The sequence below is a fragment of the Geotrypetes seraphini genome, chromosome 5 (genome assembly GCF_902459505.1).
Source record: "Geotrypetes seraphini chromosome 5, aGeoSer1.1, whole genome shotgun sequence".
NCBI classification, from domain to species: Eukaryota; Metazoa; Chordata; class Amphibia; order Gymnophiona; family Dermophiidae; genus Geotrypetes; species Geotrypetes seraphini.
Window position 1 is genome coordinate 36,205,309 of NC_047088.1, and position 288,358 is coordinate 36,493,666.

A 288,358-nucleotide genomic window follows, 5' to 3' on the forward strand; every position below is an offset into this window, starting at 1 on the left:
AGGTTGAACTTTCTGATTCAGTCGAGAATGTCTGCCTTTTCTTCCCCACTGAACTGGAATGGGACAAACCCTGAAACACATTGTCAATCAATTAACTAATCTGCAAATGACAGCACTAAGAAAATTCTTCAGACTTCCAAGATGCATCCAAAAGTCATCCAATGTGTGTATGAAGGGGCACACAAAAGGAAGGAAACATAGAAACATAGAAAGATGACGGCAGAAAAGGGCTACAGCCCATCAAGTCTGCCCACTCTACTGTCCCACCCCATTAAGTCAGAGTGCTGCTCGACCCACGTAGAGATCTCACGTGGATGTCCCATTTATTCTTAAAGTCGAGCACGCTAGTGGTCTTGATCACCTGCACCGGTAGTTTGTTCCAGTGATCCACCACCCTTTCTGTAAAGAAATACTTCCTGGTGTCACCACCAAATCTCCCTCCTCTGAATTTGAGCGGATGCCCCCTTGTGACTGAAGGTCCCTTAGGAAAGAATATGTCATTTTCCACCTCGACACGACCTGTGACGTTCTTAAATGTCTCAATCATGTCACCCCTCTCCCTGCACTCCTCTAGAGAGTAGAGCTGCAACTTGCCCAGTCTTTCCTCGTATGAGAGACCCTTGAGTCCGGAGACCATCCTAGTGGCCATTCGCTGGACTGACTCAGCTTGAAGTACATCTTTACGGTAATGTGGCCTCCAGAATTGCACACAGTACTCCAGATGAGGTCTCACCATGGTTCTGTACAGTGGCATTATGACTTCAGGTTTACGGCTGACGAAGCTTCTATTGATACATCCCATCATTCGCCTTGCCTTGGATGAGGCTTTCTCTACTTGTTTGGCAGCCTTCATGTCTGCACTGATGATTACTCCCAAGTCCCGTTCTTCTGAGGTCGTAGCTAGTGTTTCTCCATTCAAGGTGTATGTTCTGCATGGATTTCTGCTGCCGAGATGCATCACCTTACACTTCTTTGTGTTGAAGCCCAGCTGCCATGTTGAGGACCAGTTTTCCAACTTGATCAGATCCTGCGCCATACCATCCGTGAGATCGCTTTCACCTACTATATTACACAGTTTGGCGTCGTCGGCAAACAGCGCTACTTTTCCCTGAAGCCCTCGGGTCAAGTCCCTTATGAATATGTTAAAAAGGGATGGTCCCAGGACTGAGCCTTGCGGCACTCCGCTAGTCACCTCCGATGTCTTAGAGAGGGTGCCATTGACCACCACCCTCTGAAGTCTTCCACTCAGCCAATCATTGACCCATGCCGTTAGTTTCTCACCTAACCCCATCGATTTCATCTTGTTTAATAGTCTACGGTGTGGGACACTGTCAAACGCTTTACTGAAATACAAGTACACTGTGTCCAGAGACTCTCCCGAGTCTAGCTTTCCTTTCACCCAGTCAAAGAAGCTGATAAGATTGGATTGGCATGACCTGCCCCTAGTGAATCCATGTTGACAGGGATCCCTCAGATTCCCCTCATCCAATATCGTGTCTAATTTCCCTTTAAGTAGAGTTTCCATGAGTTTACACACTATTGATGTGAGACTTACTGGTCTGTAATTCGCAGCCTCCGCTCTGCAACCCTTTTTGTGCAGAGGAACGTGTAATTCTTGACACCTCAGAATCTAGAGCTGCTTTTAAAGACACTAATGACACCATCCCAAAGTGCCGATCTGCAGAGCTTCCAGATTTGCTGATTCATAGGGCTAGATTCACTAACCTCCTTTCTGTGTCCAATCCGTGCTTGATTGCATGCAGGCCGACAAATTAACTAAAGGACTGCATTCAAATGGGGGCAATCTTTGGCACGCCACCCCCCCTACCCCCCACACACACACCAACCGCACGGATCGCTGGAGAGCGATCCTTGAGCATGCGCAGACCATCTTCATAGACTGTAGATGGTCTGCTCATGCACTGGTGGTCCTTTGTGCCCGTTGTTTTTCTTTTTTTAACCTATTTTTTTAACTTCGTGAGCCCATGTTTTTAACCCGCTTTAAACCCGCAGGTTAAAACCACGAGCTCGCACTGCGGGGAAGGGCAGGCGAGTCGGGGCTGAGCAGGGCTGTAGAGTTGGGGCAGAGAGCTGAGAGCAGGGTGGCCAGAGCAGGAGAATCGGGGCAGAGAGCAGGGTTTTAGCCCAAGCGATTGGTCCTCACCAGTCACCAGTTTTTTGATTGGCCATCCAGTCGGTAAGTTTAGTGAATCGTGTCCTTCCTGCTTTGCATGCCGATTCCCCTCATTTGCATGCACAGATCGTGATCGTTTCGGAGGAAAGGTTAATGAATCGGGTCGGAGGGAAATCGGATCGCAAAGGGCTCGCAAACCGATCGGTACACGATCGGTTTACTTAGTGAATCTAGCCCATAGTGTTGGATGGCAAAAGCACCAGACCGTTAAACATTTATATCCCACATATCCATGTTCTATGCGGGTTACATATTCACATTCATAATTTAGATTAAGCAAACACTTTACAACATACTAAAATCACATAACATACTTCAAACAACCTAAAATGTACATCATACAATTCCTTTAAAAACATTAAAACATAAACTATTAAAAAAATCAACCCCAATAATAGTGCTTAGAGCCGATTCCTGGGCTTAGGGTTACCAGACATCTTCTTTTTAAAGAACTGTCTGGGATCCCAGACGGATTTTCCAAAACCTGGCAGTTTGTCTCGGTTTTAGAAAGCCCCAATGAGCTCTGGCCACATCTGGAGGGCATCTGAGCATGCACAGATGATGCCACACTACCACATCTGTGCATGCTCCAGGCCCTCCAGACGTGGCCTGAGGCAGAACTGGGCAGGGCCATGTGTCTGGAGTTTTGTGGCCTGAAAAATGGTAACCCTATCTAGGCTCAGAGTTGAGTGCTGATATTTATGCCAGCTGAAATTCAATTTAATACCAGCAACCAACTCATGACCTTTTGGCACATTAGTTGCCCCATTTTATAACACTCCATGCAATTCCCAGCATGCACTTGACCTGCTTGTGCCTCTCCCCTGACCAGGCCTCCTCTTGAATTTCATGCTATGAGATTTAGGTGCCCAGGCCCATATTCTACAAATGGTGCCTTAACTTAGCCGCTGGTAGGTGCCCTTCTTGCACTTAAGTGCAAAACGCCATTTAAAAGACCTTTTAAAATAAATTTTGAGGTGCCTATCAGTGTCTAAAACAAACAGCACCAGAATCATGCCTATGTAGGTGCTTTATGGCACCTAATGCCAGTGTAGGCATGGCTAATGCCAGAAGTGGCATTAGGCACCACAAAGCGCCTACATAGGTGCAATTCACATCAAAGCTAAGTGCTGGAAATGTAGGCTTTGAAAACCTCGGAGGCGCGATTCTCTAAACAGCGCCGTTGCATGGTTGGCATGCAATCGGCGGCTGCTTTTAAGGCGGTCACTGACAACGGCGCCGTTTAGAGAGTCCGGGACCCAGTGTTCTCGAATAGCGAGCAAGCAGTTGGGCGTGCAAAACTAAATTAGTGCAAATTAATTTCAATAATTGGCTGTTAAGGTCAGTCAATTGATAGTTAATATCTTGTTAGCCAGTTTGTTTGCGGGCACACACACACCAACATCTTGGCACTGAAATGTAGGCGCCATATATAGAATCAGACGGCAAGAGGCTCCTAGCTGTTTAAATCACCTGGGCTAACCGGACATGTTCAGCAGCACTTAACTGGATAGTCCCCAAGCCTACGGGGGCTTTCCGGAAGCGGAGTTGGCACTTAACTGGTTAAAAGCAATATATCCCAATATAAACGACTGGGTTAGGTCAAAAAAGCCTAGTTCCAAAAAACGGAATCACAAATAAACAGATAGAGGAACCAGTTCAAAAAATACTTTCCACTTTCAACGGTGCTCAGAATCCAAGATGGAATGTAAGAACTCAGAGTGGGGGATTAACCCCTACCAGAACTCTTGTGGTATCTATCATTGCACCATGACTGCTGTGAAAAGTTGTTTTGAAACATTGAATAAAATAAGTGATACTTTGTAACTTGCACACTTTCAAATTGCTTATAATGTATGAATGATTCAAAGGTTAAGTAACTTAGCTGAAGATTGCTGCTAGCGTTAGTTTGGCTGGGTCCTGACGCGTTTCGCCTTACTGGCTTCCTCAGAGAACCCGCATACAATCTTGCATATTGTTATTTATCCTGGTTTGAAATCAGTGAAATTTTCTTTTCCTGTGACATCACTGATTTCAAACCAGGATAAATAACAATATGCAAGATTGTATGCGGGTTCTCTGAGGAAGCCAGTAAGGCGAAACGCGTCAGGACCCAGCCAAACTAACGCTAGCAGCAATCTTCAGCTAAGTTACTTAACCTTTGAATCATTCATACATTATAAGCAATTTGAAAGTGTGCAAGTTACAAAGTATCACTTATTTTATTCAATGTTTCAAAACAACTTTTCACAGCAGTCATGGTGCAATGATAGATACCACAAGAGTTCTGGTAGGGGTTAATCCCCCACTCTGAGTTCTTACATTCCATCTTGGATTCTGAGCACCGTTGAAAGTGGAAAGTATTTTTTGAACTGGTTCCTCTATCTGTTTATTTGTAAAAGCAATATATAGCATGTAATTGGTTAAACCTAGCTACATAAATATGACCACATAAAAGTCAATCTTATCCTTATGCAGTTCTTTATAGCTGGTCAAGTGCCAAACTGCACTTAACTGGCTATATTTTATATACCTGAAAAGTTTCAAGTTTAAGTTTCAAGTTTATTATAAAATTTGATTAATCGCCTATTCCGAATTCTAAGCGATGTTCAGATTGATAAAAGTTTAAGGAAGACAAACATAACTGACATGTGTTAAATCTACAAAACATATTAATAGTCAAATTGCACTAGAGAATGACACGGTGACAAAATTCATCACCGTTCCCGTCCCCGCGTGTCTATTTCCACCTCAGTCCTTCTACGCCAGCATTCTTCAAAGCAAAGCTTGCGGGTCAGTGGTTGTGGCCATTCATACTCTGATTCTTATGTGAGCCAAGGATAATGAAGCCATTGTGACATCACTGATGTGATTGGCTCTTAGGCAGTGGTGGAATGAGGCATTATGACATCACAATATCTGCTCTGGATACCAGAGACTGTCATTCTGTAGTGTCTGTTTCAACCTCAGTCCTTCTACACCAGCATTCTTCAGCGCAAAGCTTGAGGGTTGTGGCCATTCATATTCTGATTCTTCCCTCTCTCCTTAAAGAATGACATGAAGATGGTTTACCACGGTTATCCGCGGGGACGGAAACGGTGATGAATTTTGTCACCGTGTCATTCTCTAAATTGCACATACAAACAAAAACACAGGGAAAACTAGGAATGAAATACAATCCGGTTATAAAGAAAACCAATTAGGGTTAAAAACAATAGGGAAGGGAAATGAAAACTATCAAAATAGTTAAAAATGGATTAAGAGCCATAAGCAATTCATCATTGAATGCATCTTTAAAAAGAAGACTCTTGAGTTTGCTCTTAAATTTTTCGAAATTCTTTTCCTCTCCTAGATAAATTGGAAGGGCATTCCAGGATTGAGGAGCCGTGACTGAAAAAATAGACTGCCGGAGCCCAGACATGGCCTGGCATTGAATGTCAAGATATAGAGCCGATGGCAGTCAGCAAAATGCTTATTGCTTCCAGCTGAATATTGTGCCCTTAGGGATCAATATTCAGCAAGAGTTAACAAGGAAATGGGAAATGACACGGACTACACATTCCAATTAGAGAATGGTTGATATATTTGCAGTTGGTATGAACGCACATAGTCATTTCGTAAAACGAATTGGTAAGTACAACCCTGCTGTTAATACACTTATGGGGGTCGTTATTAAGGTGCAATATAGCCATAATGTATGTTATTTGTCCCTTAATATGTGTCAAAGGACAATAATGTGTGTTATATTTCTGCTACGTATGGCAATTTAAAGATACCTTCAGGCTATATAGGGTTGAGATAACAAATAAGGAAATACATGTCAAACATTTTTATACTGTTTGAATTGGATATTGTAATATTGTGTGAACCATTATACCACTATTTCCAAATAATGCTGTAAACGGTAAACCGTACTATGCAAATTAAATAACTAACTATGCTACTATTTTTTTCTTATTGAACCCCGTAGTCCTTTTGTTTTTTTCCCATATATGTTCTCTTTTCTGTATTTATTGTAGTTCTCCCCCTTATCCTTTTTGTTCTTATTACATTTACTTTGTGTCTTGTTCGTCTGAGTATATTTCATCTGTTTAATACTGTTGTTTTTAATTCTGTTCTTACCCCTATTATATTGCTGTAATACGTTTAGTATTTTGATAAGCGTTTGATCAAATTTACAATAAACTTGGAAACTTAGAATACAGCTTGCGGTAAACACTGCAAGCCACATTATTCCTGGAAAACTAATGCTAGCAAAAAAACTGGTGTTATTTTTCCTGGCTGGGAGCACCGGGCTGCAAAACCATGGTCTGATGCTCCCAGGGGCCACCTAGGAGGCAAGGAAAATCTTCCAGGTCGATACCAGCATATCATAGCCCCCCTCTCCAGAGGAGGGCGACGAAAATGATAGGAGGCTTGCGCCAGAAGACATATGAGGAGAGACTGGAAGCCCTGAATATGTATACCCTAGAGGAAAGGAGAGACAGGGGAGATATGATTCAGACGTTCAAATACTTGAAGGGTATTAACGTAGAACAAAATCTTTTCCAGAGAAAGGAAAATGGTAAAACCAGAGGACATAATTTGAGATTGAGGGGTGGTAGATTCAGGGGCAATGTTAGGAAATTCTACTTTACGGAGAGGGTGGTGGATGCCTGGAATGCGCTCCCGAGAGAGGTGGTGGAGAGTAAAACTGTGACTGAGTTCAAAGAAGCGTGGGATGAACACAGAAGATTTAGAATCAGAAAATAATATTAAAGATTGAACTAGGCCAGTTACTGGGCAGACTTGTACGGTCTGTGTCTGTGCATGGCCGTTTGGAGGAGGATGGGCAGGGGAGGGCTTCAATGGCTGGGAGGGTGTAGATGGGCTGGAGTAAGTCTTAACAGAGATTTCGGCAGTTGGAACCCAAGCACAGTACCGGGTAAAGCTTTGGATTCTCGCCCAGAAATAGCTAAGAAGAAAAAAAATAAAAAATAAAAATAATTTAAATTGAATCAGATTGGGCAGACTGGATGGACCATTCGGGTCTTTATCTGCCGTCATCTACTATGTTACTATGTTACTCTCTCCCCCAACAAGACTCACCATCAAATTCTCCTCTGGTACTCAACAATAACTAACCTTTTACCTGTCCCAGACCCCATCATCAAAATCCATAGTATCATAGTAACAGACAGCAGATAACATAGAGCTCCTTTTATTAAGCTGCGATAGCGTTTTTAGCGCGAGCAGAATATTAGCACACGCAAACCCCCACGCTACGCGGAAAAACTAATGGCAGCTCAATGCTGGTGTTAGCGTCTAGCGCGTGCGGCAATTCTGCGTGTGCTATACACGCGCTAAAACCGCTATCACAGCTTAGTAAAAGGAGCCTATAGTAACATAATAAATGACGGCAGATAAAGACCTGAATGGTCCATCCAGTCTGCCCATAAGTTATACCCATTAAAAAATACATGATTAGGTTAACTTGTCTCTTCTTTGATATTTCTGGGCCATAGACTGTAAAGTCTGGTGCTATCCTAGGTTCCAAATGCTGAAGTTGCCGTCCAAGCTCACTCCAGCCTATCCAACCATCTCGTTGTTTGCAGGATATGTACCGTAAAGTCTGGCCAGTAACATCCTCATGTTCCATATTAGTGGAGCTCACATTGATGCCTACCCCAGCCTATCCTACATCGAATCACCATATATGGAACACAAAACATGCAGGTCTGTCCAATACCGGCCTTAGTTCTTTGGTTTACATCCTTTGTTTTTTAAATTAGAGATCCTCTATTTTTATCCCACGCTTTTTTGAATTCCATCACCATTTTCCTCTCCACCACTTCCCTCGGAAGGGCATTCCAGGCATCTACTAACTAACTAAACTAAACTAAACTAAATCTTAGGTTTGTATACCGCGCCATCTCCGCAAGCGCAGAGCTCGGCACGGTTTACAGAAGTTAAGAGGAAAGGAACTACAATGAAGGGATAAAGGAGAGGGACTAAGAAGATAGAGAGGGACCGGATGCTAGAGAACGGGAGGTAATTAGATTTTTGAAAAGAGCCAAGTTTTCAAGTGTTTGCGGAAGGGTTGGAAGGAGCTTGAATTTCTGAGCGGGGGTGAGAGGTTGTTCCAGAGTTCTGTGGTTCTAAAGGGGAGGGATGTTCCAAGTTTCCTGCGCGGGATAAACCTTTTATAGATGGGGAAGACAGTATCAGTTTTTGTGAGGGTCTAGTGGGGTGTGGGTTTGAGGAGTTCCAAAAGAGTGGGATAACGGGAGGAAGGACGCCATGTAGGATCTTGAAGGCTAAGCAGGCACATTTGTAGATGACTCTGAAGTATACTGGGAGCCACCCTCTCAGTGAAGAAGAATTTCTTAACATTGCTCCTAAGTCTTCCTCTCTGTAACCTCAAATTATGCCCTCTAGTTTTACCAATTTTTTCTTCTCTGGAAAAGATTTGGTTCTATATTAATGCAAAGTGGTTAGAGTCATACCTGTCATTCTCTGCAGAACACATATATTAAGGACATAAACATTGCCATACTGGGTCAGATCAAAGGTCCATCTAGCTCAGAATGCTGCTTTCAACAGTAGCCAATTCAGGTCACAAGTACCTGGCAGAATTCTACGAAATAGCAAGATTCCATGCTAAGGATCCCAGAGATAAACAGTGGCTTTCCCTAGATCTACCTTAATAACAGCTTATGAACCTTACCTTCAGGAACTTATCTGAACATTTCTTAAAAGCAGGTATAAGAACATAAAAATTGCCACTGCTGGGTCAGACCAGTGGTCCATCATGCCCATCAATCCGCTCACACGGCAGCCCTTAGGTCAAAGAACATTTGAGTCTAGCCTTACCTGCGTACATTCTGGTTCAGCAGGAACTTGTCTAACTAACCTTGTCTTGAATCCCTGGAGGGTTTTTTCCCCTATAACAGCCTCCAGAAGAGCGTTCCAGATTTCTACCACTCTCTGGGTAAAGAAGAACTTTCCTTACATTTGTATGGAATCTATCCCCTTCCTTTTGGTATGCGGCATTTCGTTTAGAAAACAAGGTCAGAGACTCGCCAGCAATACGCCAGTCACGCCGCCATCTTGGATCACCCCCCCCCCCCGGACGTGTTTATTTTAAAAGTGATTCAAAAAGATAGATGCACCGAGCACAAACACATTCATTTGTGTGTGTGTGTGTGTGTTTGTGTTGAAACAAAGCAAACAAGATAGACATTTTACCGATTTGAAAATGGGCATGCTTGGTACTGGATTTTTGTGCATGTTTCGCAAAACGTGTAAACCTGGGTTTAGTTATCCTATCAAAAATGCCCCTCTGCTTCTTTGAGATGTGGTGATCAGAACTGCACAAAATATTCATGGTGAGGTTGCACACTGATGTAATAGAGTTATCGGGTTACCATCTCTATGCTTTTGCTTAGGTTTGGCTCTGCCTCTCCATTGTCTCTTTCCTCCTCCTGATGCCCCCTCCCCCCATCACATTTCCCCTATCTCAAAGGCTATGTTAGTTTGTTGGAAGATTCTTTGATAGTTTCTTCACTTGGTTCACTTTTGTCCTTTTGGTTCAGCTACCCCGTAGCATGGTTTAAGAACCAGCTGTGATGCTAACACCTCCGACGCTATGAGCTTTGGAGCTGTTACTGTTGCAGCCGGCGCTAAAAACCATACTACGGTTTTGTAAAAGGGGGAATAAGTTCTTCATCATTTATTATTTAAATGATTTTGACTGTAGAACAGTGGATGAAGGAATTTAAATTGAAGCTTAATCCAGAAAAAAAAAGATGTTTTTTTCTTTGCTACACCAACAAAATATAATGGAAAGAATTTGACAATAAATGGAATTGTTTATCCTATTATTCCTATAATTAAAATCTTAGGGGTGTATCTGGATTAGAACTTGACAATGAGTGCCTAGATCAATGCAGTGGTCCGGAAAGGTTTCTTTAAGCTTTGTAAACTGTGATCAACTAGATCCTGTTTTGACATTATTCCATTCAAACTACGTGTGCAATACTTGGTTTTGAATAATTTGGATTAATTGTCTATTTTGCAGGTCAGCAAAAAATCTTCTATAAACTGCGCTGTTCGATTGATTTTTAATTTGAAAAAGACAGACCATGTGACACCTTATTATCGAAGGTTACATTGGTTTCCTATTGAGGCAAGAACAAATTCTGATTTTTACATACCATATACTGGGTACTCAAATATAAGTCGATCTGAATATAAGTCGAGACCCACATTTTTGCCCTTAAAAAGGAGGAAAAATGGTTGATTCGAATATAAGACCCCCAGGGGGCTTAATATTCAAGTGCCATGCCCTGCCAGGATCTACATCCAATGTCCCCTCCCTCACACCCTCCCCTGCCAGGCTCTGCACTCAACTCCCTCCCTGCCAAGTTCTGCATCCATCCCCCTTCCCTCCCTGCCCTGCAAGGCTCTGAACTCAGCCCTCTTCCCTACCAGGTTCTGTACCCAGCCCTCTTCCCTCCCTGCCCTACCAGGCTCTGTACCCAGTCCCCTTCCCTCCTTGCCCTACCAAGCTCTGAACTCAGCCCCCTTCCCTGCCAGGCTCTGAACCCTGCCCCCCTCACTTCCTTCCAGGCTCTGCACCCTTTCCCCCCTTCCTGCCAAGCTCTGCACCCTGTCCAATCTTCTTTCCCTGTACTCTGTTCACCCTTTAGTTGTCTAGTGGTAGGCCAGGACAGGAGGGATCCCTCACATCTCCCATCCCGGCCGATACTAACAATTTTTTACACTCCCCCCCCCCCCCACCCAGCGTACCTTTTCTCTGGTGGTCCAGTGGTGTATGGGCAAGAGCGAGCTTTCCACGCTCCTGCCTCACGCTGAGCCCCTCCTTCCGATCTCGTGGCCAGCAGCCAGTGGCAAATCTGGGCTGGCACACAGGAGCGAGATTTTCGAGGTCCCGCCTGGCCCTGCACCACTCCCTGAATGGCTGCCGCCAGTTCTCGCAAGTCCCACAAGAACTGGCGGCAGCCATTCAGGGAGCAGCACAGGGCCGGGAGGGAGCTCGGAAAGCTTGCTCTTGCGTGCCAGCCTGGGTGCGCCACTTTTTGAGTGACAAATGATTTTTAGTCTTAGTGTGCTGCCTCCCATGTTGCACTATTTCTTCCTGGTTGGCAATGGGGCTCGTTTTCAAAGCACTTAAGCACACAAAGTACCATAAGTTTCTATGGTATTTTGTGTTTCTAAATATTTTGAAAATGAGTCCCAAATGTATCTGTTAATTAGACTCATTTTCAAAAGAGAATTTTTTTTTTTTAAAGACAAAAGTGGCATTTGGATGTTTTATATTCTAAGATGTCCAAATTGCCATTTTTAAAACACAGTCGTGGTCCCTGCATACACATTCCTACTCTCTTCTGATTCCCCTGTCCTATTCCATGACTCATAATCACAGGCCTCCAAGCCTACCAACCTTCTGATTACAATAATCAGCATTAAGAACCCTCCTTCTCTGGATGTCTCGATCTGTCCTCCTTTTTCTGGAGCCATTTAGTAACCCTAGGTGGGAACAGTCCCTCTCTACTTCCATTCTTCATTCTCTAGTACACAAAATAGCTGGTTTGACCTCCTTATATAGGAATTTGACCCTCAGTTGTTGTAACTCAGAACACTAGGGGCTCATGGAAGCCATTTTCTGCACTGGAGATGGATGGGCAACAGCAGCAGTAAGGGACCACTCTTACCTGACGCATGGTACCACTAAAGTTCATCTCCGGGTAAAATTGGGTGTGATGGAATAATTAAGAAGGCCAGATAGGGTGGAGTAAGGTTTCTGAACATTGCATGTAGGCAAGGTTTTAGGTCAGGGGTGAGGCCATTTGAGTCATGATATTTGGTGGAAGAGGATGTTAGGAGAATCAGAGGGATGTGCAAAAAGAGTTGGCGGGAGGGAGCATGGTGGAGGGGGAGGGGAGCAGGAACATAAGAATTGCCGCTGCTGGGTCAGACCAGTGGTCCATCGTGCCCAGCAGTCTGCTCCCACGGCGGCCCTTAGGTCAAAGTACCCTAATTGAATCTAGCCTTACCTGCGTACGTTCTGGTTCAGCAGGAACTTGTCTAACCTTGTCTTGAATCCCTGGACGGGTGTTTTCCCCTATAATAGCCTCCGGAAGAGTGTTCCAGATTTCCACCACTCTCTGGGTGAAGAAGAACTTCCTTACGTTTGTACGGTATGTATTCCCTTTCAACTTTAACGAGTGTCAAGATAGAAGATATAGTGAGCCGCATCGACAGGATCATCGACAGCGCAGAAGGGGAACATTACATTAGTGACTTATATTCCGCCATTACCACGCAGTTCTAAGCGGATTACAGTGTAAGACAGCTGGACATATCCAGGAAGTTACAATTCAGGGGAAGTATACAGATCAGGCGTAGAATAGAGGGGGATAGCTGGGGTTTTCTAGGAAGTTATAATTGGATGATGCTTACATAATAGATGCTGGAAATTACAATTTAGGAGAAGGGTTTAGGCTTGGTTGCTTGTTAGGTTCGGTTGGGAGGTTGTATATTTTTTTGAAAAGTAGGGTTTTGATTTCCTTTCGGAATGATTTAAAGTCGATAGTTGTTGACAGCAAATTGGAGATAAAGGGGTCCAGTTTCGCTGCATGCGTTGCTAGGAGGCCGTCATCCTCATGGCGATCTGCACGGGGCAGGAGTGTAGGAAGATCGCTCCTGCCCCGAAAGCCCTATAGACCACCAGGTAAGGCTGGGAAGGCAGCAGGGAGGTGGGGGTGGGTCAGAGCCGGATAATCGCGGATTTTTGCCATTCGTGGTCCTGCTCTGCCCGTACCCCCCGCGAATAACGAGGGAGAAGTATACAATCTTAGACATGCAACACAATTGGGTAAAAAGGTAGAGGAGGAGGGGAGGAACTGCAACATCTTGATAGGAAAGTGGGGGAAAATTACAGGAAGAAAGAAGGTAGAGGAGGTTTATAAACAGATCTTTGAAATAATGTTAGGAATAGATCCCTAATAATGCTGTTGTTAAGTACATTTATTATTGAATTTCATAATGCATTAATTGGTAGGCATCATTGAATAAAAAAAAGTTTTTAAGGTTAGGACTTAGGGCTCCTTTTACTAAGCTGTGCTAGCGGTTTTAGTGCGGGCTTTGCGCGCGCTACATTGCCAGGCGCGCTAGATGCTAACGCCTCCATTGAGCTGGCATTAGTTTTTCCACGCAGCGCGGGGGTTAGCGCGCGCAAAAAACACTACCGCAGCTTAGTAAAAGGAGCCCTTAAATTTAATTAAGAAGGATGCCTGACAGAGGTAAGATGGAAGAGCGTTCCAAAGAGTGGGAGCAGTGACGGAGAAAATGGACTTACGTGTGGTGTCATATGTTATACGTCTTGAAGATGGAATAGTAAGTTTTGTTGAGTTGAACAAAGTGACCTTGTTGGAGTATAAGGGATAAGCAGTCGGTCTATGAATCCTAGAGTATTGTTTTGTCTAACTTTAAATGTAAGAAGTAACATTTTAAAAGCCATTCTGTGTTTTATGGGTAACCAATACATATTAAAAATGAATGGAGTGACGTGATCATACTTTTTGGCTTTAAAAAAAAAACAGATTGACTGCAATATTTTGCACTGTAAACTGGTTAATCTATTAACTTAGGGGGTCTTTTACTAAGACGTGCTAGCCGATTTAGCACGTGCAAAATGCTAACACGCCCATTATATTCTATGGATGCGTTAGCATTTAACGTGAGCTAAATCGGCTAGCGCACCTTAGTAAAAGACCTCTTTTCTGTGTTCTACTGCCGTTAAAAATTGATCTGCCACTGAATGTCACCCTTTTGCAATAAGCAACAGGGAGGGAGAGAAAAAGTGATCGTTACAAAAGTCTGCAGTTTTTGCTAACAAAATTTTCCAAATAACTGGGGACTATAGAGTGACACGTTTGTTTCCTGTATTGTGCGTGTGCAAATTAAAAGCAATAGCTTAAAATGTTGTTTTCTTGTGCCTCCTGCTCTGTTAGAGTAAAACAGTTCTTGTTCTTAGGAAAGATCTGTCACGTTCAAGAACACTTGTCATGGTGCTGGTGTCAAAAGTATTTTGCAACATAGAAACATAGAAAAATGAAGGCAGATAAAGACCACCAAAACCAGCAATAGAACACTTCTGAAGCTCAAGCATGACTAACCTTCACAGAAACACCCTAACTCTGTACTAAAGCTCATATATCATAGCTTAGGTATTATAACACCATTACCGAAGCTCGAGTATTGTAACACCATTATAAAAAACTCGTAAATTGTAGCTCATATATTGTAACACCATTAAAGGAGCTCATAAATTAGAACTCATGTATAGTAACACCATTGCTGTAGTTCTAGTATTGAAACAGAGTGGACACCCTGGAGGGAATGGAAAACATGAAAAAGGATCTGCACAAGTTATAAGAATAGTCTAACATCTAGCAACTAAAATTCAATGTGAAGAAGTACAGAGTGATGCATGGGGGGGAGGGGCGGGGCGGTAGAAATCTGAAGGAACCGTATGTGATGGGAGGAGAGAAGATGATAAGCACAGATGGAGAGAGGGACCTTGGGGTGATCGTGTCTGAGGACCTAAAGGCATCTAAACAGTGTGATAAAGTGGTGGCTGTAGCCAAAAGGATGCTAGGCCATATAGAAAGAGGAATAACCAACAGAAAAAGGGAGATGTTGATGCCCCTATATAGGTCACTGGTGAGGCCACACTTGGAGTATTGTGTTCAGTTTTGGAGGTCATATCTGGCAAAGGATATAAAAAGACTTGAAGCAGTCCAGAGGAAGGCGACAAAAATGGTAAGGGGTTTGAACTAAAAGAAGTACCATCTTGTCGGCTCTCCCCTCTGTCTTGCTGCAGTGTTTGTGCGGCCCCAGAAACATTTTTTTCGGCCAATGCGGCCCAGGGAAGCCAAAAGGTTGGACACCCCTGCCTTAAGCCTTATGACAAAGACCACCGACCATTTTAGTAGCCTTCCTTTGGACTGACACCACCCTGTTTATATCTTTATGAAGGTGCAGTCTCCAGAATTGTACATGAGGTCTCACCAGAGTCTTATACAAGAGCATCAATACCACCTTTTTCCTACAGGCCATACCTCTCCCGAAGGCACTCTAGCATCCTTCTAGCTTTTGCCATTGCCTGTTCAACCTGTTTGGACAAATTAAGATCATCACATACTATTACATCTAAGTCCTGCTCTTCTTTGCGCACAAAATTTCTTCACCTCCTAAACTGTACCGTTCTCTTGGGTTTCTGCAGCCCAAATGCATGACCTTGTATTTTTTAGCATTAAATCTTAGCTGCCAAATTTCAGACCATTCTTCAAGCTTCGTTAGGTCCTTCCTCATGTTATTCACACCATCAGGGGGTCCACTCTATTGTAGATTTTGGTATCTTCCACAAAAAAAGGTAAAACTTACCTGACAGCCCGTCAGCAATATCACTTACAAAACTGTTAAAAAGAGCAGGCCCATGAACCGAATCTTGAGCACCCCACTGCCAGCATCCCTTTCCTCAGAGCAATCTCCAGAGTCTCTTATATAGGTAACTTTGACAACTGAAATCTCTAAATGATCAAATTTATGAGTATTAAAAAGGGGCATGACTAAGAGTAGACCATGATCAGGTTTAAAGGTTTAGTGGTGAAATTCACCCAATGAATGAATACTTTGGGCTCATTTTCAAGTATACAAGCAAGCAGGTTAACACATACATATTTAAAGACCCCAGAAGAAGCCGATTAGAAGGCGAAACGGGGCCCGTAGGGTTAACAGCTGCAAAAAACAACGTGGACCAGTAACGGTACAAGAGCTGAAATTAAAAGATAAGTGCCGGTTACTGTTATTTAAGTTTTTAACAAGTTGCACATCTATAGCACTTTATAATTTGGCACAGAATATTTGTACTTTATAAAAAAAATTTACATTTATAGCTCGCAGCTCAATGAAAGATACCTTGTTCCTGCTATCAACTGATTTAAAAACCTTGAATAATCAGTGCAGGCATCTGAGAGCTTAGGAGCATTCTCTATAGGAATTGAATGGGCTTTGGTGAATTTGCCGCACTGGAATCACTACCAGTATAAAAGGATTTGTAAAAGGAGCCCTTTATGTGTTTATGTGCACTATAAATAACAGGTATAATTTAAAATGGATAAAATATCCACTCGGGCCCTCTTGTACAAAGGCGCGCTAAGCGTTTTAGCATGGATTTAGCGTGCGTTAAATCAACGCATGCGCATGCGCTAACCACTAACGCATCCATAGGATAACATGCATGCATTAGCGCGCCTTTTGTAAAAGAGGGGGGTTAAAGTTTTACATGGATTTCCAGCAGTCACTAATACAGCCACATTTATAACTTAAGCCCTCCTTTACAAAGCGGCGCTAGCGATTTTAGCGCCGGCCATGCGGTAAGAACTGCAGCGCTCATAGGATTTCTATGAGCATCGGAGCTCTTGCCACCATAGCCGGTGCTAAAACCGCTAGTGCGGCTTTGTAAAGGAGGGGGTTAACGAGGTATGGAGTAGGTTTTAACAGAGATTTCGGCAGTTGGAACCCAAGCACAGTACTGGGTAGAGCTTTAGATTCTTGCCCAGAAATAGCTAAGAAAAAAATTAAAAAATTTAAATTGAATTAGGTTGGGCAGACTGGATGGACCATTCGGGTCTTTATCTGCCGTCATCTACTATCTTACTATGTATTTGTGGGAGAGGAAAGAAAGGAGGAACAAGCCTACAAGGCCTGTGAATCTCATTCCTTTCTGACACTTCTGGGGTTCCAACGAGCAAAAAAATAAAGGGGGGGGGGGGGGACCAATCCTCCATGAAAGCAAAGTAAAAAGTCCAAGAAATGGAGGAAAAATAAGAACCAACCAGGGATGAATATCTCTTCTGATAAATCTTTATATGTAAAAAACTGTATGACCAGACATGCTCTGTGTTTCAGCTCAATGACTCTGCATCAGGGGTCAATGAGTCAATATCTATTATTAAAAAAATGTATACATTGCCAAAACAAAAGTAAAAATAATAAAATTGAAAAACATATACATAAAATTGTTGAAGGATAATAATGCAAAAACAACACTTTTTATGCTGATTGAACAATGGATTATTATGTAAATGAACAATGAAAAATATATTAAAAATCACGCTCATATCACCACACTCAACGGCGTTTCTTTTTAAAGCATATGCACTATTCTGTGCAATGCATAGGGCTCCTTTTACTAAGGTGCGCTAGTGTTTTTAGCGCACGCACAAGATTAGCATGCGCTATAGCGCGCACTAGCCGAAAAATTACCGCCTGCTTAAAAGGAGGTGGTAGCGGCTAGTGTGCGCGGCAATGTAGCGCACGCTATTCCGCGCGTTAAGGCCCTAACGCACCTTTGTAAAAGGAGCCCATAGATTAGAGATTTCCACATATCACACACACTTTTTCTCCCCTTTCTCTTTTTTGAATAATTGACAGGGTTTTTTTGTTAATGTTTGTTCATCGTAACAGCATAAATTCATTGTATTCCTGACACTTCATCATTTCATCCTCACATAATTGAGCACAATGCCCACTACACCCTACCTATCATTGAATTATTCATGGGTTCTCATACAAAAGATGTTACACATTAGATGTTTGTTCACTTAATCATGTTCACCTTTTCTGACACATTCACACTTCAGTTTATTAGGGAGTAATCACATAAAAGTTTATTTTCTCTCACATTCGCTTCATACTCTGATGTCCCTTTCTAACATACAAATTTATGTTCCTGCAATGTTGATTTTCAATGATATATTTATTGAACTCTAGTTATTACATTTTCTGCAGTTCACTTTAACTACTGATATATATAATAATAATAATAGTATATAAATTTAATTGGGGGAGGGACACAGTTCATGTTGGCAAACATGCACACATTTTCCAACTCAATGCATAGGCATTTTGCGTACAGATTGACGCAGAGTATTTAATCCACTCTCTACCTTCGTGTGGTTCACTTTTCCTGTGGCTTTGCAACCTTAGGTATGTGCATCTCCAAATTTTTTTGTTATTTTTTTGCTAACTTAATATTTGCATCCACCAGGATTCACTATGTACAATAAAAACGCACACTTTTTCTTTGTAATAACAGTTTATCTCTACTGTTCAAAGCATAAGGGGGAGGTTTTTCAGGATCAATGAATGAAATGTGGAACCTTATCAGACTTGGTTGTCACCAAGCAGGTTTCTGAGATCCTTTTCCTCCCCTTTTTTACACCTTATGCTTTGAACAGTGGGATCTTTTTGTTATTTTGGAGATGTATTGGTGGGTCTCACTTATTATCTTTATTATGTATATCAGTGTGTTACTGTACCCCAAGGATCTCCACTTTCACCATCAGTGTTCAACCTTCTAATGAAATCATTGGGAGCCAATCTAGATCTTGTGCAAATAAAACATTTCACTTATGTAGATGACATAACAATCATTCTACCTGTAACTGCTGCATTGACCAACACCCTCATCCCTGTCAAAAAATGTGTCCACATCATCGAAAACTGGACCTCAACCCACTGCCTCAAACTAAATAAGAACCAAATTGAATTCCTTTAGTTAGTACCCTCAAGTCACCCATGCTACACTCCAAGGATTACAATAGATGACACATACTTTCCATTAGAACTACAATCCCAAATCTTAGTAGTAGAAATTGATAACCATCTATCCATTAAGAGCCATGTACAATCAATAATAAAACAATCTTTCCTTCTGATGAGAAAGTTAAGATCCATCAAACATAGTAACATAGTAACATAGTAGATGATGGCAGATAAAGACCCGAATGGTCCATCCAGTCTGCCCAACCTGATTCAATGTAAATTTTTTTTAATTTTTTCTTCTTAGCTATTTCTGGGCAAGAATCCAAAGCTTTACCCGGTACTGTGCTTGGGTTCCAACTGCCGAAATCTCTGTTAAGACTTACTCCAGCCCATCTACACCCTCCCAGCCATTGAAGCCCTCCCCAGCCCATCTTCCACCAAACGGCCATATACAGACACAGACCGTGCAAGTCTGCCCAGTACTGGCCCTAGTTCAATATTTAATATTATTTTCTGATTCTAAATCTTCTGTGTTCATCCCACGCTTCTTTGAACTCAGTCACAGTTTTACTCTCCACCACCTCTCTTGGGAGTGCATTCCAGGCATCCACTACCCTCTCCGTAAAGTAGAATTTCCTAATATTGCCCCTGAATCTACCTCCCCTCAACCTCAAATTATGTCCTCTGGTTTTACCATTTTCCTTTCTCTGGAAAAGATTTTGTTCTACGTTAATACCCTTCAAGTATTTGAACGTCTGAATCATATCTCCCCTGTCTCTCCTTTCCTCTAGCGTGCTAAACCCACGCTATACAAAAAATGCTAATGCAAGCTCTATGGAGGCGTTAGTGTGTAGCACGCGCTAAGCGCGCACTAAAACCGCTAGCGCACCTTAGTAAAAGGAGCCCTTAGAGACAGAGGCTTTCTGAATTTTAAAGCAACGCCTAACCCTATCTCAACTAGACTACTGTAATGTAACACTAGTTCTTTGCTCTAAAACATTGTTATTGTGTGTACAATTAGTTCACAATGGAGCACAAAGACGCATATATGGACATTGGAAATCGGAACATTTACAGCCCTACTATATGAAACTACATTGGCTGCCCATAACTGCAAGGATCAAGTTTAAATTAAGTATCACTGCCTTTATCGTTATCTTTATTGGAAGCTTCTATGCTTCTACTAGTGACTGTGGAGTCAATTCAGAGCAGTTTTCAAGAACATCTGTAATGGATTTTAAAATACAGCTTCAGGCGGATTCCACTGTGATTGTCATCGGCATCCTAGCTGCTTGGCTAGGGTACCATATGAATTCTAGTGGTTATTAATGCATTTGCATTATTACACTATTTTATATGTATACAATGTTTACACACATCCTAAATAATTCTAGCAAATAATGCATGATGTTCAAGTTTACAGTTTAACCATTCTAAGTATAATATATTTGCACACATCCTGAATAGCTCTAGCAATGTATAATATAATCACCCTATTTACTCTCATCCCAGATAATTCTAAACTAAACTAAACTAAACCTTAAGTTTGTATACCGCATCATCTCCACAGAAGTAGAGCTCGGCACGGTTTACAGGAATTGGTATAGAAAGGAACTACAAAGAAAGTAGAAGGACTTAGAAAGAGAAATTTAGAGGAAATTAGTATATCGATGAGGGAGGGGTCATTGCATTTTAGAGAAGAGCCAAGTTTTCAAATGTTTTCGGAAGAGTTGGAGGGAGGTCAGGCTCCGAATCGGGGTAGTAAAGCTGTTCCAGAGTTCGGTGATCCTGAAGAAGAGGGAAGTTCCTAATTTTCCTGCATATTCTAGTTACACTCATCCTAATTTATTATAGTTTCATTTACTACTGTATATTCAAGTTATCTTAAACAATTCTGGATCTACTATGTGCATTCATGCCATGTTCTCCTATCATATTCCTTGTAGGAGGGGAGGGGGTGCCTGCTATTTTCCTCTATGTGCTTCCTCCCTCTGTCAGCTTCATCGTCTCCGCTGAAATAGTCTGAGAATAGGATAGTCTTTATCCCTTTCTTGAATTTTCCGGTGTCATTTTCTAGTTTTAAAACTAGGTATGGCATTCCACCACATTGGAACCATTGCAGAGAACATTCTTGCCCTGGTGCTTTTGTATTTGATGTCTTTAAAGAAGGGTTTTTGTAGTAGGGAGTCATGGCTCGAGTGCAGGGCGTGTGGTGGTATATGGTTATATAGTCTGGCTACAAGATATTGTGTTTCTGAGAGGTGAACGGTTTTGTGTGGCAGCAATAAGATCTTTGAATTTTACCCTGATTTCAATCAGGAGCCAGTGTAACGCTTTCGGCAGTGAGGTGGCACTTGCCTGTCTTGATTTTCCCAGCAAAAACCTTGCCGCAGCATTTTGTAATGTTTGGATCTGTCTGATCATGTGTTTTGGTAAACCCAGCAAGGCTGCATTGCAGTAGTCAAAGATTTTATACTTTCCTGCCACATTTTCAATGATGTAGGATTATTAGCACTCTCTTTTTCTGTTACAGGTGGTAACTATCTTTGCAAATGTGCCATTATTCAGAAAGTGTTGTTTTGCTTGGCAGAACCTACGTGACACTAGGGTTTTCAATAAAAATCCTCAGAGACTGTGAGTGTGAGGCATATGCCCTCTAATTTAATAAAGACGTCTATAGATGCTACTGAGAATGCAGAGGCCAGAGCATTGAGACTATTTGTAATGGTTGAGGTTATTGACTTTCCTATTTTTTTTTTTTTTCCATTAGGTTTGAGAGTAACTATTGCTCTAGCCTGTAGCAGGTGGTTAGGGAGATGAAATGTCAGTGAGAAGCAGTGCAGAAAAGTGTGACAAATTGCAATAAGTTTCTTTTTATAACTTTTGATGTGATACAGTGAAATAAAATGAACCTGACTCAGATAATGTTAGATGGACTAAACTGTGTTTTACAAACAAATACTCTTGCTGAACTCCAGAGAGACATGCTACCGCGAGGTGACCACTAGAACTGAATAGAAACATCCGAGTGTCCTTTGACTACTAGAAATTCTGAAGTGTTTTCTTTAGCGTTGGAATATTTGACAAGAACATTCAGGTAAAAGATCCACTAAACTTATTTTCTTGGCTTAAGATTTGTTCCAGCTTCATGTCAGAATTTAATATGTAACGTTATTTATCTGTTATCAGTGCATTGAATATTCCCTTTAACCACAAAAATGAAAACTGGCTATTTTATGGACGGTCCGGAGGCAGAGTTGCCTCTATGCTTTACAAAGATTCTGGCGAGGGCTGAACTGTGGCTTCTGCAACAGTTCGGGTCGCCTCCCTCCGCTCACCCCACCCCGTGCCTAGATCCCTGATCTTGATTGGTCCCTGACCCTGATTGCCCCCTCTTCCTGGCCCTATTTCTCTCTACCCCGATTTCCCCTCCCTCCCCCTCTCTACCTCCCTTTCCTTCCCCCCTTAGGCAACGGCCTCGGCCATTTTGTCGCTGTTGCCCCCTATACGGTGGGGCGCTTGTCCTGAGTTGCCTCTATGCTTTACAAAAATTCTTATATTCCGCAGATACCCTTGAGTTTTGTGCAGATCACAAAGTCAAACAAAAGCAGGCAAATTCTGTGATCTGACAATTTAGGTAAACAGGAATAATGTGCGACCAACAAACTCTCCTGCCAAAATTGTCAATGAATCATTACAGTCCAGACATGTTCCACTTAAATGGAAACTCTCAGTCATCAGGCCCATCCTGAAGAGTAAAGGAAAAACAACAACCTAAAAGATCCCTCTAACTACAGACCAGTATCCAACCAACCGTGGATATCTAAACTAACAGACAAACTAGCCTGCCAACAAATATCAGACTTCCTAGAAAACTCATTGAAGCTAGACCAGGCCCAATCAGATTTCAGAAGACACCAGAGCACAGAAACCATGTTAGTAACTGTACAGGACTCAGACCTCAAACACCATGCAAAAGGAGAAGGTGCACTGCTGAGGTTCCTGGACCTCTTAGCAGCCTACAACCTAGTCCAACACGCACTGCTAAAATCAAGATGCATAGAATTGGGCCTCAAAGGAAAAGTCATGGCATGGATACAGTCCTTTCTATCCAAAAACCTAACGAGGGTAGAATGGCAGGGGAACACAAGCAACTGGAAAGAAACAGATGTAGAGGTACCGAAGGAATCCATTATGTCACCCATATCTTCCTCCAACCACTGGGGAAATTCATCAGAAAACTGGGATGAGAATGCTACATCTACAGATCAGTTTTTCCTTGAAGGAAAGGATTCATTGTCAAGAGCAATCTACATTAATTGAAGTCCATTTTGGTCCTATCTAATCACCCTTGTCATTTTGTCCTTTTCACACTCTTCACTTCCTATTTAGGAGGCACCAAGGCCCTCTTCTACTAAGGTGCGCTAATTGATTAGCATGCGCTAAATGATTTAGCGCATGCTAAACGCTAACTTGTGCATGTTACCCCCCTCTTCTGCAAAACCACGCTAGCGGTTTCTAGCACGGGGAGCTACACTGAATGGCCCGCGCTACTCCCGACGCTCATAGGAACTCAATGAGCGTCGGGAGCAGCACAGCTCTCTGCACTAAAAAACACTGGTGCGATTTCGTAGAAGAGGGGGTTAGTCTATGGACACGTTGGCGTTTAGCGCGCACTAATCAGTTAGTGCACCTTAGTAAAAGAGAGGGGTAAGTTAACTCTGCATTAAGCACTTAGCATGTGCCAGTGTGAAAGCACTAGCAGGTTAACACTCCCACACCCATTCTCTATCTATGACGACACGCCCCTTGCAAATATACAGTGGTACCTCGGTTTACGAGTGCACCGGTTTGCAAGACGAGCAAAACATTCGCAAGATTGGTGCCTCGCAAACCGAGCATGCCTCGATGTACGAGCAACTCCCTCCGCGATCCGGCCACCCCCCCGCGATCCGCCCCCCCCTCATGATCCAGCACCCCCCCAAGCCGCGATCCGGCACCCCCCATCCACCCGAACACTTTGCTTACCCTCCATCTGGCACCCAGCACCGACAGCAATGCACAGGACATGCTGGTGCCCGAAGATCTGCAGTCCTTTTTTGCTGGCCCTTGAGCATCTGCTCATGCTCAAGGCCTTCGAGAATCTCGGAGAGACCGGGAACTCGAAGGCCTTGAGCATGCGCAGATGCTCAAGGCCCAGTAAAAAGGACTGCAGATCTTCGGGCATCGGCACCGGCATGTTCTGTGCATTGCTGCTGGTGCCGGGTGCCAGATGGAGGGTAAGCAAAGTGTTCGGGTGGGTGGGGGGTGCCGGATCGCGGTGTGCGGGGGTGCCGGATCGCGTGGGGGATGCCGGATTGTGGCGGGGGAGATTCCGGATCACGCGGTGGGGGGGCCTTCTTGAGCGGGGGGAGCAATGTTGGTTCTCGGGGGGGCTAGAGCAGTGCTGCTGGCCTCGGGGGGTGGGAACGAATCAAGCGAGTTTCCCTTACTTTCTATGGGGAAACTCGCTTTGATATACGAGCAATTTGGTTTGCGAGCATGCTTCTGGGACGAATTATGCTCGTAAACCAAGGTTCCACTGTATATATATTTTTAATACTTTACATGGAGTTAATGTGTACTGACAGGCAAACTACTGTTATATACTTTAATGTGTTTTGTGCGATGTCTTTTCTCCCCATGTTACCTGCACATTAGCATTTGACATGGTTTAGTAAAAGCCATAGGAGCCAACTTTTCAAGATGATTGGGGGTGCTAAACCCAATGGAAATCATCCATCCCTGGACACAGTCAATAAGTTTGTTCACTATTAGGAGTGCTCAAGCACCTACAGCACCCAAAGAGCTGGCTCCAGGGGAGAGTGTGGTGCAGTGGTTAAAAGCTACAGCCGCAGCACCTTGAGGTTGTGGGTTTAAACCCACACGGTTCATAGACAAAATCGCGCGAGACAACGGCGCGCAGACAACTGAGCGCAAGGTTGACGCCGCGCCGAAGAAAAGCACTATTTAAAGGGTTCCGACGGGGGGTGTTGGTGGGGAACCCCCCTATTTTACTTAACAGACATCGCGCTGGCGTTGTGGGGAGTTTGGGGGGGTTGTAACCCCCCTCATTATACTTGAAACCGAACTTTTTGCCTGTTTTTTAGGGAAAAAGTTCAGTTTTAAGTATAATGTGGGGGGTTACAACCACCCAAGCCCCCCACAACGCCAGCACAATGTCTGTTAAGTAAAGTGGGGGGGGGTTCCCCCCACACCTCCCGTCGGAGCCCTTTAAAATTGTGCTTTTCTTCGGCGCGCCGTCAATCTTGCGCTCAGTTATCTGCACTCAGTTGTCGGCGCGCCGTTGTCTCGCGCGTCACCAACCCACACTGCTCCTTGTGATCCTGGGCAAGTCACTTAATCCACCCATTGCCCCAGAAACATTAGACAACTTGTGAGCCCACCAGGACAGACAGGGAAAAATGCTTGACCATTCTTAAACCATTCTGAGCTCCCTTGGGAGAACAGTATAGAAAACTGAATGAATGAATGAATAAATAAATAGTGCCAAAAGTTTCAGTCTCTGATAACCAGAGCTGATATTGTGACATCATAATGCCTCATTCCAACAATACCCAAGAGCTAACCTCATCAGTGATGTCACAATGACTTGATTGTCCTATACTTGGGCACAGAACAGAGTGTGGTGCAGTGGTTGAAGCTACAGCCTCAGCACCCTGAGGTTGTTTGTTCAAACCCACACTGCTGCTTGTGATTCTGGGCAAGTCACTTAATCCACCCATTACCCCAGAAACATTAGATAACTTGTGAGCCCACCAGGACAGACAGGGAAAATGCTTGAGTACCTGAATAAATTCATGTAAACTCTTTTGAACTCCGTTGGGAGACCAGTATAGAAAACTGAATAAATAAAACAGAGCTTACATAGTAACATAGTAGATGACGGCAGATAAAGACCCAAATGGTCCATCCAGTCTGCCCAACCTGATTCAATTTAAATTTTTTTTAATTTTTTCTTCTTAGCTATTTCTGGGCAAGAATCCAAAGCTTTACCCAGTACTGTGCTTGGGTTCCAACTGCCAAAATCTCTGTTAAGACTTACTCCAGCCCATCTACACCCTCCCAGCCATTGAAGCCCTCCCCTGCCCATCCTCCACCAAACGGCTATACACAGACACAGACCGAGCTGCCTATTCCCTAGTGCTACATTATTTGTCACAAAAGGCATAGTTGGTCTACCTTTCTGTGGAGCTCGATCTTCAGCATAAATGAAGCTGTTTAGGCTGTGATTAATCAACACAATCATATATTTGTCTTTGCAATTAAAAACAAATGCACTCAGCCTGTTGAATTTATTATGACATTTAACATATGAACCCCTGACATTAATGAAGTACATTGTGCTAATCAAGCTATAGACCAGCAAGCCACTGAATAGTTACCAAAAACAGTTTAATTTATATTTACAGTTAAAAAAAAAAAAAATCAATCTGTTATCTCTAATTCTTGACAAGCTCAATTTAACACTCTTTAAGAATTCAATAAATGGTGCTATAGAAAAAGTTCTTAATCTGGAATCAAATACATGTGTAGAACGTTTGTATTTATGTAAATGACTGATAATCGATTGTATTGCAATTAAACAATATAAATAAGATGAAGCATTTTTGGCCCCTTTTTACAAAGTCCTGGCCGCAGTTTCCATGCAACAGATGTGATGCAGCCCGTTCAATTCTTACGGACTTTTGCATTTGCTGCATGGGCATCAAGTTTCAAGTTTATTAAAAGATTTTTTTAACCGCTTAATCAGGTTTCTAAGCGGTGTATAATATAAAATTACATAAAAACATATTAAAACATAAAAACATATAAAAACAAGGGATACTGGATAAAATAAAGACCAACACACCGGCATTTATAGATAGGCTTCTGATTCCACATAGTTCATCAAGAGTTCTTAGATCATCCTCACAGTTCACCCTTAATGTTCCCTCCTTGAAAATTATCGGAACACGCCGTGCTTCTATTTTTTCTGTCCACAACAACACACTCCTAATTTGCCAAACAATCCTAAACTAGAAAAAACAAGGAAGGCAACCAAGTCACATCAGGGTCTGTGAGGGGGAAGCTCAAAGTGTCTAACTTGGCTCACAACTTACAAACCAAATATAATGTAATATGTCAAAGAACATGTCACATTATATGATGCTATAGGGCGCTCTCAGTGTGAACCCTCAGTGAAAAGAGCTCAGCTCCGACACTTCACTTCTGGGTCAAGGCCATAAGCCTCCACCCGCACACCATCATCGAGCGCCCTGTGTGTGCAGAAATCAAACCAATCAACAATCAAAGTGAGTAAATGAAACTCAACACAAACAACCTGAGCGACCCCCACACAAACCCTGCCAGCCAAACCCCCTCAAAAAACTCACACAAAATCACAAACAAAGTCAAAAACCATACCAAAAAGTGAAAATCATATCCAAAAGAAACAATACTTATCCAAAACTGTCACACAACGGAAAAACCACGCCAGGAGGAAAGGTTCAACCGCGCTGGTTTCGGGAGGAGCCCTTCTTCAGGAACCTGACCTCCAACAGAACACAAGCAGAGAGGAAGGCTGGAGGGCGGGGTCTATTTTTTCTGTAACAGCTCCAATGACTTGGAATTCTCTTCCTTTATACATAAGACTTGAACAAGATTTGCAGAAATTTAAGAGTAGCTTAAAGTGCCTTCTTTTTAAAGAAGCCTTTAACTGAAAAAATAAAGTTCATTCAAGAGGTAATACTTTATGATTTCTACCATCCCCAAAACAAGATTTCTAATAGCTCTCTCTTTCGATCCCACTTCTGCCACTAATCCTCTTCCTCCTACCCTCCTAATGTACTTCCCTTTTATGTACTTTTTCTTCAAAAATTGTATTTCCTCCCCTCTTTCCTATTGTTTCCCGTGGTTTTAAAAGCAATTACCCTTGTAGGTCTGATTAATATATTATGAATAAGTGATTTCTTTAAAATCATATTTTTATCTTTTGTACAATGCTTTGTAATTTGGAAAAGCGTTCAATCAAATAATATGAATAAACTTGAAACTTGAAAATCCAAGTGTCATAATGAAGCACAGATAAAACGTTTGGACCTACTTCAAACAATAGGAAAGTGGGGAAGAACTACAATCGTTATAGAAAAGTGCAACATAAAAGGAAAGTACAATAGGTTTGGGTAAAAAGTAACAGTTTACTTTAATTTTGTCCTTAAAAGGACAGTTATCCAAAGGTGTCCTGGAACAAGAATGTTTTTAGCTTTACTTTAAATTGTTTTAAATCGGATTCACCACGCAAGTGGTTAGGCGGCGAATTCCAGAGAGTAGGGGCATTGACGGCAAAATTATTGGAGCGCAACGCATTCATAAAATTTTAAAGAAGGTATAACGAGAAGATTCTGAGACGTTGAACGAAGAGATTTGTACGAGGGGCCGTTGAAAAGTTCTCAGTCCAGCCAACAAAGCTGGGGCAGTCTCCATCGAGGGCTACACACTGAGGCCCTCTTTTTTCTAAGGTGCGCTAAACGCTAACGCATGTTTGTTAGTCTATGGATGCTTTAGCGTTTAGTGCGCGCTAATTTGATTAGCGCACCTTAGTAAAAGAGGGGGTTAGTCCAGCAATTTTCCACTTTATTCACTGAGTCTGAAAACTAAGGAATGAAAAAAAGTGGTAAATCATTGGGAAAAGTGTATAGCCCTTGACAGAGATTGCTTCAACTTTGCTGGTTGGGCTGAGAACTTTTCAGCAGCCCTTCATAGTTTGTTTTTTTAAAATTAGTTTATAACCCGCTTTTTCCAGAGCAGTTCACAATAAAACATGCACAATTAAAACACATAAACACATCTGATACACGTTTACACACCAGCTTATCTAGAACTAGCGATATAAGTATTATATAGTATGAGCAAGGTTCAAATTTTTGGCATAGCAAGCCCATGTCAGCCGACAAGCTGATAAGTATGTGTTATACAGTAATGCCAGATAAATTTGATTGCGTGCACTGTAAGAAGTCATGAAAACCAAGAGGCTTAGGAAAAGCAATTCACCAGCAATGCATAAACTAGCCTGTTCAAGGACACGTTGCAGTGAGAAACAGTTGGTGACTGCGATTCTGAAATGGCATCTTGTGGGCAGTAATTTCATAATGTGAGGCTTCTGTGCTGTGTTCATGACATTGACCACTTAAATAGCTTGTGAGACAAATGGTTGAAAATAGAAAAACCCTCAGTGAGAATTATTTGGACTGATTTAACTTTGAAACATTGAATATAGTCACCACGGGCTCCTTTTACAAAGGTGCGTTAGGGCTTTAACGCGCGGAATAGCACGCGCTAGACCTTAACTCCAGCATTGAGCTGGCGTTAGTTCTAAAAGCGTAGCACGGGTTTAGCGCACGGTAATTTCGTGCGTGCGCTAATTTCTTTAGCGCCTCTTAGTAAAAGGAACCCCATGTGTTATAATAACGCATTTCTGAGAACCCCTAAATCGATAAAGATGTATTCTGCTGGACAAACACTAAATTGGAAACTGCAATCTTGGATTCTGCCGAAATGACCTTACTGCATATATGTCTTATACGGTGGGAAAATGTTGAAGAAGAGCAAGACTTTGAGAATAAAAGAGAAATGAAACTTCCCCATGCTATCAAAAACAAATCAAGAGTACACTTCTCCCTCCGTATTCGCGATTTCCGTATCTGCGGATTCGCTTATTCGCGATTTTTTCAGATGCTGACTCCACCCCCCCAAAAAAATTACATGATCGCTAAAGTTCTTTTTCCTTTTACTGTACCGCTAAAAAAGTTTATCGCTTACCATTCACTCTGAAAATCGCTGCTTCCATGCTTTCTCACACCAATTCACTGCTTCCATGCTTTCCAGTGTGCACTGAGAAAAATACTGCTTCCCAGCATCCATAGAGAGAAAGGCTTCTTCCCAGCATGCTTGCCTAATCCAAGCCAGAAATCGCTGCTTGCCTAATCCAAGTCCAGAAAGTTATTTGCGCTTTCAATAATAAAAACGAAGGCTTTTTCTAAAAACCACGAATAAAATTAAAAAGTTATTTGCGTTTTTTCCATATTTGCATCTATGATCCGCCCGCATCCCCCGCGAATACGGAGGGAGAAGTGTACTTCCATAATCGGTACACTGACAAATGAGTGCAGGACAATTGCACCCCGTCAAATGCGCACACCGATAAGTGAGCACAGGACAATGGCGCCCCGTCAATTGCGCTAGTGTTAGGGTAAGGTTTAGATGAGGATAATCCTCATCTAAACCTTACCCTAGCACTAGATACCAAGTGAATATTTTAAGTGTAGTGGGGCGGGGTTTCCCCTCCACTCCACCCCCCTCAACAAAGAGGGTTACTTGGTAACCTCAAAAAGACAAAATAGTGTCCGCTGTATGGAGCCCAATTGATGGGGCGCCATTGTCCTGCGTGCATTAGTCGGGCCACGTCCATAATCAATATTTGCATATAGTAATATCACATTGAGAAACTAAAATATCACATGAATGTGCTGGAATGATGCACTGTAGGAAAGATAATTCTAGATATAATAATTCTAGAAAGGTAATTCTATCTGTGCATAATTTTAGCCTAATTTATAAAGATGCATAGGTGCCTAAGGAGCCCCTTTGCTAAAGTACAGTAAGGTGGTGGAAGAGTCTGTGGGGACCTTTACACCAGCAGAGAGAGATCTGGCCGGAGGACCCAGTAAAGCCTGTAGTTGAGGAAGTGGCTCAGGTTTGTTGACTAGTGGGGTGGGAACTGGTAAAGAAAGATCTAGGTGGTGCGGACCCAGAAGGCCAGGGACTGGTGGTGGCCCCACAAGAGGCAGCTGGAATAGCTGGCAGAGTCCAAAGCTGAGGGGATCAGGAGGCTGTTCAGTTTCACTGGTGATGGCACCAAGATCCATTGGAGAGAACCACGGGTGAAGCAGCCTGAGAGACCCTGTGAGCATTGGCCAAGATCTAAGGAGCGTCCTGTGGAGAGACTGGCTGGGACGGTGGCAACCAGTGGAATGACCAGTGAATGCCACCATAAGCTGTCAAAGATCTGGAAGGCCAATACAGGGATGGAGGAAGGACTCAGGAGAGACCTGGAGGAACAGAGTCCAGGGAGGACCCAGGAGAATGAGGAGTCTAGGGAGGACCTTGGGATGACCAGGAAGTTGGGAAGATCTGGTCACATGTTTTAAGAACTGTCTGTAACTCTGTATTTGTTTTTTTAATAGAGAACAGGGTGCCTGGAGGGTGGATATGTGATGGGTATTCCGCTCGGACCAGTCACATAATCACATATATGTAAAATAATTGCTTAAAAAGCCAAGTAGCAGTATATATTAGCATTATTTGCAATTTAAGTGGATTTGTCCATGCTTCTGTCCTTGTTTGATTGTATGTGCTTAAAATGTTTCACGCGTGGCCATGGGAAGGACCTGGACATCAGGGGTGATCCCATAATTTAGGTGTGAAATTATGGAATTCTGGTACTATATGCCCCACTTCTGTGCCAGGATTTACACCAGGTTTCACTTGGTGTAAGTTTGTGTTTCCAAAGTTAGTCATAGAAATCAGAGCTAAGCGTTATTTTCTAAAGAGAGATTGGCGTAGAGTGCCTTTTATAAAATGCAATTTCACCGCAGCTCTTTCCAGTGCCTAACGTTTGGTGCCATTTACTGAATCCAATCTAATGCAGGAATTAAAGGCTATTAACAGCATGAGCCTGATCTAACAATCATTGTGGTGGCTTTATTCTTAGCGCATGCTAATTCCTGTATTAAGTGCATAGTATAGAATAGGGCAGGGAGTGGGCTTTGCCTAGCAGTTATTTCCTGGTAGCTTATTGTATGATGTTACTGCAGTAGATAATACAAATAGCTTAGGCTCAAATTATATAAATGACACCTAAAACATAGGCGCCGAAGTGTGCAGTATAAAGTGTGTGTCAATCATAAGTTAGTTGCCATTTATATAATTTTGCCTAGAAGTGCCTAAAGTGGGCTTAGGTGTATCTTAAGGTAATGCCAGGGTTTTCTTGGCCTAAAAGACTGATCTGAGTTTCATCACAGACAATATGTTGAAGCCTTCCTTCCAATGTGTGGTGGCGGCCAAGAAGGCAAACAAGATGCTAGGAATTATTAGACAAGGGATGGTTAACAAGACTAAGAATGTTATAATACCTCTGTATCGCTCAATGGTTTCGATCTCACCTTGAGTATTGTGTTCAGTTCTGGTCTCCTTATCTCAAAAAAGATATAATAGCGGCACTAGAAAAGGTTCAAAGAAGAGCAACCAAGATGATAAAGGGGATGGAACTCTTCTCGTATGAAGAAAGACTAGAAAGATTAGGGCTCTTCAGCTTGGAAAAGAGACGACTGAGGGGAGGTATGATTGAAATCTACAAAATCATGAGTGGTGTAGAATGGGTACAAGTGGATCGATTTTGTACCGCATCAAGATTTACAAAGACTAGGGGACACTCAATGACATTATAGAGTAATACTTTTAAAACCAATAGGAAGAAATATTTTTTTCACTCAGAGAATAGTTAAGCTCTGGAATGTGTTGCCAGAGGATGTGGTAAGAGCAGTTAATGTAGCTGGTTTAAAAAAATATTTGGACAATTTCCTGGAGGAAAAGTCCATAGTCTGTTATTGGGACAGACATAGGGGAAGCCACTGCTTACCCTGGATCGGCATGGACTGCTGCTACTATTTGGGTGTTTTCCAGGTACTTGTTACTTGGATTGGCCTCCGCAAAGACGGAATGCTGAGCTAGATGGACCTTTGGTCTAACCCACTGAGGCTATTCTTATGTTCTTAAATGAGTGCACCTAAGTTGCTAAGTCCAAAATAGGCGCCTACATCTAAAACACATATTAGATGTACTTATCCTCAGTGTGTCTGCCTTTTTGAATCATTAAAAAATATCCAAAAGAAAACCACATAGAACAAACCATTTGGGATGCAGGAGGGGGGGGGCAGCACTTTTAGTAGACTGGCCACCCAGACAACCCAGCAAAGTAGTAAGTTACCCTAGGATCAGGGCAGTGAACTCATATAAAAATGCCCAGATATACATTTTAACATAGTCCCTTTATAGCATATGGTGAGCCCTCTGAAACCCACCAGACCCAACTGTATACCACAAAAATTCCCGTTATGCCTGTAGGTGTCACCTATTGTATATGTAGACAAAATGGTGTTTAGGTGGGTTTTGGAAGACTCACATAAGCCACCATAAGTATATTAGTTAGAGTGGGATATGGGCCTAGGTCCCCACCTCTATAGTCCACTACATCACCCACTAGGCTACTCCAGGAACCTGCTTGCTGATTTACTCGGACTGCACAGAACATCTGAATCTATCATAGAGGCAGGTATGTACTGTTTAATTCACATCTTGGGGGGATGGGAGGGGAGGTCAGAGGGTCATTGGGGTCAAGTCTCTATGTGCATGAATCGAATCTCTTTCATTTATGTGCATGAGTCGAATTTCTTTCATGAGGGCTTAGGATGAAGTTAAGAGGTGATAGACTCAGGAGTAATCTAAGGAAATACTTTTTAACAGAAAGGGTGGTAGATGTATGGAACAGGTTTCCGGTAGAGGTGGTGGAGACGGAGACTGTGTCTGAATTCAAGAAAGCCTGGGATAGTCACGTGGGATCACTTAGAGAGAGGAAGAGATTATGGTTACTGTGAATGGGCAGACTGGATGGGCCATTTGGCCTTTATCTGCCATCATGTTTCTCTGTTTCTAATAGGGGAGTGTGGTGTGGGGCCATGACTTCATCCCTCTAGTGGTCATGTGGTCAGCTTGGGCACCTTTATGGCAAGTATTCATTTGTAAAACAGGTCTAGTCCCCAACATCCAAACTGTGTCCTGGACGTTTTCTAAAATGTTTGACTATGGCAGAAATATTTGACCAGCAAAAACAACACCCACAAAGGTGAAACTTCCTCCAGAGCTAGAATAAAACCTGTATTTTATTGTTTAAAATTGACAAGATGTACGGCCTTCAATAAATATTTCTGAACCGTGAGCCTGCCCTAGTCCCACTCAAAATATGTTTCTAACACCCTTCAGATTTAGATGCACTGCAGACAACCACCATAGAAATCCATTAACAAAGTTGAAAATAGTGAAGTGGAAAGTTTGTCAAGATAAATGTCTATCTGCCACTTTATGTCACTTTTTGGACATTATTTTTTTTCAAAAATGAGCCCCATAGCTATGTGATTTTACCCATATTTTTAATAAATACTGTACATTTCATGCAGTCTTTTATTTGTCATGTCCTTGAGTCTTGACCAGATTATAGGCGGACTCTGTATTATACAGTAGGTATCGGAGTACTGTAGTGTTACCTAGGTGTAGTAATATTATTGAAATAAAATGTGGTTGTAGTAGTTGTATCGTGACTCCTCCTGTCACCACCCATTCAGAAAACTATTCTTCCCTCTCTCCTCCTCCTTCTTCTCCCCTCCCTCTTTCCTCTCCTCTCAAATTGTATGTCGCCTTGAACCTGCTTAGGCATAGAGTGACTTACAAATTGTGTAATAGATTAGTTGCAATAATAGCAGACTGAAAAGACTGTAAACTGCAAATTTACTGCATTAACGAAAGACATTAAAAACTGCTTTCTGTTTTATTGATTCTGTACTGAAGTTTATGTCCAAGGGTGAGGTTACAGCGGGTGAAGAACAGAAGACTATGGCCTGGTATATTAGTATTTTTTGTCAGTGGAGAAAAGGCCTAATAAACTAGGCCTTGACTCACAACTGGGATTCAGCTATATCCATAGCCCCTCCGTCTCTCTCGATTCCGCAGCTGTGGAAAGGAGGATATTAACAACTCATTGCAAAATGAACAAGGCACGGCAAATATATTTTCTAGCTGATTCAGTGCCATGGAATCAATTCAGCTGCCTGCTGGTGATTTGCTAAAAACAGCTGCTCTCTTTCAGTTGCAGTGCCAACTGCAATGCTACTGGCTGATTGGCCTTCTCTCCCTAATCAAGTTGGACTAGTGGGGAAGAAAGCCAATCATCGTAGCTGGTGAGACAGGTTCAAAGAAGGGGAAGAACAACTTAAGATGAGAATAATCTTTGACTCTGACTACACTGCCAGTAATTCCGTTGCTATTTAGTTGCCTGAATGGAGAACTGTAAGCTTTCACTGATGCTGCTTAGGATAATTTAAGAACATAAGAATAGCCTAACTGGGTCAGACCAATGGTCCATCAATCCCAGTAGCCCATTCTCACGGTGGCCAAAACCCAAGGTGTAGCAATATTCCATGCTACCGATACAGGGCAAGCAGTGGCTTCCCCGTGTCTACAGAGCAGAGAAGGGGGTATATTACTTTTTGCTTCCACTGTGTTTTTAATATAGGTATATGTTTAACCTTATTTTTATCTACCCTCTCTTCCGAAAGCAACCCCAGAATGGTAGAAACGTTTGATGGGAGAAAATTATCATCCTTTGTGATGCACTGTAAATATTTAAATAATATGGTAAGATAATAAGATAAGATAACTGCCAGCGCCACAAAAAGTGGAGAAAAAGAAACCTCAGAATAAATACACCTACATATTTCAGCAGAACAATGGCTCTCTTTTACTAAGGTGTGCTAAGCATTTTAGCGTGCGTTAGCGTGCACTAAATCAACATGTGCTCTAACGCATCCATAGCGTTTAGCGCGTGTTTAGCACGTGCTAATATTTAGCGTGCGCTAAAAAGCATAGCACACCTTAGTAAAAGAGGGGGAAAGTCACGCAAAAGTGGAGCTACGCACAATCATTGGTCTCCCAAAAAAACTCCTCAAAATACAGCTGTTCATAATATCCATCAAAAGTGAAGTATAATCTTAAACACAAGAGTACTTCAGGACTAAAATAATCCACTATAATTGAAGTTTGCTCAGATAACAGGAGAAAAGCATTCATTCAAACTTTCATCAGCAGACTCGACGGCAGCCCTATTTTCCACAAAGCTATCTCAAGAGTACTGGCAAAAAAAAAACCTTCATTTTTTTTTTAAATTTTTAATTTTCAAAACATCCAACTCACAAAATCTTAAACAAAAATTAAAAAGAAAAGGAAAATTTGTTCTGCACAGGCTCATCAGCGATTTGCCATTTTCATATGCTAATTTCCCCATTATCACGTGGCCATTAGTACATGACCATTTAACGACACCTATTTTCTAGATGTAAGGGGCAAATTCTATAAACGGCCCGATTTTAGGCAGCAGTAGGCATCCTTCTACTGTCTAACCAGCCAATCGGGATGCACGTTTTTGAAAGAAAAAAACAACTACCCGAGGCAGGCGGCCTACACTATAGGCGTTTTTGTGGGTCTAGGGAGACGTGTAGGCTGGTAGTGTGCCAGAAGTGGCTTGGGTGAGTTTAAGCAGCCCTAGGCATCTCCCTAGAGCCGCGACAGATGTCTGAAATGTAGGCCATTAAAATGTTGGCCTACATTTCAAATGGATGCAGCTACTGAGCTGATTGCTGCTGTGATCAGCTGAGCGGCTGTGGCAGGGAACCCCTGAACCCCACCATAAGTCAACCGGCAGGAGGAATGCCCACTCCCTTCCATCACCCTTGAAATCACCCCCGACACTGTCCATGGCAGGAGGGATGCCCAATTCCTGTGTGTGGATCAAGTGTATTCTATCAGGCAGAAACACAGAGCAGACCAATGATATCAAGCCAAACCAGACGTAGCCATGTTTCAACCTCAGGCTGTGTCAGGGGAAAATTGCTAGAAGCCACCTCTTCTCTTTTAGTCCGTGCAGTAAGAGAAAAAAAGTGCCTCCTTAGCCTTTTGAATCTGCTTGATTTTGTGAATGTGAGGTTTTGGTTTTTTTAAAAGAAGAGGTGCCTCCTCAGATTTTTAATCCTGCTTGTTTTTATATAGGTGAATGTGAGAGAGGGATTTGCCTCAAAATAAGTGTGTGTGGGGGGAGGGGAGCGATTTTTTTTTTTCCCCTCCTAGCAATTTTCCCCTGATGCAGCCTGAGGGCAAAATGTGGCCGCGTCAGGTTTAGCTTATCTAATAAATTGCAGTTTCCTTGATAACATTAGTCAGCTCTGTGTTTCTGCCTATGGGAATATTTGCCGATCATCGCCTCTTCGTGTTGTCAAGTGTATTCTATAACAGTGCAGATTACTTTTAAGAATGCCCATGATTTGCCCATGCTGCTCTCTTGGCCAGGCTCCCTTTTCAGATTCATGCACTAGAACTGACGCGCAGCACTTTATAGACTGCACCTACCAAACTGTGCAAAAAACAAAAAGAATTGACCCCCAAATATCCACAAAGAAAATCCAGAGAAAACCAAAAAAACTCTGTGGAGTGATGATGTTCCTAAATGGACTTTATTTGAAAGTGTCAAAGTTCCAAAGGTACACTGAAATCATCCACATAAAATAATTTCATCCACATAAAAATAAATCATCCACATAAGAGCCTTAAAGGACCTAGTCCGCTAGGGATACAGGACCCAACACGGTCCGCGTTTCGAAAAAAAATTCTTCAGGAGTCCCTGGGGATCCTATAAAGGTGAATACGTGGGAAACAATTATGTGATGAGCTGGAAATGAGACACTGCTTGCAAGGCTTTTATGTGGATGATTTATTTTTATGTGGATGAAATTATTTTATGTGGATGATTTCAGTGTACCTTTGGAACTTTGACATTTTCAAATAAAGTCCATTTAGGAACATCGTCACTCCACAGAGTTTTTTTTGGTTTTCCCTACCAAACTGTGCGCCTAGCTTCAATTAATTGCCAATTAGGCTTGTCAGACTATTAAGCTGTGCATGCAAACTGGCCATGCACACCAATTTGCGCATATAGCTTAAGGTGCCATATATCAAATTTGGAGATAAGGCTTTAATGTCCTTTAGTAAAAGGGCCCCTAAATAAATAATTCTATACCACTCAGAAGCTCCCTAATGGGCAAAATCCTGATTAAACTTAGAAACTTGAAACTGACCACTTCCAATGCACTCTCAATCATAGCATGCTATAATTAAACACTTGGGATCGCATATTTCCTTTTCGCAGGGTTTCCCAAGAAGTTCATATTACTGTGCTAATGAATATGGCAAAGGCCAATGTTTTGTGTGTGTTTTATCTGTTACATTTGGAAGTTCTGTTTTAGTTCAGACCTTATCTTTTCTGAAAATACTTGGCATTTTCTTATTAACTTGGACCTGCAGTGATTTTTTTCTACAGGAAGTCCCAAGGGAGGAGCCCGAGGTGCCTCAGCCAATCAGGGCCTTAGGTCCCGCCCCATGCATCACATGATGCACCGGGGCGTGGCCTAAGGCATATACTGCATGGCAGCTCGGAGAGCAGCAGGAGCAGGAGGACTTTGTGCTTCCTCCTGCTCACGAAGAATCATGGAGGGAGCCCTAAGGAGCAGGAGGGACCAGGCACCCCTCCTGCTTCCAACTATTTTAAAGGTACGGGGAGGGAGGTGGGTGGGTGCAAGCAGGCCGGCCCGACCCAACCCGACCAGGGGTGAGCCGGTCGAGGATGTAGTTGGCTGGTTTATGGGGTGGGAGTGGGACCCTTGCTCCGGGTAATTTTTGGTTCGGAGAGGGAGAGGGGAAGGGGCACATGTCAGGATATGGAGGGGGGTTTAATTTTTTTTAAATCGGGTTGATATTTTGCGTGTGAAAACATGCAAAATATCAGCCCGATTTTTAAAAAAATGTAAAAAGCCGGCAGAGCCCTGACAGGGCTCAATCCGATCCGTGCAATCAGTTGGAGGCATGCCTCCGATCGCCCCCATTTTGATGCAGATGGTTGGCGAGTCGGTCAGCCTGCCTCCAATCGCACACGGATCGGAGGTTTATTAGGTTTTTTTTTTTTTTAAATTTATTTTTAAATTTTTTATTTTTTATATACCGCCTATCAAGGTTATCTAAGCGTTTTTTACAATCAGGTACTCAAGCATTTTCCCTCTCTGTCCCGGTGGGCTCACAATCTATCTAACGTACCTGGGGCTATGGAGGATTAAGTGACTTGCCCAGGGTCACAAGGAGCAGCGCTGGATTTGAACCCACAACCCCAGGGTGCTGAGGCTGTAGCTCCAACCACTGCGCCACTGCCTACCAAGTTGTGCACATAACTTCTAATTATTGCATTTAGCATCAATTAATAGGCATTAATTTTCCAATTATCAGTAATGATTGGTTTTGTTAAACAATTAAGGCTCATTTTCAAAGCACTTAGGGCTCCTTTTACTAAGGTGTGCTAACTTTTTTAGCGCGCACTGCATTGCCGTATGCGCTAACCCCCCACTACGTGCCAAGAACTAACACCAGCTCAATGCTGGCGTTAGCATCTAGCGTGTGCGGCAATGCAGCGCGCGCTAAGTGCATGCTAAAACCGCTAGCGCAGCTTAGTAAAAGGAGCCCTTAGACACCCAAAGTACCATAGGTTTCTATGGTACTTTGTGTATCTACAGTAAGTGCTGTGATAATGAGCTTACAAAGTTGTGCATATGAATCGGCTGTGCTCGCTGATTTTCGCACACAACTTATTGTGCTATATAGAGAATTTGGGGGTCAATGTATAAAGGCAGTGAAAAAATCCCAATAAATAAATGTTATCTCCTACTTTATAGAATTCCTCTTAATGTGCAGTGAGAATATATATATATTTTTTCCATATGGGAAGCTGATAGACATTCTCCAGCAGTTCCTATACAGGCTTTGTAGTTACTGTGCAATAATTTTTACAACTAATGTCCAGATAACATTTAGAGCAGCTGAGCAAAATGGGGAAGAGTGTCTAAATCTTGTGTAAATTCAGTCCTGAGACAAAGAAAAAAAATGTGTATATGCAAATGACTCAGTAGTGCTAACAGCTGAGCCCTGGGAGAAGATACTACAATTCCCCCTCCCCATTCGCGGTTTCTGCACTCGCAATTTCACATAATCGCGATTTTTTTTTCTGGGGAGGGGGACAATTAAAAAAACCATATTTTTTACCCCCCTGCCGCCTTCCCGGCCTTACCTGGTGGTCTAGCGGGCTTTCGGGGCAGGAGCGATCTTCCTACGTTCCTGCCCCGTGCAGATCGCCACGAGGAAATGGCTGTAGGGAGTTCCCGTCGTAGTCTCGATAGACTACGGGAACTCACAGCAGCCATTTCTTCATGGCGATCTGCATGGGGCAGGAGCATAGGAAGATCGCTCCTGCCCAGAAAGCCCTTTAGACCATCAGGTAAGGCCGGGAAGGCGGCAGGGAGGTGGGGGTGGGTCAGAGCTGGATAATCGCGATTTTTCGCCATTCACGGTCCGGCTCTGCCTGTATCCCCCGCGAATAACGAGGGAGAAGTGTAGTGGCATCAACTTCAGGCAGATAAAAAAGCATTAAAATATCAAAAACCTGGAGCTATTCAGTGACAAACTAGCTCCTCTCACAAAATTTATCTCATTTCCCCAATCCCCCTTCTCCCTCCCCCCCCCCCGGCAAGACTCATGGTGTTGCGGAGTCCTGTGTCACCCATGGCGGTGCCGCACATGAGCAGATGAAAAACCAAATCTTTTCCACAGCCTCACTGATCCAAAAATTACCCCAAAACATAAAATTTCCACCAACAAAACTGTGACCAAGCCCACCCCATCCCACCACCCATACCCAATACCCCAATCCCGCACCAGTTAGCAGAAAGTAAGGGAAGAGCGGGAACACTTTTCTTTCACAACACATACACCCTCCTGCACTCCCTCCCACTACAAAATGCCTCAAGCCGCCAATTTCACCTCACTAATCCACCAATATCCAACCCCTTCCTCAGCCAATCCTAACCCACTTCCTATCAATCCACCTATCCACTCATTCTTTCAACTCATCCCCTCATCCCCCTTTTCCTTTACCTTACCAACAATCCTGACCAATCAATACCTACCAGCCAACAATCTTTTTAACCCTTCCTTTTCACACACCTCCTTCCAACCTTCAGGTGGCTCACCCAGTTGTATCTGCCTACAATATTAAACTGTAAGCAACCATATGGAAGTGGCTGCAGGAACTCTTGCTTGAATCTCCTTCTCTGCACACTGATGGAGGCTGTTTGTTTCTTCTTGATGCTGAATTCTGAAATATGTTCTAAAGCAGTATCTCTCAAACTTTTTTTTAGCTCTGGCAAACTGCACGGAGCAAATGTTTTTCACGGTACATTATAATTGAAATTATAAAATTGCAAAACCAACAAAAAATTACACTTGAGAGCTATTTATTTAAAGTTCTGTAAGCTATGTATGGGTAATTGTAACAAAAGTGAAACTAAAGTAGATAGAATAGAACATAAGAACTGCCATCTCCGGATCAGACCTTTAGTCCATCAAGTCTGGCAATCCGCACACGCGGAGGCCCAGCCAGGTGTACATCTGGTGTAATTTTAGACACCCATATCCCCCTATGCCTCACGTAAGGAGATATGCATCTAGTTTGCTTTTAAATCCTAGAACGGTGGACTCCGCAATAACCTCCTCTGGGAGAGCATTCCAGGTGTCCACCACTCGTTGCGTGAAGCAGGACTTCCTGATATTTGTCCTGGACTTGTCCCCCCTTAGCTTCAGTCCATGTCCTCTTGTCCTCGTCACATTGGACATTGTAAATAATTTTTTTTCCTGCTCTATTTTGTCGATTCTTTTCAGTATTTTGAAAGTCTCGATCATATCCCCTCGCAGTCTCCTTTTCTCAAGGGAGAACAATCCCAGTCTCTGCTAATCAATGCGATGGATATGCTTGTTTTTGAGAGCAAATTAACTTAAAACATGGCTCGATAGTTGATAAGCAAACACGCATTTTATCATCCACCATCTGCAGTCATTCTCATTTTTTTTTTCTGATTTAATTTCTGTCAGGGCTGAAAATCCAAGTTCACTAAGATAAGATCCAAACGGTAACAAAGTCTTGATTGCTTTGTTGCTCAAGTTAGGATAACTAGTCCATAAAAAATAAAACTAAAATTACTTTTCATTAGTTTTCAAGGACCAATCACGTCAAAGAATGATGCTTGTCTGGGCGTTTGTATCCTTGCGCACGAAAAACGCTCATAACACTGATAGACTTTTGCGTATGCGACATGCATGTCATCTATTCTAGTGTATACTTATGAAGGGAATTTTTTAAAATAAAGTAAAATTCTGGAATCTCTCGTGGCACACCCGGAATCTCTTTGGGGCACACAACTGTGCCATGGCACACAGTTTGAGAGACACTGTTCTAAAGGGTTGTTCCATTTATGGCTAACTGCATTGCATTTTTTCTGCTCATGTTTGCAATCTACCCTCAAGCATTCAGTCAGGGAAGTATTGTATCGCTCAGTTACTGATACCCAGATATATATGTCAGATGTTCCTTTATTGCTGAATGTGCAGCTAATAAACCCATTCTGCATTTAGGAGAGTTGTATAAAATGAATATATAACTGGAATAATCAAACATTTGCAAATAGGGGCAGATGTTGTCACATGTTCCAAACGCACACATGCGCAAAATAAAGCAAAGCAACCCAAAATCATCACCTTAATTATTTCATTTCATGTTTGAGCCCAAAGCCAGAACCAGGGATGAATTTTTGAAATTAAAAAAAAGTTAAATTCTATGTGTAGTGTCATTGTTAAAGCAGGTCACCCCGTCCTTCACGGAGTCATTCTATCTAGAAGACTAGAGAAACATTCTTGATCATAAATCTGAGAGGCATGACATTGAGATGTAATTGCTGTTGTCAAAGCTGGCTGCAACTGAAAAGCTACAGAATCCTTTTTCCTGTAGAAGGAACAGCTAGGGAAAAAAAAAAAAAATATATATATATATACACGATTTAGATAGAGATGGAAGAAAGGGAATGAGGCAAATCAGGCTCTCCTGACACAGCACTTCTTTTTGGCAGTGAGGGCGACACGGAAGATGCTGCAGCTAAGAGAACAGCTGGTAATGATACCTAGGACAAAACCTATGCAACTGGCAGCAAATGGAATGCCTGTAATGATTGGAGAAGAACAGAGCGGGAAGAAAAAAAGTGTTTCTCTAACAACTAGAGACATTTGTAGCCTTGGTGTAGATTCTTCCATCAATTGCTCAATCATTCCCCTCACCCCCCCCATCATCAATTATATATATATATATATATATATATATATATACTAGTCTTATAGCCCGTTACATTAACGGGTGCTAGAATAAATGTGTGTGTCTGTGTTTATTTCTCTCTCTGTCCTTAGCTGCTTTCTGTATTTCTGTCTTTCTTTCTGTCTTTCTTTTTCCTCGGCTGTCCATCCATTCTCCCTTCCTTTTACCTTCCCTGTGTCCACCACCACCCCTTCACTGCTCCCATTATCCAGCAGTAGCCCTTCTCCCTTTTTTTTAATCTCCCCCCCTGTCCATCAGCACCTCTTTCATGTCCCCCTGTCCAGCAGTAGGCCTCCCTTACTTTTTCTCCCCCCCCCCCCCGTCTCTTCCCCTGTCCATCAGCACCAGTCACATTTCAATCATGCTATGACACTATTTGCAGAATCGTGGCTACTGTCAAAGGTTGGCACTGGAAATGTAGGCCAGGATTTTTAAGGCCTACATTGGCACCTGTCTTTGATATGAATCTCATCTACAGAGGCACCTAATGATGCCATAGGTCATTTCTGGCACAAACCATGTCTACTTTGACATTAGGCGGTGCAAGGTACCTCTGTAGATGCAATGCTGGCACCATTTTTGTAAGTGCTTCAGGGCGCCTACATTTTATAAAAATGAGTTTTAAATTGGTTTTTAATTTGCACAGTCAATTACTGCAACCATTGAACCAATTAGAACAATTGAGTTAGGTGGCGGTGGGGTGCTTACTACCGCCTAACTTACAGCATCATTTAGAGAATATAGGCCAGGGGTCCCCAAAGTCCCTCCTTGAGGGCCGAATCCAGTCGGGTTTTCAGGATTTCCCCAATGAATATGCATTGAAAGCAGTGCATGCACATAGATCTCATGCATATTCATTGGGGAAATCCTGAAAACCCGACTGGATTCGGCCCTCAAAGAGGAACTTTGGGGACCCCTGATATAGGCTGTAGTACAGTAGAACCATAGTAATGATGACTGAAGAAAAGAGCAATTTGATATGATGCTGTTGTTCCCATACTATGCATTCTTCCTGTGGTCTTAAAACTATTACTCATGATGAGGAGATAACGTTTTCCAGCTCTGATCATTTCTATAATTGTGTTGCAGGTTTCCAGGTCTCGCAGCGTCTTATCAGGTAGAAACCAATGTTTCGGCCCTCATGTTGTGGTTTTCTTCAGGGTATGCTGTGAGGTCTGCAGTTTGTAAATAGTGAGTCTACTGACCTGATTGGGAACAGGGCTGTCCTTTGGTCACTGATTTTAATTTTGGTGGAAAAGTCAGCTGGTCACAAATTTGAATTTTGTCGGGAAAATCAGTTGGTCTCTTTTTTTCCCCCCATAGAATGGAAAAGTCTCTGGTGAATTTAAAGATGTTCTCCCCTTGAAGCTGGGTTATATGTTCTCTCAGGGTTTCTGCAGCTGGCATTGTGCTTGTTACAGATTTCCAGGGACAACAAAATATTTGGGCTCTTGTTTTGTTCAGCCATAGATGGTAGTATTCAATGTGTCACACACATGAACGCTCAAGTGAGTCACGACAAAAGAACAAATGTAAGAACATGAGAATAGGCATACTGGGACAGACCGATGATCCATCTAGCTCAGAATCTTGCTTCCAGCAGTGGCCAATCCAGATTACAAATACCTGGCAGAATCCAAAATAGTAACAACATTACATCCCAACAATCCCAGTGATATGTAGAGGTTTTCTCTATGTCTATTCCTTTTTTTCCCCAAATATTTTAATTAATTTTACCAAGTAAATACATCCAATACAAATAATACAAGCAACATAAATTAATTACATACAATAATACAATATTATATTGAAAACAACAGAATACAGGAAATAACCTATAACAAATTAGACAAATTAAACATAAAATAAAACAAAATGCATAAGAGTTGCGGATAATCTTTTCAGAAATAGAGGAGTCAAGTGAGATTACAGAGTGTTTCTACAGAAATTGTCTAGCGGGGCCCATTTCTTATTGAAGCTAGCAATAATGTTATATTTGAAAGCAATTATTTCTTCAAATTTTCTAATTGTACACAAATGATTCCGCCATTCGTGAAAATTGAGATTAGAATTGTCTTTCCAATTGCAGGCACTGTGATGGATAGCCAGAGCTATCATAGTGTCAAATATTTTAAAGAACTTTGATGGAATCGAGATATCTGGGTTTGAGGAAGGGAGTGTGTGGCGCAGTGGTTAAAGCTACAGCCTCAGCACCCTGAGGTTGTGGGTTAAAATCCACGCTGCTCCTTGTGACCCTGGGCAAGTCACTTAATCCCTCCATTGCTCCAGGTACATTAGATAGATTGTGAGCCCACCGGAACAGACAGGGAAAATGCTTGAGTACCTGAATAAATGTATGTGTTTAGCTCCCCTGGGAGAACGGCATAGAAAATTGAATAAATAAAAAAAAATAAAAAAATGATGGCCTTATAAGAGATAGGCAAACCAATGTCTAATTGAGTTATAGAAAAAAATTCTAGGCCATATACTTGACCAGAACAAATTTACGTTAGGACATTTATAAAGGAGATGTATAAGAGTGCCAGGCTGGGTATGGCAAGATCTCTATGTCTCTATGTCTATTCTAATAACAAATTAGGGATTTTTCCTCCAGGAATTTGTCCAAACCTTTTTTTTTTTTTACCCAGATATGCTAACTGTTGTTACGATATCCTCCAGCAATAAGTTCCAGAGCTTAACTATTTGTTGAGTGAAATACATATTTTCTTCTATTTGTTTTAAAAGTATTATCATGCCAGCTGGAGAAACCCTGAGAGAACATATTATCATGCACTTCATGGAGTGTCCTATAATCTTTGTACTTTGTGAAAGAATTAAAAAAAAAAAAAAAAATCATTTACCTGTTCTACTCTACTCAGTATTCTGCAGAATTCCCCTCAGTTGTCTCTTCTCACTGATAAAGATATATAGCAAAACATATAAAGATGGAGATGAATATAGACAGATATAGGCCCAGTAGTCAAAGGAGCTAGCCAACATACAAAGTTGTGTCAATGTTCAATTTTGATTATATATTCAGTGATATTAGCCCTTCAACTAAAATGTGTGCCTAGTCATTGTGATATGCAATACTTGCCAATATCCTGAATGATATCTCAGCCCAATGCATATAATATGCTGTTGTTTGTCAAGTTGTCTTTTGTTGCATCTCAATGGTCAGTGTGCATACACAGCTCATATGTAGCACAGAATCTAGAAGCACAGATATGTAGTATCAACATGGGCAGATGGTTTGGCCCTGAGAGACATCAGTGAGGTGCAAGAGAAGTAAGCAAGGTGGAGAGAGACAGGGGAGATATGATTCAGACGTTCAAATACTTAAAGGGTATTAACGTAGAACAAAATCTTTTCCAGAGAAAGGAAAATGGTAAAACCAGAGGACATAATTTGAGGTTGAGGGGTGGTAGATTCAGGGGCAATGTTAGGAAATTCTACTTTACGGAGAGGGTGGTGGATGCCTGGAATGCACTCCCGAGAGAGGTGGTGGAGAGTAAAACTGTGACTGAGTTCAAAGAAGCGTGGGATGAACACAGAAGATTTAGAATCAGAAAATAATATTAAATATTGAACTAGGCCAGTTACTGGGCAGACTTGTACGGTCTGTGTCTGTGCATGACCGTTTGGAGGAGGATGGGCAGGGGAGGGCTTCAATGGCTGGGAGGGTGTAGATGGGCTGGAGTAAGTCTTAACAGAGATTTCGGCAGTTGGAACCCAAGCACAGTACCGGGTAAAGCTTTGGATTCTCGCCCAGAAATAGCTAAGAAGAAAAAAAAAAAAAAATTTAAATTGAATCAGGTTGGGCAGACTGGATGGACCATTCGGGTCTTTATCTGCCGTCATCTACTATGTTACTATGTTACTATGTTACTATGTTAGGTGGCTTGCCTGGTAAAGGCTGTGTCTGTTCATCATTTAGGATTTCTTTTACTAAGGGCTCCTTTTACAAAGCCGTGTTAGCGGCTTCAGTGCACGTGACTTTTAATCACGCGCTAACCCCCGTGCTAGCCAAAAAACTACCGCCTGCTCAAGAGGAGGCGGTAGCGGCTAGTATGGCCGGCGATTTAGCGTGCGCTATTACGTGCATTAAACCGCTAACACGGCTTCGTAAAAGGAGCCCTAAGGTGCACTAGTGGTTTTAGCACGCTCGCTACACGCTAATGCCTCCATAGAGCGTGAGTTAGTATTTTTCATTTAGCGCGTGGTTTGCGCGTGCTAAAAACGCTAGCACACCTTAGTAAAAGGAGCCCTTGATGATGGGTTCTTTTGATAGTACATTACAAAATGCCTGATTTTAATGCAGCTTCAAAGTTTATTATTACCTAAATTATTAGATTAACGATTACCCTGTATAGTGGGAAATCAATTATTAATGTTTTATGAGTAGCCAACTCTCCTAACAAGAATATATGTATTTCATTAAATTATTTTGATTCATGCTTTTTCCTCTTTGACTTTAGATGTAAATTAAGGCCCATGCATATTGGTTTTATACTGATCTGTCTTAATCTAATAGTCTAGGAAAGGCAATTCAACATTTTAGCTTCAAAATTCAAGTCTCCAAACCTAATTCATTATGAAATATATTAGAAAGCATAATTTCCAAGCCAAAAATATGTTAGTTACTAATCTGAAGATGGGCTCCCATCACAATAAAATAAATTAAGATTTTCCAAAATAGCAATTGGCAAAAATAAACAATGTGCTATAACTGAAATCCAAATTTAATTACGCCTAACTGGTATCTTCAGACTATTAGGGGTTCAAATCTAGAAAGTCAGTGGAAAATAATGCTTAACAAAATGTTTCTAAATGTATCTTCTAGATTTAAAAGGATGCAAAACAAGGAAGATGGGAAAAATACTGCAGAACCAGTGAGGTAGTATATGTGATCCAGTGCTTCTCCATGGGTCTAGCGCCTCTGTTCCCAGCAGCTCTCCACCTTCCTATGCTTCCATCACCCTTCCTGCAGGTCTGGCAGCTCTCTCCCTTCTCTCCGGCTCCAGCCCCCACTCCCACAGGTCTTCTCCTTCTTCCCTCCGGGTTCCAACACTCCCTCCCTCATGGGCCCCAGTACCTTTCTCCATTCAAATCCAGCACTCTCCTTCCCAAGGCCACCACCCCACCCCCCGTGTATACAGCACCTTTTCTCTCACCTTTCACCAGGCAATCTACCTTATGCAGTCAATCCTACATGCCTATGCATGGCCTTTTCTCTGCCAGGTCTCTCCTTGTGATACAACTTCCTGTTTTCATGATAACAGGAAGTTGCATCAGAAGGAGAGACCCAGCAGTGAGAAGGTCATGGGCAGGCCTGTGGAATCATCCTCGTAAGGTATGCAGCAATGACAGCAGCGGCAGCTAGGCAAGTGGGAAGGCAGGCAGAGAGGATTGTAGGAGCATAACCACAATTTTTTTTTTTTTTTAAATTATGGGAGCAAGGCTCCTTCACTTGCTAATGTTTAAGAACCAGGGTATTTCTTTCACTAGTTCTACAGATGGAAATGTCAAGCACTAGCTACATTTCCTAGCAACAGACTTCACATTCATTCTTGTACTAAGTGCACTGGAATACAGCATACTTTAGTGTCAAAGTGAATCATTTGGAAATCTTTTCTATTTAAAAAAGAAAATCATTGCTTGGAATATTTAACAAGACACATTTTCTATATATAATATAAACTAAAATTATCTCACTATAGCAGTTAGATGAATCATACTTAAACGTTACTATACTTAATTGTTCTTAATTAAATTAATTGTAGATATTTATACTGTGTCTGAATTGATTTCTCTGCTTAAATATCAGTTTTACTAAGTAGAGACTAATTTTCTTGCTAAACGGTGTTACCACAAACACAATCTTGTCAAGATTTCCATTTTATTGCCATTGATGCAATATTGTTGTCTCACAACTTTGCCAAAATATTTTGGACTATCACATATTTTTTACTTGCAAACTATAAATAAGTTACAAATGTAGCTTAGCCTATACTGATTACAGCATATCAAATAGTGATATTCCACATTAGAAAGTTTAAAGGGGGTCAGTATTCAGTGGAGAGACATATTTAGAATTAATTAGATACCTTAACCAGTTAACTCTAAATGAATTTTCAGTAGACATAATGCTACTCAACCTTCAGTGCTATGTATTATGTCCTCAGGAAAGGATCAGGAAATACTCTACTAAACTTTATTACTAAACAATCTAGAGTGAAATGATGTGGTGGCCGTGTTAGTCCACGTTCCAAGGTAATATAAAAAAAATACAGCAAAAAACAAAGAAAATAAGGTGATATATTTTTTTATTGGACTAACCCATTTATTGCATTTTATGATGAGCTTTTGAAGGTAACCCTTCTTCAGATCAGAAAAAAAAAACTAAACGTTGACAAATACCAGTATACTGTATATAAGGAAAACATGAAAGCATTTTGGGTATAGAAAGAGGGAGAGGTGGGTGGATGGGCAAGAGACAGAAAGGTGGCTAAGCAGTTTTAAATGTCTTTATAGTGGGAAAGAAAGCCCAGATCTCTGTTAGCTCCTGTCTGGTAGGTGTCAAAATACCTTAACATTTTGATTTCAAAGGTTTTACATTTTTGGATTGTTTTAAAGTTCCCTTTTAGTATTCTCATCATAAGATACATTTGGCTCGGCAACTTAGTAAAAGAACCCCCCCCCAAAAAAAAAAAAAATAGGTGTTCTTTTACTAAGTTGCAGTAAGCACTAATGCACACTTACTACAGAAAAAAATGCCTTATCACGGAACATGATTTGGTTTCCCAAGGTAAATTTTACATGTGCACATGCTACCTATGCACTAAAAATTAAAATTTACTTCTTAACACTGAGGGTAGTCTGAGGGCAGATAGTAGGCTTGTTCTATGATAAACTGTCGCACACTAACCGATTAGTAGATTCTATACACGGTGCCCTAATTGAGGCCACCTATCAATGCCTAACTAAAATCCACGCCTAACCTAAATTAGTTCAATTAGTTCAAATCATAGGGGCCATGGCCTCCCCAAAAATTGCCGATGCTTCAGTTCCTCCTCTTCCTTTCTTCCTCCCTCCCCCCATCAGGCCCCTGCGGCACTCTCAGTTCCGGACTTCCCCACACCTGCCTTCCTGCCCCCACCCCGGATCGCCATTATTTTAAATGTTCCGGCAGCCGTGGCACAGTATTCACCAGATGAGATTTCTGCCATCGGCCTGCCCTGGAACTCTTCATGCTGTAAAGTAAAGGGAATGAGATACTTGAAGGGAAAACGGAAAGAGAAAGGCAGAGATGGTGGACCTGGGGGTGGTGTAGAGGGAGATGTATAGAATAGGAGGATAGTTGGAAAAGGAGAGATATGGCATGAGAGAGCAGGTGGGAAGGCAGGGAAGAACAGATGTTACTCAGGCTGGGAGGGGGTTGGGAAGGACAGATGCTACACAGGCTGGGGGGAGACAGGGAAGGACAGAGGTTGCACAGGCTGGGAGGAGGTTGGGAAGGACAGATGATGCTGGGAAGTGAGAGAAAGAGAGATGCTGCCAGTGGGGGAGGGAAGAGAAAAAGAAAAATGTGCATAGGTGAATGGAGTGGGAGGGAAAGAGATGGGGAGGGATCTCAAAGAAGTGAGAGATGTCAGAATCTGGAAAAGGAGAGAGAGAGTTGTCAGACTCAGTGGCGTACCAGTGGCATCAACACCCCCCCTGCCCCACAATAGCACTCAAGTTCGGCCTCCTTCTCCCGGCATCAGCAGAACTTCAGATCGGCAACAGGTGCTCAGTCAAAAGCTTCTGCTGACTCAGCTTTCTGTTTCCGCCCAGGCAGTTCAGTCAGGGGAAGCTTTTGACTGAGCACCTGTTGCCAATCTGAAGTTCTGCTGATGCCGGGAGAAGGAGGCCGATCTTGAGTGATGTCGCGGGGCAGGGAGGTGCCGATGCCGCTGAGTGCCGTTGCGGGGGGGGGGGCGCCGATGCCACTGAGTGCTGTCGCGGGCACAGGGGGGGGCTTGCCGATATTGTTGCCAAAATCAGAAAGGTGAGGGAGAAAGATGGGCTTGTGGTGGATAGAGAGACTGAGAGAAGGGGACAGATGATGGAAGTGAGGGAAAGAGAGAGAAGGGGCAGATGATGGAAGTGGAGAGAAGGGGCAGATGATGGAAATGGGGGAAAGAGAGAGAAGGAGCAGATGATGGAAGTGGGGAGAGAGAAGAGGGCAGATGATGGAAGGAGGGGGAAAGAGAGAGAAGGGGCAGATGATGGAAGTGGACAGAAGGGTGAGAAAGAAGAGGGCAGATGATGGAAGTGGGGGGAAAGAGAGAGAAGGGGCAGATGATGGAAGTGGAGAGAAGGGGAAGAGAGAAGAGGGCAGATGAAGGAGAGGAGAGAGATGCCAAACCAATGGGGGTGAAAGGAGAGATGGAAGGGGGAGGCATACAGTTTCTGGAAGGGGCATAGAAGGAGAGAAGATGCCATATAGGGGCAGAGAGATGGTAGACTGTGGATGGAAGGAAGAGAGTAACAAGAAGATGAGGGAAGCAGAAACCAGAGAAGACAAAAGTAGAACAAAAATTTTCTATTTATTTATTGCTTTAGGAGACATGTTTCACTGTTTCTGTGGTGTTGCATTGTATGCAGAGTCCAGCTTCTTGCTGGTTCAATTTAACCTTTGTCTGTGTATTTCTATTTTATCCCCCCTTTTACAACTGTGGAGCATTTTTTAGCGCCAGCTGTGGTGGTAGTAGCTCTGATGCTCAGAATTCTATGAGCGTCAGAGCTGTTACCACCGTGGCTAAAATCCACACTACAGTTATGTAAAAGGGGGAGGAGTTAGTTTGTGATGACATATTCCATACTAGGCAAAGGTATTTTCTGTGTTCTGTGTGTTCAAAAGACATGGTTTTCTGTTAGGATTGACGGTGTAGGATTGATCTGTACTAATCTGGCTTGTTTAGTTTTACAATGGGTGTATTGATGTTGTACTGCTCACTGCATATGTAAGATGCTGCCTTTTCCTAGGTACTCATGTGTGATGTGTGGCTTGTTACTAAAAATCATGTTTTTCGTACAGATGGGGGTGGTGCCAAAATATGATGGGCCCCGGGTGTCACTTACACTAGGTACGCCACTGGTCAGACTACTGGAAGGGGAAAGAGAGATGCCAGACCAGATAAAGGAAGGAGAGAAGAAAGAGATACAAGACTGCGGAAAGGAGAGGAGAGAGATGTTAGACCATGGGAAGAGGGAAGGAAGGAGAGAGATGCCAGACCACATAATGGTGTAAGGGGGAAGACTGATGTCAGACCACTTGAGAGAGAGGGAGAAGATGGTGCACAGGAATGGAGGGGAAGAAAGAGAGGGAAGAGATGGTGCACAGCAATGGGTGTAACAGGGAAGAGAGATAGAATAAATGCTTCTTATGGAATAGATGGGAATAGGGGAAAAGAAAGAGAGAGAAGATGATACACATGGATAGATGGGAAGGGAAGACACAGAAAACTAGATTTTGAGAAGAAAACAGAAAAATGTAAGAAAGTTGAATGTTAAAAGTTAATGGCAAAGATAAATGTAGGGCAGAAAGTGAAGAAGGAGAGAAAAGCAGCAAATAGATAATAAGGCCATGGAAACACAAGAACACAGACAGAAAGCAATGCAACCAGAGACTGAGAAAAGATGATTAGATCACCAAACAAAGGTAGGGAATATGATTTTATTTTCAATTTACTGATTGAAATGTGTCAGTTTTGAGAATTTATATCTGCTGTCTATATTTTGTACTGTTCAGGAATAAATTAATTTATTTCTATTTCTCAGGTGTTATAATGCATGTACAGTCTGGCATCTTAGGGCTTTGTTTGTGTATATTAGTACTTTTAGTTTGTGGTCTTGTGTTTGCATAGAGGTTATTATCTGTGTTCTGCATGTGTGACTGAGGCCAGGTGTTCTGGTAGGAATGAATGTGGAGAGGCCTACAGTGTGCTTTGTGTAGTTTAATTTTGTGTTTAACCATTATGTTAATAAGATTATATATATGAAAAAATGAATGGAAAAAATGGTATTACAATTAATACTATCATTATGGGGTGGGGTCAAAGGCGGGGCATGGGTGGGGTCAGGGGCGGGGCTTGGGTAGTATCTAGATGGAAATTTTGGCCCCTCCAAACAAAAAAGCGTTCCACTGCCTATGGTTCAAATGATGTGGTAACTAACCAGACCATTGAAGTTAATAATTATAAAAATAAAATACAATAAAGTTAGGCATGAAATTTCATATGGCATCTAGCAACATCTATGTGGAGATGCCCCCTGATGCCCAACAATGCCTATCTGAAAAGTAGGTGTAGTTTAAGGTGAAGAATAGGCATGGTTGACTTAGGCTAGGCATCCGAGTTAGATGCCAGTAAATTAGGCTGGTAGAACTTGGCTTAATATACAGGCGCCTACCTCTAGATAGGGCTACCAGATTTTCCGTAACGAAATCCAGGCCCATAGCCCCTCCCCCAGGCCCACCCAGTTCCGCCCGGCCCCGTTCCACCCAAGTCACACCCCAATTCCACCCCCTGCCCTGGCCCAGCCCCACCCCTCAACCTGTTCGCTTGTCGGGAGGGCATCTGCGAATGCGCTGGTGTGATGCAATGATGTCACATGCATGCGAGTATTCACATGACATCACCACGTTGCATCCACACATGCGCAGATGCCATCCTGACGGCGCTGCTAGCTGGAAGCTTTTCAAAACCCGAACTAAGTTCGGGGTTTTGAAAAGCCATCTGGATCCCCGGACATGTCCTTGAAAAGGATGACATGTCCGGGGAAATTTGAGCATCTGGTAAGCCTAACTCTAGGATGCCTAGCAATGCCTAAGCATGTCTAGGTGTCACTAGGTGGGATTATATAAAAGGCACCTAGAGGTTGAGTGATCATCGTGCTCAGTGGTGCCTACAATGTAGCTGTGCTTAGGCGTCTTTTATAGAAGGAAAGTTGAAAGCTGGTTGCAAACGTTTGGCCAGTGACTTAGAATCAGCTCCGATCCCATAGGGAGCGAAAGCCGTTGCCATATAAGGTAGAAGGGGGGCAACCAGGAGGGGGGTAGATAAGCGAGGAGTGGGATGGAGATCGCCCTTTTCGGTGAAGGCAAGAGCTGGAGACGGAAGCGGCATACCCACCTCCAGAGAGCTCCACCGCCACCCTCCTGCTTCATTTGCAAGCCACTACAAAAGAAAATAAAATAATAAATAAGGAATCCACAGATTCGCCAGGTGAGAGCACCTACATCGGCCACACGGCAGCACAGCGGCCGCGGTCCACTGCCAGCGGCGGCCACGCGGCACCGGGCCTTAGGCTCCTCCGCAATCCACGCTGCAGCCAGCCATGGGTGCCGATTCAGGCCCGATGGTAGTCTGCAGCCCTGGCCGCCACGTGCCGCCCCACTCTGCCTTATGCGCCCATCCAGATCCATGCGGCGGCCGGCCACGTTCGCCGACTCAGGCGGCACCGTCCCACGCCCCCACCCGGGGCCTGCGCTCGAGTCCTTCCGTCCGACTGCCGCTGAGGGAGGGAGGGGGCAGGCCGCCCCCCCAGGCCGTGGTCCGCCGCCCTGGGCGCATCGTGCCTTCCCATCCGCTCCGCTTCCTGGCGTTTGCAGTGCCGCCCGCACGCGGATGGAACGCCTCTAGGTTGAGTGATCATCGTGCTCAGTGGTGCCTACAATGTAGCTGTGCTTAGGCGTCTTTTATAGAAGGAAAGTTGAAAGCTGGTTGTAAACGTTTGGCCAGTGACTTGCAGTTACTAATAACTCAGGTTATCTGTAAAATAACCTGTCTTAATGGTAGCCTACTTTGATAACTTCCCCTCATAGGACTAAATTCTATATATGGCACCTGAAAAATTGGCACACAAAAAAAATAATACTCAGAACTATTCTATAAACAGTGCTTAAAGTTAGGCGTGGTTTATAGAATAGCACATTCGCCTGGGACCCATGATTAACTTTAGGCTCTTCCGGAGGCTGTCATAGGGGGAAACACCCTCTAGGGATTCAAGTCAAAGTTAGACAAGTTCCTGCTAAACCAGAACGTACGCAGGTAAGGCTAGATTTAGTTAGGGCACTGTTTTTTGACTAAGGGCTGCCGCGGGAGTGGACCACTGGTCTGACCCAGCTGCGGCAATTATTATGTTCTCTAACTGAAGCGCGCTTAGATTGGGGTTTTTTTCTTTTTTTCCCTTCTCCATTTTACCTATTTCATGGTATGATTTACTTTCATAATCTATTATAAATTGTTAGTGATAACAGCAAAGAATTAGACTTCAAACTTTTTATTACGGTAAACTAACATTCAAGTTTCAAGTTTTATTTTAATTTGATGAGTCGCTTAATTTAATTTTTACTAAGCGAATTACAACATAGAAAGAGAGAAAATAAAAAAATAACATTTATTTTAACATAATGCTTAAAAATTTTTAAAACAATAGTTAAGACCAACAGACATACAGACCAACCGAGACACTAGGTATAAAAAAAGGGCAGAACTACAATTCAATATTTTTAGGGTACAGAAATAACATTAGGAGGGGGAAGGTAAAAACCTGGAAGGTAATGTAAAAATTTTTGAACATAATTTATAGATTAAAGGCGCCTTTAAAAAGAAAGTGTTTTAAATTACTTTTAAAATGACTCAAATTATTTTCTTCTCTCAATTGCTGAGGTAAAGTGTTCCAAAGTTGTGGAGCCATCACCGAGAACATATCTTGTCGTCGAGTTCCAATAATTTTCAGGGAGGAAACCACTAAGAGTTTTTGGTTAGTAGACCGAAGGGAACGCGATGTACTATAAGGAATAAGTGCTTTATTGATAAATTGGGGTTCGTTAGTATCAAAGGTTTTGAATACTAATAAAAGTGATGCGGTGATTAATGGGAAGCCAGTGAGATTTGATCAGAAAAAGAGTAATGTGATCATATTTTTTACCATTATGAATAAGTTTAACGGCGGTGTTCTGGATGATTTGTGATCGTTTCTTTTCCTTTTGTGTAATATTTATTAATAATGAGTTGCAATAATCAAGCGTGGCAATAATTAAAGAATAAATTAGTATATTTAAAGATTTTGGCTCTAGGAATTTAGAGATTGACCGGATCATTCGTAATCTGTAAAAGCAAGATTTTACGATGTTACTTATATGCTCATGGTAAGAAAATTTGTTATCAATGATGACACCAAGTATTTTTAAGGATGATACAAGCTCCAGGTGAGTGTTATCAAGGGTAAAGGGGGCACTCAAGTTTATTCCCTGTTTCCATGGAAACATTAGAGTTTTAGTTTTTTGTATGTTTAGGGCTAACATGTGGGAACTAAGCCATTGTTTAACCTTCTCTAATTTTGAATTGATCTCTAGTATTTCCTCTTTATTTTCTGGACTTGTTTCCCATGTGTACCTTGGTGTGTAAGGTTTAGCTTTCTGTAGAATATGTCTGCATAGAGAGTCCTGGACTAAGGCGACACGCTATATCAGACAGAATAGTAAAAAGACTAAAAATTAAAGGAGATATAAATAATTTCATCCTGCATAGAGTGCATCTGAAAGGACAGCCTTCTGCAGTCTGCTTCAACAGTGGAAAAAATAATAAAATGGTAAAACTTCTTTGTGTCAAGCACTGCATGCTTCCAAAGTGCTCTCTACAGTCTGTTTAAGTCAGAAAGAGGCTATTCAGACCAGAATATAGAGTGTAAGATGCAGGACTATGGATAATAGTTTGGTTTTGTGATTTCTTCAGTTAAAAGGCTTCCCATATCATATTTTTTTATCCCATCATTTCTTAAGCTTTTATCATTTAAACCAAAAATTACCAAATGACGCATTCTAATTTCGATACGATATTCACATGACATGAAGTGCTAAAGAGGAAAGCTGAACTACATTTCTCATAGAAGAAATGTTTAGAATTAATATAATTAAAGGTAAACCACTATATAAAGATTTAAGAACAGTAAAAATGTAGAAAGTCTCAGACAAAAAGCAGAATTCATTATCCCCCCCCCTCTTTTTATGAAGCCGCGTTAGGCTTTTTTATCGCCAGCCGAGGCGGTAAAAACTGATGCTCATAGAAATTCTATGAGCGACGGAGCTTTTACTGCGATGGCTGGCGATAAAAAAAGCCTAACGCGGCTTCATAAAAGGGGGCCTATATAAGAAATTTCCCATAAGACTATTTTATTTTTAAAGTACTCTCTAACACAGTGTTTTTCAACCGCTGTTCCGCGGCACACTAGTGTGCCGCGAGATGTTGCCTGGTGTGCCGCAGGGCCGCCGGGCCCGGAGCTGACAGGGGGCCCGAGGCAGGGGCGCCAGTAGCTCGCCAAGGCAAAGTGAGTCGATCACCCAGGACTCACTTTGTCTTGGCGATCTAATCTATCGAGCCGATAAGTCTTCTTCTCCCCGACGTTAATTCTGCAGTCGGAGAGGAAGTTCGGGCCAGCCAATCACTGCCTGGCTGGGCGGAACTTCCTCTCCGATTGCAGAATTGACGTCAGGGAGAGCATGCGTCGGAGTCGGCTTTGGGGCCTGTTATCCATTGGTGGGTCCTGTTCCCCGATGGCAGCGGCAGTGGCAGTGGCTTGGGGAACGGCAGGGAGAAAGAAAGAAAGGGGGCAGGCAGGGAAACAGAAGGAAAGAAGAGAAACAGAAAAAAAGAAAGAAAGATCAGGGAGAGAGGAAGAAAAAGTTGGGGGAGGGAATGAGGTGTGGAGGAGAGAAAGCATACTGGCTGATAGAAGGGAAGAAAGATTGGATGCACAGTCAGAAGAAGAAAGTGCAACCAGAAATCACCAGACAAGGTAGGAAAAATGATTTTATTTTAAATTTAGCAAAGTGGAGGCAGTATTACCACAGTTTTCAAAGGAATTTGCCCAAATAACTTAATAGTTAACTGGGTAAATTCCCAGAGATGAAAACTTCCCTTCACTTACTATGCACAGTTCTGAATTTATATCTGCTGTCTATATTTTACAATATGGTCACCTTTTACTAAACCGCAATAGTGGTTTTTTGCGCAGGGAGCCTATGAGCGTCAAGAGCAGCGCTGGGCATTCAGCGCAGCTCCCTGCGCTAAAAACTGCTATTGTGGTTTAATAAAAAGGATGGAGGGTATATTTGTCTATTTTTGTATGCTATAAAAACCAAATACAGAGAGAGACTGAGAGCTGTTGACGAAGAGCTACGTGTGTGTCTTTCTTCGATTCCAGCCAGAATATCAGCTTTGTGTTCAGCCAAACAGGCCCAGGTTTCGCACTGAATAAAGTATTTTATAATTTTTATAATTTTTATTTTGTAATAAAGTAATTATAAAATACTTTCTTTGTGTTTATTTGATTCCTATTCAAGAGAATTACTTTATATATAGTCAATATAGGCAGAGAGTTAAATTTTTTAACATTTTCTAATGGTGGTGTGCCTCGTGATTTTTTTCATGAAACAAGTGTGCCTTTGCCCAAAAAAGGTTGAAAAACACTGCTCTAACAGACTTGTAGCAAGCTCAGGCATTACAATAAGTGGGAGTGTCCTAAATGTGATCTCATGTTCCCTTTCATTTTATTAACAGAAACTTACCATTGTTGCTTATTTGTATTTAATTCACAATGACTTCAGACAATTGTATTTTACCAAAGGGACAGATATTACAAAAAGCAACCAATTTAAAACTATTTTTAGCAGGTTCTAATGAACCTTAGAATATATTATCAGACGAGGATGCCATGCACAAAACTCCCTTTTCACACCAGGGAAAGAATTGCAGAATGCTTCTATATAATTACAAACTTGGGTTGCTTGGATACCTGGATTGTATCATTTCATACTGACATTTTTTTTGCTCACACTAGATTAAAATACTGATAATCACCAGTCATGATTCTTATATTAATTTATTTATTGCATGCTTAATAGGCCATGCACCCAAAGGAATACCTTTATGGCAGCCAAATATGAGTAATAAACAGCAAGTCTTCTGCCTAATAAAAAAAAAAAAATAGCCTCAAAATCCAAAGGATAACATTCCACCATGAGCTAAAAGCTCAGGTTTAGAGTATTTCTCATATCATAGGCCATATGGAAAAAGGCATGAAGTAAAAAACTCACCTAAGGTCACAAAGGAGAGAAAAACCTTTCATGCCAAAAAACATATTTTGAATCACAAATCCAAGGAGTTTATCTAGCACAAGGCTTAATCAGACAAAGGGTTGCAAAAAAATATATAATTGCAAAAAAAAAAAATATATATATATAGGCCTCCTTTGTAGTTTCTAGCGTGGGGAGCTGCACTGAATGGCCCACACTGCTCCCGACGCTCACTGATTTCCTTTGAGCATCGGGAGCAGCACGGGCCATTTAGCACGGCTCCCCGCGCTAGAAACTGCTATTGTAGTTTTGTAAAAGAGGGGGTTAGCGTTACTTAGCTGGTCAGCTGAACAATCCAGGCTTGATGACTCAATATTAGCAGCACTTATCCATTCATAAAAGTCACCAAGTCTTCAGATCAATCAATGAGTGTAATCCTTCGTGAAAACAAGACTGGACTCCAACTTTGAGCGGTCTTTCTAATTTCAGAGAAGGTTGTCTCCTGACACAGCGACCCCGCGAAACAAGGTCCTGCAGGATCTCTTGTTGAGATTATCTTTTGATTGCTTAGCTCGTCCTTGAAATCTTTCAAGTTGGAGTCCAGATTTGCATACAGTGGAGGTGGCAGGCATAGTCATTGGGGAAATCCTGAAAACCTGACAGGACAGGTTTTAAGAACCACTGAAATAGCACACAGAAGATGTATGCACAAAATCTAATTACTGCCAAGTAACTGCAATACTAGCAGTCGATTGTTGTCATCAATTTATTGCTAGTTAGTGGCTGTTAGTCAATTAATTGGCATGCACATCTTTGATCTGTGTGAAAATTTAGGTGTCAAAATTTGGGTGCCATATATAGAATCTAGGGGATTAAGCATGATAATAATTCAACACAAATAGGAACTGAAGTTAAACTGATATCTAACGCATATAAACTCAGAAAGGATAATTCTATAATTGTTCACCCATTCCTATGTATGCTCTGCATGCTTAGATGTAGAGCTAATTGGAACTTACATTCATAAGCCCCACTAAGTGCTATCCAACAAAGGCATGCATATGTGATTTAGTGCATAAGCACACTACCCGGACCCTTGTCCAAGTTAGAGAGTTGCGCGGGGACAGAAATCCCACCCGTCCCCACCCGTCCCCGCCAAAGTCCCACCCGTCCCCACCCGTCCCCGTGAAGACTCCCACCCGTCCCCACCCGTCCCCGCGAGGAATCCCCTCCGTCCCCGCCCGTCCCTGCAAGGAATCCCCTACGTCCCCGCCTGTCCCTATAAACTACAGAAATAGTTATTTCATTTAATTATGCTACTGAATTAAAGGCTCTGGTAGAAACCCATTTAAAAATAAGCAAAAAGACTTTATTAATTTGGAAATATTAATTGGGAAGAATACATACTTTGTAAACGGGTTTCTACCAGAGCCTCTAATGTTTATAAATTTTTATCAACACAACTAATATACTACTTTATCCTTAAGCAAAAAAAAAAAAAAAAAAGAATTTTTTTCCTACCTTTATTGCCTGGTTTCTGCTTTCTTCATGTTCTCATTCAATTCCTTCCATCCACTGCCTCTCTTCTCTCTGTGTCTTCCATTTGCTCTGTTACTGTGCCTCTCCCTTTCTCCCCTCTCCCAAATTGGTCTGGCACCCGTCTTTTTCCCTCCGCTCCCCCTATAGTCTGGCACCTCTGTCTTCTTCCCTGCCAGCGTCTTCTTCCCATTCCCTCTTCCCCATTTCCTTTCAGTGTCCTTCTCCCCCACCATCTTCCCCATGTCCTGTCTCCCCCCTCTGCCTTCCCCATGTCCTTTCAGCGTCCTTCTCCCCCCTCTGTCTTCCCCATGTCCTTTCAGCGGCCTTCTCCCCCCTCTGTCTTCCCCATGTCCTTTCAGCGGCCTTCTCCACCCCTGTTTTCCCCATGTCCTTTCAGTGGCATTCTCCACCCCTTTGTCTTCCCCAGTGCTTTCAGGGTCCTTCCCCCCCCCTCCTCCCGTTTACCCCATGTCCTTTCAGCGTTCTTTTCCACCCCTTTGTCTTCCCCAGTGCTTTCAGCGGCCTTCTCCCCCCTTAAGCATCTTTTCTTCTCCACTCCACCTTTCCTCCCTCCCTGCCTCCATCTTTGTGGCGCTTTTGCACCGGACCGACAACAGAACAGGCCCGGTCGGACAAATCTCTCTGTCCTGTAGCCGCGAATCTAAATTACCTTCTTACAGCAGCTGGAGTAGTGAAGCTGCTGTAAGAGGTAATTTAGATTCGCGGCTACAGGGCAGGGAGGTTTGTCGGTCGGGCCTGTTGTCGGTCGATCGGGGGACCTGACCAGCTGTGCACATTCTTCGGGGCGGACCGCCCCCTCCCCACTCTTTCGTTCGCCATTGCCTTCTCCCTACCTGCCCTGCCGCACACAACCGACCGGAAGTCTTCCTGATGTCAGCACTGACGTCGGAGGAAGGGAGGGCTTTGCTTAAGCCCTCCCTCCGACGTCAGCGCTGACATCGGGAAGATTTCTGTTCGGCTGTGTGCTGCGACAGGGCAGGTAAGGAGAAGGAGACTACCCTCGCGGCTCAAGTGCACTGCGATCCAACCCCGCAGGAACCCCGCGACCCTCGGAGGCGTCCCCACGGGATCCCCGCGACCCTAGGGGGCGTCCCCACGGGATCCCCGTGACCCAAAGGGGGAACCCGCGGGATCCCCGCGGGTCCCGCGGGATTCCCGTCATCCCCGTTCCCGTGCAGCTCTCTAGTCCAAGTTCTCTTAACCTCACGCTTAGATTACTGCAATCTACTCCTAACTGGTATCCCTCAGTGTCGCCTCTCCCCCTTGCAATCTGTGCAAAACTCTGCTGCGTGACTCATCTTCTACCAACCTCGCTACGCTCATGTCACCCCTCTCCTTAAGTCACTTCACTGGCTCCCTATCTGCCATTGTATACAGTTCAAGATCTTATTGCTGACCTACAAGTGTGTTCATTCTGCTGCCCCTCAATATCTCTCCTCGCCTCTCTCTCCTTATACACCTCCCAGAGAACTCTGTTCCTCAGATAAGTCTCTCTTAGCGTTATCCTTCTCCGCCACTGCCAATTCCAGACTTCGTTCCTTTCATCTAGCTGCCCCCTATGCCTGGAATAAATTACCTGAGTTTGTCCGTCAAGCCCCTTCCCTTGTTTAAAAGCAGACTGAAAACCCACTTTTTTGATATAGCTTTCAATCCTTAACCCTACTCCTCTGCCCTCCAACCCAGCCCGCTGATTAATTGTTCCCCTTAACTGTACCCATGACATCCTGCTTGTCTTTGGGAAGCAGAGCTGAGATTGTGATGTCATAATGCCTCCTTCCACCAATAAGAGACAACCTCATCAGTGATGTCACAATGGCTTGATTGTCCTGTACTCCCCTCTGCCCTCCAATCCAGCCCACTGATTAACCATTCCCCTTAACTGTATCCATGACATCCTATTTGTCTGTCTTGTCTGTTTAGATTATAAGCTCTTTCGAGCAGACTGTTTTCTTACTCTTTGTGACTCTGTGCAGCGCTGTGTGCGTCTGGCAGTGCTATAGAAATAATTAATAGTAGTAGTATATGTGGGCTGGCATGGATTTGGCATGTGTGTGTTTCCCACATATGCACGCAACTTATAGACTAGTTAGTTGTACAGGTTGCTTACTGTACTTAGGTGATCCCATTTACACTTGCATTCTATAACAGAATCTGTGCACTTAAATGCTGTTATAGACCGCATTGAGGTGCCTATGTCTAGATTCCCCTTTATAGAATTGCCACCAGAAAGCAGGAACAACAAAAATGTCATGGAGCATAATAAACAGAACACAACAGACCAATAGCAGAGTGAAATGTTTTTATGCGAGATCTATGCGATCAGATAATTGAAAGTAGGAGAGAGCTGAGGAGATAGTTGATGCGCTGCCGTTATTGTTATGAAGGATGTATGTGGTAAAGAACGTAAGAATTGCCGCTGCTGGGTCAGACCAGTGATCCATTGCGCCCAACAGTCCGCTAACGTGGCGGCCCCCAGGTCAAAGACCAGTGCCCTAACTGAGCCCAACCTCACCTGCGTACATTCTGGTTCAGCAGAAACTTGTCTAGCCTTGTCTTGAATCCCTGGAGGGTGTTTTCCCCTTTAACAGACTCCGGAAGAGCGTTCCAGTTCTCCACCTCTCTCTGGGTGAAGAAGACCTTCCTTACGCTTGTACGGAATCTATCCCCTTTTAACTTTAGAGAGTGCCCCTCGATCTCTCCACCTTGGAGAGGGTGAACAACATGTAATTATATACTGAGAGAGGCATAATCGAAAGGAACGTCCAAGTCGTCCAAAGTAAAAATCAGCCTAGGACACATTTTCGAAAAATACGTCCAAAATTTTTTTTGTTTCGAAAATCATCTAACTATACGTCCTGCTGATTTGATCGTCCAAGCCGCTAAATCGCCTATCTTTATACCACATTTTCGTCCAACTTTTTGTCCATCAAAAATGCCTATAACAAGCCCTGTTGGACGTGGAAGGGGTCTGCAAAGTGATAGACTGAACACCCAGACATGACACCTAAATTGTGGGGTACTGCTGTGAACGTCACAAAAAGAGTGCCATGTCTTCTCCTCACTACAGCTCCCTTATAGGTCATGGTGAGCCCCCCAAACCACCTCCAGAATCCCCTAGACCCACTTATCTACCACCCTAATAGCCCTTATGGCTGCAGAAGCCACTTATATGCCAGTAAAAAAGGGTTTTGGGGTATATAGAGGAGTGCACATGTTTAAGTATCAATGCAGTGATTACAGGGGCTTATGGGCATGGGTCCTCCTCTCCATGAGTCCCTAACCCACCCCCAAGGTGGCTTAAGCCGCCTATGTGCTGGACAACTAGGCTTTCCTATGCCAGGCTGCCAGGTGATGATGTTCTGGAGGCACAATTTTCAAGGTGTGATTAATATTTTTATGGGAGTTGGGGTGGATCGGTGATCACTGGGGTAGTGTGTGTGTGGGGGGTCTGTTTTATGTGTTTGCAATGCTTATTTGGTAGCTTTAGGTGGGTTTTTGTGACTTAGACCATGTTTTAAATGGTCTAAGTCACAACGTCCAAGTTCCATCTAGGCTCTGTTGTAAAAATTTCGGTTATACATGCTGTACGACTAAGTCTAAGCCTGCCCATGTCCCACCCAAATCCTACCCTCGACATTCCTCCTGAATCACCCCGTTTAGCTATGGTCGTTCAGTGGCACTATGAAGGCCTAGGTCATTTAGAAATATGTCCAAAACCCAGTTTGATTATCGGCGCTTGAACGTCTTTCGTTTATGATCATCAAGTGCCGACTTAGGCCGGTTTTTGGACTTTTTTCTCTTTCTATTATGAGCCCCTTAGTCTATTCCCTTCATTATCTTGAATGTCTCAATCATGTCCCCTCTCAATCTCCTCTTTTCAAGGGAGAAGAGGCCCAGTTTCTCTAATCTTTCATTGTACGGTAGTTTATGTCTGTACTTCCTGTAATCCGCTTAGGCTTTAAGCAGAATATAAATTTTAAAATAAATAATTATAGAAGGCAGTCATAGCGAGAACAGAATATTAGCACAATCATTAAATAACAATTGGTCAGTTCTTGAATTCCAATCAATCTCTTTGAGACTGAAATCATTATTGTTCTGTTTTCCTTTTCAAAGGAAATAAAACATGACTGTTTTTTGAGGGTAGATAAGGAGGAAGGATGATAGATTAGAAGAAAGATCTTTGAGAGCTAGATACTTTCATCTATATCCAAACACTGCATTAATGGGGTAAAAGAAAGAAGGGACAAGCTATAATGAATATAATAATTTGCTATATGATTAATGAGTAGGGGCTTTTATGGGTGCATAGTGCCACAGAAAGACTGCCTGTGGATTATAATAATATCATGTTCAAGCCAAATGTTTTGCTAATGGTAATTTTTCTCATTCAAAAATCACAGAAGAAAAGTTGGCACAAGGACTGAGAAATTCAGCTCAAAATGTTCAACTTTTGCCCTAGTACATAATTTTATCCAGATATTAGTAGTCGATGCCAGTCAGGGAACAAAGAGTGAGCCAGATTTTAAGGTCTCCATAAAAATGATAATTCTATAACAAGGTAACAGTTATATTCCCACACTTACACCCCACTCTGTTTCTCGTAATTCACCCCTTTATTACCAGTGTAATCCCGCTTTGCACCTACATACAGTAGACCCCCCCCACCCTGCAAATTTGTGGCTCGCGATTCATGGACTCAGTCATTCACGGTATTTTCTGATCGCCTCTTCCGGTCAGAAAATACAGCGAATGATCAGCCTTCTGCACAATCAGCCTTTCTATGTAAGTTAGTGTCCCCTTCCTCCCTCCCTGCCACGCCGAAGCCTGCCTACCCACTGTCGATTCCTCCTCCTCTCCCCCTGGTAAGCCTTCTGCACAGCTAATATCACCTCCTGCCAGCCTAAATATTAATTTTTAGCACCCGCCGTTGCCCCTGCAGCCCTCTCCCGCCTCCGATACGTTTCTAAACTGCATTTCCAGTTTTTCCAAATTTGTGGGTGCTCCTGGAACAGAACCTCCGCAAATTTCAGGGCAGTCCTGTATTTCATGCACCCACTCAATGTAGCAAATGATGACAGATAGAAACCAAAATATCCCATTAAGTCTGCCCAGTTGATATTCATCCACTTTGGCTACATGAGTGCTAAAATTCCCACAAACAATCGAGCATCTCTCTCTCCCATGTCTTCTTTTTTTTTTTTTAATTCTTTATTGATTTTTAATCTAAAACAGTGTCATACAAATGAACAAACAGTAGGTATTACATACATTACACTAATATCTATACAGGTAACATATATATCATTCAAGATTTTCAGTTATCCTACATATAATAACATAATATAACATAATACATAGTATAAAGGATAAAGTTACCCAAATGTCCCCATCAATATTTATTCCCCTCCCTCCAACCCCCCACCCCCCATGGATGTTTAAAGGTAAATGAACAAAAGGAAAGATAAGATAAATATACATTATTATAATTTTACAAATTTAGTCAATGGGCTCCAAACTATTAAATACACCACTAAATCCCCTACACTCTGCATTAATTCTTTCATATCTGTATGTGGTGCACACAATCACCCACCAAAAAGTATAACTTATTCTGTCATGGTTTTTCCAGTTACTCGTTATCAATTGAATGTCTTTTTTAAAACTTCCCTCATTTATTAACCTTCTTCCTACCACTGACTTCCATATTTATCCCACCCAACCCCAACATTTGTTATAGTGATGACCTCTACCATCTCTGCTCTTTGGACATTTGAAACTGTGCAGCGTTTTTTCACTTATACAATATAAGATCTTACTTAAACCAACATACAGGCTATTTTTTAACCCTCTCTCCCCCCCCCCTACCTTTTTACAAAACCGCACAAAAGTTTTTTAGCACCGACCAGCAAACTGAATGCTCTTTGCTGCTTCGATGGTCAGAACAGCACAGAAAATTCAGTGCGCCAGCTAGTGCTAAAAACCTCTTGCAGTTTTGTAAACGGGGGTGGGGGAGGTAAATGAATTGTCAAGTTCTATAATAATCCTTATAGCTTCCAACATTAGTGAGACTATTATGAAAAAAAAAAAAAATCAACTTTTGTATGCTCATTGAAGTTCAGATTTCACTATGGTACCTCCGTTGAGATCATCCCAGAATTATGATTGTCATTCTGTGCAGATTACCTCAATGTAATAATTCTGCTACTATTTAGGTTATAACAATTGCTCCACTGAAATTATCCCAATTCTCTGCTGGAAGCATAATATACTGTGCTTATAGGTATGTTTGTATTTGGTGAACTGTCCTATCTGACATGTAGGTCAAGGTGGTGTAAAATCCCTTAAAAATACGGAATCCCCAAAAAGCAGAAAATTGCTGGACTAAAGCTGGATTCCCTAATCGATGCTGATTTTTTAGGCTCTGGTAGGTGCTCAAACTCAGTAAAAAATGCAGTTTAAAATATGGCCCTCTTTCACTAAGGTGCGCTAAGCGTTTTAGCGTGCATTTAGTGTGCGCTAAATCAACCCGTGCGCTAACTGCTAATGTGTCCATAGGATAATATGCATGCGTTAGCGTTTAGTGCGTGTTTAGCATGCGCTAATATTTATCGTGCGCTAAAAAGCATAGCGCACCTTAGTAAATGAGGGGGTATTTTCTAACTAAAGGCTCCTTTTACTAAGGTGCGCTAGCGCTTATAGCGCATGCACAAGATTAGCGCGTGCTATATCGCGCGCTAGCTGAAAAATTACCGCCTGCTTAAAAGGAGGCAGTAGCGGCTAGTGCATGGCGCTAAAACCGCTAGCGCGCCTTTGTCAAAGGAGCCCTAAGTTTCAAGGCGCCTACAGGTGCCTAAAAAATTAGAGCCAGGATTGTGCCTCCATAGGTGTTTAAGGCCACCTAACGCCACTATGGGCATAGCTAATGCTAGAAGTGGCATTAGGCGGCCTAAAGCGTAGGTGCGATTCATGACAAACATAGATACTGGAAATGTAGGCCTGGAAAACCCTGGTCTTTCCAGTGCCTATCTTTCCCATAGGCGCAATTCTGTATACAGCACCATCGCGTGATTGACACACAATTGGCCGCTGCTTTTTGGACGTTCACTGATCTTGGCACTGTCTAAAGAATTTGAGCCTAACCCCCTCTTTTACAAAGGTGCACTAAACACGTGTTAAACGCTAACATGTGCATGTTATCCTATGGATGCATTAATAATAATAATAATAATAATAATAATAATAATAATAATAACAGTTTATATACCGCAATACCGTTAAGTTCTATGCAGTTTACAGAAGATTAGTGGAGTACAAGTTGAGTTGACGTACAAGTTGAGTTAACTTAAGGGATGTGGGAACAATGGGGAGAAAGGGCAAGAGAGGGGAAGGAGGGAAGTGGGTCAGCTGTCTAGGTATTTCAGGAATAGGTGAGTTTTGAGGCGTTTCCTGAATACCTCATAAGTGGTGGGCAATAGGAGTTGTTCTAGGTCTTTACTCCATAGAGCAGCCTGATGTGAGAGAAGATGCTCATGGTGTTTTTTTTAGTTTGCATCCTCTAACCGGGGGAGAAACGAAGTGCGAGTGGGAGCTTCTCTTGTGTTTGTTGGCTGAGAAGGAGAAGAGGTCAGTGATGTATTTAGGGGTTAGACCGTAGAAAACGTTAAAACAGAGGCAGGCGAACTTAAACTTTACATTAGCGGTTAGTGAATGCTAAAACGTTAGCACGCCTTTGTAAAAGAGGGATTAAATATCTAGCCCCGATGGAGACTGTCTTAACTTTGTTGTCTGGGCTGAGAACTTTTTTGTAATGAACTAAATGAAAATAACTTGCTCTCAGACGGATACCTTGACGTTAGGACTGGAATTTTTTTTTTCTTTTGTTGCTGTTGACTACCTAATAAAGTTTCTCAAGAGCATGCAGTACAGTAGGTACAGACTACTCATTCTTGGTAGTTATTAAAAAAAATGTATTGCGCTGGAGAGCAGGTGTTCAACATGCTTCCTCATTTTAAAATCCCATTTCAACTGGAGAAAAAAAGTATGTTTCTCATCAGAACTTCTTCTTATCTATTGTGCATGGACAACTGTTGTAAACAGCCTCTCTGGCTTTGCAAAGTGAATATTAAGCTTAAGAAGAGCAAGAAAGGAAGAGCGATGGAAAGAGAATTAGAAAAACTATTGTTTCTCTTCTAAGCCTCTACATTCTGGTGCTGCTCATAACTTTCTGAATAAAATTCTTAAAATTGCCCTTTTCTTTTGGAAAATAATATGTAGAACTTCTATACATAAAGAAAATAAAATGAACGCAAGGGGAAATAAGCTTGCTATTAGATTACATTCTGACTTTATGGCCCTCTTTTACAAAGGCGCGCTAAGCAATTTTGCATGGATTTAGTGCACGCTAAATCAACCCGTGCGCTAACCGCTAACGCATCCAAAGGATAACATGCATGCATTGGTGTTTACTGCATGTTTAGCGCACCTTTGTAAAAGAGGGGTATACATTTGTTCTTCCACTGCAATGGTTTGTCCATCAGCATTGGAATCCAATATTCAGGTCAGCAAATATCAAAATACGGCCATTAAACTAATATATAACGCTAAAAAGTACGACCACGTTTCTCCACTATTAAAAGACGCCCACTGGCTGCCCATCAGCCATAGGATTACCTTTAAAATTGTATTACTTATCTTTAAAACACTAGCGTCCAACGAACCACTTTTTATTTCCCGATCTCTAATCCCACACAACTCTCAACGTTCCCTTCGATCATCCGGCCAAAACATGCTTTCAGTACCCTCTTTGAAAATCATAGGTACAAGGAGATCAGACATGTTCACAGTGATGGGACCACAATGGTGGGACGCCCTCCCTCAATACATTCGAACTGAAAAAGACATTGTAACTTTTAAAAAACTTTTAAAATCTTATTTATTTATCGATGCTTTTAATAACTTTTACAAGCTTCTAAGATGCTTTGAACTGTGCTTTGGATTTTAGCCCCATACCTTTTGGTCTTTACCTTTTTCTACCAAATTTAGATTGTAAACTTTAATCCTTCCCTACCCCATCATGTCTGTATTTTATGTATTTATACTGTTAATTGATAGTTTCGTTGTATTACTTTCTACATGGATTTTGTACATCGCCTAGCAATTTTAATAGGCGATTCATCAAATGAATAAATAAACTTGAAACTTGAAACTAGCCTTTGGAAATCTCTAACAATAGCTATAATTCAGTATAGGAAACAGGAAGTACCACAGTCATCTTTCCATTTAAGATCCCTTTCTTGCCTTTGGAAATTTAGGTGGGCTTTTTCAAAGCTGCGCTGCCAAGCAGCGCACGCTAAATATCGAGCCGCCCATAGGAACAGAACAGACCGCTCAGCATTTAGCTCATTCTGTTCGGCAGCACAGTTTTGTAAAAGGACCTTTTTGGAGGGAATTTGCCGAAGGTTTCTAAGGCCCGGATTCTGTAAACGGTACAGTTATTGGCGGTCGCCTAAAAAACAACCACCGATCACACATCAAAACATAGAAACATAGAAGATGATGGCAGAAAAGGGCTACAGCCCATCAAGTCTGCCCACTCTGCTTACCCACCCCCTGTCTATGCCCTAATGACCCAATTTCCTTATCTTGACCCTCGTAGGGATCCCACATGGGTATCCCATTTATTCTTAAAGTCTGGCACACTGTCTGCCTCAATCACCTGTACTGGAAGCTTGTTCCAATGATCAACCACTCTCTCTGTGAATAAATACTTTCTGGTGTCGCTATGAAATTTTCCGCCCCTGAGTTTGAGCGGGTGCCCTCTTGTGGCCGAGGGTCCCTTGAGAAAGAAAATATCATCTTCCACTTCGACACGTCCCGTGAGGTACTTAAATGTTTTGATCATGTCTCCCCTCTCCCTACGTTCCTCGAGAGTGTAGAGCTGCAATTTGTTCAGTCTCTCTTCGTACGAGAGACCCTTGAGCCCCGAGATCATCCTGGTGGCAGTCCGCTGAACCGATTCAATTCTGCGCACATCTTTACTGTAATGTGGCCTCCAGAATTGCACACAGTACTCCAGATGAGGTCAAGTATCAAGTATGCAATGGCGTCGTTTGCAGAATCACGACTACGTGAAAGGTAGATGCTAGAAATGTAGGCCAGGGTTTTAAAGGCCTACATTTTTGGTGCCTTCCTTTTGTGAGAATTACGCCTATGAGGGCGCCTTACGATGCCTAACACCACTTCCGGCGTTAACCGCGCTTCAAGTGCTGTTAGGCATCATAAGGCGCCTCCATAGATGAGATAATGGTGGCCTTTTTGGAGGCACTTTTTAAAATTGAGTTAAAATTGTTTTTAATTGACACAGCCAATTAATGTGCCAATTAAACCAATTAAGTTAGGTGGTAGTAGGGTGCTTACCACTGCCTAACTTGAGGTGCTGTTTTTAGAAACGGGACCTGTGTTAGCACGTTGTAATAATTAGCATTTGCTAAATGCTAACCCCCTGTTTTGCTAAGGTGCGCTAAGCGTTTTAGTGCATGTTTAGCACGTGCTAAATTTACACGCACGCTAACGCGTTCATAGACTAACATGCACGTGTTAGCGTTTAGAGTGTAGTTAGCACACGCTAAAAAAGCATAGCGCACCTTAGTAAAAGGAGCCCTAAGATGCCCTTAGGAAAGCAATGGGCATCTCAATGTTAGCGCATGCTAACACTGCATACTAAATTGGTTAGCACCTCTTGATGAATTCCCCTCTTATGGCCTTTTTGGTAAAATGTGGTAAGAAATGGGCTTAGCAAGTTTTAAAATGTGACTTTCCTGCTCGCTAACCCAATTTTTAATCTGGTCTTAAATTTTTATTTTTTTTTTTTAATTTTTCCAGCTCCCATGCTAATGTTTCTATTAGCACAAGAGACCAGGAAAAATAATAACGCATGTGCACTTTGGACCAGATTTTACAAACAGCACCTAAGCGTGCCTACATTGCAAGTGCCTCTAGGTGCATTTGTCAATCAACCGCTAGGCGTTGTTAATAGAATCACAACTAGCAGCACCTAGGCATGCTTAGGCATCACTAGGCATTCTAGAGGTAGGTGCATGTGTATTAGGCCAGGTTTTACTGGGCCTGATTTACCGATGCTTAACTTAGACGCCTATTCTCCGCCAATAAGCACGCATACTTTTCAGGTAGGCATCGTTAGGCATCCAAGGGCACCTCCACTTAGGCGTCGCTTGTCATCCTATGAGTTTGGTGCCAAACTCTTAATTGGTAATATACTTTTTTTTTATTTAATTGGCTGAAAACTGGTACGGTCAATTACCATGCCCATTAAGGCCCTCTTTTACTAAGGCGCACTAAGCGTTTTAGCACGCGTTTAGCGCGCGCTAAATCAACACGGGTGCTAACCGCTAATGCGTCCATAGGATAACCTGCACGTGTTAGCATTTAGCGCATGCTAATATTTACCGCGCGCTAAAAATCATAGCGCACCTTAGTAAAAGAGGGGGTAAGTCAATTTTTTAAAAAGCTGCGCACAGATATCAAAGTTAGGCGTCACTAGGCAGCCGCGATTAAGGTGCCTAAAGCAGGTGCCATTTATAGGATCTGGCCCTCACGGCCTCTTATGTAGGAGGTGAGAAGGTAAGTGATCTCATGTTCTCTGCTTTAGCCAGTTAGCATGCACTAATGTGAATGCACTACTTGGATAATTCCCCATCCGTAACACACCCCTTAAAAAAAAAAAAAGACTTTTTCTTAAAGAAAGGAAACAAGATTAGTTATTAGCTTCCCTTAGTGGGGGGGGTTTATATAATAGCATCCTAAGAGGTATATAGGTTATTGAAGGGGGGGTAAGTTTGTTTTTTCTTCCTCCCTCTATACCTATTTTTGTTTTCCTGTTAAGTTTATATGAACAATGAGATGTCTTCCTTCATTTGTGGGCTAGATGGATATTTGCCTGAGGGCGTAAAAATTTGGTTTTTGGATAGTGTATAATTTCTTTATAATCCATATCTTATTATGTTTGAATGGATGTAATAATGTTGAAAATACTTAAATTAAAAAAAATAATAATAAAGTGTTGGGCGTGATTAGTGCTGCCTAGCAAATTACTGCAAACTGCTTTAATGTATTTTTCGGTAAGCCTTTCCTCACACAAAGATGGGCCCTGTTGCTAATATTCCTAAATGAATATTCAGTGGTACTGTCTGGTTAGTGCCTCTGAACATTCTTCTGGCCTGCACTCATCCGATTAGCAACACCTGCTGACTGGATAAGTGCCTTTAAATGATAGCCGGAATATATCTTCAGATTTAATATCATTTTCCTTGATAACCTTGTATGCAGCCATTTATCTTAAATAATGTTGCTGGAAGATTTAATTTCAAAGCAACAACATTATGATCTAAAGTACATGACAACTGTCTTGTTTATTAAGGGAGATTATCCTAATTTCCAAAGTGCAGGAAATTGTCTACAGGGTACATAGTAGCTGCATACTTCTTACCTGCTATGCTCGAGTACAAAGGAAGAGAGGCTAAACCTCAAGCATATGTACATTTGAAAATCCATATCAGCATGCAATATTTGCTCCTCTAGCTTAAACATGTCCCCTGAGAATACCTTTTTTAATGTGTTTATGAATGTTACAAAAGCTTCCGTAGAGGCACTGTGAAGGGAAATTATCAGCCAATGAAATGTAGCTAGAATGTATTTATATATTTATTTAAAGTTTTTCTATACCACTTAAGAACTAAGACCCTCTTTTACAAAGGCGCGCTAAGTGTTTTAGTGCATGTTTAGGATGCGCTAAATTAATGCATGTGCTGACCGCTAACGCGTCCATAGGATAACACGTGTTTAGTGCGTGATAATATTTATTGTGTGCTAAAAAGCATAACGCACCTTTGTAAAAGAGGGGGGGTAAATGGTTCACGTGAGTTAAAACAAATATAATTATGAGAATCTAAAATCTTAAAATCAACAGGGGAGAACTATTTTTTCTTTTCCAAAGGACTGTTAAGTCATAAGAATGCGGTGACAAACGATTGGGTTTCTAGCTGTTTCTTGATTTGAAACCGATCAATACTTTGCTGCAACTGACCCAACAAAGCATTCCACATCTTAACGCCAGCTATGTAGAATGTCATTGCTCTTGTGTCTGCATAGTAACCTTGCTTTCCTTGAGGTCAATAAATCTTTATTTTCATATCGTAAAGATATGCTTGGTTTATAGTTTCCAATGACTTGTTGAAAATACTACGGTGTTTGATAATAAAACAGTTTGATGGATCACAGAAATAACCTTGTGCTGACCTCAAAATAAAACTGATAACCAGTGTAATTTCTTCAAAACTGGTATCATTTATGTCATACTATCTACACCCAAAATGAATCTGGATGCAGCATTTTGTATCAATTGTAACGCTCTTCCTCTTGTCTTGGAAATTCCAAGGTAGAGTGCATTGCAGTAGTCCAACCTTGACAAAACCATCCCTTGTACAACAGTTCTAAAACCATAGTTTGAGATCAATGATTTAATGTGTAAAAGTATAAAATGAAAGACTATAACCTACAAGTGCTCAGTGCAAGCCGAAATATAAGCAGACCGCACATCAAAAGAAAATAGGCAGTCATCAGTGTCAGATGTGGCCATATTTCACCCTGAAGGCTTCGTCAAGGGCAAAAAATTGTCAAGCAAAAAACAAAATAAAACAATTTAACACTCCCTTTTACTAAGCCATGGTAGAGGTTTCTACCGTGGTCTAGAATGCTAAATTTATTTATTCAGTTTTCTATACCATTCTCCCAGGAGAGCTCAGAAAGGTTTACATGAATTTATTCAGGTACTCAAGCATTTTTCCCTGTCTATCCCGGTGGGCTCATAATCTATCTAATGTACCTGGGGCAATGGGGGGATTAAGTGACTTTCCCAGGGTCACAAGGAGCAGCGTGGGTTTGAATCCACAACCCCAGGATGCTGAGGCTGTAACTTTAACAACTGCGCCACACCTGCCCCTAAATGTCACTGTTACAATTCTCAGCTGTTTTACCCATGTGATAAAAATGGTCTTAGCACTCAGAGATAATCCACATGAGCACACACTAACCCCCTCTTTTACTAAGGTGTGCTATGCTTTTTAGCTCACGATAAATATTATTACGTGCTAAATGCTATTGCATGCATGTTATCCTATGGATGCATTAGCGGAAGCACACACATTGATTTAGCGCGCGCTAAACATGCATTAAAACACTTAGCGCACCTTTGTAAAAGGAACCCTAAGGGCACTTTTTACCACAGTTTGGTAAAAAGGCCCCTATGTTACTACTGAAAATATATGAGCTACATGCAATTCCTTTCCTCCTTCCCTTTGGCCTCACCTAAGTTAGGGACCCCTTTACAAAGCCACAGTAGCAATGCTGGCCACAGTAAATGCACTGAAGCCCATAGCCTTACCGTGGCTTCGTAAAAGGGTACCTTAGGCATCAGCACTGACTACTTAAGTCAGGGGTATCAAAGTCCCTCCTCGAGGGCCGCAATACAGTCGGATTTTCAGGATTTCCCCAATGAATATGCATGAGATCTATTTGCATGCACTGCTTTCATTGTATGCTAATAGATCTCATGCATATCTTGAAAACCTGACTGGATTGCGGCTCTCGAGAAGGGACTTTGACACCCCTGACAAGTCTTCCAATCTGGTCCTGCATTAGGCCTTACCTATTTTAATACAACTAAATCTAGGAGTCTTTTGATTGAAAAGTAGCTGAATTTATGCAGGCCGAAAAATACATACATGAATTGCTACTTGGATGTCCTATTAAAAATGTACTCAAGATAGATCAATTTTGTCGTGATGTACAAAGATAACCAAGATTTTTGACTAATTGTTAAAGTAATGTATATTGACCTTTTCTTTTCACAGTTAAATTTAAAGAAATCAGTAGAGTTGCCTCCATGCCTCTCTCTCTATCTTTATTAAGGGGTCCTTTTATTAAGATGCGCTAACTGATTTAGTGCACGCTAAAGATTAGTGCATGCTAAATGCTAAGGCATCCAAAGAATATAATGGATGCCTTAGCGTGCAGCATACACGGAATCGGTTAGTGTGCCTTAATGAAAGGACCCCTAAATTTTAAACTCTAAAACTGCAGCTCTCATTGAATGTTCTTGGAAATATGCATTCATGTCTGCACACACTTATAATACTGCGTTCTGCAGTCTTTTGTAAAATGCAGGTAAAACTGAGCATGCTCCAACCTGGAAACTTCAATTTTCTCTTCCACATCCTATCCTCTACATAGGAGTTGTTTGGGGGTATATGAAAAATATAAAGCAGAGCTCACTGGGTGATCTACTGCTGGTGGCAGAAATTTTAATTAAATATCAGTGAATCGAGTTATTGGAAGCAGAAATCTGACAGACTGAACAACATGATGATCTCAAAAGGCCAGTTTCTCTCAGGAAAACTAAAGTAAAATCACTGTTCTCCCCAAAGTATTAATATATTAGGAAATAAGAGGGAAAGAAAGAGAGAGATTGGCATCAAGTAAAAGGAAACCGTAGCATAAATAGTCTAAAGCAGTGGTATTCAACCCAGTCCTCAGGAACCACCTGGCCAGTCCATGTTTTCAGGATATCCTCATTCATATTCATTGTGGATATCCTGAAAACCCGACTGGCCAGGTGGTCCCTGAGGACTGGGTTGAATACCACTGGTCTAAAGGTAATGCTACTAATTTAAATAAATTTAACTGTCCTTTTTGGTCTTCCTTCTGTCAAATCAAAATGTTACAAACCACGATTTTATATGAATTTCTTTCCAAATTCCGCACATATTGGTTTGTCGCTGGGACTATTTACTATTCGCGCCAGCACAACATCATATCATATCAGTGAGAACAGTGGCAGTTCTCAAATTATATTTTAGAAGAAAAATGTTTCATACTATTGATTCAGATCTTGACAAATGAGGCAAGCAGATCTTTTTTTTTTTTTTTTTTTAGGCTTATGTCTGCTTTTTGTCATAAAAAAAGACCCCTCATACGTAGAGGCACATTTTATATACAATGTGGAAATCGGAATTGAGATGTCTACCCTGGGATATGCTCTATTCCAATGGGAATGTAGAAAAGAATATGCCAACACAGAGCTTTTTCTAAAGTGCCTACAGGAAGCACATGCAATGGAACAGTCATTTTACAAAGACATACGAGGAGAGACTTGATGACCTGAATATGTACACCCTGGAGGAAAGAAAGGGGTGAAATGATACAGACATTCAAATATTTCAGAGGTATAATTTACAATCAAACCTTTTCCAGAGGAAGGAAAGTGGTAGAACTAGAGGACATGAATTTAGATTGCGAGGGGTGGGGGGGCAACTCAGAAATAACACCAGGAAATACTTTTTCATAGAGAGGGTAGTGGTGGACGTGGAGAAGAGAGAAACAGAGACAGAGTTTTAAAATATTCATGAGATAGATATCTAAATAGAGGATAGTTTCCAAACATAAACTGACAGATCAGCAGCTATAATTTCATTTATGATTTGTAGAAGTGGTGCTTAAATGGTAGCTCCAGCGGTGGGGAAGTGAAGATGATATTGTACGGACCTCTGCGGTCTGTGTCCCAGATCAGGATGGGCTGGAGTTAGCTTTGATGGCAACTCCAACAGCAGGGCAATGCAACCCATGCTGTATGCACTTCTATGGTCTGAAAACAGATCAAGAGAAGCTAGAGTAGGGTTTGACGACACCTCAGTAGCTGGGGAAGTAGGGTCAGTGCAGGGTAGACCTTTTTTTAATGGACTGAGCCCTGAAAATGGCAAGGATGGATCAGTAGCAAGGATCGTCTGAGTACAGGTTAGGTGGGGAATAATAATAAAGCTTTATTTATATCCCATCATACCTTTAAAGTTCAAGACGGTATACAGTAGTGGAAAGGTACAAAGTGGATAAGAACATTTTCGGTTCTAGGCAATGTACAATAGTGGAAACAGAAGTGGATAGTTACAATGTGGGATTGTGGGGACAGTTATCAATACAAGTAAGGGGGTAGGGGGAAGAGGGAAAGAGAGGGGGAGATGGGAGTAGAGGGGGAATGGGGAGAGAAGCGGGAAGAGAGGGGCGGAAGGGCTTTTAGAATGGGTTAGGGGCTTCGAGGATCAGTCGGACTTGTCAAATAAATGGGTTTTCAGTGCTCCTCTGAGAGCTTGGTACGTTGGGGGAGTTCAAGAGGAGGTTCGCTTAGAGTGTTGTTCCAGATGCCTGCTTGGAAGGAAAGTGTTCTATCAAGGACTCTTGAGAGTAGGGAATGAGAATATCAATGTTTTGCGGAAGGGGCGGGGTTTGTCCTGTAGGACAAAGTGATTCAGGAGGTAGGTAGGTGAGGTGCCGAATAGTGTCTTGTAGCAAAGGCAACCAAACTTAAAGATGATTCTGAAGATATCTTATAATGGAACTTAGCAAATAAAATGTAATAATATACTGGAATGTTGGTTTAACATTGCCTGTGATTGCTGAACAGACTGGATGGACAACACAGGTCTTTATCTGTGATCTTTAACTATGTTATATGGGGGTCCTTTTACTAAGGTGTGCTAACCAATTTAGCGTGTGCTAGATGCTAAGGCGCACGTAGAATTTGATTAGTCACCTTAGTAAAAGGATCCCCAATGTTACGTATTGAAAACATGGTCATCACAGACCTGGCAGCTTCTGTATAGAGCAGGGGTCTCAAAGTCCCTCCTTGAGGGCCGCAATCCAGTCGGGTTTTCAGGATTCTCCAATGAATATGCATGAGATCTATGTGCATGCACTGCTTTCAATGCATATTCATTGGGGGAATCCTGAAAACCCGACTGGATTGTGGCCCTCAAGGAGGGACTTTGAGATCCCTGGTATAGAGGAACCAGCACTTACGTGTTGAAGTAGCAATTTTGTAAATTCCATATGTATGTGCTGTCATTACAAGTAGCTGACCCATGAAATAGTGAGCTATTATAAACAAGCAAAAAAACTTTGAAAATATATTGCTCTCAATGCATATAATTATGTCAAATGCAGTATACAAGCCTTTTAGTTAGATCTTCAGAAGTCCTTCTTATGGATTTTGTTTTGCTTTGCTTTCCACAAGCTATACTTTGTCATGCGATCTTAGGCATTTTTTTTAATATATCATATTCAATCTCCTCTTAATTACTCCAATAATTTCATGAAATTAACGTATAACTTAGCTCATATCAGTGGCGGGTGGGGGACTGGTGCTTCCGACCTCTTTCGCCTCGCGGCTTTATCAAAGAATTCCCCCCAAATTGCTACGCCTTTCCATCCCGATTCATTTTGTCTATCATAATTTTAACCTGGTTTCTTTATGGAGGTAGACATAGGGCTCCTTTTACTAAGGTGCACTAAGCATTTTAGCGCATGCTGAACACAACACGTGCATGTTAGTCTATGGACGCATTAGCGTTTAGCGTGCATGATTTAGCACGCGCTAAACATGCGCTAAAACACTTAGTGCATCTTAGTAAGACAGTGGGATAAACTTATGTCAGAAGAATGTTTGGGCGTACAAAAGGATGCCAATGCAATAATAAGGAGAAGGGGAGGAGAATGTGTGTGGGGAGAGCCAGCATGACAATAACTTATTTATTTCATTTGGGGCTGCACCATGTTATCTGCAGTGCTTGATAGCACAAGCTATCTAGCATTGCATGTAACATGGGGTCATACAGTTATGGGTCTGTCCTGTGTGTTAAATGCAGGGCATGTCCGCATTTATCACACAGCTTATGCACTTAGGTCCAGATTCTCTAACCTTAAAAGTGGCTGCCGATCACATGTAATGTAATGTAATGTAATTTATTTCTTATATACCGCTAATCCGTTAGGTTCTAAGCGGTTTACAGAAAATATACTTTAGGGTGCATTAAAATTATAAGTAAGATAGGTACTTAGAAATTCCCTTACTGTCCCGAAGGCTCACAATCTAACTAAAGTACCTGGATAATAATAAAGAAGTGAAAAATAGAGATAGAGGAAAAGATAAGAAAATAAACATTCTGACAAGACTACATTGATCTAAAGGACTTTGGAAGGTTGAAGAGAGGAGAGATAAGAATGGATGCAGAAGGGAGGAACATGTCAATCACACAATGGAGGCGGACACAGAATCATGCCTCCGGACAGGGTTTTCCAGGCCTACATCTCTGGTGCCTACCTTTTTGCTTCCATAGGCACTTTATGTCGCCCAATACTGCTCCCAGCATTAGCCACGCCCACAGTGGCATTAGGCACCATAACGTGCCTATGGAAGCGTGATTCTGGCGCTAAGTTTTTAAGTATTTGTAGGCACCTTGAAATCAGTGAAAACTGGCATTTAAATTGTATTTTTCACTGAGCCTAGGTGCCTACCGGCACTGAAAAAACAACGCTGTTTACAGAATCCGAGCTTTACCGCATATTAATTTTTGTCTTTAACATGCAGTACATGAAAAACCTTACTGCACTTCAGTAAAAGTACCCCTTAGGCACTTCTATTGTATTTATAAAATAGCCTTGGAATAGGTGCCTGTTTGGACTTCTCATTTAGACTCCTGACAAAATTACCTTCTCTGATATTAATTACATGTCATATTCATTTAGGATTCGATTCATCCCAAATACCTATATATGGAGTGCAAATATCTCAAATATAGCACCTGACATCAAAGCAGATATTGAGGAAATAATCAGCGAAACATGTTTATTTGGGACATCTTGAAAATAGATCTCCAGAGCCCTCAGGAAGAAGAACCAGCCCACATCATCTACATTCTCTACTCTGATAGCTACGGCAAGAAACACCCATTCACTATAATGCATATGCACCTTTAATTTGGAATATTGGTGCCGAAGGGCTCCAGAATTGAATATATTTACTACTGCTAGAGTTTAGCATATCTCAGGGCTGAAGTGCTTCAGTGCTAATTCAGCTCTTATTATTTTCTATAACAATGATGTTGACATGTTTAATTCTTTTTTTTTTTTTTTACACTTCAGGGAAAATAAGAAAGCTACTTGTGGCAAAAAAAGCATCTTTTTTTCCTTATCTGAATATAATCATCAACATGTTTAAACAAGCTTGCTAAATTTTCCCATGTAAAATGGGATTTGGCCTCCCTTGTCATCTATGTAACTCTATAGAATGCATAACTTATTTTCCTACTGTGAGCTTATGGAATAAAACTATTAGATCACACTCTTTTATTCTTCTGGAAAAAATGGTATATACTCTTTCTTATTATTCTGAAATACTACACACAAAGCTACAAGAATCGATTCTGCAACATTCCTCTTTCTGTCTTTTGTTCAATAAGCTCTAGCTTGCTGGCTAATTGATTTTACATTTCTATGGTGAATTGTAAGTATGATTAAGCTAGTTTTTTTTTAAAAAAAAGCTTTAATCACAATAACGTGGTGTTTCAAATTTTAAAATTGTAATTAATATCATAATTATAAATTCTATGGGGAACATTGTGTTGAAATTATTTCAGAACAAAGCTTTTATTAACTACTTATGTATAAAAGTCTTAAACGGCATGCCTTTTAGTGATTGCTATAATTAATATAAAGCATGGAAAACCAGTTAACTGTATAATATTTCAAAGGAAGTCGTGAATATAAAATGTTAAACTGTGTACTGAGTGACCCTAAGAACTCGTGCTTTGCCTTCTTGTTCTTTCTGAAGGAGAAAAACTCTGTTAATTAGTAAAGGCCCATCTGTTTCAAGGATTAATGGCATTTGTACTTAGCAGGGTAGAAACTATATGGTAACTTAGCATTATAAAACGGCAAGTGTCAAAGTCAATTGACATAACTTTTAGATTTCTCTTGCATGCTTAATTAGGCTTCCTACAATGAAGGCTACATGATCCATGCCCAATTTTTGACCTTATGTTATACGTAAGCCCTCAGCCCATTTGGAACCTCCATCAAGCCTACTCATTGTCATGCAAAAATGGAAGTGGAAGCAAGGGTAGGCTGGAGAAAGATGGTCTGCAATAGTCCCATGCTGGACAGACTAATGCGTACAAGTCAGCGTCACTCTTCCATCTGGCATAGCGATCGACCTGTATAAACACTGTATACTATCAGAGAAAAGACATCAGCAGTAAGAATTGTATTAATGACAGGATCAAATCATGTATTATATTTACAAGGTTATCAGCTACTTTGAAGAACTTGGGTGCTGAGAAATGTCATATTAGTCAATTGGATTAACTGGTTTGGGTTTCTGTTAAATAAAAAAATGCTTTTCTTTAAAATAAAGGTATAGAAAAGCATTTAGGGGCATAGAACCTAGAAAAAATTGGCCCGTAGGGTGATTCTACAAGGTGTACATACTTTTGTATAGAATCGTGCTATAACCAGGCCTAAATACCTGCACCTAAGTTGTGTACAAATCGGGCATATTCTATAACAAATGTGCATAGCGTTTAGGAATACCCCTCCCCCCCATTCTGCCCCATTATGGAATATAATTATTATGAAATAATATTTTATGCCCCCTTTTCAAATTCATGAACTGCAACGTATGCATACTTTTTATGGATGTGTGCATAACTTTTAATTAGACCCAATTAACACCAATTATTAGGTCAATTAATCAAGTTGTGTGAGTACTTCGGCTAGGTGCGCACAATTGTAGGCGCAATTTATAGGAAGGGGGAAAGGGAATGAGACATTCAAAGCAGTTTATATATATACAGGTACTTATTTTATACCTGGTGCAATGGAGGATTAAGTGACTTGCCCAAGGTTACAAGTTGCTGCGCTGGGATTTGATCCTACAACCTCAGGGTGGTGAGGTAGCAGCTCTACACTAGGCTACTCCTCACCTCCAAATTTGGGGAAGTGCATTAAGATTAATACAGTATTAACAAATATTGAAAATACATTAACCTTTTCCTATCGTGTGTCCCGGATGACGGGACATTCCAAAAAATGTCGTTGCCATCGTATGTCCCATGGCATGGGACATACAGTACACCTTCTACCTATCATTTGTCCCATCTATTGGGCCATTGTGTTTACAATAGCCGTAAATGATAACGGTGAATAATACAAAACTTTGCTAAAATAATTATGATTGGAACCAGTGTAACGTAAAATTTATTACGATAGGAAAAGGTTAATCTTAGCGTTCATTTTCATTAGGCCATATCAATCTCATGTACTTTTCTCACATAACGTGTTAATGAGACATGTCACAAACATAGAAATGTAAAACAGCTCATTCATTGTTCAAATAAATGCAAAGAGATTAACGGTAATTATGTTAAGCGATGTGTTTTAGCAGGTAGTACAACTTATCTACACCACCCTATGGGCTAGATTCACTAATCTGTTTTTTCCTGGGCGATCTGTGGCCGATCCCAGTAGGCCCGACAAATTCACAAATGTAAAAAATTCAAATGAGGGCGATCGGAGTAACGCCCTCATCTGGCCAACATTAATCGCTAGTATGCAATCCTGCGAATGAGCAGACCATCTGTAGGTGGTCTGCACATGTGTCAAGACCCTTCTGACCTGTAATTTTTTTTTTTTACTTTTTAAAACTTTTTTTGTAGCCCAGCAAGCCCGTGGTTTTAACCCACTTTAAACCCGCAGGTTTAAACCACGGACTCGCAGTGCGGGGAAGAGCAGGAGAGATTTGGGGGACAATCTGGGGACAAGCAGGGTGGCAATTTGGGGCAGAGCAGGCAGGAGAGATTGGGGAAGAGCAGGGTGGCGATTCAGGGCAGAGCAGGCAGGAGAGATCCAGGGAAGAGCATCTGGGTGGCAGGCAAGAGAGATTCGGGGCACCAGAGAGCAGGGCTTCAATGGAGCTGGAGAGTCGGAAAGACGTTTTTGAGTGATCCCCAGCAGTTGTTTCTTGGGTTGACCTGCCAGCCCAGTCAGTTAAAAAAATTTCTTTGGTGAATCGCATCCCTGTCTACTTTGCATGTATTTCCCCTCATTTGCATGCAAGGATTGGAAGCGGATCGCAGGAGAGGTTAGTGAATCAGGCCAGAGGGAAATCTGGTCGCAATGGGGTCACAAACTGATCGGTACACGATCAGTTTGCTTAGTGAATCTAGCCCTATGTTAGTTCCCTAGTATCAATTCAAGGTCTGCTATGGATTATGATGTATCCCGCTCCCTCTAATAGTATAGGATAATCCATCGCCTCACTTCAATAGTTGACAGGCAGCCAAGTTGTATGGGGACGGGGGTTGTGTACTATGCTAATATGACATGGTAGATATTGGGAGGGACAGACCTGGATGACGCTTACTCTGCTATTGGGTACCAGGGGAGATTGAATAGCCTGGAGAGGAGCTTTACAGTACACAGTTGGTCTTCTGATAACTGGTAGACTGTAATGTTGATGCCTTACTGGTAATTCACCAGTGTTATATTTGGCAAAACACAAGATTTAATGTCCAAAAGTGGAGCAGACATTTCCAAGTTAAGGGCTGCAGTTACCATAGCAATTGCCAAAATAATCTTGTGTTAATAGCAAAATATTCCCTTGTGTTGAGAAAGCTAAGATCTATCAGAAAATGCCTCGAAAAAGAGACCTTCCTAATTGTAGTACAATCCCTAATCCTATTCCAAATAGACTACTGTAATATAGTACTAGTTCTTTGCTCTAAAATATTGCTTTTGTATCTAAACTAGCTCAAAATGCAGCAGTAAGACTCATATATGGGCTATGAAATTGGAACACCTACAACCTTACCATAACTGCAAGGATCAAGTTTAAATTAGGCATTATTGCCTTTAAGATCCTGAGAGAGAATACCTCCGAATACCTAACATAGATAGCCATCCTACTCCAGGTTACCTCCAACAGATATTCCACCAGGAATATATTCCACTTAAAATTCCCAGCATGCAATAATAAAAAGTCTACTAGGCAAATTGCCTTATCCATCCAATATCAATTAGCAAAATTGTCTGCTGCGAGGATGGTGCAAGGAGATGAACTTCGGGTTTCTGCACCATGGAGAAGCATTGCAAGGACTACAGGGACACGACGGGCTACACCTAACCAGAAGAGGGAAGAATGTCCTTGGACACCGCCTAGCCCGCCTACTCCACAGGGCTTTAAACTAGGTAAGTCGGGGGAGGGTACAGGCACAAACAACATACCAGGCGAACTAAAATGCCAATACATTTATGAGGCTGAGGAAAGTAGACACCGAAATTCTGGGTCAGGGGTGAGTGCACACACTTTTGAGTCGGGAGTAGGGTCACATCATATTTATGGGTCACATTGTAATTCCGGGTCTAGGGGGAGTACACACTGTAGTTCTGGGTATATGGGGAGTACACATTGTGGTTCTGAGCCTCAGGAAAGCACAAATAACACAAACAATGCTAAAGGTGTTCAAATAGCTCAAACAGGAATATCCCCATTGAGACATAACAAAAATATAACATGGAGGGCTATGTACGTCAACGCACACAGTTTAGGAAACAAGATCCTGGAATTGGAAACAGAAATAAGGAATGCCGACCTGGATGTGGTGGTGATATCCGAAACCTGGCTCACAGACTCCCACGGGTGGGACATGGTCATACCGGGTTACAACTTGCTTCGCCGGGACAGAGAGGGTAGGAAGGGAGGGGGTGTAGCATTATATACTAAAGATGACATTAAGGTCACGAGAATCTCAGATGTCCAGTATACTGGGGAATCCCTTTGGGTTAATTTGGCCAGAGGGAAGGACAAATGCTTGTATCTTGGCGTAATTTACAGACCCCCAAGACAACAGGATGACCTGGATATGGAAATAATAGAAGATATAGAAAATATCACTTTGCGTGGGGACACAGTATTGCTAGGTGACTTCAACATGCCTGATGTGGATTGGGTTACACTTACCTCTGCTTCCGGCAGCAGCAGGAGGCTATTAAACTCTATGAAAGGAGCAAGCCTCAGGCAACTGGTGTTGGAACCGACAAGGGATCAGGCAATACTGGACCTGATACTTACCAATGGAGAAAGTGTCACAGAGGTCTCGGTGGGCGACACATTGGCCTCCAGTGACCACAACATGGTATGGTTCAATATCAGGAAAGGTTTCACTAAATCTACTACACTAACCAAAGTCCTCAAATTCAAGGACACAAATTTCAAAGAAATGGGAGACTTCGTTCACCAGGCGCTACAAAGCCAAGAAGAAACCGATAACGTGGAAGACATGTGGTCGACTTTGAAAGCAACCATACAAGAAGCAACAAACCGCTATGTAAAATCAGTAAGTAAATGGCGAAGGAACAATAAGCCACAGTGGTTTACTGCGGAGATCTCAGACCTGATCAAGGAGAAGAAAAAAGCATTCATCTCTTACAAACAATCAGGGAAGCAGGACTCTAGAGCAGACTGCCTGGCCAAATCAAAAGCCGTCAAAACAGCAGTCAGGGAGGCTAAATTCCTCATGGAGGAGTCTCTAGCAAAGAACATCCAGAAGGGAGATAAATCCTTCTTCAGGTATATCAGTGATAGAAGAAAAAACTCAGGCGGGATTGTACGTCTTAGGAAACCAGACGGAGACTATGTGGAAAAGGATTCGGAAAAAGCCCAACTATTAAATGAATACTTCTGCTCAGTCTTCACCCGAGAAGCGCCAGGGCTCGGCCCTCAGCTACAGACAAGGGTTGGCTCAGTTGACCCGTTTAGTAACTTTGAGTTTACGCCCAGCAGTGTCTACGGTGAGCTGTCAAGGCTCAAGGTTAGCAAGGCAATGGGGCCGGACAACCTGCACCCCAGGGTGCTTAGGGAGCTGAGTGATGTCTTGGCGGAGCCACTGTCCGCGCTCTTCAACCTCTCCCTTAGTACAGGCAGCGTCCCGTTGGACTGGAGGACGGCTAACGTCATTCCACTCCACAAGAAAGGCTCAAAGATGGAGACAGCAAACTACAGACCAGTGAGTCTAACATCGATAGTGAGCAAACTAATGGAAACTCTAATCAAACACCAATTAGATAAGATCCTGGATGAGGAGAATCTACGGGATCCCCGACAACATGGATTTACTAAGGGGAGATCCTGCCAATCCAACCTGATCAGCTTCTTTGACTGGGTAACGGGGAAGCTGGATATTGGGGAGTCCCTGGACATCGTGTACCTGGACTTTAGCAAAGCATTCGATAGCGTACCACACCGCAGGTTACTGAGCAAGATGAGTTCTATAGGATTAGGTGACACATTGACGAAATGGGTTGGGAGCTGGCTTGGAGGTAGGCTCCAAAGGGTGGTGGTGAACGGCACCCCCTCCGAAATGACGGAGGTGATTAGTGGAGTACCACAGGGCTCAGTCTTGGGCCCAATCCTATTCAACATCTTTATAAGAGGCTTGGCAGAAGGGCTTCGAGGTAAAATAACATTATTCACCAATGACGCCAAACTGAGTAATGTAGTGGGCAAATGCACAACAGACGAAGATTCAGTGCCCGACAACATGATGCACGACCTACTCCTACTGGAGCGATGGTCTAGGACATGGCAACTCAACTTCAATGCCAAAAAATGCAAAGTTATGCACCTGGGCAGCCAGAATCCATGCAAGTCTTATACCCTTAATGGCGAGATCCTAGCAAAAACGGTAGCAGAACGAGACTTGGGGGTAATCGTCAGTGAGGACATGAAGTCTGCCAATCAAGTGAAGCAGGCTTCGTCCAAGGCAAGACAAATCATGGGCTGCATACGAAGGGGTTTCGTCAGTCGTAAGGCGGAAGTCATTATGCCATTGTATAGATCCATGGTGAGGCCCCACCTGGAATACTGTGTGCAATTCTGGAGGCCGCATTATCGCAAGGATATGCTGAGACTGGAGTCGGTGCAAAGAATGGCCACCCGGATGGTCTCGGGACTCAAGGATCTACCATACGAAAAACGGCTTGATAAATTACAGCTATACTCGCTCGAGGAGCGCAGAGAGAGGGGGGACATGATCGAGACGTTCAAGTATCTTACGGGCCGCATCGAGGTGGAGGAAGATATCTTCTTTTTCAAGGGTCCCACGACAACAAGAGGGCATCCGTTGAAAATCAGGGGCGGGAAACTACGAGGTGACACCAGGAAATTCTTTTTCACTGAAAGAGTGGTTGATCGCTGGAATAGTCTTCCACTACAGGTGATTGAGGCCAGCAGCGTGCCTGTTTTAAGGCCAAATGGGATCGGCACATGGGATCTATTCACAGGGCAAAGGTAGGGGAGGGACATTAAGGTGGGCAGACTAGATGGGCCTGTGGGCCCTTATCTGCCGTCTATTTCTATGTTTCTATGTTTCTATGTAAAATGCTGGAACCAACTACCACTTACTTACAATACAATACAATACGATATGCCCCTGATTCACTTATGCCCCTCCCAGGTCAACTCTCCCCCCTTGAAGTTGTACATTCTGGAATTTGAGCATGCAACAAATAGCATAGGGACAAAGGGCAGTTAAATATGTGACTGCTAATTGGTGCCAATTAGCCCCAATTAAGACCAATAATTGGCTATTAACTTCAATTAAGTAGTCCTTTTACTAACCCCCCTGTTTTACTAAGGTGCGCTATGGGGCTCATAATCGAAAGAGAAAAACGTCCAAAAACCAGCCTAAGTCGGCACTTGGACGAACATTTCTCAAAAACATCCAAGCGCCGATAATAAAACCGAGTTTTGGACATATTTCAAAATGACCTAGGCCTTCATAGTGCCGCGCAACGTCCAAAGCTAAACTGGGCATTTCGAGAGGCGTGTCGAGGGCGGGAGTTGGGTGGGACGTGGGCTGGCTTAGACTTAGTCGTACAGCATGTATAACCGAAAGTTATACAGGCCAGGATCGACGGAACTTGGACGTTGTGACTTAGACCATGTAAAACATGGTCTAATTCACAAAACCCCACCTAAACTCACCAGATAAGCACTGCAAACACATATCACAGATCCCCACACACTACCCCAGTGATCACCAACCTCCCCCCCATAAAAATTTTATTCACAACTTTAAATTTCAGCCTCCAGACCATCATCACCTGGCCGCCTGGCATAGGAAATTCTAGTTGTCCAGCCCAGAAGCAGTTTAAGTCGTCTTGGGGGTGGGTTAGGGACCCATAGAGAGGAGGACCCATGCCCATAAGCCCCTGTAATCACTGCATTGATACTGAAACATATGCACTGCCCTATACACCCCCAAAAACCTTTTTTACTGGCGTGGATTTCCTAGCGTGTCAACTCACAAACCCAACACTAAAAAACTCACTAAACTGCTTACTCTGCTACATAACACCAGGAAACTGGACCACAGTGAGACCTGAATTTGAAAACTTCATCTACCAAAACTCACTAACAGCAGAATATAACCTCATCCTAGGAGACCTAAACCTACACCTAGAAGACACAACCTCCACACCAGCAAATAACTGTCTATCCTTCCTCAATGCCTTATCCTTCCAGATCCTAAACCCACAAACCACCCATGAAAAAGGTCATCAACTGGACATTGCTGCATTCATGTCTCACCAACCATCCAATCCAGCAATCCAAACTCCTAACGGAACATGGTCCCCATCCCTATGGTCAGACCACTACACATACAACTTCAACATCAATTGGACCAAGACCAAACACACACCTCAATCAAAAAAAAAAACCACATATACCACACGCAAACACATCGACCCAACCATTTTTTGGTCAAATGTAGACGAAACTATCCAAGACTGCGACCCAAAAAACTTCATCTCCCACTGGAAAAATGTATCCACCAACATCCTTGATGATCTGGCCCCCCTACAAACCAAAACCAGAACCAGCAGGAAATCAGACCAATGGTTTGATAATGAATTACTCCAACTCAAAAGACAATGTAGAAGATTAGAAAGAAAATGGAGAAAAAAGAACCAAGATCAAACAAAAACCGACTGGAAAAAAATCAACAAACAATACAAAAATCTACTAAGAGATAAGAGGAAAAGCTACTATACTAATCTCATAGGCACGGAAACCCAAGATTCCAAAAAAATATTCCAAATCCTGAAAGAATTAACAGACACCAAACCATACACTACCACCACGAACACCCCTCCACCATCACCCACCCTCTTAGCAGAACACTTCAAGAACAAAATTACCAACACCAGAGCCACTCTCATCCTTAACCCATCCCATCAAAACCCAATCACAATCCACCCTACAGGAAAAGAGGCAACCGCAGCAGACAGAATTTGGACTCAATTCCCTAACATACAATGGTCAGAATTCAACAAATTCTACAAAAAATACAGCCATGCCTCCTGTGACCTCAACCATTGCCCCTCATATCTCCTTACCACCTCTAGTGTAAAATTCCGCACCATAACTCTACAATGGATTCAATTCACACTCACAGAAGGCACATTCCCTGCTGACCTCAGCGAAATCGTCATCACCCCAATCCAAAAAGACCCAAAAGCACCACAAAACCTCCCATCTAACTTTAGACCTATAGCCTCAATTCCGCTATATGTCAAAATTATAGAAGGCCTAGTAGCCAAACTCCTCACCGATTACATAGATGACCACAACCTACTCCACCCCATGCAATCAGGCTTCAGAACAAACTTCAGTACAGAGACACTACTAGGCTCCCTTATGGATACCGTCAGACAACAACTTAGTACAGGGAAAAAAATGCTTCTCATACAACTGGACCTAACGGCGGCATTCGACTTAGTAGACCACAACATCCTTCTACAGATCTTAGATGCAATAGGCATCTCAGATAAAGTATACTCTTGGTTTGAAGGATTCCTAAAACTCAGAACCTACAGTGTAAAATCAAACAAAGAAAAGTCAGAATCCTGGTCAAACCCCTGCGGCGTACCACAAGGATCTCCACTATCCCCTACCCTCTTCAATCTCTACACTGCCTCTCTAGGAACGCATCTGGACAATCTGGGCATAACCACCTATAGTTATGCGGATGACATCACCATCCTCATCCCATACGATCATTCTAAACCTACCATGACAGACAAACTTCACCAAACACTTGAAACAGTCACAACCTGGATGAAAAATCACAAACTTAAACTCAACCAAGACAAAACCAAATTCATCCTCCTCGAAAATGACAAGATCCAAACCACAACCAACCTAGATATAAACGCAATCAAATATCCCATCCAAACCACCATAAAACTACTTGGCATGACCATAGACAGATGCTGCACTATGCAACCGCAAATAAATAAAACAATTCAGAAATCATTCGCAGTCATGAGAAATCTGAGACAAGTCTGAAAATTCTTTGAAAGAACACAATTCCAACTTATAGTACAATCCCTAATACTAGGTATATTGGACTACTGTAACATCCTCTTCCTTCCTTGCCCTGCAACTACGATAAGACAACTCCAAACAATCCAAAATACAGCTTTGAGACTCATCTACTCATTGAAAAAACATGACCACATCACTGAAGCCTTCATCAACTCACATTGGCTCCCAATCCAAGAAAGAATCCAATTCAAATTCTACTGCATATTATTTAAAACCCTACACGGAGACAGCCCATCATACCTGAACAATCGCCTCATCCAAGCACCCACTACCAGACACAGAAAAACGCACTCCCCATTCATACCCCCCCCAATCAAGGAAGTAAAAAGAACAAAACCACACGACGGCCTCCTAGCCACTCAAGCCGCAAGGCTGGACAACCAGATCTCCAACCTTCTGATGACCACCCCAGACTATAGGACGTTCAGAAAAGAAATAAAAACCACACTTTTCAAGAAATTCCTGAAGCAGCAATAACACCACGACCTCTTAGTAACTCTAAAACTGACATTTGATCTACCCATTACTGCACTAATAATAACAAAAGAATCTCCACTATGACCACCTATTAACTCTCTTACAAACCACCCCACCCTCAACAACCCGCTAAATGTTCATAAGATCTACAACTTACCTCTCTAGCTAATCATTGTAACTCTGTTTTTTAAATTAACCTTTTGTAATCCGCCTTGAACCGCAAGGTAATGGCGGAATAGAAATCCCTAATGTAATGTAATGTAATGTAATATAAGTGGCTCCTGCAGCCATACAGGCTATTGGGGTGGTAGATAAGTGAGTCTAGGGGATTCTGGAGGTGGTTTGGGGGGCTCACTGTCACCTATAAGGGAGCTGTAGTGAGGAGAAGCCATGGCATCCTTTTTGTGAAGTTCACAGCGGTGCCCTGTAAGGTACCCCACTATTTAGGTGGCATGTCGGGGTGTACAGTCCATCACTTTGCAGACCCCTCCCACGTCCAACAGGGCTTGTTCTAGGCGTTTCGGACTTGGACGGAATGTTGGACGGAAATGTGGTAGAAAGATGGACGATTTAGTGGCTAGGACGATCAGATCGGCAGGACGTATAATTGGACGATTTTCGAAAGTAAAAAAAAGTTGGACGTATCTTTCGAAAATGTGTCTTAGGCTCTTTTTAACTTTGGACGACTTGCGATATGGTCGTAAACGGACTTAGTCATCCCTTTCGATTATGCCTCTCCACGCGTTTTAGTGCACACTAAATATACACGCATGCTAATCGCTAATGCGTCCACAGACTAACATGCACGTGCTAGCATTTAGTGTGTGGTTAGTGCATGCTAATATTTAGCTCATGCTAAAACGCTTAGCGTACCTTTTACTAAGCTGCGCTGGCGGTTTTAGCGCGTGCTTAGCATGGGCTGAATTGCCACGTGCACTAGACCTCAATGCCAGCATTGAGCTGGCGTTAGTTCTAGCCACGTAGCGAGGGTTTAGTGCATGCTAAAATCCTGCATGTACTAAAAACGCTATCGCAGCTTAGTAAAAGGAGCCCTAAGTTGCAATGGCCGATTTAGCATGCGCTAAAAATGAGTGTGCGCTAAACGCTAATGCATGCAAATGGGTCCATTATATCCTATGGTCCTGTTAGCGTGCATTAGCATTTAGCAAATGCTAATTTTTAATGCACGCTAAAACGGCTAGTAATAAAAGCGCCTTAGTAAAAGGACACCTAACCTCCTGTTTTACTAAGGTGCGCTATGCATTTTAGCACACGCGCTAACTGCTGTGTCCATAGACTAACATGCACACGCTTGCATTGTGTGCTTGGTTAGTGCACGCTAAAACGCTTAGCGCACCTTTGTAAAAGAAGCCCTAAGTTTCGAGTTTATTATATATTTGAAATCCTACTTATCATTACGTTTTAGGCGATTTACAATTTAAAAAAACAGGGTTAAAACTGAAGGGGGAAAAAATAAAAACAATATATAATACTGAAATGTTCCATTATAAGAACATAAAGACAGGAGACATAAAGGAGGGGTAGGGAAAAAATATTAAAATCAATAAAATCTTTGAACTGAAAAAACAACAACAACAAAATCCCTAACTCCCCCACTTCCCATAACCTGATGGAGTTAATGATTGAAGTTTATAGGCTCAACTTGTATAAAGGTCTTTCTCATGTCTCATAAATCACACAGACTATATTACAGTATTACAAATTTTTTTTTTTTTTTTTTAATTATCTCAGAGAAAAAAAAAGAAGCTACCCGTAATAAATTTATAAGTAAATCAATTTAAAGAGGAATTGCAAATTTTTTAAAAAACTAGGAGCTCCTTTTACTAAGGTGTGCTAGCATTTTTAGCGCATGCAAAAGATTAGCACACACTAGCTGAAAAATTACCGCCTGCTTAAAAGGAGGCGGTAGCGGCTAGCATGCGCGGCATTTTAGCGTGCCCTAAGTGCGCGCTAAAACCACTAGCACGCCTTTGTAAAAGGAGCCCTAGATATATTTTTAAATGCCATAATCTATTTGCAATTAAGTTATTGTTAGATTTAAAGGCAAAGATAGAATTATGGGTTTTCAGTCAGCTATGATGTATGAAAACGAATGTAATATACAGGTAGGAAGAGGATGTGATCCAATCCATCTAAATTTAGACAATAATAGTTGTTCTGCTTATGTAAATTTTGTCATGCTTGAAAGATAACAAAGGCTTGATTGTCTTGAATGGTTAGTAAGTTTTGTAAAGTACATGACTATGTATTCAATGAGATAAAGCTGCAGCTATTACCATTCAAATGCAGCTTTGCCAGCTTAAACCGTTTTCTGAATTACAGGAATCATTAGTGGCGAGTAAGAAAACAAGCAGAAAGCGGTATGATTTATGCTCTGAAAGCCTATAACTATAGTGATTTTAAAATGCCACAGAACTGAAACGCCTCTATGATGTACTGATATAAATTGAAAGGAACTAACATTTCAGGACAAATTTTTCTTCAAAAGTTTGACCGAATGAAACAATAGCTTTATGCTCACTTTAATACTTATATTTTTGTATGTACGGTGCATGGTATCTGGGTAAAAAAAACAAGACCCTTTACTTAGGCCCTGAGGTCGTAGCCAGCTGCTCAGGCCTACGCCTAAGAAGAGACTTTACACTCAATATACTGGTGCTAATCAATAAGTAATTTTATTAACAAATCAGTAACAGCTTACAAGAACAAATCTTTCAGTATATGGAGTAACAGAGCGTGATCATCAGGCCTGAGGATCTCTGGGTGTCTGTTCTGCCTACTTCCTCTAAAAGGCCTGTTTTTATACATTTCTAGGTGGCCAGCACCACGTTGGTCTAAATCACATGATTAGTTTTTATTGGTTATTTCTTTCACATCACTACACTTGTTAATTCACTAATTGGTTTATAATATTCGTGTCATGTTATACGTGCGTCCTGTTTACCAGAAAATCTATCTTTTCCCGCATATCATGTCAGCAATCTCAAGCCATCGGCCAGTAAAGCCTGTTTGTCACATGGCATTCTTGCAAAATAATGTACTTTTCTATTCTTGATCAGGATGTGTCTTAATCCTTTTATGATATCATAGCAGATGTAGTGCTTTGTTTATCATGTAAAGGGGGTGAGTTTCGCTTGTTTTGCTTATCATGAGATTCGCTTATCTCAGCAGGTTATTTCCTAAATGCTGTGTAACATCTGACCATATAGTCAGAATGTTTTGTGAATTATTTCCAGGCCTTTAATACAATGGTTTATTATAGCAGAGGTTGGGTCAGGGTGGTCTTCCATTTTCTTCACCTTTAGCTCTATCTAAAGGGCTTATTTCGCTTCACCTGAATCAATACAAGGACTTACTGTTTTTTCCCCTTCCTCTCATCCCTCTTTTACTAAGGTGCGCTAACCGATTAGTGTGCGCTAATCGAATTAGCATGCGCTAAACGCTAACGCATCCATAGACTAACATGCACACATTAGTGTTTCACGCAGGTTAATCGGTTAGTGCACCTTAGTAAAAGAGAGGGTTAGTCTCAAAATACTTTGCAATTGTTTAAATATTTAGCATGACCTTTGAAAATGTATTAGTACAGAAGATTCTTAGTTAATCGGCACCCATGGGGATTGATAGATGCCGGATAAATGTAGCTTCTGGTTGCTTGAGAGTTCCTATTACAAATAGGCCTAACTATCCCAAACTATGCCATTCCATAAACTGTTCCAGACAAACTACCGGACATGTGGTAGGCAAAGCATGTGCATACTCAGGCGTGCCAAGTTTACACTTAAATTTATGCCAGAAATTGATTTTATTTTCATTTTTATTTAAAGTATAAAGTACTTTAGTTAAAGTATTTTCCGGTTGCTTGAGAGTTTTATGTGTGAGTTCCGGTTAACAGAGAGTCTACTGTGCAATTATTTTGTTTCTCTTACTTAATTCATAATAGTGTTTAAAATGTCTTACTTCGACTATGATTCATTCACTGGGGGGAAAAATTCCACAAAAGGTGCCTTATGTTAGGTGCTTTCTTAATCAGTAAATTGGCGTCAATAATGAGCTTTAACAAAAAAAATTGGAAGATAGGTGCCTACCACCAAAGTAGATATGATTAGGGGTGAAGAAAGACAGGCGCTGCTAGACATGATTCTCTAAAGAACTTAGGTGCTATAAAGTAGGCCTTTAAAACCCTGACCTACATTAAGTTAGGCATCGCTAAGCGTGATTCTGTAATAGATGCCTAAGGCCCTCTTTAAGGGGCGCTAAGTGTTTTCATGCGCGCTTAACGTGTGCTAAATCAACGCACGCACTAAACACTATAACGTTCATAGGATAACATGCACGCGCTAGCATTTAGCACGTGTTTAGCGCGCTCTAAAAATCATAGCGCGCCTTAGTAAAAGAGGGGGTAAGTGTGACTGACATGCAATAGCGCCTAACTTTTGACTCGCATCTTTTTTATTTACCAACTACAGAATCTGGCCCTAAGTCTTTGACGCCACTGCACTACTGACTAGATCATGGGTAGGCAATTCCGGTCCTCGAGAGCCGAAGCCAGGTCAGGTTTTCAGGATATCCGCAATAAATATGCGTGAGATAGATTTGCATCTCAAGGAGGCAGTGCATGCAAATCCATCTCGTACATATTCACTGTGGATATCCTGAAAACCTGACCTGGCTCCGGCTCTCGAGGACCGGAATTGCCTACCCCTGGACTAAACGAATGCTGGGGTTTCATTAGTTAAAGAGTTCAATTGTTTTGTGAGCTCAATGTGCTGGAGCTCTCCATCCTGCTGAAAAATAAAGCACTCAGAAATGTCTTTCAGGCGGAAGTTTCTGCTGCAGTAGGACATTTTGGGCTAATATGAGATATGTTGGGGGTTCCTTTTTTTCCACACATACTGTGGGACCCAATTCCATATCATCTGCCTAGCATGGCGCTAAGCGTGATCCTACAATAGTTAGACGCTCTTTATAGAATCACGCTTAGAGCTGCCTAAGTGGCCTTAGGTGTTGCTAGACATCCTTAACCCTAGGGGCTCCTTTTACTAAGCCGCATTAGGGCATTAACACGCGGAATAGCGTGCGCTAAAGTGCCGCGCACGCTAGACGCTAATGCCAGCATTGAGCTGGCGTTATTTCTAGCCGTGTAGCGTGGGTTTAGCTAACGCAGCTTAATAAAAGGAGCCCTAGGTGTACCCAATTTATGCCAGGGTTTTCTTTACCTAAATGCCTTCAAAACTTTTTTATTCACAGATGCATTTGAATATTCAATTCTCCTCTTTCATTTTCAGTGATTTATTCTAAACTTTCCCTTAGTCTAATCTAATCTAATCCTTAGGTTTGTATACCGCATCATCTCCACGTTCGTAGAGCTCGACGCGGTTTACAGTAGGAGAAATAGGAAGGAACTACAACAGAGGGTTAGAGGTAGAAGTGTGAAGAAAATTTAGAGGACTTGGGATGCCAAGATATAAGAGTTTCCTTGATTCCTAAGTTGGAGGGAGACTTACATTTTTTGAGAAAAGCCAGGTTTTCAGATGTTTGCGGAAAACTTGGAGAGAGCTCAAGTTCCAAAGAGGGGAGGTAAGGTTGTTCCAGAGCTCAGTGATTTTGAAGTGGAGGGAGGTCCCTAGCTTTCCTGTGTGGGAAATGCCTTTTAGCGAGGGGAAGGATAGTTTTAATTTGTGGGAGGATCTGGTGGTATTAGGGTTTGAGGAATTCCAAGAAAGAGGGATAAAGGGAGGGAGGAAACCATATAGGATTTTGAAAGTTAAACAGGCGCATTTATAGTGGACCCTGGCGATTATTGGAAGCCAGTGGAGCTTGGCCAGGAGTGGGGAGACATGGTCAAATTTACTTTTAGCGAAGATGAGCTTGGCCGCGGCATTCTGAATCCGTTGGAGTCTGTGGAGGTTTTTCTTAGTTCCCATTGAATTTTTTCCATTTACGTTCTACCTACTCTCCTTTTGTTTCATGTAAGTATGTATCATTGTTATATGTCCAGGTATACGTTATTAACATTATTTGGTTTTATACTTAACAGGTTCTGCTTTGATTAATTTTACCCTTTTTTATTGTTGTAAAACGCTTACCCCCTCTTTTACTAAGGTGCGCTATGCTTTGTAGCACACGCTAAACGCTAATGCATGCAAGTAATCCTATGGATGCATTAATGTTTAGCATGCGATAAATGCACACTAAAACGTTTAGCGCACTTTAATAAAAGAGGGCCTTAGTATTTGATAGGCGTTTAATCAAATCTTTAAATAAACTTGGAAACATGCCTGTAATCTACCCCCAACCACAAACTAGGCATCTGTGTTTTATAGAATCATGATTTTCAAATTAGACATCTATCTTTCAATAAAACCAATTAAAGCCAGTTGTGAGGCATTAAGAGCCAATTATCGTCACAGATTAAGCCTATTAATCGATTAAGGGGTCCTTTTACTAAGACGTGTTAGTCATTTTAGCGCATGCTAAATGCTAATGCATCCATTATATTCTACGGACGCGTCAGCGTTTAGCGCTTGCTAATATGTAGCATGTGATAAAACAGCTAACACACCTTAGTAAAAGGACTCTTAAATTAGGCAGGCCGATGCAGGTACCTGACTTTAGGTGGAATTTCAACAATTTGCCAGTGTACATCTATATTCTACAGGCTTAAGTTTCCCATGAAATTGTGTAAACCATTTATGAAATGACTAGTATTTTAGCCCGTTACATTAACGGGTGCTAGAATATATGTCTGTGTGTCTTTATTTCTGTCTCTCTCTCCCTCCCGCTGTCTGTCTCTCTCCCTGGCCCCCTTTGTCTGTCTGTCTTTCTGTGTCTCTCCCTGCCCCTGTGTCTTTCTTCTTTTCTTTCTATCTATCTGTCTCTCTCCCTGCCTCCTATGCAGCAGCATTTCTCTCCCATCACTTCCCTGTGCAGCAGCCACAGCAGGATTCTCTCCCCCTCCATTTCCCTCCCCCCACACCACTTCCCTGTGCAGCAGCAGCGTTTCCCCTACCCCCCTTTCCGTTCCCGTGGTCTGGCCGGCTCCCTTAGTCCCTTACCACCCCCCTTTCCCTTCCCGCAGTCCCGACTAACCTTCCGATTCCAGCAGCGTCTGCAGCACTTTACACACTACAGTGTGTACAGTGTGTAGAGTGCTGCAGACGCTGCTTGAATCGGAAGGTTTCAGGACTCGCAGCCCTTGCCGGATCCGAAGCGAGCTCTGGGTTGTTTTTTTCTTTTTTTAAAGCGGACCCAGCCAGAGCAGGAGGAGAAGCCTGGGAGGCAGAAATTAAAGTCTGTTCTGCCCCCGCTGACATCGCCCTGGCCAGTTCACATCCTTAAGTTCAGACTGCAAGAGCCGTCGCGTCCGACAGGCTCCGCGCCGCCGCGCGCATGCACACTTCTACCTGCGGGTCCCTACAGCTCACGGAAAATGGGAGCACGCAGGAGGGAGTGCGCATGCGCACTTAGGGATTTATTATATTAGATGATTACAGAGCTACATATGCAAGAGTTAATGACTAGCACAATCCGGCCAAAAATATAAGTGCCATCTCACTTATATTTTTGGCAGCGGCATGCTAAGTATCAAAGCTTTTAAGCTTCTAAGATTAGTGTTGAAAGTGATGAACTTAATGTGTAAAACAATAAACTCTAAAAATGCCGCTCCACCTACTGTTTAAATTGTTATTTTTATACACTGATTTTATCTTTATACCTACACTAACAGAATCATATTCCTTAAGAATGGTATCACAATTCTATGACAAATAATAGTAAACTTCAAAATGAGCAATCTAGGTGTGGGGCCCAACTTAGCCAAACTAGCAAACATTAGCAGATAGAACGTTTTTTCTGGTATTTTGTGCAGTATGTCTTAATTAGTAGCTAGGCTAGAGAGGCTAAAGTGTGGGCAGGGCTAGGATGAGGCAGAAAGGAGCAAATTACCGTATTTTCACGCATATAACGCGTGCGTTATACACGATTTATACAAACCGTGCATAACCTTGCGCGTTATACGCGTGAGCGCGTTTTACAACTTTTTTTTTTTTTCAATCCGAGAGCACAAGACCAGAAGGCTTTGAGCATGTGCAAATGCTCAAAGCCTAGTCCAGCCCGGCGCAGGAAGAAGGAGGATCTCTCTAACACCGCACCGCCCAGCCCAGCCCAGCCCAACCCAATGAGGGAGGATCTTCGGGCACTGGCACTGGCACATCCTGTGCATTGGTGCTGGTGCCGGTGCCCAATCGGGGTAAGAGATGTTTTGCGGTGCTGGGGGGGATGTAGGATCGCGGGGGAGGGGGGATGACGCGAGTGGGGGAGAGGATGCCGGTTCGCAGGGGGGATGCTGGATTCAAATTTTTTAAAAAATGCTCTCTCGGGTAAGCGAGCGGGGGGGGAGGATGCCGGTTCAGAGTAGGCGGGAGGAGGTTTTAGCATGTGCGGTATACGCGTGTGCGCGCTATATTAAAATTTTTTTACATAAATTTGTGTTTCCCGCGCGCTATACCCGTGTGCGCGTTTTACACGGGTGCGTGGTATATGGGTGAAAATACGGTATTATCCATGGGGTCGGTGGGAGGTGACAGCTACAGAATGTCAGCAGTAAAGGGGTCGTGACTGTGAGAGCTAGTAGTATGTGCAGGAATATGGTCTCACATCACTATATAAATGCACCTCCAGTGTAATTTACTAAGAAACATGGCACTGAATCATGGTTCTAAATAAGAGTGACTATCACGAGGAAAAAAACCTCAGAAGCTACGAAGAAAATGTTACTTCTGTAGCTGTGAAGGACAAAGTTGTACAAACTAGCTCTTCTTCACACTTCTATCATAGAGAAAAAAAGACAACAAAAACAACCTTCTGTTTACTTGCACTCTAGCCATAACATTGTAATACATACAAAAACGGGTCTTACCTGTATTGTGCCAATTCCTTGTAGTTTGTAGTTCAATAGAGCAGCCGGGGATCATTGAAGGCTTTCGCAGTTCCCGGGAACAGTTCCATGCTTCAGAAGCTCACATGCCCGCCGACAATGGTCAATGTTTCAAGACCAAGCAGTCGCTTCTTCAGGGCTCTAGGACTGTGAGAAAAATTACGTGAATATAAAGAGCAAAGAGGAACTTTAAACCTCTTATAGGAAAACAATTCACAAGTGGCTGCAGCTGCCGCATAACTCATATGGCTGAAGAAACCAGGCAGAAAACGATGCCTCAGCATCCATTCTTAAAGCAATGTGATGAGACACTGCAGGGTCAAACCTGAAAACCACCAACTAAAGCAAAAAAAATGAAAAATGAAATCTTCTAGCAGCAATACTTTCCTAGTTTGAGCTTTATTATATATGTTTGGGGATGCTTTACTTCACAAATTATCTTCACTGGTTCTAATTCCTCCTCAGTTCTTTTATCTTGAGCATCACAATGCTCTAATGGAGCAAAAGGATTCTTTAGGAGCACCAATTGTGAAGGTGGTAGTTTCTGTGACATATCTCACAGTCTACCTGAGCCTACTGTGATTCATTTATTCCTGGGTTGTTTTATTCTTTGGGGGAGTGGTGGTAAATTGGTATATTTGTGTGGGGTGATTGTAGCTGCTTTAATTGCCTCCAATTCCTGCTTAAGTTTACAGAGCTCGTCTTTGATACTAGTAAGTTGAAGACAGATGGGGGCAAGCCTTGAGTCTGAAGATGGTGTGCCTTGTAACTAAAGCACCACAATAATTGCACTGAATGAAATTCATCTTGATTGGTTGGAATTGGGATTGACTGAGACTTCTTGATTATTGGGCTGTCTATATATGAGTTGCAGAACCTGGGCTGGAGGGGTGTGGGAAGGGTGGGAGGGACTAAAGCAGTTCTATAGGAGGGCCTATCAATTGAGACACTGATACAAATTCTGCTGGAATCTAACTTTTCTCCCTTTTTAAAAAAATTCTAACTATTCCCAATAAATCTAGCTAGCAGCTTCTGTGCTATAATCTCCAACTACAGATTAAACCTTAAAGCTGCTATCTGGTCTGACTGATATGTAAATCAAATCAAAGAAGCCTTGCCTGCAGTATGAAAGACAAGTTCTTATCTGCATCTCCAAATGCCCGTTACTTGGCACTGTCGCTCTCGTTCAACATCGAGTAACATAAAGCAGTCGTTTTCACCATCTGCCAATTGAAGGGCTGCTAAATAACAATAAATAAATAGTCTGCCCGATATTCAGTGGTACTCAGCCAGGCATGTGTCTCTTCCAACATATACCCCTCCCTTTTACTAAGGTGTGCTAAGCATTTTAGTGCTCATTTAGTGTGTGCTAAATCAACGTGTGCGTTAACCGCTAACGCGTCCATAGGATAACATGCACACGTTAGAGTTTAGCACGCGATTAGCACGCGCTAATATTTATCGTGCGCTAAAAAGCAGAGCGCACATTAGTAAAAGAGGGGGTGAGCTACAATAGAGGTTTGTACCATGGCCCAGAGTGCAAAATTTTCTGATGCTCATAGAGTTACTATCCCCCTCTTTTACTAAGGTGCGCTAATCAAATTAGAGTGTGCTAAATGCTAATGCGTCCATAGACTAACATGCACGCGTTAACGTTTAGCACATGCTAAATCGATTAGCGCGTGCTAATCGGTTAGCGCACCTTAGTAAAAGGGGGCCTATGAGTGTAGGAGCAACGTTGGAGCATTTAGCACTCCAGGACATAGTAACATAGTAACATACATAGTAACATAGTAGATGACAGCAGATAAAGACCCGAATGGTCCATCCAATCTGCCCAACCTGATTCAATTTAAATTTTTTAATTTTTTTCTTAGCTATTTCTGGGCAAGAATCCAAAGCTCTACCTGGTAATGTGCTTGGATTTTTACTACCGAAATCTCCTTTAAAACCTACTCCATCCCATCTACACCCTCCCAGCCACTGAAGCCCTCCCCAGCCCATCCCCCCACCAAACGGCCATATACAGGCACAGACCGTGCAAGTCTGCCCAGTACTGGCCTTAGTTCAATTTTTAATATTATTTTCTGATTCTAGATCCTCTGTGTTCATCCCACACTTCTTTGAACTCAGTCACAGTTTTACTCTCTACCTCCTCTTTCAGGAGCGCATTCCAGATATCCACCACCCTCTCCGAAAAGTAGAATTTCCTAACATTGCCCCTGAATCTACCACCCCTCAACCTCAAATTATGTCCTCTGGTTTTACCATTTTCCTTTCTCTGGAAAAGATTTTGTTCTACGTTAATACCCTTCAAGTATTTGAACGTCTGAATCATATCTCCCCTGTCTCTCCTTTCCTCTAGGGTATACATATTCAGGGCTTCCAGTCTCTCCTCATACGTCTTCTGGCGCAAGCCTCCTATCATTTTCATGGCAAAAACCTCTACTGCAACTTAGTAAAGGGGGTGAGGGGGGGGGGAGGGTACTGTTTCTAAACTACCGGCACACATTATATGGCCTCATTTTCATGCACTCATCTCACCCGATTCAGCATACATAAAATTACCTACCGAAGCCTTCTTTTACAAAGGCGTGCTAAGCGTTTTATCACAGATTTAGCATGCGCTAAATCAACTTGTGCGCTAACCGCTAATGCGTCCATAGGATAACATGCACACATTAGCGTTTAGCGTGTGTTTAGTGCACGTTAATATTTAGCGTGATAAAAAGCTTATTGCACCTTTGTAAAAGAGGGGGTTAGTTTCCCTCTTCAAAAGTCAAAGGACTTATACCAATAGTTTCCAACGTGTGATCCCCGGGTTGCATACAGCCCCTAAGGTTCTCCACTGCAGCCCTCAGACTGCTTTTCAAATCCGGTAAATATGTTACATTTCAATCTTGCCCACCTGATATAATAGCTGCAAACAATCTCTCAAGTGTGTTACTCAGTAGTATCTTTTATGGAATTTGCTACTGTTGACAATCCCAAATAAAGTGAGTTTTAAAAATATAGCCTTGAAGTGCTACAGAATCAATATTAGCATTCAAGGCATTTTACTAAATTAATAGCATGTGTATACTTTAAAAGCTTTTTCACATTCACACTGTGGCTCTTTACATGGAAAAAGTTGGTGACCACTGACCTATACACTCCCTAAAATTGAAAGGGGATAGATTCCGTACGAACTTAAGGAAGTTCTTCTTCACCCAGAGAGTGGTGGAGAGCTGGAACGTTCTTCCGGAGTCTGTCATAGGGGGAAACAGCCTCCAATTCTACGTTGGATTGGCAGCCAATGAAAATTTGTCAATACTGGCATTATATTCCATGCTACCTCCCTAATTATTCTTGCCGCTGCATTTTGCTCAACCTTGAGTGCTTTGAATTTATATTTTTGCGATGCCTATCAGTAAGGAATTACAAAAATCCAACCTAGACAACACCATGCTCTGCACCACAATTTGGAAATCTAACCTAGACATCATATTTCTCACTCTTGACAACAATCGTAATTGAAAGAATGTTCCTTTAACGACATTCATGATTTGTCTGCATAGAAAGTTGCACACGCACAAGCACACCTAATATCCTAATGTGTGATGCTGTAGTGAAAATCACATCTCATATTTTCAGTTCTCCCAACCCTAACAGGGTTTCTACTATCGAGCTGACACAGTTTCTATAGAGTGCTGAAGTTATGATAATTCTCTTTTCTAAAACCTGCAGGCATCAGTGATGTATAATTGTTGCCATGGTGCACATTTATAGAACAAAGGAGCTTACAAAGTACAATGGTTCTGAGTTCCGAAAGTGACAGTTCTATTTTTTGTTTCCCTACAGGATGCATGGTATCGGTGATTATTCAGAGCTGTCAGCTGATATAGCATATGCCAGAGGCCTAACACTATTTTTATTTATTATATTGTTGATGATAAAGAGTTGCCCGCTAAGAGCTACTTATTTTTTAGAAATCATTTTGAAAGATACTTGGGTTAGAAGTCAGTATTGTATACGAGTATAAGGGGAACTAAGATGGCATCCTACGATGGGAATAGCTCTTCTGGTGTTGATTCTGCATTTTGTACCTTTAGGATCATGGACAAAAGGAAGGAGAGGATATAGACACAACCCCATGCTTTGTTGGAGGCCTCTTAACTGAGGTTGCATTCTATTCTAGAGCTACGTCAATAATTATGTGATGCGCTGTTTATTAAAATTTGCTGAATCACTTTTTTAATGCTTAAATCAAAGTGATATACAGTATAACTAAAATAAAAATAAAACTTAGAACAGCAAAGCCAAAAACTTATAGGAAAGCCAACAGACATACTACAGAACATTTGCACTATTGTACACTGAGATGCATTGATCGCCAGCCTCTCCCAGGGACTATATATACACTTAATAACATGCCTTCGTTTTAAAAAAAATGGGTCTTCAGAATAGCCTTACATTTTTTAAGTGATGGTTCCGATCCAATACTCAATGGAATGTATTCCAAAGAAAAGGAACCATACAATAAAAGTTACTCTTTTGCATTAACTCCCAATAAGCCTTTCTTAGACTATGCAAAACAAGTCTATAATTGTTTATAGACAGTAAACATCAAACAGGATTGCAAGGAATAGTTAATTTGGGGGTCCTTTTACTAAGGCGCGCTAATCGATTTAGCATGTGCTAACCTATTTAGCACGCACTAAAGATTAGCGCGTGCTAAATGCTAAGGTGCCCATTATATTCTATGGGTGCCTTAGCATTTAGTGCGTGCTAATCTTTAGCGCACTAAATTGGTTAGCACATGCTAGATTGGTTAAAGCGTGTGCCTTAGTAAAAAGACCCCTAGGTCAGGTACTTTGGGAGACTAGTGTGAATTGCTTTATTAGTCAAAGTAAAGATTTTAAACTGAATTCTTTAATGTATTGGGAGCCAAAGCAATTTTTAGAGTAGTGGACTAACATGATTCCCTCACCTTGCATAATATATCATACACTAGTATTTTAGCCCGTTACATTAATGGGTGCTAGAATATATGTCTGTGTGTCTTTATTTCTGTCTTTCTCTCCCTCCCGCTTTCTGTCTCTCTCCCTGGCCCTCTTTGTCTGTCTGTCTTTCTGTGTCTCTCCCTGCCCCTGTGTCTTTCTTCTTTTCTTTCTATCTGTCTCTCTCCCTGCCTCCTATGCAGCAGCATTTCTCTCCCACCACTTCCCTGTGCAGCAGCCACAGCAGGATTCCTCCCCCTCCATTTCCCTCCCCCCACATCACTTCCCTGTGCAGCAGCAGCGTTTTCCCTACCCCCCTTTCCTTTCCCGCGGTCTGGCCGGCTCTCTTAGTCCCTTACCGCCCCCCCCCCCTTCCCTTCCCACGGTCCCGATTAACCTTCCGATTCCAGCAGCGTCTGCAGCACTCTACGCATGCTGCTTCGGGGCCTTCTACTGAAGCATGTGTAGCATGTGTAGAGTGCTGCAGACGCTGCTTGAATCGGAAGGTTTCAGGACCCGCAGCCCTTTCTGGACCTGAAGCGAGCTCTGGGGTTTTTGGGGGTTTTTTTGCGGGCCCAGCCGGAGCAGGAGGAGGAGCTTGGGAGGCAGCAATTAAATTCCGTTCCGGTCCCCGCTAACGTCGCCCTGGCCAGTTCACATCCTTCAGACTGCAAGAGCCGCCGCGTCCGACAGGCTCTGCGCCGCCGCGTGCATGCGCACACCTACCTGCGGGTCCCTAGAGCTCACGGAAAACGGGAGCACGCAGGTGGGAGTGCGCATGTGCGCTTAGGGATTTATTATATTAGACGTCTGAAGTCTTTTTTTTTTATTTCTGAATTGGGAATACCAGCATAGATGACATTGCAATAATCTAATTGTGAACCGAGGAAAACAAGGTATGCAACAAACTAAAATCAGGTACGCTCCAAACTAATTTCAGTTATCAAAAGGCAAAAAAATAAAAAAAAAAAGAAACAATAAGCTTCAAAACTAAAGATATGATTTGAATAACTTAGTGCCTCTTTTACAAAGACGCGCTAAGCGTTTTAGCGTGGATTTAGCGCACACACTGAATCAACGTGTGCGCTAACCACTAATGCGTCCATAGGATAACATGCACGCGTTAGCATTTAGTGCGTGTTTAGTGGGCGATAATATTTACCGCGTGCTAAAAAGCATAGCGCATCTTTGTAAAAGAGGGGGTTAATATAGAATCAAAAGTAACAGCTAAATATTTAAATTGCTGAACAGGCTGCATTGGGGTGCAAAATAAAACAGGTACTGTAGAAGGGATGGGTGAATGGTCAAGAATCCAGCAGGTCATTCTTTTTTTTGAATTTAAGACCAAGTAATATTCTTTAAGGTAGGCTAAAGCATTATCTAAAAATTTCAAAGTGGGAGCAAGATCAAGATTGGATTTAGCGGTACAACAGTAACATACCCCCTATTTTACTAAGGTGCGCTAACCGATTAGCGTGCGCTAATTAGCACGCGCTAAATGCTAACACGTCCATAGACTAACATGCAGGCGTTAGCATTTAATTCACGCTAATCGATTAGCGTACCTTAGTAAAACAGGGTCATAGTAAATGTGTGGTCTATCCAGTCTCCCTAACAGTCACATTCATTCTCAAGGCAACAAGCTAGTAATTATTCAGTCTACTTGCTAAGTTTCAGTAAAATATGTCTTCCCCACCCCTGAGATCGGTAAGACCTATACCAAGACAATTTGAATTTGGTATAAAATACATATAATTGCTCTTGATCTTTCCTATCGCATATAGGATGGAGACCGTAGAAGTCTGTCCAGCATCAGCTATGCTGCCCCACACTGCCCTGCTGCTGGAGTCAACATCAAAGCTAACTCCAACCCAACCCCCCATTCCGTCATGCCATATACTGGACATAGACAGTATAAGTTCATCCGGCATCATCTTCACTTCTCCTTTGCTGGACTTCCATTTAAGCACCATTCTTGTGCGTCATAAATGGAAGTTCTAGTTTTTGATCTGTCAAGTTTTGTGTCAATACTATCCTCTTTCGATTTAGGGATCATTTGTGTTTATCCCACTCATTTTTGAATTCCGTCACTGATTTTGCTGCCATCCCGTAGAAAAAGGCCATCTGCATATAAATAAGTGTTCATACCAGATGCTTGAATCAACACGGCAAGTGGACTCAAATAGAGGCTAAAAAGGACCAATTTGAGCCCTGTGTCACTCCACGGGACCATGCATAAATGTTTGATTGCTGCCTGTTTTTTAGAAGCAGTGGGACAGCTGAATGGAAAGACATCTTTAAGCCTCAACATCAGAACCATTCCTCCCACCATAGTATCCATGGCAGAGATGCTGAATAATTGATATCATTAAGCATGCTAATATTGTCCTTATCACCAGTGCTGTAACAGAGAGATGGACAAATAAAGATGGCTTCTCCAGAAGATCAGGATGGCTCTGCTTCCAAGGTAGGTTTTGTCTATTTCTCTGATATCAGATTTACAATAGTAATTTTTTTTTTTTTTTTGTAACAAGAAAAACAGGGTGAGGAGGAAGTGACATCATAAAGAAATATGGCTACTTAATTTCTGAGCTCCGTTGGGGCTCGAGCTATTTCGATTTATAAACACTTTCTACTGTGAGGTGCGAGCCCATCTCTGGTTCGTTGAGTGTATGGCGAGCAAGAAAAAGTTAAAAAATTTCAGTTCCCGGGCGCCGCGATTGTGAAAACCCAATTGCAGGTTCATAGCTCCCCGTCGGCTCTGCACAAGATGGCGCAACAGCCTGCAATCTCGCATGCTGGCTCCTTACAGACCAATTCTTTGTCGGGTGAGCGGCTGGTGGAGGGGAACCTTGAACGATTGTTCCGGGAAATGAAAGATGAAATGGTGGGGCTACGGTCAGATGTTAAGACGGCTCTAGCAGAGATAAGGGCGGAGGTGAGCGATTTGGGCAGCAGCGTTTCGGCCTCTGAGGGACGGTTTGATCACGTGGAAACTTCTCTGCAGGAGACTTCTACTGCGATAGACATGGCAGTGATGCAGCTTGATGAATTAAAGCGGCAAATTGAGGACTTGGAGAACCACTCGAGACACAATAATTTACATTTTAAGGATATTCCTGAAACCGACCGATATAAAGATGCACGGGAAGTGGTGCAGTTGCTTTCGGAGGAGGAGCGGGTGGATCGGTGTCCTATTGCCCTATAGCGGGCTCATAGAAGTTTGGGACAAGCTCGTGGGGCTGAGAACAGAGATATAGTCACCTGTTTTGGAGATTTTTTGGTGAAAGAGCGGATTCTCCAAGCAGCCCGGCGCCATCCCAACTTTATCTGGCAAGGGATAGCAGTCGGGGTGTATCAGGACCTGGCTACTGCGACCCTGCAAAAACGGCGCTCTTTTCGTGAAGTTACTCAACTGCTTCGAGCTGAAGGAAACTGTTACAGATGGCTATTTCTGTTTGGATTGTTATTCACTGTTAATGGGAAACATTGTAAAGTGGACACTCTGACGGATGCCTGGATGGCCTTGAAAGAACTGGGCTGTCGAATGCCAGTAGACCAGCAAGAGCGGAGCTCCCCTGGCGCTACTGCTGAGTCAGTTGGCAGGGGTTTGGGAGTTCCGACTGAGCTTAACCAGCCTTCAACATCGACACCTGAACTGTTTCATCTTTATTTGCTTATGTCTTTTCTTGATAACTGCCCATATTGGGGAATATCTTATTCATTTCCATGCAGCTGTGTTTTAGAATGTTTATACTGTTATACTTACTGTTGTGGTTTTTCCATGGTTTATAGTTATATGCTTTGTAGAGGTTTCAGTACTTCACCTCAGTGTGCAATAATGACTATCTTAGTGCTTTGGTGCTTTGCTTTGCTGTGTTTTTATGTCTGGTGAGGTGAGTGTACAGGATGGATGTCTGGGGGGAATGGATGGATTGAAGGATTGCAGAGAAAGAAAATGGGAAGCATATGAGCCTCTTCGAAATGACTCATTTTTCTCAACCTGGCTGATTCAAAGTCCGCAGGATCAGCTACTTGGAGAGGAGTGGGGGGGAGGGTGGGTAGCGGTGGGGTGGGATCTGGCAGACAATGAGAGGTGGGCAGGGGGAAATGTGACAGGGAGGACCCAGAGGTTGTCATAGGGTCCTGGAATGTAAATGGACTGAATAGTCCTGGCAAGAGGAGCATGGTTTTTCGAGATTTAAAACATATGAACTGGGATATTTGCTTGTTACAAGAAACCCATTTGAGACCCAGAGATGTCGGTCTTCATCAAAGACCACAATTTGACTTGACATGGTCACATAAAAGAGAAGGAGCTACTAAAAGAGCGGGAGGGTTGGCCATTTTGGTGCGCAAAGGCTTGGGGCTGCAGGTGGAAAAGATTTATAGAGATAAAGCAGGAAGATTCTGGCCTTGAAGAGTATATTGCAGGGTCGTCCACTGACTATTATCAATATTTATGGACCTAATTCTGCCCAGACTGCCTTCTTTAGGGGTCTTCAGTTGGAATTGGGCAATTTTGTACATGGAGCAGTATACCTAAGAGGAGATTTCAATGTCCCACCGGATCCCGTTTTAGATCACTCGGGGGAAGGGCGTAGATTATTACAGAGCCCTGCTAAAGCGCTTCGAACAATGATGTTCTCGCTAGGTTTAGTGGACAGTTGGCGCTTGCTTCATGGCTCACAGAGGACGTTCACCTTCTACTCCCATGCCCAGAATACATATACTAGATTGGATGGGTTATGGATTCATAGGAATCAGATGGGAGGGTTACAACAGGCAGAAATAGAGATGATGCATATCTCAGATCATGCTCCTGTCTGGGTGGCCTGTATGTTGGACCAGGGGGGTTGCAGGTATTGGAGACTTAATGAGTCTCTGTTGAATTCCCCACCGATAGAAAGAACTATGAGGGAATATTTGGATATGAATGATAATGGGGAGGTTTCTGATGCTACATTGTGGGATGCACTAAAAGGGGTGGTTCGAGGGGAACTTATTAAATGGGGGGCTAGATACAAGTGCCAGCGAACCCCAAATTTCCTCCAGTTACGTGAATATTTGCTCCAACTGGAAACGGTTCACCAGGTTCAGAGGGATGCTCAGACACTGGCCCAATTGCAGCAGGTGAGAGATGAACTTTATCAGCTTCAAGTGGCAGAAACGGATCAAATGCGTGAACGTTTCCAAATTAACATCTATAAACACAGTAATAAGGCTAGTGCACAATTTTCTAGGTACATTCAGATCAAACAGACTCAGGCCACTATAGTTCAGATACGGGGTGCAGCAGGAGGAGAGGTTACAGACTTGGCGATTCAGCAGGAGTTCTTGAAATTTTATTCCCAGCTCTATGGTCCTCCTGGGCAGATGCATGAGGAGGCTCAAACTAGATTCCTTGACTCACTACCACTCCCTGGGCTGTCGATCTCGGATCAAGAGTTCCTGCTGGAACCTATTAAGTTGTCCGAGGTTCTGGGGGTGATCAGGGCATTGAAAATGGCAAATCCCCGGGGTTGGATGGGTATACTAGTCGATATTATAAACAATTTCGGAACAATTGGGGCCCCTATTGGTCCGGGTGGCTAATGGAATCCCACAAGGGGGTAATTACCGAAAATGATGGAAGAAGTTGGAGTGGCAATACTTTTGAAACCAGGGAGGGACCCCTTATCTTGTGGGTCCTATCGTCCTATTTCGTTGCTAAATTTGGATGCTAAGATTCTGGCTAAGGTTCTAGCCATGCGGTTGGGAAAGGGCTCCTTTTACGAAGGAGCGTTAGGGCCTTAACGCACAGAATAGCGCACACTAAAATGCCATGTGTGCTAGCCGCTACCGCCTCCCATTGAGCAGGCGGTAGTTTTTTGGCTAGCGTGCACTATAGCGCGCGCTAATCCAGTGTGTACACTAAAAACGCTAGCGCACCTTCTTAAAAGGAGCCCTAAATATTTGGGCCTAATTGACACAGCAGTGGCCACCAGGGCTTATGTGGACCCCAGTTTATGTTCAGCTTGGAGCTACATAAGACAGTTAAGCAGGCCTCAGTGAATACCATCCAGCTCCTGCATAACAAAAATGGCCTTAAGCCCCATTTGCAAAATAAGTACCTGTATATAACATATATAAAATATAAGCTGCTTTGTATATAATGTACTGTATATAATATATAAGTTGCTTTGATTTTAACTACAGAAAGGCAGCCCATCAATCCCACCCCCTTTGCTTTTCATTTAGTTATTTATTTAAGAAACTTATATCCCACCTAATATCCTAAGTGGGTTACAAGGATCTCCCGTATGAGGAACGACTGGGTAAGTTGCAGCTGTACTCACTCGAGGAACCAGATAGAGGGGAGACATGATCGAGACGTTCAAATATGTTACAGGCTGTATCGAGGTGGAAGAGGATCTCTTTTTCCTTAAAGGACCCACGGCAAGAAGAGGGCATCCGTTGAAAATCAGGGGTGGGAAATTTCATAGCGACACCAGAAAATATTTCTTCACTGAAAGGGTGGTTGATCGCTGGAATAATCTTCCACATCAGGTAATTGAGGCCAGCAGCATGCCAGATTTTAAGAAAAGATGGGATTGGCATGTGGGATCTCTTTATGGAGGTAGTTAGGGGGTGGGCCATTAGTGTGGGCAGACTAGATGGGCCGTGGCCCTTTTCTGCCGTCATGTTCTATGTTTCTATGTAAGAGGCATACATAAAATCCAAGTAAACATAAACGCTAGGGTTTACTAAATGGTGCTAGAGGTTTTTAGCACTGACTGGCAAGGTAAATGCTCCGACGCTCATAGGAATTCTATTTTAAAAAAAAGCTTCTACAAATAGGGTTGTCTTTAAGAGCTTTTTAAAATGCTGGATGTTATCCATCATCCTCAATTGTACAATCGTGTTTTTCCACAATTTCAGCCCAGCTACTGAAATGGCCTTGGTCCAAGTATCTGCATATTTCACCCCCTTTCCCCCTCCCCCTTTTTTTTTTTTTCAAAGTTAACACTAAAAACACATTTTGAAATGTTGAATTCTGTTGAGATTATGATGTTATTATGTATGAGTTAGAAATTTATGCACACTGTTTCATATTTCATAGCTGCATTAAAGACTTCAAACTAACATATTTATTGAAATAGACATTATTATGAAAATCTTTCAGATTTCCTGTGTTCTGTTTCCCTTGAATACTCTACAGAAAAACCATTGAATTGCAATAATGATCCTTAATAACTTGCTTCTTATCATAACCGTGCCAGGAATTTTAGGCTTTGGAAAATCTCAGTGAAGGTCTATTTACAGCTTTGAATTCGCATTCAAGTTTTGTTCATATTTTGTTCAAAAATCCATAAAGTATTGTCTATCTGTAAGAGCAGGGACCCTTGTGTATGACTGGATACAGCATGAGGGGCCATTACATAACAAATTTGTTGGTTTGAGACCAGTGCCAGAAATGCAGTATATTTTGAACCAATCACATCTCCATAAAAAGTGAACTCCAGTTCCTTGTCACAAGTGACTGCAGCTGCTTACGCTCTGTGCTGTGACTGATACAGTGGGAATGGAAAACTTTGCACCCATTCCTGTAAGGTGAAATAGAGCACAGTTGTGTATTTCCAGCTGGACAGGGGAGACATGATTGAGACATTTAAGTACATCACTGGCCGCATAGAGGTGGAAGACAACATTTTCTTTCTCAAGGGTCCCTTGACCACAAGAGGACATCCGCTAAGAATCAGGGGCGGGAAATTTCATGGGGATACCAGGAAGTACTTCTTCACAGAAAGAGTGGTAGACCATTGGAACGAACTCCCGGAGAAAGTGATCATGGCCAGCAGCATACAAGATTTTAAGAAAAAATGGGATGCCCGCGTCGGATCTCTACGAGGGCAGTGTAGAGGGGATGCCACCTGTGAGTGACCCCTTGGGGGGTAGTTTGGGGAGGGTTAATAGAGTGGGCAGACTTGAAGGGCTATGGCCCCTTTCTGCCGTCATCTTCCATGTTTCTATGTTTCACCTATCATCTGCGAAGGTGCAAATTGTGGAACCAATAAATAACTAAGGCCCTCTTTTACTAAGGTGCGCTAACTGATTAGCGCGTGCTAATCGAATTACCGCACGCTAAACACTAATGCATGCTTATTAGTCTATGGCCATGTTAGCGTTTAGCGGGCGCTAATTCAATTAGCGCACGCTAATTGGTTAGTGCACCTTAGTAAAAGAGGGGGTAAGTGCTTTTTCTACACTCAATACTTATTTTAGAGATTAAGAATATCACAGCATTTATATTTCAAATTTACACAAGCTAAAAAATGTGGCAGACTATGCCATGATTGGGTGGTGAGGTGGTTGAGCCCCTCCAGGTCTCTGAGCACAATCCTACCATATGTATAGCTTTTGACTTGAAAACTACATAGTTAATATTTCTGGGAAGTGTTTTTTTGATGAGATTATTGGCAGAGCACAAAAATGAAATTGCAGATCCACGATGAGGGTATTCAATTGGGTTAAGATAGCTCTTCAAATTTGTTGTAGTAGCAAAGAGGTACCCCATCAATTCATGAATTTTGAAAATCTCGTAGGATCAGTGACAGAAGTACACCAGTGTTGATTAGGGTTATATATCTACCGTAGTTTCTTTTTGTTGTTCTTTGAGATAGTTGATATACAAACTGTATAGATATCAGAGTTTTTACTTCTCCAGACAAGACTACTTTTAGCAACACAGAGATACTTAAAAGCAGAGTCATGAGTCGTCAACAGATAAGCATGGTCGCCGTACCTTAAGAAGGACATGGCGTTACTCGAGAGGGTACAGAGGAGAGCGACGCGTCTGATAAAGGGGATGGAAAACCTTTCATACGCTGAGAGATTGGAGAAACTGGGTCTCTTTTCCCTGGAGAAGAGGAGACTTAGAGGGGATATGATAGAAACTTATAAGATCATGAAGGGCATAGAGAGAGTAGAGAGGGACAAAAAGAGAGATAGAAAGAAAGAGAGAGAAACAGAAAGAGAGATAGAAAGAAAGAGAGAGAAACAGAAAGAGAGAGAGAAAGAGAGATAGAAAGAAAGAGAGATTAACAGAAAGAGAGAGAGACAGAGACAGAAAGAAAGAGAGAAAAGGGAGAGAAACAGAAAGAGAGAGAGAGAGAGATAGAAAGAAAGAGATAGAGAGAGATAGAAAGAGAAAGAGAAAGATTGGAGAAACTGGGTCTCTTTTCCCTGGAGAAGAGGAGACTTAGAGGGGATATGAGAACATATCCTCTTGTATAATGAACCTACAATCCTGGGCCCACACTGTGCAAATGAAATTGAATGAGTTCAAAACAAGACTTCTTTGGCTCGGTCCAAAACTAGATCTCCTACCCACCTCCATCCCACTACCCTCTGGCTCCTCTCTGCAGCTTGAGTTCTCGAGCAAGGTCTTGGGCATCATCATTGATTCCACATTGTCCTTCAATGACCACCTCCAATCCTTGGTAAAAAAATGCTTTTTCAGCCTTCACATGCTGAGGAAAGTTAGATCCTGCTTCCATCAAAAACATTTTACCCTCCTTGTCCAATCCATCATCCTCTCCAGATTGGACTATTGCAACTCTATCTACTTAAGCCTAACTAAGAAAAACCTCCACAGACTCCAACAGATTCAGAATGCCACGGCCAAGCTCATCTTCTCTAAAAGTAAATTTGACCATGTCTCCCCGCTCCTGGCCAAGCTCCACTGGCTTCCGATAATCGCCAGGGTCCACTATAAATGCGCCTGTTTAACTTTCAAAATCCTATATGGTATCCTCCCTCCCTTTATCCCTCTTTCTTGGAATTCCTCAAACCCTAATACCACCAGATCCTCCCACAAATTAAAACTATCCTTCCCCTCGCTAAAAGGCATTTCCCACACAGGAAAGCTAGGGACCTCCCTCCACTTCAAAATCACTGAGCTCTGGAACAACCTTACCTCCCCTCTTCGGAACTTGAGCTCTCTCCAAGTTTTCCGCAAACATCTGAAAACCTGGCTTTTCTCAAAAAATGTAAGTCTCCCTCCAACTTAGGAATCAAGGAAACTCTTATATCTTGGCATCCCAAGTCCTCTAAATTTTCTTCACACTTCTACCTCTAACCCTCTGTTGTAGTTCCTTCCTATTTCTCCTACTGTAAACCGCGTCAAGCTCTACGAACGTGGAGATGATGCAGTATACAAACCTAAGGATTAGATTAGATTAGATTAGATATGATAGAGACTTACAAGATCATGAAGGGCATAGAGAGAGTAGAGAGGGACAGATTCTTCAAACTTTCAAAAAATAAAAGAACAAGAGGGCATTCGGAAAAATTGAAAGGGGACAGATTCAAAACGAATGCTAGGAAGTTCTTCTTTACCCAACGTGTGGTGGACACCTGGAATGCGCTTCCAGAGGGCGTAATAGGGCAGAGTACGGTACTGGGGTTCAAGAAAGGACTGGACCATTTCCTGCTGGAAAAGGGGATAGAGGGGTATAGATAGAGGATTATTGCACAGGTCCTGGACCTGTTGGGCCACCGCGTGAGCGGACTGCTGGGCACGATGTACCTCAGGTCTAACCCAGAGGAGGCATTGCTTATGTTCTTATGATAGCTCACAAAGTGACTGAAGGTGTTATGGATGCATTCTGATACAATTTGGATACTAACTTTAACTGTTTCTGTATGCGGTGCGTTCATGAAATATAAAAAAAAAACCCAAGAAGAGGAGAGCAGAAAGGACTACAGGGTGAAACTGAAAGAAGCCAAGAGAGAGATACGTTTGGCGAAGGCACAGGCAGAAGAACAAATGGCTAAAAATGTAAAAAACGGAGATAAAAATTTTTTCAGATATATTAGTGAAAGGAGGAAGATAAAAAATGGAATTGCTAGGCTAAAAGATGCTGGAAACAAATATGTGGAGAGTGATGAGGAGAAAGCAAATGTGCTAAACAAATACTTCTGTTCTGTGTTCACAGAAGAAAATCCTGGAGAAGGACAGAGATTGTCTGGCAAAGTTACACGAAAAAATGGAGTAGATTCTGCGCCGTTCATGGAGGAGGGTGTTTATGAGCAACTTGAAAAACTAAAAGTGGACAAAACGATGGGACCAGACGGGATCCATCCCAGGATACTAAGGGAGCTCAGAGAGGTTCTGGCGAGTCCTATTAAAGACTTGTTCAACAAATCTCTGGAGACGGGAGTGATTCCTGGGGATTGGAGGAGAGCGGATGTGGTCCCTATTCATAAAAGTGGTCACAGGGATGAAGCAGGAAACTACAGGCCGGTTAGCCTCACTTCAGTTGTTGGAAAAATAATGGAAGTGTTGCTGAAAGAAAGGATAGTGTACTTCCTTGAATCTAATGGGTTACAGGATCCGAGGCAACATGGTTTTACAAAAGGTAAATCGTGCCAAACGAACCTGATTGAATTTTTTGATTGGGTGACCAGAGAGCTGGATCGAGGACATATGCTAGATGTAATTTATTTGGATTTCAGCAAAGCCTTTGATACAGTTCCTCATAGGAGGCTGTTGAACAAACTTGAAGGGCTGAAGTTAGGACCCAAAGTGGTGAACTGGGTCAGAAACTGGCTGTCTGACAGACGCCAGAGGGTGATGGTTAATGGAAGTCGCTCGAAGGAAGGAAAGATGACTAGTGGAATCCTTCAGGGTTCGGTGCTGGGGCCAATCCTGTTCAATATGTTTGTGAGTGACATTGCTGAAGGGTTAGAAGGAAAAGTTAGCCTTTTTGCAGATGATACCAAAATTTGTAACAGAGTAGACACCAAAGAGGGAGTGGAAAATATGAAAAAGGATCTGCAAAAGTTAGAGGAATGGTCTAATGCCTGGCAACTAAAATTCAATGCAAAGAAATGCAGAGTAATGCATTTGGGGATTAATAATAGGAAGGAACCGTATTTGCTGGGAGGAGAGAAGCTGATATGCACGGACGGGGAGAGGGACCTTGGGGTTATAGTGTCCGAAGATCTAAAGGCGAAAAAACAGTGTGACAAGGCAGTGGCTGCTGCCAGAAGGATGCTGTGCTGTATAAAGAGAGGCGTAGTCAGTAGAAGGAAGAAGGTGTTGATGCCCCTGTACAGGTCCTTGGTGAGGCCCCACTTGGAGTATTGTGTTCAATTTTGGAGATCGTATCTGGAGAAAGACGTAAGAAGACTTGAGGCGGTCCAGAGGAGGGCGACGAAAATGACAGGAGGCTTACGCCAGAAGACGTATGAGGAGAGACTGGAAGCCCTGAATATGTATACCCTAGAGCAGTGGTTCCCAACCCTGTCCTGGAGGAACATCAGGCCAATTGGGTTTTCAGGCTAGCCCTAATGAATATGCATGAAGCAAATTTGCATGCCTATCACTTCCATCATATGCAAATCTCTCTCATGCATATTCATTAGGGCTAGCCTGAAAACCCAATTGGCCTGGTGTTCCTCCAGGACAGGGTTGGGAATCACTGCCCTAGAGCAGGGGTGTCCAATGTCGGTCCTCGAGGGCCACAGTCCAGTCGGATTTTCAGGATTTCCCCAATGAATATACATGAGGTCTATTTGCATGCACTGCTTTCATTGTATGCTAATAGATCTCATGCATATTCATTGGGGAAATCCTGAAAACCCGACTGGATTGCGGCCCTCGAGGACCGACATTGGACACCCCTGCCCTAGAGGAAAGTAGAGAAAGGGGAGATATAATTCAGATGTTCAAATACTTGAAGGGTATTAACATAGAACAAAATCTTTTCCAGAGAAAGTAAAATGGTAAAACCAGAAGACATAATTTGAGGTTGAGGGGTGGTAGATTCAGGGGCAATGTTAGGAAATTCTACTTTACGGAGAGAGTGGTGGTTGCCTGGAATGTGCTCCCGAGAGAGGTGGTGGAGAGTAAAACTGTGGCTGAGTTCAAAGAAGCGTGGGATGAACACAGAAGATTTAGAATCAGAAAATAATATTAAATATTGAACTAGGCCAGTTACTGGGTAGACTTGCACGGTCTAATGTATGTAAGGCCGTTTGGTGGTAGATGGGCAGGGGAGGGCTTCAATGGCTGAGAGGGTGTAGATGGGCTGGAGTAAGTCTTAACAGAGATTTCGGCAGTTGGAACGCAAGCACAGTACCGGGTAAAGCTTTGGATTCTTGCCCAGAAATAGCTAAGAAGAAAAAATAAAAATTTAAATTGAATCAGGTTGGGCAGACTGGATGGACCATTCGGGTCTTTATCTGCCGTCATCTACTATGTTACTATGTTACAAACCGATTAGCGCGTGCTAAACACTAATGCATCCATAGACTAACATGCACACATTGGCATATAGCGCACGCTAAATCGATTAGCGTGCGCTAATCGGTTAGCACACCTTGGTAAAAGAGGGCCCAAGTTTTAAAAGGACTCAAGGTGATTTGGGAAAATAGACTAGTGAGCCTGACATCACTATAGGGCAAAATGGTAGAAACTATTATAATAAACACGATGGCTGCATGCATAAATAAACATAGCAAAGGTAAGTTTATAATCGGGCACCCGAACCTATGCACACCTAGCACGCAAAGGCATTATGTGTGTAAATAAGTAAGATTTAGTATGAACATAGTACATGATATTAGTATTATATGTGTAAACTGTACACATAGGATGATTGATTATGGTATCAATGTGTCTGTATTGAAAACCATCTCAGAAAACGCCAGCTCTTTATTGTAACACCTTTACAGAAGCTCATATAAACTGCTCTGAATTGACTCCCCAGTCATTAGTAATGGTACAGAAGCTTTCAATAAACATAAACAAAACATAGTTGCAAAGGAAATTAGCATTTACACATGTAAATAACGTAAGCACTATTCTATAAGGGCACATATACAGTAAGGGGGAAATTCTGTATAGGATGCTGGTTTCTGCAGCCGCCTAAGATGTGGCTGAAAATCGCACACCGGTGTCCTATACAGAATCGTGCCTGCCTTAAGGGACAGATATCCAATCCCACCCAACTGGCACAGTGCCCATGTCACAGGTGCCAGTTAGAGAATTGTGCTTCCCTTCCCATCAGCTGATCGTGGTAAGGGAATCCTCCTGCCACGATAAGCTGAGCGGCAGTGGCACGGAACCCTGAACCCCCCCCTAAACTTGGCCGGCAGAAGGGATGCCCAGCTCCTCCTGCCAACACCTCCGAACCCCCATCCGATACTGTCCACAGCAGGAAGGATGCCCACTGAGAAAACCATAGTCTTAGGCATCCTTCACATTGCATTCTGGGACTCCAGTTGGCTAGATACCAAAGGCCACTCCCAGTACATCCCAGAATTAACTGGGAAGGAGGCCTTAGGCATCTGAGCCAATCGGAGCCTTAGGCCCTTCCCTGGTGCATGCCAGGATGCACCAGGAAGGGGAAGGCCCACCATTTTGGAAGAGGTCTTGCTGGCAAAGGTGCAAGGGTGTTTGGGAGGTGTCAGTGGGGATGTTGAGATGTGAGGGAGTGTCACGGGGGGTGTCAGGGTGTATTGGGGAATGTCAGGTGAATATCTTGGAGTGTTGGATGGGTGTTGGGAAGTTTCAGGTGGGTGTTGGGAAGTGTCGTAGGTTTGGGGAATCGATGAGGCTGGTGATAGGAGGGAGTGGGCATCCCTCCTGCCAATTGGATGTGGAGGTGGTTTCGGGAGTGTCCGAGGGTTTGGGGATTCAACAGGGTTGGTGGCAGGGGTGAGTGGGCATCCCTCCTGCTATGGACAGTATTGGGGATTCAGGTGTAGTGCAGGAGGGAATGGGCATCTCTCCTACCGGCTGACTTGCAGGGGGGGGGGGGGTGTTGGAGGTTACCTGTCACAGTCTCTCAGTTGATTGTGGCAGGGAGATTTCCTTTCTCCAATCAGCTCAGCGGTTGCATCTATTTGAAATGTAGACCAGCTTTGTTGTTGGCCTATATTTCAGGTGCCTATCATGGCCCTAGTGAGATGCTTAGGGCCGCTTAAGCTCGCCCAAGGCCACTTCTGGGTGAAACCACACCCAAGCCCAGATTTGGGTGAGTTTAAATATCCCTAGGTGCCTACCTGTACCCGTGACTGATGACTATATGTAGGTGGCCTGCCTTGGGGGCTTTTTTTTTAGAAAAATGCACATCCCGATTGGCTGTTTAGACATAAGTAGGATGCCTACCGCTGCCTACAATCAGGATGCCATTTATATAATTTGCCTCTAAGTGCTATAATGCACAATTGAAAGGGCTTAATTCGGTGTCAGGTCAAAAGCGCGCCGGGACAAAGGCGCGCGCAGACAACTGAGCACAACGCGGAGGTGCGCGCTGAAGAAAATAGCTGTTTTAAAGGGCTCCGACAGGGGGGGGGTGAACCCCCCCACTTTACTTTATACAGATCGCGCCGCGTTGTGGGGGCGTTGTGGGGGGTTGTAACCCCCACATTTTACTGAAAACTTCACTTTTTCCCTAAAAAACAGGGAAACAGTGAAGTTTCCAGTATAATGAGGGCGGTTACAAACCCCCCACAACGCCGCCGCAATCTGTATTAAGTAAAGTGGGGGGGTTCCCCAACAAAACCTCCCATCGGATCCCCTAAAAACACTCTATTTCTTTGGCGCATGCTTCCGTGTTGCGCTCAGTTGTCGGCTCACGCCTTTGTCTTCGGCGGTTTTGTCTTTGAAAATAATCCCTTCAATTGCAAGGGGAATGTACCTGTGGGTAGAGCAAGTTTCTAGCATACAGCAAGCCCAAAACTAATGCTGCACTAAGAAGGGGTGCTCCCATTAATTTTTATTACACATTAATGTCTCCATTAGTGCATGGCATTTGCAGAAATTTTAACACAGTATTACTTACTGCTTCCTAATTAAGAGACATTACATACTCCCATATTAACTCTGCATTTGCTAATTAAAGTCTACTAAGGGCTAGATTCACTAAGCAAACCAATCTTATACCAATCGGTTTGCGAGCCCTTTGTGACCCGATTTCCCTCCGATCCGATTCACTAATCATTGTCCCGATCATCCTCCGATCCGCGCATGCAAATGAGGGGGAATGGCATTCAAATGCAGACAGGAAGCAATTCACAAAAATAAAAAAAGCAACACCGACTAGACTGGCCAATCCAAAAAAAGCAACTGCTGAGGACCAGTTGCTGAGGTCCTATCCGATTGCCCTGCCTTCTGCCACCCTGCTTCTCTGCCCCAATCTGCTGTCTGCCCCGTCTCAGCCCTGATCTCCTGCCCTTCCCCGCACTGTGAGCCCGTGGTTTTAACCTGCTGGTTTAAAGCGGGTTAAACCACTTGCTCGCTGGTCTGGGCATGCTCGCTGGATTGTTCTCTAGCAATCTGTGTGGTGGATGGGTGGTGGGCGTGTCAACGATCATCCCCATTTGCATGCGGGCATAGATCGGACGCGGAATCGGGGGTTAGTGAATCTAGCCCTAAATGTAACATGCTAAACTGACTAACAATTCCACACCTACTTTCTGACTATGTCACACATGGTTTAATGTTGTGATCAGTCAGGCTGCATGCCTGCCAAAGTCCCTGTGCATATAGGAAGAAAACAGGGCAATAAACCTCAAAAAGGGGGTGTCCAGGGCCCAGCCCCATCACTGTTTAGATCTTCCTGAGTATGCTAGTGACTTGGACTGTAAAGCCAGACCTGAAAATAGGGAGAATGGCTATTATCAAGGTGACCACCAGGGGAGCCAAAGAAAAGATCAGCAGAGAGCAGGCTCAGGCAGATCAGGGCGTGGCTTTCCCCTTGAAAAAACAGTAGATCTGAACAAGCTGTTAGGCAGGTTAGGGAGAAAGTTCAGGGTTCTCCCTAAAGAAGAGCTTTCTGCCTCAAGCAGGGGTAATGCCTGTGGAAGTGGAAGAAGCTGGAGCCACTTCAGAATTTGTGACCTCAGACCCGGTGGAGCCGATGGAACTTCAGTCTGATCTAGCCCCTGAAGATTTGTATGCAGACCCTGAACTTATGGAAGTGTGTTTAGCTGCCATTTTGAAAAACACTGGAGAACTGTGAGTTTTTCTTTTCTTTTGCTGTTTTGGCTGGAATGGTTTTTTTTCTCCCCTTTGTGAGTTTTTGCATGAACTGCCAGAACACATTAGCGTTTAGCGTGTGCATTGATTCAGCACATGCTAAAAACACACATTAAAACGCTTAGCGCACCTTAGTAAAAGAGGGCCATCATTTTCACTGTTTTGATATACTGGCTTCCTAGTTGGTTTATTTTTGTCTTTTTTTTTAAATAACCATATTGCAATGTATGCAATGAATATGTTAATGCACCACATCCCATCCTCTGCACCCCCAAATGACACAGTCAAACCACCCATAAGCACATGATAAAGTGACCATTTCAAGATATTTATCTTCTGTCTTTTTTATTCTACATACTCAGTAACATCTTTCTTTCGAAAAAAAAAAAAAAAAAGTTTTTAAATCTAAAGTTTAGTTGACTTGAATCCTTAAAGCATAGTGTATTAACCTTGAAATATAATTAATGTAATGGAAGTTTCATGCCACTTACTATTATGCATGGAAATAATGAACCACATTGCCATTCAATTGTTCCAATATTTGGAGAAACAGATGTGACTTTGGAAGCTCATATTATCAACCAGATGAATAATTATCTCTATAGGGTAAAGCAAGAAACACTTATCATGTCCTGGAGTAATATGCTTCATTCACAGCCTAATACTGAGCTTCTGTTAAAAGAATCTTCAAGCCATTCACCTTATGAGATTCTGAAGGTGGAAACTAAAGGGCTTATTTTCAGTAAAGAAAAATGTTCAAAAGACAGCCTCAGCCATCACTTGGATGTTTTAATCACCAAAATGTCTAGGTGTTGATTATTTTTGAAACTTAGGCCCTTTTTTACTAAGGTGCGCTAACCGATTAGCGCACGCTAAACGCTAACATGTGCATGTTAGTGCGTTAGTGTTTAGCATGCACTAATTCAATTAGCGCGCGCTAATCAGTTAGCACACCTTAGTAAAAGATGGGGTTACTTTTTTAGATGTCTGGCAGGTCATTTTCCCTCCAGTCGGCATAGAGAGAGACATGTTACGCTTGTTTAAATGTCCAAAGAAAATGACCCTCCACATCTTCAAGGAAAAAAAACTAATTTTATCTTACATAATACAAGTTCTAGAATTTTTACAGTTCCACACAGAAAAGAGCAAAACTATTACAGTTAATATATTGAATATTAACATTCAGATCCATAGAATAATTTCAAAATGCAAATTAAGAGAGTAATAAGAGAGAAAATATGCAGGAGAAACCAATTCATTTACATTTTATTTAATCATTTAAAATGCATAGTTGAAAGGATGCCATACAATTACAGGACTTTTGGGACAGAATATTGTACCTTTGCAACTGAATATCAAGTCCAGTGTGGTAGCATAGTCTGCAGCTCACTGCAGGACCTCATAGAAATGTGGTGGGCTCACGCACAGGTTGCAGGTACAAGTAAGAAATTACTTAGGGGCCCTTTAACGAAGGCGTGTTAGGGCCTTAACGCGCAGAATAGCGCATGCTAAAATACCCCGCGCGCTAGCCCTAGTTTTTTGGCTAGCGCGCACTATAGCAAGCGCTAATCCGGTACGTGCGCTAAAAGCACTAGCGCATCTTCGTAAAAGGAGCCCTTAATTTAGGTACACAAAAGAAGTTGTAGTCAGCTCTGTTATTTCACAGGCTTAGGCCCTCTTTTGCAAAGGTGCGCTAAGCATTTTAGCGTGAATTTAGTGCGCGCTAAATTAACACGTGCGCTAACCGCTAACGCGTCCATAGGATAACATGCACGTGTTAGCATTTAGCACGTGTTAGAATTTAGTGTGTGTTTAGCGCACCTTTGTAAAAGAAGGGGCTAGTCTTTTTAAGTGGAATCTGTCTCTCTCACTCTCTCTCTCCAGTCCCAGTCAGTGCTCTTCATGGGGCTAGCTCCTAGCCAAGCCCAAACACTCTGGCAACTAATGCCAACTCAGGTACCTTATGGACACACATCAAATTTATATGCTTTAGGAATACTCCACAAGGTTCTCTCCTAAGTTGTCCAAGTATAATCAACTCCTGGAGGCTGACCTCAGTCCTGGGAAACAGTTCTGGTTAATTATTTTCCCTGGAACTCCCCTCAAGTACCATTCCACTAGGGCATCTTCTTGGGACTTCCATGAACTTCATTTAACACCCCCCCCTTCCTGCCTGAGCCCCACCCCTCTGACTCCGTAGGTTAGCGCCACCTGCCATAAGGTGGGTCAACTTCAGTCTCAATGAAGGAGTGATTCTGTGGAAATCCAGCTATGTACCACCCACTCCCTCATACCTAGTTAGAACATACTCTGGCTTTGCTCTCTTTTTTTGATAAAGAATGTTAGGCTATGGTGCTTCCTCACAATTAGACTCCTAATCTTCTTCCATTATTTCATTCATTGGACAAGACTGGTTTTCCAAGGGATACCAATGAATCTATAGACAATAGAACTATATATACCTGTCTACACTTCTGGCGCCCCTTAGCTATCTTTTTCTATTTTGCAGTCTCCTTTTCCTTCCATAATTTCACCTTCTTTGATACATGAAATGTCCTGTCTCTTCACAGACTTTGAGTAACATATCAAACACTTTCCTCTTCAATCAACCTCATCAGCCCCTTCTAATATTTTATTCCAAATCCCAGCATACCATACTTCTTTAAAGAGATTGTTATAAGGTGTGTGCAAAGGGACATTATTTCTTTCTCCATGCATAACCTGGAATTATGAATTAAAGGCTTGGCATAGTAGCTGATGATGTCCTGAATTGAGCAGAAGGGCTGATCACCGCTCTTCCCTGGAGTTTTCCTGTAGCCTTCATTCAGGCTCCCTTGCAATAAGCAGTTTCAATTGCTGCAGTAGTCTGAGGTAGCCACAGTGTCCACAGGTAATCTTGTGAGAAGTGACACTAACCTGGAGCCTACCTGGGATTTTGGGCTGATCACCAGTACCCCACAGGAGCATCACATCTCCTTCGGACTCGCTTGAGATAAGCAATCTCTCATTTGTTGTGGTATACCTATACTAAGATGGCGACAGGAGATATATTTTCCATTATGGCAAGAATGAAACTTAGGGAAATCTCTCTAGATATAAAAATCTTGAGATATCTCAATTTTCCTAGCTATGACTATATCTGTGATTTAAAAAAAAAAAATACTTTGTAGAAGACTTCAAATTTCCTCCAGAATCCATTCCCATATCTGTAGGATATATTATCTTCTTATTCTTAGGTGGTAGGTTAACCAATTAGAAAGTGGCAAGAATGCAATGTTAATATCAGATAGTGTAAAATAGATGTCTTTGATTTGTTAGAAATGCCCCTAATAGAGGATGTATCCTTTTTGAATTCTTAAAAATAAGACTAGGAATAGGTATAGGAACATCTTTTTTCGATAAAATATTTATGATGTTCTCTACTCAAAAGAAAAAGAAGGCCTTTTGAGGGATACTTCAACATGCATCTGGATTTGGAGCTAAATTATTCCCCCCCCCAAAAAAAATAAAATAAATAAAATAGAGAGAGAGAGAGAATTGAGAAGTCTCAGGGCAAATGTTTGATTTTTAGCATGTAATTATTTGAACTATCTTCTAAAAGCTAAACATTATGGATATCTCTATATCTAGTGGTCATAAAGAACGTATCCCACATTTTAATGCATTTTCAATTAGAGGAATTATATTCTGAATTTCATAGGGTAAATACTCTAGCCAGTTTAATAGTTTATCTAGGCCTTGACTTTAGAACAGGGGCAGGGAACTCTGGTCCTCGAGAGCTGTATTCCAGTCGGGTTTTCAGGATTTCTCCAATGAATATGCATTGAAAGCAGTGCATGCAAATAGATCTCATGCATATTCATTGGGGAAATCCTGAAAACCTGACTGGAATACGGCTCTCGAGGACCGTAGTTCCCTACCCCTGCTTTAGAAGCTTTGTTTGGGTTTTGTGTGTCTGAAAACTGGCATTTAGACATTTAGGCCCTCTTTTACAAAGGCGCACTAAACGTTTTAGCAAGGATTTAGCGTACACTAAATCAACGTGTGCGCTAATCGCTAACGTGTCCATAGGATAACATGCATGCATTGGCATTTAGCGCGCTAAAAAGCTTAGCGCACTTTTGTAAAAGAGGGGGTTAGATTGCATCTTTTATTATTTAAAAAGATTTATTTTTCTGTTTATTTGTCCCCTTTAAATTGTGGACTACATAATGATTACGAAATTTTCTTAAGATTGTTGTGTCAATCTTTAGATTTTCTTGATATTTTAAAATCTATATTCAAGTTGTAGCATGTGGTGCTTGTTTTGTTTGTTAAAATGCATAAATAAAAAAGAAGAAGAAAAACCTCCAGTGCATCTTTATGGCAAGGTGTCATGGTCTGGTCATATTTTGGGTGAAACGAGGGAGCGTGCAACATATGGAATCCAACTCTGATTTCAGAAGGGAAGGGACATTTGTATCCAAAAAGAGGGACATTGTTATTTAGACATAGTACTCAGAATATCCAATTTACAGAACGTTGTTCTGATTGTGTAGCTGTCTCCCATCCTCCCCTGAAGGTGAAACTGGTAAGGGATACTGGGCTCTAAGACAACTTCAGGAACTATGAACATTCATGTACTAAAATCTTTTAAAAATTAACTTCTTAATAAGAACATAAGAATAGCCTTACTCAGTACATAATTATCACACAATACTTGTTAGATAAATGAGATAAACTAATTCTTACACTCTAAATAATTCCTTATAATAATAATTCCTGATTAGCAGTAAACTAAATATATCGCTTATCACTGCAGGTGCTTTACAAATCCTTATCCTAAAGACAATAGGATTCTCTCTCTCTAACCCAGCTGAAAAGACATATAATTCCTTATCCTCACCATCCAATTAGGCCGTAGCACAGAATCAGGTGAAATGGAACACGTCTTCCCTCAGCTTTGCTGATATAGAAATTCTTCTGTTTAGGAACAGTCTATAAGCAACTGGAGAAGCTGTAACTTAGGTTGGCAGCAAAGGTTTCCTTGATGTGATGGAATCCAGAGGTATAAAAGTCCGGTTCTCTCTCTCAGGCAGAGAGTCACAAGAGGTAACTTTTCAGATCTTAATTATTATAAGATGTGCTGGAAACACCTATGATAAGATGTGAGCTTCCTCACATTCTGGCATAGACTAAATTATAATTAGCACGTTTTCACTTAGATCTCGTCAGATGACCTCCCCGGACCAATCCAGAAATGTAACTTAGATGAATAGCCTTCCTGTATAGAGTCTCGTACAGGCTGAGACAGAGGTGCCTTCGTTAGATAAGACCAGCACAGGAGCATTTCCTCGCCCAAGATTCACACAGGCTGAGCATGGAGGCATAGCTGGATGTCCTTGACTAGAATACAGTTCTGCTACATACCCAGAATGCATCAGGCAGAAACAGCAAAGATGCGTTCTTCTTTCACTTCTGGCTAGGTTTAGGCTGGAATGATTTCTTGCAACAATGGTTCAGGCTTGATAATGTCAGAGAGGCCTAACCTTCAGGTGCAAATAAGGAAACACCCCTACAGAGCGGCTTCAGGGTTCTGACAGGAGGAACTGGGTCTTTGCGGGGGGGGGGAAGGGGCATGGGTTCTCTGCCACGGTCGCTAATCTAATCGCAGCCGTGTCTATCTGAAATGTACATAACATAAGAACATAAGAAGCGGTCCATCAAGTCCAGCAATCCGCACATGTGGAGGCCCAGCCAGGTGTACACCTGGTGTAATTTTAGTTACCCAGATCCCTCTATGCCTCTCGTAAGGAGATGTGCATCTAGTTTGCTTTTAAATCCTAGGACGGTGGATTCCGCAATAACCTCCTCCGGGAGAGCATTCCAGGTGTCCACCACTCGTTGCGTGAAGCAGAACTTCCTGATATTTGACCCCTTTAGCTTCAGTCCATGTCCTCTTGTCCGTGTCACATTGGACATTATAAATAATTTTTTTTCCTGCTCTATTTTGTCGATTTCTTTCAGTATTTTGAAAGTCTCGATCATATCCCCTCACAGTCTCCTCTTCCCAAGGGAGAACAATCCCAGTCTCTTAAGTCGTTCCTCGTATTTTAAGTTCTCCATACCCTTTATTAGCTTCGTTGCTCGTCTCTGCACCCTCTCCAGCATTTTTATATCCTTCTTTAGCATTATGCTGGCCTACATTTCAGGTACCTATTGCGGCCCTAGGGATATGTCTAGGGCTGCCTAAGCTCACCTAAGGCCACTTCCAGGTGAAACCATGCCAACGCCTAGCCTTAAGTGAGCTTAGGCGGCCCTATATGTCTCCCTAGGCTCGTAAAAATGTTTACAATGTAGGGGACCCTCCTCAGAGCTTTTTTTTTTTTTTAAATGTGCATCCCGATTGGCTGGCTAGAAAGTGGTAGGTTGCCTACCGCCGCCCACAAATTATAGAATTTGCCCAATACTGGTCTTAGTTCTTTAATTTATATCATTTTGTTTTCTAGTTAGAGATCCTGTGTGTTTATCCCACGCTTTTGTGAATTCCATCACCATTTTCCTCTCCATCACCTCTCTTGGGAGGTCATTCCAGTCATCTACCTCTCTCTCCGTGAAAAAGAATTTCCTAACATCACTCTAATGACCCTTCTGATTGGTCCTGAAGAATGTATAAATGTATTTCGTGTAGGATTTAGTAGTATTAGTTGATGTTCCTGCATTAATGAAATCACTTGACCATATCATTATGCTATAGTGAAACTGAATATTCAGCACCAATGGGTATCTGTGTACTGACACTGAATATCCAATTACTTTTTAATCGTGATGGCAAACACACATACTTAAAGTTGAATATTGGCCTTTTAATTTCTATTTCCTTTACAATTTCTTATCTTTGCAAGTATTTGCTCCTCGTTCGAGAAACTGATATGACTTCCATGGGAAATATTATATTTCATCAATGTTCATTTTATACCTGTAATAATAAAACACAAAAGTGTTTGCTATTCTTAATCCATTGTTTATTTAACAAGGAAGTTTGGACAACTATTAACCCAATTAAATCCTTAATTGAAATAATGAAACCATTCATCAGGGTCTAAACATGTCTAACCATAATTTTTCATCCAGTTTTCAAAACATGCTCATCTCCTTCATGACATAATAGCTCTAACAGTGGATTACAGTATTTATCCCTGTATCTATGTAATCAGAATCTGCTCATTCTGTTAAACTGTCCCTTGCATAATTCAACACATTGCAATCTTAAATACTAACACAGTGCTATCATATTGGTTTTAATCTCCCTTTTTTAGCCTTCCACAGCTTATCTGATAAAGATTTGCATGTGGCCAGTCTGTGCATTTTATTATTATTATTTTTTTAACTTTATTAATTTTCAGATATTAACAGTGCAATACAATGAATTCAAACTAAGCACACTTTAAATACATAAATGATTTAAATAAAAACAAATAATTTTCTCCCCCCCCCCTTCCCATAACTAATGAAAGTAGAATAACATTTAATTTCAATAATATAGATAAATTAAGTATAGCAAACAATAATACATTCCCCTTCCCCCACCCACCCACCCTGGATGTATAAGGAAGTCAGATAAAAGGAAAGGTACATGACAGTTATTGTGACTCAATAAATGCAGTCAATGGGCTCCACACCATTTTAAATACGTTACTATATCCCAAACATTCCGCGTTCATGCTTTCATACTTGTAACTGGAACATAAGTTTGCCCACTAGAAATTGTAATTAAGTCGATCATAACTCTTCCAGTTACGTGTAACCATCTGGATGGCTATTCCTGTCATTATTAAGAAAAGCCGGCTTTTATGCCGATCCAAAGAAGGTTTGATATGTAATAGAGTACCACAAATTATGGTTTCATAAGTCAATGGTATCGATGACCCAAGTACAACATTAATTTGGCCCCAAATCGATTTCCAAAACTCAAGTTTCAAAGGACACTAAAACAACAGATGATCCAAAGTCCCTTATCAAGATGAGAATGCCAGAATCTATTAGATTTAGAACTGTCTAACGTTTGCAAACGAACTGGGGTCCAAAAAATCCTATGCAACAAGAAAAAACAAGTTTGTCTCATAGATGCTGACCCTGTACATTTCAACCTCCAATTATGTGCATTTTAAACTAACATTGCCTGAGGAAGAGAAGGAAAGAGAGGTGCTATTTTACAAAATCTGTTTTCATTAAAGCCCTTATTCTCTTTCATGCTATGCGTAGGTACAGATAGGAGTTTATTCAGTATACAGTTCACATTCAATTGTATGCATGGCAATTGTAACGAACTAGAACTGAATTTCATGTGAATTATAAGATTATTATTGTTTTTTTAATTTGGCTTTTACTTTTTCATATGTAATCAAAGGTTGGGCAGGGAAGTTAGATTCAATAATATCGGAACACAACTTGCTCAACTACAAACGGAGACAAGTGTGATGAAATCAGATTATCTGATACCACTTGTGAATGAGATAGTGAACGTCAAACACCCAAACACCTTCCACCTTCCAGTGCTTTCACTGGGGTATCGATATCATCACTAGTTCACATCGAACCCGCCACAGGCTGTTTTAAAATAATGCTGATTCAATTCTACTTAGGGATCCTTTTACGAAGGTGTATTAGATCCTTAACGCGCGGAATAGCGCGCTAAAATGCCGCCTCTTCTTGAGCAGGTGGTAGTTTTTCAGCTAGTGTGCGCTAATCATGTGCGTGCGCTAAAAATGCTAGCACACCTTCGTAAAAGGAGCCCCTAGAACGTAATGTAGCATCAATCCTTAGGGCTCCATTTATTAAGCTGCGCTAGCGGTTTTAGTGCGCACTGCATTGCCGCGTGCGCTAGACGCTAACGCCAGCATTCAGCTGGTGTTAGTTCTTGGCGTGTAGCGTGGGGTTAGCTCACGCGTCAATGCAGCGCGCGCTAAAAACGCTAGCGCTCCTTAGTAAAAGGAGCCCTTAGCTTTCACCCAACAGGAGCCCAGCCGTTTCACTATTGCTTGCTTCGTCAGGGGTTAAAGATCTTTACAGTCCATTGTGTCTTTTTTGTGAGTGTCTTTTTTTATCATTATAAAGTATTACTGCAGTTAGTTCATCAATTTATTTAGTCCATTTTGTTTTTAATATATTACTGCTGCTATTAGTTTTTTTCTACTATTGTTGTTGGATTTTACCAGCAATTACTAATTTTATTCTATTATTTGTTATTACTAGGCTATTAATTTATCATGGATGTTAGTTCTTTTTAATTATTCACAGTCTATCAACTTTTATGAATTACTGCTAAAGGTAGATTAGCAGGTGGCATTAATTCTTTCATTTAGGGCTCCTTTTACAAAGGTGCGCTAGGGCCTTAACAAGCGCAATAGCGTGCGTTAAATTCCCGAGCGCACTAGCCACTACCACCTCCTTTTTATCTATATAGGGTTTTTTGCGCACGCACAAGATTACTGCGCGCTATAGCGCGCGGTAGCTGAAAATCTACCACCTCCTAGCGCACCTTTGTAAAAGGAGCCCTTAGCTTATTAATTTTTAAAACTATTAATTACTACTCGAAAGGGTCCAGAGAAGAGCGACTAAGATGGTTAAGGGGTTGGAGGAGCTGCCGTACAGCGAAAGATTAGAGAAACTGGGCCTCTTCTCCCTCGAACAGAGGAGATTGAGAGGGGACATGATCGAAACATTCAAGGTACTGAAGGGGATAGACTTAGTAGATAAGGACAGGTTGTTCACCCTCTCCAAGGTAGAGAGAACGAGAGGATATTCTCTAAAGTTGAAAGGAGATAGATTCCGTACGAATGTAAAGAAGTTCTTCTTCACCCAGAGAGTGGTAGAAAACTGGAATGCTCTTCCAGAGTCTGTTATAAGGGAAAAAAACCCTCTAGGGATTCAAGACAAAGTTGGACAAGTTCCTACTGAATAGGAACATGCTAGTAGGGCTAGTCTCAGTTAGGGTGCTGGTCTTCAACCAGAGGGCCGCCACGTGAGCAGACTGCTGGGCATGATGGTCTGACCCAGCAGCAGCACTTCTTATGTTCTTAATGTTTATTGCTATTTACTATTTCATATAATTCCTCTTAATCTTATGCAAAGGTTTTGTGCACCGCACTATGGCACTTTTTAAAAATAATTTGATTTTACTGTTATTCTTTTATTTAATTAGTTTTAGGAGCTGGTCAGTAGTTATGTCTTATTCTTCTATCCCCCATGCATTACTAGGATTCAATGGAAAAGTAGTAATTTTATAGTATAATTTTATAGAGGTTGATCCATTGAGAAATATATAGGGCTCCTTTTACAAAGCTGCGTTGGTGCTTTAACGTACGGAATAGCGTGCAATGAATTGTCGCACACGCTGGACCTTAATGCCAGCATTGAGCTGGCGTTAATTCTAACCGCCTAGCACGCAATGTGGTATGTAGTAATAACCTGCATGTGCTAAAAACGCTAGCGCACCTTAGTAAAAGGAGCCCATAGTGTTGTCTTTTTTTAATCAGCCTCAATCGCCCAAACCTAACATTTGACTGCCGTACTTTTTCAAGACTGCTGTCATTGTTAGTAAAGAATGACATGGGGACAAATTTTTCCCTGTCCCCGCAGGAACTCATTTTCCCATCCCGTTCCGTCGAGTTCTTTCCCCGTCCTTGCCCCATTTCTGCAAGCTCAATCCTCTTCTGCACAAGCTTCAAACACTTTAGAAACCATAAGTGTTCATGGCTTATGTGGTTAAAGCAGAGCTTGCAGGAATGGGGCAGGGACGAGGACAGCAACAAAACTCGTGGGGACGGGATGGGGAAATTGAGTACCTGCGGGGATGGGGAAACATTTGTCCCAATGTCATTCTCTAATTGTTAGCTTACAACTAGTGGTGATATTCATGTCCCAGTAGAAGCATCGTAAGGTGGAGGGTGTTTGGGTGTTTGAAGTTCACTGTCTCACTCACAAGTGATATCAGATAATCTGGTTTCATCACACTTGTCTCAGTTTGTTTGCACGAGGGAAGTTAGATTACATTAGCTATTCATATGATTTTGTTTTTTCAATTTATTTGGCGTTTACTTTTCTATATGTAATCAAAGGTTTTGCAAGGAAGTTAGATTGCATATTCTTTGGTCCAACCATTGAAGAATTTATTCAACTCAATGCTGAATACCTGATTGATACTGTCAAATCCTTAACTCAAAAATGGTCTCCATTAACTCTCTCATGGTGGGGCAGACTTGAGACAATTTGCATGGTAGTTGCTCCTAAAATAATCTATGTCCTGAGTATGCTTCCATTTCTCCTCCCTAAACAAATATATAAACAAATTGACACCCTGCTCTCTCAATTCTTATGGAACAAGAAACAACCTCGGATTGCCTTATCAAAACTGAAGGCCATTAGAACAAGGGGCGGAGTAAACTTTCCATGTTTCCTTCAGTATCATCATGCTTTCATCATCCAACATTACCGATTCATTCTCAAGTCTCTGTCCCCGCATGGATAAAGCTGGACTGGGCTACTTATGGCCAGATCAAGCTCCAATGTATTGCCTGTCTCACCTTGTCCAAGAATGAGCAGAAAAACCCCATTCTGGCCTCACTGAAAACTGTTTTGAACACAATCGATAGTGTTCTTCCAATACCATGGTCTGCCTCCAATCTGATTCCCATTTGGAACAACACTCAACTTAAAATTCAAGATGAAACGATATCCTGGCCGAAGTGGCAAAGTAGTGGAATCTGGTATCTTCAAGACTTACTGGTACACAATAGGTGGCTTTCTTTCTCAGAACTGGCTGATAAATTTAAACTACCCTCAAATCAATATTTTCCCTGGTTGCAGCTACGACACTGTATAATGAGCTCATTCCCTAATATACTCTCTCTGAATTCTGCTCCTAGTCTTATTTCACACAACAACACACTGTCTGTACTAGGTGGCACAGCCTTGCTATGGTACAAATTGCTTCAAAAGATTTCTTCTGACGCTCCACTTCTCACAGAGACCAAATAGACCCAAGAACTGAACCTACCTTCTGATGCAATAGATTGGTCCAAAGTGTGGGTATAACTTTTTAAATCTATTAGATCAGCGTCCTTACTACAACCAATGTTTTTTCTACTTCACAAAGCCACATGGACTCCTCTTTTATCTCATAAAGTTGACTCATCTATATCACCTAATTGCTGGTCTTGTCAATCACAAATTGGTACCTTATCACATCTTCTATATTCCTGTACCCTCCTCACAGATTACTGGTCTAAGGTCTGGTCCACCATATGCATTATCCTGGGCATAGAGGAACCTTTGTCATTTTCCATAATAATTTGCATGTCACAGGGTTTACAAACTCCGTTGGATATCCACTCAGCTAAATTGTTCACTACTTTACTGGCATTGGCTATCCAAAATATTCTTTATAATTGGAAAGATTTTTCCAAGGTTGATTTAAACACCTGGTGGAACTCTATTTGTTTGACCGGAAAATATGAAAAGTATTAGCTGAAAAGAACAATCGAACACAGATGTTTGACCACATATGGTCCCCCCTTACCCGATATTGTGAATCCTCAAGCTAGCTTGTTCCCCCTTTAGCTTTGTTCTCTGATTATTCATCGTTCACTTGCCTAACTGTCTTTGTATAATATAATTTAACTCGTTCCTTCCCATGTATATGCTGTATTATGCAATTGCTATATACACAGTGATATTCTATTTGTTACTTCTGTTCTATATATTTGTATTCTTCTCTTAAAACCAATAAACCTTTTTGAACAAAAAAAAAGGAAGTTAGATTGCAACATTAGGTATTCACTGAGATTTTTAAGTTGAAAGAAATCAATATTCATTTTCATTTTATACATCTTTCTCCAAATGCTCTAAAAAGTGCTAAAAATTATGCACACAATTTTGGTCACATACCCAAACTGCACCAATAATTTGCTTCTTAACCAGTAATTATTGCTGATAATTAAAATCAATTATATGTTGCATGCCTAAATTTTACATGCAAAGTCACACAAGCGGGCTTATAAATTGGTGTGTCAGGGGCGTTACTTTCAGTCTGTTTGCTTGTTTGTTTTTAATATATTTTATTGTCAGTGGTTATTTTTTTAAATATATTTTATTGTCTGAGACACATCACACATTGAACAGAGAAATATATAACAACCCAAACTGCTTTTACAAAAAATAGTGCTCTACAGTTTTGTAAAAGGGGGGATAAAATATAAATATGTAGACAAAGGTTAAATTGAACCACCAAGAAGCTGGACTCTGCATACAATGCAACACCACAGAAAGAGTGACATGTCTCCTAAAGAAAAAAAGAAAGCACCCCCAAAACGTACTATACCCACCTGTCTACAACCCCAATAGCCCTTAGGGCTGCAGGAGCCACTTATATGGCAGTACAAAAGGGTTTGGGGGTTTTTGGGGGGAGTGCACATGTTTCATCATGAATGCAGTGATTACAGTGACTTATAGGCCTGGGTCTTCCTCTCCATGGGTCCCTAACCCACCCCCAAGATTATTTAAGTCGCCTCTGTGCAGCTCTACTAAGCTTTCCTATGGCAGGCTGCCAGGTGATGATGTTCTGGAGGCACAATTTTCAAGTTGTGATTAATATTTTTATGGGGGGGGTCTGGGGTAGTTGGGTAGTGTGTGGGGGTCTGTACTCTGTTTTTGCAGTGCTTATCTGGTCACTTTATATAGGTTTTTGTGACTTAGACCACTGTTCTTCAACCACCGGTCCGCGGACCGGTGCCGGTCCACTGGAAATTTCTGGGCTGGCAAGATTTCAGACCTCCTGTCCCGAAGCTGTACTCGGGGACAACGGGACAGGCGATCATTTCCTGTCCCTATCTGTCGCACGCAAAAAAAAAAAAAGCCTCCCTCCTTCCTTTCCCCGGGTCGGCTGCTATCTTACCACCCTGCTGCTGCTGCTAGAGCCGACAGGAAGTCTTCTTTCTGACGTCAATTCTGATGTCGGAGAGGACATTTTGGGCCAGCCAATCGCTGCCTGGCTGGCCCAGAATGTCCTATCCGACATCAGAATTGATGTCGGAAAGAAGAATTTGTGTTGGCTTTAGCAGTAGCAGCAGCAGGGCAGTAAGATAGCAGCTGACCTGGGGAAAGGAAGGAGGGAGGCTTTTTTTGTGCTGCAGGGAGGGAAGGAGGTAGGCAGGCAGGCAAGCAGGCTGGCTTTGGCCAGGCAGAGAGGGAGAGAGGTAGACAGGCAGGCAGGCTGGTTTTGGGGGTGGGGGTGGGACAAAGTATGGAAGGCAGTGAGAGGGACATAGGAAGGAGGCGCTGGGGGCACTAAAGACATAGGAAGGGGCACTAAGGACTTGGGAAGGAGGCACTGGGGCACTAAAGACATGGGAAGGATGCACTGGGGGCACTAAAGACAGGAAGGGGCACTAAGGACATGGGAAGGAGGCGCTGGGGGAACTAAAGACATGGGAAGGAGGCACTGGGGGCACTAAAGACATGGGAAGGAGGCACTGGGGGCACTAAGGACTTGGGAAGGAGGCACTGGGGGCACTAAAGACATGGGAAGGAGGCACTGGGGGCACAAAAGATATGGGAAGGAGGCACTGGGGGCACTAAAGACATAGGAAGGGACACTAAGGACTTGGGAAGGAGGCACTGGGGGCACTAAAGATATGGGAAGGAAGCACTGGAGACACTAAAGACAGGAAGGGGTACTAAGGACATGGGAAGGAGGCACTGGGGGAACTAAAGACATAGGAAGGAGGCACTGGGGGCACTAAAGACAAGGGAAGGAGGCACTGGGGGCACTAAAGAAATGGGAAGAAAGCACTGTCTAAAGACAGGAAGGGGCACTAAGGACATGGGAAGGAGGCACTGGGGGCACTAAAGACATGGGAAGTAGGCATCGGGGGCACTAAGGACATAGGAAGGAAAGATGGAGGGAATAGAAAGGGACAATTCTTGGGCCTGAGTGCAGAAAGAAAGAAATGAAAGAAAGGATACACAGACAGAAGGAAACGCAACCAGAGACTCATGAAATCACCAGACAGCAAAGGTAGGAAAAATGATTCTATTTTCAATTTAGTGATCAAAATGTGTCAGTTTTGAGAATTTATATCTGCTGTCTATATTTTGCACTATATTTGTCTATTTTTCTGTAGTTACTGAGGTGATCGAGCTCGCGGAGATGGGGCGGAAACGGGGTTTTTAAATTATAGTCCTAGTAGTTTGCCGGTCCACAAAATAATTCTTTTATTTCTGCCAGGCCACAGGTGTAAAAAGGTTGAAAACCACTGATTTAGACCATGTTTTAAATGGCCTAAGTCACAACGTCCGAGTTCCATCTAGGCTGTGTTGTAAAACTAGCACGGCTCACACCCTGCCAAAATCCCACCCTTGACACTCCTCCTGAAACGTCCCATTTAGCTCTGGTCGTTCAGCGGCACTGGGAAGGCCTAGGTTGTTTGTAAGCACGTCCAAAACCCGTTTCGATTATCGGCACTTGGATGTCTTTCATTTATGATCGTCCAAGTGCCAACTTAGGTCGGTTTTTGGACGTTTTTGCTCTTTCAATTATGAACCCCTCATTTACCAGCTTGAAAATATAGGGCTCCTTTTACAAAGGTGTGCTAGCGTTTTTAGTGCACGCACCAGATTAGCGCGCACTACCCGAAAAACTACTGCCTGCTCAAGAGGAGGCGGTAGTGGCTAGCGTGTGCGGCATTTTAGCGTACGCTATTCCACGCGTTAAGGCCCTAATGCACCTTTGTAAAGGAGCCCATAGAGTTCTTTCAAGAAATTTTGTATACAAACATCCTTTTAAGGATGGAATAGAGAAAATAGAGCAACCACGTGTACGGTGGTCATTGCCTGAAAATCTGAACAGATCTAATTAGTGTCCCGGGTATTTGAAGCCCATTGAATCTATGTAAGGAGGCTATATTATATCAGTGTGCTCTCTATGGTTGGACATTTTTGAGTAAACAATAGATCTCTTACAGCCTCTTTTACGAAGGCGTACTATGCGTTTTAGTGCGGATTTAGTGCACGCTGAATCAACGCGTGCACTAACTGCTAACGCATCCATAGGATAACATGCACGCGTTAGCATTTAGCACGTGGTAATATTTAGCGTGCGCTAAAAAGCATAGCGCACCTTTGTAAAGAGGGGGGGGGGGTTGTGTTGCGTGGATTGTGCATTTATATATATCCACAAGGGCATCAGCAAAATGACAGACCCAGTTTTGATAAGGTAGATGCCCTTCCACTGGCCCAGCTCATGGCGAGGCCGCAGCATTGCCTGTGGTCTTCTCAGGGTCAGAGGAATGCCTTAGTGGGGGTCAGCTCTGAGCCTGGATAGAGCTGCTCTAGCATTTAACAGTTTCATACTTCAGGGAAGTAAAAATGAAGCCTTAGAGAAGTGAGTGTGTAGAAAATAATTGGAAGCATAAGGCAATGCAGTTCAGGGTACGTAGCTGCGCTACTGAAACCTTGATGAAACCATTGTCCTGCAGAGATGCCAGACTAGCGGGTGGGAACATTTTGCCAAGATCACGGCAGTTCATTTTTTTTTTTAGCTGCTACTTCAGGCCCTTCCATAATTGTCCTGATTGTTTTACATATTTTTTTCCTGCTTGCTGGGCAGTCATTCTGTTTCTCTGCTGTGCTCACTGGGATCCGCATATAAAAGCAGCCTGGATCTGGATGTTTCAGTATTGGTTGATAGTATTTTAACTACACTAATGCTGTTCCCCGACTTTCCCGAACAGTTGCTCTCAGTTTTGCCCAAACGTTTTATTTTGGTGTCGCTCATTACTCTTCTCATCTACTCTCTACAGCTTTCTGCTGATATTTCTAATTTGCTTTTGAAATATGTGAATGTAAGATGTTTTGTTAATGCAACCTGTTTTAGGCTGAGCTTTTGAATTGTTCTCATTAGTTTCAGCACCATTGATCCTTCAAGGTACTTGTACATCAGAGATACTTTCCGTGTCTATCCATTTTTTTTCTGAGGAGGAATTGTTATTGTTGCCTTTTTCTTCTCTCTCTAATCATACAAATTGCCATACTGGATCATGCCCAGTATCCTGTTTCTAACAGTGGTCAATCAAGGTCACAGTTACCTGGCAATACCTCCCAAAATAGCAAATTTCAATGCTGCTTACTCCCAGGGATACTTTAATGGATCCACCCCCTCCCCCACCGTCTCTAGGCATCGCATCGAATTCTGCATCTTTTAATTAATTTAAAAAAATCAATTAAGTTCAATGGTGTGGGCAATTATCATGCCATTTAAGCTTATTGATTTAATTTAGGTTAGGCGGGGAAAGTGGCTTAGTGAGGATAGGAGGCACCTTGAGGCAGTGATACACCCCTGCCCTCTTCTCCACCCCCACCCCCCTACACACACAAACTCCTTACCTGCTCCCCTGCCATGCAGGCACCTTCCCGTATCCCGTATATCCTTTATCTTTGCTGGCGCAAGCAGTATCTCCAGCCTGTTGCTCGAGTCAGATTTGGCTCTCCCTCTGATGTTACTTCCTGTTTCCGTGACCAGGAAATGACTTCAGAGGGAAAGCCGAGGCCTGTGTGAGCAACAAGTTGGATATGCTGCTTTCGCTAGTGAAGAGTTAAAGGTATAGTGTGGAAGGGAAGGTGTGTTCTTGGTGGGGGAAGGGCGGGGGCGGGCAGAAAGTTGCCAGCATTCCACCCTTACCATGTCACTGTGTGTGTATTTTAGTTAGATGTCACTAGACAGCCTCAAAGTGCCTAGCAGCGCCTAACTAAGGAACCATTTGTAGAATCTGGCCCTTAGTGTTTTGCTAATGCCAGTGTTCAACTCAGGAATTCCGGGCACCAGTTTGGGATTTCTGGGTTTCCAGAGCTGGCTAATACTTAGCCATTTAATTGCAATATTCAGCACTTAATCTTCCATGAGTTACTGCATAAAGACAGGACTGACTTTTATGCAGTCCGGTTGATGCATGCCCTTAGCCAGTTAACTGATGAATATCGACACTTAGCTGATGAAGTGCCTACTCCTCCCCCCAAATCCCCTCCCCAAATAGCCGTTTTTCAGTCCAGTGCTAACTGGTTATTTTCAGCAGCACTAATCAGTTAAGTGCCACTGAGAACTAACAGAGAGCCCTGAACAGTTGATTTAACCAGCCAGGAGACATTTCTGGCCCATTAAATCATTTTTAATATTGATTTCATAGTTGCTTTTTTAAAATCTCATTTATTTTTCATTGTTTTTGCACATAATTGCAGATAGATAAGACATGATTAAAAATAAGGCAGATTTGGTTTAGATGACTTAATGTGGTACCCTATTACTAAAATATAGTAAGCACTAATGCATGCTTCCTGTGGATTAAAAGGGTGCACTCAAACTTCCTGAAGTGGTTTTGGGATTGGCCTACATTACCCATACACTAAAATATGTCACGTATTTGTTAGTGCTGGGGACATGTAATGGGGCAGAGAATAGGGTCAATATTCTAAAAGCTGCACCTGAGTTTAGAAGCCTAAATCGGCACTCCTGGCCAATCTAGATACCTAACTTACCCCCTCTTTTACGAACGCATAATGCGGGTTTTAGCTCCGGCAGCGGAAGTAACTGCTCCGACGCTCGTAGGAATTCTATGAGCACCAGAGTAGTTACCGCCACTGCCGGCGCACCCGCGCTATGCGTTCGTTAATTTTGTAATTAGCTAAATTGGCACCATTAATGAGAAATAATGAGCTCATAATTGGCAAAATTTAAAATTAATTGGGTTGTAGGTGCTTAACTTGGTAGGCAACTACTGCTTTTGAGTAGGTGGCTAGCCTGAGGTGCCTACCAAAAAGTGGATGTGATTAGCGGTGGATCGTGGGGCGGATCTTGTCTGTGTTTTGCATCTAGGCACCTAAATTGGACTTAGGCACCTAACTTAGACACCAATTTTTAGGCCAAGAGAACTCTGTCATAAATAGGGAGTGCTTAAGATTTTGACGCCTACTGGCACTTAAGCCCAATTTAGGCGCCGCTGGGTGCGATTCTATAAATGGCGCCTAACCAAAGATTGAAAACAACTATGCACCGTGTTTCTTGGTGGCTATATGTTAGGCACATAAGAAAAGCCTTACTGGGCCAGACCAATGGTCCATCAAGCACCATTTATAGAATCAGGGCCTAGATGTGTACTGCACTATTTGGTTAGTGTAGCTATATTGCTGCACGCTAACTAATAAGCATGTGGTTAGCACGTGAGTCCTTACCACCTAGAAAATAGGTATCAGAAAATGCTTGTGCATTAATGGCCACATTCTAATAGGGAAATCAGCACATGGCCATTAATAGGAATAAAAAAGTGGCATCAGATCACAGGAACGACCTGCTCTGGCCACTGTTTAGCACAGTTTCATAAAAAGGTCCATTATATTTAGCACTGAAATTAGCCCCTCCCCCTCCTTTTACTGAGCCGTGGTAGAGGTTTCTACCACAGATCGAAACATTAAATATCCCGATGCTGCTCCGATGCTCATAGAATTCCTATGAGCATCAAAAGAGCATGCATTTATATATGCTAGAGTGAAGCATAGCCTTAACGTGTTAAATTATTCCCATATTGGAATTAACACATGCAAAATGTATTATTATTCTTAATTAACATGGTATAGAAATGGAACAGTAGTCCAGATGTGCATGCCAGATTCTCCATTAATCTTTTCTAGGCTTAATGAAAATTGGAGCATAATTGCTGTCATAGCAAGTTGTTTTATTGATATAATTGCATATTATTATAAATTTAAATGTGTTTAATAAGACTTAAATAGATGTCCTTTGCTTTATCTTTTCTGTTTTGAAATACTCGATGAAGGCAAGTTATATTACAAATAGGCCCGACTGGTTAAATTGACCCTGGACCGCCACCTCACTCTAAATGCTCACACAGATTTATTGGTTAAAAAATGCTTCTTGGTACTATGGAAACTCAGAACCAGAAAATACTTTGATGCAGCATCCTTCCGCTTACTGGTTCAATCTTCCATCTTAAGCTGCTCGATTATTGCAACATCGTTTACTTGGGATCCTTCAAAAAACCATTCTAAGACTCAGAGTCATTCAAAATTTGGCAGTTCAACTGATTTTTGGGCTGAAGATATGGGAACACATTAGCCCCTACTATCAAAAACTCCATTGGCTACCCCTGGAGGCGCAAATCCTGTTTAAGTTCTCTTGTCTGTGTTATAAATCAATATTTGGTCTGGCCACCACTTACCTAGTTTTCCAATTTAATCTGGCAAGTTCTATTACCGTATTTTCACGCAAATAACGCGCACCCGTATAAAACGCGCACACGGGTATAGCGCGCAGAAATCACGCTGATATGCACAAAAACTTTGGTATACTGCGCTCACGGGTATACCGCGCATGCTGCCCGACGCTCCTTTCGCCCGCCCTGACTTTCCGTGCGCTGTCCCGACTCTCCGTTCACCCCCCCTGACTTCCGTGCACTGTCCCCCCTTGAAGGTCTGTCCCCATCCTGAAAGCCTGATGCCCCCCCCCGACGTCCGATACATCCCTCCCCCCGAAGGACCGCCGATTCCTCAACAATATCGGGCCAGGAGGGAGCCCAAACCCTCCTGGCCACGGCGACCCCCTAACCCCACCCCGCACTACATTACGGGCAGGAGGGATCCCAGGCCCTCCTGCCCTCGACGCAAACCCCCCTCCCCCCAACGACCGCCCCCCCAGCCGACCCGCGACCACCCTGGCGACCCCCACGACCCCCCCACCCCCTTCCCCGTACCTTTGGTAGTTGGGCCAGAAGGGAGCCCAAACCCTCCTGGCCACGGCGACCCCCTAACCCCACCCCGCACTACATTACGGGCAGGAGGGATCCCAGGCCCTCCTGCCCTCGACGCAAACCCCCCCCCCCCCCAACCACCGCCCCCCCCCCACGAACCTCCGACCGCCCCCCCAGCCGACCCGCGACTCCCCTGGCGCCCCCCCCACCCCCCTTCCCCGTACCTTTGGTAGTTGGCCGGACAGACGGGAGCCAAACCCGCCTGTCCGGCAGGCAGCCAACGAAGGAATGAGGCCGGATTGGCCCATCCATCCTAAAGCTCCGCCTACTGGTGGGGCCTAAGGCGCGTGGGCCAATCAGAATAGGCCCTGGAGCCTTAGGTCCCACCTGGGGGCGCGGCCTGAGGCACATGGTTCGGGTTGGGCCCATGTGCCTCAGGCCGCGCCCCCAGGTGGGACCTAAGGCTCCAGGGCCTATTCTGATTGGCCCACGCGCCTTAGGCCCCACCAGTAGGCGGAGCTTTAGGATGGATGGGCCAATCCGGCCTCATTCCTTCGTTGGCTGCCTGCCGGACAGGCGGGTTTGGCTCCCGTCTGTCCGGCCAACTACCAAAGGTACGGGGAAGGGGGGTGGGGGGGTCGTGGGGGTCGCCAGGGGGATCGCGGGTCGGCTGGGGGGCGGTCGGAGGTTCTTGGGGGGGGACGGTCGTTGGGGGGGAGGGGGGTTTGCGTCGAGGGCAGGAGGACCTGGGATCCCTCCTGCCCGTAATGTAGTGCGGGGTGGGGTTAGGGGGTCGCCGTGGCCAGGAGGGTTTGGGCTCCCTTCTGGCCCGATATTGTCGGGAAGTCGGCGGTCCTTCGGGGTGGGGGTGCGAGTGGTCCTGCCGGGGGGGGGGATGTATCGGAGGTCGGGGAGTCGGCCGGGCAAGAGGGCTTGGGCTCCCTCTTGCTCCGATCGTGGATGCGGGTGCGGGTGGGAGCGCGTGCGAGCGGTCGTTCGGGGTGGGGGTGCGAGTGGTCCTGCCGGGGGGGGGGATGTATCGGACGTCGGGGAGTCGGCCGGGCAAGAGGGCTTGGGCTCCCTCTTGCTCCGATCGTGGATGCGGGTGCGGGTGGGAGCGCGTGCGAGTGGTCGTTCGGGGTGGGGGTGCGAGTGGTCCTGCTGGGGGGGTGAATCGGGCGGGGTGGGAACTATGTTTTAAAACTTTTGTATACCGCGCTCACACATATAACGCGCGAGGGGTATGCGCGGTAGGTAAAAACGCGTATAACGCGCGCGTTATATGCGTGAAAATACGGTAGGCCCTCACGAAGAATACATCTGTTTACCTATCTGACAATAAAGACCTGCCACTACAAAAGATTCTTGGACAGAACTCTTACCTTCCTGACAGGCAAATGGAATGATTGGCTTAGTAACATTATCACGCTCTCCTCAACCTACTTCAATTTTAGAAAATTGGTAAAAACGAATTTGTTCAATTGATTTGTAAACTAAGAATCTATACAGCTCTGCTAATTCAACCAGTAACCTTATGAACTATATAGCTTTCCACTTCTTTCATTGTGTAAGATTGTATTGATGACTTTGATTGTGACCTCTTCACTGATTGTCCAGCGCTTCTTGTTGTAAACCACCTCAAACTTCCATGGCTTTGGCGGTATATAAGAATAAAATTATTATTATTATTATTAGTTGGGGCTAGCCGCTAATATTCAGCAACGCTTAATTGACTAACTGCAGCTAAATATCACGGTTAGTACTCAACACAAAGTCAGCTGTGTTGTGGGCAGTCGGTGGGGAGGCGGAGTCAAAACTTGGCCACAAACGGGCTAATATGCAGCCAAGTTTACCACATAAATGGAACTGCATAAAAGTCTTTTCTATTTCTATGTGGTAACTTATGGCCACTTACGTGATGAATAATGACTTAAAGGGGCAGGTGTTAGCTAGTTTTAAAATAGCCAGATATTCAAAGCCAAAGCCCACATAGGTCCTGACTTTAAATAACTTAGAATAACACCGTTGGCTGATTATTGATCCCAAATTGTCTACCTGAAATGTGCCAACAGGAGGATGAAAGGAAGGAAGCTGATTTTGGATGTAGTTCATATCTTTTTCCAATCCCTGAAGGCTTACAACCTAAGAGGCTCATAATCAAAATATGTAGACATTCAAAATCCACTATAAGTTGACACTTGGGCTTCCTACTTGCTGGGACATCCAAGTGTTAATTTTTGAAGTTATTTTTCTGGACGTCTAGCCTGGCGTTTTGACTGTTGTGCATCCAGAGTTCCAGAAGGCATGTTGGGAGGCATGTTATGGGTAGACTTTGGGAAGGCTTAACTTAGATATCTTGTGGTGATACCAGAACCTTTCCCAGGACATCCAGAACAGAACTTAAATGTTCTGAGCGAAACCTGTTTTCGAAGAGCCTAAGTGCTACAAAGGGACCCAGATGACTATGGGATACATAAAGGTATGTTCCTCCCCCCCCACACACACACATATTGACCCCCTTCCCACCCCCCAAAAATCTGAATGAAATAGTACATGCCTATCTCTAGAACAGCAGCACTTGATATGGGAGAGCCTAGTAGAGCAGCACACAGGTATCTTAAGTAACCTGGTGGGTGGGCTAGTTGACCATAGAGAGGTGGACCCAGGCCCTTAAGCCACTCTAATCACTACATTTATGGTGGATAGTGTGAGGTCAGCTACTGCTACCTTGTTTCCCTGAAAATAAGACAGTGTCATATTAATTTTGGGCCCAAAAAACACACTAGGTCTTATTTTCGGGGTATGTACATGATCATCTCCCTTCCTCTCCTTCACCCAAATTTTTCCTCTTTCCTTTTTCTCCCCCACATATACAGCATCTTTCCTCCCCTCTCACCCATCTCCTTGTGCCTTCCCTCATCAGCATCTTTCTATCCCTCCATCCCTCCCAACACCCTGTGCAGCAGAATTCTTGCCCAGCTTCTATCCTTCCCTCCCTCTCTCATGTAACAGAACCCTTGCCCAGCTTCCATCTTTTCCTCCCTCCCATCCCTTATGCAGCAGAACCCTTACCCACCTTCTATTCTTCCCTCCCTCCCATCCCTTGTGCATCAGAACGCTGCCGCCTCCCCCCCCACCCACCGCTGCCATGAAGTCATCCTTCCCTCCCATTCGAACTGCCGAATACGAGCCCTACATACTGGTACCTCTCTCCAAATCAGCGTCAGGCCGGCAGCACTCTAAACAGGCTGCTTCGACCTTGTCCACCAGTGAATTCTCTCTGCCACGTCACTGTACTGTTGCAGAATTTTTTTAAAGTTCCAGTGTGAACTTTACTACCTGTAAACTTTACAGGTATAAACAGCACATTGTAAACAGATATAGGAATTTCTAATTGAAATTTTAGCAGGTTACTTAGGACTTCCTGCTTTGCTTCCTAAGTAAAAATACCCTAATGGGTACCATTTACCTATAAGAATATAAGCATTGCCGTATGGGGCCAAATAAACTGTTTACTAGAAAATCCTGTGGCTTTATCATATAATACTATATTATTTGGAATGTCAATGAGGAAAAAAAGTCAAATTTCTTCAAATAATAATGTTATTACTTATTATGACAGGAGTAGCCATTCAACAAATTACATTTAATTGGAAAAATTGGAGCAGACTTAATTACAGTTTCTGGTGGAACTCTCTGTATCATATATTTAAAATGGAAAGAACTTTAGCCACACAAAAAGGAAATTTTAATATATTACAGGAGGTTTGGGGTCCATTAATGGAATTTTGTGATGAGTAAATATCATTTTCCCCATATTGGTACAATTGTAAAGTGAGGGGGGGAGGGATTTTGGATCTGTTATTAAACGTTTAGGCAAACAGAAAAGATTATATAATATGTTATATATGTAATCACATTTGAAATAGTGGGGCTTGGGGGGGTTTAAATATTATAACTTTAGTTGTATATGAAAGTTAATCAAGTGATATTGTATAAGTTTAAATGATATTGTCTGATACACTTGTTGTAAGATGTAAAATGAATAAAGAATTTATTTAAAAAAAAAAAAAAGAAGAAATACATTTTAACATATTACTTAGGACTTCCTGCTTTGCTTCCTAAGTAAAAGTACCCTAATGGGTACCATTACCTATAAGAATATAAGCATTGCCATACTGGGTCAGACCAAAGGTTCATCAAAAGTAGCCAATCCAGGCAAGATCCAAACAGAGTAAAAACAGATTTTTATGTTGCTTATCCCAGAAATAAGCAATGGATTTTCCCAAGTCCATCTTAATAATGGCTTATGGACTTTTTTTGTAGGAACATGTCCAACCCTGCTAAGCTAACTGCTTTTACCATATTATCTAGAACCAAATTGCAAAATTTAATTACATGTTGAGTGGAGAAATATTTTCTATGATTTAAATTCATTATTCAATACCTTCATTGTGTGCCCTCTAGTCTTTGTATTTTTGAAAAGTTTAAACAAGTGATTCATGTCTACCCCGTCTGTTCCACTCAGCATTTTATAGACCTCTGCCAGATCTCCCTTCAGCTGTCTTTTCTCCAAGCTTAGTCTTTCTTCATAGGAAAGTCAACCCATCCCCTTTACTAGTACACTTTCCCCTCTGAATCCGCAGTTTCAGCATCTGCGGATTCGGTTATTCGCGATTTTAAACCAAAACACCCATTTTAATTTTGGGGGCTATTTTAAGCCCTGTAAGCCGCCCCTTAAGCCTAGCGGGTTTTCAGGGAAGGAGCAATCATCCCACGCTCCTGCCCCGTGCAGATCGCTCATAGGAAATGGCTCGAGAGACTACGGGAGCTCAAGGCAGCCATTTCCTGTGAGCGATCTGCACGGGGCAGGAGCGTGGGAAGATTGCTCCTATCCCAAAAACCTGCTAGACCACCAGGTAAGGCTTAAGGGGGGAGGGGGCTTACAGGGCTTTCAATAGCTGAAGGGAAGCAGGGGGTAGGGGAAGAACCGGCCTGAATATTATTTGCGGTTTTTTAATATTCACGGGCCGGCTCTGTATTATTTTCATTACCTTTGTCTGTACATTTTCTAATTCTGCTATATCATTTTTAAGATGTGTTGACCAAAACTACACACAGTATCTGAGGTGTGGCTACCCCATGGGTTGATTCAAAGACATTATAATATTCTCAGTTTTGTTCTTAATTCCTTTCCTAATAATTCCTAACATTGCATTTACTTTTTTAGCTGCAGCTGAACACTCTAGATGTTGTGAGCTGAGGGCGGGAGGAGAATCAGAGGGGCTAAAGGGCTATCCTGAGAGTTATGCAGGTGCCAGGTCTTATTAGGAGCCAGCATCTGCCAAATTTAGGACAATTTGTCCATTTAGCTATGTGAGTGCCAGCACCTGCATAACTGCCAACTCCTCCTTAGCCCTGTCCTGCCACTTCGGACATGGTTGGCCAGAGTCAATATTCAGCAGCACTGCCTGGTTAAGTGCCACGGAATATTGGTGGCTGGGTAGTCCCAGTCACTTTGAATATTAGCAGATAGACTTCTATATATCTATATAAAATAGGTTTAACATAGGCACTTGCTAGACCTCTCTCCTTATGTGACCTGTTAAAAAATTACCGTACTCTCTTTTTGACTAGTTTTCATGAGCTAAAATCTCTTTCCATAAATTTTGACAGCTGAGTAATAGATAACAATCTAGAGTATTTATTATTTTAGATTTATTAACTGCTTTTTCTTTTTTTTCTTTTTTTTTTAATCTTTATTCATTTTCAAACTTACAATAAGTGTGTCATTAAGTTAAAACAGATTAACAATAAATATATCACTTAATAATCATCAATGATAGAAATGATATGCTCTTATCTCCCACCCTTCCCACCCTTTCCTATCATATAATCAAATACCTTGTACAATATGTAATAATAAAATTATTCCCCCTCTCCCCCTCATAATTGAACCTGTAAATTTAAGGGAAAAAATGTCATCTAATCAGTACAATATTTTGCTAATGGCTCCCACACATCTTGAATTTTCCTGAAACATCCTCGCTATATTGCAATAAATCTTTCCATTTTATAAATATGACATAAGGAATTCCATAATCTACTTCAGTTTTTCCAATTATAAGTAATTTGCTGAATGCCAACCCCAGTCATTATAAGTAATAATTTGCTATTATTTGAAGAAATCTGACTTTTTGCTCTCATTGCCATACCAAACAGCACAGTATCATATGATAATGCCACTGGATTGTCTAATAAACAATTAATTTGGTCCCAAATTGATTTCCAAAAAGTCATAACAAATGGAGAATAGAATAATAAATGATCTAAAGACCCTGCTTCGAGATGACAGTGCCAACATCTATTAGACTTAGAGCTATCCAATTTTTGTAACCAAACAGGGATCCATAATGCTCTATGTAATAGAAAAAAACAGGTTTGTACCTTAGATGCCGACACTATACATCTCATCCTCCAAGTCCAAATTTGTGGCCATTGAGACACAAAAATTTGATGCTTGATCTCAATGCTCCAAATGTCTCTCAGACCAGTGTTTGATTTCTTTTTAATAAATCCAGTCAGCAATTTATACCACTGGGCAGCCTGGTGACACAGGAAGTCCACCTGAAAGCATAAGAACTCCATACTGCTTTTTCATGAAGAGTGTTAAGTGACTTGCTTAGAGTCAAATGGAGAAGGCTTGGATTAAACTTGCAACTGGTGGGGGGGGGGGGGGGTACTGAGGCAGCAGCTCTAACCACTAGGCCACCTTCTCTACTCCAGGTGAGTTATTAAAACCATTCTAATGGTAGTCTGAAGGGGAAAATGCAAATGGAGAGGAGGATGAGATGGATGAATGATCAGAAGATTAACAGTGCAACTATGGTTTATAATGTGACAGGAAACCCTTATTATTAGTACGTCCTTTCTTCTCAGTTTCAAAGTATCTGAATATTGAGTTCAAAAGACTTTGCATTCCTGGATTGTTTGAAGTTTCCTTTTTGCATTACTGATGGAGTACTCTGGACCTGAAAAAGTATTCACATAGGTAGAGGTTCTGAATATGGGGCAAATTTATAAAGGTTTTTTAATGAGCATGTACAGTATACAACTATATCCCTCCCCTCCCCCCCCCCACTGTGAATATTCAGTGTGAGATAACTGGTTATCTCTGCTGAATATTTGCAGTCAAATTATATATATTAAAGCCCAATAACACTTTCGGGATATTATTCAAACTTTAACATTTAAACATGCATATCCTTATTACTTCAGTATGCGCTCTGTGACAGGACCAGGGTTAAGCCTAGCGCTGGCAACCCGGCTCCTGCCATAGGCGTAAGTACTAGCGTTCTTTGGAGGACTACTCTGGAATCAGCACAGCAGAGAAAAAGAAAAAAAAAACAAAAACCTTCCACCAATAATTGCCACTTCCAAGTTATATTATCTAGTTTACCTTGCACTGGTTCTAATACAGCCACATTGGCTGGTGATGCTTGGAAGGAAATTTATCACAAACAAAACTTCTCTTTTACAGCAAGTCCTTGCTTCAATCAGGAAAGAAAAACCCCCAAAACATTTCCCTTTAAACAGGGTTTCTTTCTCACAGTTCTGCTGCCATGCTTTGCACAGTTCTGAGCAGCATTCTGGTTTCAAGAACTTATATACAAGCATTTAGCTCCACTCTTTTTAGGCTTGGCACAATTATTGCATTGAGCCCACTGTGTTTCTTCAGGAAGTTCTCTCCACCTGACTTCCTGAAGTATGAATATCCCCATTGACCCTTCTTATTTCTGGGCAGTGGACTGGGAACCATCCACACTTGTTTTAATGGTCTAAGATTCCCCTCCCAAAATTTCCCACTATCAGGGATGTCAAATGTCAGGTCACTGAATCCACTCCAGGCTTTATTTCTCCTTCTAAGGTTAGTTAGCATTACCCATCCCCCACTCACTATGCTTTGCTTGTATACAGGGATGCTAGTTTAATTTCTGCTATTAGGCAATCCTCACATCAAATTCTCATTCATTATACAGTCCCACATAAGGACAGAAATGTTTCTTTAAAGTACTTTAGACCATTGTTATATAACAAACTTTCATTCCCTTCCCCCACACAGTACCTTACTGACTCTTGCTGAATTCGGACATATAGTCTAGGGCTTCTGGGCTGCAGTCCATTTCATCCCCCTCAGAGACATATGTCTGTACTTCCATAAGAGACTCCTCACTCTCTGAAGCTGGGTACAAACTATCCTCTGGAACAGCATATGGCCAGCACTGCTCATGGAACTTTTCCCTTCCAATTTGCCTCTGCTTGGAAAGCAAAGTTTTGTAGACATGGCAGTGCTGTGGGACAGGAGGGGTTTTTTTTAGAAGAAGGCAGTAAGACAGAGCTTCTAGCCTTCAGTTCCCTGTTCTGTGAGGAACATCCTTTTCTCCAGGTTCCTGATTACCTGTGTGTGTTCTCAGCTGGCCTTGATTTACCCTACTGGGGAACTTTCACTGGTGCTCTAAGCACATTCTGCCTGTCAGCTCTAGCTCTTTCCTTAACCCTTGCTGTGTCACATTGCCTGACCAGAGGTTTAACCGGAGAATTAACAGATGGTTTATAAAAGGGATTATAGTGGCTTGGACCTGCCATCCCTTCTCTGTTCTGCCCTGCCTGTCTGATCTTAGCACTGGGAACAGAGTTAATGGGTAGCTTCCTTGGCTTAGGAATAGGCACATTTGCTTTAGTGGCAGGGTTTAAAGCAGATTTTGAACCTGTGACAGATGCTTCCCTGTCACAAAACTTATTATCCCAACTTATAAAGAACCTCAGCAACACCACTCAAAGCTCAGGATCTTGATTACTTTAAGCTTTACGCGTCCTTTCGTCATCAGTTCTCATTTTTCTCACTTTTAGGTATAATTTCAAATAATTCTTCAATCTATATTTTAATTAGTACTTAATTTGTACTCAGTTTGTGGTTTCATACGTAGGGGGTGTATGTAGCCAACATGTTTTGCCCGATGCTTTATCAAGGCTTCCCCTATAAATTCAATGAAAAAATACATTAAATAAACCCAGGTTTGATTCCATTTAACCTCTTCTAGATATAAAAGAATAATTTATGTTTTTTTTCCATAAATTCAAAATGCAACTAAAGTATAAACTATTATACCACCTTCCCTTATGTTATCCTTTTTTGGCTCTGAGATGGCAGAGGCGTTCATCTCATTATTCTTATACTCCCACCATCAGCTCCAGCTGAATATTTGTGGTCAGCATCGAAAAGTTAACCAGCTATATCACATGATAACCGGTAATATTCAGTGCTGACTGGCCAAGTTTAGTGGTCAAGTTTGGCAGCATAAAGAGCAGGTCTATATTTGCTTGCTATTAACCAGCCAACATTGAATAGTGACTTAGCTGGTTAAGTTAGTGCTTGCCAAAAAACCCTAGCTATTCAATGTTAATCATTGGAAATGGCTCAGCATTGAATATCCCAAGTCAATGCCAACTACAGGTCTTATGTGGGCTGCCTCTGCAAACTGTATATTGGCTTCTGTGTGTGTAAATTGCCACTTATAAAATTACCCCCTAGTAAAGTGTGCTTGGTGATAAAAATTCACATACTTTTACTGCAGATGGGTAGACTAGATGGGCCATTTGGCCTTTATCTGCCATCATGTTTCTATGTTTCTACATGATTGTGGTGTGGGCAGATCCCTAATTTCAGAGCAGGTGTAAAAGCCAGCGGAAAAATTTCCGATTGTAAAATGGGAAACATGTACGTATTATATTTTGACCTGACATGACCTCTTCAGATCTCTACATCTTGGCCATCTACATATGAAAATAACAGCTTTATGAAATTACTTTCACCTGAAGGTGCTTCTAAAATTTCTGGGTCTGCAGATATTGATGAAGAGAATCTGTCTGAAAAACACTTGATTTCCATGTAGAGAATAATACATTGTCATCATCATTGTCATTGTCATCTATATTAGAAGCAGTGTGGTCTAAATCACTTACATCTTCATCTTCTTTATCATTATCATGCTGGCCAAATACAGAGTAGGCTTTCATAAAACTGGAATCATTGTCTGTTCTAAAACATTTTCATTTGATGGCAAACTGTTTGAATACCTTAAAAATCGGATGCAAACACGCAAATGTGTGGTAACCCTTCAGTCTTGGGCCAAACAGGCATTTCTACTAAAGACTATCAATCCAGTGAAGAATCAGCTCAATGTAAAAATTTCCAAACAGTCTGTTGTGATAGAGACATATATCTGTCCAACAAACAAATGATCAAAATTCTTAATGGGAAACACTCTTATAGTAAGGTGATAGCATGCAGTATATAACTTCAACAAATAATCACCCTTTCAAATAAACTCCTATAAATAATTTGCTTATTAGTGTTTTTATGAAAAGCTCAGACCCACAACCAAAATGCCAAGCGATATAACATGGCGTCGGTTGCCCATGAGATCATCATAGCCTTCATTGCCTCTTACCACCAGCTTTCAGTCAATGCACTTTTTAAACAATTAATAAACATGTGATAATGACATAACAGAAGCTTCTTGGTGGTGATGGCATATCCAGGCAACTGCACCAGAACAACTTAATTCATAGTGATAATATGCTATCTCAGTATCCTCGATCCCTCAACTCGAGTTCCGCAGAATGGTGCTTCTTCAGGAGGGGACACTAAAAGAACAAATATACAATAATGCTTTACTCAAAAGTGTGCCCACTCTCTCACAAAACACTCATCCAATACTCTCATAACTAAAAACTCTCATCAAACCTATCTATTTAATCATACTAGGCTAACCCGTTCACAGGCCTTCTCAACCTGAACTAACAGACAGCTATGACGACAAAAGACTCCCAGGTCCACATTTCCGGCTATAACTATTCAACATTGTTGATGTAAAAACTGGGTGGAGCTACAGGAAAGGACACAAAACTGAACCAATAACTCCCATTCACAACTGGAACCATTCAGTTTCTCCATTTAATCCTACTGGAGCCAAAGTGTGCCAAGCAAATATAAATCTATGCTCATGACTTAACAAAAACTGTGTCACATCCCCAGTTATATTGTGAGCTCTCAGTAAAATGTGACCAGCTTCGAGCCAATGATTAACCAGGAGGGAAACATTGAAATTTACTCTTATTATTAGCTGAAAAGCAGTATGAGTTCAGGTTAGGATTTATTATGTTAAGTATATTTATAGAAGGTTATCAGTTTGTGTTTTGTTCACCCTAATTTTCTTTTAATTTACATGTTTTAGAATATCACAGTGGCATCATCTCCTGACTAAGCACATATTAGCAAAACTCAAATAGAGGGGCACTTTTGATGGGATTGGTCACTTTTAGGTGGTCACATGACAGATAGCAAAGAGATTTGAATGAGGATTCAGCCAACTGGAAATATCTTCTCAGATAAGTATATATATATATATTTTCATTGAAGTTTACATGGTTAGAGACTGTTGGGCGGTACAGGGACTGTGAAGTTGCAATGATGTTCTTGAAGCAACCTTTGCCAATTCTGTAGCTGTTTGGTTGTGGGTCTAAACATATCACATTATAATTTATTATAACTTATGTTGAGATTTATGATATTTATTGTATTTTACAGTGATCCCCCACGAATTCGCAGTTGGCGATTCGCAGTGTTTTCCGACTACGAATGACCGGGCAGGAGAGATCAGCTTTGACTTGCAGCTCCTGATTGGTAAGGCCCGACTTTAGTACAGGAAGAGGTGGTCGGAGCATATAGCGAATGATTTCCTTCACTCGCCAGAGCTCCGGCTGCCCTCTCCTGTCTCCCTTGCCTAAAAACCGTATTCGCGGTTTTTCAAAATTCACATGGGTTCCTGGAACAGAACCCCACAAATTTCAGGGGAGTACTATATCCTGTGTTGAAATTTGATAGAAGGTTGTAAATAAACAGGTATTAATTGATTGAACTCCTGATAATTTGACATCTGAAATTTTAGTAAAATCATGTTTCTTTATCAGTGGACTCAGTCTAGACATTGCCAGGATTACTGATACTGACATAGCCAGCTACTTAATTCCCCCGTTTACAAGGCCATGCTAGCTTCCACTTCAGTAACTGCCCCGAAGCCCATAGAGATTTAATGGGCTTCAGGGCTTTTGCCATGCGGCAGTCACTAGTATGGCTTTATAAAAGAGGGGAGGGGGTAAGTTAGGAAATCAGTAGTATCCATTTAAACCTTTAATGTTTCTAGATCATACCTTTTCAGAGGTCTTTCAGGACAAATCCAGCTTCATGTTAGAACATGAATGTTGATTAGACTGGGGACTCTATAGCAGTGCTGTGTATTGTGTTTGAATGAGAATGTGGTTGTTGGATTCAGCATTAATGGTCATTGTAGAGGAAGAAGATATGGTGAGATTCAGTAGCTGTGTTAAGGTAGGGCTACCAGACATCCAGATTTCCCCAGACGGCTTTAAAAATCTCCTGCACTTTTTGCCAGAAGCTCTTGGCCATTTACCTAAAGGAAATAGGGCGTTGTGCAGGAAAATGAGTCTCTTGGCTAGAAAATGTATATTACAATATTGGACGATCCCTGATCCTCCGAGGTTTTGGCATTGGCGGAACCAATTACATCAGTTGGCCATTTGGGAAGCTAGAGATGCTGGAATTATAAGAAAGTGAAAGATGTTATTTATACAAATTTGGGATTCATATTTGCAAGATTTGCATCCTAAGGGCCGTAATGTGATTTTAAGTTGGATCTCTTAATTGGGCTTTTTATTTAGTCAAATAAAGAGAGTATCATTGGGTAGAGAGTACTATTGGGTGGGAAGGGGTGGGTGTGGAGAGGGACGGTAAAGGTTCAAACTCATATAGATAAGTGGGGGTTTATTGATATTGGAATTTGTCTTTTATTTGTATATTAATAATTGATGCATTATTGATGTCCTTTGATGCTGTATTTATTGTATTTGATGATATTTGCATCAATAAAAACCGTTTGAATCTAAAAACTCCTGCACTTTGTCTGGGTTTTGAAAAGCTTCCTGACAAAATCACATCAGGAAGGGATATCCGCGCATGCGCAGACACAATGGGGTGACGTCATGCACACGCGTGCGTGGACATGACATCATTGTGTTACATCTGTGCATGCACAGATGCTGTCTGGGGGCGGGGACGGCGGTCAGGACAGGGCATGACAGAGGCGGAACTGGGCGGTCCTGGGGGTGTGGCCGTTGGTCCGGATTTTCCCAAAGGAAAATCTGGTAACCCTATGTTAAGGACCTATGAAAGCTGAGTTCTGGAAGAAGTAATGCCGCACAACCCCCCTTGTGCAGGTCTATTGCTATGCTCATTACACTTCTTCATAGAAGGGGGAAATATACCGTATTTTCACGCATATAACGCGCGCGTTATACACGATTTTACAAACCGTGTATAACCATGTGCGTTATCTGCGTGAGCGCGTTATCCCCTTTTTTTTTACATAGTTCCCCCCCGACGTCCGATTCACCCCCCCCCCCCCCGCAGGACCGCTCGCACCTGCACCCTGAAGGACCGCTCGCGCTGGGCGGGACCGCTGGAAGAGGAAGCAGGGTAGACGCAGGGCTAAGAGAAGGGGCAGAGGAAGCAGCAGGATGACGGTAGGAAACTTGTACATGATGGGGGGTGGGGAGGCTGTGGGGGTGCGAGTGGTCCTTCGGGGTGGGGGTGCGAGCGTTCCTGCGGGGGGGTGAATCAGACGTCAGGGGGGGCATCAGGCTTTCAGGGTGGGGACAGGACTTCAAGGGGGAGAGGAGAGTCGGGGCGGGGGAGAGGAGAGTCGGGGCGGGCTAAAGGAGAGTGGACTGGCCAGAGGAGAGTCGGGGTGGGCTAAAGGAGAGTCGGGCTGGCCAGAGGAGAGTCGGGGCGGGCTAAAGGAGAGTCGGGCTGGCCAGAGGAGAGTCGGGGCGGGCGAAAGGAGAGTCGGGCAGCGACGGGAGAGTCGGGGTGGCATGCGCGGTATACAGGTGTGCGCTGTATATAAAAATGTATTTACATAAATTACAGTTCCCCGCGCGCTATACCCGTGTGCGCGTTTTACACGGGTGCGCGGTATATGAGTGAAAATAAGGTATATATATAAACTCAAGGATTTGCAAAACATGCTCATTCAATTGACCTGGAGCTCCATAGGAGCAGGAGAAAACTGCTGAATCAAAAATACATAATTAAAATAAAAATATGAACACTGGGTGCTTCCATTACTTTTGTTGCACAGCTCATAACATTAAATACATAAATACACTTGATGAAAATATCAGATGTCAGTCTAGTAGTACATAATACTTTATTCTTGTTTCTTCTTTTGCCAAGTAGCTCTTTTCAAAGGATTTTCATAAAATATTTTAGAGAGGCAATTTTACACAGCTTTGAACAGTTGTATAGTATTCTTCTGGGAAGCCATCCAGTCCAGTGGATGTTTAATTGCTTTGCTGAGCACCGTTAAATTAAGAGCAATATCGAAGTCAAGGTTTTGTTGATCATTAATATTAGGAAAGGGACATTTTCAGCAGGTCATCTGTATCCAGAGGGTTACATGTAGGTTCTCAGTTGAAGATGAAAAAGGATTTGAAATATCCATTAAAGTCTTAATGACTTCTAACTAGTTCATTATTTGTACTCTGTAAAGAGTTAGTAATGTTCATATTCTCAAGCGTCTTACTCTTCCTGCAGGAGGTCTCGTGTTTTCCCCAAGACATTAGAATTTTTAGTTAAGTCGCCATTAACACAATTTCTTTTCTGACATGAAAAGGGTTGTATTGCGATTTTTTTGTGCTCTGATTTATCTTTTGGGCAAGATTTGTGCTCTGTTTCTGAAATAGTTCTTTTTAAATTTTTAATCCCACCCACCCCCCACCCCCCTCCAATTCACCTTTCATCTGAAGCAACACTAATAAACACATGTTTGACTCTAGGGCTATAAGATTATGAGGACTAGTAAGTTTTGCACTTTAAGGGCCATATTTTATATATATGGTATTGACTAGAAGAACACCACACTTAGCTCGATTACATGTCATAACTTTTAAGCACACCTATTTAGGCCAAGGAAAAACCAGGCCTAAATTTAGGCCAAGGAGAAACCTGGCCTAAATACCTGCACCTAAGTTGTGCGTGGATCAGACATATTCTATATCAGTTTGTGTAACTTTAAGAAATGACCACAATCTCCCCATGCTACTGTCCTGACCATGCCCCTTTTTCAGATTCTCGTACTAGAACCAACATGCAGCTCTTTATAAAATGTGCCTATCAAATTGTATGTGTAACATCTAATTAGCATCAATTATGAGGTGTTAATTGCCAATTATTGGCATAATTGGTCTTGTTAAACAACTAATTGTGCACAAAAATTAGCTGTGCAAGCCAATATGCATGCACAACTTATGGCTCTATATATAGAATTTGGAGGTAACAGCACAACAAAGATTAATGTATGGTAAGTATGTGTGTGTGTGTGTGTGGGGGGGGGGGGATCATAACTGTTAGGTGATATGGTTCAGACCCAGCAAATAAAAATGGGCCATTGACACCTTGACACTATTCCTCTTGCACATCCAGTCCTTTTCCTGATATCCTGACAGATCACCTAACAGTTATGATCCCCCCCCCCCCCACACACACACACCAAGCAGCCACAACACATCACCCTGAAATCTCATATCCTTCCAGGTCACAAACCTTCCTATCTCTGTGCAAAATCTGCCTTTGAAAGCTCAACCATCCTTCCACTCTAGGACCTAGCAGGAGTCCAATAGTGCCCAGGTGGCTGCAAGCCTCCTCTACTGTGGCCCAGGATTATGTTTAAATCCAAAATGGCAGCCATAATCCCTAGCAGGCATCTCATAATACTGCAATATTACCACAATATGACTGCTTAGGGACATGGTGGCCATTTTGGATTCCAGTAGCATCCCAGACAGCAGAAAGGCTCAACCAGTATCACTGAACCACCATTGACACCTCCAAGTAGTCATGTAAGGAATCGGGGGAAGGATTAAGTTGTAAGGGCCAGGATTTTGGATGATGGTCTCAGAAGGAGTTATGACTATTGAGGGGAGGATCTGAGATAATGGGATTATGTTTTGCTATTTGTGGAGAGGGTGTCAGAATTATTGGGGTGATGAGTTAGGAAGAGAAATCAGAACCATGGGGAGATATGCTGTGGTGTTGGGAGGGGATTGGAACTGTTAAGTGATGGGGTATCAAGACTGGCATATATTCTGTGGTGTGGAGGAGTGCCACCACAGCACCAAGTTTGCAGTGGATCCTGCCCACTTCCATGTTAGGCAGCTGATATAGGATTTTTACTATAATGGCTGACTTTTCAGCACAGGAACCATTACTGTGGGCCCACACTAATGTCTACTTTGTGCTAAATTTGCCATTATATTTTTAATGCAGCTTGGTATGAAGGGTGCTGAAATGTTCTCATCTCAACCAAGAAGGGAATGATGTGGAGCCATGAAACTTACAAGTAATTCCACTTATTCACCCCTAACTAGGTTCAATATACTTGTGTGATACAAATGTGAAACGAATGGTATGAAAGAATTATTAATATTGAATGACACTGCCTTGGATCCGGGGCAGACGTTAAAAGAACAGGTACTATGAAAACAAGTCGTAATCACGAGGCAGGCTAGGAGTTTCTAAACATTCTCTACAAGAAGGGGATGGGTAGTCAGCTCACAAGGCAGGCTAGGAGTTTCTAACACATACTGATTGGTAAACATCCCCCCGGCATTCAGTTAGCTCAATCCATAAGGAGGGGATGTGTAGTCAGATTGGTAAACATCCTCCACAAGGAGGGGATGGGAAATCAGCTCACGAGGCAGGCTAGGAGTTTCTAACACATACTGATTGGTAAACATCACCCCGGCATTCAGTTAGCTCAATCCACAAGGAGAGGAGGATAAATAGTGCTTCCCCTAGAATAAGGCAGGGACTTTTCCACTGCTGACGAGCTGTGTGATGACATTTTTTGAGTAAGCCTCCTGATCGTGGTCCCCCGACGGAGTGATGATGCAATAACTGGTAACGTATTGATTCAAACTCTGTACTTAATTAATGATTATGGCTAGAAATATTGTATTTATGTAATAAAACTTAATTTGTATACTATTTTGATCTCCTGGTATTCTTCCCAGTGAGGACAGTGACCGAAGGCCTTTTATTGCCTTTTTAAATAGTAATACAACTTGGCACATCAAGTCTGAAGTTTCTGTAACCCATCCAATAAATACTCTGATTTCTGGTCATTGAAACACTGCTCTGCTGCTGCAATCACCTCAAAATCACTTGAAAATTGTTGCCCTTTCAAATTCTTTTTAAGGTTTAGAAACAGAAAATAGTCAGAAGGAGCAAGATCTAGTGAGTAGGATGGATGGTCTATGCACTGAAACCCCAACTGCGTCAAAACATCCATTATTTTGCCAGCCATGAGAGTAAGTACATGTTGTTGCAAAAAGAGAACTCCTTTCCGCAACTTCCCTCCTTTTTTTTCTTTCAATGACTCCTTTAATAGGCACAGAAAGTTACAGTAGTATTCTGCATGAACTATTTGGCTCCTTAGAAGACAATCAGTCATTATAACATCTTCCTGATCACAAAACATTGTGGCCATGACCTTTCATGCTGATTTTTGGGTTTTGAATTTCCTTGACCTTAGAAAACCTGAGTGTTGCCATTGCATGGACTGTTGTTTTGTCTCAGGCTCATATTGGTGTAACCATATTTCATCAACAGTAAATAGTCGTTCCAAAATGTTGGTACCAGCTCACTGAAAATGCTGCAAAATCAACTTGGAAGGGTCTACTCAATGTTGTTTCTCATCAGCATTCAAATATTTGGGCCCGCTTGACGGACAGCTTCAGCATACCCAGCTGCTCATGGATTGTAAACCTAACACATTGCATAGATATCTGTAATGTTGCAGCAGTTGTTTTAGCCAATATTCGTCAATCTGACAAAATCAGGTCATGGACATGGTCAATTAAGGCCTTCCAGATCTTGTTGCATCTTTAGTCTCAAAATCTCCATGCTGAAAGTATGCACACCACTTCTTCACTGTGGTGTATTTGTCACTCAATGTTTACACCATACATTCATTAATTTCCTTTGAAGTTTTCTTCTACAGAAATATGAGTGGGTGCTGAAAGGTTCTCAGCCCAACCAACCAACTTCCTAAATTCTGAGTGTTATTTTGCCACTGTAGTTGAAAAGAGTGTCATCTTATTTCATTAAATGCCAATTTGCAGAAACAAAATTCTGTTTTTTGACATTGTTTCAGATCATTGATCATATCCATGTCATTCTCTTCTTGGTTGAGCTGAGAACTTTTTAGCACCCGCTCGTAGGAACTTCATGATGGCTTAGAGTTCCACACTTGAAAATTTCACTCTTTTCGTTGACATGGTTCAATCAATGATCTGAAACAATGTCAAAACACAGCATTACGATTCTGCAAACTGGCACTTTGCAAAATAAAATAACACTCTTTTCAGCTACAATGGCAAAATAATGCTCATAATTTAGGAAGTTGATTGGCTGAGAACTTTTTAGCACCCCCCTAAAGAGCTGTTATGTGAGCGTTGTATTTTCATTTGATTAAATCAATACTATATAATTTGACTGTTTTCTGCAGGAATGTAATTATCTACTAAAGTGCAATTCTCAATATTAATAAATGACAGATGCAGAAAAAATGATGTCAGCTTATCTGTAGAAGTTTCCTAGTGCTGGGTTTATGTTGAAGCAGAAAAAAATCGCCAAAGCGAAGCAAATGCTTAATGCTGTGGAGTGGTTATGCCATAACTGCTACTTTCTCCTCACTGTTCATTTCGCTATACACTTCTTCAGGGAAATGCTAGGAAAAGTCAAAAAACAAAACAAATTATTACCAATTCTACTTTATAAAGTCCAAGATCACAAAAAAAGAGCATCCAAAAAGCATAGCTCACAGCATTCCTACCGGTATAAATATACAAACGTCACCGCGTACCATCACAGTGATGTCATCACATTTAAATGGCACATACAGTGGTACCTTGGATTACGAGCATAATCATTTCCAAGAGCATACTTGTAATCCAAAATGCTCGTTTATCAAAGCGAGTTTCCCCATAAGAAATAATGGAAACTCGCTTTGATGCGTTCCCCCCCCACACGAGAACCGGCATTGCTCTCCCCGAAGGCCCCCCTGTGATCTGGCACACACCCCCCCCCCGTGATTCGGCACCCCCTCCCGCCACGATCCGGCACCCTCCGACGCGATTGGGCACCCCCCCCCGCCGCTTCTTACCCTCATCTGGGCACCGGCACCCGCATGTCCTGAGCTTGGTGCCGGTGCCCAAAAATCAGCCTCCTCTTTGTGGGTGGGGTTTAAGCCGCCTGGGCCAACCGGCCCCATTCCGGAGCCGGCTGGCTTGCCAGACAGGCGGGCTTGGCACCCATCCATCCGGCCAACATTTAACAGGTATGGGGGATGGGATTGGGGGTGGGAGGGGTCGTGAGGTCGGCAGGGGGGTCTCAGGTTGGCGGGGGGCTGATCTGGGGTTCGGGGGGGCGGTCATTGGGGGGGTTGTGTCGAGGGCAGGAGGGCCTGGGATCCTTCCTGCCCGTATTGTAGTGGGGGGTGGTGGGTAGAGGGTCTGCCTGGGCAGGCGGGTTTGGGCTCCCTCCTGCCCGATCTTGTAGGGGGTGGGGGTCGCGTAGCCAGGAGGGCTTGGGCTCCCTCCTGCCCCATCGGACTTGGCGGGGGATTAGAGATCGTGGGGCAGGAGGGCTTGGACTTCCTCTTGCCCCAATGTCGTCAGGGAGGTCGGGGGTGCCGCGGGGCAAGAGAGCTTGTTTTCTTGCCCCGATGTCGTGGGGGGGGGGGTGATTCTGTAACCGGTGTTGTTTTTGACAGACACCGGTTACAGAATCCAGCTTTTAGGCGAAGGACTGGCTCTTCCTTCGCCTAAAAGCCCTTGTGTTGGACGTTTGGGGCTTAGGTGTTTTTTTGGTTCATTATGGGGTCTGGGCGTTTAAACAGCTGAACGTAGAGGCAGGCCATTATCAAAAAACCTCCTTTTGGACATTTTTTTTTTTTTATTACGGACATTTTCCCTGCTTCTACTTTCAACGTTTAAGGCCTTAGGCCAAAAGGGGACTTAGACGTGTTTTTTTTTAAAATTATGCCCCTCCACATATTTCCAGATGTGGCAAGAGTAACCCAACTTAGACGAAAAGCTTTTTTAGCTTTGAAATCTAAGGTAGTGGAATCCGGTGCCACATTTTTTCTGAAATTTCCGTGTAAGTGTTTGATAACTTTTCAGGATAAGGATTACAAATTTTTTGATCCTATTCAATTAGAGTATTTTCTTGAACATTCTTAGTAACCCCCCTTTTTGTAAGTTGGGGTAGAATTTTCCTTTCTTGGTTATGATAATTTCAATGAAAATAGGAGTTTAAATAGTTAAATGCCTCTATAAAATTAAGGGTGTTATTCCTTATTGATTACTAAATTTTATGTTATTATGTAATATAATTATTTCTCCTCAATGATGTGGGCTTGATGGGATTTCTGCTTTTCTATGACTGATTTAAGTTGTATTAAGAAATAATATTTCTATATTTTTTGTGTAAATTCCCATATCCTGTATACTTGTTTGGATACATTAATAAATTTCAATAAAAAAGTATCCCACATTGATAACCTCCACTCTTAAGGGTCTATGTATTAGAAGAATGTTACTAAATGCACATATTGACCATTAGCTCACATATTAATGTGCTTTTACCATGTTTCTACTGGGAGGCAAAACACGCATGATTTTATACTCATGCATGTGCAAATCAGTCAGAGCTAGACCTGGAAGAAGGTATTAAAAGATCCTTTTGCTTGCATGAAGTAAGTGGCGAGGGGGAGAGGTTACAGAGAAAGACTGGCAAGGTATGATATTTGAACCAAGGCATTGAATGTGAGAGCAAGGTCAGGAGAGTCAGAACTGGAAAGGACATGTAGTGCTGGAGAATGGAATTGGGTGATAGGTTTGAGTGGATCAGATTCAGTGAGAGAAATGAGTCAGGGTAAATGGAGATATGGAAGCAGATATGTGGATTTTGAACTCAGGTCAAGAGGAAATTAAATCTGAGTCTGGGGATAAATGAGGGTTGGAACAAGACAAGCTATAGGGTAGTTGCAGGTTATTGAGTGAAGGCCCAAGAGATGGCCTCCCTATATTTTTTAATTGGGACCATGCCAACTTGACACATTAGCTGTATACTTCTGCCTTAGACATAAATATGCTGAGACAATGAAATGAAGAACATGGATGAGCTTTGCATATCATGACTTTAGTTTGTGAAATAATATTTCAGATTTTAACAGGTGAGCAAAGAAATGCATGCTAACATTTCAGTATATAGGGCCCTCTGAGAGCACCAAAACAACACTAATTTATTTATAAACTCCATAAAACCTGGGTTTTGGCTGTTGGAGAGATGTGAAGGAAACAGAGACTAGATCATCTAAAGGATTCTGACCATTATTAATAAAGCTTTGGAACACAAACATAGGACTCTAGTTTTCTATTGTAATGTGCATTAATATGTTAGCACAACTTAAGACACATTAACTTTCCGTAATAAGATTCAACACACATTATTTAATATAGAGCCCATTATTCTCAATAGGGTCTACTTACTAGCTAAGTGAATAATTCACATTAACACACTAATGTGCATTATGCATGTTAGCACATTAATGCATATGAGGAAATGAGACCCTTAATTTGGCCTGATTAGTTTTGATGCTTTGGTTAGCACTTAGAAAAAGTAATACCAGACTTCCATATTCCTACTCTCAAGATAACATAACAACGCTAATTAAGTGTATAGAAATACAAGTGATATGAATGTTAAGTTCCAGCTGAAATGCAGTAAAATAGTAAAGTTTGAATACTATATATTCTGGATTGCATAAGCCTCAGATCAAGTATTTCTGAAGACATACAGCTTCAACAAGCATCATCTGTTTTTTTTCTGACAGAATTACAAACTCTCTGTCTCTCTCTCTGTACCCATTTCAAGATCATTTATAAATTTGTTTAAAAAAGCACCAGTTCCAGTATAGATCTTCTGGATGCTTCCACTATTTAATGCTACTCTCTATTATCATTTTAACAGTCCCCAATTCATAGTAGTTCATTGTCTCCTATCTCTTATATGGAGGCTTGATCCCTAGTGATAGTACCACTAGGGAATTGCTGGTCCAAAATAAGTCCAACCAACTAGCAAGAAAACAAAAGTCCAAAATAAATATATAAATGAATTCATGCAAAAAAGATGACCCATTTATATATTTATTTTGGACTTTTGTTTTCTTGCTAGTTGGTTGGACTTATTTTGGACTTTTGTTCTTTTTCACCATCTCAAGATAACATCTGACATTCAGATAAGTAATATCTTTATTTATAACATGAATGTTTCCCTTTATGCTGGCATACGGGTTATTGATAGTTATGTTTTGGATGATATTAGTGTCTTCTCAAGACTGTACAATCAAGATTATATTCTACTAGCATTTGTTAGCTTATGGGAGGTGTTCTATAAGGACAGAATGCTGCCTTGATGGTCCTTATACTCATTGGTCTTTATTTCTAGTGACCAGTTTGTGGAGTGTTGAGCATGTTCACTTACACACACACACACACATATATTTATTTTTATTTACATGTGTTGGTTTTTTTTTTGTAATTTAATCTTTATTGAGTTTCAATTTTTATGATAATAACAATCATAGTGAAATTAAACAGTTCCCAGCATATATCCAAGAGCATATAAGGTATAATATAACAAGGAAAAAAACAACCGTTAGTTAGTCCACAATCATTGGAGGAGGAGTATCAATAAAATCAAAGATTACTTTACTCCATCTACTGTTTAAAGGAAAAAAAAATCAGGCAACCTGAAGTGGACCCAAGTTATTAACCACGAGCACTATTCCTGGCTATTGATAGGGGTACTTGCAGTAGTCACCTCCTTTTCCAAAATAAATCTCGATAACTGTGAGTAATCAAAAAATATATATCTAGCTCACTTGAAATTCACCAAACACTTACATGGGAATCTTAATACAAAGGCAGCACCCATTTTTAAAATCTGAGGTCTCGAAAGTAAAAATTGTTTCCTCTTTTTTTGTGTTACCCTGGACACATCTAGAAACATTCTTATTTTTTTATTCAGAAAAAGAACATATTTATATTTGAAAAACAAATTTAGAAGCCACTCTCTAACTGAATCTAAGGCTAATTGTACAAAAAGTGTAGCAAAAGTTAACAGCTCTGAATCTGACTTCTCTAATATATTCGTCAAATTTAACACATCTATTGCTATTGCTAATTCCTGGTGATTCCTCCGGAGGTTTCTTCTTTCCCAAGGAAATATAGTAAATTTTAGAGATAGGAGGAAAAGAGTTATGTGGGACTTTCAGAACCTCTGAGAGATATCTTTTAAACATATCCAATGCTGAGGTAGTAATTGATTTTAAAAAAATTGATCAATCTCAAATTTTGTCTCCGTGATAAATTTTCCAACACTTCCATTTTTAAAGTTAATACTCCCACTGTCTTTTATAAGGAGCTGATTTTGTGCTCTTAGAATTTCCAGTTGTTTTTTTCTTGGTCCACTGATTTTTTTTCTCCAATTTGCCCACTTTTTGTTCTAAAGTTATGGTCTCAGATATTATTCCAGCACAATGTGTAGATAAAGTTTGTATTTGAGTTCCCAGGGAAATTTGTAAAGATGAAATAGCATCCCAAATGGAATTCAAATCAACTACGGGAGGCTTTTCCAGGGGAGCTAGTGAATGATTGAATTTTAAATCCTTAAGTTTCACAGTACCTGCTTGTATACTCGACAATGGTAACTCTTTGCCATTCCCCAACCGATTCCAGGACTCCACGCGGCGGCAGCTGTGGTAAAGAAGCAGCAGAAACCCTCTAGACTGCCAGATCTTCATCATCCTTTTCTTTGCCGCTCTCAGAATGATATCTCCCCTCGCTCCCTGTGTTCTGCAACACTGGTCGGGGGAGTGGCTGTGCCGGTGTGTTGTGCTCTTATGGCGAAAGAGTACCGTATTTTCTCGCATATAACGCGCGCATTATACGTGGGTTTTACGTACCGCGCACACCCTTGTGCGTTATACGCGTGAGCGCGTTGTACAAAAATTTTTTTACATAGTTTTCCCCCCAACGTCCGATTCACCCCCCCCGCAGGACCGCTCGCACCCCCACCCTGAAGAACCGCTCGCACCCCCACAGCCTCCCGACCACCCCCAATCATGTAGAAGCTCCTACCGGTGTCCTGCTGCTTCATCTTGGCGGTCCCAACACCCGACACGATCGGGGAAAGAGGGAGCTCAAGCCCTCTTGCCCCACCCAACCGCGGCACCCCTGACATGATCGGGGCAAGAGGGAGCTCAAGCCCTCTTGCCCCCCCCCCCGACTCCCCGACACGATCGGGGCAAAAGGGAGCATAAGCCCTCTTGCCCCGCCGACTCCCCAACTCCCCGACAATATCGGGCCAGGAGGGAGCCCAAGTCCTCCTGGCCCTGGCGACCCCCCCCCCGCTAGTTGTTCGGGCAAGGAGGGAGCCCAAACCCTCCTGGCCACGGTGACCCCCTACCCCCACCCCGCACTACATTACGGGCAGGAGGGATCCCAGGCCCTCCTGCCCTCGACGCAAACCCCCCTCCCCCCAACGACCGCCCCCCCAAGAACCTCCGACTGCCCCCCCCCAGCCAACTCGTGACCCCCCTGGCCGACCCCCACGACCCCCCCACCCCCCTTCCCCGTACCTTTGTGTAGTTGGCCGGATAGACGGGAGTCAAACTCGCCTGTCCGGCAGGCAGCCAATGACGGAATGAGGCCGGATTGGCCCATCCGTCCCAATGCTCCGCCTACTGGTGGGGCCTAAGGCACCCGGGCCAATCAGAATAGGCCCGGGAGCCTTAGGTCCCACCTGGGGGCGGGGCCTGAGACACATGGGCCCAGTCCGACCATGTGCCCAAGGCCCCGCCCCCAGGAGGGACCTAAGGCTCCCGGGCCTATTCTGATTGGCCCAGGCGCCTTAGGCCCCACCAGTAGGCGGAGCTTTGGGACGGATGGGCCAATCCGGCCTCATTCCGTTGTTGGCTGCCTGCGGTTTGGCTCCCGTCTGTCCGGCCAACTACACAAAGGTACGGGGAAGGGGGGTGGGGGTGTCGTGGGGGGCGGCCAGGGGGGTCGCGGGTCGGCTGGGGGGGGCGGTTGTTGGGGGGAGGGGGGTTTGCGTCGAGGGCAGGAGGGCCTGGGATCCCTCCTGCCCGTAATGTAGTGCGGGGTGGGGGGAGGGGGTCGCCGTGGCCAGGAGGGTTTGGGCTCCCTCCTGGCCCGAACAACTAGCGGGGGGGGTCACCAGGGCCAGGAGGACTTGGGCTCCCTCCTGGCCCGATATTGTCGGGGAGTTGGGGGAGTCGGCGGGGTAAGAGGGCTTGGGCTCCCTTTTGCCCGATGTGTCGGGGAGTCAGGGGGGGCAAGAGGGCTTGAGCTCCCTCTTGCCCCGATCGTGTTGGGGGTGCTGTGGTTGGCTGGGGCAAGAGGGCTTGAGCTCCCTCTTGCCCCGATCGTGTCGGGGAGTCGGGACCGCCATGAGGAAGCAGCAGGACACCGGTAGGCGCTTCTACATGATGGGGTGGGGGTCGGGAGGCTGTGGCGATGTGAGCGGTCTTTCAGGGTGGGGGTGCGGGGGCGGGTGGGAGTGCGTGCGAGCGGTCCTTCGGGGTGGGGGTGCGGGTGCGTGAGAGCGGTCCTTTGGGGTGGGGGTGCGAGCGGTCCTGCGAGGGGGGGTGGTGAATCGGATGTCGGGGGGGGGCATCAGGTTTTCAGGGTGGGGACAGGACTTCAAGGGGGAGAGGAGAGTCAGGGCGGGCGAAAGGAGAGTCGGGGTGGCCAGAGGAGAGTCGGGGCGGGTGAAAGGAGAGTCGGGCAGCGACGGGAGAGTTGGGCAGCATGCGCGGTATACGGGTGTGCGCGGTATATAAAAATTTCTGTACATAAATTTGTGTTTTTCGCGCGCTATACCCGTGTGCGCGTTTTACACGGGAGCGCGTTATCTATGTGAAAATACGGTAGTCCCCTCAAATGTGGTGACCGGGATCTCCGATACAATCCCACCTCGCGCCGAGGACTTTCCATCTGGTTCTCCTTGGGGCCCACGTTGGATAAATACATCCATCGGCCCAGGCAATTGCTGTGTCCCGGGTTCCAAAGGGTAAACCCAGGCCTTGGATTTATGCTTCACCATTAAAATGGTAAGTAGTAGAAGGCTCGACAGCATTTGGCATCCAGCCCAGCACCTTCAGGTTGCCATCTTGATTAGGCACCTCCCCAATCATCTTCTTTACATGTTTTTATGAGTACATTTTATGATTGTATTTGTTAATATTTTTTTGAGTTATAGCATTTTTGAATTAAGTATATATCATGTGATAGCCACCAATTTTAAGTGCTAACTGGCCAAGTTTAGCAGTCAAATCAGGTCACACAAAAAGCAAGTCTATCTTTGGATACTATAACACTTAAAGGGGTCCTTTTACTAAGGTGCGCTAACCGATTTAGCACGCTAATTGATTTAGCACATGCTAAAGATTAGCGTGTGCTAAATGCTAAGGCAGCCATAATATTCTATGGGTGCCTTAGCATTTAGCACGCTAAATCGGTTAGCGCATGCTAAATCGGTTAGCTCGCCTTAATAAAAGGACCCCAAAATTAACTTAGCTGGCTAAGTTTGAGCCAGCCAAAGATAGAATGAATATTCATTGCTGGTCACCAGAAATGACCTGGCATTGAATATCGCTGTAGGACGTCCAGGTCTAAGCTCACCCGATGCTCGCCATAACACACCTCCCAACAAGCCCCTTTGAGCTCTGGATGCACGGCAGCTTAGAAGTCTTGCTGGACATCAAGAAAGTTGGTTTTGAAAATCGGCACTAGGACGTCCCAGCTATTAGGATGTCCAAGTGCCAACTTAGGCAGGATTTTGGACGTCTGGATGTTTTGATTATGAGTCCCATACTGTATATACCTTGAACCACTGGTGCCAATCTGTGTGTGAGGGTGTGGGTGGAGGAGGAATTGTGTTAAACTAGTTAGTTTTAACCAGCTGTACTTCTGAAATTAGATAGTTAAATCTTTTGAAATCCATCTCAAAGCTACTGTACTTTATTTAAAGGCCTTGCAAGGTGCCTTGTGTTTAATACATGCTTTATTCTGAATACCATGGCAACTGCTGCCACCAACTGTGTACTGTTGTGAAAGACACTTGTAAACTCAGCAAGATTAAAATTCTGTAAATGAAATGAATAATGAATGTGAGAATAAGTAGGAACAGTTATGGGTCTGCCTTGTTAAAATCGGAAGACTAGATTAAATGATTCAGGTGGAAATTATTCTAAAGGCATGATAAGCATGCCATGCAATAGCTTAGAAACTACAAATTTCCAAGGTAGATATCCCACAGTTTATATTTTGCTATCACCTACGTTTGTAAAAAAAAATCTGAAATAAGTAGCATAATTAAATCATTATAACAATGCATTAAAAGTCATCATAACAAGTCATTAAAATAAAGTAGCTCCAGGTAAAAAAATAAAAAAATCTATCTGCTTAAGTGAAAAATCTATGACTTCGTGGAGAAAAATGTATATATTTTGGCCTCAATTTCATTGCTTGCTTCTGAAAAGATAACATGGACAGCTTTCTCTCAGTAAAATAGCATTTTAATAACGACACTTGGAACACTATGGCTCACTTTTACTAAGCTGATTACCATAGTGGCTCGTGATAATCACATCAAAGCCTTGTGGGAATGAATGGGTTTTAGTGCTATTGCTGTGTGGCATTGTAAAAAAAAAGAAAAAAAGAGGGGGAGAGGGTTATAATATAATAGGTAAATGTGGGTTACAGAATGTCATGATATCTGATTCACAAAATAAGCAGTGGAATTGTCCTAATGAGATTGGTGAATGCAAACTATTAGGAAAATGTCCTTTTGTTCATCCAATGGTTCAAATGACTTTATTCATCCAATAACTCAATGACTCGACATGTACATGTTTCGACCAAACCGGCCTGCTTCAGGAGTCTAGAGAGTCTTCTGGGTAATACCAGATGATAATTTGAATAATATGTGGACATTCAACTCAGTGCTACAACAGTGCTTGCAGCCAAAAGGCCTGGGCGTTCTGAAGTTTGTGAAGGCGAGGATGTTTCAGGTAGGGTTGGATGTTACATACGTGTAGTGATTCTTTGGACTTGAGATGCATAAAATAAAATTGAATGTTGAGAAGACAGAGGTACTTGTTGTTGGAAGAGATACTTCTCCGTGGAATGCTGTGGTACCTGAGGTTGCTGGTGAAAAAAATTGTTGCTTACTCCGGAGGTGAGGCATCTGGATGTTTGGATTGATTTGAGTTTGTCAGTGGGGAACTTTCATTTTTAATCTTTCTCGTTTTCCTTTTATTGATATTTATAAATGTAGATTGTTAGTTTAACTATTCTATCTTGTCTTATAATGTAACTATAATACTTTTTTTTTCTTGGATATTGAGGGAGTTCTTTTTTTATTTGCCTTCAATGTTCTTTACTTTCCATGAGGTACTTTCTTTTCCTCCTTCTTATTATACAGTACATCTCTGTAATGTTAGTGATGTCTATTCTTGTTTGCTTAATTAGATTGTGAGCCCCTTTAGGACAAAGACAGTAGCTCTGTAGATAGTCTGCACATGCGCTTGCTCTCCGTGGCATAAACTTTGCTTTTTGACTTTTTTTGCAATTTTTTTACTTTTAGTCGTGAGCCCGTGGTTTTAACCCATGGCTTTAAAGCGGGGCCGCACTGCGGCGTGTTCTGGAACAGAACACACTGTAGTGGAGCCCTGCTTTAAAACCGCAGGTTAAAACCACAGGGCTCGCACTGCAGGAAAGGGCGGCAGAGAGCAGGTGAGTCGGGGGCGGCAGAGAGCAGGGCGGTCTTACTTTGGGGGAAGTATGGTTGGGATTTCAGGGCTGCAGGGCAGAGAGGCAGAGAGCAGGGTAGCTTTATTTTGGGGGGAAATACGGTTTTACTTTGGATTTCAGGGTGGCAAAGAGCAGGATGGTCGGCAAGGACGAGAGCAACTGGTCCTTGGCAGCCGTTTATTTTTGGATCGGCCAGCCCAATCGGTGTTCCTGCTTCTTTGTAGTGAATCCTGCTTTGTATGCCATGTCCCCTCATTTGCATGTGTGGATCGGATCGGGTGCAGATCGGATCGGGCAGGAGGTTTGGTGCTGAGATCAGTAAATTGGAGAGGTGGCTGTCTAGTTTTGCTGCTTACGTGGCGAGTCCTGCATTTTCTTTCGTTGTATGCCTTTACTTGGGGGGGGGGGGAGGGTGAGTGAAGGGTGTCTGGGTTCTCCTTGGTCTGGATGAGTGGATGATTTGTTCTGAATTAGGTGATTGTTCAAGTAGGCTGGTCCGTTGCCATTTAGGACTTTGAAAAGCATGCAGTAGAATTTGAAAAGTATTTGTGCTTGTACTGGGAGCCAGTGTGTGTCTAGGTAGGTGGCTGTGATGTAGTCATACCTCTTCAGTGAGTAGATCAGTCTGAGGGCTGTGTTTTGCACTGTTTGTAGTTTTATTGTGGTGATGGGGCAGGGTAGGTATAGGATATTGCAGGATGTGGATAATAATTCAAATGAGTTTAGATTTCGAGTATTAGCTGATATATGCATGAAATTTGAATTCGCTGCCTCCTTGGTATGCAAATTGCTCTCATGCATATTTATTGTGGATATTCTGAAAACCTGGCCTCCCTTTGAACCTGGGAGACCAGTATTGAGTAGACCTGTCCTAAGGGCTGAATTTATCCCTTTCAGCAGGCTCTGTCACCTCATGTACTGCCTCGAGCCAGGGAAAAATCACTCCCAGTGCAGGGGATTTCACTCTGTCCCCCTCTTTTACTAAGGTGCGCTAACCGATCAGCGCGCGCTAATCGAATTGGTGAGCGCTAAACGCTAACATGTCCATAGACTAACATGCATGCGTTAGCGATTAGCGTTCACTAATCGGTTAGCGCACCTGAATAAAAGAGGACCTAGACTTCTCCTCCCACCTTGAGCTCTAAAAAAACTCCTTTTGTAGCTCCTTACCTTAAGCTGAAGAGAAAAGAACAGATACAGGGGCTGTGACTTAATCACCACAGAATTTACCCCCATACTTTTTCTACAGGTAAAATGCTGTTTTAACCTCAATATATATATTTTTTCAATTATTAGATATCAGGTATATGGGTAAAAGCAAGTTCATTGTGGAACAACATTACTTCTAACTGTGTAGATCAGGAGATATTCCAAAGATAGGCTTAGATCTAAGTTAGGCTTAGGTATTCTTTTGTTTATGTATTTAAAATTTGCCTCATTACTGTAGATGCATGTCTGAAACTGATTTAACTGTGTAGAAAAAAAAATTCAAAAATGAATGCACAACTATGTTTTGATTTATCAGGACAAATCATGAAGGTAAAGACTACCCACTGGGTTTATCTTATCATGGATAGTTTATTTCCTCCAAAATCAAAAATCTGTTTCCTTGCCTTTTTTTATGTAGGTGAAAATCCATATAGGATTCAAATTCCTTAGGCTATACTCAGACTGTCTAGTATTAAGGGCTTCTGGAAAAATTTACTCCCTCTCTACAATCTGTGATACCTTCTTGAATGAGTAAACATCATTCGAGTAATGCATCATTTATCATTAACATCTGGCTTGCGACCACGAAGGGTTTTTATTGCACATGTCCTTCTTGAATGTCAGAACCAAGAGGCAACGTTGCAGTATGTAGTTTTGACGGTCAAAGCACTCCTATGAGACTGCAGTCCCAAAGAGTTTAATCATGCCTCGTTAATGCATTATTGATTATGATCTAAATTAAAATCTGCAAACTATTTCTATGTGCAGAGTAACCAGTGCCTCAGTGTATATAAAATGCATATTTTATTTATCTCAGAACAGAATATACTACAGTAGAACAACACATCCTTTAAAACTAGGCAATAGGAGTTCTGGGGAGAGACAGATAACATGTCTACAGTGAGACCTGAAACTCCAACATTAGCTGCAAAGGTGGTGGAACCGCAAGAATTTAAAGGGCCAGGAATTCATTCAGCTGCATCCTGAGAACCCTGTATGAATCTGTGACACAGTACCTGGCAGAAATCATTGCAGCCGTGAACATAGATTTATTAGCATGTGGGACACTTATAGGGCTTATCGTTTGCCATGCTACTGTGCTCAGTACCCAAAACATATACATAGGAATTTCTACTACCGCTCTTCATACTTTAATCTGTTATTCTGTTTATCTGCTGAATATGAAGTGTATGTAAACTTGGAACTCATACTGGGCTCATCTGGGAGAACGGGCTAGAAATTTGACGAAATAAATAAATAAAATCTCCAACCTCACCAGACATGACAGTTTCTTTCCTACACACCAACAGTATGCCTTTTGAATGGATATTCTCAATGGCAGGGTGCATCGTGAGTCTTCAATGTTCACAACTAGCACCGGACTTGGTGAAAAAGCTGGTGATCACAAAGAAAAACCTCCTCCCTGCATGGCTTCCCTCACTTTCTGTGCAAATTGGAGGAAATCTAAAGGGCCCTTTTACTACACCACAGTAAAATTTGCAATTATTATGGTTTAATGCAGGACTTTATAATGTAGTAGCTGCAAAGATAATCCAGCAACTATGGTGATGTTCTTAGTGTTGCTGTTATGGGTATGGTGTTAATTTTGTGGTTATTGTGCAGTATTTTGCTTGGAGTTAGCGTGGAAGAATAGGAGCCAGCTTTTCAAAATGATTAGGGATGCTAAATCGAATGGAAGTTATCCCACCCCTGGACACAATCAACGAGTTTGCTCAATACTGGAGGTGCTCAAGCACCCACCGAACTGGCTGTTATACATGAAAGCACTTAGAAGCTTCTGATTAGGTGGGGGTAAATGGTCTTGCAATAACTGCAAAAGGGTCAGTTAGCATGCAGTATTTGCAGTGCGCTATCTCCAAAATGCCTTCCATACCCATTTTCTACCCCTGACATACTCCTTAACACAAAAAAAGCACTTTGGGCCCGATTCTATATAATAGGGTGTCTAAAAAAAGCTACACTTTATAGAATAACACTTAGGGCTCCTTTTATGAAGCCGCGTTAGTGGTTTAACACTGTAATAGCACGCGATAATTTGCCGGCCGCGCTAGCTGCTGCTGCCTCCTCTTGAGCAGGCGTTAGTTTTTCAGCTAACACGGGGGTTAGCACGCTAAAAGGTTGCGTGCGATAAAGCCGCTAACGCGGCTTCGTAAAAAGAGCCCTTAGAGGGAAATTCTATAAAAGGCACCTAAAGGTAGGTGCCAAATAAAAATAAATATAAATTAATTGGGTGAGAGGCACCTATCTTCTTAGGCTTGATTCTACATAAGATAGGTGCCTCTCTTATGGCGCCTAACTCCAAAGTAGGCAAAGAAGGACTTATGAACCATTAAGTGTGATTTTCTAAAGTACATAGAACATAAGAACATAAGAATTGCCACTGCTGGGTCAGACCAGTGGTCCATCATGCCCAGCAGTCCGCTCACGCGGCGGCCCTCTGGTCTAAGATCAGCACCCTAACTGAGACTAGCCCTACCAGTGCACGTTCTTGTTCAGCAGAAACTTGTCTAACTTTGTCTTGAATCCTTGGAGGGTGTTTTCCCCTATAACAGCCTCTGGAAGAGCATTCCAGCTCTCTACCACTCTCTGGGTTTGTACGGAATCTATCCTCTTTCAACTTTAGAGAGTGCCCTCTCATTCTCCCTTCCTTGGAGAGGGTGAACAACCTATCTTTATCTACTGTCTATCCCCTTCAGTACCTTGAATGTTTCGATCATGTCCCCTCTCAATCTCTTCTGTTCGAGAGAGAAGAGGCCCAGTTTCTCTAATCTTTCGCTGTACGGCAGCTCTTCCAGCCCCTTAACCATCTTTGTCGCTCTTCTCTGGACCCTTTCGAATAGTACCGTGTCCTTCTTCATGTACGGCGACCAGTGCTGGATGCAGTACTCCAGGTGAGGGCGTACCATGGCCCGGTACAGCGGCATGATAACTTTCTCTGATCTGTTCATGATCCCCTTCTTTATCATTCCTAGCATTCTGTTTGCCCTTTTTGCTGCCGCCGCACATTGTGTGGAGGGCTTCATCGACTTGTCGATCAGAACTCCCAAGTCCCTTTCCTGGGAGGTCTTTCCAAGTACCGCCCCGGACATCCTGTATTTGTGCATGAGATTTTTGTTACCGACATGCATAACTTTACACTTATCCACGTTGACCCTCATCTGCCATGTCGGTGCCCATTCCTCGAGCTTGAGTATGTCACGTTGCAGATCTTCGCAATCCACCTGCGTCTTTACTACTCTGAATAACTTCGTATCATCCGCAAATTTAATCACCTCGCTCGTCGTACCTATGTCCAGGTACCTATAATGTTTTATAGAATCACACTAAGGCACAGATTCTAGAAACGGCACTGTAACTTAGGCGGTGCTAGGCGCCCTACAGCCGCCTAACTTAATCGCTTGAATTGCTTTTCATCAGTGCAGTAATTCGTCACACTGTTAAAAACTGATTAAAAGAGTGTTAAAAAAAGTAGGCCCCATGAGGCACCTATGAAGGTACAATTGGTGCAGAAATTTCATCTAAGCATGGCGCCTAAGGGCAATGTAGTTGTGGTTAGGGGTGGAGATGACCTGATGCAATTGGCCCTGATTCTCCATCAAACCAAGGCACTGGGAATGTAGGCCTTTAAAATTCTGGCCTATATTACCAGCGCCTAAGTTTTTCTGTAGCCACAATTCTGTTAATGATGCCTATGCATGATTGACATTTGAATGGTACTGTTTTTGTAGCCGGTGCCTGATAAGAACATAAGAATAACCTAGGTCAGACCAATGGTCCATCAAGCCCAGTAGCCAATTCTCATGGTGGCCAATCCAGGTCACTAGTACCTGGCCAAAGCCCAAAGAGTAGCAAAATTCCATTCAGAATCCTAAAGAATGACGTCTTGTTTTTGAATATCTTGTTACCCGCTTAACCGGGAGAGACACAACCCAAGAACTGACGGGGTCGGATCCAAGATGGCCGCGGTTGTGGAGCGCTGAGCAACCGCCCGCAAATCTTCATTAAAGGAAACTTTTCTTTGGCGGTTAACATCGCAGAATATTTACCATGCCGAAAAGGAGGGGAAAGGGAGCCTCTTCGGCCCCGCGGCGTCCCGGTTCAGCCTCCTCAGGCAATATAGAAGATCTGCTGAGACGGATGCAGGGCGTCATGGGAACGTCGGTGGTGCACCCGGCTGGGACGCTCCTTGGTAACGGACTCGAGGCGTCTCTTCGGGCTCATGAGATCTCTTTGAGCCCCGACACGAGAATCCCTCCTCCCAATCCTCGAGCCACCAGTTCCCCGGGAGTGGGGAGCCAGCCGGAAGTCGGCGTGAGCTCTCCCCCAGAGGCTGCAGGGAACGGTGAGATGAACATCGACTCAGGCTCACAAGGATTGCAGCAGAGCCTGAGTGTATTTGAGGATACAACAACGCTGGGATTAACTCCAATACAGGAGGGACGGAGAGGAGAGGTTCCTGTAGCTGGTGAGCCTAATATACAACTATTAAACTTGCAAACTAATGACCTTGTAAAGCCCCAAGAAGTCACAATGGGAGCTTTGTGGGATTTGATTGCCAATCTGACTAGAACAGTAAATAGTAACCATCTTCAAATAGAGGGGAAAATAAAAACTCAAGAGAAAGAAGTTCTTCAGATAAAACAAGACTTGGGAGAATCAAAATTAGATATCCAGTGCATTAAAGATCAACTTAAATCTTCCAAGATTCTTCAGGACACCTTAATTAAGGATAATATAAATTTAAGAAGGAAGATTGAGACATTTGAAAATTTCTCCAGGAATAATAACTTAAGATTGATTAATTTTCCACGAATTTCAACAGTGACTCCAAGAGAAATGTTAAAAAGGTATTTGCTGGAGATATTGGAAGTATCGGAAGATTCATTGCCTCCTTTCACCCAGGTCTATTATTTGCCTAGTAAAAATAAGGATCTTCAAGAAAAAACGCAGGGACCAATTGATGTATCTGCTTTACTTGAACTATCTGATAAAGAAATAGCAATACCTGCTACATTGATTGTTACCCTGGCTATTACGCTAGATAAGAATTGGCTTTTGAGATTATTCTTTAAAAATAAAGAGAAAAAGTTTCTTGATTTAAAGATTCAGATGTTCCCAGATTTGGCAAGAGATACACAAAGACGTAGAAAAGAGTTTTTATTATTAAAACCTGGTGTTTTGGCTCTTGGGGGAACTTTCTATCTTCGACATCCTTGCAAGTGTATAGTTCAATATAACTCTCAAAAATATGTTTTCTTTGAACCAAATCAGTTAACAGCCCTTCTCTCCATGTCTCGCCTGGAAAAGGGGAAAGAATGAGGGCTTGAGATATAAGGCGCCTGGAATTTCAGTTAACCACGTACCACTTATCTTTTATAATATGGTTCTTTGTTAAAATTCCGTTTGATTCACATCATGGATCAAATGGTGGACTTGAGAGATTATACAAATATTTGATTTCTATATAATTCATTATGTTTTTATTTGTTCTTTTGTTGTAATCACTTTCTGTACAAGATGTATCTTGATTTGTTAATTTGAAAATTATAAATAAAAAAAAAAATAAAAAAAAAATAAATAAATAAAAAAGAATCCTAAAGAATAGCAAGATTCTGGAACCTCAATGAAAGCAACATTCCAGAGCTGAGATTGTGATGTCATAATGCCTCATTCCACAGTGCCTCAGAGCCAACCTCATCAGTGATGTTACAATGGCTTGATTGTCCTGTACAGCACTTAGCACATGTAAGAGCATGAGAACAGCCATACTGGGTCATACCAATGGTCCGTCTAGCCCAGTAGTCTGTTCTCACGGTGGCCAAATCCAGGTCACTAGTACCTGATGTAGGTGCCATTTGCAGAATCTGGCTATAAGCGCCAGTGTGCATCATAACATTTAGGTGCACACATTTAGGGCTCCTTTTACTAAGCCACGTTGGGGCCATAATGCACAGAATAGCGCATGCTAAATTGCCGTGCGCGCTAGACCTTAACGCCATCATTGAGATAGCGTTATTCTAGAAACGTAGCGCGCGATGTAGCACATGGTAATTTTGTGCGTGCGCTAAAAACGCCAGCACACCTTAGTAAAAGGAGCCCTTAGACCAAGGAAAACCAGACTTAAATGCTCAACTTGTGTGCATATTCGATGTATTCTATAAAAGTGCACCTAACTTTTAGAAACATCCACAATCTGCCCATGCTCCTTCCCTAGCTATGCCCTTTTTTTCAGATTCATGCACTACAACTTTTATGGAATTGCGTTTTCCAAGTTGTGTACATAATTTCTAATTAGTGCCAATTAGCATCAATTATGATGTGTTATTTGCCAATCATCAGCAACAACTAGGCTTATTAAACAATTAAGTTCTGCATGCAAATCAGTTGCACGCACTGATTTGGCAAAGAACGTAAGGCACCATATACAGAATTTGGGGGCGGGCATGTCTTTTTTTTTTTTTTTTTTTTTAAACCTGTTCTCTTATGTTCACTTCTGGGGTAAAGTGAGAGAACCGGAGTATACAGTTTTTTTTTGTGGGGGGTTAACTCTTAAAAAGGAAGAAAACTGATATCAATTACCAGAAAAAGAATATTTACAAGCTGCAGGTTGTACATGCCTATGGTGACAGATGTGTGCAAAAAAGGGACCTTAGTTCAGTGAGAAAGCATTCATCACACCTAAGGAGAAAATTATTCAAAAGGTCCTACTAGTTACTGGAAGTTCTTAAATATTTTTAAAATTGACAGTGGAATTCCATTTAGTTTTAAAATGAGTCTTGAATAGGAGATAGTATGTGCAGCTGACAGAGAAAGTCACACTATGACTAAAATAGAAATTTATCTTGGAGCAGCTGAGAATGACACTAAAAGTAATGATTGTGATACTATCAGCTATTGAAAGCTGAAAAAAAAAATATTTTAGAGAAACTGAATACATCTGACACTTTTGCTGAAAGGAAAATTATTTAGGAGATTGTGTAGCTAGTGCAGGGGTGGGCAACTCCGCTCCTCGAGGGACGAAATCCAATCGGGTTTTCAGGATTTCCCCAATGAATATGCATTGAAAGCAGTGCATGCAAATAGATCTCGTGCATATTCATTGGGGAAATCCTGGAAACCCGATTGGATTCCAGCCCTCGAGGACCGGAGTTGCCCATGTCTGAGCTAGTGAGCAGCACAGAGTGCATTTATTAGTGTACATTTGGTTTGTTAGTGCACCTAAAAAAGTTTATTAAATCAATTAGGCTCAGATTCTATAAATGGTTCCTGAATTTAGGCACCTAGATTGGCACACCTAGCCATTCTAGGTGCCAAACTTACCCTTCCCCCCTTTTGCAAAGCCGTGCGGGTAGTTGCCGCTGCTGTAACTGCCCTGAAGCCCAGATTTAAAAGGCTTCAGAACTTTTGCCACGTAGCTTTATAAAAAAAAAGGGGGGGGGGTAATTTTTTATTAGCTTAATTGGTGCCATTAATGAGTAATGAGTTCATAAGTGGCAAAAATAAAAATTATTTTTAAAATCTTTATTCATTTTCAAACATACAATAAGTGTATCAATATGTTAAAACAAATATATGATGGTTCAATCCATTCAATTCGCATTCAAAGGCCTTTAATGATTCCTCTGAACCTTTCCAAATCATAGGTTCAGAGGAATCATTAAAGGCCTTTGAACGTGAATTGAATGGATTGAACCATCATATACAATTCACTTTAGAATATAACATTGGAAGAGTGGACTTCTTGGACTTGACGATTAAATATGAACAGGGTAGATTCAAGACTACTTTATATCGTAAACCAGTATCTAGAAACACGTTATTGAAGTTTCACAGTCACCACCCGTATAAGCTGAAATATAATTTACCAGTTGGACAATTCCTTAGGTTGAGACGGCTATGCTCAGAGGAAGAGTATTTTATTTATCAATCAAAACAACTTGAATCTAGAATTCTAGCAAGGGGATACCCAAATAGAGCGGTCCGAAAAGCCTTCCTAAGAGCAAAATTTGCCAACCGTGAATTATTGCTAAATCCGCCATCTGCTACTCAAGAAGAAAGTAGTTATTCAAATGAAAATCAAAACAACTCTAGAATAGTATGTGTTCTTCCTTTTTATACGGGATCTAATTACATTGTTAATAGTATGAAAAAAATACTGGCATGTCTTGCAGTCAGTTCCAGATATCTTTGATGACTTTCCCATAATAGCATATAATCGAGGGAATAATATAGGTGAATGCCTAGCTCGATACAGGTACAACGTAACCTCTAATGAAGATCAGGGGACCATGGGACATCAAAAATGTTTAAATTGCCAATGGTGTGACAGTACGATAGAAGGGAGGGAATGGCAACCTCCAAATAGGGAGGTTATGATAACAGCCAGGACTTCCACTACCTGTAAATCCCATAATGTTATATATGTCATTGCATGCCCATGTGGCCTTTTATATGTGGGCAGGACAAGTCGTCAGGTAAACATCAGGCTCAATGAACACAAGTCTAGAATTGTCAATAGAGTAGCTGAAGCCCCCTTAACCCAGCATTGGGAGACTCATGGTCATATGATCGGAGATATAAAGTGGCGGATTATAGCACAAGTGAAAGAAGGTTGGGAGGGCGGTGATTACAAACAAAAATTAAATCGGCTTGAGCAAAAGTGGATCTATATGCTGGATACAGTTGAGCCTAGGGGTTTAAACCAAGAAATTGAATGGGGCTTTTTAGTGTAGGTTCTTGATTTGCTGAAATCATTGATAACGTCAGATAGTGGGAGGTACTTATAAGAGTGAAAAAGACGCCGCGGCCATCTTATCTTAGGAGAAACAATGCAGATCAGGATGGTGCAGATAAGTTTGTAAAGGGTAAGTGTTTGATACTATCTGCATTAGATGGTTTACCCTTAAATAGATATTAATTGAAATTGCAATTACAAGAAGCGGGTGGGTGTAATATTGCTTTTTCCTGTTTTTATAGGGGACTTTTTCTTGAAGCAGCCTAACGGCGAAACATGTCGATGTGACAGGTCCCTTTCCCGACGTGATAAGAGAGAGAGAAATGAGCAACGCAAATATTTATGATAAGGTTTTAGACACGAAGATTAAGTTATTGATATTTATACTACTACTAAGCACTTTAAAGTATAAGAAAAATTATTATAAAAAATAAAATACATGAAACTTAACACAGTGAGAGGGCAAATGAAGAAGCCATAGCCATTAAGAAACATTGGGTTACCAGTAAAACATGAGGTGACCAAATGGCATGTCTGAAGCCCTGATAGATTATTCAAAAAAATCCAAGAATGTGTGGGACATTGATCTTGGGAATGTTCCTATGGTCAATGCCATATGATCAACTGAGACATTTACTTGTGGAGTGATTATCACCCATAGCATGCCGCTACCATGCCTGTCAGTGCCTGAGCCAATCAGCGCTCAGGCACTGATCAGAAAGTAAGACTGACAGCTCAGATCTGTTGGCAAATTTTGGTTGTAAATGTGGCACAACGAGGTTAGGGAATCACTCAGCAATTATAGAGAATCGCTTGGAGTGCTCATTTTAATATTAATGACCTCGTTATAGTACATTTATATGGCAGTATCAGAGACTGCTATAAAACTTGGACTAGACCACGGTAAGCCATTTTGATAATCCTCCACTAAAACACATGAATGCTAAACCAGCTGGAACCGGTTTAGCGAGCACGTTAAAGGCACATTTTAGTCTGAGAATCTTCCCCTTAGTGGGCTGAAATTAGGACTCAAAGTGGTGGCCTGGATTAGAAATTGGTTGACAGACAGACGACAGAGAGTAGTAGCGAATGGAATTTGCTTAGAGCAGGGGTGTCAAAGTCCCTCCTCGAGGGCCACAATCCAATTGGATTTTCAGGATTTCCCCAATGAATATGCATGAGATCTATTAGCATACAATGACAGCAAGTGCATACAAATAGATCTGGCTTATAGGAAAGAAAGGTGTGTAGTGGTGTGCCTCAGAGATCAGTATTGTGGCCCGTTGTGGTCAATATATTTGTGACTGATATTTCTGAAGGATTAGAAGAAAAATAATGTCTTTTTCCAGATGATAAAAAGATTTGCAACAGAGTAGACATGCAGGAGGGGATCAAAAATATGAGATTTGTGAATGTTGAAAGAATTGTCTGATGCCTGGCAGTTAAAAATTAAGGTGCATATGTGCAGAGTGATGCATTTGGGGAGCAAAAATCCAAAGGGATGATTGGGGAGTGAGAAACTGATATGCAACGACATGGAGAGGAGCCGTGTCTGAGGATCTCAAGGCTGCGAAAGAATGTGACAAACATGGTGGTCATAGCCAGAGGGATGCTGGACTGCATAGAGAGGGGAATTGCCAGAAAAAATAAGAGACGTGTTGATGCCCCTGTGCATGTTGTCGGTGAGGCCTCACTTGGAATATTGTGCTCATTCTGGAGGCCATAACTTGCTAAGGATGTAAGAAGATTTGAATCGGTCCAGAGGAAGGTGAAAAAAATGATATTGGAATTGCACTGAGAGATGTAGGAGGCTTGAACACTTGAATATGTATACTTTGTAGGAAGGAAAGGATAGAGGAGATATAATAGATTTAAATACTTGAAGGGTATTAATCTACAAACAAATCTATTTCAGAGATGTAGAAGAGGTAAAACTAGAGGACATAATTTAAGGTTGCAGGGTGGTAGACGTAGGGGTAACGTCAGGAAATTCTTCTTCATGAAGAGGGTGATGGATGCCTAGAATGCCTTCCCTGTAGAGGTGGTGGAGGCAAAAACAGTGATGGAGTTCAAAAATGTGCGGGATAGATGCAAAGGATCCCGAAAGAGAAAGAGGATAGTATTGACACAAAACTCAACAGATCAAAAACTATAACTTAATCTACGACGCACAGGAGCAGTGCTTAAGTGGAAGCCCAGCAGCGGGAACGTGAAGATTATGCCAGATGAACTTTTATGGAATGTGTCCCGTATATAGCATGATGAATCAGGAGGAGATGGAGTTGGCGATTCAAGCATTGAGGTAGTATGGAATGGTGCAGTGAATGCCGGACAGACTTCTACTGTCTCCGTGCCATATGCGACAAAAAGAATCAGGAGCAATTATGCATATTTTATAGCACATTCAAATTATCAGAGTATAAGTCTTACCGATCTCTGCGGGAGGGGGAGACATCTTATACTGGAAGTTAGCAAGTAAAACAAAATAATGACTGGTCCGTTGCTTCAACATTGCCTTAAGAATGAATGTGACTGTTGGGCAGACTGGATGGACCGCACAAGTCTTTACCTGTTGTCATTTACTATCCTCCTCTTTTAACAAGGCTCACTAGCTGATTTAGTGCGCGCTAAATGCTAACGCATCCATGAAATATAATGGAAGCGTTAGCATTTAGCGTGCGCTAATATATAGGCCCTCTTTTACTAAGGTGCGCTAATCAATTTAGCATGCGCTAAATGCTAACACGTGCATGTTAGTCTATGGACGCATTAGCATTTAGCAAACGCTAATTCGATTAGCACGCGCTAATCGGTTAGCGCACCTTAGTAAAAGAGGGGATTAGCACGCGAAATCGTCTAGCGCACCTTACTAAAAGGACCCCAATGTTACTAGTTATATATAAAGAAAAAAAATCCTCTGTATTATTAACAGAAACAGTTAACAAGAAACATTTCACCTAAGTGGTTCTAAATTGTGCAGTATACTTCTCCATATTCGCGGGGGTTAGGGGCAGATCTGGCCGATGAAAAGGGAAAATTTGCAAATAACTTTTGGGCCGGCTCTGACCCACCCCCGGACCTTACCTGGTGGTCTAGCGGTGACGCGGGGCAGGAGCGATCTTCCTACACTCCTGCCCCGTGCAGAGCCGTGCTGTGAGCCGTGCTGTGAGTTCCCGCTGTACCGGGCTATGGTACGCCCTCACCTGGAATACTGCGTCCAGCACTGGTCACCGTACATGAAGAAAGGGTCCAGAGAAGAGTAACTAAGATGGTTAAGGGGTTGGAGAAGCTGCCGTACAGTGAAAGATTAGATAAACTGGGCCTCTTCTCCCTTGAACAGAGGAGATTGAGAGGGGACATGGTCGAACCATTCAAGATAATGAAGGGAATAGTCTTAGTAGATAAAGACAGATTGTTCACCCTCTCCAAGGAAGAGAGAACGAGAGGGCACTCTCTAAAGTTAAAAAGGGGATAGATTCCGTTCAAACGTAAGGAAGCTCTTCTTCACCCAGAGAGTGGTAGAGAACTGGAACGCTCTTCCGGAGGCTGTTATAGGGGAAAACACTCTCCAGGGATTCAAGACAAGGTTGGACAAGTTCCTGCTGAACCAGAACGAACCCAGGTAGGGCTGGTCTCAGTTAGGGCACTGGTCTTTGACCTGGGGGCCGCCGCATGACCCAGCAGCAACAATTCTTATGTTCTTATGAGACTACAACAGGAACTCCCTGTTGTAGTCTCGTGAGACCACAGGAACTCACAGCACGGCTCTGCATGGGGCAGGAGTGTAGGAAGATCGCTCCTGCCCCGCATCACCGCTAGACCACCAGGTAGGTTCCATGCTCCTGGGGTGGCTGCTCGCCTCCTCTGTCTCCGATTGCCCCCCTTTGCCTCCGATCGTCCTTTCCTCCTCCTCCGTTCGCCTCCCTCCTCGCCCCGATCCAAGTCCCGGGGCCGTTTTTTTTTTTAAAGAGGGCTACCAACGAGAGATTCGCAGGGGAGGCTTTGGAACACCCCCCCCCCCCCGCGAATAATTGAAACCGCAAATGTCGAAACCGCGAATAGGGAGGGGGAATTGTATTCTTGTCAGTGTTAGGGGTCATATTGATTATGTATCTTAATGCTAGATCCATTAGGAATTAAAAAAAAAAATTGTACTTGTAGTTTTGTCAGATATTTGCTGCATAACTGAGTCATGGCATGCTGTGTCAGATTTATTTATATTAAATCAATTATGCCGCTGTGATTACTGTACTGTAAATCAGCCATGAGATCTGACAAGTACTCTCCTATGAAATGAATTCCAAACCTGGGTCTGCACCTCTAAATCCTGTGCAGTTAACACAGAACCGTATTCAATCCATTCTTCTTTAAATCTTTCAAAACCTGCATCAATTTTCACATGCATAGTTTTGACATAAAATAAACAGGTGAATCAGATTCCAACTTCATTGATGCATGAAAATTAATAATTAAGACCACGAGACTGTAACATTTAACAATGCTGAAGAGAAATGACCTATGCCATTAATATATATATATATATTTTGTCCAATAAGGAGGGAATTCATTAACGGGTGCGCACCCCGTTAGTGAGTGCTAACAATTAGTGCATGCTAAATGCTAAAGACACCCATTATATTCCTGTGGGCATCTTTAGCTTTTAGGGCAAACTAAACACGTTAGCACGTGCTAACACAGTTAGTGTCAGCTGATGGATTTCCCTCCCATAAATGTGCCACCTGAAGAGATGGATTCATAACAATGGGTTTAAAGCCCCAAGCAGACTTTTTTAACTAAAAAGATAACATGTTGTGCAGATCGGTCTTCTAAATGTTAATTAAAAGGTGCAAATAATAATTAAAGACTCAAATCTAACTGCAACAGCAGAAATTAATTCAGTAATTTGAAAGGAATCAATTAATGTATCACCAGGAGGCAGGTAAAAGCAAAATAAACTGCGGCCATTGAAGCGATCGTTCATCTCATCGGAGAAAACTGATACTCTTTGAATGAATTTAATAAGCCGTTTCACTTCACCGCTCCATTTTCCAATCCTGAACTGATGTTCGCTACGTTAACCATGAAGACATATAAATCTGCCATGGTGTACCATATAAAAGATGAGTTTGGTTCCTAACGGGTCAGGCATTAAGATTCTCCATGAACTGGGTTTTTATGCAATAGAACCCTTGATTCATGGTGGGCAACTTGAATAATGAATATGTGCCTCACTTTTCTCAGATAACTGAGAATAGCAAGGACTACACTCGGTAAATGGTGCCCAAATTTGGGTTGAAAGACCATTGTTCACAGCAGACAATCAAAAGATAACCAAATCCAAAGTGCAAAAGGAAACCCCATAATAAAATATCCAATGATGAAAAATGGAACCGAACAACAGGCTTCCAACAAGAGCTAGGAGAGTAGCCAGGTGGCAAATTTATTGTATATATCCACAAGAACAAACATATCTCAAAGATTGACCCGTCACTGTGTTTCGTCAAAAAGAACGCCTGCCTCAGGGGTCAAAACACACTCTATTGGGATTCATAGATGATAACACAAAATCCCCTCTTTTACAAAGCCGCGGTAGTGGCTTCCTTGCAGCAAACGCTCCAACACCCATTTATAGGCCTCGGAGCAGTAGCCGTTATAGACGTCGGAGCAGCAGCCATTATTACAGGTTTATAAAAGGAGCCCAAAGTTTGGTAGACAAAGAGGGGTATAATCAAAAGGGACGTCTAAGTCCGTTTACGTCCATCTCGCAAGTCGTCCAAAATTAAAAAGAGCCTAAGACACATTTTTGAAAGAGACGTCCAACTTTTTTTTTACTTTCGAAAATCGTCTAATTATACGTCCTGCCGATCTGATCGTCCAAGCCGCTAAATTGTCCATCTTTATACCATATTTCCATCTAACTTTCCGTCCAAGTCCAAAACGCCTAGAACAAGCCCTGTTGGATGTGGGAGGGGTCTACAAAGTGATGGACTGCACACCCAGACATGCCACCTAAATAGTGGGGTACCTTACAGGGCACTGCTGTGAGCTTCACAAAAAGAATGCCAAGGCTTCTCCTCACTACAGCTCCCTTATAGGTGATGGTGAGCCCCCCAAACCACCTCCAGAATCCCCTAGACCCACTTATCTACCACCCCAATAGCCCTTATGGCTGCAGGAGCCACTTATATGCCAGTAAAAAAGGGTTTGGGGGGTGTACAGGGCAGTGCACATGTTTCAGTATCAATGCAGTCATTACAGGGGCTTATGGGCATGGGTCCTCCTCTCTATTGGTCCCTAACCCACCCCCAAGATGACTTAAGCTGCCTCTGGGCTGGACGACTAGGCTTTCCTATGCCAGGCGGCCAGGTGATGAGGCTGAAATATAAAGTTGTTGTTTTTTTTTATTATGCTTTTGAATACTTTACAATATCCAATATTTCCAAAGGAAAAATCACACAAAGCAATACATAATCAAATCATACGTACATAATTCCTTTTAAGCCCACATCAATGGGGAGAACATGTTACAATTTCTAATCAAAATAAATTTAAGAAAACTAAAGGAAAATAATTCTCGGTTGTACTAGCCTTCCTTAAATCATTCCTTACTATGGGATATTAAATTAATTATTCCTCTTATTCTCAGCTAGGTGAAACAAAACTCATTTCTATTCTCTCGCAACTAGAAATTGTTGTAGTTGTATAGGATCCCAAAAAGCATACTCAACATCTTGTAACTTAATTAAACATTTACAGGGAAATTTCAGGTAAAAAGATGCCTCTTGAGCCAAAACTCTATCCTTCAATTTCAGAAATTATTTCCTTCTTAATTGAGTGGTTTTGGAGACATCCGGAAAAATCCTAACAAAATCCCTACAAAATTTCATTAACCTGTTCTTAAAATAAAGTTTCATAATTAACGTCTTATCCATCTCACTCATGCATGTTATCACCAGGGTGGACCGACTCTGGATCACATCCTGTGTGTCTTCCAAAAATTCAGTCAAATTTATCTCTGGTGTGGCCAGATGGTCCACCTCCTGGGCAGATTCTATTTTTTTTGGAGGAATATAATAATAATTATTTATTGGAAATTTCTCCGCATTGGCCATTCCCAGTGCTTCTTTAACCCTTTCAGGACCATAAGGATCGTAGGCCAATTCTCTCCTTATTTGCTTAGGTAAATCATTCCAAATAACAATGGCAGCATATATAAAAGAAGAGTTAATTTGACATGAATGTTGAAAATATTTTTATATGATAGCTTGTAAAATTAGTATTTTTAGCTAAAGAATGTGAGGATATCTTTTTATCCAATGAATTATATTTTCCCATATAATTATTATGGCTTCATTTTGATGTACATCACCTTGAACTAAATGATATTAGAGTGATTCAGAAATCTTGTATTAGATTAGATTTGATCAGCACTGTTCCCTCTAAATCAGTGGTTTCCAAACCTGTCCTGGGGGACCCCCAGCCAGTCAGGTTTTCCAGATATCCCTAATGAATATGAATGAGAGAGATTTGCATATAATGGAAGTGACAGGTATGCAAATCTCTCTCATGCATATTCATTAGGGATATCTGGAAAACCTGACTGGCTGGGGGTCCCCCAGGACAGGTTTGGGAACCACTGCTCTAAATTAATCAGGAGCCCTCGAATTGTGCTGCTGCCACTAGGGGGCGCTGCATCAATATTTTGTTTTCAATTGCTAGGGACAGGCAGGTTCTCTGAATTCCTGCAGAGCTTGGCAGTGCCTTGCTATTAAAAATATGATAGTGAAAGAGCATCCCCCACTAGCAGGACTGAAGGTGGAAAACTCCTGCTCAACTTAGAGGGAATAGTGTTCATCAGTTCACTGGTTTGTATACATTGTAATTATTTATGCCTTTTCATACTAGTGCAAAGTACCAGATCAGAATAAACCTGGTGTAAAACAAAGAAACAAGATACTAGTACAGAGGTGGGCAACTCCGGTCCTTGAGGGCCGGAATCCAGTCGGGTTTTCAAGATTTCCCCAATGAATATGCATGAGATCTATTTGCATGCACTGCTTTCAATGCATATTCAGTGGGGAAAATCTGAAAACCCGACTGGATCCTGGCCCTTGAGGACCGGAGTTGCCCATCCCTGTACTAGTGTCTTGTTTATTTGTTTTAAACCAGGTTTATTCTGATCTGGTCCTTTGCACTACCTTTCTGAATTCTTACTTAGCTGGCATGACTCTGTGGAAAGTGTCTGCAGTTATACTGTCAGACATAAAGGTATTAGTTACCTCAAGATAGTAGAAATAAAGAGCCCCAAAGCAGTCCTGTGGCATGAAACAGTCATCATTGGCACTGATATTCATGTTTAATGTAAGTTAAAAACTACCCTCCCATTTTACAAAATCAAAACATGTTTTTAGCACCGGCCACGGTAGTAACAGCTCTGGCACTCATAGGGATTCTATGAAAATTGGAGCTGTTATGGCCATGGCCGGCGCTAAAAACTGTGCTACAGTTTTGTAAAAGTGTATGGGCTCCTTTTACTAAGGTGCGTTAGGGCCTTAACGCGCGCTAAATTGCATTGCATGCTAGACCTTAATGGCAGCGTTGAGCTGGCGTTATTCTAGAAGCATACCGCGCGGTGTAGCGTGCGGTAATTTAGTGCATGCGCTAAAAACGCTAGAGCACCTTAGTAAAAGGAGCCCTATGTCCGTGTGAGGGGGGGGTAAAATGTTTTTTAAAAATTATAAATTTTAAAGTTAAAAAGATTAGAAGGAGTTTTTTTGGGTTGTTGTTTTTTCTGATCATTGTTGTAATGATACAGTCCAAAGAAATATATTTTCAAATTTTAGTTTACTGTACGCTGAGGTCTTGTCCTCCTTTCATAGTTTATGCTTTTAATTGGGGTTTTTTTTTTATTCCTTTTCACCTCTATCTAACCATGTTTTAGAATGTAGAAATATCATTACACCAGTGGGGGGGGGGGGGGGCACTGATAAGGAACAGATGTGTTCTACTGGAGCTCCTGCTGGGCCTAACTGATATTCAGTAATTATTAATACACAGAGATTAGCTTCTTCAGCAATTTTACAATTAATCAGCAGTCTTCCACCTTCTGCAATGACTTTGAGTAAAATAGCCAAAGCTGAGGCTGCCTTTGCAGCGTCTACAGTGAGTAAGAGACACAAACCAGATCCATTGTCTCCCACCAAGATGGCAGCTGATAAAGAAGAACAACCAGAAACAGATGTGGCACAATCCCTAGTTCTGATTCTGAAGGAACTTAAATGAATCAAAGATCTTCTCCAAACTAATCACACAGCCATAACGGACATACGCTCTGAATTAGAAATTCAACGTCTGTAAATCACTACATTTCAGCAGCAGGTTCTACAGCTTGACCAATGCACGGTTGCACTGGATCAGGGATCTCAAAGTCCCTCCTTGAGGGCCACAATCCAGTCGGGTTTTCAGGATTTGCCCAGTGAATATGCATTGAAAGCAGTGCATGCACATAGATCTCATGCATATTCATTGGGGAAATCCTGAAAACCCGACTGGATCGCGGCCCTCAAGGAGGAACTTTCAGATCCCTGCACTGGATAATAGAACAGCATTCATTAACTGTCATACCTTAGAACAGGGGTAGGCAATTCCGGTCCTCGAGAGCCACAGGCAGGTCAGGTTTTCAGGATATCCACAATGAATATGCACGAGATAGATTTACATCTCAAGGAAGCAGTGCATGCAAATCCATCTCATACATATTAATTGTGGATATCCTGAAAACCTGACTTGCCTGTGGCTTTCGAGGACCAAAATTGCCTACCCCTAGAACAACACAATGCCTCAAACTGGCCTTCCCTTCCCCCCCAGGAGGTTCATTGAAAAAAAACCAAACAAACCTATTTGAGTCTACCCTCGAATTTCAGGGACCCAAAGTCTGGAATAATTTACCTTTATGTTTGTGTCACCTCCCCACCTATTACAATTTCAGGAAAATTCTAAAAACGTATCTCTTCTCTTTGTAATCCATATTTACAATCCAAGCAATCACACGGCAACTTCAATCAATTGTCTGTGTAGTTATATTGTAAACCCCAATGTATCCTAGAAGAAATTTGTGAGATATAAGAAACTGTATATTATGTTATGGTATACCAACTCACTAAAATGATTAACCCTTTCAGGACCAAGGGACATATTTGTCCCATAACTTTAAAATCCTATCAATTTTGATTGGGATAGTCTACAGTTCTAAATTTGATATGTACGGATTCCATAGGATACTGCCTTTATGTAAACAAACTGGTTCCGACATTCATTCATTAGCGTCGTTGCCAGATTGACGAGAAGATTCACTTGCCACACTGTCCATAAGCCAGAAGTGTGATTTTTTTTTTAAAAAAATAATGATATTTCACAAAAAAAAATCAATTTTTTGGCATCCGCAAGCCCTTTTTACCATAAAAATGTCGTCAGAACCACAAAAATTGGCCTACGATCCTTATGGTCCTGAAAGGGTTAAGAGCTGAACTTGAAGATCTTAACAATTGCACTAGAAGAAAGTAACTATGTTCTGGAATTCTTTACCAACAGCTGTTAAATTAGAGATAAATTATATGAGGTTTAGATTAGAAGAAATCTTAAAACTCACATGTTTAACAAATACCTTAATAATTGTAGAGTATTTTGTAGTTTTCCAGGTTTTTATTTATTTTTTTTAATCTTGTCAATCTATTTGTAATCCACATTGAACCTCTTGCGGAATATAAGCGTGGTATTGTATTATAAAATGCTTTAAAAAACTGGATTATAAATTTTAAAGTTAAATAGTTTGGAAGGATGTTTTTCTGACCACTGATGCATTGATACAGTCCAAAAATTATATTTTCAATTTTGGTTGACTGTACACTGAGGTCTTTTCCTCCTTTCATATTTTGTTCCTTGTGTTATACAGATTCACTGGGTTAGGAGTTCATTTGAAGGATTACCACCCTAGACTATCGGCCTAGGGTACATACAGGTGGGTGAATGAACTTTAGGAGGAAGTGAAGCATGGTGGGGATCTGGAAGAGGCTTTTTTTGGGGGGGGATGAGGGCTAGAAGGGACCAATATTTAGGGGGAGGTTCATAAATAGAGACCTAGGATTGAATCAGAATGACATGATGGGGAACAGAGTAGGAAGAACTAGAAAGGGGGGATTTATGGGGACCCGACAGATCCTTTTAAGTGGGACCTTGCTGATAGTAAGCCAGGAATATTGACCAGGGTCTTCATAAGTTCTAGAGCCCAAGATATATCTAGATATTCAATACCCAGTGTCTATAAATGGTGTGGCACTGAATATTCAGATATAATTTAGCTGGTGATGGTCAGTTCTTGGAAAACTTTTGCCCATTGTCAGATGAATATCTGAGGCCTAATTACCATACTAAAGATGAATCCTGAACAAGAGAGAAAGTAAGATAATACCTTAGTCAGCAGATTTTCCTTGCTGAAATAACATGCAGGCACTGTATTACAGCCCCATGTTGATTATTATTATTATTCATTGTATCTCAAAGTACCTGGGCTACTCTTATTCAGGTAATAAGAAAAAACTTATTCCACATAGTTTAAGAACTGAAGCATTAATATGTCTTTCTGATCTATTTCAAAATGTAGGGGATGCATAGGAATAGCTGTCACTGAACAGCAATAAATATAATGAGTATATTGTTCCTAAAGAGATTATACATTTCCTATTATTAAATTTGCAGAAGAATATTCTGTTGAGTATAATAAAAAAGCCGCCTGGCAACTCTATCAAAATGCAACTTATTTTGGAAACAAAAATTCCTTAAGTAAATTATCTGATACAACTCGACTGAAATCCACAGTGCATCGGAAACCTAACAACTTATAACAGGACAACTAATTTAATAACCAAAGGAAGCAATCTCTGCAGCAGATTTATGAAATGAAAATAATTGAAAAGTAGAATTGAGGGATAAATTATCAAAACTACTGAATTCCTAATGAATGTGGAAAAGACCTTGGTGTCTTTCAAGCACAAAGCAATTAGAATGAGTGGAGGGATACATTTGCTTCATTTATCACTGCGAGTATTCTATTGGCTTGAGATAACATGAAGAAAAAACTAGTGAGGATACAGTAACATGCAGCAAATTTGCAAGCGAAAATAACCAAAGCAAATTAAGAAAAAAAAAAAAACCAAACACATGAAGAGGCAGTCCTTTTTTTTTTTTTTATTATAGTTTTGAATACTTACAATATCCAATAATTCAAAAGAAAAAAAGGAAATCTCTCAAACAAAACATAATCATTCATACATTGTGACAGGGATCTGGAGAAAGTCCCTGTAAGCCCCAGTAAAAACCCAGTGTCCAGGTCTAGGAAACATCCTGAGCGAGGGGAAAATCCTGTGAACAGCTTTAGGAAGGTGCCTGCCCCTTTAAGAGCATCCAAAGCTCAGGCTGTTACTGAAAGGACGGGGCCCTTTAAGAATTTGGCTAACCCTGCTAGGAGGGGGCGTGGCTTGTTGCAGAGGCTCCCATTTACAGAGCTTTCCTCGTCAGATAGAGAGGAGAGGCAGCTGGGACAGGAAGCTGAAGTTAAGCTGGGAAGGAAGCCAGCCCTGGCAGCTAACCCATGGCCAGCACAAGAAGGTTCTCCTAAGGATTGGGAAATGGAGGAACCTGAAGAAGTCCAGCCCAAGGTTTGTGACATGGAATGGCTGGAGGACTATGTTTTACCCCAAGGGGAAGAGCACCCCATGGAATGTGAGTAGGCTGATAAGCCTGGGGTTTTCTTTTTTCATTTGAAGAGTTGTTGTTTTTTTTTTTTTTAAATCTATGTTTTGAGAGCAGTTTGTGCACTGCTCAGACTTGTGCTGGAAGCTGCAGAAGTTACACAAAAGCCTGTCTGTTGGGAGGGCAGCAACACCTGTGGTGAATAGGCTTCTCTTCTCCCAACCTGTTGGGGTTTTGGCTCCACCCAACAGGGACACAGTCAGAGCCAAAGCCAGAGAGAACCTTTTACAAGAAAGTGGTGCTTAGTGCTTGGACTGTTTTGTTAAGCCATGAGTTTGGCCAGAAAACTAAATTAAGGATTTTTGTATTGATAGCCAGGACTAACTCTGAAAGCACGGTTTGTGCTGGAGCAGGACTTATTTGCTTCCTTAAGAAGAGTGAAGGAAATTCTTGAAAGTTTGTTTTTCCACTCGTGCCAAAATCCTGACCTATTTTTGTTGTTTGAAACTTTTGGATATTTCATTAAAGTGGTTTTGTTTGAACAACCTGGATCTTTTGTGTACAATTTCTGGGATACAATAAGAAACCTGTGTTCCACTATCCTTATTTTAAACTCAGGACTAGGATTCAGCGAAGCCATTTGGCCTAGCCAGGATCCTTGTCCCACAACATACATAATTCCTTTTCAAATCCACATTATGAGGAGATTTGTTACAAATTTTCAAGAAAAGATAAAGGACAATAATTCTCAGTTCATCCCGAACCTTGAATCATTCCTTACTTAATTGGGATACTAGTTTTCTCCTCTTTTTTCTCAAGTAATGAAACAAATCATTTTTGTTCTCTCATAACTAAAAATTGTTGTAATTGAATGGGGTCCCAAAAAACATACTCAATATCCTGCAACTTTACCAAACATTTACAAGGAAATTTCAGGTAAAAAGATGCCTCTAGAGCCAAAACTCTAACCTTTAACTTCAGAAACTCTTTCCTTCTTAATTGAGTGGCTCTAGAGACATCTGGAAAAATCCTAACCAGATCTCCACAAAATTTAATTAACCTGTTTTTAAAATAAAGTTTCATTATTAATATCTTATCTATCTCACTCATGCATGTTATCACCAGGGTGGAGTGGAGGAAAATCCACTACTAGCAGTCCTTTATTATAACAATTTTATCTTTAGGTATTCCCTTGAGTTCTTATTAAATTTGGAGAAGTAGCACAACGTAGAAATGATGGTCTTATCTATTATTTTAAACTTACAGTTGTAATGTAATGCCTTGGTATATGGTGCACAATGCTTTAGGGAAGCACCAAAGGGTAAAGGGTATTGGGTGTCATAAATTTGATCTTGTATATGAAAGAAGCAGACAATAAAATAGAGGATATGAGCCCAATTTTATACAGGATGTTCTGTAGGGATAGGAATTAAGATATCTACAGTAGGTTGGGATATGGAAGAGTCCCACTTTGTTTCACAAAGGATCTCTCCAATTTGGCACCTCTTGTAAATCATGTGTATAGATCAGTGTATCGCAAACTGTGAGCCGCAAAAGATTCTAGGTGTGCCACAAGACACCAAGGAGGAGGAGAGGAGCAAGCGCTAGCTGACTGCCTATAGGACGTGCCTCTTGTGGTGAGAGGCACATCCTTTAGGCAGTCACCATCGCATCTCCTTCTCCCTGACACCTCTCTGTGCCTCTTCCCTTCTAGCACTCCCCCTTTGCGCATTTCTGGATGTTGTTCATTTACAGACATACAGTAACATAGTAAATGACAGCAGATAAAGATCTGAACAGTCCACACATTATTTATTCTCATTAAAAATACATGATTAAATTAACTTGTCTCTTCTTTGATATTTCTCGTCCATATAACGTCCACCTGGTATTGTCCTAGGTTCCAGCTGCTGAAGTTGCCATCTAAGCTCACTCCAGCCTATCCAACCATCTCGTTGTTTGTAGGATATCTACTGTAAAGTCTGGCCAGTAATGTCCTCATGTTCCAAGTTGGTGGAGTTCTTATCGATGCCCTCCCCAGCCCATCCTACACTGAATCACCATGTACGAGACACAAACCGTACAAGTCTGTCCAATTCCTGCCTTAATTCTTTAACTTATACCATTTGTTTTCTAGTTAGCGATCCTCTGTGTTTATTCCATGTTTTTTGAATTCCATCACTGTTTTCCTCTCCACCACCTCCCTTGGGAGGGCATTCCAGGCATCCATCACCCTCTCCGTGAAAAATAATTTCCTAACATTACTCCTAAGACTTCATTTTAGAGTAAATCACTGTACTATAGTTCTATTTGTCATTGATTTGGTATTCTTATTTAGGTAGCCTCATCACATATAACAGATTTTGAATGAATACACATCCTGAGCAAAAACAAACATGTTGCAGAGCTCTGGAAGAGCAAAAGCTGATCGGAAAATCTCTAGAACACTGCATGGATTCATATTGTAAAAACATATATCATTTTTTGACTCATCCAAACCCCACCCAAAATAAGTTCCCTTTAAATTTATGCATTCTAAACAATTTCCACATGTAAACAGAGGCATTCTGAAATCATCATTCAGATGTGCATCAAATATGCACATGTAAATCCCAATATTTAAATGTTGATAAGCCATGCATGGATTCTAAAATGACCTCCATAATTAATGTGCTTGAATATGCTTTATTCTATGAGCTGTAACCTATGTTGTGCTACTTCTCTCAATAATAGTGTGAATTTTACCAAGCAAGTAAGAATGAAAGGTCATGTATTGTAACAACGAATATAAACTAAACTAAACTAAACCTTAAGTTTATATACCGCATCCTCTCCATGGAAGTGGAGCTCGGCATGGTTTACATGAACTTAAAATATAAAAAGAGAAAGGAAAAGGTTTACATGAGCTTATATATAGAATGGAAGAGTAAGGGGGAAAATAGAATGACATGTTAGAGAAGAGCCAAGTTTTCAGTTGCTTGCGGAATAGTTGGAGAGAGCCTACATTCCGCAACGGGATAGTAAGGTCGTTCCAGTGACCTGTGATTTTGAAGAGAAGAGATTTTCCCAGTGTACCTGCAAAGAGAATACCGCTTAAAGAGCATGATATAAGAGCATGAGCTCAAGTAAGTTTCAATTTTAGGAGTGGTCACTTGAGTAGCAACAAGACCTATCAATATTTCCTTTTAAATATAGGAACTTGTAGATAAATTTTCAATAACATGATTCTATCTGTAATTATCCTATTGACACAATAAACATTCATGTTGTGAAAAGAAAACAGAAAAGTCTGCTTATTACAAAATTTTAACAATAGAGATATACAGGGGTGGTGTGGGGGAGCGGAGCAGGAGGAATACATTTTCTTTAGTTTCCTGAATTGTTTGCTATGTTTCTAAATAGTATTTCATTTGGCCAATTGTGTAACTGTGGCTGTTGCCCCCTCCCCTCCCCCCAAAAATTCTCTTGCAAACCACTCCAATTCAAATACTCAAAACCCCCTCATTCCCTGAGGGTATCAACAAACCCACCTCCTATCCCTTCTAGTACCAGCATTAGGCAATATATCACCATCTATCCTCAATATTACTGAGGGCATCATTGGTGGTTCAGTGTTGGGGCAGAAGTGATCCTCTTTTGCACCCAGCTCCATTGCACTAAAACAAAGATAACTGTAGGCCCTGGCCTGGAATAGGAGTCTTAGGAGCAGCAGACTTTGGAACACCTGTGAGCCTACCCAACTCCAGTAAGTCGTCATACGTATGTGCTATGATGTTTGATAGCATCTCTAGTCTCACCTGTCCTCTGTGGATCTGTGACTTTTGCACTGCATGCATTCCAGTGTCACTGTGTGAGCACTGGTGGTGTGTGTGGGTTTCTTTCTCAAGGGACCTTCGGCCACAAGAGGGCACCCGCTCAAACTCAGGGGCAGAAAATTTCATGGCGACACCAGAAAGTATTTCTTCACAGAGAGAATGGTTGATCATTGGAACAAGCTTCCAGTGCAGGTGATCGAGGCAGACAGCATGCCAGACTTTAAGAATAAATGGGATACCCGTGTGGGATCCATACGAGGGTCAAGATAAGGAAATTGGGTCATTAGGGCATAGACAGGGGGTGGGTAAGCAGAGTGGGCAGACTTGATGGGCTGTAGCCCTTTTCTGCCGTCATCTTCTATGTTTCTATGAATACTGGTAGTGTGTGTATATAATTTTGTGTTGGCTGTGTGTCAGAGCATGAGTGCTGGTGGTGGGATTAGAGTGTGCTGGTGGGAGGATACCTTGGCAGCTGAGATAATTTAGGTGTTGGTAGTTGGAGCATTTTGGCATTGGGAATGGGATTATTCTGGTGTTGAGAGCAGTGGAATACTGAGGTGATGCTGGAAGATAACTGTGGTGCTGGAAGTGGGATTCCTGATGTACTAATAGAGAGATACCTGAATTGTTGATGGTGGCATAATCATGGTGCTGATGCTGGAATTATGGTGTTCCTATTGTTGGACTAATCGACATGTGGGTGGAAGGATACTTAGTGAGCTGGTGGAGGGATACTGGTGGAGAGATGCTTGGTGTTACTAGAAGTACAGGTGGGAATACTTGGTTTGGGGGTAGTGGGATACTAGAGGTACAGGAGGGAGACAATGGGGGTGCTGGTGCTGGTGATGAAATATTAAGGGAACTAGTGTGGGAGACAGGAATCACGTCACACTTGAATGATTGGACACATAGGGAGCAGAGGAGAGGCTCACCAGATATTGCTTTTATAAGGCTCCTATCCATCTTCTCAGCTGGTGCTTTAGTCTCTCTCTACTTCTCCATATTCAGCAGAAACTGATTCATGTTTACCTAAAGATTACCTCAGCTTTTTTAGCCACTGGAACTTTCCAGTCTGTACTGGCTGTTACAGTGGGCCTCAAGACAGCCATCGCATGGGGCATCACCTAATCGCTCATAGCCCTTTTCACACAGTTCTCAGACTATATAGCTTTTTCCCACACTGTGCGGCAGAAGCAGCAAACTATAATCCAGTTCTATGAGCTATTGTGAATTGAGATTATTTGAGCACAGGGTTCCACTTTGTGTAATGAGACCCTGTTCCAAAATGACGTGACCTGTGGTAAAAATAATCTGTCTTAACAGTAGCCCACGTTGCTAATGTCCTTCCTAAACATTTGTGTGTTGTTCCACAGTGAGCTATTTTACACTGAGAGGAGGCCTTCCATAATGTTTTTTTTTTCAGTTAAGGGAAGAAAAAGTACTTGAGTGATTCATATTTTCAAATTTTCCTGTATAATTTTATAGAACGCTTTTGCATGCAGAAAAAGTAGAAACAAGTAACCATTTTGTTATTTTTTCATTTATATATATATATATATATATATATATATATATATATATATATATATATATATATATATATATATATATATATTTTAATCTTTATTGATTTTCAAACTTTGACAGTGCTATAATAATAATAACTTTATTTTTTTATACCGCAATACCACAAAACAGTTCAGAGCGGTTTACAGGATAAGAGACTGTACATTTACAGCGAAGTTACAGCTTAGGTATAGCGAAGTTACATCGAGGTTACAGCATATCGAAAAACAGTTCAGAGCGATTTATACAATGTAGGTGCAGAGAATTAGTTAACAATTATATGGTATAAACCAGTGACAATTACAAAATGATCCAATAATTGTTGCATGGGGGGAGGGGAAGGATAGGGAGGGAGGCAAGGGATTATTAGTTTGGTCGGGGGGACGGGGGGTTAGAGGAATTTATCAAAGAGGTATGTTTTTAGAGATTTCCTGAAGGATTGATAAGTTGGGGCAAGAGAGATGAGAGTGGACAGGCAGTCATTCCATTTGCCAGCTTGGAAAGAGAGGGTTTTGTCGAAGAATCTTTTGTGGATGCATCCTTTTGGGGAGGGGTAGGCAAACAGGTGTGCATTGCGTGTACGGTTAGAGCCTGGGAAGGTGAAGTGGCGTGAAAGGTATATCGGGGCTGAGCCAGTTAGGGTTTTGAAGCAGAGGCAGGCGAATTTGAAGATGATCCTTGCTTCGAACGGTAGCCAGTGAAGTTTCCTGTAGAAAGGGCTGATGTGGTCTGATTTTTTGAGCCCGTAGATGAGGCGGACTGCGGTATTCTGAATAAGTCGTAGTCGTTTAATTGTTTTCTTGTAGGAGCCCAGATATATGATATTGCAGTAATCCAGGGAGTTTAGAATTAGGGATTGGACCAGCAATCTGAAGGTGGGAAAATCAAAGTAATGTTTGATGGAGCGGAGTTTCCACAGGGTGGAAAAACATTTTTTGACCTGGGTGTTAGTGTGTTCTTCTAAAGTGAGGCATCTGTCCAAGATGACTCCGAGGATTTTTATAGTAGAGTTGATTGGATATGTTAAGCCATTAAGATGCAGGGTGGTGGATGTTAGTTTGTGGTTGGGACTTGCAAGGAAGAACTTGGTTTTTTCTGGGTTTAGTTTCAGTTTGAAGCGAGTGGTCCAGTTTTCTACCATGGTGAGGACAGTTGAGATGAATTGTTCTGTCTCATGTGACAGTGAGGTGATGGGTATGATGATTGTAATGTCATCCGCGTAGATATAGGATTTCAGGTTACGGTTCGATAACATGTGTCCCAGTGATGCCATGTAGATATTGAATAGTGACGGGGATAGGGGGGAGCCCTGGGGGACTCCGCAGGGGTTGCTCCATGTGTGGGAGAAGGTTCCGTCATTATGGACTTGGTAGGTTCGGTTTTTTAGGAAGCCTGTGAGCCAGGTTAGTACTTGTCCGGCGATGCCTATGGAGTCGAGGCAGTTAATCAGAATGTCATGGTCTACTAGGTCGAAGGCACTGCTGAGGTCGAACTGTAGTAGCAGTGCGCTGTTTCCCAGTGAGAATAGTTGGAGGAGGTGATTGGTTAGTGAGGCTAGAACGGTTTCCGTACTGTAATTGGTGCGGAATCCAGACTGGGATTCGTGGAGGATGTTAAATTTCTCTAGGTATGATGTGAGGTAGTGATTGACCAGTCCTTCCATGATTTTTTGGAAGAGAGGAATATTGGCGATGGGTCTGTAGTTGGAGATTACAGAGGGAGATTCTTTGGGGTTTTTAATTATTGGAGATACGAGGATGTGTCCAAGTTCCAGTGGGAAGTGGCCGGTTGTCATGCACAAGGTTATCCAGTTGAAGAGTTCCGCTTTGAAGGGGAGGGGGGCAGTTTTCATGATGGTTGGAGGGCAGTTATCTAGTAGGCAGTTGGATTTGGAATATTTTGAGTATAGCTTGAGAAATAGGTTCCAGTCTGGGTTATTGAAGTGAGACCAGGTCATGTCTGCTGGTGAGCCATCCTTTTCTGGAGAGGGTGGTTGGATATATGGGTAAGTGCTAGTTGTTGTGAGCGATGTTTTCAAGTTGAGAATTTTGTTGGCGAAGTAGTCAGCTAGGTTTGTTGGGGAGGGTGGTAGATCAGTGGGGGAGCTTTTATGTGTGACGGTGTCAAATAAGGAGTTAACTATTCTGAAGAGTTTATTAGTGTTTAGGGATGGGGTGTTGATAAGTTGGGAGTAGTGCTTGTGTCGTTTTTCTTTAATCATTTTTTTGTATTCTGTGACTTTAATTCGCCATGAGTGTCTATCTGTGTTTGTGCCTGTTTTGCACCAGGTTCTTTCCAGTTTGCGTACTTCACGTTTGAGGGCAAGAAGATCTGCATCGAACCATTTAGCGGAGGAGCGGTGTTTTTTCTTGTAAAGTTTCAGTGGAGCAATGTCGTTTAGGGTCTTATTGCTGAAATTGTTCCAGTCTGAGATGAAGTTAGGGTCAGGATCTGGGATGGATGTTGGGTTGTAGTGGGACCAGAATTCTTCTGGGTTAAGTTGGCCTCTAGACCATTTTGTTTTTTCTTTGTGGGTGGTTTTTGGTTGTTTTTTGGTTTGTTTTATTAGCCAGTGTAATTTGAAATTGCAACGGAGGTGATCAGACCAGGGGGTGGTGGACCAGTTTTCTTCTTTAAGGTTGATGCTGGGGGTTGAAGTGGTATTGGGGAGGAAGGAGATCAGATCTAGGTGATGGCCTTTGTCATGGGTTTTTGTAGGGGGTGGTTTAGAGAAACCTAGGGATGTTAGGAAGGAGAGGAGATCGGCCACGTTGGAATTCTCTTCCTGTTCAAGGTGTAGATTGACGTCCCCTGCAAGAAGATTGTGGGTGCCCGCGACGGAATTTGTGAGGAGGTATTCATAGAAATCTTCTTTGGCTTGGTTCCATTTGCTGGGGGGGGAGTAAAATAGTGTAATAGTTAGATTGTCTTTGCAGTCAGCTTTGGAGATTTTGCAGGAGAGGATTTCCAGAGCGTTGGTCAGTTTAGAATCGAGGATTTGGAACTGGAAGTGGTCGCGGAGGATTATTGCTAGGCCGCCACCTCTTCTAAAGTTTCTTGATAATGGAATGATTTTGTAGTTTGGAGGGAGTAGGTCTCTGATGATGGGGTCATGGTCGGAAATTAGCCATGTTTCGGTGAGGAGTAGGATATCGAGGTGGGTTTCTTCTAGCCAATCTTTGATCAGTTGGGCTTTGTTTCTAGCTGAGCGAATGTTCAGATAGGCACCCAAAATTGTTTGGTGTTCCGAGGGAGTGATGGGCTGAGTACTTGGTAGATTTTTTAGGAGTCTGTTTCTTTTTTGTGTTGGTCTGGAGGAGTGTCGGGTGGAGTTGATTACGGTGATCGGGAATGGGCCTGATTCTTTGTAGTCATGGAGGATATTGGAGGGGGGAAGTAGTCTAATTGGTTTGATGGCTCTGTTCCAAGTAAGGTAGGTGGGGATGGGTTCAAATGCTAAGGTTCTGGTGATCCAATTTCTTGTGCTGAGTAGATAGAGGAGGAGGAGAGTAAGCAGTTTTCCTGTGAAATTAGGCATGTTGGGCCTTGCAGAAGTTTGATAGAGAGTGATGAAGGGTTGAGTAAGGGTTGGAGGGAGAGATTGATGGGGCTGGGGTGAATTGAGGTAGATGTAAAGGTGATTCTGCAGTAGTTGGTAGGAGAGTATCAGAGGTTGGTGGGTCTAGCTGGTGGAGTATGCAGTTGGGGTATGCGGTTGGGAAACTGAAGTCATGCAGGGGGGAAGAGTGATTGTTCGAGTGTGCAGATAGGTGAGGAAGTAGTCATGCAAATACTTAGCTGCTAGGCCAGTCTGGAATATCCCGGTCAGGTTGGACAATTTGGAGGCAGTCGTCGGCACGAGGCTGGCTGATCCGGTTTTGAAGAGTCAGATCTGGAGAGCTGGGAGAGGTTGGTGTAGGGTGGAGAGGTAGATTTGGGCTCCACTTAGTCGCTTCGCCGGCGCGCCGAACGGCCGCACGCCGTTAAGAGGCAGTCTTTTTAGATGTCCCGGCAAGTTTGTTTGGGGGGCGGAGCAAGCTCAGACGCCCAGCCCAGCAGTAAGATAATTGAATTCGGGAGAGGCAGGAGGAGACGATGTCGGCGGGCCCTACTCAGGAGCAGGGCAGGCGGTCTCGGCGGGTGCGAGGTAGTGCAGCAGCCGCTGCAAAGAATGGCTCCACGCGCCGTTTAGAGGCAGTCTTTTTAGATGTCCCGGCAAGTTTGTTTAGGGGGCGGAGCAAGCTCAGACGCCCAGCCCAGCAGTAAGATAATTGAATTCGGGAGAGGCAGGAGGAGACGATGTCGGCGGGCCCTACTCAGGAGCAGGGCAGGCGGTCTCGGCGGGTGCGAGGTAGTGCAGCAGCCGCTGCAAAGAATGGCTCCACGCGCCGTTTAGAGGCAGTCTAATTAATTGAACATAAAATACTGCATAAAACGCACTATTAACTACACAAGTAATACATACAATCATTTTCTCCCATCCTCCTCCCAATTATTAATACAATAAGACATATGATGTGATTAAAAATATTATAATTAAGTAATTAAAATCCTCAAAATATATTTCCTTCCCCCCAGCTACCCATCCTGGATATGTAAGGAAATCTAAGAAAAGGAAAGATGCATGACCCTTATTTCTAAAAGGTGGATAATGAAACATGATAACTAATAAGCTAAAAGAGATATCAAAATGTATAACATATCACAAAAACAACAAATTCAAATATTAATTAACATTATCTAGAATTAGGTATACACTTTTTCACTGATAATTCATTCAAAATACAAAATTAAAAAACATGTTTTTTTAACCGCCCTGATACCCCCATTTTACTTTTTACAGTGAAGAATGTGTTTTTGTCCATCCCTGTCCCTGACAAGAAATAAATGAGTATCATCCCCCTTTCCAATTCTCTCTCACATTCTTGACATTGAAACAAATTAATTCTGACCCTATCAATCCCTGTCCACCTCTAGCACTATAGAAATTGACTTCTCCTCTCTCAGCACTTAAATATATAGGTTCAGGTCCTTCGTTCCATCACATTCATCCAGAATTCCTATTTAGGATCTAAACATTTTCACTCGGAGGTTAAGGCAGAATCTTTCAATCAGCATTGCTGCTGTTCACAAAATTGCGCCCTCTAGTGTTTTTCCCAGTGTATCATGACATATCCAGAGTATACAATGCTTGGTTCAACACTGGATAGGATTTAAGGAGATAACGGTCGACAAATCACATTTGTACAGTGTCGGAGGAGAGGTAAGGGAAAGTTGTGATAGATTGGTTAAATGAGGGATGAAGATTAGTTTTCAGGGTGGGTGGGATGGGGGAAATGATAACTAGATCCCATTTGTTCCAGATTCAGCTGTATTAGAGAATGGGGCACTGCATCCCATTTGTTTCAATACTAGGATAAGGTAAGAGTGGAATGAGATAAATCAGGATCCATTTCTTTTAGTACTGGAGAGGAAAGGCAGCCACCCATTTGTTGCAGTATTGGGGATATAAAAAGGATGGATGGTGCCTGAAGTCCTTTTGTTTTAATGCTAGGGGTGAGTGGCAGAATCTCTGGTGGGGCCCTCTTTTAAGCGTTTTAGCACGCTTTTAGCACGTGCTAAATCAACGCGTGCGCTGACCGCTAACGCATCATAGGATAACATGCACGCATTAGTATTTAGCGCATGATGAGCGCGCGCTAAAAAGCATAGCGCACCTTAGTATAAGAGGGAGTAGGTTTTAAGGCACCCAGAAACATGAATGGAGACAGAATTGCAACTGGGATGTGCAGTTGTTTGATATATCTCTGTCACTCCTAGTAGCAAGACATCTTGGTGCAGGGGTGTCCAACCTGCGGCCCAAGTGCCGCATGCGGCCCCGTGAAGTATTTTGTGCGGCCTCAGTAGAAGGCGATGCAGTGTTTTCCTCTGCTGCCTCTGGATGTTTACCGTCTTGCCTGCTCCCTCCTCTGTCTTGCTGCAGCATTTACGTGTTTGTGCGGCCCCTGAAACATTTTTTTTGGACAATGCGGCCCAGGGAAGCCAAAAGGTTGGACACCCCTGCCTTAGTGCATTTAGGGGTCCTTTTACTAAGGCGCACTAGCTGTTTTAGCATGCACTAAATATACGCGCGTATTAAACGCTAATGCACCCATTATAAGTCTTTGGACACGTTTTCATTTAGCATGCACTAAGATGGCTAATGTGCCTTAGTGAAAGGACCTCTTAGTCTTTCTTCATTACTTCTTCTGGAGTTGTCACTATTCACTTTTATACAATTAAAGGAGGACATTATCAACATGGACTACTGTTATCTCAGTTATAGTATTTAGGTCTCATTGAATAAAACAGAACCTGTGCTAAAATAGCCACGTTGAAGTTAAAATAATACATCTTAACAGTAGCCCATATTGATAAATATGCCCTCCTATAAAGGTGAGATTGTTTGCATTTTTATTATGATTCTTTTGATGTTTCGATTGTTTATTTGTACAAATTTTAGGTAACAGTCATGCTTATGTATGTACATTTACATGTGAAAAGCATCCCAAATATAGTAGATTCAACAATTACTATGGGCGGGTTTAGCGCACGCTACAATGCCATGCGTGCTAGACCCTAATGCCTCCATAGCGCTTGCAGTTAGTATTTTCCGTGTAGCGCGGGGTATGCGCTTGCTAAAAATACTAGCGCACCTTAGTAAAAGGAGCCCTATATGAACTTAACCCAAAGCTGGAATGGAGAAAAATACCTCAGATGCCTGTTAATTTGTAGCTTGACATTCCCATTAAAAAGCTGTCACTTAAACAAACTTTCATTCAGAGGCCCAAAACTTCCAAAACAATTAATTTAAAATATATTCAAGTACAAACATTTCTAATTAATAATGTGAGAGACAAAATTAGCACTAATCTTAAATGATCTCAATGTAGTAGCACTGCATTTTAACAGCAGATATCCTCTTTTTGACCAACTCATCCAAATGTTATGCTGAAAAGTAGCGGTAGGGGGTGGATAAGTGCACTGAGAGAGCAGATGCTAAACATGGGGGGAGGATAGCGACAGGGACACAATTGAAGATTCTGGAGATAGGGACATAGAGGGGAATATGCTGGAAAAGGGATACCTTGGCGGTTGAGATCATTTAGGATGGGTACATAGAAGGGTGATGCTGGAAAAGAAGTGAAATGGTAATACTGATGGACACAGAAGGGAAATACTGGACAGGACATATAGGGATGCAGAGGAAGATAGATAGAGGTCATGGACAGAGACCCAGCAAAACAGGAAAAAAAACAGACCCCCTCTTTTACTAAGGTGCGCTAGCTGATTTAGCACATTCTAAATGCTAACAAGTCCATAGAATATAATGCTGCAAGAGAAGAGGACCCGGAGGCAGCCGCATCCAGCGAGGGAGGGCACCAGAATTTTAAAAAGGTACCAGGTTGGGGGGGGGAAGCTGGGGCCTGCCTGCCCTGATGAATTAAAAAAGGTACAGGGGGGAGGCTTGCCTGCTAGCCAGTCTGCCTGCCTGCCACTAGACCTGCCCTGTGTCATGCACCCTATCCCGGCATACCACTAGACCACAAGAGGGGGGTACAGGGTACAGGGCATGTTGCAGGTCTAGTGGCAGGGTACACCATTTGGTTCAGAATTTTTTTTTTCTTGGATTTTCCTCCTCTATATGTAGGTGCGTCTTATGGTCAGGTGTGTCTTATAGAGCGAAGAATATGGTATGTTGTTGTTATTGAAGCTGCAACCAAGGTTTCTCCAACTTGCATGAATCAGAATTATGAATTAATTTGGGTTGAGTAGGCAGAGTTTGATTTGTTTTGCTTTTTATGGGGGGGGGGAGATTAATAGAAAATGTGACTGCCAATGTTATAACAGTTTCTAATGCATTATTTGCATTCCTCTATGCTTTAAGAAACATTTCAAAATGAACAGTTTCTAATCGTTTGCACATTATTTTTAATTTACTTCATAATGTACAAATTGCAATAATATTTATCTATATTTTACAATGTATTAATATGAATCTATTTGTCAACAAAATGTGTTTTTGTAATATTTGCAAACAAAGAAACTCCATTTATTTAAACAAACTGTGGTCTTGCATTTTCCCACTAGATAGAGCTATTGTAATGCTAACTTTATTTGTAACCCATCTTTATATATGATTCTGAAATCCACTCTGCACCTTGCTTTGAATGGATTATTCAGAAATATTGAAGATAATAGAAAATGAAGAGGGCCATTTTCAATATGATGTCCAAATCCGAAGTTAGACGTCATCTGGAAGATATCCAAAATCTACCAGTGATAATCATAAAACACCTATGATGTATTTAGAAAATCACTAAGATAAACATCTGGGAAATCATCATTTACAGATGGTTTTGTGGTTCATCCATAAATGTCACCATGGAAAATGTTGTGTTTTCATGTATGGAGTACATTAGTGGTAGTCAAACAATGTTCCTGTGACATACTGAATGTCTATATTTATTTATTTTATTTTAAAAATGTCTATACCGCCAAAATCTCAGTGGTTGCCAAAGTTACATATATTAAAACATAAAATTACACATACACTAAAGCATTGCTATTCAAAATCATTACACATCTGATTAATAATATAAGAAAATACCTTTTGCAATTCTTTTAACAGATACCCATCAACTGTAATTAAGGGAAAGCAAAACAGTTTCAGAGGAATAATTATCATATCATAAGTAAGCATCCACAAACAACTTGGTCTTAAGCAGTTTTTTAAAAATGGAGTGTTCCACACATAATCTGATTTGACCAGTCAAGTTATTCCACAAAAACATCCCAGCAGCCATAAACATTTTTGTTTTTGTAGGCATATATTTTATTTTCATAGGTGACTGACATATTAACGTCATACTACCAACTGATTGCAGGGCTTTACCAAACCTATACATCGCCCAGAGACACTGAAACCAATATTGCACCGTTCGATACAAAGATTTTAATACTTTAAAGTAAATCCTCTGTTCAACTGGTAACTAGCGCAGACTTTTAAATACAGGGGTAATATGAGATGTTCTAGCTACCCCACTAATCAATCTGGCTGCAGAATTCATCATAACTTGTAGAGCTCTCAGCTTTGTTTTGGCACTAGACGCAAACATAGATTTCTTTGAGGGAGTTAAGAGTTAATTGGCCTCAGATATTGAGGAGAGAGAAAAGAGAGAGTGTTTAGTTGAGTGGAGAAGCAGTTTGACTCTCAAGCAGAAGGGGCAAGAAAATATAACACTCAAAAAATGAACTACTAGAGAAGTTATTGTGTGCAAGATTATTCCTATTGGAAGAATCTGTATGGAAGAAGATCCAAGAAAGGCAAGATTGTGTTTTATTCAGAAGGGATAGATTTGTCCCAAAGGATTGGTCATTATTGAAAAGGGTCATAAACACAGATAAAAGGAGAAAGTGTTTTATAGTATTTATTCAATATTATACATTGAGTCCCAGGATGTGATTCTGTTGATGGACCACTCTGCAACCATGACAATGGTCCTTTACACTCACAGTCCCCATCTGGTATATATATTGTCCTCATGGAAGATCTATAGATATTACTAATATATTATTTGGACATGGTAGAGAAGAAGTAATGATAAGGATGATAAATACTGCTGCAGCCTCCAGGAAGTCCAGTGTCACTTTGATATAACACTTTCAGTAACCTAAACATTGATGTGATTATCTTTCTGACTATGGTTGGAGGACATCTATGATAGTGGCATATATTGTGTAAATATATGAAACTATATGCGTACCTGATGTAGTGCTCTGTCTTATTTTTGGAAGTAAGAGCTCATATATAAGCAAATTGGGACTGTTAGGTGCCCTTGATGTGGACCTCATTGGATCAACCAATATGTTTCCTCAAAGTTTATGTAGGGTAGCGTTAACCATTCCTTCACAATTGTCAAAACACTTGGCTATAATGTCAGGATCCCTAAAGTCTACACCTTGCGAGATGTTTTTGGGTATCTTTGTCTGAAGGAGCAGGGTCTTAAGATCTGTGGGCACAGCATTCTGATCAGTAAACCATGAAATAGAAAAAAAAACTGCTTTGCAAAATCCACTTAACCCCAAATACACTAAAGTCAGCGATCGTCGCTAAACCTGTTTTCATAGCTTGAGCAATGATCGCTTTTACCAACCCGATTCACAAATAGCTCACCGAGTATTTTTCTCTTTGATTACACATTTACCGATCTGGCCATGCAAATTAGCTAAAACCTCATGCAAAGTAGCACTAACATCACTTGGCTATGAAAAAAACAACAACACAGGGGTTTTAGCTGTCGGGGAAAAAAACAACAGGTAAGCCTCTTTTTTTTCTCCAATGGCACAGATATTTTATGTGTGTTACACACGCAAAAATCGCTAAATATTTGTCTCATAAAAAAAAAACCCCACCAATAACGGCTCTCCCTCCCTGATGAAACAGCATCGTGAAATGCCCCTCCCCACACACACACCAGCAAATATGGCAGGAGGAATGCCCACTTCCTCCTGCCATGTTGAACCCACCCTGAAAGAAAATTGACAGGAGGGATGCCCACTCCCTCCTGCCACTGACAGCCCACTTCCGTGCCAGGTGTCCCCCAAACATTCTCTACCCTCCCCCTTTCCTCTCCCCGTAAAAAAGGCAGGAGGGATGCATACTCTCTCTTGCCACAGGAGGTCCCCCACCATACCTGCCACTCCCAATTCCTTCTCAGAGATATTAGTGCAGGATAGAAGTTCAGTCTGTTCTTATCTTAGGCTCCAGAATGGCAGGGCTTTCCCTCCCTGGTGCATTATTTTCTCAGATGCCTAAAGCCCCTCCCTTGGGCCTGATTGGCTTAGACTCCACCCCCATGTATCCCAGGATATAGAGGGAGGAGCCTAAGGCCCTGATTGGCTCAGACGCTAAGGTCATTCCCTTAACCCTATATTGTCTCTGTTACATCATTAGATAATAAGCCTTCTTGGGAGAAAGAAATACCTACTATAGCTGAAACTGAATCCAACTTTAATTACTACTAAAAAGGTATGAACTAGGGCAGGGGTAGGTAACTCCGGTCCGCGAGAGCCGTATTCCAGTCAGGTTTTCAGGATTTCCCCAGTGAATATGCATGAGTTCTATTTGCATGCACTGCTTTCAATGCATATTCATTGGGGAAATCCTGAAAACCCGACTGGACTACGGCTCTCGAGGACCGGAGTTCCCTACCCCTGATCTAGGGGGTCCTTTTACTAAAGCACGCAAGACATTTTAGCACGCGCTAAATTCTAATGTGTCTATTATATTCTATAGACGCGTTAGTGTTTAGCGTTCACTAAAACGGCTAGTACGTCTTAGTGAAAGAGGGGGTAAATCTAACTCACCCCCCATAAAAAAACAAAAACAAATAGGAATTCCATATCTATTGGCTTTATTGTATATTATGTTTTTGTAATTTTCTTTTAATATGTAGTTATTTGTTGCAAATATCTCATGTAGATGCACTAAAGATACCAACTCGATCGCTGTTGGCCTATGAGCATCAGAGCAGCGTCAGAGCATTTAGCGCTCCAGGCCATGGTAGAAACCTCTACCACGGTTTGGCAAAAGGGGGAGGAGGGGTTTATTTGTCATAAAAGTTTATGATTATCTTCTTTGGGGTTTATGTATATACAGTAAATGCAACATGTATTGATTATTTTTAAGGATTGTGTTTAAACTTTGAAATAAATATTAATATTTTATGTTTGAATTACATTGATTATACTGTTTACTTTCCAAAAATACATTTGCAATAAAGAGGGAAGAGAATAATATCAAATGAATATGCAGAAGGACAATTAACTACATGAAAGCTCATTTCAATCTTTTAAGTTATTTGCTTGTGAGAGGAGCAAATGATTTCTACGCATCACAGTCTTCTTCCAAATAATCCCAGAGCACATCACTCAGTAAAAGTCACCTTGCAGAAGTTTGTCTTCTGAAATACCAATATTTTTGAGAGATCCTTCTCTCAATCCTCTATTCCACCCTTTTCCTTATCTTTTCTCTTCTTCAACTGATTCGTTTCAACTTATTTAGCTTTAATTAAAGCGATCCTACCCAATATGTTTTTCCCTACCCTCACTATTTCCCTCTCTTCTCCAGAATATGTAACTTCCCCCCCCCCTTCCCCTCATATCCTCACTTTCATGTTAGTCAAATTATGTCTTTAATGTTCACCCACTACATTTTATATTTTAAATTTTTTTTTTTTTTCCTTTGTATAAATTGTATTGTGAACCGGCCAGATACTTGGTGATGGTCGGTATATTAAAAAGTTAATAAACTTGAAACTTGAAACTTGAATATTTAAATATCATGGTCAGCTGTTTTTTAAAGGCCAGCAATGGCCTTTAAATCACAGAAACAGAAAAAATGAAGGCAGATAAAGGGATGATTAAGAAGACTAAGAGCTCCTTTTATCAAGCCGCGCTAGCGGTTTAACGCGTGTAATAGCGTGCGCTAAACCGCCGGCCGCACTAGCCGCTACCGCCTCCTCTTGAGCAGGCGGTAGTTTTTCGCCAGGGCAGGGGTTAACGCTTGATGAAAAGTCACGGGCGTTAACCCCGCTAGTGCGGCTTGATAAAAGGAGCCCTAAGAATGTCATAATGCCCCTGTATTGCTCCCATGGTGTGACCTCACCTGGAGTATTGCGTTCAGTTCTGGTCTCTTTATTTCAAGAAAGATATGTCCCCCTCTTCTACGAAACTGCGCTATCGGTTTTTAGCACAGAGAGCCGCGCTGAATGGCCCGCGCTGCTCCCAACGTTCATTGAGTTCCTATGAGCGTTGGGAGCAGTGCGGCTCTCTGCGCTAAAAAACGCTAGAGCGGTTTCGTAGAAGAGGGGGATACTGGCACTGGAAAAGGTTCAAAGAAGAGCGACCAAGATGGTAAAGGGGATGGAACTCCTCTCTTATGAGGAAAGACTAAAAAGGTTAAGGCTCTTCAGCTTGAAAAAGAGACGCTGAGGAGAAATATGATTGAAGTCTACAAAATCCTGAGTGGAGTAGAATGGGTAGAAGTGGATCGATTTTTCACTCCATCAAAAATTACAAAGACCAGAGGACACTCGATGAAGTTACAGGAAAATACTTTTAAAATCAATTGGAGGAATTTTTTTTTCTCTCTCAGAGAATAGTTAAGCTCTGGAACGCATTGCCAGAGGATGTGGTAAGAGCGGATAGCGTAGCTGGTTTTAAGAAAGGTTTGGACAAGTTCCTGGAAGAAAAGTCCATAGTCTGTTATTGAGAGAGACTATGGGGGAAGCCACTGCTTGCCCTGTATCGGTAGCATAGAATATTGCTACATCTTGAGTTTTGGCCAGGTACTAGTTACCTGGATTGGCCACCGTGAGAACGGGCTACTGGGCTTGATGGACCATTAGTCTGACCCATTAAGGCTATTCTTATGTTCTTATGCTCTTATATTCTTATGGTTTTACAGACATCTGTAATGGATTTTAAATACAGATCCGATGAATTCCACTGTGATTGTTGTTGGCCTCCTAAATGCTTGGCTAGGATATCATGTTTAAATTTGCATTATTACACTATTATATATGTATGCTATGTTACCCAAGATTACAGTTAACCATTCTAAATATGCTATATTTACACCCTCCTAAATACGTTAATCATTACAACTAAGGGCTCCTTTTACTAAGCTGCGCTAGCGGTTTTAGCGCGTGCTAGACGCTAACGCCAGCATTGAGCTGGCATTAGTTCTAGCCACGTAGCACGGGTTTAGCACACGCTAAAATTCTGCATGCGCTAAAAACACTATCGCAGCTTAGTAAAAGGAGCCCTAAGTCATTAATATTTTCATCATCCTAAATAGCTCTAGCAATGTGTACTATATTCATCCTATGAACTCTGATCATAGATAATTCTAGTTATACTCATCCTAATTTATTTTAGTTCCATTTACTATATTCACCATATCTTAAACATTTCTGGAAAGATCTATTCTGTGCATACATGTCACGTCCTGTCCTCCTATCTTGTTCCTAGTGGGAGGGGGAGCCTTCTATTTTCCTCTATGTTGCTTCCTCCCTCTGTTGGCTCACCGTTTTAAGTTGAAGTAGTCTGAGAAAAGGATAGTCTTTATCCATTTCTTGAATTATTTTGGTGTCCTTTTCTAGATTTAATTCCTTCGATGGGGCGTCCCGCCACGTTGGAGCCATTACAGAGAACATTCTTGCCCTTGTGCTTTTCCATTTGATGTCTTTGAAAGAGTAGAGACTTCTGCCTCAAGCATAGGGTGTGTGGTGGAACGTGGTTATGTAGTCTGGTCGCAAGGTATTGTGGTTCTGAGGTGAACGGTTTTGTGTGTCAGCAATAAGATCTTGAATTTCATCCTGGTTTCAATCGGGACTCAGCGTAACTCTTTCAGTAGTGGGGTGGCACTTGTCTGCCTTGATTTTCCTAGCAAACACCTTGCTGCAGCCTTTTGTACTGTTTGGATCTGACTGATCATCTATTTCGGGAAAACCCAGCAAGGTTGTACTGCAGTCGAAGACTGTGAGAACCAGGGATATTACTACGTTGGACATTGCATGGTGGGAGAGATAGGCTTCAGTCCTCTAACCCAGTAAAGTTTGTCATAGGCATTTTTGGCAATGCAGTGGATCTGTGTTGCCATGTCTAGGTTTGGGTCCAGTCATAGTCCTAGGTTTCTCGCTCCATTCTTGGCTGATACTATTGCCAGAAATAATTTGCCAGTAGTAATTTGTTAGCTACTAGGCCGTTAGCTACTACATATTCTCGGTGCCTAAATGTTGGTGACCTCATAATAAAATTCCTATGCACAACATTTGAAATGCAGATCTAGAATGGCACGAGTTCCTGTGGGCAGTGGTGTTGCGAGGGTGAGCTGCGCCTCTTCCCCGCCCTCTTCTTCCCCGTACCTTTTTAACTTTGATTTCGAGTTTCAAGTTTATTTAAAATTTATTATACCCCCTATTCAAACCTCCTAGGCGGTGTACAAAAATGTTAAAACCATCTACTGACTAAAATACAGTTTAAAAAAAAACACACAACAACACTAGGGCAAATACTAGCTTTTAAGGACTAATAAACTAACAAAAAAATTAACGAACAGAGACAAGCGGAAAAGGAGGGCTGGAATTAAAATATATAAAGAAAAAGGGAGAAGAACAATAGGAAGGGGAACAGGTATTAAGATTCCTTCTAAATACTGGGTAGTCCTTAAAAGGACAATTAGGAGTCAAATGCGTTGAGAAAGAGAAATGTCTTTAGTTTTGACTTAAAGCAGGGGTTTCAAAGTCCCTCCGCGAGGGCCGTAATCCAGTCGGGTTTTCAGGATTTCCCCATTGAATATGCATGAGATCTATTTGCATGCACAGCTTTCATTGTATGCTAATAGATCTCATGCATATTCATTGGGGAAATCCTGAAAACCCAACTGGATTGCGGCCCTCAAGGAGGGACTTTGACACCCCTGACTTAAAGTCTGTAAGTGTAAGTTTTTCGCGTATGTAGTTTGGAATACTGTTCCAAAGAGGAGTGCTAAGAGAAAAGATTGTGGTCCTTAATGTATTTATATGTTTCAATAATGGGATAACAAGAAGGTTTTGAGCTGTAGATCGCAAAGACCTTGTAATATTGTAAGGGATAAGTAGGTTATTAATGAATTCCGGCTGATTATTTTATCTGGTTTTAAAAGTTAATAAAATAATTTTATAAGTAATTCTGTATTGTATAGGTAACCAGTGAGCTTCATATAAAAATGGGGTGACATGATCATATTTTTTTGCATTAAATAAAATTTTTACTGCAGTGTTTTGTACCAGTTGGAGTCTTCTTATTTCTTTTTTGTTGTGCCTTTAAAGAGCAGCTTCGGTGCTCTCTGTCTGATGTCATTTCCTTGGCGCCGGTCCCGGAAGTGACTTCAGAGAGAGCCCCAAAGCCAACACAGGCAGAAAATTGGTAGCTGCTCGCACTAAAGTTAAAAAGGTACAGGGGAAGAGGGGCGCGCGCGCAGCAGGGGGATGAGTGGTTAGGGGGGCAGAGAGGAGGAGGGGTGCTAGTGCCCCAAGCAAGATGGTGCCTGTAGCGGACCGCCCCCTCACCCCCCCTTACTAAAGCATTGCCTGAGGGTGGAGCTGGGATAGGGTTGCATTTAGATCCAAGTTTCTAAGTCTTATTTAAAATTTGATGAATTGCTTCATTGTAATACAAAGAGACGGACAAATCTAAAAAAAAAATAATAATACAACTATGAATACAGATAAAGGGGTTCAGTATAAAAACATTGACAGTACACTTAACATAAACAGGACCAAAAGGGAAACGAGGGAGGAAATACAATGAATGATAGTAAATGAGATGGATAAGGGATATTACAATAGGGAGAGGAAAAGATGAAAACTTAAGATGAAAGCTGGAATTAAAAGGTGTATCTTAACTTTAAAAGGCGCATTTTAACTTACTTTTAAACCTATCAATCAGATGTTCTTCTCCTATGTGCATGTATTTGTATTTCCCAAAACACGTACGGGCCCAGGGGAAAGAAGGAAGAGGTGACTCCCGCATATGCCTTGACTACAACCCTTAGATACTCAGCTTGACTGAGGCACTTGCGACTGTAATCTATTAAGCAGACTGCGATGTTTCCAGCCTTGATCTTGGAACTGATTGTCAGAAGACGCGAGTGGGAGAAACGGGCCCATCAGGATCAGTGCTGAATTAATAAGATAAGTGGCCTAAGTACACTGAATATATTTAATAGAGTAATTTAAAGAATTTTTAAAGATCGCTAAGTCTTGGACACTTGAAGAGTTTAGGAGGAGGACCAATGATTAAAATATGGTTTTATTCAGCTGACTTGTATGCAGTAAAAAAAAAACAACTGTCTGAGGTCCTTTCTCCTCGACTAGAAACGCCGATTCAGTATTAAAATCATAAGACAACCAATCGAGAAGAAATTGTTTTTCTTTAAGAATTGATTGTATATTTCTATTTTTGTATTCCACTTTGTGCATAAAATACCTGCATAAACATCTGGAAATTTTGTGTGCATATTTTATTTTTTATTCTGATCAATTTGAACATTGATATAAACTGTGGGAAACTATACCCTTGGAGGGGCATAATCAAAAAAAGCGTCTAAGTCCTCTTTTGGCCTAAGTCCTTAAACGTTCAACGCAGAAGCAGGGAAAGTGTCCATAACCAAAACAAACATCCATGCTTTGATTATGGCCTTCCTCTGCCTAAACGCCCAATCTCCACTATGTCTACAAGTACACCTACACGACGTCTACACTTTTTAGCCATAATGAAACAAAAAAACGCCTAAGCCCCAAACGTCCAACAGAAGGGCTTTTAGGCGAAGGAGGAGCCAGTCCTTTGCCTAAAAGCTGGATTCTGTAACCGGTGTCTGTCAAAAACATCGGTTACAGAATCCCTCCCCCCACATCCATCCAGGCAGGAGGGTGCCCAAGCCCTCCTGCCATGTCGAACCGTGCCCCCCCCCCCCTTCAGACAACATCGGGGCAAGAGGGAGCACAAGCCCTCTTGCCCCGCCGACTCCCCGATGATATCGGGGCAAGAGGGAGCACAAGCTCTCCTGGCCCCAGCGCGCCCCCCCCCCCTGCGACTCGTTTGGGCCAGGAGGGAGCCCAAGCCCTCCTGGCCCAGGTGATCACCCCCCCGCGACTTGTTTGGGCCAGGAGGGAGCCCAAGCCCTCCTGGCCCAGGCGATCCCCTACCCCCACCCCGCACTACATTACGGGCAGGAGGGATACCAGGCCCTCCTGCCCTTGATGCAACCTCCCCTCCCCCCAACAACCGCCCCCCCAGAACCCCCGATCGCCCACCCAGCCGTCCCATGACCCTCCGGTCGACCCCACGATCCCCCCACCCCCACCCCCCTTCCCCGTACCTTTTTTTAAGTTGGCCTGACAGACGGGAGCCAAACCCGCCTGTCCGGCAAGCAGCCAACGGCAGAATGGGGCCGGATTGGCCCAGCCGTCCCAAAGCCCCACCCACAGGTGGGGCCTAAGGCGCCTGGGCCAATCAGAATAGGCAACGCCTAGGTGTAGGTCAGCCCACCTTCCGCCCACTGCCCACCCTTTCCCCTCCTCTAAACACACCTCTTTTCTCTCTGTGCATCTAGAGGTAGGGGAAAGGCCTAAGCTGTTTTTAGATACGTCTAAAAACCAGCTTTGGTTATGGGTACTTGGACGATCAGGCTTTTTGATCATCCAAGTAGCCATTTAGGACACTTTTTAGATGTGTTTTTTTTTTTTTTATTATTACTCCCATAGACTTTACAGTTCTGTGCTTGCTTTGAAAGGTGTCCCATGCATTGCTGGACTGCATGAGTCAGCAGACACACTTCCAACAAATGTACCCCAGCCCTACTTCTACAGGATAGCCACTTCCATATAGTTCAGCTGCTGAAGGTGCCTTCTTCTTTGGTGACTCCTCCTACTTCCCGTTTCCTTATTGTCTGTTTTCTCTAATCTGCTTGGCTCCTCCCTGGAATTCAAACCATGTTCATTTCCTGATTCTTATCTATGATGCCACCCTATGTTCTATTCCTCACTGTCTCCAAGCCCCACCGTAGCCTTTCATGAAGATTCTGGTCCGTGACTTTCTTAGACCGCGCATACTTCACGCCCACATACTTCCCTGCCATTCACCATGCTCTCTAATGGCATGCCTGGATGCTGATCACTGTCAGGCTGCAAAGCACTGAGACAGAACAATGACTGACATGATGGAAAACACAAAAGCTTTCACTTAAAAAAAAAAAAATAACATAAGATAATTACTGTAGAGTGCGAACAATTTATGGCAAACAAGGTTTTGTGATGTCCTGTATCTTTCTTTGTTATAAAATGTTCATATTCTAATTAACTTATGCTAGTTTTGGGAGTATTAGTAGAACATTTACCCTTACGAAAACATCCCACCACCTACATCAGGGGTGTCAAAGTCCCTCCTCGAGGGTCACAATCCAGTTGGGTTTCAGGATTTCCCCAATGAATATGCATGAGATATTAGCATACAATGAAAGCAGTACATGCAAATAGATATCATGCATATTCATTAGGGAAATCCTGAAAACCTGACTGGATTGCGCCCCTCAAGGAGGGACTTTGACACCCCTGACCTATATTATTCCTTTATGTTTTTCTCCCTTTTTCGTTCTTTTTCCTATACTGATTGTAGTTCTCCCCGTACCACCCTCTCCGTTTCAGTAAGTCAGTATTGTCCTAAATTGTCTGTCTCCACTATTTCTTTTTTAAAAAACTTTTTACTATTGTACATTGCTTTGAATTGATGAAAAAGTGATTTTATCAGATTTTAAATAAACTTGGAAATTTAGTATGAAAGCTTTTGTCTTTTCCATCCGATTTCTAAAGATTAGCTTTCTTATCCAACAAAATCTTATTTTCATTTCTAGATCAAAATTCAAAATTCAACAGTGTCTCCATAAGAAACATTTTTTAAAATTTTTTTGGAAAGTTGCAGAGATGTAATATTTATGTTAATAAAACCATGCCAATTAATGCTCGTGTGTGTTAAGAAATGAACATACATGTTGAGTTATTGGCACACATTTGTAGCCTGTTGTATAATGCATCTCATTATGTGATATATTGTGTATTAATATGACATTAACACATGTACTACCATTATTAGTGCCAATGGACCCCCTAGATTTTGCATGCCAAGTCTTCCATTTGGGACTTTTATGTGTGGGGGTTTTTTTTTTTTGTATTCTGCTTGAAAAGGCATTTCTTTTAGTCACTGTCATTACACATTTGAAAAGGAAGAAAGCTGTCATTTTGCTCACATTCTGTTTTGAAAAAAGAAGAAATACCATTCTCAGAAGAAGACTGTCACAGTAGGGAGTTATAGCACTTCCACCTGCATGCATAGCAATGGGAACACAAAAGCCTGGATTAAGAACAGCCTTTATAAGGCTTATTAGGCTTTTAGGGAAGACTGTCAAGTTTTACAAGACAGATGCATAAGAAGTGGCTAAGAAGTGGCATGGCATCTTGATAAGGAAAAGCTCAACCATACTGCAAAACATGCTTCCCCTCCCCCCTCCTCAGGTTACTGTCAACAGTAAGAGAAAAATTCATGCTGAGTGGCGGATAATAGACCCTATGGAATAATCTTTGGAAATCTGAAATATTAAAATGAAACAAATCACAGTCATCTGCATTATGATGACAGTCCAGAAAATGTCACTTCTAAAAGATCTCTTAAGACAATCTGTGAACATGAACCTGCAAGCCTACAAAGTAAGCACCATGAGAATCACCTAACCTTGTGGTACGTCTATCTAATCATAAGGAGAGTATTGATCTTTTAAACAAAAGATATGATTTTTTTTTTTAAACCTACACATTTTCTAAACACAAAGAAATCTGTCATGTTGCCTATTTGTCGCAGAATTCTCACCTAAAAAAACCCCCTAAGCTGTAGAAGTACCAGAACCTGCATATGAACAAAAAAAATGTAAACAGTGCAGAGAGAATCGAGTATGGGGCAGATTAAATAAAGTATGTCTAAAAGTAGGTCTGAAAACATGGCTGCTAAGTATGAGGAAAGACTAAAAAGGTTAGGGCTCTTCAGATTGGAAAAGAGAAGACTGAAGGGGAGATATGATTGAAGTCTATAAAATCCTGAGTGGAGTAGAACTGATACAAATGGATCGATTTTTCACTCCGTCAAAAATTACAAAGACTAGGGGGACACTTGAAATTACAGGGAAATACTTTTAAAATCAATTGGAGGAATTTTTTTTCACTCGGAGAATAGTTAAGCTCTGGAACACATTGACAGAGGATGTGGTAAGCAGATAGCGTAGCTGGTTTTAAGAAAAGTTTGGACAAGTTCCTGAAGGAAAAGTCCATAATCTGTTATTAAGACATGGGGGAAGCCACTGCTTTCCCTGGATCGGTAGCATGGAATGTTGCTACTCCTTGGGTTTTGGCCAGGTACTAGTAACCTGGATTGGCCACTGTGAGAACAGGCTACTAGGCTTGATGGACCATTGGTCTGACCCAGTAAGGCTATTTTTATGTTCATAAGTATCCGTTCTGTGACAGCAACTGTGACTATTGCCAGGAGCTCCATTTTGCATGTGGCAGTAGACTGGGTAGGAGTGATTGGACATGATTCCTGCCTGAAGACCCCTGGAGACAGTCTCTGGACTACCAATGATGCTAAGGTAGCTCTTTAAGGGGACAAGAGCTCCCTTTAAGGTAGGGGAATTTGAGAAGGGGGAGCTTGATCTGGGGGGGGGGGGGATAGGAGGGGCTTGAGTAAGAGGGCCTTAAGCCAAGGGATATGAAAGGCAAGGAGGATCCTGCTGTGGCATTCTGGGAGCATAAAGACATAGCTTTACAACCCAATGTTCCTAGACAGCAAAAGCTATGATCATTTACCATGATTTTTTGGGCTCTAACACAACATGCAGTGTTAAATTGCAAGTTTCTGCAGGTAAGGATGCACATTAAGAAAATCAATCAATAAGAAAGTTAACATTTCATGTAGTTAACTTTCTTACCCTAAAGGTATGTACTAACCCTCTCAGGTATAATGTGAATGCTGAATAGTATATCCAACCTAATACATAGTTCTGTATTTAGAAAGGTGTTTATTTTACAAACATTAATCATGTTTTAGATGTTTATAAACCGGTACTTAGACATCTATAAATATGAGCATACAAATCCTGATTACACAAAGCCAGGAGAAAACTGAATGACATGCATCTTCTAAGGAGGTGTGGTCTAGACCAGTGTTCTTCAACCACCGGTCCATGGACCAGTGCTGGTCCACAGAAATTTCCTGCCGGTCCATAGGGCCAGCACCTGCATCAGGCCCAAAACAGTGTTCTTCAACCGCCGGCCCACGGTGCGATCGATGCGGCGTTATCTTCGAGCCAGCTCCCTCTTCCTAACTGATTCAGTACTCAAAGCCACGGGCAGTGGCTCGTATGAGCATCCTGCGCCTGAACCGGAAGCCTTCTCTCTGACGTCGCAACGTCAGAGGGAAGGCTTCCAGATGAGGCACGGGACGTGCAAGGTGCAATTAGTACTATTATGGGGGCGGGGTCTGGGGTGGACATTGGATAGAGATGGGCGGGGTCTGGCCCACGACTTAGCCCAGTGTTCTTCAGCCGCCAGTCCATGGACCGATGCCGGTCCACAGAATAATTTTTATATTTCTGCCGGTCCATAGGTGTAAAAAGGTTGAAAAACACTGGTCTAGACTAAACTTGGAGAGGCTAAAAAATATGGATGTTCATCCCCATTGCAGAAGGGGAAGGAACATCTACATCTATAAAGGTCAACGTTGGGAGTACGATCTATTACTTGCAATGTCCAGGTAACCCATGATGGACAGGTCAGTAACTGTTTGCTCTTTTACCCTGTGTTTATGGGAAAACATGATTACAAAGCCTACATGGTACATCTAAGGTAGGGTTATCAGATGTACGGATTTCCATGGACATGTCCTACCTTTTGATCCAATGCATCGTCAAAAATGCCTATGGCAAACTTTACTGGTTTAGAGAACTGAAGCCCAACAAACAATGTCCGGACGGATTTTCAAAACCTGGCACTTTGTTGCTGGGTTTTGAAAAGCTTCTAACAAATTGAGGTTGGGCAGGAGGATGGCTGGAACTGGGTGGGCCTTGGGGTGGGTCTAGGGTTTCGGATTTTCGATTTGGAAAATCTGGTAACCCTAATCTAATGAGTATGCCCAGCATCTGCCCTGCATGTACTATAAGCTTCCAAGTTTCCAAGTGTAGCGCCCCCTAGCTTCAACACAACCTTGTCCCAGTCACACAGAAACAAATCAAATGTCACAGTGGTCTGTTGGTAAAAGTTGGAATCCTCTAGAACAAGGCCCACTAATGCAAATTTGCTACTGAGATTTTAAAGAACTCCCAGGTACGTATAAGATTCCCAGGGAGATACCAGCAAGAAAGAGACCATCACACCAGGCTACCATTCATAATTAACAGTTTTATTGCACACCAAAGATATTCCAGGAACTCTCAAATAGAAGAATTCTTCACAATGAAAGCGCATTCAAGTTCATTTACACTTAAAATTGAATAACATCAGGTAAAGTGCTTCAATTGGAAACTAATTAAAAATGCATTAAAAACACATTAAAATCTTAAAATTTGTTCAATTCTTACATAAAGTGCTAATCATTTCTAAAGTGTAAATAATCTCTCTCTTCCCTCCCAAGGTTCCATCCAGAGGTTTATTAACAATAAATGAAAGGAACCTTGGATAAGTATTATTAAGTTTTCCACCAATAACTATTTTCCTTTTAAATCTATTGCTTTGTGTAATTTTGCCTTTTCTTTTAACAGGTATCACAACAAAGGAGACCCCTGGTTTCAGGCAAATATTCTCTTTTGTCTCTATGTGGTCCTTTCACCTGACATCTCCCCATATCCCCCAACACCATCTGACATTAGGCAACAACTACCACATCACCTGACACCCCTGTACCTTCTGCTGCATAATCGGCAGGACGGAAGCCCACTCCCTCCTGCCTACAGGGCCGTGGACTGAGAATGATGGGCCTTCCTTCTCCCAATGGATTTTGGGATGCGGTGGGAGTCACCTAAGGCCCAGTTTGGTGCTGGTAGGCGCCCTACTGTCGCATAACTTACGTTGAAAATGCTATTTAAAAGAAATTGAAAGCAATTTAAAACCCCCCAAAAGTAGACACCTACTGGCGCCTTAAAAAATGGCACCTGCATCACACCTACAGAGATGCTTTATGATGCCTAATACTACTGTAGGCATGGCTAATGACGTAATCAGTATTAGGAGTCATAAAGCATCTCCATAGGTATGATTCATATGAAAGGTAGGCACTGGAAATTCTGAATATGACTGATAAAAGGTGCAAACAAGCTACAACAAGAATGCATATCGCTATGTGGGTTACCATTTAACTACAATGTTGAGAAATTAATAGATTTAATAATTTTCTCAACTTCCCCAATAGAGATTGATTTAAATTGATTCCACTGATTTGAAACAGTGGAAGATTCTGGAAAAACTTCCTCGGTTACCAAGGAAATTGAGAAAACATTGAATGATCCCATAGATGTTACGATTGATTCCTATTCTTATCTATATCAACAACAGCTTCTGTTTGACTGTAAACATAAAGAAATATAGAATATGAAAATCACATCAAAATACTAAAGAAAACAAACTAAAGATCTATACAATTATCTTAAGATTTCATCTAGTCCTCATTAAGGGAAAAAGATGGGTAGCTATCTTTTGCACATAAAAATGTAGGTAATATTAGGAAATTAATTCCTCATCATGGTCTCCTTTTACAAAGCCACAGTAGAGGTTTCTGCTATGGGCCAGGGTTCATAGACAACCCCGCGAAAGACAAAGGCGCGCGCCGATAACTGAGCGCAAGACGGAGGCGCGCGCCAAAGAAAATTGCAGTTTTTAGGGGATCCGACGGGGGGTTTTGTTGGGGAGCCTCCCCAGTTTACTTAATATAGATCGCGCCGGCGTTATGGGGGGTTTGGGGGGTTGTAACCGTCCACATTTTACTGTAAACTTAACTTTTTCCCTAAAAACAGGGAAAAAGTGAAGTTTTCAGTAAAATGTGGGGGGTTACAACCCCCAAATCCCCCACAATGCCCCCACAACGTGACACGATCTCTATTAAGTAAAGTGGGGGGGGTTCCCTCCCCACGCCCCCCCCCCCCGTCGGAGCCCTAAAAACAGTAATTTTATGCGGTGCGCACCCCCGCACTGTGCTCAATTGTCTGGGCGCGCCTTTGTCCCGGTGCGCTTTTGACCTGACACCATGGGCCAGTGAGGTAAACGCTCCAACGCTCATAGGAATTCTATGAGCGTCGGAGCATTTACCTTGCCAGCCTATGGTAGAAACCTCCACTGCAGATCTGTAAAAGTCAGCAGATCTAAAGCACAGTTTTGCACTTCTTCTTCTTCTTTTTCTTAACCTGTTAACTTCCCATTTGCCCTGAGAAATTGCTCAAGTTGCAGAGAATCAACAAACATAAAACTTTTACTTTGAAAAGATACTAAACATTTACACGGAAATTTTAGAAAAAAAAAAAGTTACACTCAAGGCCGACACGCTAGGCTTCAAAGCCAAAAAAGCTTTCTGCCTTAAATGAGTGGCCTTGGCAAAATTAGGAAATAACATCACTTTTGTTCCACAACAAAACTACATCTTTTTTTCTTAAAATAAAGCTTCATAATAGTACACTACTACTACTACTATTTATTGTTTGTATAGCGTTAGCAGATGTACAAAGTACTGTACATTAAATACACAAGAGATGGTCCCTGCTCAAATGAGCTTACAATATAAGAATATAAGAACATAAGCACTGCCTCTGCCGGATCAGACCAGGGGTCCATCGAGCCCGGCAGTCCGCTCCCGCAGCGGCCCCCCAGGTCCCTACCTAACCTAAAATGTCCATACCCTGTTCGCTCAATGTCCTGTAAGGTAAACCTTTATCTGTACCCTGTTATCCCCTTCGCTTCCAGGAAGTCATCCAGTCCCTTTTTGAACCTCTGTCTTATCACCTCTCCGGGAAGCACATTCCAGGTGTCTACCACCCGTTGAGTGAAGAAGAACTTCCTTGCATTCGTTATGAATCTGTCTCCTCTCAGTTTTTCTGAATGACCTCTTGTTTTTGTTGTCCCTGCTAGTCTAAAGAATCTGTCCCTCTCCACCTTCTCTATGCCTTTCATGATTTTATAAGTCTCTATCATGTCCCCTCTCAGTCTCCGCTTTTCCAGGGTAAAGAGTCCCAGCCTGTCCAACCATTCGGCATATGAAAGGTTCTCCATGCCCTTTATCATCCTCGTTGCTCTCCTCTGAAAGACACACTGGACAAAAATGGTGAAATCCATATATTCTACTTGTCTAGGGAAATACAAAGGGAGAAAAGATAGAGAGGGTAAGGGCTACAGAAGGAATGACAAACAAATGTGGTGCTTTAAACATTGGTAGAGTTAAGACTTACAGTTTTGAAAGAGTGGGCCTTCAGCCTGGACTTGAATCCTGCCAGAGATGGAGCCCATCATACCGAGTCAGGCAGATTGTTCCAGGCATATGACACAGCAAGGCAGAAGCAATGGAGTTGGAAGTTGGCTGTAGAAGAGAAGGGTACAGACAAGAGAGGCTTACCTGATGATAGGAGTTTCTGGGATGGGGTAAAGGGAGAGATAAGAGAGGAGAGATATTGAGGAGCCGCAGAGTGAATACACTTGTAGGTCAGTAGGAGGAGTTTGAACTGTATGCAGAAGTGGACAGGGGGGCCAATATAGTGACTTGGGAGGGGAGGGGGGGTAGTACGAACATAACGATTTAGGCAGAATACAAGGTGTGCAGCAAAATTCTGAAGGGGAGAGGGATGGCTTAGCAAAAGACCTGCAAGAAGCATATAGCAGTAATCTAGGCGAGAGGTGATGAGAGTGTGGATGAGGGTCTTGGCAGTATGTTCAGAAAGTAAAGTCTGGATTTTAGTGATGTATAGAAAAAAGTAACAAGTATCTGTCGGATATGTGAAGAGGAGAGAGATGAGTCAAAGATGACCCCGAAGTTCTGAACCGATCGGACAGGGAGGATGAGAGTGTTATCTACTGAAAAAGAAAATGGAGGAAGGGGAGAGGAAGGTTTAGGAGGAAAGATAAGGGGTTCAGTCTTTGCCATGTTTAATTTTAGATGGCAATGAGACACCCAGGTAGCAATATCATACAGGCAGCCTGAGACTCTGGTCTAGATCCTGTAGAAATTTTAGGCATAGAGAGGTAGATTTGCAAGTCGTTAGCATAGAGATGATACTGGAAATCATGGGAGGAGATTAGATTGTCAAGGAAGTAAATGTAGATGGAGAAAAGAAGAGGTCCCAGGACTGAGCCATAAGGTACACTGACAGATAGTGGAATGATAGCAGGAGGATCCTCTTGAGCATATGCTAAAAGTGTGATGGGGAAGATAGAAAGAGAACTATGAGATAACAGAACCGTGGAATCTAAGCAAGGACAGCATATCAATGAGTAGGCGGTGATCTACAGTATCAAACACCACAGATAGATCAAGGAGAAGGAGGATGGAGTAGAGGCCTTTGGATTTGGCCAGGAGCAGGTCATTGGAGGCTTTAGCAAGGGCAGTTTCTGTAGAATGGAGAGAGCAAAAACCCAATTGAAGGGGGTCAAGAATAGCTTGAGATAAAAGAAAATCCAGACAATGGTGCTGCACCACATATTCAAGTAGCTTAGAAGAGGAGGAGGGAGATGGGATAATAATTGAAGGATCAGGTAGGGTCCAGTGATTTTTTTTTTTTTTTAGGTATGGTGTAAGCATAGCATATTTGAAGGTGTTGGGTACAGTTTCAGTAGAAAGTGATAAGTTGAGGAGATGGCAGATAGTAGGGGAGATGGTGACCAGTAGACAGGTGGGGACAGATACTGTATTTGGAGGAGGAGAGAAGATAGGCAGATTCCTCCTCTATGATTTTTGAAAAAGAAGAAAAGATGGCAGAGGTTGGCAGAGGGTCAACAGGGCAAACGGGAGGAGGGAAAGGTGGTGGCAATTTGGTTGAGAACTCAAGGTTAATCTTGTGAACTTTGTCATAGAAGTATTCAGCCTTGGTCTATGGAGGGTGATGAACTGTGAAGATCATCAGGTGCTGGTCAGAGAGTGGAAGAATTGAAGTGGAGAGGTTGGCAGTTGAGGAATTAGAGAAAAAGAGAAGATCAAGACAAGCTGCCATTCTCATGTATGGGGGTAGTACAGCACAGCTGAAGGAAATTAACAAAACACAGGTTTCTAACTCTAATTACATTTTCTACTATCTCTAATTTTAAATGTAAATTACTAGAATCCTTAATAGCTGAGACTGAAAGAGCCTGAAGAGACGAAACCTGGGTTTCAAGTGCTGACAAATGCTTTTATAAAGACTCCACATTAGTTTATTTTTCTACAACTTCTTGAGAAAACTTCTGATTCCGCAGCATATTTCCTTCTCTGTCCTTCGCGGCTGAGACATCAGTAAAAAAATTTTCAGTAAACAATTGTGGCATTTTAGAAAATGACGCACTTGGAAAAAGATGAATCTCAGGTTGAACAGGTTAGGAGATTTAAAGCCATGCTGTGGCTCTATATCTAAAGGACCTATAGGAGGATCAGGAGGAGTATAAACTGGAGGGCTGAGAGAAATATTTGTCAAAGTCATGGAGTGAGATTCAATTTCAGCAGGCGCTCCAGTTGTTGTTATATGTCTATCTATCGGTCCTACTGTTGTTGGCGTAGACACTCACACCTTGGCTTTACATTTACCCATAGAGACCAGGAAGAGAAAAAAAAAAGTGCCTTAATATGATGTTCTCTTCTATTAAATTATCTTCACAAAACTCCTTGAATCACCTCAGGTCTCCAAGAGGCAAGACATGCCCCTCTGGCAATGCCCAGTGGTCATGCACCGCTATGGCGTTGTCCCTTTATGGAAGCAGGAAAGGCCCCCGATGACATCAGTGGTGGGTCGTGGTTCTTACCTGCTTTTCAGCAACATTAGGTTTTCATTTTTTGTCTTACCTGTGAGAACAGCATAGCTTAAGCCAGATCTTAATTTGCTTCAAGATGAACCGCAGCCACAGCTCCCACCAGCACAGAATGCCTCCAAAGTAAGGCAACAGTGTCGTCCCATTATGTAAACAGGAAATGCCCCCGATGATGTCAGATGTGGGGCCCGGGTATTGCCTGTGAGAACACCGTCAATCCAGCCAGATCTTAATTCGCTGCAAGATGCATAACAGTCACAGCTCCCACCATAATAATAATAATAAAACAAAACACTAGCTGCTTATCATGAGTACAGGCAGGTTATAGTAAAGACAGGAGCAAAGCAGAGAAATAGCCAGCTGTGAAAGCTTGTGATTCTCCTTACAAGGAAGGATGACCTCTAGTGATGGCATTGCAAGACTATTGCTAGGGGGTCATCAGCACCACTGGGAAGCCATTGCAGTCCCAGGATGGGAGAGGAAGGGAACAGCTGCCACCTTGGTCCATTTTGCTATTAGGGAGATCCCTGAATACGGTAATCCTGAGAGGGGGAGAGGGTTGGGGTCTACGTTGTGGGAGTCTGTGATAGAGAGGTCTGGGGGGATTAGAATGGGGGTGTAGGTATTTGCTGAGGGGATCAAATTGGTGGGCCTTAAATGGAAAGGGGAGGGGGGAATACTGATCAGAGCAATCCAAGTTAAGATGCATGGTCATTCTTTTTTTGCTATTCCACCACCACTTGATGTGTTTTGGCAGACAGTGTGGGTGATCCCTCGCTATCTGCCAATGCATATAATGTAGTGCCCATATGATATCTTCCCTGTAATCTAAATGAAAGGTAGAGGCTTTGGCACTCCCCCCCTCCCCCCTCCATTTACTGAATGAGTTGTACACTCATCAAACTTTAAGTTTGCAGTTAGTGCAAAATCTTACGGCACTTTAATAAAAGAGGTTCCGGGAACTCATGGCAATTAATGTGTTAAATACCATTAACTCATGTCAATGCGAATTGATAAATTAGCACCGTAAACACTCTCATAGCAGAGAAGGAAAAAAGCACAGACCATGAAATGCCAGCCACAATGGCTCTACCACGTGCATAAAAAACCTTCAATGATCCTTATAAAATATTGTGACACCCTTATGCCTAACCTATAGGCTTTTGCAATCCCTCTCCCCAATTATGGTTTGTTTTTTAATATATGACACCGTGCTGCCCCTCCCCCCCAAAAAAAATATTTGGGACGGTATCTAGGAAAACAAATGAATGTAATGGAGTCAGGCTTTCAGGCTTAAACAACAATCAAAAATTGTGTGTGTGGAGGGGGGAGGGGCTGCAAAAGCATATGTTAGGCTTTGTTGCTGACACTCCCATGATCTGAGGCTTTTCCTTCTCTGCTAGGAGGGAGTGTTTACGGTGCCAATTTATCAATATCCATTGACGTGAGTTAATGGTATTTAACACATTAGTTACCATGAGTTCCGGGAACCTCTTTAATATTGCGGGGGCTCTTTTACGAAATTGTTGCTGGCAACAGAGAATGACACAGGGACAAATTGTTTCCCATTCCTGCAGGGACTCAATTTCCCCGTCCCATCCCTGCAGGTTTTGTCCCTGCCCCAGCCTGAACCGCACAAACCTCAAACACTTCTATTTTAAAATGTTTGAGGCTTGTGCAGATGAGGACGGAGCTTAGGCATTGGTGGAATGAGGCATTATGACATCACACTCTGAGCTCTAGAATGTTGCTACCTATGATTTTAAAGTGTTTGAGGCTTGTGCAGATGAGGACGGAGCTTAGGCATTGGTGGAATGAGGCATTATGACATCACACTCTGAGCTCTAGAATGTTGCTACCTATGATTTTAAAGTGTTTGAGGCTTGTGCTGATGAGGACGGAGCTTAGGCATTGGTGGAATGAGGCATTATGACATCACACTCTGAGCTCTAGAATGTTGCTACCTATGATTTTAAAGTGTTTGAGGCTTGTGCAGATGAGGACGGAGCTTAGGCATTGGTGGAATGAGGCATTATGACATCACACTCTGAGCTCTAGAATGTTGCTACCTATGATTTTAAAGTGTTTGAGGCTTGTGCAGATGAGGACGGAGCTTAGGCATTGGTGGAATGAGGCATTATGACATCACACTCTGAGCTCTAGAATGTTGCTACCTATGATTTTAAAGTGTTTGAGGCTTGTGCAGATGAGGACGGAGCTTAGGCATTGGTGGAATGAGGCATTATGACATCACACTCTGAGCTCTAGAATGTTGCTACCTATGATTTTAAAGTGTTTGAGGCTTGTGCAGATGAGGACGGAGCTTAGGCATTGGTGGAATGAGGCATTATGACATCACACTCTGAGCTCTAGAATGTTGCTACCTATGATTTTAAAGTGTTTGAGGCTTGTGCAGATGAGGACGGAGCTTAGGCATTGGTGGAATGAGGCATTATGACATCACACTCTGAGCTCTAGAATGTTGCTACCTATGATTTTAAAGTGTTTGAGGCTTGTGCAGATGAGGACGGAGCTTAGGCATTGGTGGAATGAGGCATTATGACATCACACTCTGAGCTCTAGAATGTTGCTACCTATGATTTTAAAGTGTTTGAGGCTTGTGCAGATGAGGACGGAGCTTAGGCATTGGTGGAATGAGGCATTATGACATCACACTCTGAGCTCTAGAATGTTGCTACCTATGATTTTAAAGTGTTTGAGGCTTGTGCAGATGAGGACGGAGCTTAGGCATTGGTGGAATGAGGCATTATGACATCACACTCTGAGCTCTAGAATGTTGCTACCTATGATTTTAAAGTGTTTGAGGCTTGTGCAGATGAGGACGGAGCTTAGGCATTGGTGGAATGAGGCATTATGACATCACACTCTGAGCTCTAGAATGTTGCTACCTATGATTTTAAAGTGTTTGAGGCTTGTGCAGATGAGGACGGAGCTTAGGCATTGGTGGAATGAGGCATTATGACATCACACTCTGAGCTCTAGAATGTTGCTACCTATGATTTTAAAGTGTTTGAGGCTTGTGCAGATGAGGACGGAGCTTAGGCATTGGTGGAATGAGGCATTATGACATCACACTCTGAGCTCTAGAATGTTGCTACCTATGATTTTAAAGTGTTTGAGGCTTGTGCAGATGAGGACGGAGCTTAGGCATTGGTGGAATGAGGCATTATGACATCACACTCTGAGCTCTAGAATGTTGCTACCTATGATTTTAAAGTGTTTGAGGCTTGTGCAGATGAGGACGGAGCTTAGGCATTGGTGGAATGAGGCATTATGACATCACACTCTGAGCTCTAGAATGTTGCTACCTATGATTTTAAAGTGTTTGAGGCTTGTGCAGATGAGGACGGAGCTTAGGCATTGGTGGAATGAGGCATTATGACATCACACTCTGAGCTCTAGAATGTTGCTACCTATGATTTTAAAGTGTTTGAGGCTTGTGCAGATGAGGACGGAGCTTAGGCATTGGTGGAATGAGGCATTATGACATCACACTCTGAGCTCTAGAATGTTGCTACCTATGATTTTAAAGTGTTTGAGGCTTGTGCAGATGAGGACGGAGCTTAGGCATTGGTGGAATGAGGCATTATGACATCACACTCTGAGCTCTAGAATGTTGCTACCTATGATTTTAAAGTGTTTGAGGCTTGTGCAGATGAGGACGGAGCTTAGGCATTGGTGGAATGAGGCATTATGACATCACACTCTGAGCTCTAGAATGTTGCTACCTATGATTTTAAAGTGTTTGAGGCTTGTGCAGATGAGGACGGAGCTTAGGCATTGGTGGAATGAGGCATTATGACATCACACTCTGAGCTCTAGAATGTTGCTACCTATGATTTTAAAGTGTTTGAGGCTTGTGCAGATGAGGACGGAGCTTAGGCATTGGTGGAATGAGGCATTATGACATCACACTCTGAGCTCTAGAATGTTGCTACCTATGATTTTAAAGTGTTTGAGGCTTGTGCAGATGAGGACGGAGCTTAGGCATTGGTGGAATGAGGCATTATGACATCACACTCTGAGCTCTAGAATGTTGCTACCTATGATTTTAAAGTGTTTGAGGCTTGTGCAGATGAGGACGGAGCTTAGGCATTGGTGGAATGAGGCATTATGACATCACACTCTGAGCTCTAGAATGTTGCTACCTATGATTTTAAAGTGTTTGAGGCTTGTGCAGATGAGGACGGAGCTTAGGCATTGGTGGAATGAGGCATTATGACATCACACTCTGAGCTCTAGAATGTTGCTACCTATGATTTTAAAGTGTTTGAGGCTTGTGCAGATGAGGACGGAGCTTAGGCATTGGTGGAATGAGGCATTATGACATCACACTCTGAGCTCTAGAATGTTGCTACCTATGATTTTAAAGTGTTTGAGGCTTGTGCAGATGAGGACGGAGCTTAGGCATTGGTGGAATGAGGCATTATGACATCACACTCTGAGCTCTAGAATGTTGCTACCTATGATTTTAAAGTGTTTGAGGCTTGTGCAGATGAGGACGGAGCTTAGGCATTGGTGGAATGAGGCATTATGACATCACACTCTGAGCTCTAGAATGTTGCTACCTATGATTTTAAAGTGTTTGAGGCTTGTGCAGATGAGGACGGAGCTTAGGCATTGGTGGAATGAGGCATTATGACATCACACTCTGAGCTCTAGAATGTTGCTACCTATGATTTTAAAGTGTTTGAGGCTTGTGCAGATGAGGACGGAGCTTAGGCATTGGTGGAATGAGGCATTATGACATCACACTCTGAGCTCTAGAATGTTGCTACCTATGATTTTAAAGTGTTTGAGGCTTGTGCAGATGAGGACGGAGCTTAGGCATTGGTGGAATGAGGCATTATGACATCACACTCTGAGCTCTAGAATGTTGCTACCTATGATTTTAAAGTGTTTGAGGCTTGTGCAGATGAGGACGGAGCTTAGGCATTGGTGGAATGAGGCATTATGACATCACACTCTGAGCTCTAGAATGTTGCTACCTATGATTTTAAAGTGTTTGAGGCTTGTGCAGATGAGGACGGAGCTTAGGCATTGGTGGAATGAGGCATTATGACATCACACTCTGAGCTCTAGAATGTTGCTACCTATGATTTTAAAGTGTTTGAGGCTTGTGCAGATGAGGACGGAGCTTAGGCATTGGTGGAATGAGGCATTATGACATCACACTCTGAGCTCTAGAATGTTGCTACCTATGATTTTAAAGTGTTTGAGGCTTGTGCAGATGAGGACGGAGCTTAGGCATTGGTGGAATGAGGCATTATGACATCACACTCTGAGCTCTAGAATGTTGCTACCTATGATTTTAAAGTGTTTGAGGCTTGTGCAGATGAGGACGGAGCTTAGGCATTGGTGGAATGAGGCATTATGACATCACACTCTGAGCTCTAGAATGTTGCTACCTATGATTTTAAAGTGTTTGAGGCTTGTGCAGATGAGGACGGAGCTTAGGCATTGGTGGAATGAGGCATTATGACATCACACTCTGAGCTCTAGAATGTTGCTACCTATGATTTTAAAGTGTTTGAGGCTTGTGCAGATGAGGACGGAGCTTAGGCATTGGTGGAATGAGGCATTATGACATCACACTCTGAGCTCTAGAATGTTGCTACCTATGATTTTAAAGTGTTTGAGGCTTGTGCAGATGAGGACGGAGCTTGCAGGAATGGGGCAGGGGCAGGAAAATGAGTTCCCGCAGGGATTGGGGGAAAAATTTGTCGCCATGTCATTCTCTAGCTGGCAATCCGTGATCTGAGGCTTTTTCCGTCTCTATGAGAGAGCGTTCACAGTGGTTATTTTAGAGTATTTTTGGTGGAGAGGTTTATATTTAGGCCCTCTTTTACCAAGGTGTGCTAAGCATTTTAGCGCACGCTAGATCAACGCATGCGCTAACCGCTAATGCGTGTTAGCGTTTAGTGTGTGTTCAGTGCACTAATATTTATCGTGCGCTAAAAATCATAACGCACCTTAGTAAAAGATTGGGATAGAGTTTGTGTTAGGGTTCCCCTAGTCTTTAATATTGATTTTTTTGTTGTTGTTTTTTTGTATTAATAAATTAACACAAGTTAATCAATAAGGGTGTTTAATTGTTTGCAAAATTTGAAAGAAAATTGGTCAGTAAAAGCATCAAGAATTAAGGGTCACTTATACTGAGAATAATTGTTAGTCAATCTCTACTGAATTCTCAGATGCCTGCTCTGGTGAATCATCAAAGATTTCTAAAACCAGAATAGCAGGAGAAGGTATTATTCATTGAGAACAGTAGAAAAAAATGTTTGTGCTTCAGTAACAAACTATAAATAAATAAATAGTGTAGAATACTCAAACGTCACATTTATCTTTGGTTTTCAAGTGTCGATATTGCATTCGTTGTAGTATGAATAACCCTACGGGGACCCGTTTCACCATCTCTGGCTTCATCAGGGGTCAAAAATCTACAATGAAAAAATACAAAGAACCTTAAAGTCTAAAAGTCTAAAAACATCTTAGTGAAGCAATAAAATAGAAAATAGAAAACTATACTGTGCAGTTTGACTCAATTCTAAAGTGCATGTTACTTACGACTAACGAGACAAAATGGCGCTGACACCCGGCAAACGCCGACGCATGCGCTTTTGAAGGGTAATCTCAACACTGAAGTTCTACATCAAACACGCCTGCGTGAAACATTACTTCTACATAATATAAAGATAAATCATAAATTAACTTAATGAAAAACATAATAAAAAACAAAGAACTTCAGAAAAAAGAAGCCATATTCGGCAGCTAATGTGGCATTATCAGTGTGATAGAGAATTGCGCAAGCCCAGGCTACTGTCCACTGTGCTATAACAGGGGCCTTTACATCAAAAGCACATTAGCATTAGCTGCCTAACATAGAAGTGGGGTGAGTCTGAGTGTGATGGGGTGAGAGGAGGTTTGGCCACTTGTGAAAGCTAGCACACGGGTCTTTTCCATGCATTAGTTGTCCCAAATGCTGATAGTGCAGCCAATCTTACCACTACTTCAAAAGGAGGTGGTAAGGCCAGCTGTGCTACCGGCAGTCTAGTACTGTAGAGTGCTGACACAGCAGGTGCAGTAGTACTCTCACCAATACCCCCCACCCCAGTGTAAGCCCCAACTGGAGCCCCAACTTCCTGAATGAAGACCTGACAACCCGACCAAACCCACATCTCATAATTGAAGATTTGACCCCCCCCCCTCCCCGATGCAAGCCCCAGTTCAACTGAAGTCCCCAACCTTTTGACTGAAACCTCGACCCTCCTCCCCCGATGGAAGCCCCAACCCCTCTGACTGAAACCCTGACCTTCTGACTGAAGCTCCGACTCCCCAAAGGAAAGACTAACTCCACAATGCAAGCCCCAACCCCATGACTGAAGACCCGACCCACCTGATGCAAGAACCAACTCCACAACCAAAGAATCAACCCCCCAATGTGAGAACCTACCCCCAGCCCATAAATCCTTTCCCCCAAACAGAATCCTGACCCTCCCTATTCCCAACAGACATCTCAAGGTTATCCCTGACACTGTTGAAGATGATTGGGGCCACCAATGTAAAAGTCCATCCCTTTTCCTTAACCCCACACATTCAAAATAAATACCACCATCCCTAACCCTGGAACTTACTTGGGGGTCTGAATCAGTGGGTCAGTGTTTCCAAGGTGACAGTGATACCCCTCTGCTACCACCTGGGTTGATACCTGTATCAAAATAGCACCGATGATCCCCTAGAGGTAGCCTCTCAACACTACTATTATCTATCATCCTTCCATATTTGTTTGGTGGACAGGATTTATGTGATAGATTGGGTTGGTTCTTCAGCAGTGAGATCAGGGCTTTAGTCATGGGATCAGGTCTTGTTGGGATGTCATGGTTTCAGTCAATGGGGGCAGAGTCTGCAATCTAGTTCAGGGGGCTGACTGGGGGGATCTGATGGGGAGAGGGAGGGGTAGACCACTATGTAAGGTTTTATATGTACAGTATTACATTAATTCCTTCAATGGACTGACACAAGGTTACATGCAAGACTATGTGGAACTGCGTGAATTACGGTGCCTCTGCTCCATTATCATCTGTGCATTATCGTATCTGAGTACTCTGTATGGTAAATATAGGAGATATACTGAGCATGCTCTGTGTATTTACTGTACAGACTTTGCACTTTGTAAAGCATGGTAATTTTTGCATTAATTGTATAATAAATGCAACATTTAGTAAAAGGGCTCCTAAGTGTGCTAAAAAAAACAAATGAATTTAAAGGAGATAAATGATACACAAGAGCGCAGTTCAAGGTAGCATAACCCAAAGAGGGCTATAATAAAACCACAAGACAAGAGAGGAGGGATGTTTAATGAAATTGGTTTGGTTTGGGTTGTTTTCAGTAATATTGCCCAATGTCTGATATCCTGGGCCTAGTTTCAAATACTTTATATGCATATATAAAAGCATTTTTATCTGCAGAAAATCAATGGTATGCATGCTAATTTGTAGGTAAACATGCATTAAATTGATTTTCTGTTCTCTTTATTGCACACATTAAATTAAATGAGCCAAATGTCTACAGTGAATGAACCTTCCTAACGCAGAGGAAAAGAAGCATAAAGAACAAGGAGAGCGGATACATTACAGTTTAAAGGGGGGGGGGGGAGGAATGTACTAAAGATATTTACCTACAGGGAAAAAAGTTTTGTGTGTTTGGCTCAAGTGTGTATTGTGCTATTGCTCAGAAATGAACACACATAAATTATTCTTACTGGATGCTTTATATAAGCAGCATTCAATATATCTTTCAAGGACAAGAAAAGCATTTTTCCACAACTAAAATGCTGTCTTTTCTACAAATATATATATATATAATTATTTCCAGCCCACATGGCATGCAAAAGTATGTAAAGCATACTTTTCCCCCTGGGGTTTGGGAGCTGAAAGAAGTGTTCCCAGGGTGGAGCTATATTAAGGATAGAAATCTGTTGGGGTCAACACACAAATACAGTGGCTCATGGTTAGTGAGCTATTCTAAATATTCCAGGCTACAGAGCTGCGTACTTCTGGTAGTGCTACAGAAATAATTAATAGTAGTAGTAGTAGTAGCAGTAAATATAAAGTATTGTATACACTTGAATGTAAACCGACCCGAATAAGTTACAGGAATAGGAGTAGAGATAGGTTATAGAGCTAGTCAGGGACCACTGCTCAGGCAATGGGCCGCCGCGCGAGCGGACCGCTGGGCGAGATGGACCTCTGGTCTGCCTCAGCGGAGGCAACTTCTTATGTTCTTATATTCTTATGAATATAAATCAAGGTAACTTCCCCCCCCAAAAGGAGGAAAAAAGGTTGGGGGGGGGTTATATTCAAGTGCAGTGCCTTGCCCTACACCCTGTTCCCCCTCCCTCACTATTCTGCCAGCTCTGCATCCATGCCCCTCACTCCCTTCCTCCTCTTCCATGCCAGTCTCTGCACCCAGTCCCAGTCCCACTCCCTCCCTGCCAGGTTCTGTACCCTGTCCCCCCTCCCTCCCAATGACTTGTAGGCCTCCACTGGGCCTGCCGTGAGACCTGGTGGTCCAGCGGTGGCTGAGAGAGGAGGGATCCCTCCCGCCTCCTGTCCCAGCTGATTCTAAGAATTTTTACCTCCCTCCCACCTCCCCTCATATCCTTAGTATCCCTGGTGGTCCAGCGGTGAATCGCAGCAGGAGCGACCTTCCTTCGCTCCTGCCCATGCAGATCTGCTAGCTGATTGGCTGCCATTTACTGATTGGGTGCAAAGCCATAACACACTAGTTAGTTAACCCTTCCATGCACACTCTCCACCCATGCCATGCTGCTTCAAGTAAAAATGAAGTAACACACAATTTAATCTGCATAGCTGGCTGGATAGCAGCTGAATTTCATCAGCTATTTCTCGAATTAGACAGAATACCTAAGGTCAACCCTCATTCCATGTATATTCTGCCCTCACACTATTCGGGTGGCATCAAAGTGGCCTGTAAGAATTTCCTGTGCATTATCTGCATAAGGCTGCTGACAATTTGACAATAAACACTTATCCATGGTAGTGGCACTGCTCTACATATATGTTCTTTTGAATATCGGGCCCTGTGAGGGTAATTTTAACACCTCCTCTTTCAGATGCTCCACCATATCGTCAATCCAGTATCTTCCCCCTTCCCCCATCTTGAACAGCAAGGACGTCAGCTGCATGCTTCAGACACCACCAATGCCTGGCATGCTTAGTTCATGTTGTTGAACTGAACGCGGGTGAAATTGCTGATGTTGGTGGCTGAAGGATGCTTCCAACTTCCTTTCTTGGGGAGCCCTTGAAAAGAGCCCCGAGATTCCCTCGGGTTCTGAGGAATCCAGTTTGGCAATCATTGATTTATACTGTGAAGATGTAGAACTTCAACTGGCTGCAGGATATCTCTTCCTAATCAAGAGGCCCTTTTACTAAGCTGTGTTAGGCACTGGCATGTGTCTAATGCAGCAAAAATGGCCTAACGCAGAGCACGTTGTGTGCCACTGAATATTAGCGGCTGGCCTCAACCGAGTGATTTAACTGGTCAGCGACTGGCTGGTGACCAAAATTGCCCACAATATTTTAGTTGTGGTCACACTATGGCGAGTGTCGGCCCCCGAAGTTGTGGATTCAAACCCCACACTGTTCCCTGTGATGCTGGGCAAGCCAATTCATCCTCCACTGCCCCGGGTACATTAAATAGACTGGGAGCCCACCAGGACAGATAGAGAAGAATGCTTGAGTACATGATTTATAACCTGTTATGAGCTCCTTTGCGAGGACGGGCTAAAAAATTGAATGAATTAATGATACAAAAGGCATTATCATAGTTTCAGTTTTGCTTTCCATTCCTCTCCTAATAATTCCTAACCTTCTATTTGCTTTTTTTTTTTTTTAAGCTGCCCCTGTACACTGAGCAGAGGATTTCAATGTATGACATCCTAGATCCAGTGACGACACCTAAATCCTTTTCCTGGGCAGTGACTCCTAATGTGGAACCTTGCCTCGTACGGCTATAATTCGGTTTCCTTTTTCCTACATGAATCACTTTGACTTGCTCACATTAAATGCCATCTACAAGTTGGATGCCGTGTCTCCCAGCCTTGTAAGGTCCACTTTCGATATTCACAACTTTCAATTTTGGGTATTAACGTAGAACAAAATCTTTTCCAGAGAAAGGAAAATGGTAAAACCAGAGGACATAATTTGAGGTTGAGGGGTGGTAGATTCAGGGGCAATGTTAGGAAATTCTACTTTACGGAGAGGGTGGTGGATGCCTGGAATGCGCTCCCGAGAGAGGTGGTGGAGAGTAAAACTGTGACTGAGTTCAAAGAAGCGTGGGATGAACACAGATGATCTAGAATCAGAAAATAATATTAAAAATTGAACTAAGGCCAGTACTGGGCAGACTTGCACGGTCTGTGTCTGTATATGGCCATTTGGTGGAGGATGGGCTGGGGAGGGCTTCAATGGCTGGGAGGGTGTAGATGGGCTGGAGTAGGTTTTAATGGAGATTTCGGCAGTAGGAACCCAAGCACAGTACCGGGTAAAGCTTTGGATTCTCGCCCAGAAATAGCTAAGAAGAAAAAAAAAAAATAATAATAATTTAAATTGAATCAGGTTGGGCAGACTGGATGGACCATTCGGGTCTTTATCTGCCGTCATCTACTATCTTACTATGTTACAATGGGTGGCTTCCAGGTCTTACCAAGTACACAGCCTTGACCCTACCTCTGTGCATTGAAATATTAAAGCAATACTCACGCCCTTACACCACTCCTATGTGTTTTGCACACCCTTTAAGCCTAGCTTAAATTCTGTCACAGTTCTGTCCTCCACCACCTTTGCTGTTAAACTTTCCAAGCATCCAATAAGCCATTTCCTCGCATTTCCTCTCATCCTCGTTCCCGCTAGCTTTTTATGATGACCCTCTTGCCCTTGAATTTAGTTTACCCATGTAAATATTGAAAGCTGTTACATATTTGAATGTTTCTATTAGACCCCCCCCCTTCAATCATTATTAGATTTTTATAAAATTGTATCCCATAGCATACTGTTCTATTAATCATTCTGCAGCTTGCCACAGCTTTAATGTGAATCACCATGGTAACTCACAATTGACTCCATTAAAGTCAATTTGCAGACATTTTGAAGCAACTTTCTTCATAAGAAGTTGCTTGGAGATTGCTCACGGATTTTCCACAGATACCAGCTCCTTTTCTTGGTCCATTTACTATCCTTCAGCTGAAGCAGCGAGCAGTAACTTTTTCCATCAAACATCTCTTGCAAGACTAGCTGAATACGTGTGTGTTTGTGTCGGATGTAATCATACCAGGATGGGAACATTTGACAAAAGGGCTGCGGCATTCTAGAAAATTAACAACATCATCAGTAACAGAGACAACCATACTAGAAGGTTTATGTACTTACATAGATAAACATACTAAGATTGCATATTTACTGTGCAATCAGGATTTTATATGGTATTGCGGTATACAAAAATAAAGTTATTATTATTATTATTATTATTATTATTATATAGAGCTGTACTGAATAGAATATTGTACTAGTCAGCCAAATGCGAATAATGAAAAATATTATTCGGCAAAATACAAATACCAAATATAAATACTGGGCCTTGAGCTTTAACATAATAAATAATAAAAGACGCAACGTGAAAACAGAAATCAAGGGCCAGATTCTATAAGAGATGCCTAAAGTTAGGTATCTAAATCAACGATTTAGGTGCCTGACTTACTCCCCCTTTTAAGCCACGGTAGACGTTTCTACCATGGCTCAAAGCGTTAAATGCTCTGACACTCATAGGAATTCTATGAGCACTGGAGCATTTAATTCTCTGGGTCATGCAGTGGTGTAGAGAGGGTGATGGGCACCCAGGGCGGAGGCACCCTTGTCTCCACCCACCCCGCTCCCCCTGCCACACGCGAGCCCCCCTTCCCTTCCCCCCTACCTGAGCAACAAGCACGTCAACGTGCTCCTCGCAACCCTGTCATATATCCCGTCGATGTCACTTCCTGTGCGTGGCACCCGGAAGTGACATCAGTGGGAGAGATGACGCAGTTGCGAGGAACACATTAAAGTTGTTGCTCGCGGTGGTGAACGGCTAGAGGTAGAGGGAAGGGGTGTGTGCGTGGGGGTGAGGGAGGAGTGGGAAGAGGCGGGGTGGAGAGGAGGAGGGGTGCCGGTGCTCCCACCAACATGGCGCCCAAGGTGGGACGCCCCCCTCCTTACTGGGGCCATGTTACAAACCTCTACCATGGCTTAATAAAAAGGGGGGGGGGTAATTGCCAAAACAACCTTAATAGCTTCAATTATGAGTTTTAACAAGCTTATAATTGGAAAAAAAAAATAATTGGCCGATAGGCACCTACCCAATTCTTAAAGGTAGATGCCTATCGCATGGTGCTTAGCGCTGTCTAATACCTAAGTGGGCATGTTTGGGGGGCAGAGACAGACATAAGCACTGCTAGGCACAATTCTCTAAAGAACTTAGGTGCCTCCAATAAAGTCCAGTATAACCCTGACCTACATTACCAGTGCCTAAGTTGTCTTGATAGGTATCATTTGGCATGATTAACGTAAGGCCAGTGCCATTTTTCTAGGCGCTGACTGATTTAGGCGCTGTTTACTGAATCCAGCCCCCAGTGATAATTTCAGTAGGATTTAACACAGTAGAGTCCTTGATTATTTATAGCAAAATGTAAACCACTATTTGGCTGATAACAAATAATGCATTTGGGGGTGCTGTTCAAGGCCAAATCAAACCGAATATGAAATCTGGTACAGCCCTAATAATGGGGACCAAATGCACTGCAATTGTGAATGCTTCTTTCAAATAATTCACCAGCTGTGGAAGAAAATGTTAACACTCTTATATCTATTGGAAAGTGCTAAACTAAACTAAACCTTAAGTTTGTATACCGCATCATCTCCATAAAGAAAGAGCTCAACAAAGTTTACAGGTAATTCAATAAATGAGGGAAGGACATAATAAGAAATTAGAGGTTAAGAAGAGGATAGCTAGCTTTACATTTTAAATAGATAGCTTTATGTTTTGGAGAAAAGCCAGGTTTTCAGATGCTATCGGAATAATTGGAATGAGCCAAGGTTCCGCAGTGGGGCAGGGAGGTTATTCCAAAGCTCAGTGAATTTGAAGAAAAGGGATTTTCCTGATTTATCTGCATACATGACGCCTTTTAATGAGAATGAGAAAGAGAAAGAGAGAAAAAAAAGAAGAGAGAGAGAAAAATAGAAAAGAGAGAGAGAAAAAAAGAGAGAGAGGAAGAGAGAGTGAAAAAAAAAGAGAGGAAGAGAGAGAAAAGAGAAGAGAGAGAGAGAGAGAGGAAGAGAAACTAAACTAAACTAAACCTTAAGTTGGTATACCGCATCATCTCCATAAAGATAGAGTTTGGCACGGTTTACAGGTAATTCAATAAATGAGGGAAGGACATAATAAGAAATTAGAGATTATGAAGAGGATAGCTAGCTTTACATTTTAAATAGATAGCTTTATGCTTTGGAGAAAAGTTAGGTTTTCAGATGCTTTTGGAATAATTGGAATGAGCCTAGGTTCCGTAGTAGGGCAGGGAGGTTATTCCAAAGCTCAGTGAATTTGAAGAAAAGGGATTTTCCTGATTTATCTGCATACATGACACCTTTTAATGAGAGTGAGAAAGAGAAAGAGAGAAAAAAAAGAAGAGAGAGAGAAAAAAAGAAAAGAGAGAGAGAAAAAAAGAGAGAGAGGAAGAGAGAGTGAAAAAAAAAGAGAGGAAGAGAGAGAAAAGAGAAGAGAGAGAGAGAGAGAGGAAGAGAAACTAAACTAAACTAAACCTTAAGTTGGTATACCGCATCATCTCCATAAAGATAGAGTTTGGCACGGTTTACAGGTAATTCAATAAATGAGGGAAGGACATAATAAGAAATTAGAGATTATGAAGAGGATAGCTAGCTTTACATTTTAAATAGATAGCTTTATGCTTTGGAGAAAAGTTAGGTTTTCAGATGCTTTTGGAATAATTGGAATGAGCCTAGGTTCCGTAGTAGGGCAGGGAGGTTATTCCAAAGCTCAGTGAATTTGAAGAAAAGGGATTTTCCTGATTTACCTGCATATATGACGCCTTTTAACGAGGGGAAAGATAGTTTGAGTATGTGGGCGGATCTGTTAGTGTCAGGTCTCAAAGAATTCCAGGATAGTAGAATTAGGGGAGGAAGAATGCCATGTAGGATTTCGAATATTAGGCAGGTACATTTAAAGTGAATCCTAGAATGCTAGTTTGAGTTTCCAGGACATAATTCACCAATACACATTTAACATGTCTTGTAATACATATACACCCCCCCCCCCCCACACACCTTTTTACAAAACTGTAGTGTGGCGATAACATCTCCAAAGCTCATAGATGAGCATTGGAGCAGTTACCGCCTCACCTGGTTTAAAAACTGCGCTATGGCTTTGTAAAATGGGGGGGGGGGGGGAGGGAGATAGATATGCAATATGATATGATAGTTAATATTACACTAGAAACTAGTTTGAAAGAAATAAAATCTGAAGCTGCAGCTAGTATTTAAGGAAATTATTTTCCTATTTTCCAGATAATGTACATAGGGTACATTTTTGTAATTATACTGTGGTTTTCATTTTTATTTATAGAACGCTGGAAAAAAATCTTATTCTCTGACTTCCTGCTTAAATGTATAGGATAGATTCAAGCATAGCAGAACAGTTTATTTAATAAATCAGTTCTAATTGAAACATTAAAAGAAATATTTTACAGTATCTTTGCTGTATTTATACCACTAAATAGTCAACTCTATTGTGTCATTTTTCTTGTGTCACCTGTGCAATAATGATGTTTGTCTGTAGAGGGCAGTATAAAATAAGAAATATCAGCCTCCAATTTGTCTTGCATGCTTGTCCATCAACGTCTGAAAGTACACACATTATATTATAGCCACTTAGCTGATGCAACTGGTTCACAGTGCATGTAATATTAATCTTGGGAATATACCAAGGCAACATTTTATGTTTTAAAGAATTCAGGTCCAGTGCAACAACTCAATCTAAAATAAAATTTAAAAGTGAAAATGATAATAATAATAATTTGGTCCCGTGAAATCTGATATTATATTCAAAAATTGTTGCATGAGTAAGACCCATAGTGCAAAGCAATTCTTTAACAGGGCACCTAGTAGGCATCCAGAGAGCACCTGTTAAGAAGCCTATTTCAAGAAGGAATGTAGGTTCCTAGGTTTCTTTATGGAATAAATTTGGGGTGGCAGGCCAGTCCCATGGATGAGATCACCTACATCGCACACACGTGAAAACATATGCCTGTTTTCCTCAGAGAAAAATTGCTACAGGTAAGTATCTTTGCTCTCTCTCTAGCAGCAGAATATAACTCCTTACATCCTCGCCCACCTCATGAATGAGTTGAATCTACTCAGACTCAATAAATAGACTAACCCTATTTGCCACTCCCTCTATAGCCCCCTACCCTATTTGCCTCACCATTCCCTCTGTAATTCCCTACTTGAGCGGTATTTATAGATTCACCCTTTATATCCTGTTTGCCTGTCAAACTTACCCCCTCTTTTACAAAGGTGCGCTAAGATTTTTTTAACGGACTAAATATTAGCCCACGCTAAACATGCGCTAAACGCTAATGCGCGCATGTTACCCTATGGGCACGTTAGTGGTTAGCGCATGTCTTGATTTGGTGCGTGCTTAATCCGCGCTAAAACGCGTTAGCGCGCCTTTGTAAAAGGGGGCCTTAGATTGTAAGCTCTCTTGAGAAAAGACTGTATCTTGCTTGTTATGGTACACAGCGCTGCGTATATCTGGTAATGCTATAGAAATGATATGTAATAGTAGTAGCATAAATGAACATATACACACCATTGACCTCACCTATGTTCCAGAGATATACTACTGTACATTTAATTTACAGTAATCTCTAAGTTAAAATTGCAGGTTTGAATCCTATCAATGTTCTTTATATATTGTATATACCTTTATGTAGTTTGTTAAGCAGATATTTGAAGAATAACACTTGGGGGACCTTTGACATTTGTACACAAATATACTGTAAGCATATACAAATGTAAATGTCATTAGTCTACATATTTACCCATGTAAGTAATATGTAAATATCAGCACCTGTATTAAACGTTCCAAGGATGTTGGAACAGGTGAGCCACGGGTGCCATGGCACCTCCAAAATGTTCTTCCTTCTCTCCCCCACCCCACCTTGGTCTCTAACACCTTTCTTCTTTCTCTCACACTAAGGGCTAGATTCACTAAGGCCATGGATCGGATCCGAATCTGTGAGCGATCTGATCCAATCCGTGGCCGGGGGGTGGGGGGGGAGGAGCTGAATCACGAAGCACCCTCATGCAAATTAGGGCGTTCAGAATCACATCCCCAACAGACCCCCCTGGATCGCTCTCCAGCGATCCCAATGCATGCGCAGACCCTCCGTGCCCGGAAGAGAAAGAAAACTTTTTTGTTTTTTACTTTCTTACAAGCCCATGGTTTTAACCTGCTTTAAACCCACATGTTAAAACCACGGGCTCGTACTGTGAGGAAGGCAAGGAGAGTCGGGGAAGAAGCAGGGCGGCGATCGGGGCAGATAGAGAGCTGGAAATTTGGGGGGGGGAGAGAGCAGGAGAATCGAAGCAGAAGCAGGGTGGCAATCGGGGTAAACAGAGAGCTGGAAAGTCGGGGGGAGAGAGGAGAGTCGGGGCAGAAGCAGGGCAGTGATCAGGTTAAACAGAGAGTTGGATATTCAGGGGGAGAGAGCAGGAGAGTCGGGGAAGAGAGCAAGCGATACAGTCGGAAAGACGTGAGCGACTGGTCCCCAGCAGTCGCTTGTTTTGGGATTGGCCAGCCCAGTCTGTGTGCCTCATTTTCTGGGGTGAATCGCTGCCTTGGGCGGATCAGATCGGATCAGAGGATGATCGGGACAGAGGTTAGTGAATCGGATCGGAGGAAAATCGAGTCGCAAAGGGGTCGCTAAGTGGTCAGGACTTGATTGGTGGGCTTAGAGAATCTAGCCCAAAGTACTGATTCCTTACCTTACAAAAATCACTGGGCATATACAGTGACATGTTCTAATTGCAGAACATGCATCGACCTGGTCCCACTGGCAGTGCAGACACCAACGTGGTCCCAATTTCCCTGATGTAGCAATTAGCGAAATGCAGGTCACCATCAGTGGGACCGAGTCGATGCTTGCTCTGCAGTTAAAAGATATGTCACTGCATATGACCGGCATTTTTGTGACATTGAAATAGTAAGAATATGAATATTTGATTGTTTTTTTTCTTCACAAAAATAGTGAAAACAGTGAATATAGCAGAAAACTGTGAAAATTGCAAACTCAAGCACCAAAGATTTTCTGTTATTCTTGAAAGAGAGGAGGGTTTTTTTTTTTCAAACCCATGAAGTAACTATCCGCTCTTGTCAAAAACATATCCCCTTTTTACAAAGGTGTGCTAATCGATTAGCGCGCGCTAATTGAATTAGCATGCACTAGACACCGAGGGCTCCTTTGTATCAAGGCGCGCTACGGGGGTTAGCGTGTCAGACATTTCATCACGTGCTAACCCCCGCGGCAAGCCAAAAAACTAACGCCTCATCAATGGAGGCGTTAGCGACTAGCGCGGCAGGCGGTTCAACGTGCGGTATTCCGCGCATTAAACCCCTACCGCGCCTTGATAAAAGGACCCCTAGCATGTCCATAGACTAACATGCACGCGTTAGCATTTAGTGCGCGCTAAATTGGTTAACGCGCGCTAATTGGTTAGCGCACCTTAGTAAAAGAGGGTCTTATATTTTGAGCCAACTAGGTAAAGAGAAAGTGCCTGTATATAATAAATGTAAACCACTTTGGCCGTACCATACAAAAGTGGTATATCAAATCCATGGCACACTCCCCCCTTTTAAAAAAGGTGAATAGATATATAATTTAAATCTAGTAATCCTTTTACACTTCCCTCTCCCCATTCGCGGTTTCGGCAATCGCAATTTCACATATTCGTGATATTTTGGGGGAGGGGGAAAAAAGAAAAAAAAAACCCATCCTTAAGTCTTCCACCCGGCATCCCGGCCTTACCTGGTGGTCTAACTTGTTTTCGGGGCAGGAGCGATCTTCCTACACTCCCGCCCCGTGCAGATCGCCATTAGGAAATAGCTGTAGGGAGTTCCCGTCGTAGTCTCGAGAGACTACGGGAACTCACAGCAGCCATTTCCTAATGGCGATCTGCATGGGGCAGGAGCGTAGGAAGATCGCTCCTGCCCCAAAAGCCCGCTAGACCACCAGGGAAGGTGGGAGGGAGGCGGGGTGGGTCAGAGCCGGATATTCACGGTTTTTCGCCATTCGCGGTCCGGCTCTGCCCCTATCCCCCACGAATCCGGAAGGAGAAGTGTATTTAAGTTAGGAAATCAGAAGTACTTGTTCAACATTTTTTTGTGTCTAGCAAGTGCTGTTTTGGAATTCATTCATTAACCCCCTCCTTTACAAAGCCGAGGTAACGCTTTTAGCACCAGCTACTGTGGTAACAGCTCAGACGCTCATAGGAATTCTATGAGTGTCGGAACTGTTACCTCTGCGGCCGGCACCAAAAAAACGCTAGCGTGGCTTTGTAAAGGAGGGGATAAATGTTCCCAAAAATAAATGTAGGAATCGCTAATATTAAATATATCTATGAAGTAATCATTTCAAATATGAGATTATAAAATAGATTTGTTAAACTACTTTTTAAAAGCGATCTCCTTGAAACACGCAATTAATTGCTGAAGAACTGCCATGTGTTAGTTAGTTCAAAACATGCTAGGTTTTAAGCAATTTTTAATTAGGGATGAAAAACATTGTAGCAGTGATCACATGTCTATTTCATTGTCTGTAAAATATGGCCAATGAGGTGCAAATGTGGCCATGGCTTCTGCCCTATTGAAAATGACCCAATAAGGGAGAAATAGTTTTCAATCAGTGTCAACAGAAAAAAAAGCTCTAAAAAAATGCATGCATAAAAATGTTTTTCATATCCTTTCTGTTTTAAAATGTATGTATTCATATTGTATGCTATGCATATATGCATAATAACAACAATGTTTTCACAGACCACTGAGTTGTATCTATATCTTTAATAATATTCAAAGCAACTATGCAAATGTTGGCATTATTATGCCTTCGGCAGAGCTGACCTAATCATGTGTGTGTGTGTATGTGTGTGTGTGTGTGTGTTGTATTTAGACATGTGGACAGCCAACTACGGCCTAGATTCACAAAGCAAACCGATCATATACCGATCGGTTTGCGACCCCTTAGCGACCCCTGCCCGATTCACTTACCTGTCTTCCGACCATCCTCCGATCCGCACATGCAAATGAGGGCAAGGGCATGAAAAATAGGCAGGGACACGATTCACTAAACAAAATCCTGCAAAACCGACTGGGCTGGCCGATCAAAAAAAAGCGACTTCTGAGGACCAGTCGCTGAAGCCCTTTGCGACTGCCCTGCCTTCTGCAGCCCTGCTCTCTGCCCTGCCAGCCCCGACCGCCTGATGCCCCGAATGCCTCCTGCAGTCCCGAACGTGCCTGCCTGCCTGCCCTGAATACGGCCGCGGCTGCCAGGAGCCACGGGCATACCCATTCGCACCCGTCTCCAGGCAATCCAGGCTACATAATCCCCTGTAACTGTACGGGCTGGCCGGGCCCCGGGCTGCAGCCCCCGCTCTCCTATATCCTTCTGCCGAATATGGGGAAGCCACAGGTCGATCCTTACCCTGCAGCCTATGCGGCTGCCCTATACTGAACACCCTGCCTGCCTGCCCCAACTGTCCCACCCTTCCCCACACTGCAAGCCTGTGGTTTTAACCCGCGGGTCTTAAGCGGGTTAAAACCACGGGCTCTCAAAAGTTTCTCGATCGAGGTCCAGCACTTGTAAAAAAATAGAAGAAGAAGAAGAAAAAAAAAAAAAACGAACTCTGATGGCCCAGAGGTCCCACGCATGCTCAGACCATCTATAGATGGTGTGCGCTTGCGCAGGGATCGCTATTCCGCGAGCCATGCCTGCAGATGGGGGCGTTCCTCCGATCGCCCTCATCTGCATGTTGGAGTTTCCTGAATTTGTCTGACCTGCCCGGATCGGGCCCGATTGGGCAGGTTAGTGAATTCTGGCCTACATTCCTCTTCCAGACACAGCACACACACATACACATATCCTCAACTGATGTAAAAGGAGGGATTCGCACTGCATGATAACTGCTTCATCAGAGCAATTTGCAGCATAGGCATGTGTGTAAGAGAGAATTTTCAAAGCACAAGAATGGATTTTGCATTTGGACAATTCTTAGATTGTATTTGGGGGACGAATCACACCAATTATTTATTTATTTATTTACCACATTTACCGGTATATGCCGCTTGTATCTGAAGTGGCTCAACCATAACACATTCAGAATTAAAAACACAAATAAATCACAAATAAATTAAAAACACAAATAAATCATAAAACATAATCCAGGCATCAACCAAGCACAGAACCTACTCAAACTGACACCTCCCGGACAAGGCAGTCCCCCCCCCAAAAAAACCTAGAAGAGTAATGAAATCACCCGTGAAGAGCCTGAATAAACAGATAGGTCTTTAAACTCTTCCTGAAATGCTACAACGACAGGCTTTTAAATAGATGAAATCTGGCAAAACGAGGAATGGAAAAAGCACAGGAGGTAGTCTTCACCTAAAGGGCCATTTTTGAAAAGGACATCTAACCCCCTCTTTTACAAAGGCGCGTTAAGCTTTTTAGCCCGCTAAATGCTAATGCATTAGCGGCTAGCGTACGTGCTGATTTAGCGTGTGCTAAATCTGCACTGAAACACTTAGCGCGCCTTTGTAAAAGAGTCCCTAAGTTTCCCACTAAACATCCAAAGTAGAGAGCTGCACGGGAACGGGGACGACGGGAATCCCGCGGGACCTGCGGGCATCCCGCGGGTTCCTCCTTTGGGTCACGGGGATCCCGTGGGGACGCCCCTAGGGTCGCGGGGATCCCGTGGGGACGCCTCCTAGGGTCGCGGGGATCCCGTGGGGACGCCTCCTAGGGTCGCGGGGATCCCGTGGGGACGCCTCCTAGGGTCGCGGGGATCCCGTGGGGACGCCTCCTAGGGTCGTGGGGATCCCGTGGGGACGCCTCCGAGGGTCGCGGGGTTCCTGCGGGGCTGGATGTACTCAGTCGCGCGGCTCTTCTCCCTACCTTCTCTGCTTGCAGCACAGAGCCGAACGGAAGTCTTCCCGACGTCAGCGGGGAGGGAGGGCTTAAACAAAGCTGGATGTACTCAGTCGCGCGGCTCTTCTCCCTACCTTCTCTGCTTGCAGCACAGAGCCGAACGGAAGTCTTCCCGACGTCAGCGCTGACGTCGGAGGGGAGGGAGGGCTTAAACAAAGCCCTCCCTCCCTCCGACGTCAGCGCTGACGTCGGGAAGACTTCCGTTTGGCTCTGTGCTGCAGGCAGTGCAAGTAAGGAGGAGAGTAGCCTCGCGGTTCGAGTGGCTACCAAGGGAGGGGGCGGTCCGCCCCGCCACACCCCGCCCCGGTTGCAGCACAGCCGGCCAGGTCCCCTTACTTTTGTGGCACTTCCCCGACCGACCGACCGACAACAGCCCCGGTCCGACAATCCTCCCTGCCCTGTAGCCGCGAATCTAAATTATCTTCTTACAGCAGCTGTAATAAGGTAATTTAGATTCGCAGTTAAGGGCAGGGAGGTTTGTCGGACCGGGGCTGTTGTCAGTCAGTCGGGGAAGTGCCACAAAAGTAAGGGGACCTGGCCGGCTGTACTGCACCCGGGGCGGTAGAGAAGGAGTGGGGAGAAGGACGCTGAAAGGCCATGGGGAAGACGGGAGGAGGGGGGAAGGACTCTGAAAGCACTTGAAGACAGAGGAGGGAGAAGGACGCTGAAAGCACATGGGGAATACAAAGGGGTGGAGAAGGACGCTGAAAGGCCATGGGAAGGGCGGGGGGGGGTGAAGGAATCTGAAAGCACTTGTGGAAGACAGAGGGGGGAGAAGGATGCTGAAAGCACATGGGGAAGACAAAGGGGTGGAGAAGGACGCTGAAAGGACATGGGGAAGACAAAGGGGTGGAGAAGGACGCTGAAAGGCCATGGGAAGGGCGGGGGGGGGGGAAGGACTCTGAAAGCACTTGTGGAAGACAGAGGGGGGAGAAGGATGCTGAAAGCACATGGGGAAGACAAAGGGGTGGAGAAGGATGCTGAAAGGACATGGGGAAGACGGGGGGGTGGGTGGAGAAGGACGCTGAAAGGCCATGGGGAAGACAGAGAGGGAGAAGGACGCTGAAAGGACATGGGGAAGCAGAGGGGGGAGAAGGACACTGAAAGCACATGTGGAAGACAGAGGGGGGAGAAGGACGCTGACAGGACATGGGGAAGATGGGGGGGAGAAGGACGCTGAAAGGAAATGGGGAAGAGAGAGTAGGGAGAAGACACTGGCAGGGAAGAAGACAGATGCCAGACTATGGGGGAGCGGAGAGAAGAAGATGGGTGCCAGACCAATTTGGAAGGGGGAAGAAAGGGAGAGGCACAGTAACAGAGCAAATGGAAGATGCAGAAGGAAGAGAGCAAATGGAAGATGCAGAAGGAAGAGAGACAGTGGATGGAAGGAATTGAATGAGAACATGAGGAAAGCAGAAACCAGGCAACAAAGGTAGGAAAAGAATTATATTTCTTTTTTTTTATTTTGCTTCAGGATAAAGTAGTATATTAGTTGTGTTGATAAAAATTTATAAACATTAGAGGCTCTGGTAGAAACCCATTTGCAAAGTATGTATTCTTCCCAATTAATATTTTCAAATTAATAAAGTCTTTTTGCTTATTTGTAAATGGGTTTCTACCAGAGCCTTTAATTCAGTAGCATAATTAAATGAAATAACTATTTCTGAAGTTTATATGGACGGGCGGGGACGGAGGGGATTCCTCGCGGGGACGGGTGGGGACGGAGGGGATTCCTCGCGGGGACGGGTGGGGACGGAGGGATTCCTCACGGGGACGGGTGGGGACGGAGGGATTCCTCACGGGGACGGGTGGGGACGGGTGGGACTTTGGCGGGGACGGGTGGGGACGGGTGGGATTTCTGTCCCCGCGCAACTCTCTAATCCAAAGTCATAAACACAGACATGTCCATTTTCAAAGCCAAACTTCTAGACATCCAAAAAATATATATATTTTTTTTTTCAAAAATTGTCTACTTAAATTTATAGGCCACCAGGATGACTATGCAACCAGAACACCTAATTTTATACCCAATTTTCAACCAAAAAATCATTCAAGATAAAAATATCTAAAGTGACACCATTTAGAAATGGGAGGGGCCAGCATTCTAATGGACTCATCATATAGACATCCTAACACATCAGTGGGACACCTTAGAGAGCACTGCTGTGAACACAAAAAGGATGTCACAATTACATATCACCATAACCCCTTAAAATTTAGGGTGAGACCCCTCAAAACTCTCCTAATACCTACAATACCTACCTGTCTACCACCTCAATAGCCCTTATGGCTGCAGGTAGCACCTATATGGCAGTAGAGTAGGGATTTGGTGGGATTTGGTGGCCTCACACTTTCTACCATAAATGTAATTGTTAGATGGACTTATGAGTCTGAGTCCTCCTGTTAATGGTTCACTAACCCACTCACTAGAATACTTAAAGACACCTTTGCTAGTCTACTAGAGTTTTCCATAGAAGATGCTGATGTTCTAGAGACAGGTATGTTTTTTGTTTGTTTGTTTTCAGAAATTGTGTACTGGGGGAGTGTTTGCAGGTCATTCTTACTTACCAACAGTGGTCATCTGGTCAGTTTGGGGACCTTTGTGGCAATGAAATGCATCTAAAACAGGTCTAGGTGAAAAAATCTAAGTTCCTTCTAGGACATCTTGTGAATGCTTTGATTATCACCACAAAATATCCAAGTTTAAACCACCCATCACACACCTCCTAATACCCCTCTTTAAACTCTAGATAACATAGTAGATGACGGCAGATAAAGACCCGAATGGTCCATCCAGTCTGCCCAACCTGATTCAATTTAAATTTTTTTTATTTTTTCTTCTTAGCTATTTCTGGGCAAGAATCCAAAGATCTACCCGGTACTGTGCTTGGGTTCCTACTGCCGAAATCTCCGTTAAAACCTACGCCAGCCCATCTACACCCTCTCAGCCATTGAAGCCCTCCCCAGCCCATCCTCCACCAAACGGCCATATACAGACACAGACCATGCAAGTCTGCCCAGTACTGGCCTTAGTTCAATTTTTAATATTATTTTCTGATTCTAGATCCTCTGTGTTCATCCCATACTTCTTTGAACTCAGTCACAGTTTTACTCTCCACCACCTCTTTCTGGAGCGTATTCCAGGTATCCACCACCCTCTCCATAAAGTAGAACATTGCCTTGAATCTACCACCCCTCAACTTCAAATTATGTCCTCTGGTTTTTACCATTTTCCTTTCTTTGGAAAAGATTTTGTTCTACATTAATACCCTTCAAGTATTTGAACGTCTGAATCATATCTCCCCTGTCTCTCCTTTCCTCTAGGTATACATATTCAGGGCTTCCAGTCTCCCCTCATACGTCTTCTGGCACAAGCCTCCTATCATTTTCATCTCCCTTCTCTGGACCGCTTCAACTCTTCTTACGTCCTTCGCCAGATATGGTCTCCAAAACTGAACACAATACTGCAAGTGGGGCCTTACCAATGACCTATACAGGGGCATCACCACCTTCTTCCTTCTACTGACTACGCCTCTCTTTATACAGCTCAGCATCCTTCAGGCAGCAGCCATTGCCTTGTCACACTGTTTTTTTGCCTTTAGATCTTCGGACACTATCACCCCAAGGTTCCTCTCCCTGCGGTGCATATCAGCTTCTCTCCTCCCAGCATATACGGTTCCTTCCTATTATTAATCCCCAAATGCATTACTCTGCATTTCTTTGCATTGAATTTTAGTTGCCAGGCATTAGACCATTCCTCTAACTTTTGCAGATCCTTTTTCATATTTTCCACTCCCTCTTCGGTGTCTACTCTGTTACAAATCTTGGTATCATTCTGCAAAAAGACACACTTTTCCTTCTAACCCTTAAGCAATGTCACTCACAAACATATTGAACAGGATGGGCCCCAGCACCGAACCCTGAAGGACTCCATTACTCATCTTTCCTTCCTCTGAGTGACTTCCATTAACCACCACCCTCTGGCGTCTGTCCGACAGCCAGTTTCTAACCCAGTTCAATACTTTGGGTCCTAACTTCAGCCCTTCAAGTTTGTTCAACAGCCTCCTATGAGGAACTGTATCAAAGGCTTTGCTGAAATCTAAGTAAATTACATCTAGCATATGTCCTCGATCCAGCTCTCTGGTCACCCAATCAAAAAATTCAATCAGGTTCATTTGGCACGATTTACTTTTTGTAAAGCCATGTTGCCTTGGATCCTGTAACCCATTAGATTCAAGGAAGTACACTATCCTTTCTTTCAGCAACACTTCCATTATTTTCCCAATAACTGAAGTAAGGCTCACCGGTCTGTAGTTTCCTGCTTCATCCCTGTGACCACTTTTATGAATAGGGACCACATCCGCTTTCCTCCAATCCCCAGGAATCACTCCCGTCTCCAGAGATTTGTTGAACAAGTCTTTAATAGGACTCGCCAGAACCTCTCTGAGCTCCCTTAGCATCCTGGGATGGATCCCTTCTGGTCCCATTGCTTTGCCCACCTTCAGTTTTTCAAGTTGCTCATAAACACTCTCCTCCATGAACGGCGCAGAATCTACTCCATTTTCTCGTATAACTTTGCCAGACAATCTCGGTCCTTCTCCAGGATTTTGTTCTGTGAACACAGAACAGAAGTATTTGTTTAGCACATTTGCTTTTTCCTCATCACTCTCCACATATCGGTTCCCAGCATCTTTTAGTTTAGCAATTCCAATTTTTCATCTTCCTCCTTTCACTAATATATCTGAAAAAATTTTTGTCTCCCTTTTTTACATTTTTAGCCATTTGTTCTTCCACCTGTGCTTTCGCCAGATGTATCTCTCTCTTGGCTTCTTTCAGTTTCACCCTGTAGTCCTTTTTGCACTCCTCTTCTTGGGGTTTTTTAATATTTCACGAACGCCAACTCTTTTGCCTTTATTTTCTCCGCCAGAAAAACTGTTTTGAAAATTGGCACTTGGATGCCAATTAGGACATCCAAGTGTCAAATTAAGCACTTTTTGGGATGTTTTATCACTTTAATTATGCCCCTAATAGTGCACTTGACACAGATCTGGAGCTACCACTATATCTATAGCTGATCGAAGATCGTGTACTACCCTGTGAACTGCATAAGCTGTTGGGGCCGCTGAACATAAGCACTTTTAAAACCAATAGGAGGAAATATATTTTCACTCAGAGAATAGTTAAACTCTGGAACACATTGCCAAAGGTTGTGGCAAGAGCGGATAGCGTCGCTGGTTTTAAAAAAAAGTTTGGACAATTTCCTGGAGGAAAAGTCCATAGTCTGTTTTTGAGAAAGACACATGGGAAGCCACTGCTGACCCTGGATCGGTGGCATTGAATGCTGCTACTCTGGGATTCTACATGAAGCCTTGTGATTGTTTGAGATTGTCTGGAATCTTGCTATTCTTTGGGATTCTGCATGGAATGTTGCTAGTATTTGGGATTCTAGAATCTTGTTACTCCCTGGGATTCCGGAATCTTGCTATTCTTTGAGATTCTGCATGGAATGTTGCTACTCTTTAGATTTTGGCCACCATGAGAACAGGTTACTGGGCTTGTTGGACCATTAGTCTGACCCCGTAAGGCTATTCTTATGTTCTTATTTGTGTCAAGACCTTGTACTGAACCTGATCACTGTTTTAAACAAATTTTGACTAATACAATTACTATTTCATGTTTCTGTTATTATTATTCTATCTCCTGTCAATAGCTCATAATAAAGAAGTTGCATAATTCACTGAAGAGATCATCTGCATTTAGAATACAGTCAAACCTCGGTTTACGAGTGCCGCGGTTTGTGAGTGTTTTGCAAGACGAGCAAAACATTCTCGCAAATCGTGACTTGCAAACCGAGCATTGATTCGATTTGCAAGTCCCCCCGTCCGCAAACGCTGCCCTCCCGTGACCCAGCATTCCCCGCCCGCCCAAACTGAATGCTTAACCCCAATGTGGCACCGGCACGCAGCACCAACCCACAGGAGGTGCCGGTGCCTGAAGATCGTGCCTATCCCCCGACTGGGCCTTGAGCATCTGGCTCAGAGAGAGGCGGGAGCCAGTAGGCCTTGAGCATGCCCAGATGCTCAAGGCCCAGTCGGGGGAGAGGCACGATCTTCGGGCACCGGCACCAGCACCTCCTGTGGGTTGGTGCTGCGTGCCGGTGCCACATTGGGGGTAAGCATTCAGTTTGGGCAGACGGGGGATGCCTGTTCACGCAGGGGGGGGAGAGCACCAGTGGCCTCGGGGGTAGGGGTGGGGGTCTTTTGGGGATGTGGTGGGGTAGAGCAGCGCCGGTGGCTGGAGAGGAAGGAGGAGAGGTGGAACGAATCAAGCGAGTTTCCCTTACTTCCTAAGGGGAAACTCGCTTTGATATATGAGTAAATTGGTTTACAAGCATGCTTCTGGAAAAAATTATGCTCGTAGGTTCCACCCTATATTGATGCAGTGTTTGCATCAGAGTTTAAGATTTACACTAGATTCTCACAGCATAACCTTTGTAAGCTCTTTATCAAAACATCAAGCAAACTTTTCTAACTCTCTTCTATAACCTACTGAATATCAGACTGTAGCTGAAGCGATTCCTTGCTGCAGTCTGCAGATGATAAATGAATTTTAATAGACGAATGTGAAATGCAGCATGTTGAAGATATATTGATTTCTGTTTTCCCCAACACATGAAAAATGCAAATGTTATGAGTCACTGTAATAAACTGAATGCAGATCTTGGAAGAATATTATTGCATTTAAGGAATGAGTAGGTGGCCATCGCATCCCTGAACAGCAGCGTTGGACGTGATTCAAATTCTCAGTCATGTACAATGATATCCTCTGCTATCATTTCTGAGTTTCCAGTGTGAAGAGCAGCAGCGCATGGGTGTCCAATATAGTTTGATTTACAATCTACTTCTCTTCTGTCTGTCATTTACAATGATATGTTTCAGCTGGGAGTCTACATTCACAAGCACCTTCATACCTTTCAGCTAATATAACTAGAGCCAGGCTTTTTTTTGTTTGTTTGTCTTTGGGGGGGGGAAGTGACCTGCATATATTGTTTGAAAATCACCTAGTTATGCTACTATAAGTATACCTGCTCACAGTATGCATGCATTAGAAGTACTGAAAGGTCACTTGGACACACAAAGTCAGAGGCGTGAAGAAAGTACAAGAAGTTTATTCACAGCATGCTGGACTCTAGTGCAGTTAACAGCCTGCCTACTAGAGTGTCAGAAACAGGAAATACATGGACTTTTATGCCCTTTTCGCAAACTAATATATGCAAATACTACAATTTTTATTTGTTACTTCTATAACTTTCTACAATTATTATTGGTCCTAAGCCAGCACTTATGATAGGTTCAGGGATACAACTTATAGTCCTATAGGAAACTAGCTCATTTCTCTGCTTATCTAAATCTTACAGGTCTAAATGTTACATGTACAGAAGGGCAGGGTACATCATGGCTCAAACTCTTATCTATTCAGCTTACAATGTGGTAAGGCAAGGACATACATTTCAGGCAGATGAGGTCAATAGATTGTACACTGTTTTCAGCTATGTAGGCCAGAGCAATATTTTAAACAACAGTTAACCATTTCATGACCCTACAGTACAAAAATGTGAGTCCTAACTCTTTGATCTTTTTACTAAATGGTGTTGGAGGTATAGAGTAACACAGGGACAAATTTTTACCCATCCCCAGAGGAACTCAATTTCCCCGTCCCCGTGAGTTTTGTCGCTGTCGCTGTCTCTGCCCCATTCCTGTAAGCTCTGCCTTAACTGCACAAGCCTTGAACACTTATGATTTTGAAGTGTTTGAGGCTTGTGCAGATGAGGACGGAGCTTGCAGGACAGGGTCAGGAACAGAACTTGGGTTTTCAGGATAACCTTAATGAATATGTATGAGAGAGATTTGCATATAATGGAAGTGACAGGCATGCAAATCTGCTCCATGCATATTCATTAGGGCTATCCTGAAAACCCGATTGGCCTAGTGGTCCTCCAGGACAGGGTTGGGGGACCACTGCTCTAGCACACTGAGCAGACTTACCAGTTAGTCCTGGAACAACCCTCAAGAGAGGAATTGAAGATTTTAATATAACAGAAATGGCTCCCACTTGGTTTGCAGCATATACTTTTGCAATGCAATAGCTCCTGAGGGGATTGCTGAATCTAATGTAGGAGTAACCATTTCCTGCTGCTCTCTTCCTCAGGGCTTGAATAGTTCTGTCTGCACAAAACCTTCCTCTTTTGCTTTCACTCCTATGGGGCTCATTAGCAACTGCAGCAGAAAGGATCTACCACCAAAGCTAAGCAAGCACCATAGCTCCTCTGGGGTTTGCTCCAAACTCATCACCTTCGAGCTTCCATTCAGATCAGTGTGGGAGAGGAGATATTTATCCATCAAACCCAATACTAGTGTTGAAGTGAATTTAATTTCTGCTTTACTCTTCCCCACAGGCTTCCAAGGGACAGAAAAACAAAAATAAGCAATTTTTTTTACCCAGGTATCTCAGAGCAAAGCTCAAGCATGTCTTTTCACAGCATCATATTAACTCCTCTCCCAAGAAAGTATTCTTTACATACAAATGTGTCTTTTGAATATAGTTAAAAGTACGTGAATTGTGAAAGTACACAAAATTACAAACTACCTGGAATCAATTTATGTATAGAAGATACAGCTAACCTACCTCTAGAAACAAAGGGTGCCGAAATCCTCAGCCTCTGTCATCACCTAGTTTAATGGTTAAGCCCTCTTTTGTCCTTCCTCCCCACAGTCCCTCCCTCCAGTCCAGTGTCTCTCTCCTCTTTCTCCCCCAGCCCAATCTCTCTCTATACACCCCTCCAAAGTTCACTCTTGCTATGGATTCTATTGAATGCAAACAAAGAGAATGGATCTTAAAAAAGCAAGAATAGTAGTCACAAGTGAGGCAGCTAAGAATATATTTAAAAGTGTATAAACTACCAATATTCAGCCAGCACTCATTAGAAGACAATTGGACAAAATTTTGGACTGCATCATTGTAGCTTTGATGCTACTTAAATGCACATGCATTGAAAAGCAATATGAGATTCCCTATCTGCACAACTTTAAAAAATATTTGGTTCATTAATTCTCCTCAGATGCCAAATCTGGAGCCTAATGAAACAGCAATTTAGCCAAGTCTTCTTTAAAAAGTGTCTTTATGTTTTTAAATGTTCTTGGCAACTCAGAGATGCTGGCAGATTTGAATGGCTGCTCGCATTGTAGGGTCAGCGTGTGAATTGAAAATGAGAAGGATTACCTTCAAAGCTCCAGGTAAATTTGCAGCCGCACTATCAAAGTGTTGCAGGTGTTTCTTTCCCCCTTATGTACATACACACATCTGACATTGCTTTCAGGATACAAAGAAGCAGAAACATCATATATTAAGGGGCCTCTTTTATCAAGCCACCGTACCGAGTGCTGCGCGGCAAATGCACCAAAGCCCATACAATCTCTATGAGCTTTGGTTCATTTACCATGCCGGCCCGCGCTATTCGGCTAGATAAAAGAGGCCCTAAATACTGTATTTTTCACTTTATAAGATGCACCTGACCATAAGACGCACCTACCTATAGAAGAGGAAAAACCAAGGAAAAAAAAATTCAGAACCAAAGGCCAGGACAGGGCACAGGGCAGGTCTAGTGGCAGGCCAGGACAGGCCACAGGTAGGCCACAGGTATGATCGCATCCCATTCTTCTGCTAACATTACTTGTGACCCTGGGCAACTCACTTCACCCCCCACTACAAAATTAGAATAAACACAGAAATTACATTTTGCAGGAATTACCTAAAGGGATGATCTTACAGATCTAAGAAACTACATTAGCAGGAAGACTAATAAAGAAACTCACATTTCTGTATAAATCATGCCAGCTATAGAGACGTTGAGAAGGCCCCAAGCTAATATCACTTTCCTGACTTCCGTTTCCTTCCTCATCTTTATAGTCTGGTCAATGAGTGACATGTTGGGGCTCTGCTCTCCCTTCAACATCTCCGGAGGATGCAGTTAAAAAATGAAAACGAGGAAATACTTACTCTTCGAATGCCAACAAAATTTCTGTATGCCTTCTCCAGCTCAAGTCTCAATGCAAGCGCGTTTTAGCCCTTTTCAAAACCGTGCCTAGCCTCTCAAGTCAGGCGAGCGAGGTATCAATGCAAGCTAAAGACAAGCGTTCGTTTTGCATCAAAAGTGTGACGCTCACCATGAAGACCCTTCTTTTATACTTTACCCCGCCCTCACCCCCATGACTCCTGTCCTGGAATTCGGCACCAGCTTCCTCCTGTCAGGCTTCTCCTCCATCAAGTCTCACTAAATCGTGCAAGGGAAAGCCACACTCACAGCATGGTCTGTCTCTCTCCTACCCTGGCCGGCCTTCCCCACTCGCCTTCCACCGTGGAGCTGCTAAAACAAATGAAAACATACCCAAGATGTCCAATACTATCATACAGCCTGCTGTGAACTCAGATCAGCCTCATCCTTGTGGGCAGATGGAGCCTGGGAGTGGCAGGCTAATTACAGCGCTAGTCCGCCAAAATTTTAAAAAGGTACCAGGGGGGAGAGGGGGTGTTATATTCGCTCCATAAGACTCACCTACATTTCCACCCACTTTTTTGGGGGGTGGAGATGGGGGAAAGTGCGTCTTATGGAGCAAAAGATACGGTAAATAATTCTGCTCTGTGACTGCATCCAGATCTCAGTTTGTCATTTATACTCCGGGGTTAGGCTCACCATCATGTGCTCATCTTTTTTGAAAAACGTATTTTGTAGTATTTAGGTATGTTTAAAAATATACAAGACTCCCAGATAGTTGCAGAAATGTGGCTCATAAGCAATCCACTCTTAAAGAGTTTTGGCAGTGTATACAACGGTTCATAGTCAAAAGCGCGCGACGACAAAGGCGCGCCAACAACCCAGCGCAGACAACTGAGCGCAAGGCGGAAGCGTGCCGTAGAGAAACAGTATTTTAAGGGGCTCCGATGGGGGTGTTGGTAGGGAACCCCCCCCCCTTTACTTAATAGAGATCGCGCCGGCGTTGTGTGGGGCTTGGGGGGTTGTAACCCCCTCATTTACTGGAAACTTAACTTTTTCCCTCTTTTTTAGGGAAAAAGTGAAGTTTTCAGTATAATGTGGCGGTTACAACCCCCCAACCCCCCCCCCCCCACAACGCCGGCGCGATCTCTGTTAAGTAAAGTGGGGGGATTCCCACTCCCCCCGTCAGAGCCCTTTAAAATACTGTTTTTCTTCGGCGCGCTTCCGCCTTGCGCTCAGTTATCTGCGCTGAGTTGTCAGCGCGCCTTTGTCTGCGCGTGCTTATGACCTTCTTTGTAAGGGGAAACTCGCTTTGATATACTAGTACTTTGGTTTATGAGCATGCTTCTGGAACTAATTATGCTCACAAACCAAGGTTCCATTGTACTTAACAAACTTGCCCCCCCCCCCCCTTTTACAAAACTGTGGAAGCAGTTTATAGCGCAGACTGGTGCACTAAATGCTCTGGGCTGCTCCCAACAGTCATAGGAGCTCTATGAGTGTCAGGAGCAGCGCAGAGCATTCAGCACACCATCCTGCGCTAAAAAAAATCGCTTTTGCGGTTTTGTAAAGGGGGAGGGGGGGGGTTGAGTAAAAGGGCCCAAGAGTGTCCTACCATCTGCTTGAAAGAAAACATTGTAACAGAAAGAAAGCAGATACTCTCTGCCAGAAATCTGCAGTCATTTATTATATTTACAGTGGTACCTTGGATTACGAGCATAATCCGTTCCAGAAGCATGCTCGTAATCCAAAATGCTCGTATATCAAAGCAAGTTTCCCTATAGGAAGTAAGGGAAACTTGCTTTGATATGTTCCCACCCCCCACCTTCCCCTCCCCCGAGGCCAGCAGTGCTGCTCCCCCCCCATGAGAACTGGCATTGCTCCCCCCCGAAGGCCCTCCCAGTGAACCGGCACCCTCCCGCCGCCATCGTGCACCCCCCCACCGCCATCGTGCACCCCCCCGCCGCCATCATGCACCCCCCGCCGCGACCTGAGATCCCCAACCCACCCGAACCCTCTTCTTACTTCCAGTGTAGCCTCCGCATCGGCATTGGCACCAGCATGTCCTGTGCGTTGGTGCCGGTGCCCGAAAATCTGCTTCCTGTGCTGCATGCTCAAGGCCCGGCACAGGAAGCAGATTTTTGGGCACCGGCACCAACACGCAGGACATGCTGGTGCCGGTGCCGATGCGGAGGCTACATTGGAAGTAAGAAAAGGGTTCGGGTGGGTTGGAGGATCTCAGGTTGCGGTGGGGGGGGGTGCCCGATGGCGGCGGGAGGGTGCCGGATTGCGGGGGGGAAGGAACCGGATCACGGGGGGGGGGGGGGCGCTCGTACAGCGAGGCAAGCTCGGTTTACGAGGCACCAAGTTTGCGAATGTTTTGCTCGTCTTGCAAAACACTCGCAAACCGGTGCACTCATAAACCGAGGTACCACTGTATATCCCACATAATCCAATATTCTTAGTGGACTACAAAAGAACATTCATAATTCCCCTCTTTTACTAAGGCGCGCTAGCATTTAGCACACAATAATCATTAGCATGTGCTAAATTGCTTAGTGTGCACTAAATCGATTGGCGCGCCTTAATAAAAGGACCTCAATAAGAATTACAAAAGCAAACATCACTTTAAAAGATAAACACTTAGGGAAGGAAGGAAGGGAAACTAAGGAGATAAATGACAGACCAGAGGGAAAGGAAGGAGAGAAGGTGCCAGAGCATGGATGGGGAGATAGGAGAGGAGAGGAGAGAGATGCCAGTGAATGGGGGGAGGGAAGGAGATAGAGATGCCAAACCATGGGGTAGAGTGGGAAGGAAGGAAGGAAAGGAGAAGAGAGAGATGCCAGAGCATAGGGGTGGAGACAGAAAAATGGAGAGGGGGTGAAGCTTAAATGATTCATGTACAAAGGAGAGAAGGGGCACAGGATATATAGTTTATTAAAGGGCCATAGAAAGAGGGAAGATGCCATATGGAAGAGAGAGAGGGCAGACAGTAGATGGAAGGAGCAGAAAGAGGGTGGACAGTAGATGGGATAGAGAGAGAGAAGGCAGAAGCTGGGTGGAATGGCAGAGAGGGCAGATGTTGCATGGAAAGGAGAGAGGACAAATGCTGCATAGAAAGAAGAATGGAGAGATGATTAAAGCAGAAACGACAAAAGGTAGAATTTTTTTTTTTTGCTTTTTGTAGAATCAAGTAGTATTGTAACTGTATTGATAAAAATTTATAAATAAGAAATGGAAATAAGGCAATTTTGGGGGGGACTAAATCCCTTTCCTCAGGTCAGGACAGGATACCATAACAGCAGTATACTGTACTGTCCTGAAGAAAGATTTGGCCTCTAAAAGCTAATTGAAAAATGGTTAGTCCAATAAAATGGTATTTTCTTATTTCTCATTATTTGTTTTATTTCTATTTGTTAATTTGTAAAGTGGTGATTGTTTTGTATCAGTTTTTCAAATTTACTACTACTAATTGCATCTAATGTCTTCATATTTTAGGGACATGTGTCACTGTTTCTGTGGTGTTGCTTTGTATGCAGGGTTTCATTTTTATACATTAGTACTTTTAGGGCTAGCGTCTTTTAGTGCACACTGCATTACCGCATGCGCTAACCCCGCGCTACGCACCAAAAACTAACACCAGCTCAATGCCGGTGTTAGCGTCTAGCACGCGCTAAAACCGCTAGCGCAGCTTAGTAAAAGGAGCCCTTAGTTTGTGGACCGATATTTGCTTAGGGGTTATCTGTGTTCTAGTAGGAATGAATGTTTAGAAGCATAAAGTGTGCTTGGTGTAGTTTAATTTTGTGATTAACCATTATGTGTTGTTAATAAGATTATATAGTATGTATATAGGAAAAATGAATGGAAAAAAATTGTATTACAATTAGTACTATAGGGGCGAGGTCTGTGTGTGGAGATTTGGCAGGGCCTGGGCCCCCCCAAACAAAAAAAGTGTTCCGCTGCCTATAAGGTACTATAATAATTATTTTAAGAGAGAATGCCATAGGCACACATAATGTCATTTTAAAATTATTTCTTAGAAATAAAACAAAGGTAATAAGGTAGTACCTTTTTTATTGGACTAAGCACAAAAATTTGCTGCTCTTTAGAAAACAGGCCCTCAAATTGTTTCATGTACAGGATAGTACTAGTATAAAATTATTTTCCAAAATTTTAATTTCTGTTTAGAAACTGCTCATCTCTTCAACCATAAATGTATATGATTTTTTATAACATACAGTCCTATCTTAAAGGTAAAATATCTGATCCTAATTTACATCTAACAACTAATTGTCTGAAAATAAAGCTGACAACTAGTTTTTAGCTTAAATTGAAACACACTGTTGCTAGTGTAAATGTTTTTATTAACTGAAATGTCACAAAGCTAATGAGTTCTCTTGCAGGGCCCTAAGCAGTTGAAGTCACTTATCTTATTTCTCTATTTCTATTTTGCCAAATTACCTTCAAACATTTTTCTTTGGCTTTTATTTTTAATATGTAGATATTAACCAAGTAATTCTATCTGCAATTCACATTTGGGATATTATAATGTATCATGGGTAAAATCAATGCAGGGTATTTGTCATCCTATATCAGACTTGTCCAACCTATGGCCCATAGGCCAGAATCCTGCCCACCCGCTGCTTTTTGCTGGCACTTAGGTGTAATTCTTGTGGTGCTTACAGCAGGATTCCTGATCCTAGGGCTGGTGTTAGACATGCTGGGGCCTAGAGCAGAAATTTAGGGAGGAGGCCCACCAATTCCTTTCCTCCCTGTCCCCTTCCCATCCACCAAATACCCTCCCATCTAAAATTTTTCCATTCTTCCTCCTTCCCTCCCTCCCCACTTCTCCCAATTCTACCAAATGCCCTCCCATCCAGAATTTTTCCTTTCTTCCTCCTTCCCTCCCTCCCCACTTCTCCCAATTCTACCAAATGCCCTCCCATCCAGAATTTTTCCCTTCTTCCTCCTTCCCTCCCTCCCCACTTCTCCCAGTTCTACCAAATGCCCTCCCATCCAGCATACCTCCCTTCATTTTAAAATCAGTTGCTCCATGGGGCCACCAAGAGCCAGGATGTCCTTCCTTTTTCTCCACCCAGTTCCAAAGCCCCCTCACCTGTAAAAATATAAGTTTACCAGTACAGCAGCAATTTTCTAATGCTGCACATGGCCTCAGTGCTGTTCCTCTGCTGCAGTCCTCACAAGCGAAAACAGGAAGTTGCATCAGAACGGAGGCGGACCATGGCAAAGGACAGTGCTGGAGAGTCTGAGGACATAACTGGAGAATTGCTGCCTTGCCAGCAAATCCTTGCATTTTTATGAGGAGGGCTTTGAAACTGGGTGGGAAGAAGGGAAGGACATCATGGCCCACAGAGTCCCCCCCTAGAACTGTGGGGCCCAGGGCAGCTACCCTATTCCCCCCTCCCCCCCAACACCAATCTTGCCTTTTCTCCACCACAATTCAGCTCTTTGTTAGCTTGAGCTATGAGATTCTGGGAGTTCAGATTGCACTTGCGGTTGTCAAGTCTTGTGAGACTTGAAACCATGAGACCATCCCAAGTTTGTAGAAAGCTGTATCACAGTGGAGGAGGAAGAATCCTGCTGTTTCTTCTGCACCTGATGCCAGGTGAGGGGAAAGACAGTGGGTGAATATGGGATGGGGGAGGGATGCACAGACAAGACTGAGTGAAGGATGGGGAGGGGGAAATGTGCCTTCGTCTTTTGCTGCTATTTGACAAAACAAGTGACCAGATACAATGGTTCATGTTTCACCTCTTCCATCCCCCCTGAATGTTGCAAAATATAAAATGTGATCCACAATAGAAAAAGGTTGGGCAAGCCTGCCCTAGATGAACCTTAAGTCCCCTCCCCTGAGTTTTTGAAAATTACTCAACAATCATGATCATTATTTTATTTTGTTTATATTATTTTAGGCTTTGAATTACTGATTTTATCATGCTAATGATTTGTGCTTTTATCTTTTAACTTTGGTGTTTTTTTCTTTTACTTATGTTTTATGGATTTGTAAGTCGCTATGAATTTTAACATAAACATTCCAAAAACACACCTCCCATAGCAATCCTGTAAAATTGCACAAATGGATGAGTTGAAGACTTTTGATATCACTAATCTGTAATACATTCCAAGCATGGACAGGAAGGAATATAAGATGTCTTACTTAGTTTTCATCCAGCCCCATTTCTTCCTATGTTCAAAAAGCTTTATAACACCGTGTAGGTAAAAAAAAAAATTTGTTCCTGGGCAGTAAATCTAATTTCCTAATTGATCATGCCTAAAAAGTATAGAAAATGTCTGTCATTTCCATAAAATTTTGCTTGTGTGACCAGGATAGTCAAATTTTGCAATTTACCTATTTAAAAAGTGAAAACACTAAAATGTCATCTTTTCATTCTTATAAAATCATAAAATGCAACATATGAATCACAATTAACATGTATTTATATTTAAGTTATACAAAGGTGACCACAGAAGATTTAGAAGTGAGTCATTTTTTGAGATTTGCAACTATATTTTAAGTCACTTTCTCAAATTAGCCCCCAGGTGAGGCCTCCCGTCATGTTCTATTTATATTGTCCTTGGTAGCGGCATTCAAAGTCCAGCATATCCTGGTGGAACCATTCACTTTGCTCCTCTGATACACTTCCATGTTCTACTTGAATGTCTCAAGATGAGCATCAAGGACATGGACTTTGGGAGACAACCTACAGCCCATTTTAATGTAATTCTTCACCAGATTCTCAACCAATTTCATGTAGTTTTTACTTTGTGATTGCCTAGGAAGCACCAAAACACTGTGACAAAACTGTTCCAAGCCACTTTCTCTTTCCTACTTAGCTTCTTGGGAAATTCCTTGCACTCCAGGATCTTCTTCATTTGTCATCCGATGAAGATACCAGCTTTGACCTTTGCTTCAGCCAGATTAGGGAAGATGTCTTGAAGGTACTTGAAAGCTGACGTCTCCTTATCTGAAGCTCTGACAAATTGCTTCATTAGGCCCAATTTGATGTGCAGTGATGGCATCAGCACCTTCCAGGGGTCCATCAGTGGTTCCCGTTTGATGTTTTTTCTCCCCACAGAGAACTCGGTCCACTGTGGTCAGTCCCACCTTTGGTAGAGCATCTCTGTGTCCCTGTTGTCCTAAAGGCAGAGATTGCAGGAAAACTTGGTAAAACTACCTTGAAGACACATTAGGAATGTCACAATTTGGAAGTCTCCGATGATCTCCCAGCCATACTCATCATAATTCAAGTGGATTAATAAGGTCTTGATGTTGTTGTAATCCTCTTTGAGGTGCACTGAATGAGCCAGTGGAAGAGATGGGTATTTGCTTCCGTTATGGAGCAGCATGGCTTTGATGCTCCTGGATGAGCGGTCAATGAAGAGATGCCACTCTTTTGGGTTACAGGCTATTCCAATTGCCTCAAACAGACTGGTTATATTGTGGCAGAAGCAGAACCCATCTTGATGGGTGAAGAAGATGGAAAAGCTTGGTGATGCTTCCTCTGATCTGTGACTTGCACACTTGCATCCAACACTGGTTCCACTGGTTGATACAAGATGTCCAAAGCTTGGCACTGAACTTGGTGAGACCAAGATCTCTGATCAAGTCATTGAGGTCTTTTTGGTTTGGATAGTATGGATTTCTCTCATTACCTACTGGCGCTAAAAAACGTGCTACAGTTTTATAAAAGGGGGGAGATAATGTATTCAGGGATCCTTTTATTAAAGTGTGCTAACCGATTTAGTGCACTAGGATGCCCATAGGATATAATGGATGCCTTAGCATTTAGCGCACGCTAAATCGGTTAGCACACCCTAATAAAAAGACCCCTTAGTGTTGCTTTATGTCCTTAGTGCTTGAAAAGGATTTATTTCCTACTAGTCTTATAGCCCGTTATATTAACGGGTGCTAGAATATATGTGTGTGTGTGTGGTTTTATTTCTTTTTCTCTCTCCTTAGCCTTTCTGTATTTCTGTCTTTCTTTTTTTTTCCTTGGCTGTCCACCACCACCCTTTCTCTCTTCCTTTTTCCTCCCCTGTGTCCTCCACCACCCCATCACTGCTCACCTTATCCAGCAGCAGCCCTTTAATTGATCTTTTTATTTTTTATTTCATTCTTGTCTCTGTTTCCGGGTTCAACTCTTAGTTTCCATTCTTTCTTCTCCTCCCACACTTTCTGCGATTACATTCTTTTCTCCTTCTAAAAATGCATTTCCTGTTGCCTGTCTCCATTCTTTTAATATTCATACCAGACCGCCTTCCTTCCACTATCCTATTCAATTTTTCCCCCTCCTTCTAGTTTTTCCATTGCTGTCTCCTAATTCCATTTCTGCCTTTTCCTTCAGTCTCACCATGTAATTTCTCATCCCTTCCTCATTTCTCCTTATCTTACCCTTTATCCTGGTCTTTCCTTTCCCCTACTTCATTGCTTTTTCCTTTTTCTCCATCTTATTCCTCTCCCCCTTTCCTTACCTCATCATCATTATTACCCCAAGCCAATTCTCTTCCTCCCTTCTCGGCCTAGACCTGGGGCTGGTCGTTAGCATGAGCGGACGCTGCGGGAGCCCTTCTCGAGGGGGCAGGACAGGCTGGTGAGGAGCTCCCCAGTAACAGCGCCGCTCTGCCTCTCAGCGGGCTGGGCCGGACCGCTGCTTCTTTGCTCCAGAGCTCGGCAGTGAGGCGGAGAGAGGGCGCAAGGGGATTGGGGCCATGCTGCCAGCGGGACAGCCCCAGCCCTCTCCCTCCTCCCCTCGCAGGCTTGTGGAGGCAATCGGCGGCTGTGGAGCTGCTGCAGGCTGGAGGTTTGTGTTTGTGTCGCGGTGGGAGGGTGGGCAGCAAGGATCGGACGTGCACCGCCACGCGCAAGGGGCTCTCCTCGACCCGGGGCTTTGGCGCCATCGACGGAGTGAAAGAGGCGCTGTGGAAGCGATCGGCGGCTGGCTGCGATCCCAGCTTGTGGAGTCGATAATGGTGACCGGGCCCTTTGAAAGCAGCGCTAGGTGGAGAGCAGGGAGGCTGTTGTGAGGTAATAAGCGCGCATGCACACTCGTGCCGCCACACCCCGACAGAAAAGGGTTCAGGGAACACGTGGCGCTAGTGCGCATGCGCGCTTAGCATTTTATTATTTAAGATAAGGAGTGGTGCAGTTGAGAGGTATTATACCAGCTTCCTTTATTCATTTTCTTCTCTCTGACTTTTAATTTGTTTTATCTTAACTGATTCTGATGTTGCTTTTACTATGTTGTTAATTACGGTAGTTTTATTTTGTTGATTAATTTTTATGATGTTGCTTGTTATTATAGGTGGATGCATATATGTTGTTATTAATATATAGATTAGACTCAAGATTTAATTAACAATGCCCCTGGAACAGGCGCCATGGCACCGAAACATGTTGGGCATTTTTTCAAACTTATTTTGAAGATTAAATATACCTACCCGTGGTGAATTATCACACAAGTTAAAAATAATTACGTTCTGCATGGAATTCAGTTAGACTTTGTTAGGTTCCTTGATTAGAATGCCTTGCAGCACCTAACCTAGGCACCATTTATAGGATTCCTCCTAAGGGCCTGATTCTTTATATTGCACCCCCCAAAAAACTGGTGCTGACTAGAATGGGGCTTAGTGAGATTCTACAAAGTGCATGAAAATCGGCTGTATGCACAGTTTGCAGGCACCATAGTCAAAATATAGAGGTAAGGGCCTAGTTTCCTGAGCTTTCTTCTTTAGACAAAAAATGGTAAAAGGATAAAGGGGATGGGACTTGATATACTGGTTTTTTTTCTGTGTGGTTGAAATCAAAGTGGTTTACATATTTTAGGCAGGTGCTGATTTTGTACTTAGGGCAATGAAGCTGCTCTAACCTCTAGGCCACTCCTCCACCTGAAGAATAGGAACACAGCCTTCCTAAGTCAAGTCCTTAAAGAGCCATAGCAGACATTAGAAGGAATCTCATCCCCACCTCCCACACACATTCTTCAACTTTTATGGGTTGAATGGGAGTACAGGAACAACGAAGAAGTTTCATCTGCTGGCTCTTAGATTCCAAGAAAATTTGTCAAGTCCTGGTGTAAAATAGTATCACTTCTGATGCAGGCTTTGAAGCTGAAGAAAATTAGAGATTTATTAATGTTCACAGGCACACTATAAATCATGATTATAAGCCAGATGGTGGTTTCTCATTTTACCAACAGATAAATGGCCAGTTGGCTTTAGCTTTCTTTGTACTGAGATTTGCCAAGAATTATATTACAAAAGTGGGCCTCTATTTATAAAGGAAGACATATGTTATTAGCTACAGGGTAGATATTCCTACTGCTGCTGAAGCTAACCCGTTAATTTCCACTAGTTAATTGTATCCAAATATTCAGTTTTGACTTACCATCCAGTCAAATATCATTGCACAGACTATGTTCTCATGCCGACTTCATTCATTTCAAATTCCTCCTGACCACCTTCAAAGCTGCTCTCTCACTTGCCAAATAAGCTTGACTGACTTTCTCGGCTCCAACCCTCACTATCTCTTTGCCACATTGAACTCCTTACTCAAGGTCCCACCATCTTCAACCCCTCCCCCAAGACTGAGTACTTCTACGATAAGGCTCACAAAATTAACCTTGAGTTCTCAACTGAACCACCTCCCCCAGTCCGCTCTACCATCCCCCCCCCTCATTCCTTACCACCTTATCTTCCTTTCCTGATTACTAAGGAGGAAACTGCACATTTTATTTCCTCCTCTAAACTTACCACTTCTTCCTCTGATCCTATCCCCACCCATCTACTTACCACTCTATCTCTTATTGTCAACCCCTTTATCTGCCATATCCTCAACGTATCACTCTCCACCGCAACTGTGCATCGGGCACCGCAACTGTGCCCGATGCCTTCAAACATGCCATTGTTATACTACTCTTCAAAAAACCCTCATTGGTCCCTACCTGTCCTTCCAACTATCATCCTGTATTCCTCTTTCCCTTCTTATCCAAGCTGTTCACTACTGTTGTCTTGACTTTCTTTCATCTCAAGCTTTCCTTGACCTGTTTCAATCAGAAACTGCCCTCATGAAAGTATCCAATGACCTGCTCCTAGCCAAATCCAAAGGCTTCTACTTTAGCCTCATTCTTCTTGATTTCTCTGCAGCTTTTGACACAGGAAATTACTACCTACTCATCAATGTGCTGTATTCACTTAGGTTTCAGGGGTCTGAATACCATATCGCATATACAGCGAGTGCTATCAATCAAGCGATATGGTATTCTTCCATGATTGGCCTTTTAGTCAGATCCAATTGATCTGTGTATTGTGTATTTCATCATTCACGCTTTTTAAGACTCCTGAGGCAGGCCTGAGGGCCGAAACATGTACATGTCGAGTCATTAAGTCGTGAGTCATTGAGTTGTTGAATGTGTTATTTTGATGTTTGAACAATAAAGACCTTCATATCATCAGATGGCTTGGAGGACATATTTTCCAATGCACATCTCTCTTATTTGGACAATTCCACTCTGGATATTTTCTTCACATATCTTAAATATATTGAATCTGTATTTACAGATGTATGAATGCAAATAACTCTGTTCTATTTAAACAATATTACATTGATTGCAGAATCATAACTTTTTTTTTTTTAATTCCATGTAAAATCAGTCCAGAAATATTATGAGCCAAACTTAATTTCACTGTGCTTATTTAAAGTCCTTATTGGCACAGGGAAATATATCTTGACATCAAAGGACCACCAGGAGCATCGCTTGCAAATTTTAGCATATCCAGTCATGAATGCACTTCATAAAATTTTGGTGGCATGTGTAACAAAAAGAATAATAGCTTCATTTTTCATAATCCACTTGTGGCATGCTGCTAATGTCAGATTTTCTAAACATTAGATTTGAATGGAAATAAAATACAAGTAAAAGGTTCTGAGAGAAAGAAAGGCTGGAGATCTCATATTATTGCAGGCAGAGCACTATTGAGCAAGTTGTCATCTGAATACAGCAGAGTATTAATTCTCTTTTAGGATCTCTAAGAAAGGAATGCATACTATAAAAAGGAAATTAATCTTTTGATAATGTATAGATTACAATCCATGCTACAGTTTCTGTCAGTAAAAATGGTAGCAACCCAAATCCATTTTAGAATGACTGAAATTTCATAAATTTCAAAAAAGGTTTGAGGGGAGACCCAGGAAACTACAGACCGATGAGTCTGACCTTGGTACCGGGAAAGATGGTGGAGGCGCTGATAAAGGACCGCATCATTGATCACCTTGAAGGACACAGTCTGATGAGGACTAGCCAGCACAGTTTCAGCAAAGGCAGATCTTGTTTGACAAACTAGCTGCACTTCTTCGAGGGAGTGAACAGGCAGATAGACAAGGGCGACCCGGTCGACACTCTATATCTGGATTTTCAGAAGGCGTTCGACAAGGTTCCGCATGAACAACTACTTCTGAAAATTGCGACCCATGGAATCGAGGGTGAAATACTCATATGGATTAAAAACTGGCTGGAGCATAGGAAACAGAGCGTGGAGGTAAATGGACAATACTCGGACTGGAAGAGCGTTACCAGTGGGGTGCCGCAGGGTTTGGTGCTTGGACCCATGCTCTTCAGCATCTTTATAAATGACCTGGACATAGGTACGATGCGATACGAAGTTATTCAGAGTAGTGAAGATGCAGGGGGATTGTGAAGATCTGCAACGAGACATAATCAGGCTCGAGGAATGGGCTTCAACATGGCAGATGATGTTCAGTGTGGACAAGTGTAAAATGATGCATGTCGGTAACAAAACTCTCATGCATGAATACAGGATGTCCGGGGCGGTACTTGGAGAGACCTCCCAGGAAAGGGACTTAGGAATTCTCATCGACAAGTGATGAAGCTGTCCGCACAATGTGCGACGGCGGCAAAAAGGGCGAACAGAATGCTAGGAATGATAAAGAAGGGGATCATGAACAGATCAGAGAAGGTTATCATGCCGCTGTACCGGGAAATGGTGCGCCCTCACCTGGAGTACTGCGTACATGAAGAAGGACATGGTAATACTCGAGAGGGTCCAAAGAAGAGTGACTAAGATGGTTAAGGGGTTGGAGGAGCTGCCATACAGCGAAAGATTAGAGAAACTGGGCCTCTTCTCCCTCGAACAGAGGAGATTGAGAGGGGACATGATCAAAACATTCAAAGTACTGAAGGGGATAGACTTAGTAGATAAGGACAGGTTGTTCACCCTTTCCAAGGTAAGGAGAACGAGAGGACACTCTCTAAAGTTGAAAGGGGATAGATTCTGTACAAATATAAGGAAGTTCTTCTTCACCCAGAGAGTGGTGGAAAACTGGAACGCTCTTCCGGAGTCTGTCATAGGGGAAAACACCCTCCAGGGTTTCAAGACAAAGTTAGACAAGTTCCTGCTGAACAAGGACGTACGCTGGTAGGGCTAGTCTCAGTCTCAGTTAGGGCGCTGGTCTTTGACCAGAGGACTGCCACGTGAGCTGACTGCTGGGCATGATGGACCACTTATCTGACCCAGCAGCGGCAATTCTTATGTTCTTATGTTGATATAAAATGTCACATAAACAGTTCCTGATATTTATAAGAGCTTCAGCTGCATTAGTTTGTAGCCTAAATAGTATAAACACTTCTGCTGAATTGCAGACAAAAGGTTAAATGACTTCCTATCAGCTATTACGGAGAAAATGTACAGAGTTTTCAGTTTAGCCTCTGAAAGGTGATGACAAAAGTAGGTGAGCTAAATCAGAGGAATAAGTCTCCAGCTTGAAAAGTAATGAATCAGCAAAAAAAAAAAGCCAGCACACATAGACTAAAAAAGCACTCTAAAACTGTTACGACAGCAAAACATTTCCGATTACAATTTCTCATTAAATTAAAGTGTCATTGATTTGCGCAGTAAACTGTATACAGTATATGATAGGCCCAATATGGTGAGTAAGCCATAAGAATGTGCTACAGTACAATTGAATTCTGAAACTTTTAAACGGGCTTGTTATGAGCAGCTATATCACAGCTATACAATAATGTCAGTACTTTACACGTTTTAGACTTTGCTTCTGAACCTTATTTACATTTTCATTGGGGGGTTTTGTTTTTAATATCCTGATTAATCCTCAAACGTGAAATTCCCTCCCCATTTACTTATATACAGATTTAAGTGCAAGTTAAAATGCCTTCTCCCCAGTGCAAGTTAAAATGCTAGTTCCCCAGTTAAGATTGCACACTCAAATTCTGACCTCTGGTTTCTTCTAACCCTTCCTTTTCCGGTTTACCTTATTTGTCTCATCTATCAATTATTGTTTTTCTATCCCTTCCTTCCACATGATATTGTCTGTCCCATACGTCAGGTCTACGTTATTTGTACTGTTTCCCTGAACGTTGTAACAAATTATTTTAGCTTTGTACATCGTTTGAATTAAGATTAAGTGATTCATCAAATGTTAAATAAAACTCGAAACTTTAAATAAACCTAATACAACTCTCATTTCCATATTTCCTCTAAACCAAAAGTCTCGCCTTTAGTGTGTTCTGGATGGCGTTACTCACCTCCTTTACTATTTCAAATAAGATAAAAATCACAATAATCTTGAAATAACTTCTCTGGCCCTGCTATTCATTCATGTTACTGTACTTCTTCACCACATCTGCTGTCCGCAGGATTCTGCTTAAAGCAGTGTGCTTGACTGATCCAATAGCATTCCCATAGAAACATCATCACTTTCCAGTAAAACCGTTTGAATTCATTTTAAAATACCTCATCTTCAAAATCACCCATGGTTATCTCCTGCCTACCCCTCCGATCTTATTTCTAATCTACCTCATTTTTCAATTCTTTCTGCAATGCTACATCTTTTCTTCTATCTAGCAACATTTTGTGGTTGATCTACGTAATTTCATCCTTTATGTGGAATATGTAACCCAAAATTGAGATGATTCAAGACATTCAGCTTGAGGAGAGATTTCTCTGGGCCACTGGGTATTTTTTTGAGGAATTAGGGGCCATGTTCACTGAGAGGAAAATGGAAATTAAATCCATTAAATCAAGAAGGGGTGTAAAAAAGAGACCAGGAACAATCCAACTAGAAAAATAAAACAATCAAAAGGTACACCAAATTTATTTTAAATTTTTAGAGAATTAAAAATGTCAGTTTTGAAAATATGAATTTTTTGTATTTTATTTTATTTTATTCAGAACAGAAAGAAATGCATTTCAGTTTCTCTTTCAGTGTTTAATGCCTCACAGCCTGGTTTCTGAGCCTTTTTTGTTTATGTTGTTTCAAATTTTCAGGTGTTTTTTTTCAGGTGTTTCTGTTGTAAGCAAGGAGAGGGATTCTGTTAACATGAAGGTTCTGTGTAGGTTTTTGGGCCTATGCCTGACCTTCTATTCAAGCATATACTTTGAAGTAAATATGTGGTTGTACTGAGGCTGTATTTTATTAATGAGCGACTCCAAATCCTTAATTCAAAAATCCATTTAATAATTGATGACAAATTAAATAATCAACAGGTTACTTGTAATAATTAAGTTGGATCACAATTCTATCCAAACAGGAGTCTGCTTTGTGTAATTCTGTCCCAAAGAGAGTTGTCAGTGGCTAATAACAATATACTCACATAAGAGTTCCAAAAACAGACATTACTTCAGTTGCATAATAGATTTCAGTCCATATATCACTCAGAAACACACACAGAGGTGAAAACATTGTGGCCTTCTATGTTTAAAAGGGAAATAATGCAGCTGGAGTACCGGTCTCAATTTAGAGTGATTTTTTTTGCACGCAGATACATTGGAAACTAAGGGCTGGGTTGTATCCGAAGAAGTTAGAGAGGGTGCAGAGACGAGCAACGAAGTTAATAAGAGGTATGGAGAACTTGGAATATGAGGAACGACTCAAGAAACTAGGACTGTTCTCCCTTGAGAAGAGAAGGCTGCGAGGGGACATGATCGAGACGTTCAAAATGCTGAAAGGCATCGATAAAATAGAGCAGGAAAATAAATTATTTACATTGTCCAACGCGACACGGACAAGAGGACATGGTTTGAAGCTAAGGGGGGACAAGTCCAGGACAAATGTCAGGAAGTTCTGTTTTACGCAGCGAGTGGTAGACGCCTGGAATGCTCTCCCAAAGGAGGTTATCAAGGAATCCACTGTGCTGGGATTCAAAGGCAAAATAGATGCACATCTCCTTATGAGAGGCATAGAGGGATATGGGTGACTAAAACTACATCAGGTGTATACCTGACTGGGCCTCCGCGTGTGCGGATCGCCGGACTTGATGGACCATGGGTCTGATCCGGAGATGGCAGTTCTTATGTTCTTATGTTAAGTTTTGTCAGCCGAAAGCCTGAAGTTATAATGCCGTTGTACAGGTCCATGGTGAGACCTCATCTGGAGTACTGTGTTCAGTTTTGGAGGCCGCATTATCAGATGGATGTGAAGAGGATGGAGTCGGTTCAGCGAATGGCCACAAGATGGTCTCAGGACTCAAAGATTTCCCATATGAAGAACGCCTAGGCAGGCTGCAGTTATATTCTCTCGAAGAAAGCAGAGAGAGGGGTGACATGAAATATCTTACAGGCCGTACTGAGGTGGGGGAAGATATCTTTTTCCTTACAGGTACCACGGCAACAAGAGGGCATCCGCTCAAACTCAAGGGTGGGAGACTTCATGGCGACATCAGGAAGTACTTCTTCGCCAAAAGTATGGTTGATCATTGGAATGGTCTTCCAAGTTAGGTTGTCGAGGCCAACAACATGCTCAATTTCAAGAGATGATGGGATAAACATGTGGGTACACTCCGGGGAAAAGCTTAAGGAGAGCGTTATTTTAGGGGGAGGGTTCTTTGAGTGGGCAGACTTGTTGGGCCGACGGCCCTTTTCTAACGTCATACTCTATGTTTCTATATAGGATGCCCAATCTCAGCAGTCATCTAAGCGGCTTTTGAGAATTGCACACGGGCGTCCTATATAGAATCACATCTGTCCTGATGAACAGATGGCTAACCCCACCTAACCACTCTGATTCTCTAATCGGCGTCCATTTCACAGGTGCCGATTAGAGAATTGTGTTGCCGCTAAGCTGATCGCAGCAAGAGAATCTCCCTGCTGCTATCAGTTTAGCGGCCATGGCAAGGAACAATAACCCCCTCGAAGTTTGCAGGCAGGAGAGCTGCCCATTCCCTCCTGCCAGAACCCCCAAAGCCCCACCCTCCTGAATGTCTGCAGCCACTGAGACAGCCTTCGACAGGAAGGATGCCTACTCCCTCCTGCCAACACCTCCCGAGACATCCTCGGGCAGGAGGGATGCCCACTCCCTCCTGCTGCCACCCCGGGGCCCTCAGTACGCTAGTGAATGTTTTAAGGGGGTGCACATTTGTCATTTGCACAAATGTTGGGATAATTGTACGCGCATTTGATGGGTCACCCTCTCAGGTATCTGACTGTAACTCACCTTTAACTATTACTGAAAAGGTGTGACCTAAATCCAAATCTCTTTATTTTATAAATACAATTCTATGTTCAGTAATACAATTATTCACTGATTCATTGGGAATGTAAAGCTGTATACCTTAAAACCACCTGGGACTTGTGATAATACCTGCTCTGTAGCTTACTTGGTCATAGATTGTTGAGCTTACATAATGATTAGCTTTGTGGGACTGTGATAAGACTGAAAGATTCTGGATGCTTGCAGTAAGTGGAATTTTATCAAATTATCTCTTCTGCCTAATCACAGCAATTCATTTCTGAGTGCTGTTTTACAAGAAGGAGCAGTCAACTCCAAGGCAACTGGCCTTCATGGAACGCTGAATGACAATTAGAGTTGAAGAAAAACATTTTGCATGCTCATTTGGCTCAGCTGAGATGGTTGAAATGTGATTTTTTTTTTCCCTCCCTTTACAGAAATAATTCAGTTTTTCCCATTTAATTTTCTTAGCTTTTTTAATGTCAACAACTCTCTTCAACAACATTGCTTCAAATCTTCCTGAATCTCTTTCCATTTTACTAAATTGTAACTTCACAACCATCAGATTTGGAGGTTCCCTGCTGAAAGTAAACCCCCTCTTTTCACTGTATATCTTATTTTCATTCATTTAAAATTTATTAAACATTACCAAATGTGATTTTTAAAAAATATATATATTCCATTATTGCTTAATATTGATCACATTGTGTGAATTAAACAATTGAATAGTTTTGCAGTGCAATATGAGCTTGTGCATTTTATAGGAAGCTTGTTTATATGAGGTAATTAACATGGTTGTAGCATAGTTGTAACATTAGATTGGAGCCATCATTTTAGAAGTGGAGGTCATAATTCCAGGTACACTAGATAGAGTTGTGGGAGTGTGTGGTGCAGGGGTTAGAGCTACAGCCTCCGCACCCTGAGGCTATGGGTTCAAATCCCTCGCTGCTGCTTGTGACCCTGGGTAAGTCACTTAATCCCCTCATTGCCCCAGGTACACTAGATAAAGTTTGAGCTCACCAGGACAGATAGGGAGATATGATAAAGTACCTGAATGTAAAACCACTTAGGATATAAGTGGTATATAAATAAATATGTGTGGGTCTAATGTACAATCCCCCCCCCCCCCAAACTCAATATATGTGAGTCAATGCATTCAATACCTGTGATAACTATATAATCTCCATAAAAATCAGAGTTTAATTTTTAAAATAGATTTGTAGTGCTCAGATCTACAACCAACAACATTCTCAGCTTCACCACAAGGGAGGTGAATTCATAGAACAGTCTTCTGGTGGAAGAAAGCCAGATTGTACCAGCCAGGTGGATGAAATCCAGAGCACACTGCAGCAGGATGTGCCATATGGTCTGTATCTACCTTCATTTTTCTAAGTTTCTATATTTCTGATTGCACACAACACAGTGGAATCTAGTAGGCCTTCAAAATTGTTGCCTCCCAGGGTCCGCAAACCTCAAATCAATATCCCTCCACTAGGCGGCGCTATGTAGAACTAGGCACACTTCCCAAATGGGGAAAGCCCTACAGGGGGTGCTTGCTCTGAACCAGTGGTTCCCAAACCTGTCCTGAAGGACCCCCAGGCCAGTCGGGTTTTCAGGATAGCCCTAATGAATATGCATGGAGCAGATTTGCATGCTTGGCACCTCCATTATATGCAGATCGCTCTCATGCATATTCATTAGGGTTATCCTGAAAACCCGACCGGCCTGGGGGTCCTCCAGGACAGGTTTGGGAACCACTGCTCTGAACAGTAGCCATACTACTTTTCATAGTCCATCCATGAACACCGTATACACAGCACAGAGGTAGTTATCTTGGTTTCAAACAAAGAAGGGCTTTTATTACATAAGCCATCATGAATCGATAACAGTTCCACAAAGCAAAGAATTGTCAAAACAAAAGACAATATAAAGTGTAAAAAAAAAAGACAGCATACAAAAAGTATACTTTAATGGGGCTTGAGATATCAGCAGTAGCAGCTTGGTTTGCTACCTTACACTAGCTTTTCCTTCAGAATTGCTTATCCTATCTTGCCAGGGATTATATTTTGTGGGAACTGGGTCTGGATAGGCAGCTTCACCTGTCTGCAAGCCAGGTGAAATTTCCTGGGGAGCTTTTATTACCTCTTACTTTTAAACAGTGACAAGCCAGGAGCTGCGCTGGACTTGTCACACACTCCCTCACTAAAGGCTGACTATCCGTACAAATTTGTGGGTCAGGTGTATTCTCAGGAATGTGTGAGAGTACGTCTACATTCGTGTTCCGTCACCCAGGGCGATTGACATAATTAAATCTAAAGGTTTGTAAGGCCATGTACCAACATGTCAACCAAGCATTGCTTTTTCTCATAGAATTGAGTCATTTGCGGGCTGTGTGGTCTGTTATTAAAGTGCAATACACAAAGGAGATGTAAACCAACACCAGTGAATCCACTCAAATAAATTAGTCTTCAGACCCTCAGAAATGCCACCATCCACTCCATTTTAGTTTCAAAAGTGGTTGGATTTACACATTATATCCTCACTGGGTCACTTATAATCTATTGTGAAGAAAGAACTTTGCTCTGACTCTTTTGCCAATAATCTTATTATAAAGCTAATACTTAGCTGAGGTGGTGCATTCAAAGGGATCTATCACCAACATGTTTCACCCTATACTGGGTTTCATCAGGGCTCCGATCCCTATAAATAACGATAAATAATATAAATAACTACTGTTGCTATTAAAACCTTTACCAAACACCAAAACCGTTCATTAAAAATAGAGTGCTTACCTCAAAATAATACTCCAGCGTCTGCGTTGCCCACATAGCCACCAAACACTCCAAGTCTACTGTGGCATAATTTTTCTCATTAGAGTATAGCATGCAACTAAGGTACAATATAGGGTGCTCTACCCCTTGGTTCTCCTGGCTAAGTATAGCCCCTAACCAACTACTGGACACATCAGTTTGCAAGATTAGGGGCTTCCTGAAGTCAATAGCTACCATGATGGGCTGGGTACAGAGGCTACTCCTAAGATCTTCCACGGCTTCCTACCCTACTGCCTCCCACTGTAGGGTGTCTGGTCTATCTTTCCTTAGCATGTCTCTTAGGACTGCCGCCCTAGTGACGAAGCCAGGGATAAAACTCCTGTAGTAGCCAATGAGACCTATAAACCCTCATAGCTGCTTATTTGTACAAAGTTGTGGGTAGGATGACACATTGCACTTTATCCAGCAGAGGTTTTATGTGCCCTCTTCCCACTGTGAAGCCTAAGTAATTGACTTCATTTTGTCCCAGGAAATATTTATTTGGGTTAATGATGAATCCAGCTTTCCTCAAGGACTGCATGACCATGGCTACATGTTCTAAGTGTTGGTCCCAGCTAGGTGAGTATATGTTGTCCAAGTATGCCTTCACATAGGAGTTGTGGTCTCGTAGAATTTCATTGACCCCCTCTTTCATAGTAACATAGTAGATGACGGCATATAAAGACCCAAATGGTCCATCCAGTCTACCCAACCTGATTCAATTAATTTTTTTTTCTTCTTAGCTATTTCTGGGCAAGAATCCAAAGCTCTGCTGGTACTGTGCTTAGGTTCCAACTACTGAAGTCTCCGTCAAAGCTCACTCCAGCCCAACTACACCATCCCAGCCATTGAAGCCCTCCCCAGCCCATCCTCAATCAAATGGCCATATACAGACACAGACCATGCAAGTCTGCCTAGTACTGGCCTTAGTTCTTCAATAATTACTATTATTTTCTGATTCTAGATCCTCTGTGTTTATCCCACACTTTTTATGAACTTTGCCAACCTTTTCCTCTCCACCACCTCTCTCAGGAGCGAATTCCAGGCATCCACCACCCTCTCTGTAAAGAAAAATTTCCTTACATTGCTCTTGAGTCTCCCACCCCTCAGCCTCAAATTATGCCCTCTGGTTTTACCATTTTCCTTTCTCTTGAAAAGATTCTGTTCTATGTTTATACCTTTTAAGTACTTGAACGTCTGAATCATATCTCCTCTGTCCCTCCTTTCCTCTAGGGTATATATTTTCAGGGCTTCCAGTTTCTCCTCATACTTCTTTTGGTGCAAACCTCCTATCATTTTTGTCACCCTCCTCACAGGTTGGTGCTCCCCCATGCAGTCTGAATGGCATTCATTTGTATTGGTATAAACCATGAGGGATACTGAAGGCCATTTTGAGTTTGGCAGTGGTGGTAAGAGGAATTTGCCAATATTCCTTTGTCAGATCCAGTGATGAGGTAATAGGCTTATCTCAGGTGGTACAGTAGCTCATCCATCCTGGGCATGGGGAAGGCATTGAACTGGGAGACCTTGTTCAGCTGCCAGAAGTTGATGAAAAATCGAGGAGTGCCATCACCCTTCAGTACTATAATGATTAGACTGCACCAGGGACTTTGTGACAGCTCAATCACATCCAAGGCTATCATCTCCCCCACCAACTCCTGCACTAATTTCTTCTTTTCCTCCGATAACTGATAAGGTCTCACTTGTACTATCCTCCCCAGGGTAGTATGATGTTGTTGCACTTGTTGAGGGTGACAATTCTGCCCTATGTTAACCTACTCTCCCGAGGCAAAGTCTGCTACCTGTGGTCCTAAATCATCATTTTGACAATTCTGGGCTATCAGGGCTATGACTTCTCTGTCTTTCCATAGTTTAAGCAGGTTAACATTGTACATCTGTAACCTGTTCATATCGTCTTTGACCCGATAGTCAACCTGGTTCAGCTTCTCAACCAAAGTGGTAAGACCCTTCCATTGCACCAAGAATTTATAGGGATCAGAGGGCACTAGTATTAATACCCGGTTCTCTACCTGCAACTGATGGTCTTTGGCCTTTTGGTCATAATAGGCTTTCTGTCTCTTTTGATTCAATTCTAAATTTTCTCCGCTTAATTTGGCTACTTGGGACAGTCTATATTTCAATTGGGCTTCGTATGAAATTATGTCGGTCTTCATTACCTCAGGGACATCCCAGTTTTCTCTGACTATGTCCAGTGGTCCCCTAGGAGGTCCTTCCATATAACTCCAATCGAATCCTGGACTTTTTCCCTTGTTGCAAACATCTCCATTGAGGCATTTTTTCAACATCTGCTTCAGAGTTTGATTGAAGTGCTCCACCATCCCACTGGCTTAAGGGTAGTAGGCCAAAGTTCTTATATGTCTTATGACAAAATCTTGCCAGAAACCTTTCATTCCCCTGTTAGAACTTCCCGGGAAAACCCACTGCACAGAACAGACCTAATAGTACTATAATGATGGCATAAGAAGAGGGTTTGTGTAATGGTAAAGCCCATGGCTATATCAAGAACCACTATAGTATAAAGCTGTGGCCCTGGGGTATCCACTTTAAGGACCCCATGATGTCCACAGTGAGACATTTTAATGGTTCTTCTACTTGGGGAATGGGAATAAGAGGTGCCCAGACAGGTATGCTTAGGGTTAACTTCTAGCAGGTGGGACAGGACCTGCAATAATCCTTCACATCCTGTCACACTCCAAGCCAAAAGAACATGCAAAGAGCCTGCATTTGAGTGGCCTCCATTCCTTTATGGCCAGAAAGAGGATGTTCATTGGCTGTCTGTAAAATAGCCTTATGAAACCCCTGGGGAACCATTAGTTGTTCTTTCCTCTCCTCAGGGGTATCCCCAAGACCTTCCCGGTAGAGCAACAACCCTTTTTTAACCCTCAGAGTCACTTCTCCTGTCTGAGATTTCACCGCCTGTTACCAGACATCCTGAAGTGAGGGATCTGCCTTCTGCTCCACTAGAAATGTAGGGAAGGTTTCTACAATCTCGCATGGGAGCCAAGGTATTTCCCTCAAATAAGTTGCTTGTTTTAGGGCTTGACTCCTCTGTTGCTGTTGCCTCCTCTTTTCTGTGCATGAACTACAGGCACATTTCTGTTGACTTTTCTGGAATGCCTCCCTGCTAAAGGGAAAAACCCTAACTCCTCCACTGGCTTAGGATCCGGAGGCTCTTGGGAACGAGTACTGACTAGCCCTTGTCTGGTCCTAAGGCACTCCTCCAACACAGTCAAATATTTCCCCAATATCAGATCATAAGGATCCCTGGGTTCAATCGTTAAGATAACTTTATATGCACTGTCTTCATGTAGGATAGTGGTTGGCTGGAAAAGGTAACGGACGTTGTCCCTATGGATACACGTAATGGCAAATATACCCCTTTCTAAAGCCCCCCTTTCCTTCTGGAACACCTTTTCCCAGTAACAGGTGGACATCATGGACTGATCAGCCCTGGTGTCTACCAAGCTGTTCCTCAACTGAGGCCGGGGTTATATACATCGCTTTTAATTCATCCCCCAGGCGCTTGGTGCACCATAGACTACTCTGCCCTCTAATTCTCTGCCTACTGGGCCCCTTCTTGCTACAGAGATATTGAGTTTGTCCATTTTTACCACATTGGCAACACCTGAGCCCTTCTCTAGGCAGGTTTTGTCTAGGGCTAGTAGGGACAGGGTTTTTATGGGTGACTTCCTAAAATCAGTACTTTTCCCTACCCATGTGTGCTCTCTCACTGGTCCAGGCTTTGATGGGAGGTCAGGTCTACCTTCTCCTAGATAACCCTGGGCATCCAGAAAGGCCTCAGCTACCTCTAATACCTGGGTCAGGCTATGGCACCTTTGCCCCCTGATCCATCCCCTCAGATTCTTGGGGACCACCTCTAAAAATTGTTCCTTCATGATCTCTGTGAAGAGAGCTTGTGGGTCACCAAGGCAAGGTTACAGCTATCTTACGGCTAGTTTTGTAAGCCTCTGCAGAAGTGCTTTGGGTCTCTCCCTATCCAGCATTTGAGTAGTCCTAAATGATTGGTGGTAGTGTTCATGTGTATACCCTAGATAATCTAAAATATGGGTTTTTACTAGTTGGTAATTAATTGCTTGATGTCTGAAAGGCAGGTAAATTTTCACCCGCTAGGCAGGTCAGTAATCTGACCACCCATTCCTCCAGTGGCAAACCAGCTGTGATGGCTACCCTTTCAAAAGAATTTTTAGAAAAATCATCCGGAGCATCACCCAGCACTATCTTGTACAAGTTTAAAGAAGATAATAGGTTAGGACCTACCATAGGCTGTAGTGCAGGATTCTGGTACACTTTTCCTGCAGGAGGTATGACAGACTACTGTAGTAAATGTGTGAGTGCCATGGTCTGCTTTCCCATTGCCTTAGCTAATTCATCATGCTGAAGTCTGGTTGCCTCCTGGCTGGCATGTCACAGGTCTTGATTGGCCTTCAATATCTCTCTCAGGTTCTCAATCTGCTTCTGGTGCTCACCGGCCATTATCGCTAACATTTGTTGCTCCATTACGAGTACCTGGAAACTCAAACAAACAAACAAAAAACAACCCAAGTGTGGTTCTTTAAAGAAGACCGTCACCCCCTCATTAAGAGTGCTAGGCTTTAGACCTCCAGGCTTTTGAGTTCAAGGCCCACGCTGATCTTTCTTCAATTAACTCTCCTGTAGAGATCTATCTGTCTGGATCCAGTAATTCACCCACAGGAATGGCTTCTGCTCTCCACCTTACCTGGGCTCCAACCTACCGAGTGTCTCTGTTCTGCAGCCATTGCAGCTGTGGTGTGAACGCAGATTCTATGTGCTGGACAAGTATGTATTTCTGAAAAGTTTTGTAGACTGGTATTAATGTATTTTCTGTGCTCACTGATGTTTATTTTTTTAGGATTCCCTGCCTTGACGCAGCCACAGAGCGAAACGGTGGAGTGCCTCGTCAGCAAGGAACATCAAGCATAGAAACCACAGCAGCATGAACTCAGCAGAACATAACACGACCCAAGATAAGTCCACTGATTTTCCTAATTATTTTTTCAGTTGATATTTGAGCAAGGACAGTTGCCTGTATAATTGAATTGGGGATAGTTGAATGCCCAGAGACATATCCAGTGGAGCTAAAGGTCTTTTTACTTTGATATTTCTGAGCTATAGACCATAGAGTCCACCTGGTACTGCCTTAGGTTCCAACTGCTGGAGTTGCCGTCCAAGCTCACTCCAACCATCCTGTTATTTGCAGGATACCTACCTTAAAGTCTGGCCAGTAACATCCTCATGTTCCAAGTTACTGGAGTTCCCATTGATGCCCTCTCCAGCCCACTCTACACCGAAGCATTATATGTGTGACACAGACCATGCAAGTCTGCCCAGTACTGATCTTAGTTCTTTAATTTATACCATTCATTTTCTTTTTTTTTTTTTTTTTTTTTTTTTCTGAGTTCAATATTTTTATTAAGCTTTATGAAAAGATACAGTCCAAAAATGCATTCAGATACATGTACGACACCGGGATCTCGAAACTAATAACACTTAGTGTAACACAGTAGTAACTACAATCAATTGTAATTGGGTTTGAAACCTTCTAAGAGATCCAAAGTACTTGGACTGTTTATAAGAAAACAGAAAGAAAGAAAGAAGGAGAGAAAAGATAAAAGAAAGAGAAGGAGAGAAAGAGAAAGAGAGAAGGACAGGAGTGTCTATGAAACAGATCTAACATAGGAGTCTAAGAATTCATTTTCTAATTAGAGATCCTCTGTGTTTATCTCACATCTTTTTTGAATTCTGTCACCATTTTCCTCTCCACCACTTCCTTCGGGAGGGCATTCCAGGCATCCCCCACCCTTTCCATGAAAAATAATTTCCTAACATTACTCCTAAGTCTCCCTCCCCACAACCTCAATTTATGCCCTCTATTTTTACCATTTTCCCTTCTCTGGAAAATATTTGGTTCTATATTAATACCTTTCAAGTATTTAAACATCTACAGTTTATCATATCTCTTCTGTCCCTCCTCTCCTCCAGAGTATACATATTTAGGTCTTCCAGTCTCTTCTCATACTTCTTTTTTGGCTCAAACCCTTTATCATTTTTGTTGCCTTCAAGTCTTCTTATATCCTCCACCAGATACGGTCTTCAAAACTGAACACAATACTCCAAATGTGGCCTCACCAAAGACCTACAGTATACAAGGGCATCTATACCTCCCTTCTTCTGCTGGTTACTCCTCTTTCTATACAGCCTAGCAACCTTTTGGCTATCAATGTTTTTTCTATGTCAGTTTTGGAAATTTACCTAATTCAGTCCTATAAATCCTGCTGCATTTGTATTTTATCAGTTGTTTTTCTTTCCTCAACTGCTGATCTAATTGTTTAAAGAGATTTTTTCTCCTGGCTTGCAAATTCTGCCACATCTTCCGGGTGGATTTTCCCCTTACTCCTTCATTTCATCAGAAAACTTGCCCAGTTTTAAGGGCTGACACTGGC